The following is a 275943-nucleotide window of genomic DNA, read 5'->3' as shown; positions in this document are numbered from 1 at the left end:
TCAAATTAAAGAGTAAATGTTTCCCTAACCTCTATTCCCATGCCTCCGAAGCCTGCAACCCTGCACATACTAAAAACATAAGATAAAGTTTCTAATTTTCTGAAATATCCTTCCTCATGACGATTTGTAACTCCTGAGGTAACAACAACAAAATCCGCAACCATGTGTCACACGTTCCTTCTCCAGAGATTTCTCTTCTTTGCAAAGATTATATATCCCAGGGAGCTGTCCTCACGTGGGCTTGAACAAATCTCTTCCTTTTTTTTTTTTTTTTTTTTAGAAATTCTAAACGTTTTGCTGGGGGCCGCCTGGGTGGCTCATTTGGTTAAGCGGCCGACTCTTAATTTCAGCTCAGGTCATGATCTCACGGTTCATGAGTTCGAGGCCCACATCATGCTCTGTGCACTGACCTCAAAGAGCCTGCTTGGGATTTTCTCTCTCTGCCCCTCCCCCGCTGGCATGCTCTCTGTCTCTCTCAAAATAAATAAATAAACTAAAAAAAAGAAGAAGAAACTCTGAACACTTTTTTTCATTTTCCATAGACACAAGTAAGAAAGAAAAGAATACAAACGGTGTCGGGTGAAGGTAAACAGGGGCCAGGTTGTGTAGGAGTTGAAACATCAAGGGAATCGAGTGGAGGTTATAACGTAGGAGCCACAGGCTTGGACTGAGGTTCCTAAAACACCGCTCTGGCTTCTAGGTGGAAAATGGACTGGGGGGGAACAAGTGGAAAATGGACCGTGGGGGAGGCAGAAAGACCATCGGAAGATTAATGCAGAGGTCTAGGGGAGGAAGAAGGTGACTTGAATTAAGAAGGACAGGAGACACAGGACTGGGCTTCTCTTCGGAGTTGAAGCCAACAAGATTGCTGGTGGATTCCATGAAGAGAAAGAGTTGAGGTAAAGGAGGAGAAATCCAGGGTTTATATATAGTTGTCATTTCAGACCAGGGCCCCCATCACTCTCAATATATCCTCTTGTTTTCCGAACAAAACCCCAACTTAAAAAACTGTCCAGGTGACTAGACCAAATGGATGCCACCCAAACCCAACATCATTCTTAATCCAAGAGTCGGCAAAGCCAGGTAAGAAGCTTTCTTCTGGGACTGGCTTATATATATATATTTTTTTTAATGTTTATTTATTTTAAGAGAGAGCGAGAGAGAGTGAGTGGTGGGGGGAGAGGGAGAGAGAATCCCAAGTAGGCTCCGCGCTGTCAGTGCAGACCCCGACGTGGGGCTAGACTCCATGAACCTTGAGATCATGACCTGAGCTGAAATCAGGAGTCAGACGCTTAACCGGCTGAGCCATCCAGGCACTCCTGAGACTGTCTTATTTGTTTTATGTTTGTTTGTTTGTTTGTTTGTTTGTTTGTTTGTTTTGACAGACAGAGAGAGCACACAAGTAGTGGAGGGGCAGAGGGAGAGAGAGAGAGAATCTTACGCAGTCTCCCCGTTCAGCACAGAGCCTGACGCAGGGCTCAAACTCATGACCCTGGAATTATGACCTGAGCCAAAATCAAGGGTTGGGTGCTCAACTGACTGAGCCACTCAGGCCCCCCTGGCTTATTTTTTGGTACACATGTCTATATGGTCTACGGTCCCTGGCCTGGAGCAGAATAAGATGAGCCAGCTTCCACAATGTTCCAGCATACTCCACTCACATAAGGGGTGTCTGTCCCTCAACCAAAAAGGCTACTGCCCAAGAGGCTTTAAAGATGCCTTGGAATAAGCTCTCTCCAGATGCTCTCTGGACACCCTCTCCTCCCAACACCAGTCAACAGCTAGGTATTCCGTGACAGGAACATTTGCTGAAGGAAATGCCCCTCCAGCCTCTTGACCCTTGTCCCATACCTGAGGGCAAAGAAGAGTCCCTGTGGAGTGACTGCCGCGAGCAGTGACCCAATTAAATGCCACCTATGGCTCAAACTGGAGCCACTTTCAACCTGTCAGGCAAGCCCCAGAGTCAAGGTTTTAAAACCATCAAGCTGAATGAGCAATTTCAAATACCTGCTTTAAGCAGGTACGATGAAGGTCATTTTTCTAACTAGTCTAAATGTCCTAAATTCTACCCTTTTCAGTTCATTGGGAGTCTGTTACGGGTTGAATTGTGTCTCCCCACGAAAAAGATACGTTGACGTCCTATCCCCCGTTACCCCAGAATGTGACTTTGTTTGGGGACAGGGTCATCGCAGATGAGGTCAGACTGGAATAGGATGGGGCCTAACCCAGTCCAAGCGGGGTCCCCACAAGAAGACGCAGACACACGAGGAGAATATGGTGTGAGAGTGGAAGATTGGAATGACGCACCTAGAAGCCAAGGAATGCCTGGGGCCACTGCAGGCGTAAAGAGAGGCACAGAACAGACTCTCCCTAAGAACCTTCAGAAGAAACCAATCCTGCTGGCACCTCCTCCATTTCGGATTTCGAGCCTCCGGAAGTGTGAGACAATTGCTGATGTTCCGAGCCACACAGCTTGTGGTACTTTGTCGCAACAGCCCCAGGAAACGGATACAGAGTCGACTGAGTGACAAAGAAGCCGCCGGCCGATAGGCAGCGGAGTGTTCCTCATAAAATCCACTTTCACCTCAAGGAGCATCTTGGCCTGATAGAAAGGGCACCTCTAGAGTGTGGGACTGAGCAGATCTGGCTTTGAACGCAGGCTTACCGGCTGCTGTTCACTTCAGAAACACTTTTAACTTCTCTAAGCCCTTCCTCACCTAGAAAAACTGAAGGGAGGGGAAGATAATTCAACCTCACTCAAAATCCTGCTGAGGGATTTGATGTCCGTCTAACTGGTGATTCGGGGACACAAACAAGTGTCTGGGTTTTTTATCATAAATTAGGAAACAATCCACTATTAACAGTAAAGGTAATGAGATTCATTCCATGCCCTATGTCTCTTAAATTTTGGAGACTGTAGAAAGCATCTCCTAAGATGCCTCCAATGATTCCCGCCTCCCAGTATTCAAACTCTTGTGTAGTCTGTCCTTAAGGGTGGGTCGCACTCATTGAGTGGCTTCTAACACACGGAAAGCAATAAAAGTGATAAACTGTCATTTCTGAGATTAGATTAGAAAAAGGCTATGGCTTCCATCTTGAGTCAGTCTCTCTCTCTCTCTCTTGCTCTCTCCCTCCCTCATCACTCACTCTGGAGGAAGCCAGCTGCCATATTGTAAGGTAGCTCTGAGGAGAGTTCCACATGGGGAGGGACTGAGGCCTGACAACAGCCACATGGAATCAGATCCCCTGCCCCCAACACGGCCTTCAGATAAGACCCTGGCCCTAGCCCCAGCTTGGCTGAATTTGCCTAACAGACCTTGAGCCCAAGGCACCCAGGGAAGCCAGGTCCAGAATCCTGACCCAAAGAAACTGTGAGCTAATAAATGTGGGTTGGTTAAACCACTAAGCTTGGGGGCAATTTGTTACACAGTAGTACGTAACCAATAGAGTATGTTCCACAGAAATCTGAGTTTGTGGAAGGATCTGGAATGTGTATGTTGGAGATTGAAGTGTGGACTTTTTTTCCTCATGATATAAGATGTACTGAGCAACAAGGCCAATTTCAGTAAAACGAGGATGCACTTGGAGTCTGTGTGCTTTCCTCCATTAGAGAAAGTTCCCGAATCACGTTCATAATAGCCTTCCAGTGGCTTCACGACAAACCTCCCCCCTGAAATCTAGCACGTACTCACTCACCCACCCATACCCTCTCTTTCCACCTTCACAAAATTGAGTGTCAGGCGCCTGTGTGGCTCAGTCGGTTAAGCGTCCGACTTCAATCATGGGAGGTCATGATCTCACGTTTGTGGGTTCGAGCCTCACGTCAGGCTCTGTGTTGACAGCTCAGAGCCTAGAGCCTGCTTCGGATTCTGTGTCTCCCTCTCTCTCTACCCTTCCCCCACTTGCGCTCTCTCTCTCTCTCTCAAAAATAAATAAACATTAAAATAATAATAATAATAATAATAATAATAATGCAATCAGTCTTTCATGTCAAAAAAAAAAAAAAAAAACTGACCGAGATAAATCTAGTTTTCCAAAACCTACTTGTAGTGAACTAAATGGCCCCTAAAAAGACATGTCTCCATCCTAACGCTTGAAACCTGTGAATATTACCTTATGTGGTAAGAGTGACTATTCCCTCATAGGAAAAAGATGTGATTAAGTTAAGGGTTTTGAGAGGAAGGACTTGTCTAGATTATGCAAGCGGGCCCTAAATTCAATAACAAGTGTCCTTACAAGAGCCAGACAGGGGAATTTCACTACAGCAGAGGAGGGGACAATAAGACCATGGAGAACAAGATGGGAGTGATGTGGCCACAAGTTGGCGAATGCCAGGAGCCACCAGGAAGGAGAAGCAGAGAACTCATTCTGCCCTGGTGCTCCAGAGGCAGCTTGGCCCTGCCGAGACCTCGCTTTCAGACTCCTGGACTTCAAAACTGTCAGAGCATAAATTTCTATTGGTGTAAGCCATGCGGTTTGTGGTAATTTGCAACAGCAGCCTCAGGAAAGTAATCCACCACTCCATTCCCACAGACAGATGTTCTCTTTGGTATCTGTATGTTACGAGCTACTGTTTGAATTCTCCCAAACTCCTATGTTTGAAGCCCTAACTCCCACTGTGATGGTATTTGAAAGCGGGTCCTTCGGGAGAGAAGTCAGTTTAGATTCAGTCATGAGAGGGGGATCCTCCTGATGAGATTAATGTCCTTATATGAAGAGGAAAATAGGAAGATCTGGCCTCTCTCTATGCACACACTGAAGAAAGTCCACGTAAGCCCAAAGTGAGAAGGCAGCTGTCTACACGCCAGGAAGCGGGTCCTCACCAGACACTGAATCTGCCAGCACCTTGATATTGGACTTCCCAGCCTCCAAAACTGTGAGAAATAAATTTCTCTTGCTTAAATCAGCCCGCCTATGGTATTTTGTTACAGCAGTCCCAGCAGACTAAGACACTGTGAATATCCTTATGCCGCAAATCCTTACCCCTGCCCCCCTCACAACTATGGCCTTGTAATGACACATGATCTTCCTGATGAGAAGTGGAGTCTGACCTCCAGACTGGGGAATAGAATGTTTCTACAGGCCACCATAGTAAAACCCAAACGCCATGAGGACAGAAGCTCCCTCATTGTGTACCTTGTCCTATGTATCTCTTCATCTGTTAATTTGTATCCTTTAATATCCCTTGAAATAAACTGGTAATTGAAGGAGAAGGAGAAGGAGAAGGAGAAGAAGAAGAAGAAGAAGAGGAGGAGTTGGGGAGGAGGAGGGAGGAGGAGGAGGAGGGGGAGGGGGAAGGGGAGGAGGAAGAGGAGAAAGAAAAGAAGGAGGAGGAGGAGAAAAAGAAGAAGAAGAGGAGGAGGAGGAAGAGGGGGAGGAGAAGGAGGAAGAGGGGGAGGAGAAGGAGGAGGAGGTAGAGGAGGAGAAAAAGAAGAAGAAGAGGAGGAGGAAGAAGAGGAGGAAGGAGGAGGAGGGAGAGGGGGAGGGGGAGGAAGGGGAGGAGGAAGAGAAGGAGAAGGAGGAGGAGGAGGGGGAGGGGGAGGGGGAGGGGAGAAGGAGAAGAAGAATCTGCACAACCTGAACCACAGAATTCAGGAGGTTCATGGCATGGAGAGCCGAACTTGGGGAGCGCGAAGCCACGAAAGGTAGGGAACCCCTTTTGCAGGTGGAGAGAGGATGGAGACTGGGGAGGCAGGGAAGCATACGGGAAAAGCACCACTCCCCAAAAGCAGCTGGAGAGAAAGTGGAAAATTGGAAACAGCCGCAGGGACTAAACTAAAAAGGGAGAAAGGAGAAAGGAGAGGGTTTAAATTCCATTAAGACTGTAAACAAGGGGAGCGCAAAGGCTGCAACTCCGCAGCTCCATACCTGGCGGTGCTCTGGTGGGAAGGGCGAATCCCCAGGAGCAGAGTGGGGTCCGGGAGGTTCTCGGGCCACACGGGGAGAAGCGGTTCCACTGCTGGAAGGACATTTGGTAGAGACTGTTGAAGCCACCTGGTCCCAGCAGACCCCGGAAGGTGGCCACATTTGCTGGTGCTGGAACAAGGTCGTTGAGGGTGAAGCCTGGTGCCAGTAATTTTCCATAATTCCTGAAATGCTGCTGCTACACTGTCTCGTGAACTTTTTGGGGGGCGGGCTGGCACCTGGCCACAGTCTTGGGGCACTAGCAACAGCAAGGTCCAGCGGGCATTTCTGGGTGCAGCCGACATTCGGCCATTGCTCATTCAGCCATTGCTCGGTGAGACCCTCCCACAGAAGGGCGGAACCGGTCAAAGCCGCGGTCCTTGGGAAGTAAGGGGTCGGGGAAAACAGCCGCATCTGAGACAAAACTCAGGAGAGAGGTCTGCCTGGGGCCTGGTCACGGAGAGGGAAAAAGCGGGGAGTGGACGAGAGCTGAAGACAGAGGACGGGAGCGCAATTGCTGATCCGGGAAAACCCGGTAGCTGGGTGGCGCCATTTTCACCGCTCCCACGCATGCGCATACGCACCTATGAGCACCGCAACAATCCACCCTAGTAGTCTAGCAGCGCCATCTAGTGGAGAGCAGAGCTGTTACACCGAGCCCTGCCCAACTGGGCCACCTTAGCTCTTCAAGAACACAAACCTCACCGCCGGCTGAATTTATCGACTATAAAGACCTATGTAGACTGACCTCTAGGGGAAAACGAAGCAATTTCAGTCCTACTTCAATCTGATAGCAGGTTCATCTATTCAATTTTTTTCTTTCTTTTTTTTTCTTTTTCCCCTTTCTCTTTTACAATTCTTTTCTTTTTCTTGAATAAAGAAAGAGAAAAAATTCATTTTTATTTTCAATTTTTATTAAAAATCTCTGTCTTTAATTTTTATTACTATATTTTTACTTTTGTGTAAATTTTTTCAAATTCTATTTTACTTCCATCCTTTTATTTTAGTCTATTTCAGTGTACTCACCTTTTCAAATTTTCAAACAATTTCCTTTTTTTGTTTCTTTTTCTTTTTTTCTCTGCTTCATTTCTTTTTCTTGAATGCAGAAAGAGAATCTTCATTTTTACTTTCAATTTCTTTTTAAAATATTTTTATTTAACTTTTATTACTATATTTTTTGCTTTTATGTAAGTTTTTTCAAATTCTATCTTACTCCCATCAGTTTATTTTAGCCTACTACAGTGTATTCACTTTTTCAAATTTTCAAACGATTTCTTTCTTTTTTCTTTTCTTTTTTTCTTTTTTCTTTCTTCTGTTTTTCTTTTTCTTAAATACAGAAAATGAAAAAATTATATTTATTCTTAATTTTTATGAAAAATGTTTTTCTTTAATTTTTTTCTACTATATTCTTTACTTTTGTGTATATTTTCTCAAATTCTAATTTACCCCCATCATCTCATCTTAGTCTACTCCAGTGTATTCATTTTTCAAATTCTCAAACGATTTTCTTTTTTTTTCTTTTTTTCTCCCCTCCCCCCTTTTTTTCTCTAATCTGTGAAACCACTTTCAACACCCAGACCAAAACACACCTAGCATCTAGCATCATCTATTCGATTTCTCTGTGTGTGTGTTTTTAACTTTTAATTTTAATATTTTTTCAATTTTAATTTTTTTAATTTAAATTTGTCTACCTCATTAATTCCTTTCCTCCCTTCAAAATGACAAAACGAAGGAATTCACCCCAAAAGAAAGAGCATGAAGAAACGACAGCCAGGGATTTAACCAACACAGATACAAGCAAGATGTCTGAACCAGAATTTAGAATCACAATAATAAGAATACTAGCTGGAGTCAAAAATAGATTAGAGCCCCTTTTTGCAGAGATAAAAGAAGTAAAAAACAGCCAGAATGAAATTAAAAATGCTATAACTGAGCTGCAATCACCGATGGATGCAGCAGCAGCAAGGATGGATGAGACAGAACAGAGAATCAGCGATATAGAAGACAAACTTATAGAGAATAACGAAGCAGATGAAAAGAGGGAGAGTAAGGTAAAAGAGCACGATTTAAGAATTAGAGAAATCAGTGACTCATTAAAAAGGAACAACATCAGAATCACAGGGTTCCCAGAAGAGGAAGAGAGAGACATAGGGGTAGAAGGGTTATGTGAGCAAATCATAGCAGAAAACTTACTTAACTTGGGGAAAGACACAGACATCAAAATCCAGGAAGCACAGAGGATCCCCATTAGACTGAACAAAAACCAACCATCAACAACGCATGTCATAGTCAAATTCACAAAATACTCAGGCAAGGAGAGAATCATGAAAGCAGCAAGGGCAAAAAAGTCCCTAACCTACAAGGGAAGACAGATTGGGTTTGCAGCAGACCTTTTCACAGAAACTTGGCAGGCCAGAAAGGAGTGGTGGGATATATTCAGTGTGATGAATCAGAAAAATATGCAGCCAAGAATTCTTTATCCAGCAAGGCTGTCATTCAAAATAGAAGGAGAGATAAAAAGTTTCCCAGACAAACAAAAATTAAAGGAGTTTGTGGCCACTAAACCAGCCCTGCAAGAAATGTTAAGGGGGACTTTCTGAGGGGAGAAAAGATGTATATATACACCCAAAGCAACAAAAGATTAGAAAGGACCAGTGAACATGACCAGAAACTCCAACTCTACAAGCATCATAATGGCAATAAATTCATATCTTTCAGTACTCACTCTAAATGTCAATGGACTAAATATTCCAATCAAAAGACATAGGGTAACAGAATGGATAAGAAAACAAGATCCATCTATATGCTGTTTACAAGAGACCCACTTTAGACCTAAAGACACCTTCAGATTGAAAATAAGGGGATGGAGAACCATCTATCACACTAATGGTCAACAAAAGAGGAAGAAAAGGAAGATGGCGGCGTAGGAGGACGCTGGGCTCACGGCGCGTCCTGCTGATCACTTAGATTCCACCTACACCTGCCTAAATAACCCAGAAAACCGCCAGAGGATTAGCAGAACGGAGTCTCCGGAGCCAAGCGCATTGAGAGGCCCACGGAAGAGGGTAGGAAGGGCGGCGAGGCGGTGCGCGCTCCACGGACTGGCGGGAGGGAGCCGGGGCGGAGGGGCGGCCTGCCGGCCAAGCAGAGCCCCCGAGTCTGGCTGGCAAAAGTGGAGGGGCCGGACGGACTGTGTTCCAACAGCAAGCGCGACGTAGCGTCTGGGAGGTCATAAGTTAACAGCTCTGCTCAGAAAGCGGGAAGGCTGGAGGACAAAGGGAGGGAGAGCTGCTGAGCCCCCGGACGACAGAGCTCAGCTTGGCGGGGAACAAAGGCGCTCGCCAGCGCCACCTCCCCCGCCCACCCCCCAGCCAAAATCCCAAAAGGAACCAGTCCCTGCCAGGGAACTTGCTCGCTCTGCGCAAACACCCAACTCTGTGCTTCTGCGGAGCCAAACCTCCGGCAGCGGATCTGACTCCCTCCCGCTGCCCCAGGGCCCCTCCTGAAGTGGATCACCTAAGGAGAAGCCAGCTAAGCCTGCCCCTCCTGCCCCCGTGCACCTCGCCTACCCACCCAAGCTAATATGCCAGATCCCCAGCACCACAAGCCCAGCAGTGTGCAAGTAGCCCAGACGGGCCACGCCACCCCACAGGGAATCCCGCCCCTAGGAGAGGGGAAGAGAAGGCACACACCAGTCTGACTGTGGCCCCAGCGGTGGGCTGGGGGCAGACACCAGGTCTGACTGCGGCCCCGCCCACCAACTCCAGTTATACACCACAGCACGGGGGAAGTGCCCTGCAGGTCCTCACCACGCCAGGGACTCTCCAAAATGACCAAACGGAAGAATTCCCCTCAGAAGAATCTCCAGGAAATAACAACAGCTAATGAACTGATCAAAAAGGATGGAAATAATATAACAGAAAGTGAATTTAGAATAATAGTCATAAAATTAATCGCTGGGCTTGAAAACAGTATAGAGGACAGCAGAGAATCTCTTGCTACAGAGATCAAGGGACTAAGGAACAGTCACGAGGAGCTGAAAAATGCTTTAAACGAAATGCAAAACAAAATGGAAACGACGACGGCTCGGATTGAAGAGGCAGAGGAGAGAATAGGTGAACTAGAAGATAAAGTTATGGAAAAAGAGGAAGCTGAGAAAAAGAGAGATAAAAAAAATCCAGGAGTTTGAGGGGAAAATTAGAGAACTAAGTGATACACTAAAAAGAAATAATATACGCATAATTGGTATCCCAGAGGAGGAAGAGAGAGGGAAAGGTGCTGAAGGGGTCCTTGAAGAAATTATAGCTGAGAATACCCTGAACTGGGGAAGGAAAAAGGCATTGAAATCCAAGAGGCACAGAGAACTCCCTTCAGACATAACTTGAATCGATCTTCTGCACGACATATCATAGTGAAACTGGCAAAATACAAGGATAAAGAGAAAATTCTGAAAGCAGCTAGGGATAAACGTGCCCTCACATATAAAGGGAGACCTATAAGACTCGTGACTGATCTCTCCTTTGAAACTTGGCAGGCCAGAAAGGACTGGCACGATATCTTCAGTGTGCTAAACAGAAAAAATATGCAGCCGAGAATCCTTTATCCAGCAAGTCTGTCATGTAGAATAGAAGGAGAGATAAAGGTCTTCCCAAACAAACAAAAACTGAAGGAATTTGTCACCACTAAACCAGCCCTACAAGAGATCCTAAGGGGGATCCTGTGAGACAAAGTACCAGAGACATCACTACAAGCATAAAACATACAGACATCACAATGACTCTAAACCCGTATCTTTCTATAATAACACTGAATGTAAATGGATTAAATGCACCAACCAACAAAAGAAAGCTGGGGTAGCCATACTTATATCAGAAAATTTAGACTTTAAAATAAAGACTGTATCAAGAGATGCAGAAGGGCATTATATCATACTCAAGGGGTCTATCCACCAAGAAGACCTAAAAATTGTAAACATTTATGCACCAAATGTGAGAGAACCCAAATATATAAATCAATCACAAACATAAAGAAACTCATCGATAATAATACTATAATAGTAGGAGACTTCAACACCCTACTCACAGCAATGGACAGATCATCTAATCAAAAAAGCAACAAGGAAACAATGGCTTTGAATGACACACTGGACCAGATGGACTTAACAGATATATTCAGAACATTTCATCCTAAAGCAGCAGAATATACATTCTTCTCCAGTGCACATGGAACGTTCTCCAGAATAGACCGTATACTGGGACACAAATCAGCCCTAAGTAAGTACAAAAAGATCAAGATCACACCGTGCATATTTTCAGACCACAACACTATGAAACTTGAAACCAACCACAAGAAAAAATTTGGAAAGGTAACGAATACTTGGAGACTGAAGAACATCCTACTAAAGGATGAACGGGCTAACCAAGAAATTAAAGAGGAAATTAAAAAGTATATGGAAGGGGCGCCTGGGTGGCTCAGTCGGTTAAGCATCCAACTTTGGCTCAGGTCGTGATCTCGCAGTCCGTGAGTTCAAGCCCCGCATCGGGCTCTGTGCTGACAGCTCAGAGCCTGGAGCCTGTTTCAGATTCTGTGTCTCCCTCTCTCTCTCACCCTCCCCTGTTCATGCTCTGTCTCTCTCTGTCTCAAAAATAAATTTAAAAAAAAAGTATACGGAAGTCAATGAAAGTGATAACACCACAACCCAAAACCTCTGGGATGCAGCAAAGGCGGTCATAAGAGGGAAGTATATAGCAATCCAGGCCTTCCTAAAGAAGGAAGAAAGATCTCAAATACACAACCTAACCTTACACCTTAAGGAGCTGAAAAAAGAACAGGAAATAAAACCCCAAACCAGCAGAAGACAGGAAATAATAAAGATTAGAGCATAAATTAATGCTATCGAAACCAAAAAAACAGCAGAACAGATCAATGAAACCAGAAGCTGATTCTTTGAAAGAATTAACAAAATTGATAAACCTCTAGCCAGTTTGATCAAGAAGAAAAAGGAAAGGACCAAATATATAAAATCAAGAATGAAAGAGGAGAGATCACAACCAACACAACAGAAATAAAAACAATAATAAGAGACTATTATGAGCAATTATATGCCAATAAAATGTGTAATCTGGAAGAAATGGACAAATTCCTAGAAACATATAAACTACCAAAACTGAAACAGGAAGAAATAGAAAATTTGAACAGACCCATAACCAGTAAGGAAATCGAATTGGTAATAAAAAATATGCCAAAAAACAAGAGTCCAGGGCCAGACGGCTTTCCAGGGGAATTCTACGAAACATTTAAGGAAGAGTTAACACCTATTCTCTTGAAGGTGTTCCAAAAAATAGAAATGGAAGGAAAACTTCCAAACCCTTTCTATGAAGCCACCATTACCTTGATTCCAAAACCAGACAGAGACCCCACTAAAAAGGAGAACTATAGGCCAATTTCCCTGATGAAGATGTATGCAAAAATCCTCAACAAGATATTAGCCAACCAGATCCAACAATACATTAAAAAAATTACTCACCACAACCAAGTGGGATTTATACCTGGGACACAGGGCTGGTTCAATATCCGCAAAACAATTAACATGATTCATCATATCAATAAAAGAAAGGACAAGAACCATAAGATCCTCTCAATAGATGCAAAGAAGGCATTTGACAAAATACAGCATCGTTTCTTGATAAGAACCCTCAAGAAAGTAGGGATAGAAGGAGCATACCTCGAGATCATAAAAGCCATATATGAACAACCCAACGCTAATATCAACCTCAATGGGGAAAAACTGAGAGCGTTCCCCCTAAGGTCAGGAACAAGACAGGGATGTCCACTCTTGCCACTGTAACATAGTATTGGAAGTCTTAGTCTCTGCAATCAGACAACACAAAGAAATAAAAGCATCCAAATTTTCCAGGAGAAAGTCAAACTTTCACTCTTCGCAGATGACATGATACTCTATATGGAAAACCCAAAAGATTCCACCAAAAAATTGCTAGAACTGATTCATGAATTCAGCAAAGTTGCAGGATATAAAACCAATGCACAGAAATAAGTTGCATTCCTATACACCAACAATGAAGTGACAGAAGGAGAAATCAAGGAATCGATCCCATTTACAGTTGTACAAAAAACCATAAAATACCTAGGAATAAATCTAACCAAAGAGGTGAAAAATCTATACGCTGAAAACTATAGAAAGCTTATGAAAGAAATTGAAGAAGACACAAAGAAATGGCAAAAGAGTCCATGCTCCTGGATAGGAAGAACAAATATTGTTAAAATGTCGATACTACCGAAAGCAATCTACATATTCAATGCAATCCCTATCAAAGTAACACTGGCATTCTTCACAGAGCTAGAACAAATAATCCTCAAATTTGTATGGAACCAGGAAAGACCCCAAAGAGACAAAGCAATCTTGAAAAAGGAAACCAAAGCAGGAGGCATCACAATCCCAGACTTCAAGCTATACTACAAAGCTGTAATCATCAAGACAGTATGGTACTGGCACAAGAACAGACACTCAGATCAATGGAACAGAATAGAGAACCCAGAAATGGACCCACAAATGTATGGCCAACTGATCTTCGGCAAAGCAGGAAAGCATATCCAATGGAATAAAGACAGTCTCTTCAGCAAGTGGTGCTGGGAAAACTGGACAGCAACATGCAGAACAATGAACCTGGACCACTTTCTTACACCAGACACAAAAATAAACTCAAAATGGATGAAAGACCTCAATGTAAGACAGGAAGCCATCAAAATCCTCAAGGAGAAAGCAGGCAAAAACCTCTTCGATCTTGGCCGCAGCAACTTCTTACTCAACACATCTCCAGAGGCAAGGGAAACAAAAGCAAAAATGAACTACTGGGACCTCATCCAAATAAAAATCTTCTGCACAGCAAAGGAAACGATCAGCAAAACTAAAAGGCAACCGACAGAATAGGAGAAAATATTTGCAAATGGCATATCATTTAAAGGGTTAGTATCCAAAATCTATAAAGAACTTCTCAAACTCAACAGCCAAAAAACAAATAATCCAGTGAAGAAATGGGCCAAAGACATGAACAGACGCTTCTCCAAAGAAGACATCCAGATGACCAACCGACACATGAAAGAATGCTCCACATCACTCATCATCAGGGAAATACAAATTAAAACCACAATGAGATACCACCCCACACCTGTCAGAATGGCTAACATCAACAACTCAGGCAACAACAGATGTTGCCGAGGATGTGGTGAAGGAGGGTCTCTTTTGCATTGTTGGTGGCAATGCAGGCTGGTGCAGCCACTCTGGAAAACAGTATGGAGGTGCCTCAAAAAACTAAAAATAGAACTACCCTACAACCCAGCAATGGAACTACTAGGCATTTATCCAAGGGATACACGTATGCTGTTTCGAAGGGACACATGCACCCCCATGTTTATAGCAGCACTATCGACAATAACCAAAGTATGGAAAGAGCCCAAATGTCCATTGATGGATGAATGGATAAAGAAGATGTGGTATATATATATACAATGGAGTATTACTCAGCAATCAAAAAGAATGAAATCTTGCCATTTGCAACTATGTGGATGGAACTGGAGGGTATTATGCTAAGTGAAATTAGTCATTCAGAGAAAGACAAAAATCATATGACTTCATTCATATGAGGACTTTAAGAGACAAAACAGATGAACATAAGGGAAGGGAAACAAAGTAACATAAGAACAGGGAGGGGGACAAAACAGAAGAGACTCATAAATATGGAGAATAAACAGAGGGTTGCTGGAGGGGTTGTGGGAGGGGGGATGGGCTAAATGGGTAAGGAGCATTAAGGCATCTACTCCTGAAATCATTGTTGCACTATATGCTAACTAATTTGGATGTAAATTTTAAAAAATAAAAAATAAAATTAAAAAAAGAAGAAGAAGAAGAGGAGGAGGAGGAAGGAGGAGGAGGGAGAGAGGGAGGGGGGAGGAAGGGGAGGGGGAAGAGAAGAAGAAGAAGAAGAAGAAGAAGAAGAAGAAGAAGAAGAAGAAGAAGAAGAAGAAGAGGTGGAGGAGGAAGAGGGAGAGGAAGGAGAAGAAGAAGGAGAAAAGAAAAGAAGAAGGAGGAGGAGGAGAGGGAGGAGAGAGAGGAGGAAAAGAAGGAGAAGAAGAAGTAGGAGGAGGGGAAGGAGGAGGGGAGGAGGAAGAGGAAGGAGAAGAAGAAGAAGGAGGAGAAGAAGAAGAAGAGGAAGGAGGAGGAGGAGTAGGAGGAGAAGAAGAAGAAGAAGAAGAAGAAGAAGAAGAAGAAGAAGAAGAAGAAGGAGGAGGAGGAGGAGAGGAAGGAGGAGGAGGAGGAGGAGGAGGAGAGGGAGGAGAGGGAGGAGGAGGAGGAGAGGAAGGAGGAGAAGGAGAAGAGGGAGGAGGAGGAGGAGGAGGAGGAGGAGAAGAAGAAGAAGAAGAAGAAGAAGAAGAAGAAGAAGAAGAAGAAGAAGAAGGAGGAGGAGGAAGAGGAGGAGGAGGAAGGAGGAGGAGGGAGAGAGGGAGGGGGGAGGAAGGGGAGGGGGAAGAGAAGAAGAAGAAGAAGAAGAAGAAGAAGAAGAAGAAGAAGAAGAAGAAGAAGAGGTGGAGGAGGAAGAGGGAGAGGAAGGAGAAGAAGAAGGAGAAAAGAAAAGAAGAAGGAGGAGGAGGAGAGGGAGGAGAGAGAGGAGGAAAAGAAGGAGAAGAAGAAGTAGGAGGAGGGGAAGGAGGAGGGGAGGAGGAAGAGGAAGGAGAAGAAGAAGAAGAAGGAGAAGAAGAAGAAGAGGAAGGAGGAGGAGGAGGAGGAGGAGAAGAAGAAGAAGAAGAAGAAGAAGAAGAAGAAGAAGAAGAAGAAGAAGAAGAGGAGGAGTTGGGGAGGAGGAGGAGGAGGAGAGGAGGAAGGAGGAGGAGAAAGAGAAGAGGAAGAAGGAGGAGGAGGAGGAGGAGGAGGAGGAGGAGGAGGAGGAGAAGAAGAAGAAGAAGAAGAAGAAGAAGAAGAAGAAGAAGAAGAAGGAGGAGGAGGAGGAGGAGGAGAGGAAGGAGGAGGAGAAAGAGAAGAGGAAGAAGGAGGAGGAGGAGGAGGAGGAGGAGAGGAAGGAGGAGAAGGAGAAGAGGGAGGAGGAGGAGGAGGAGGAGGAGGAGGAGGAGAAGAAGAAGAAGAAGAAGAAGAAGAAGAAGAAGAAGAAGAAGGAGGAGGAGAGGGAGGAGGAAGAGGAGGAGAGGAAGGAGAAGGAGGAGGAAGAGAGGGAGGAGGAGGAGAGGGAGAAGAAGAAGAAGGAGGAGGAGGAGGAGGAGGAGGAGAGGAGAAGAGGAGGAGGGAGAGGGGGTTGGGGATGAGGGGGGAAGAGGAGGAGAAGGGGGAGGGGAAAGAGGAGAAGAGGAAGGAGGAGGAGGAGGAGAAGAGGAAGAAAAAGGAGAAGGAGGGGAAGGAGAAGGAGGAGGAGGAGGAGAAAGCGAAGGAGAAGGGGGGGGGAGAAGGAAGAAAGGGGAGTCTGTGGCTCCACCCCCTTGTCTGTATGACTTGCTTTGGTCAAAGAGATATTGCCAATCACGACGCGAGTAGAAGTTGGAAAGTACTTGCTCATAGGGCTTTCCTCTTTTGCTGCTCTTTGGCAGCCCAGGCGGCTTGCTTCCTGTGAGCTGGAGAGGCTCCTGGAGGTGAAATGAGCCAGACCAGCGAAGGGACCTCCCACCAGCGCATAGGCCAGAGCCTATGCTCCGAGAGGACTCCCTCTGTCCTGCCCTTCCTCTCTGGCCAAGTCCCTCCACCTCTGGGTCTTGGTCCCCTCATCCATGCACTTAGGACAATGGGTTTGATAAGTGGTTCTCAAACACCGATTTATGACAAAGTTTGCATCTGAGAGAAAGGAGAAAAAAATAAGACAGTAAACATTCCCACTTAATCTAAAAGTCTCTCATTTAAAGGATTCTTCTATAATTTCAGACCATATCCTCCCTATGCTGGTACTGTGAAATTGTCGTTTTAAATAATGCAAAGAAATGAGAGTGGGAGGAGAGGATATAGGTGAGACAAAATTTGCCAAATGTTGACAAATGTTGAAGCTGCGTCATCTTCGTATATGTTTGAATAATTTCGCAAGAAAAGGTTTTCCTAAATGATGATACAAGTCAGAGCTGGTGTTTGGGGTGCAGAGGGCTTGGATGGAGTAGCGGGGGCTCAGTGAGTGCCCACTGGCTCCCCCACCCCCGCTTCACCCTTCTCCCACAATGCTCACGGCCACTCCTGCCGTCTCCACTGGGCGCCAGAAGGGAAACTTTGCACCCTGACTTCCAAGTGAGCCAAGGTCACATCAGGAATCTCTTTTTTTTTTTTTTTTTTTTAACGTTTATTTATTTTGAGACAGAGAGAGACAGAGCATGAACGGGGGAGGGGCAGAGAGAGAGGGAGACACAGAATCGGAAACAGGCTCCAGGCTCTGAGCCGTCAGCCCAGAGCCTGACGCGGGGCTCGAACTCACGGACCGCGAGATCGTGACCCGAGCCGAAGTCGGACGCTTAACCGACTGAGCCACCCAGGCGCCCCAGGAATGTCTATTTCACAGGAGGTCAGATGAGATGGTGACTGTGAACAGGTGGTGGGAGGGGATAGCAGTCTACACCCACCCTGTTGAGCAAAGCAGGCGGATTGACTAACTCTTGGCCCTGGTCACATGCCCCTCCAGGAGTCCTATGAATACAGAGATAGCCCCTTGCTCTGCTGCTACCACACCCTCCTCCCATACCCATGGCTGACTGGCAGAAACTGTCAACGCCCTGACCACATCCCATTGGCCTTTGCCATTTTAGTAATTGATGGCCTGACTTCCTCTTGCCTGTATCTCCTTATCAACCGGTTTTCTCTGGCCACCGGAGCCCGCTGTCCCCCAAGCATGGCAGGTTACGAGTGCAAGGGAATTAACTCCTTGCACAACATCCCTTGACCCATGGCCGATAGCATTCGGGTAAAAACACCCCAGCTCCCTCAGCCTGGGTGCAGGGATAACTCAGAGACCCGTGCTCCATGCTGCCCCCTGCAGTTCCTCAGTGGGATTCAGCTCCAGCTGCCCACAGGGGCGGCCCCCTCCCTTCCCTGTCGCACACGCCCACTGCCCTACTGTGTGTCCTGGGACCGCGTCCTAAAAAACCACTTGCTGAAAGCTTTGTCTCGGGATCCATACGTTTATGAGAGAACTCAAACTAAGAAGCAGACATTGGAAACTGTGGTGGACAGAATAGTGTTCCTCCTCCCCACCCCCCCACTCCCAGTAGAATCTACACCCTAATCCCCGAAACCTGTGAATATGTTACCTTACAGGGCAAAAGGGATTTGGCCAGTCTTGAGATTGCAAGATAATTGCAAGATTGAAATAATCCTGGATTATCTGGGTGGGCCCAATGTAATCACAAGGGTCCTTTCAAGAGGGAGCTGGGGGAGTCAGAGAAGATAATATGATGGGAGAAGTCAGAGCAATGTGATTGCTGGAAGGGACCACAAGCCAAGGAATGTGGGCAGCCTCTAGAAGCTGGAAAACACAAGGGAACACATTCTCCTCTAGAGCTTCTAGAAGGAATGCAGCCCTGCCAATTCCTTGATTTAAGCCCAATGAGACCCTTTTGGACTTCTAGCCTCCAGAACTATAACAGACTAAATTTGCGTGGCTTTAAGTCACTAAGTTTGTGGAAATTCATTAAACAGTGAAAGCAAACTCATTCAGTAATCAATCAACCACTCTTTCCCACTGAACCCGAGCAGTCGCAGCAAGCTTCCCAACATATGCTCATCAGCAGGAATTAGTACACAAGGAATTACCCATGAGCCACCCATGTGCCAGGAACACCTGCCCTCCAGATCCAGACCCCGAGGGCACATCAGAACCACCCTCTCCCCATGGGTGGGTCCAGCCCTCACTCGCCTGTGTTCTCAGCAACCTTGACAATCAGGGACACCCCTTCACTAACTCTCTGTGTGAAAGATGCTTCCTGGAGCACAAGCCCCAGGAATGATGCCCGGTGGCACCTCTCAAGTGCCTGACCCTGTGACACAGCCGTTTGGGTGTGAGACGCTTTGCTGCGGCTGCTTTGAGGCCGCCATTTCGTTTCAGGGACATTCTGACAAAGCCTAAGAGACACAGCACTGAACAGTCCATGCTTTATTATCAAGTAATGTGGGGAAAAGGCACCTTGATGCTAAACCCTAGACCCTCCCTACCCCATCCCTCCACCCAAGTGGGGATCAGGGATGCCTGCCGCATCATAACTCGTTGGTGTGTTCAGGAGGTGTTAGATGGTAGCAACTATTTTTCCCAATCGGTCGATCAAGCCCCCATCTGCCTCCTTTCCCCCCAGAGGCTGAAGCTGTCTGCAGGGCGGGGGGTCAGTCTGGCCTCCCCAAGCGGACAGGTAGAGAAGCAGCAGTCCCGCCGCTGGAGCCTCTCGCGGCCACACGGCGTCGCTGTCGAGCCATCCTGGGCCCATAGGGAGGCGCGCAGGGCTGCGGGGCGGCAAGGCTCCTCGCGGAGGCGTGGGCGCCCCCCCACCGCCCAGCAGCAGCGATCCCCCCGCCCGGGGCTGCTGTCCTGGGCCCCAGCCCGGCGGGAGTCAGCCGCCTGGCGGGCCCCGAACCACGCCGAGGTCCGCAGCCGCCGCTGTGATCCTTCAGAAGGCGCCCCCTTTCCCTGGGCGAGGAGCCCCTCGCCGCCTTCTGCGAGAGGCTGCCTCCAGAAAGGCTGGCCGAAGAGGCCCGGGTGGTCCAGGTGGACCTTCCTCCTCTCGCTCTGGAAAAGATGCACGTTCGTGCACACACACACACACACACACACACACACACACACAATCGCTGGAGGGCGCCCAGACACTGGCTGAGAAAATACAAATTGAAGACCAAATCCGTCGACCCAGAAAACCTCTGAGCAAAAGTAAAGGGGAAAACACACCGTTTCATTATTAAATAAGCGTTCAACTAGAATGTGCTGCACATCACAGGCAGCCCGCAAAGAGACGGCAAAGGAAGACTTCTCTCCTTTAAATGGCCAGGCAGACAGCCCATTAGGTACACGTTCTCAAGATAAGCCACGACCAGTCCTCCAGCAAGAGGACTCGACAGCGCTGTGTGTCACCACAGTTCATGCTAAATTTGCCTGGCAATTATGGTGGCCACCTGTGTTTGCTAATTGCCTTTCTGCAAAAGAAAAATACTTTCCTCTTATCTTTATGACAGGAAGCAGGTTTGCAACTTGGAACCAAGCACCAGCTGGTCAGGCTGCTCCTCTCCCACACAAAGGGGAAGATGGGGCGCTGCTTCCTCCACGATTCCATTTCAAAGAGATGGCTTCCAGGTCCTTAGGGAAACATTCCTGGGAGGTAAAGCCGACAAGAGGCTTATTTAGCTTTTGAAAAGATTTAGGTACATTTCAAAGAGGCAGCACTTACCAGGTTTCTCAACTGAATGCTCTAAGAACGGGGAGGGAGACAGTCTCTTCCCTTTGTTTCAATAGGGAGAATTAAACTTCTTTTGTTTTGGGGGGGGGGGCGCCTGGTTGATTTCAGCCCAGGTCATGACCTCAGGGTTTCGGTGAGTTCCAGCCCTGCATCTGGCTCTCCGCTGACATCAGGGAGCCTGCTTGGGATTCTCTCTCTTTCCCTCGCTCAAAATAAATAAACTTAAAAACTTTTTTTAAATTTGTATTTGCCCTTACACACCCGTGGTAAACACTCATTACCCCTGAAAACCACCACCTCTGCCTGCCCCACCGCAGGAGCAGATTCCACAGGCACAGACACCCACACATTGTGCAAGCACACACACAGGCACCCATGGGCACGTGCATACACCAAGGCCGTGCGCACGCATGCTCACACACACACATGCACAAATATGCGTGCACGCCTACTCTCACTCACTCTTTGCTTACCCTTTGTTTTCTGGACCCTTTTCTTTTCCAAGTGGAGCCAACAAAACCCAGCAAAAGTGAAGCCGGGGTCTAGGTGACCCCCAGGCAAACTGCATGAGCGGAAGCAAAACTAAATCATGGCGACTGTAAGCCACTGAGTTTTAGGAGACAACTGACCGATACAATAAACCTTAATTTCTTTTTTAGCGCCTGATTTGTAGTTCAGGATCCCGCAGCATGGAAAGCTACCCCCTCTCACTGCGCATGCGCACGCGCGCGCGCGCGCACCCAGCTTAGTGCACCTGCATGTGTCCACGCGCAGACATGCAGAGCACAGCCGGGAGAAATTGCTTGACCTTGCAGTCCCTACTCTGTCTAGAGCCGATGCAGCTAATGACATGCCAGACATCACCCCACAGTTGGCTTCGCAGCCCCGCCTTCTGCCCTCACCCCACCTAAACCCTCTCTCGTGCTCACGGGGTTGACCACGGACCCAGGGGCCGCAAGCCCTCAGCCAGGAGAAGAAAGTGAGGGGTAGGAGAGGTGTCCAGAACCATAATGTGACCAAGGGCCTCCTGTCCTCTATAAGTCCAATGCCAAACATTTGGGCGCTGGGCCCGGGGTGGGCGCTAGTAAAGGCCAGACACAACCTAAAAAAAAAAAAAAGACTGGGCCTGGCTGGTTTTGCAGGGGTGCAAATGAGGCTGAGCCCGGGGCAAGGCCAGGGATCTGAGCCCGCCTGGCTTCTTTGCTGCGAACCCGCAATCTGTGTGTCCTGCCTGCCTCCTGACTATCACAGTCCAGGCTCTGTCCAGCTCCACCTTCAACCAATAATAATTATTATTATTGCAAATCGTAGTAATAAAGTTCCCTGGTGTGTGCCAGTCTTCTGCAGAAACTTCAAGAACTAGAGGGGACAGCACCTCTAATCAGGACTTTCCTGCCCTCAGGGCTCTCTGCTGAGGCCCCAGGGCCACTGAGAGATAACAAAAGCAAGCCCTCACCCCACCCCAGTTCAAGAGAGACTGCACGAGTTAGAATTTCTTTCCAGGGAGGTGTCAGCCCAGGAGGAGGAAGGAGGTGGTGTTGACACAAACACACCCCCAAAACCACCACCCCTCCAGCCATGCAAGGGGGACTCGGGAGCACCACCGTGGAGGACGTAGGGTGCCGGAGAGGACCCTGGCACATCATCCCCACACCCTCGCCCTAGGCGCCGACTGAGCCACAGACTCTCAGGGCCAGGAGGCTGTGTCCAGAGCGCGGCGGAGGGTTTGAGTGTCCCCCTGGATCAGACATTCCCCACGTCAGGAGCATTGCAGGCTGAGCCCTGAGGGGCACGCCTACCAGTCTCCTTCGTGTGACAACAGCATCATCAAGGAGCGCTACCCTTTTGCTGTCACCCTTACTCCCCTCTGGACCCTGACAGAGCCTGAAAACAACTGCCTACCCAGGTGGGGTGTGGGGGGGGAATCAGAGAGACTTCCGTGACCACACACCCTTCTTCTCCCTTCCCTACTGCTGCGAACCCCGCCAGCTTGCATTGGAGAAGCTAATATTGGATGGAGGAGAAATATTTTTATTGAGATACGACTAGGCTTATTTTTTAACTTGCCAAAAATAGTTTCTTTTTTGCCCAACTTTTTTTATAAGAATTTTCAAACACACAGAATAGCTGAAAGAATAGTGCAATAAACACCCATATGCTCACCCAAAAATTGTTGACGGGGTGTGTTTGTGTGTGTGTGTGTGTGTGTGTGTGTGCATGGTTTGACTGAACCGTTCGAAAGCAAGCTTCAGACATCACAGCATTTCACTCCTAAATCCTTCAATGTACACCTCCTAAAAGAATCTGATTTTTGATGCCAGAATTTGAAAATGATCTAATACCTGAAGGAAATGGATAAAGCTACACTTAGCTGAAACATTTTCTTTTTTTTTTTTAAGATTTTATTTTTAATAAATGTAATCTCTACACCCAGTATGGGGCTCGAACTCACAACCCCGAGATCAAGAGTCGCATGCTCTACTGAGCCAGCCAGGTGCCCCTGAAATATTTCCAAGGAGCAGGGGAAGACAGAAGCAACAGAGAAAGTGCTAGAGCAGTGGGGTGAGAAAAACTGAATGATTTCCTGCACCCTACGAAGTCCAGCCAGTTGAACAGTTCTGTAAAGAAGATAAGACAGTTTCAGGTAATGGCCGGTGCTATGAAGAAAGAAAACAAAGCAGGATACAGGTGATAAGAGTAGGAGGTGAGGCAGCCTTGGAGTGGGTGGTTCAGAGTGATGTCACATATGAGCTGAGACCCCAAGGACAAGAAGTCAACAAAACAAGACAATCGGGGGATCTATCAGTGTTCAAGACAGAGTAATCAGCAAGGGCCAGAGGCCTGGAGGTAGAAAGGAGCCTGGAGTGACAGCTCCGAGAGAAGCGGGGGACAGGAAGTAGTGAGAGAAAAGCAATGGTCAGGATCCAAGTCTCATTGGCCAAGGGGAGGAGTTTGGGGAGAATTTTAAGCAGGCAGGCGACTTGATCTGGCTTGTAGTTTTAGATATTCTGCAGGTTAGTTGAAAAAGACTTGGGCGGGAGGGCCAAGAGGGAAACCCGGAAACCATCAAGGAGGCTGTTTCCAATTCTACAGGCAAGGGAGGATCGTGGCTTGGATAAAGTGGTGGCAGGGAGGTAGGCCATAAGGCCCTCCCCATTTTAAAGTTGAGGAAACTGAGGCTCAGAGAAGTGAAGTGACTTAACCAAGGTCATGCAGCATCTAAGGGCAGGTCCAGGATTTTTTCTGGGATTTTTTTTCAATTGTGGTAAAAATATATATAACATAAATTTACCATTGCAGCCACTTTCAAGCGTACAACCCAGTGGCATTAAGTACATTCACCATGTTGTGTGACCATCACCACCTGTCCATTCCCAGAACTTTCTCATCATCTCACACAGAAGCTCCGTGCCATTAACTCCCGTGATGAAACACTGGGTTCTATTCCTGGACCAGTTCTACACTGTATGTTAACTAACTTGAATTTAAATAAAGAAATAAAACAGTAGCTCCCTCCCTACCCCCCCACCCCCAGTCCCTGGTTACCTCTACTCTGCTCTTTATATGTCTGAATTTGCCGATTCTAGATACGACCTGTAAGTGGAATCCTACAGTATTTGTTGTTTTGTGTCTGGCTGATTTCACTAAGCCTGTTTTCAAGGCTCACTCGTGTTGCAGCATATATGGGAATTTCATTCCTTTTTAAGGCTGAATTGTATTCCATAGTGTGTGTGTACCGCGTTGTATTTACCCAGCCACGTGTCAACGGGGGTCCAGGATTTTTACCAGGATGTCTGAGTTGCAACGTTATTCTGGTTGGCTCTGCTCCAAGACCTTCCACAGAGCCCAGCGCCGTGCCCCCTGCGGCCACCGGAGGGCGCACAGGGAACCCCAGGCAGGCGGTTTGCAGGCAGAGGAGTGTGGAGCCCCACGCTTTTGCACACACAATCGTACACCCAGAACGTGCAGATGAGAGGGAAGCTGGCTGCGGGTAAAGTGGCTGGACTACAGGATCAGCCTCAAATGGAGGAAAGTGGGGAGGTCAGGGTGGCAGGGGCTGCCCCTGTAATCTCCAACAGCACAAAGGAGACAGGTGCTGGCCACCCACAGCCTCCCGGGCAGCTGTCCTCCAGTGTGAACAACCCTGGTGCTGAGGAGCTCAGTGGGTCATGGGGGGAGTGATGGGAGGGGGGAGAGGATGAGTCCAGCGAAGCTCGGATTCCCATTCCTGCTCTTCTCCAGCAGCAGCCACGTGAGCTCCGGCCTGCGCAGTGGGCACATTTTACAGATGAGGAAACTGAGGCTTGGAGCCATGCACCGATTGTCCACGCAAGTGGAAGGGGCCAGCTCTGAGCGCCGCCACGTGGTCCTGTGCACTTCTCTTCTCCAGGCTCAGTGCCCTGATTTCTTCAACCACACCTCCTGACGGGCGGTCTTTAGGCCTCTCCACAGCGGGAGTGTCGAAGGGTACGTGGCTCTGGAGGCTGACCGCCACGGCCTCCCTCCTTCTGAGCACTGGACCTCTAATAATGCCACCTGAGTTTGCCCTGCCTGGTTTTGGCAGCCACCTCACGGTGACCAAAATTTCTGTCTGCTTAAATCCTTCGACTTTCCCCTCCTGTACCGTTTGTTGCTAAGCCATTCCTCCCCCCACCGCATCCATGTGTAGCTGGGTCTTTGGATCTGAGTCCGGGAACTGACATTTATCCCCGTCAAATTTCATCGCGTTCACTCATCTGACAAACATTTGTTCAGTGCCCACGCCGTACCAGGCACTGAAAGACAAGTCCCCTGCCCCGAAGGAGCTCTCACGGCCATTAATCACAGCCGCAGCCATCAGCGAGGGCCTGCTATGTGCCCAGCACTGAACTGGGTGCTTCCTGCAGGTTGTCTCACTGATGCTCATGGCACTAGGGTATAGGGGACATTGCCCCCATGTTGCAGATGGGGAAACCAAGGTTCAGAAAGTTTATGTCACTTGTCTGAAGTGGCATAGCTAGAAAGTGACAGGCTCAGCATCCAACCCTCCAATCCCTTTGGATTCCGAGCCTGTCCTCCTACTTAGACACCCTCTATCTCAGCTTTGAGTTCTCTGCAGAGCTGGTAAACTTTACTGTCTGGATTTCATCAACCGCACTGATGAAACTAACATGAAACCGGGAGCCCCGGGGTAGGCCACCCAAGCCCCCGTCCCCCAGACAGGCAGCCATCTGTGATTCCACACCCCTGTGGGTTCAGCAGATACAACGCACCTGAACGTGAACCACCTGACCGTTCCCCCACCTTCACCCCCAGCCCCAGGCTCCATCCCCTGTCCAAGTAGCTATATATCTGCTTGTTAGCATCTGTGGCCATCAAACCCGTCCCCACTGCCAAGTCCTCTACATGCAGAAGCCCTTTGCCTGCACCACAGTGAAGATTCATCTGCCATTGTCCCTCCCTGGGGCTGAGGGGGCCGGGGGGGAGACTTGGAGCCCAAGGACCCAGAGAGGGCAGTTGCTTTGGGATTTCTCAAGATCCAAACATCCCCCCTCCACCCCACCCCCACCCCCACCCCCGGCATCTGTGGCTTCTTGTCTCCCGCACCGTCTGCTCCCAGAGTCTCAGCCCATCTTTTTCACTCAGTGTTTCTGCCCAGCTCAGGGAAACCAACTGCAGAGCAGGCCTGTGGGCAGGAAACAAGGCAAGTGGAATGAATAAATGCACTGCTGGCATGGGAGCTGAGGTGGGTGGGGGGGAGGGTTGTGACATGAGCTCCGAGCTCCCAGCCAGGACCCAGGGACACCACACCCCAGGACAGGGCTCAGACTTACCACCTCACAGAACCACATGCACCCGCCCTCCTGACAGCCCCGTAAAGTTAGAACTATTATCGTTGGGCCCATTTTGCGGGTGGGAAAACTAGGGCCCGGCCAGTGGGCTCCAGGGCCGAGTGCTCCCTCCGCTGAGACTGCTTCCTAGAAAGAGATCAGGGGCTCGTGGACAGAGCCCACCTGCCGACCGTGAACTTGGCCAGCTCCTACCATAAGCCCGGTCAGCGCCGCAAATAGGTCAGAGCCAGGCCCTGCCCTCGTGGCCTCAGGGTTGGGGGCGGAAGAGGCGGAGGACAAGAAAGGACGCAATTCCAGGCAGTGACAAATGCTATAAAGAGCACGGAGCCCTGGTAGAGAAGGTGTTCCTAGAGTTGGGGGCCCTACTCAAGCTAGCATGTCCCGGAAGGCCTCTCTGAGGAGGTGACATCGGAGGAGCTGAGAGGGGCTGGCCTTGGGAAGAGCAAGGGTTAAGATGATAAAAGGGCGTGAGAGCCAAACCCACCCTTCCACCCCCCAATCAGGGTTGATTTCAGAGAGGGAAACCACCGCTCTGAGATGAAGCCCAGGCAGGCAAACACACGGGACCGTGCCCTCAGGGTGACTGACACCTGGCTCCATGGATGCCTGCCTCCTCCACGCTCCCTCCAGGGGGCTCTGTGGGCCCCCAAAGCCTCACTCTGTGTCTTCCTCACTTCCCCCCTACCCGACTCCTTTCTGCACAAGGCCCAGCCCAAAGCAGGTGCTGCATAACGTTTGCCGAATGAACAAACACGCAAAGGCCCTGCTCACCAAATCCCGAGCACCAGCAAGGAGGAAGTGTGAGGACAAAGCCGAGGAAATCCTACCTTGTTCTACAAGGAGCCACTTGATGGAGTTTGTGGCTCCTCTAGGTGGGGGAAGCAGAAAAGACAAAGGGATTCCAGAAGGTGGGAGGAGGGGTCGCCTACACAATTGGAAAATTTCACAAAGTCCAGATTTCAAGCTATTTTTAAAATATCTGAAGCTCTGGCAACCCCAAGCCTGCATATTCCCATGGCAACACCAGCCGGTGCTGAGCACCGCTGCCCCCTTCAGACTGGACATGCGCCCTGCACTTCCCCGCACACCCGGCCACTCACTGTGGCCAGCACCTAACCCACCCCCCTCATTCACATCACCTGGCCCCGTGGGCATCTGAGTTGGCCCACCCTGGTTGAAAACATGGAATGAGCAGAAAGCAGTGCCGGGGACATGGGGACTGAGACATCTGTCACATCAGCCCGTAGCTAGGAGGTCCCCTCCCTCAAGTTCTTAGAGCCGTTCTCTAGCGTGGGCATTTCCAGATCCACATAAAGCCATTCTCTGGGCTGCGTTCAGGTGGCAGATGGGCTCTGAAACTCAGGCACGCCCTGGAGGTGTGACTTACAATTCCTGATGGGCCACTCTCCCGGCCATTCCCTCAGAACTACTGGAGAGCGCCATTCCTGGCCTTCCCTGGGCTGGGGGCTCCAGCTGCTAGAGTACCAGCCCTCAGCCATCCTGGGACCTGTGTCCTTGCGCTTTCCTACACGGGGTGACAGCTGAGGCCCAGCCTGCCTGGCAACCTGATGGGCTCGGCAGTGATTGGCTGGACCAGGACCTACTCTGGGTGCCTAAGGACAGCCTTGGTTAGTCACAGTCGATCTAAGGTTAGTCATTAAGTTTGCCCAAGTGCAGTCCTGAGCAGGCTGCATTTTTTTCTCTTGTCATATCTCACAATCTTAGGAGCCTGGGCATTTGTTTATTCCTCTGCCCTCCCAGATCCCTCCTGGGAAAGGGGTGGGGGTGGGGGGGCGGTGGGCAGCCTGGTCTGGCTCCAGGAGGAATGTGCGGTCCATAAGTTCCTCTTGGCGTCAGGAACAGAAGGGCCAATTCTGATCCCAAGGCCAGATATGGAGCACAAGCCAACTAAGCCCCCCGTGATTGCGTATGTGCGGCTCTGGGCAGAAATGTATGACAAGTCACACAAGTTTTAAACAGAACTGGGAGTGCTCAAGCGAGCCTCAGCAGGGGAGGGGCAGAAAGAATGCCAAGCAGGCTCCGCACTGCCAGCGCAGAGCCCGACATGGGTTTCGAACTGGCGAGCCGTGAGATCATGACCTGAGCCGAAATCAAGAGTCAGACGCTTAACCGACTGGGCCCACCCAGGAGTCCCAGGGCTGGCCCTCAAATTAAGTGCTGTGTGCTAGGCACTGTGCTCGGGGGGTTATATGCTTTATTTAAAATCCCAACAACCCTCTAAGGTAGGTATTAATCCCCATTTTACAAGTGGGGGAAACTAAGGCTTAACCAGGTGATGTCACCTGCCCAAGGCCAAACAGCTAGCAAGTGGTGGAGTCAAGATTCAAATTCAGGCATGTAGGACCCCCCCTTTCCTGGACTCCCCTGTTCCTGGGAAGGAAATTTGAGAATAAATGGAGGGGAAGGAGGGGTCGGTTAGAGTCTGAGGGCAGAGGACAATCCCTTGTGCAGGTATACTGCTATTCTGTTAGAACCACGCAATGACGGCGACTGAATCTGGAGCCCCTAAACCAGTGGGGAAGACTTAGGAATAGCTCTTGGCCCTTGGGAATTGACTAAACATCTCACCATCCCCGCCCAGGGCCATAGTCTGAGCGCCCGACAGGCCCCACATATGCCGCAGCTTCTGACTTGAACCTGTGAGCAGGTGGTGAGCAGGCAGACAGGCAGCGACACCAAGAGGGGCTCGAATGGCCACTCAACTGGATGGAACCTTTGCAAGCGGCAAGAGACCCAGACCGCACAAAGTGAATTTGGGCAGGACTTGAGCATGACTCCACTGGGGAGCCACAGCCTCAGGGGAATCATCAGCCCCTCTGAGACTATCACAGCCATGTCCCAGCCCCTGAGGCCAAGGCCACCACCTGGGTTGGGAAGAAAGGGTCCCTCCACGCTATTTATCCAACTTCCCTCCCATTTCCCCAAACATGCCTGCACTCGCGCCCCTGGGTCTGCAGGTCCCTCCCGATTCTGCCTCCTGATGGTCCAAATCCAGTGTTAACACCACCTTCTCTGGGCAACCCACCAGAGTCTGATCTATCAAACCTCGTCATTCTTTCCCTCTCTGGAAACCGCAAGAACTGCGTGAACCTCTCCTGTGGCACTGAGGCCAATCTCCTTTGTGCTGTAATTGTTTCTGGGCTGCTGTTTTCTCTGACAGGCAGACTGGAGGGTCAGGCAGGCATCATAGCTCCTAGCATGGGGCCTCATGCATACAAAGCATGAAGCACATTGGACGGATGGAAGGGTGGATGGACGGACAGTTGGACGGACGGATGGATGGATGGATGGATGGATGGATGGATGGATGGATGGAGAGATGAACAGACAAACAAATGAGTAGGTAGGAGAGTGGATGGCCCACAGAAAGTTCGCTGTGACCCCTGTAATTGGCCAGGACACCCGGTCCCTCCACTGCTCCTGCAGAATAAGACCTGCCCTGTTTCACCTGTCATGGCGTGTCCTCTGCTTCAGCGAATCACAGATTTAGAAAAACTGTGCCGTGCAGAGCCTCCAGGGACGCTGAGGACAGGTGTGTGTTCCTTCCTTGGCCGAACCTCTGGCTCCCTGCGGGTAAGGTGAGGATGTTGGACTCGAGGATTCCCTGGGCCCTTCCAGCTGAAGACACATGTCTGTGCTGGGACGCAGCAAGAACAGGGAACACTGGCTGAGCCCAGCGTCCCTGAAAGGACACTCTGGAAAGGTTCCAACAAAAGATGAAAGCATGAAAGAGAAAAGGGAAAGAAGGAGAGGGAAGGGGGGGGAGGAAGAAGGAAGAAACTGCATTTCCATAACCCAAGCTAAAAATGCATTTAGCATGTAAGATTTCCCAATGCCACATCTCTTTAAAACAAGTTAATTTCAATACGTTCAATGTAGTGTCACTTCAAGGAAGAAGTGATGGGCCCTGTAAAATAATGGAGATGCCTCAGAAAGAGACAATCTGGGGCGCCTGGGTGGCTCAGTCAGTTAAGCGTCCGACTTCAGCTCAGGTCATGATCTCACGGTTCGTGAGTTCAAGCCCCATGCCGGGCTCTGTGCTAACAGCTCAGAGCCTGGAGCCTGCTTCGGATTCTGTGTCTCCCTCTCCCTCTGCCCCTCCTCCTCTTGCTCTCAAAAATAAATAAACATTTTTTTTTAAAAAAAATTTTTTAACATTTATTTTATTTTTGAGACAGAGAGAGACAGAGCATGAATGGGGGAGGGTCAGAGAGAGGGAGACACAGAATCTGAAACAGGCTCCGGGCTCCGAGCTGTCAGCACAGAGCCCGACGCGGGGCTCAAACTCACGGACCGCGAGATCATGACCTGAGCCCAAGTCGGCCGCTGAACCGACTGAGCCACCCAGGCGCCCCTAAAAAAATTTTTTAGAGTAAGAAAGAGACAGCCTGGGGCAGAAGGTGCCAAAAGGAAGGACGAGCTGGGGCTGGAGGGGGTTATGAAGGGGCTGCCCTCTCCACCTTTGCCACTTTAGCCAGACCACCTCCTCTAGTATCTGCTATATGTATTGATCTTACAACCCCAATATATTGTTTGAATAAAAGCTTTCTGGGGTGTGTGTGTGTGTGTGTGTGTGTGTGTGTGTGTGTGTGTGTGTTTTAAGCCACCTAACTAATGAAGAGTGACAAGAGGCCCAGAGGGAGGTGATTTGCCCAAGGTCATTCAGCAAGTACAGGACACAACCCCTGGGGGGGCCCTGGCTAAGAGAACGCCCACGGTTCAGATATCATGAATCCAAGCACATCCACTGGGGGCTGGGGCCGCCCCTGGCTGGGCTTGCACATCTATACTCTGGCTCACCTCCAGCGGCCTCCGTGGGAAGTCACCAGGCTCCTTTAAACAACATTGCACTAGGACAGAAACAGACGGATAACCCAGGCCCAATTAGGAACCGGAAAATCTCGCGGAGGGCGAAAGCCCAGAGCAGGGGTGCTCGGAGAGGCGGCTCAGCTCTCTGCAAGCCTCACAGTCGAAAACCTTCCTAAAACAACCCCTTGGCTGCTTCGGAGCATAATTTAATCTTCCTTTGATGACTCCGGATCTCGCCCTGCCTCGGGCCACTCTGAGAATGTCAATTACTGCTGGGCCCAGGTGGGAAGCAGAGCTGCGGGCCTGACCCTGCCCTGGAGGGGGTGGTGGTGAGGCTGGCAGAGACTTCAGGGAGTGGGGGCCAGCCTGAGCAGCCTGAGCCGGGGAGCTAGATGCCTACCTTGGTGGAGAGGGGGGCTGCGGGGGAGAAGAGGAAGCCCCCGCCCCGGCCAAGAAGGGGACCCTGACGTGGGCCCCTCACTAGCCCCCAGAGCAGACAGGGTGGGGCAGCTCCCCAGAGCCCTTGGAGGTAGAACCAGAGAGCTAAAGGCAGGCAGGAGTGATGTGGACAGCCAGCCAAGGTGACCTTGCTAAGGGAGGGACGATACAGGACAGTGTCCCAACAGACTTTGCAGAAAATGTTGGTTCCACTGCCCCTGACCTGTCACTTCCTGGCTGGGAGACCATAAGCAAGTTGTTTAACCTCTCTGTTCCTTAGTCTCCTAATGTGCAATACTTAGAATAGTAACAGGGCTGCTGTATGGTTAAATGAGCCTCGTGTTGGCTGCTAAAAAAAAAAAAAATGGGGTGAGAACACAGTGACTGATGAGGAAAGATCTAGAAGAACATACCTCAGAACACACAAAGGGTTGGCTCTCAGGTGAAGGCTGGATATTTTGTTTTGTCTTTGGCCTCTTTGTATTCCCTGTGTTGTATGCAAGAAAAACATCATTATATAATTAAAATAATTCGGAGAAAAGAACAAACCGCTAGGGACAGTAATTTGTCCCCAAAAGGAAGGTAGAGAGCAGAGATGAAAGAGGGCTGTTCCCCTGAGCTTGAGACTCAGACAGGGGAGTCCCTGCCACCTGGGGGAGCCCAGCGGATGAGAGCCCTGAGCCTTCGGGGGGGGGGGGGGGAAGCTGGGCTTGGTGGGTCCACAGCATTCTTCCTGCCACTACCACTAATTCTCAAAAGAAAGTGAAACATTCGCCTAGGAAACAACTTTCGCCTTATATAAGTCTCCCTGGGGAAGGCTCAAATACAGCTCCTGGGGCTGAGCTGCCCAGCCACAGCAGCTGTCAGACCCTGGGACAGACAAAGGGCTTCAGCCACATTCAACCACCAGCCCCGCGGGAGGGAGCCAGGCCCAGCTACCAAGCGAGGAAGAATGGAGACACCCCCCACCCCCTGCCCCAAGCTCTGGCCACCATAGACCCCTGAGAAGCCTCCAAAGTCAGGTCTTGTTTCCTTACTATGACTGGCCAAGTCCCTTTTCCCTTTGGGACCTGCCTGGGACCTTTCCGTTGCCCCCCTATGGTGGACCCAGCCCCAGGAGGACAGCCAAGAGCCGAGAGGCTCTGGACTTGGGGAGACCTTCCCAGGAAGCAACCTGGGCTCTGCTGACCCTGTGTGTCTGCTCAGGGCGACCAGGAACTTCCCCACCTAACCTCGCTGCCCCCCACCCCCCCGCCACCATCAGGCCCGTGTTGCCAATGTCCACGACCAGGCCCCTTGGCCCCAGCTGTGTGGCCGGCACTGCCCTGTGCATGCAGCATGTGTGACCATGTGGCTGAGCACAGGGATACTCACAGCCACGAACACACACACACACACACACACACACACACACACACACACAAACAGACGCACCCAAGCTCACACAGCTGCGCCTTACACTCCGACCTTGAGACACCCATCCCTACAGACACCCCTGTGCCCACACCTCTGGACACACGCCACACGTGTGGCCCCAGGCCTCTACATGCCCCTGGGTATGTCCTCCTGTAGCCACGTGTAAATCTGTGGACACACCCCCCCGAACCCCACATCCTTACACATTTATACACACACGGTTCCACATGCTTGTGCTCGCACCTGGCACGCCCTCTCCCTGTGCTTCCACACCTACCCACACACCCACACAGAGCCCATACGCACACTTCCCTCTCCCTGGCCAGGCGCCTCGCCGCAGCTCTGGTTCGTGCTGCCCAGCGCCGCGGCCTTCCCCGAGCTCATGGACCACATGGGCAGCAAGGGCCCCTTCCGGTTCCTGAACCTAGTCTTGTTGGCCTCCCCATCCTGGGCCCAGCCAACCAAACCCGCTGCAGACCTTCACAGCGACCACGCCTGCCCACCACTGTTGCCCACCCCCCAACGCCTCCACGGGGCCCTGGGTGCTCCCCAAGGGCCCGGATGGGAAGCCCGAGACCTGCCTCCGTTTCACATATCCGCCCAACGCCAGCCTGCCCAACGACACCCAAGGGGGGCACCGAGCCATGCGTGGACGACTGGGCCTACGACCCCAGCACCACGGACTCCATTGTCACTGAGGCATGTCCACGGGCGACCCTCCTTCCTCCGCCCACAGCGCGCAACCCACACCTGCCATGCTCAGGGACGGGAGAACAGGCGAGGCTCTAGTCAGGGCACTGGGAGGACAGGGCGCTGGGCAGGCAGAGAGGAAGGACCTGGGTGCCGAAGCACGCGAACCAAAAAGTGTCGTTTCTTCACATTCAGAGCGCAAGCGTGTCTCCAACAGGCAGCCCCTTCTGCGGCAGGGACAGCACTAAGGTCTGAGGATACAAAACTGCCCTGTGCCTGCTACCAAAGGGTCCGCAGCCCTGGGGGGTAACATCAGTTCATCAAAGTAGCACCGAAAGAAATTACAACTTCAAAGGATTTAGGGCTGTGACCTCAGACTATGGTCCGGTCCCTTAGGGCTGGGTGTGGGGACCGGGGGACAGGCCCTGGAGAAAGCTTCCCTGAGGAAGTGACTTTGAAGCTAAGAATGTCCAGCAAGAGTTAGCCAGGCAGCGAGGGACGGGAGGAAAATCGCATCTTGTGCAAAGGTCCCAAGATGGGAGGGAGTGTGGAGGAGGGAGCGAACCGTGCGGAAGGTTGAAAATGCCTGAGCAGACCCCCAAATCATCTCATCTGCTCCCAGTTACTGCCATTCATCCAGCCCTTTACTTATTCCCTGAGTCTTCCCCCTGCCACCTGCTGGAATCACAGAGGAAAATCAGGCTCTCGAATGAACTGACGGGCCAGCCGGGAGACCATGGTAGGAAGAAAGGCGGAGGGAGAAACGGGAAACGAGATCCTTTATTGAGGCTCTACAAACAGGCAGGCTTTGCAGGCATTGTGATTTTCACCATGATGTTCTGTTGAAGGTGATTTTTTTTAATGTTTATTTCTTTTTTCGGGGGGCGGGGAGAGGGGCAGAGAGAGAGGGGGACAGAGGAGAGAGCCCCATGCGGGGCTCAAACTCACAATAGGTGAGATCAGGACCTGAGCCCAAGTCCGAGTTACCGGCTGAGCCACCCAGGTGCCCCTTGTTGAAGGTGATTTTTACCTCCTTTTACAGATCAAAACAATGAAAACTCAGAGAAGGGGAGTGAAGGTCCAGTATCACACAACTGGTCAGTTTTAGAACTGGAATTTAAAGCTAACACCCATAAGAGGCACAGGGGGATACATGTTTATGGCAGTTCAAAAGAGGGAGGAACCACAGGATTCTAGGGAGCCTTCCTGGAGGGCATAGCATCTGAACAATGAACAGAGACCAGTGTTTTCATTCTCCCCTCAGGGACCAGGAGCCCCCTCAAGGGCAGGATGTTGCTTTTGCCTCGTTAGGAGAGGTGCATTTCAAAGTCTTTACTCTGAGCCAGTCCTGCTGGAGGCGTGCTGTGTTGGGGGGCGGGGGGGGGATGAGAGAGAGAGAGAGAGAGAGAGTGTGTGTGTGTGTGTGTGTGTGTGTGTGTGTGTGTGTGTGTGTGTCTTGGAATCCCAGGAGACCGCGTTCTAGAGCGGGAAGTATTATAGTGTCTCCAGTTCACGTACAAGGAAACTCATGCGCAGCCTGGTTCCACAACTTTCCCAGGATTGCATACGCTTAGGACCGGGCAGAGGTAGGATTTGAAGCCAAGACTATCTACGTTCATAGTCTGCATAACCGCTTTTCATGTGTTTAATAAATATTTATTTATCTATAAAGCACTTAACTATGTGCCAGGCACTGTTCTAAGCGCTTTATAAATATTAACACCTTTCACCTTGCTGACAACCCTATAAGGTAGTTAGCATTAGAACGGGAGAACTGACGCATGGGGGTTGCGGAGCTTGTTCAAGTTCGCACCACTAGGACGCGGCAGATTCAGGAATCTAAACACCGGCACCTGGCTCCAGAGCTGTGCGCCTACCTGTTACACTTGCCAACTCTCCTATCCCCTGGATTGTATTTCCCCCCTGTCGCCCTTGCTCTTTCTCCCCAGTGCCAAGCTCATGAAATGCATCCAACATTTACTAACAACTACATGCGTGATGTTGAGGACACAGAGTCAAAGTGCACCTGCTCCCTGCTTGCCCTCCAGGAGCCCATCTGTAGTGAGGAGACAGACCCACCCCTCAAGGACCACTGACCGTGACACGCAAGCTCCCTGACGCTGGGATTTCCAGCTGCTTTTGCTGTATCCCCGGCAGCTAGAACAGTGACTGACACAGAGGAGGCATTCTGAGGTATTTGTGGAGTGAGTGGGTATGAGCTCTATGCACTCTGAGTGCTCTGGGAGCTCAGCATAGGGACATCTAATCAGCCCGGAGGGGGGCCCAACTGGAGTTAGCAGTGCCACACTGGGTGTGAGGAAGGAGAGAGTAGGTAAGCAGGTGTGCCCCAGGCCAAAGCACCAGTGGAGTCAAATGCACAGCCACAGGAGCAGGATGAGAACAAAACATCCCTCTGCGAGAGACAGAGGAAGGCTGGAGGGGCGAGCAATGGGGAATGGAGGTCACCAGATATGGGGCTGGAGAAGAGGAGGGCCTGGCTTGGATGCTAGACGAAAGTGTAGCGTCTGTCCCCGGACACTAGGGAGCCATCGAGTGGTGTTGAGCAGGAGAGTGGTACGCTCAGATCACCCTGTAAGAATGGTCACTCTGACTGCAGGGCAGGGAGTGGCTCGTGGAGAGTTTTAGTCCAGGGGCAGACAGACCAGTTAGCAGGTTGACACAGGGATCCAGGGAAAAGCTGATAAACAGAAGGGACCGTTGGAATAGACACCAGAGAGTTTGGGGAGTCAGAATCTGGAGAACTTAGAGACCGAATGGACGTGACGGTGAGAGATGGGGAGGAAGTCAAAGGTACCTCGATACCTGTAAAGAAGTTTCCAGATGTCCGGGTGACTTGCTGTACACCGGGTCCCTGGGAAGTCAGAGAGGAGTGAGAGTCACCATCCACATCCTCCAGGGACACAGAACCTAGCTGGAGAGATGACAGTCCTTCAGGGAGCCATAGATAACAATCATCAATTACTGTGTGCTCACCCCATGCCAGAAGCTTCTAAGAACTTTGCTCACATGCACTCATTTCATCCTTATAACAACGCTGAGGTTCACATCTTTATTGTCCCGTTTTTACAGATGGGGAAACCAAGGGACAGGTCCCACATTTCATAAATGGTGGAGCTGGGAGTCGAACCCCGGGCAGGCAGGCTCCTTAGGACTGCATGAACCCACCCACAATCTCTGTGTCCGCTGTGGCCCCAGGAGGCTGTTGTTCACAGATCCAACTTTCCCCCAGGGTGGGGAAGGTGTTTTTCTAACCCATCTTTACCGGCACCAGGCTAGGCGCATAGTAAGTGCTCAGATACCGCTGAATGAAAGCCATGCCCCGTCAGAGCCTGGCAGGAGTGACTCAGACATTGCTTCCTCCCCAGGGTGCACCTCAGACTCCAGGGAGCCTGGCCAGGAGCAAAGGTTGCAGGTCTTGTACCTGGTCAAGCATCACTTCACCAGTGTGGGCTGGCCAAGTTCCCAGACTCCATTCCAGCACCTGGGGGCATGGGAATCTGCGTCCCAGCAAACGCGGGGTTCACCAGCCCTCAAGGTACCGTACCCTTTTCCGGGTCAGGTGTGGCTCATGCCTGGCTCCCTGAATTCTCAGCTGTGAGAGCCCAGAGAAGGGGTCCCTGCCCAGCCAGGCAAGTGTCAGTGGCCAGACCCAGCCAGACAGTAACACGAACACAGCAATTTTTCTGATTGTGGCAAATTCATGCTCCACCTGCTTGGGGTGGGGTGGAGCGGGATTCAGGTCCCCATGCGGCAGAGGTAAAGCGATGGCTGGGCCTCACCTTACAGGTGGGTCTCCGGAGGGGAGGCAGGGTCTGCAGGTGGCGCCCCGCCCCCACCCCAGCAGCCGGTGGTCAGAAAGGCGGAGCATCTGGCAACCGCCTCAGTCCACGTGACCCTAGTTAGCTTCTGCAAGGGGCCCTTCCCGCAGATGGACAGCATGTGATCGTGAGCGAGGACCCAGCAACAGAGTTCACATCCTCACTCTGCCCTTCACTAGGAATGTCATGAGGCCAGAAGTCTTGGTTTCCTCATCCGTAAAAGGGAGGAAAAGAGCCAAGTGTGACCATTCAAGGAAAGCATTAGCACAGGGCACAGCCCCTGGGGAGCCTTCAGCTAATGTCAGTGGCTGCTGTGGCTGCTGTTGTCACAGTTATGGTGAATAGACATGCCCTGAGGGACGTCTGGGCGGCTCAGTGGGTTAAGCGTCTGACTCTTGATTTTGGCTCAGGTCGTGATTTCAGTTTCGTGAGTTTGAGCCCCGCGTCGGGCTCTGTGCTGACAGTGCCTGTTTGGGATTCTCTCTCTCTCTCTCTCTCTCTCTCTCTCTCTCTCTCTGTCCCTCCCCCACTCATATGCTCTGTCTCTTTCAAAATAAATAAATAAACTTAAAAAAAATAGACATGTCCTGAGAACTAAGAGGGTTGTCCCCACCAGAAGAATAGGGGGACCCCCAGTAACAGGGGAGTCAGCTGTCATGGCTCTTCCCAGCTCACCTGGGCCCTATGGCTTTGTCACACTCCCCAGCTTCCACCTAGCCCTCCTCTCATGGGAACAGCAAGCCTGAATGCAGGTCCCACCTCCACCCCCCAGAGCCAGTGACCTGGGGAGTCAGCTCCCCTCTCCACCTCAGCTGTATAACAGGATAATAAGGAGCTTCCCCCCTCCCCACCCCCAGAGAAGGCACAGATGGTGGGTGACAGTGACGTGAGAGAGCACAGCACAGGGTCCAGGGTCCAGGGAAGTTCCCCTCCCCCTCTGATCCCCTAAGCTTTCCTGGCAGGGGTGACCACACATTCCTTTCTCTGAGTTCAGCAGAGACGAGGCTGGAATTTTTCAGAAAGAGCTTTACTAGGACTCATTCCTCATTAAGAGGAAACAATGGCCTTTCTTTCAAGTCTGGAGAGTGTGGGGAGCATGGATTGAGGGCTCCGGATGGCCCCCAGCCGTAGCCCACAGCTCCCACATCACTGAATCTCAGCCCTGTGGGTGCCCAGCTCTCCCGTCTGAGGGTCCTAAAACCCACCCTGCAGCCCTTAGAGGCCCGAGTTGGCTTGGACGAACAGGCCCTTCCCCCCCAGACCCCTGTGATTCCCCTCTGGGCCTTGAACTTTCCTGTTCTGTGCCTAGGGCCTGAACGACTGACAACATTTCTAGAATAAGGAGATGATGGCAAATACAAAAGCAGGAACACAGAACACGGAGCTGTTACGGAATCCAGCAATAGCGTAACCCGACTAAAGCGGCAGACCCCACGTAGCCCAGCCTATGTCTGGAGTCAAAGTCGAAGGAGCAATAAATCACACTCTCTCAACACCTTGAAGAACAATCAAATCTTCAGCTATAGGTTTTCTTAACAAGGCCTCCTCAAGGGTTTTGCACAGCTCACCACACAGAAGCATGCCAAAAATGTCTCTAAGTATCTTTCCTTTCCCCCCCCCACCCCCAAATTCCAGAATGCCTTTATTTATTTTTTTTCTTTTCAGATTTTTATTTAAATTCTAGTTAGTTAACATACAGTGCAGTGTTGGGTTTCAGGAGTAGAATTCAACGATTCGTCAGTTACATACGCCACCCAGTGCTCATCATTACAAATGCCCTCCTTAATGCCCATCCAGGATGCCTTTAAAAATCGCTCCGATTCTTAGGGCACCTGGGTGGCCCAGTTGGTTAAGTGTCCGACTTCAGCTGGGGTCGTGATCTTGCAGTTCATGAGTTCAAGCCCCGCGTCAGGTTCTGTGCTGACAGAGCCTGGAGCCTGCTTCAGATTCTGTGTCTCCCTCTCTCTCTGCCCCTCTCCCATTCGTGCTGTCTCTCTCAAAAACAAACATCAGAAAACTTTGTGTTTTAATCTCTCCAATTCTCTCTGGTTCTGGTTCTCTCACTGCCATGTTCTTCCACTCCCAGTCTCCCTCCTATCACCACCCACCAAGCCCACAGGTCTTTCAAACATACAAGAAGAATCACACAGTGTGTCTGTTTCCTAGAATTTCTAAAATGGAGACCAGAAGTCCAAAATCAAGGTGCAGGGATGCCCTCTCCCAAGGCTCTAGGAAGGAACACTTTCTTGCCTCTTCCAGTTTCTGGTGGCTGACCGTGATCCTTGGCTTACACATGCGTCACTCCTGTCTCTGCCACCATGGTCACATGATGTTCTCCCTACGTGTCTGTATCTTCTCTTTTTACAAGAACGCCAGTCCTGTTGGGTTAAGGGCCCATACCTACCCCAGTATGACCTCATCTTAACTAATTTTATCTGCCACAATGCTGTTTGTCAAATAAGGTCACATGCTGAGGTACTGGGGTTAGTATTTCAACCTATCTTTTTTTTGTGGGGGGACACAATTCAAACCGTTGTGATCGCATATCTCAGGTCTGAGCCCCGTGGATTTGCACTGACCTGCAGGGCCACATTTTTATCATCCGTTCTGATGAGCTTTATTAGCCACGAAGTCTCTGGGGGCAACTTAGAGTCATTTGAAGTCCAAGATGTTTTTCATAGTTCACCACAAAGCACCTTCTTCTGAGCTTTAAACCTTCATGTTACCATTCCCTAGTTAGTAGACACTTTGCCATAGAGGTTTCTCCAGTCCGATTGTGAAGTTTTTCCAGCTCGTCGTGCTCACACGCGGTTATAGATCCTACGTACACAGCCTAGGCCCTCTCCATCCTGACATACGCCCATTGTGGTGAAGTGAACAGCCTCCCACTAGTATCTGGAGTGCGAACCCCATGACCTCTCATTAGGCATCAGTATGTCTTAACCACTAAGGTGCTCCATTTCTCTGCTCTTTCTGTGGAAGGCTCACTCCTTCAATCCCACGAGCATTTACTGAATGCCAGGCACGGTGCTAGGCAATGGGAGTACCGTCATGAGCAAAACAGACTAGACGTTCTACCCTCATCAAGATGCTGATCTTGGGGCGCCTGGGTGGCTCAGTTGGTTAAGCGGCAGACTTCAGCTCAGGGCATGATCTCGCGGTCCGTGAGTTCGAGCCCCACGTCGGGCTCTGTGCTGACTGCCCGGAGCCTGCTTTGGATTCTGTGTCTCCCTCTCTCTCTGCTCCTCCCCTGCCCATGCTCTGTCTCTCCCTGTCTCTCAAAAATAAACACTAAAAAGTTAAAAAGAAGAAGAAGAAGAAGAAGAAGAAGAAGAAGAAGAAGAAGAAGAAGAAGAAGAAGAAGAAGACCAAGTACAGTGGAGTATATGGGGAGATAGCAGAAAATGAGAGCAGAGAGATAACAGGGATAAATCTGGGAGCAGATTCTGCAGGGATTTGTGGGCCATTTGGAAGGATTTGGACATGTTTCAATCATTTTTTTTAAGTAGGCTCCACACCGAGCATGGAGCCCAGCATGGGGCTTGAACTCATGACCCGGAGATCAAGACCTGAGCTGAGATCAAGAGTAGGATGCTTAACCAACTGAGCCAGGCAGGCGCCCCAGGGCATGTTTTAAACATGACTCAAAGTCCATTTTAGGAATGGTATTTCCTGTAAATTACTTCAATTTTCGGGTAGAAACTAGCTTGTGACAGTTATGCTGATGCCTACAGTGACCACAAGTACCATGGTAGAAACCAAGACTCAGCAGATCTGGTCTCAGTGGAGAAGGGCAGACAGCCTTAAGCTAATCCAAATGGGTCTGACATTGACCCTCTCGTGGTCTAAACAGAATGCTTTCTTTTTTTTTGTTTAATGTTTATGTATTTATTTATTTTGAGAGAGAGAGAGAGAGAGAGAGAGAACACAAGCAGGGGAGGTGCAGAGAGGGAGGGAAAGAGAACCCCAAGCAGGCTCTACACTGTCAGTGCAGAGTCTGATGTGGGGCTCAAACTCAGGCACTGCAAGATCACGACCTGAGCCGAAATCAAGAGTCCGACACTTCACTGACTGAGCCACCCGGGTGCCCCAAGACAGAATGGTTTCTTAAGGCACTAAATAACCTGGAGGTTGGGGGGAGGGGAAATCGAATTTCCATTTTCCACTTCTTGTGGGATGTATTAGGATGGGCTACATTGCCATAACAAAAGAGTCAACCATAATTCAATGGCTTATACCATATAGAAGTGGTTCTTCTTCTCATGCAATGGCTCTGAGCTGGGAATTACAGGTTGGGGGGGGGGGTGGCTCTGCTCCATAGGGTCGTTCAGGGACCCAGAGGGATAGTGGCTTTTGCCATCTTCGACACGCGGCTCCCAGAGTTGCTCTCATGGTCAGGAGACAGGAAGGGAGAAAACACGCAAGTCCAGGCCAAAGATTCTCTCTTAAATGAGATGGAAGTAACAAGCATGTCTTCTTCCACTCACCTTCCATTGTCAAGAACTGCATGGCCCCACTCAACTACTGGGTCACCTGGGAAATGTACTGTTTACTATGGAAGGGGGGTGGGGCAGTGCATGGATTTGGGGGGACAGCAGGTCTTCCCTTTAGATTTTCCTAAAGGAGCTTTCCACAGCATGCCACGAAGTACCAAAAGTCTCTCTAGACACCCACTGGGTGTCTCCTCCTCACACCCCCTCACTTCCTCCTTTACCCTTTTCCCTCCTACGTCACCCACAAGTACTGCACAGGCTCCCTTCTCGGCCAGAAGAACCCGCTGGGTTTGCTGGCCATGCTGGGCCCCGTGGAGACATCCTGCGGACCTGGGGTCTTCGTCCAGGCCCATCCCCCTCACTTCCAGCAGAGGAAAATGGAAAGGGCTCCCTGGGATGTGTGGTTCTTCCCCCACACTATTTCACATCCAAAACATTCTTGTGAGGCATTTTTGGCCAATGACATTCTCCACTTCATTACACAAGTAATTCAGGATAGCTGGACAAAGGGTGCGTGTTGGGGATTAGCAGGAGATTAGCCCAGACAGGTAGGCAGGGGCCAGAGCATGAGGGATTTATAAATCTGTGTTAATAGAGCTTTCTCTTTATCCACGGGGCAGGAGGGAGCCAGTGCGGGCCTTAGGCAAGACAGGAACCTCACTGAGTGGTTTTAGAAAGTCATTCTGGTTAGCAGGGGAAGAATGGTGAGGAGGAACGGAAATCAAAGGCTGCAAGGCCTGTCTGAAGATCAATGCAGTAATCACTTCTGGGCCTCAGCTTCCTCATCTGTAGAACAGGGATGATAATGGCAGTAACGCCCCACCATGAGGTTGTTGTGAGGACTGAAGATGTTAAAACATGGAAAGTGCGTATTTAGGGACGGTGCCTGGTGCATTTTAAGCCCGCCATAAAAACTGGCTGCTATCATTACTCTTGCACTAAGACAGTAGTGGTGGAAATAGAAGATTCCAGGATGGAATGACGGTATAGCGGAGAGGGATGAGGCAAAGGAGGGTTCCCAGCCACTGAGATTGTGACCCGGCATGGAGTGGGTGACAAGTCTCATTGAGGTGACCGTGAGACACCACCCAGGTAGAATTTCCAAGAAGGCAACTGAATCTACTGTCTCGAGGCCAGAAGAGAGGTTGGGCTGAAGATATGGATTGGAGTCTTCCTCATAAAACAGAAATGGAAGCCATAGGAACAGGTGACATTTCCTGGGGAGAGCGGATAAAAAGGAAAATCCAGGAAGAGCCCTGGAGAATCTGGAAGGGGTAGAGAGAAAGGAGCCCACGAGGGGAAGGAGGAGGGGTGAATAGGGTGAGGAAACCAGGTGGAGGGAGGGATCAGCGTTAGCAACATCAAGGGCTTCCAAAGGTCAGGGCACGTCAGGCTACAGAAGGTTCCATTGGGCTTGGTGAAAAATACATCACGGGTGGCTCTGGCGAGCACAGTTCCAGCGGAGTGGTGGGGGCAGAACTGAGATATGGGGACGGGGTGATAGCAAGTATAGCTTCTCATTCAAGAGATTGGGCTTTGAAGGGAAGGTCGAGATGAAGTGGATACGGAGGAGATAGAGTTTCTAAGAAGGAGAGAACTTGAGAGACAGAGACGGAGGATGCGGGACGGAGCACAATGGCAACAATAGAGCGCTGTCCCCATGGAGGAGAGGGAGAGATCTAGGGTGCGGATGAGCACTGACCTTGGGTGTGTAAGGTGAAGCAGAGACAGGCAGGGAGCCACGGGGTGAGGGCAAGCTTGGAGGGGATGAGGGAAGATGTTGAGAACAGACCCGGGTGCGACCGCGACAGCCAAGTAGACTCTAGAAGCTTCCGACAGGCCACACATGCTGGGAGAGAAATTATCATCACACATCATGGGTTAGGGACCCCAAAGCCTAGGCCAGGCTGAAAGCAGAAATAACTCTTGGGATGAGGGGGCCAGGCTCAGGGAAGTCAGGTGTGGGCGGGCGCCGTGGGGCACAGGCTGAGGGGGGCTGGGATGGCTGGTCTGGCCCGAGTCAGGCTGGACCACCTTTCTCTTGTGAAGTGGGACTTCGCGGGCATCTCCAGCAAACTCAAGGAGGTGGCCCAGTCTCTCTTCGTGGCAGGCACAGTTATTGGGGGGATCGTGCCGGGAAATCTATCTGACAAGTGAGACACTGCCTATGGGGACATCCCACCTCAGTCTGACCACCCACACACCCCCGAAGAGCCAAAGAAAGCTGGGGGAGACAGGAATCATGGTCCCTCCCGTGTGACCTCGGGCACGTCCCAAGCCCTTCCAGGCCACAGCCTTCTCTGTGCCCCAAAGCCCTTGCAGCTTGCGTCTCCCCACCTCTTCAGACCCTGGGGGAAACCCTCAAGGTCCTCAGACACCATGTAATGGCTGTGTGGCAGTGGAGAGGGGGCACGTGGACTGTTTGGAGACAAGAAGTCCTTTGACCTCTGTTCAGGCCACCAAGCGGGGGGTAGAGGCGATCACTCATTAACTCAAACATGGAATTGCAAACCTGTCCCCCCAAAATAGCAGTTACCAGTAAGGTTCTGTCTGAAGAGGGAGTTCCATGCCCTGCCTGGCCCTTTGGGAGGGGAGGGGGGAGGGAAGGCATCCAACCCTTTGCCCTGAGACCTGCAGAGTCACTGTCTCAGCTAGCTCGCCTTGCCTCGGCTAACTCAGCCCTTGCTCTCCTTGAGCTACCGGTTTGGCCACAAACTGACCCTGACCAGCAGCTACCTGCTGCTGGTGGCCAGTGGTTCCTGTGCAGCCTTCAGCCCCAACCTCCACGTCGACATGATCTTCAGCTTCCTGAGTGGCTGCAGCACACAGGCATGGCCCTGAGCCCCGTTATCTTGAGTGAGCCACACGGGAAGGGGGAACAGGTGTTGGGGGGGTGGGCCCAGCCCGAAGCCAAGAGAGTGGAGTCTGGGCCGGGCTCAACACAGGCTCCCTATGACCTTGGTCAAGTAAGGTGCTGCTCCTCCCAGGATCTCAGAGCCCCCACCCCCACCCCACCCCCAGCATGACAACAACAGCAACTATCAATACGGAGGACTCCCCCTGGGCCTGACACTCTGGCAGGCACCTGACCCATTCAGTCCACGCCCACAAGTAGGTGACACTGTTGTCCTAATTTTATAGATAAGGACATTGAGGCAAAACAGGGGAAGTCATTTGCCTCTGGAGAGGCAGTTGAGGGTGTGGGCTCGGGGGAGCGCCTGGCTGGCTCAGCAGGAGAGCCTGCAACTCTTGATCTCAAAGTCGTAAGTTCGAGCCTCACGTTGGGTGTAGAGATTACTTAAAAAAAAAAAAAAAAATTTTTTTAAAGGCGGGGGGGGCACCTGGGTGGCTCAGTCGGTTAAGCGTCCAACTTTAGCTCAGATCATCATCTCGTGGTTTGTGGGTTTGAGCCCTATGCTGGGCTCTGTGCTGACAGCTCAGAGCCTGGAGTCTGCTTCGGATTCTGTGTCTCTCTCTCTCTCTGCTCCTCCCTGGCTCGTTCGTTCTCTCTCTCTTTCTCTCTCTCAAAAATGAATAAACATTTACAAAATTAAAGAAAAAAAAAGAAGAGTGTGATCTTAGAAGTCAGACAAACCTAAGTTTGAGTCCTGCCTTCTTTTTTCTTTTTAATGTTTATTTGTGAGAGAGAGAGGCAGCGTATGAGCAGAGGAGGGGCAGAGAGAGAGAGGGAGACACAGAATCCGAAGCAGGCTCCAGGCTCTGCGCTGTCAGCACAGAGCCTGGCACGGGGCTCGAACCCACGAACCTCGAGATATGACCTGAGCTGAAGTCGGACGCTTAACTGACTGGGCCACCAGTGCCCCGAGTCCTGCCTTCTTGAGCCTCAGTCACAGCATCTGTAAAATCGGAGGGATGAACCCTTAGGATCAGAGTCAGATCAAGCAGCTGATAGGGGGTGGGCAGGAGCTGGTGCCCCTTCACAGGGAGGTGCCCAAGGCCCAGCAGGATTCTAATCTGGTCCGTGGGATCCTCCTGCAGGTGTCGAGCGTGTGTCCATCCAGACGCGGGCCATCATATCAACTTTACTTGGTTACTTCTATACCAGCGGTCCGTTCTTTCTGACGGATCTTGCCTATGCCATCCGCCAGTGGCTCTGGCTACAGTCAACCGTGTCCATTCCTTCTTCGCCTTCTTCCTGTCGTCATGGTATGTGGCCCCCACCTCTTCATCTCCTTCTTTATGCCTGCCAGGGCCAAACAGAGGGAGCCCACGCTTGACCAAGCCGGCTGACTCTGTCCCAGGACACCCCTGTCCCAGAGTCAGGAAGGGCATTCCAGGGAGGAGGAGGAGGAATTAATGCACAAAGGCATGCTGCATGGGCTGGTGTCTGGAGGGCATCCAGGGGCTGCCTGCGGTGGAGGAAGGGGGTACGTTGAGATGGACGGTATGGTGCCAGGCCATAGAGGGCACAGAAAGAAGAGTAGCCTCAACTTCGTGTGAGGGACAGAGAATGCCTCTAGACATGTTTGTGGTGCAGAAAGTCCTGACCAAGCTCCTGTGTGTGATACAACAGCACACAAGGACCAACCCAAGTGGGAGGGGATGAGTGACCGAGGGGACATGACCGTGTGGGCGAGAGGAGCCTCAGGGACAAGTCTGAGAGGCATTTTGAAGGAAAAAATCCACAGAGTTGGGGACCGTCTTGGACTTGGGGTTTTACGGATTCTTTTATGGAAAGGAAAGCTTAAACCTGGGACCCGGGAGAATTGGGGTGTCTGGGTCAGAGACGCCAAAGAGGTCAAGAGCTCACTATCAGTAAGTCAAACCTAAGAACACGTTGAAGACAGGAACTGAGTCTCCGACATGCAGTTGGGGCCAAAGAACAGGAAATGATGAATGAGTTCAGGAAAAGAGATGACATCTTGGAGCGACCCTTTATTGAGCACTTACTGCGTGCAAGGCCCTGTTCTAGGCATCGCCCTATGTCATCCCGATCCTCACGGCATCTCTGTGTGAAGGAGATGTGACTGTCCTGTTTTACAGATGAGGAAACTGAGGCTCAGAGAAGTGAAGCAATCCCCTAGGGTTACACAAAAAGACACAGAACTGATATGGGTTTCCATTTGAAAATGAGAATAGAATCTCCTGGAGGGGGCGGGACAATCTTGCGGAAAGAGAGGGGTGGGCAGAGGGTCCAGGGCGGTGCCAGGGCATGTCCACAGCCTGGGATGGGAGCAGAGAAGGAGCAGAGAGTAGGGGAGGCAAAATAAGGGCAGATGGTCAGCAGGATACGGTCGAGAGTTCAGGCCTCCTCGCTCTGTGACTTGGGGCAAGCCTCACCCACTCTGAGCCTCAAGATTTTCCTAGGCAAACTGGAGATAATAATGCCTGTCACCCAGGGTTACGTGGGCCTGGTTCACAGGAAGGCTCACTGATTGGAGGCCACGGTTACTATTCTCGGGGCGAGGAGAATGGAGTCTAGGTCCTGGCTGTGGTGTTTGGGAGAAGGACTTTGCTCAGAGCAGAGCCATGGAGGCCGCCGGGGCAGAAACAAGACAGGGTAGTACTGAGCCCGAGAGGCCACCGCTGTCAGCTGGGCCAATGGTCTGAGGCAGGTTGATCAGTATCTGCTCCCCCAGGACCTTGCTGGAGCCGGATCCTAGGTGCCTGTGGAGGCCACAACCACAGCTGATCCCACCTCAGACCAGACTTTTTTTTTTTTGCAGGGGGAGCCAGGGGGCGGGTGGTGGCAGAAGGAGAAGGAGAGAGAGAATCTTAAGCGGGCTCCACGCCGGGCGCCACGATTGTGAGATCATGGCCCGAGTCGAAATCAAGAGTCGGACACTTAACCGACCGAGCCACCCAGGCGTCCCCAGGCCAGACTTTAAAAAAAAAAAAATTATGTTTTTATTTTACTTTGAGAGAGAGACAGAGTGTGAGTCGGGGAGGGGCAGAGAGAGAGGGAGACACAGAATCCGAAGCAGGATTCAGGCTTCAAGCTGTCGGCACAGAGCCCGATGTGGGGCTTGAACTGACGGACTGTGAGATCATGACCTGAGCCAAAGCCGGAGGCCCAACCGACTGAGCCACCCAGGTGCCTCCCCCTGAGACCAGATGTTTTTAAAACATCATTCCTCACATCTCCCCACACCTCTGCCTCCGCTCGTCTTCTCTTACTGACACTCAGGGTCTGCTCAGTGCAAACCAACCCCCAAAAGTACAGCCCGGAGGTGGGGACAGTGAGGTTGTCTGCCCACCTGCCAATCTCAAGACCCCATGCGGTGCTCATGCTACAGCAGAATCCCTCCTTTGCAGGCAGAATCCAAGGGTCCTCAAATCCATTTCCTAGGCTCCCACCCTACCCTGAGGCACCTTCCCAAGCTGCCCCAGGACTGTCTCCCTGCCCCCTTCTTCACCCTGGAATGCGGCCCAGAGAAGAACAGGGAGGTGGATGTCCAGGACCCTCCAGCTGTCTAGCCTTGAACATGCTGTCCCTTCCCCGGGACCCACCTGCCTTGGCCTAGGCCCAAGGATCGTGGCTAAGGAAAACACCCAGCAATAACAAGTGGCCCAGGTAGGGGGGCAGAGGAAAGGCTCTTCTGGAAGGGGGAAAAGAGAATCCCAGAATTTGTGCTGGCTGCAGGCAGTCCAGGTGCAAAGCTTGGCCAAGTTTAAATTCCATGAAATCTGCAGCGAAACAGCTTGGGTTTCTGGACCTCCTACCCCTTGGCCCTGGCTGTTGATGTTTTTCCAGTGCCTAAAAAAAAAAAAAAAAAAAAGAAAGAAAGAAAAGGAAAAGAAAAAGAAAAAGAAAAAGCTTCTGGCATGGGGGGGAGCCACTGTGAGTTGATTCTGGAACCCAGGTGGATACCAGAGTCTGTACGTTGGATGGTCCTGTCTGGAAAGTTCTCAAAGGCTCTGAAAATACTCTGGCAGGTTGCTGCCCTCAATGGCAAGAAGGAAGAGGAAGAAAAACTCACCGTGGAGGTGAGAACCGAGAGGGATTATGGCATGGAGCAGGAACCCTCCTTTGCCTCTGTTTCCCTGCTCACGAGCTAACATCACATTGAATGTCCCAAGCAAACTTCTCTAGAGGCACCAGGTCTGCACCTCCCTCTCTCCTTCCTCCTCCCCACCAGCTGGTCACTAATGGCACCCTTCCCTTACCTCTTCCCCAAGGAGCTCAAACGCAGCCTGCAGAAGGAGATCTCCTTGGCCAAGGCCAAGTACAGCGTAGCTGACCTCTTCCGGACACCCGACCTGTGCCGTGTGACCTTCTGTCTTTCCCTGGCTTGGTAACCCACCACCCGTCCCTACCCACACCCTAGCACCTCTGCCAAACAAGGGTAATGAACAAGGCCTGTGGTGGCTTCACCTAAGGGGAAGGCCCAGGAGTCCAGAGACCCCCTTCCCTGGCTGCCCCAGCCCAGCCCCAACCCTGGAAATCTGCTCATGTCCCTGTCACACACCCAGGTCCAGCCATCAGGGTCTGCCTCCCTGTTGGGTCACGCCCACCCCGTCCACAAGGCAAATTCTCCAAACCCCTTCACGGCTCACAGCTCACATCGTGCCATGGCAATTTCCCCATTCTATGCCTCTCTGTCACTGCCTTCACCAGTCCAGCTCTGCCCTCTGGGACCCCACAGAGCAAGACTGGCCACCAGAGCTTGAAGACAGAAATCATATTTCTCCTTAGTCTTCTCTTTCTGTCTGACGATCTGTGGCTCCTTCAAAGCCCTTTCTGTGACCTGGCTCTGAGGCCCTTCTCCATCCCTACATGAATAGGGTCCAATTTGTCCAGGAACTTCAAAGGGGATGCCATGAGCCCCAGAGGGAAAGGGGAGGCATCGGACCCATGTGCACAGCTTGACTCTCACCTCTCCCATTCTAGATGTTAAACGCTTACCCGACGAAGGGAAGATCATTTACTACCTCCTTTGGTCTCCCAGAGTCCTGCCAGTCCTGATATTCTCTGGAGGCAATTATGGGACATCTTTGCCACCACACCCTAGATCACACCCACGTCAGGCATAACCAATCAATCCTGGCGCTGAGCCCAGGCAGAATCCCAGAGAGCTCAAAACAGCACTCAATCAGCCCTTACCAATCAGCTGCAGTTGGGATAAGAAACGAAACCGTTCGTCATCCTGGTGACCCAATGACCAGTGGGGGGAGAGACCCCTGTCTGGCTGCTGGTGCCAATCCATCCCTCTCTGCCCCTCAGGTTTTCTACTGGTTTTGCCTACTACAGTTTGGCTATGAGTGTGGCAGAATTTGGAGTCAACCTCTACTTCCTCCAGCTCATCTTTGGTGGGGTTGACTTCCCGGCCAAGTTCATCCACTTCCTCTCCATAAACCATCTGGGCCAACACAGCACCCTGGCCAGTGGTCTACTCCTGGCAGGAGGGTGCATCCTGGCTCTCATCTTTTTGCCCTCGGGTGAGAAGCTGGAGCTACTTCAGAACCCTCTGAAAGAGGGCCAGCATGTCAGTGGACGACACGGGCTGCCACGGGCTGGGAAGTGGGGTGCCAGGGACTCCAAATCTGCAGACTCTACCTCTAAATCTCTGTGTTACCTTAACCAGGTCCCTGCACTCTCTGGGGCTCAGGTCTCCCATCTAGAAAATAACTCAGTTGGGCTAGATGATATCGAAGCTCCTTTCTAGATCTGACTCAAACTGGGTAAAGTGTGGCGGTGTCTGGACAGTACGAGGAATTGCTCAGGGATCTGGCAAGCCCTCATCGCTACAGAGGACAAGCTGGCATGGGAAAACAACAGGGTTCAGTGCTCAGGGAAGCCCCCATCACCTACTCCACTGCGACCTTGGAAAAGCCACTTCTATATAGATGTTTGTGTGTTGATACGCCCATATCCTTCCAAAGGAACTTGAGATATTTTAGGACAAGAATATATACAACAAAATATGGGAGGAGGGAACCAGAGCCGGGGAAAAACACAAAGGCGGCAAGACAGCCTGTAAAGCACTAGAAATAGCCGAGGGACCATTACTCAGCTTTATATTTAGACCTGAGCTTTCCAGCAGCCAAAGCAAAAAGGGAGACAAAGTCGGCTGAAGAGTGAGAACACTCAGCACTCAGGTGCTCCTGAGTCCGAGGCCCATCACATTTTCTTCCGTCTGCAGACTCGCCGACCCTGAGGACAGCCCTGGCTGTGTTTGGGAAGGGGATGCTTGTCCAGCTCCTTCAGCTGCCTCTTCCTCTATTCGAGCGAGCCGTACCCCACGGTCATTCGGTAGGTGCAGGGCTTGGGGCTGGCCGAGCCAAAAGATACAGGGTCAGGTGGGATCGCAGCATCCTCTAGCCCCCTGCCCAGGGGCCCCACACACAGGCTGCCAATCCCTACTCTGAACTCTCCCCAGCAAACAGGCATGAGCATTGGCAACTTGGGGACCCACATGGGAAGCATGATGGCCCCGCTGGTGAAGATCACAGGGGAGTGGCAGCCCTTCATCCCCAAAGTCATATTTGGGACCATCACCTTCCTGGGAGGCAGGGCTGCCCTCTTCCTGCCTGAGACCCTCAATCAGCCCTTGCCAGAGACTATTGAAGACGTGGAAAGCTGGTCAGTCCCTTGCTTCTGGTCCTCCTGGAACTCCTAGCTGGGGAAGCAGGTCCAGACCGGGGGCTTTTCCTGAGATCTCTTTCCCTAGGTCCTGGTGGCAAAGGAACCAAAGCGGGAACCAGAAATGGAAAAAACATCCCAGAGGATCCCTCTGGACCAGGCCTGGACCCCAGCTGAGGGCAACTGAGCCCCCCTTTCCCTGACCTCCAGAAACTAATCCTTGCCAGGTCCTTGCCTGCCTCTGGGCTCTGAGGACACCTTTGGGGGGGTGGCCGTGGGCGGGGGGCGGGCGGTGTTGAGCACATCCATGCTCCTGAACACAGTCTTCTGAAAGCTTGGTTGAGGACATCTTCACCACACCGGAGCCCCCAGCCCTGGCCAGTTCAAAGATTCGGCCACAGGCCTTCCCACGCCCCACCCTTGCCCTCACCCTCCTTCAGCCCAGCCCTTCCCCACTGGCCACCTTCCCCCATTGTTCCAGTCCCCTTCCTCTGAGGTCCCCTGGGCTCCCTGGTTCAGTCCTAACAAAGACAGCTTCCTCTTCTTGCTCCCCACCCCTTTCTTCCATGGGAGGGTCCAATAAATGGCAATGAAGAACTCAAGCCATGCTTGTGGCTCAGGAATGGGCGTGGAAGGGAGAAGGGGGCAGGCCACCACGTGGACATGCGCACTGCTCTCCCCTGCGTCCGTACTTGTGTGTAACACGTGGGTGTGGACACACAGGTACAGGCAAGCTGGGCTGATGTGAACCTGTGTGCACACGTGGGGGACTGAGGCATGTATAGGCCAAGCCTACTCGAGACGCTGCAACGACACGCCGCAGGTGCATCGCTTAAACCACAAACGAGTCTTCCTACCACTTCCGGAAGCTGGGAGGTCCGCGACGATCGAGGTGCTGGCAGCCTCAGTTCCTGATGGGAGCCCGCTTCCGGGCTTGTAGGCGGCTGCCTTCTCATTCCTCACTTGGCCTGGGGAGAGAGTGAGAGGAAGCAAGGTCTCTGTTGTCCCTTCTTATGAGGATGCGAATCCCAACGTGATGCCCCACCCTCGTGACCTCATCTATCCCTAATCACCTTCCAAAGGCCCCCACCTGCAATTACCAGCACACCGGAAGTTAGAGCACCAACATTAAACATGGGTGAGGACGCTGCAGTCCGCTGCAAGTCCTGGGCTTAGAAATGAGTGTGTGCGCGTACGTGTCCCAGCATGAGTGTGGGCAGAGGACCGGACCAGCCCAGAGCAGCTGTGGACGGAAGCCCGCGCTCCTCCAGTCCCCATCCACCAGACCTGCTCGCCGCAGGTCTCTGATCGGTGTCGCAGGCCCATGCCACCGGACAGTTCCGTCTCCTGTGACAGTTCAGCAGACACAGCTGAAGGCTGTTGATATCACCCCATGCTCCCCGAGTTCCCGCCAAGCACAGCAGAAGGTCATTCCTCCCAACTGGGGCTCCGCATCCAGCCCATCCAGCAGGCAGCCTTCCCCCCCTGGGATCTCCACCCATTCGCTCTCTTCCGGCTCTTTCTCATCACCGGTTAAATAAGCCCCCGCCTCTCCTATCTTACCAAAAACCAACCAAGCCAACCAGCCCTCCTTGGAGCCATATCTCCCTCCAGGGGCCACACTGTCTCTCTCTCCCCTTCCGCAGCTAAACTTTGGAAAGGGGCTGGGTGCCGCCCTGGCTTGCACCTTCGAAACCTGTACATCTTCAGACTGCACTCTGACCCAGATGCAAGTAGATCAGAGGAAGCCAGTTGCAGACAAAGAACAAAGCAAGTGCACGGAGAAAAGGAGAAGAGATACAGGGGCCCAGACAAAAAGACCTGGTGAGACTATTTGCATTGATTCCTTTTTTTTCTTTAATGTTTATTTATTTATTTATTTTTTAAATATTTTTTTTAATGTTTATTTATTCTTGAGAGAGAGAGACAGAGCGTGAGTGGGGGAGGATCAGAGAGAGAGAGAGGGAGACACAGATTATGAAGCAGGCTCCAGACTCTGAGCTGTCAGCACAGAGCCCGATGCGGGGCTCGAACTCACGAGCCGCGAGATCATGACCTGAGCCAAAGTTGGATGCCTAACCGACTGAGCCACCCAGGCGCCCCAAATGTTTATTTATTTTTGACAGAGAGCAGGGAGCAGAGAGAGAATTTCAAGCAGGCTCCACACCAACAGTGCGGAGCCCGATGTGGGACTCAAACTCACAAACCGTGAGATCGTGACCTGTGCTGAAATCGAGCTGAATGTTCAGCCAACTGAGCCACCCAGGCACCCCTGTTTGAGTCTATCCTTAGTGGATTCCAAGTCCCAGGTCTTCCTCAGTCCTGGATGTGCTTTCTGACCCTGAGTTCTATAAAATATCCTGAATTTTCTGAATAGCTTTTGTTTTGTTTAAGCTAAACTCAAGGGTTTCCAAACCAAACAATTCCAAAAGCAGCTTCTCTCCCTCTATCATCTTTTAAACACTGACGTTCCCCAGAATTCTTTCCTAGAACCCCTTCCTCAAATATTCTTTACCAGCATTTTCCAGTGGAAACGTAATGCAAGCCATTTACGCAATTCAAAAATTCCTAGTCGTTGGAGCACCTGGGTGGCTCAGTTGGTTGAGCATCTGACTCGTGATTTCAGCTCAGGTCATGATCCCAGGGTCGTGGGATTGAGCCCCTCCTCAGGCTCTGCACTGAGCATGGAATCTGCTTAAGATTCTCTCTCTCTGGGGCCCCTGGGTGGCTCAGTCGGTTAAGCGTCTGACTTCAGCTCAGGTCATGATCTCACGGTCCATGAGTTCGAGCCCCGCGTCGGGCTCTGTGCTGACAGCTCAGAGCCTGGAGCCTGTTTCAGATTCTGTGTCTCCCTCTCTCTGACCCTCCCTGTTCATGCTCTGTCTCTCCCTGTCTCAAAAATAAATAAAATGTTAAAAAAAATTTAAAAAAAGATTCTCTCTCTCTCTCTCTCTCTCTTTTTCTCTGCCCCTCTCCCCCACTCGCACTCTCTCTAAAAAAAATTAAAAATAAAAAATTCCTGGTTATTTTAATTCCTAGCTATTTTTTAGTTTAAAAAGGTAAAAATAATTTTAATTATATATATATAATGTATATATAATGTATTTAATTATATATATATATATATAATGTATTTTTTAACCAAAAATATCCTATATTACCATTTCAACATGAAATCAATGTAAAAGCTATCGATAAGATATCTTATAGCCTGTAATTTGTATTAAGTTTTCAAAATCTGGTGTATATTTTACCCTAATAGCATTTGTCAGTTTGGACGGGCTCAGTTCAAGTGCTCAGCAGTGGCTAGAGGCTGCCGTGTTAGACAACCCAGAACACTCCAGGGCTTCGACTGTCAGGCACAGAGTTAATTATTCTCAAATCCGTACTTAGATATTTGAAAGAGAGCTTAATAAGCACGAAAGAGATCATATTATACCGCTGCTTCAACTTTTCAGTGACTTCCCATTGGGATGAAGTCTAAACTCGGCTGCAAGGCCCGTCATGCTCAGGTCCCACCCTGCCTCAATGGCTTCAGTTTAAGCACCCTCCACCGTGCACCCTGAAAAGTAGCCTCTTTCAGTTGTCCAGAATTCAGGATGGTACCCAGGATGCCCTGGCCATAACCCCTCCCGTGCTGTTTCAGGGACACACAAGAAGGGGAGCGAAGACGCCGAGGAAGACATTTCCTAGTCACGTGGTCAGGACTCCCGGTGAACTGGGATACTGGTCAGGATGTACACGGCCCATTCCTCTTGCCGTTCCCCAATCCCCCCGTCTGGACTGCACCCTTTCTCCATCTCTGTTTCTTCCTCTACAACACCAGCTCCTCCTGCTTTCCCTCCTCCCTGCTCTCAGTCCCTGAGCTCAGGCTTCAGCTGGCTCAGTGAATGGTCATCCAATATGGGGCACCTCTCTCGGGCAGAATCCTCATGCCGAGCCACCTCATTGGTTGCTCGCCCCCTGTCCAGCCTTTAGATGGCAGTTTCGGATGAATTTCTAATTTCTGCACCGTTCGTTGGCCCGGGTAGCCAGGCCATGAGACATAAAACTCACAATTTGGCTCCTTGATCAGAACGTTGCTAGGTGCCCAGCAGGCACTCAGAGTTTGCCAGACTTCTGCCCAGGCCACTCATTTCAAACTCACATTTAGAACACGTGATCTGAGCAAGGATATTTTCTCTGACCTGTAAATCATTTATTGGAAAAGTCTCACAAAACGGTAAAAATCAAGGTCACGGGTAGCCACGCACCTTAAATCCCATTTATTTAAAATTTAACAGGATAAAATTATATAAAATCCAGATGTGGCAGCAAATCTGAGATATGTGATGGCGGCTAGCACGGTCACAAGAACAACGGAAGTGAGTTCTAGATTTCCTTGCTGGGTGATCCAGGACAAATCCCTTGCTTACTCTGGGCCTTGGTGCCCCTACCTATGCATCGAGAAGTTTTCATCTGAGTGACAGCATTCATCTCTGATGGCATGTGGCTCTCGGCCAATCGGAAGTCTCGGATTTGACCCCTTCCCAGTGAGCATGGCCAGAACTTAAGTCCACATTCCACTCAATCCAGCGAATGCAACTCTGAGTACTTAATGACATAGAGTGTCCCTAAAGGATAGTTCTCAGTTCTGCAAATCATCTGCCAGGGGAGCATTTCCAACCGGAAACTCTCCACGGTCTGGGAGGCTGGTAGGAAATCCCTGTGCTAGCCAGATGATCCCAGGAGCCAACCACAATTTCCAGGAGTCCCTGGAGTCTCCAATCGAGGCTTTTCCAGGCTCAGCCTCGCTGGAGCTGGTCAGGCACGAGGGAGGGAGCTCTTCTCAAAGGCAGGGTTGGGCACACACTCAGAAAAGGAGGTTGCTTGGAGGGGCCCCACCATCTCCCCTGCTGCCCTCAACTCTCTCCCTACTCCCCCACGAGGGCACCAAGTCCTGACACGAGATTGGCCCCAGAGCCCCCAAGCTGTTTGTCCAGCTGTCCTCACATCCCCAGGCCACAAGGCTCTTATATACCTTGGCCTGGAGAATGTTGTCAGGCATCTGGACACCCACCGGGTCCCAGCCCAGAACCAACACTGGGTGGGAGGAGGGAGGCTGGGCTGAGTTACATCCCTCTCTGGGACTCCCCTATTCTCTTCTGTACATAATGAAACTAGATGATCCCTAAGACCCCTTTAATTGGGCACACCTCTAAAACAGCAGGAGACAACCTGGCTCTGAAGTTAGATAGAGTAGGTTTGAAGCAGTCTAAGACTTCATGGACCCAGTGCCTCAACAGACAATAAACAGCCCCCCGACTTAATACAGTTTACAGTTTGCGTAAACCGCACAACGATAGACGGGCACCTTGAGTCCTTACAAGAGAAGTCGGAAATAAAACTGCTTCCCCTCAACACCAAGACTTGGAGGTTTATGCCTGTAAGAACTGAGAAACGCCCCTTCCCTTCCCGGCCCTTTGCATCAACTAATTCGGACAGGGCCTGGCTACCTCCCATAAAACCCTGGAACCCTAGGCATCCATGGTGTTCAGACATATGCCAAATGATGAAGTGCGGTGGATGGACAGACAGTAGGAGGCAGATAACAGGGAGGGACAGCCAGAAACCCCAAATGGAAACACACCGCAAAGGCAAGGGTCCGGCACGGAAGCTCAAACCGACAATCGGGTTAGAACATGGCGGAGAAGAGTGTTGTTGGCCTGGACATAGGAAGATCGGGGTCCTGATGTGGCTACTCCAGTGGTAAAATTGGCTCTGTATGCCTGGGAAGGGAAAGGGCTGCAGCGCTTTGGAGCCCAGGCTACACTGCTGTGCTCAAGCAGAGGGTGGGGGAGCAGTTTTCCTCCCCACCTCGCAAAGATTTTCCCTAATCAAATAAGAGCATGGGCATTCTTAGAAATATTTTGGTAGGAGTCTTCAGTGTGACTGGAATATCCTCGGCCAAGCGGGTATGGGATTGGTCACTCTTCAAAATAAGTCTGAGACATCTTTTAAGGTAGGGTTTCCCAAACTTAGCACTAGTGACATTTGTGGTCCAGAAGATTCTTGATTGGGGGGGGGGGGGGCGTGCTGTCCTATGCATTGTAGGATGTTCAGCTGCATCCCTGGTGCTATGACAACCAAAAACATCTCCTGACGTTGCCAAATGTCTCCTGGAGGTGGGGGTGGGGGGTGGGGGGCAAAATCACGCCCAGTGGGGGATCACTGTTCTTAGGGTAAGATGTGCTTAGGCCTATTTTCTCTCTAAAATCAATATAATAGTCTCACCTTTTTTTTTTAACTTTTTTAATAAAGCTTATTTATTTTGAGAGAGAGAGAGAGAGAGAGAACAAGCAGGGGAGGGATAGACAGAGAGAATCCCGAGCAGATTCTGTGCTGCCAGCTCAGAGCCCAACGTAGGGCTTGAACTCATGAACCTCGAGATCATGACCTAAGCTGAGATCAAGTCCTTGCACTTAACTGACTGAGCCACCCAGGCATCCCAAGTGTCTCACCTTTTTACCAGAAACAGATAATAAGAACAGCTCATTCTCACTGAGCTGCAGGGCAGTGGCTACTCTAAGATCTTTAGCTGTATTGGGGCGCCTGGGTGGCTCAGTCGGTTGAGCGTCCCGCTTCGGCTCAGGTCATGATCTCACCGTTCGTGAGTTCGAGCCCCACGTCGGGCTCTGTGCTGACAGCTCGGAGCCCGGAGCCTGCTTCAGATTCCGTGTCCCCCTCTCTCTCCGCGCCACCCCTGCTTGTGCTCTGTCTCTCTCTTTCAAAAATGAACAAACATAAAAAAAATAAAAAAAAATAAAAAGATCTGTAGCTGTATTCACACGTTTAACCCTCCAGTAACCCAATGAGGCAAACATGACTATTATACCCATCTTGCAAACAAGAATACTGAGATAATACAGGATTTTAGCAACCTGCCCTGTCTATACGACCAGTAAATGTGAAATAAGGATTTAGATCCAAGTAAACTGACTCCAGAGTCCATGTTGTATATACTCTGTACTATGCAAATTGAAAGCAAGAAGTTGCAACCCGCTTTATTGACATTTCCAACCCATGATCCAACCCATCAGATCCCCTAGAAGCCCATCCAATCAGAACTCAGCACCGCCCTGATCCTGAATGACTCGGAAGGCAAACTGTTGGAGGAAATCGAGTGATTATCTTAGAGTCGTGGCCACAAATAAAATAAGTTCATGTTCACTGAAAAAATAAAAATTAAAACTATGGACAGAGAGAACAAGACAAAGGGAAAATTTTGAATCGGGATAAGCCAGAAGGTAAAAGCTGAAACACTAGAAGAATCGATCTACCTCATGCGTGATGTTGGTCTTCGGTCCCCCTTCTTCAAAAATAGCCTCTGACCTCTATAGTCTCTTCCAGCTTAAAAAAGCCGTGGTCCCATAAGATACGAGCTGTCCCCAGGAGACCAAAGACTGGAGTTGCCAGTTTTAGCATATAAGAAACAGGACGCCCAGGGGCACCCAGGTGGCTCAGTCGGTTAAGCATCTGACTCTTGATTTCCGCTCGGGTCATGATCTCTTATGGCTCGTGAGTTCAAGCCCGGTGTAGGGCTCCGAGCTGATAATGCGGGACTTGCTTGGGATTCTCCCTCTCCTTGTCTCTCTGCCCCTCCCCTGCTCGCTCTCTCTTTCTCTCTCACACACAAAATAAATAAATAAACTTTTAAAAAATTAACAAATACAGGATGCCCAGTTAAATCTGAATTTCAGATCAATGAATGACTTTTTTTTAGTATACGTATGTCCCATGTAATATTAGGGATATACTTACACTAAAATGAGATGCATGCGTTGATCTGAAACTGGGAGTCCTGTGTTTTCTCTGGCAACTCTTCCCTAAGACAGACCGCTTGGATCGTGTCCACTAAAAAGGAAAAAAGTCCCCTCAAGAGGCCACCACACTTCCCAGAGCCCAGTCTTCTCCCTAAAAGGAAGACAGTAAGGTCCCACCTGGCCCCTGCCACCCCCCAGGTGCCTAGACAGGCCCTCCCAGTCCATCCCCTCTCACCACTCCCGCCCCGGTCCACTCTCCTGCCCTTTATACCCACTTGGAGAATTTCCACTGACATAAGGATACTCAGAGGGTTAATCCTTCTGATACCAAGTCACACGTTAACTCATTCCCTCCAGGCCAAGGATTAAATCCTGTCCATGTAGGGGTCAGGGCTTCTGCAGACCCTGAGAGCAAAGCACCCCACCCCCAAGTGAGGGGAGGCTCGAGGGAAAGGGAGGGACAGAACACAGGGAGTGAGAGAAGGAAGGAGGGGCCGCCAGCCGGGTTCCTGTCCCCCCACAGAGCCAGCTCAGATTCGGCTCTAGGAACAAGTCAGCCACAGAAGCGGCGGCAGCTTCTCTCCTCCAGCTAAGGACAGCAGGCACACAGACGCACGGACAGAGGTGCTAGGCGGAAGTCCTCAGCCCCCAGCCGTTCGGCCGGGCCTGGCCCCATGGCCTTCAACGACCTCCTGCAGCAGGTGGGGGGTGTCGGCCGCTTCCAGCAGATCCAGGTCACTCTGGTGGTCCTCCCCCTGCTCCTGATGGCCTCCCACAACACGCTGCAGAACTTCACCGCGGCCATCCCCACCCACCACTGCCGCCCGCCCGCCGAGGCCAACTTCAGCCAGGACGGGGGGCTGGAGGCCTGGCTGCCCCGGGACGGACAGGGGCAGCCCGAGTCCTGCCTCCGCTTCACCGTCCCCCGGCGGGGACCACCCTTTCCCAACAGCACAGACGCCAACAGCACGGGGGCCACGGAGCCCTGCACCAACGGCTGGATCTATGACAACAGCACCTTCCCCTCCACCATCGTGACTGAGGTGAGGAAACCCGGGACCCCCCCCCCCCCGCTCTCTGTGACAACCAGACTTGCCTTCCCGACTGAGACAGACAGACAGATGCTCCCGCGCGCACGCGCGCGCACACACACACACACGCGCACACACGCGCACACACACGCGCGCGCACGCGCACACACGCGCACACACCTGTCTCAGATTTTCCAGAGACCAAGATGGGAAGATAAAGAAAGAGGTTCAAGATGGGGGCCTTTGTAGAAAAGGGGGCTATCAGAGTCCAGGGAAGTCGCTCAGCTACCGGGACTGGGGAAGCAAACGGGGACGGGGAGTGTCAGGGAAGGGGCTGACGCAGGTCTCAGAGGGCCAGCCCAAGGGACGGGAAGGGGAGCCTTGCAGCCCAGGCTCGTCTCTGCCTGACCCTTGCCCCCTCTCCCCACAGTGGGACCTCGTGTGCTCTAACAGGGCCTTACGCCAGCTGGCCCAGTCCTTGTACATGGTAGGGGTGCTTCTTGGAGCCATGGTGTTTGGGTACCTGGCAGACAGGTCAGTCCTGGGTAGAGCCAAGGGGCCGGGCTGGGCCCCGGGCCTCGGCTGGGTTCACGGGAACCAAGTGGGAAGTCGGCCTTACCACCCAGGGGCTGGTTCGAGGACCTACGGGGCCAGCCTCGTGATACCGCACAGGTCCTCAAAAGACCAAGGCAAACGCTCCTCTCCCTACCCAGCCTGGCACCATCAATCCTCAGGACCCCTACTGCTGTTCTCCCCTCCTTCCCCCCACAGGCTGGGCCGCCGGAAGGTGCTGATCTTGAACTACCTGCAGACAGCCGTGTCAGGCACCTGTGCAGCCTTCGCTCCCAACTTCCCTGTCTACTGTGCCTTCCGGCTCCTCTCGGGCATGTCGCTGGCTAGCGTCGCCCTCAACTGCATGACACTGAGTGAGGGATGCTGGGAGGGCAGGGCGGGTCCCCACCCACTCACCTCTGACCACCCAACCCAGCAGCCACTTTCCAGCTTCCTCTCCCGGCTCCCCCCACCCCGGTCCTGCCGTTCCCACTCCTGAATCCTCCCTGCCCTCTTTTGGGTGGCCAACATTAACAGCCTTCCTCTCGAACTCCTGACCTCTCATTTAGACACAATCGCAAACTCCATTTTCTAGGGCCAGGAGGTTCCCATGAATGACTGAAGCAGACTGGGTACAAGAGGGATTAGGGAACGGTGAGGACTGTACCCAAAGGAGAGTCGCATCCCCATCCGGAGGGGCCAGGGCCACTCAGCTGCTCTAGCCAGAAGGTTCAGGGCTGTCAGATCTCACTCCCTCCTCTTTATTAACGCAAAAATAGCCCCATTCTTTAATGTTGGAAATTAATTCCAATATTTTTAACATAGGTCAGGCCAGCATCGTGTAGACCAAACCCATTTAATGGACTGAGCGTGGTCTGTCCATGAACCATCAATGTGCTCCCTCCGTCCGATAGGTCACTCCCTTCCCCCTGGTTCTCAGATAAGGAACCTGAGACTGGAGAGAAGGGAAAGGATTTGCCCAAGGGCATCCCTCGAGCCCAGAAAGGAATCTATGGATTGGAGGTCCTCTGGACTACAGGAATTAACCCGGGTGGGGCCAGGGCAGGACACCTAGAAAATTCAGCCCCCAAATCCAGTCTGTTTCCAAGTCATTGGCCCAGCAGCCGAATCAGGAGCCCACAAGGAACAAGGCTGGGCCTCTTCAGACCCCAGCAGAGAGGTGGTCCGACTCCCCCCTTGACCCTCCCAGATGGAGAAAAGCCGCTGTCTCCTCCGAGCTGCTCTGGCCGCTGAATCGGCCCAGGCTGGGGAAAGCCAGAGGAGAGGCTGCTGTTGAGAGAGCACTGAATGGTCAGAGACGCTCTGAAGGGAAAAGGGGCCCTCGCCACGACAGTAGGTCGGGGGGCAGCAAACCCCAGCAGCGGGGTGGAGGGAACAATTCCTAGGGATTCTAAACCCATCTCCCCATTCCTACGTCCGCCGAAAGTCCCCCACGCCCCCCATCAAGGAACCCACCCTCATTAGATGTGTCTTCCACTGAGCCTTGGGACAGATCAAAGTTTGGGTGGAGAGGGGGGTCTCTGCCTGTCCCGCCCCCGGGGGGGTCTCCATCCACCCGCAGCCCAGCCAGATGCACCACTCTGTTCTAACCCTCTTTCCAGGTTTGGAGTGGATGCCCATCCACACGCGGGCTTGTGTGGGCACCCTGATAGGCTATGTCTACAGCCTGGGCCAGTTCCTCCTGGCCGGTGTGGCTTATGCTGTGCCCCACTGGCGCCCCCTGCAGCTGCTGGTCTCCGTGCCTTTCTTCGCCTTCTTCATCTACTCCTGGTGTGTGGGGCCCCGGGTGGGCAGGGCTGCAAAGGAGCCCAGAGGGCTGCAAGGGACAAGACATCCCCCAGATCTCACACACGCTACCCCACAGAATCAGAGAAGGTCACACCTAGACCAGTGCCTCTGAGGCTGTGCAAGGAAGGACCTGCCCTGGGTATCTGGTTCTTCAGCTTCCCCCGGCTTCCTCTGGCTTCCCCCGGCTCTCCAGCCTGCCTGCACTGCTCTCGTTACTCGGCACCCAAAAGCTGAGCTCCTGAGTCGGGGAATGAGTCATCACCGAGCTGGACACTGCTTTGTGGTCTTAGCGGAAGGGATCTGGCCAAACCTCTGGGTTCCCAGCCTTAAAAGAAATCCCACTGCAGGCCCCTGGGAAGCCCACCCCCTGCCCCCAGCCCAGCAGACTGGAACTGAAGCCACCTTGACCCCTATCCTCACCCCGGCTCCCAGGTTCTTCATCGAGTCTGCCCGCTGGCACTCCTCCTCTGGGAGGCTAGACCTCACCTTGAAGACCCTGCAGAGAGTGGCCTGGATCAATGGGAAGCGGGAAGAGGGGACCAAGCTAAGTATGGAGGTAAGACCCCCCCCCCACAAGACCTCCTGTGACACCCTACCAGGATTCCACCCTCAAACCCTGAACTCAGGTCCCAGAGGGCTTCCCTGAGTAAGGGGTTAGGCTGGGAGGAGCTTCTGGAGGAGTCCAGGCCCTGAGCCCTGCCCATCCCGGCAGGTACTCCGGGCCAGTCTGCAGAAGGAGCTGACCATGGGCAAAGGCCAGGCATCCGCCCTGGAGTTGCTGCGCTGCCCCGCCCTTCGCCACCTCTTCCTCTGCCTCTCCATGCTGTGGTAGGCCCAGACAGACCTAGTGGCAAAGAGATAGAGAGACAGCCTGAGAGACGAAAGGCTGGCTGGGGAGAGAGAGTGGATGTAATGAGTGGAAGAAGCCAGGCAAAAGGGAGGAAAAGTCAGCACACCTGCTGTGAGGGGCAGCAAGCCTCCACCAGGGACAGTCTTAAAGAACTAGATGACCTCCAGCCTCAGTTCACCCCTGGTCCCCACACTGGCCATCCACCTCTCCGTCTTCCCCTTTTACCAACTCTGTTCCAGTATGGAAACACCTCATCAGGAGTGGTCACCCCCAGAGTCCATAGAATTATACCACAAAGGCAAAGACCCATCTGGCTTACAAAACATTTGGAGACTTTCCTGGCCCAGCAGTGCCTGCCAGAGACACAAACGTGGGCAATAAGATGCCTAAAACTCGTCTCCAAAAGTACCACTCTGGCCAAGGCCGATACCAGCCAAAAATGTTCCTTTCCCGTTGCAACGTTCCCCATTACTCCTCCGATGTGCTACCTTCCTGATGCCGCCAACAGCAATCCCATGATAGTTAGAAGCACGCTCCACATTTCCATCGACGAATTCTCTGGTTCCAATTTGGGATTTACTCCCGGTTGCAGGTCCTATCCAATCACCCAAGCTTCATTTCATGGGCTCTTGACTTCTTAAGAAGCACCCATCCCAGAACCATCCCAGAACCATGCACAGGTCTGAAAAGCTCTGACCTCCCCGCAACACCTTGACCCTGAAAGATACGGCTTGAAAGTCCACCTGCCCTTGGGCCAGTAGCAACAGATAAGATAAAGACTAAAACTAAGTAAATCTTACACGATGACTAAGCCAAAACCCCCTAATAACCCGGGGACTCTAGTTAGCAGAAGATTGAGAAAGCTGGGGTATTGGAGAACAACCCCCAATTCCACGAAATACATACTAAATGTCTGACGAAATATCAGCCAAGGCAGATTCCAGCTTCTTAAGCAGGGCACCCAGTGTGGCTCGCCCCCATTTTGAATGAGCACCCCCTCTTTTATGCCTTCCTGACAAACTCCATACCCCTCCCCCCCTCCCCACTAGGTTTGCCACTAGTTTTGCCTACTATGGGCTGGTTATGGACCTGCAGGGCTTTGGGGTCAGCATCTACCTAATCCAGGTGATTTTTGGTGCTGTGGACCTGCCTGCCAAGCTTGTGGGCTTCCTTGTCATCAACTCTCTGGGCCGCCGGCCTGCCCAGATGGCCTCCCTGCTGCTGGCAGGCATCTGCATCCTGGTCAATGGGGTGATACCCCAGGGTGAGCACCCAAGAGTACCTTGGCCCTTCATCTTTAGCCCTATCCCCAGATTCTCAGCCCCTACTCCCGAGCTCCCACTGACTCCCTCCTTTCTCACCAGATCAGTCCATGGTCCGAACCTCCCTTGCCGTTCTGGGGAAAGGCTGCCTGGCTACCTCCTTCAACTGCATCTTCCTATACACTGGGGAGCTGTACCCCACGGTGATCCGGTGAGTGGGACGGGTCTTGGGACAAGACTTTCCCTCGCGCATAGGTCAGACCCCAGAGGACCATCCGGAATGCCATGGCCCAAGGCCCCTCACGGCACTCATCCAGGCAGGGCATGTATCAGCCACTCGGTACACGCTCCATGGCTAACGCAGGTGTCCCTGGCCACTAAGCCCTTACCCGATCCAAGGAAAAGCTCTCCAAAGGAGCAGGGCAGAGCAGACAGGCAAGAAGTCACATCTCACGGGGCAATCGAGTGAAGCTCCACCTTGATCTCCAAGGCACAAGTTAGAAGCTGCCACCAATTCTTAATTTCATCTATAAACCAAGTGGTCCATCTGAAACCAAAGACCAAACAGGAGAGTTCTTTCTTATCACAAGGGCGACATTTAATAAGGGTGGCGCTTGGTAGCCGTACGGATACACGTACCACTGCTTTCTGAGTGCCACAATTGGGGAGCGGGGCCGGGCATTTTTGCCTTAAGAAACAAGAAACACGTGTCTGTTTTAAGAACGGGATGCAAAATTCGCGAGAGGCCAAAGAAAGGCCAGGCTGCCCTAGGCTACTCGGAACCAGCAGGGTCATGGTCACCGTCCTGTGCCTGCATGGGACTTCAGGGGAACGAGCCACAGTAGAAAGCACTCACTATGTGCCAGGCACCGTCTTAACCTTTTTGACAAATATCAACTCATTTCGTCCGCAGAGCAAGCCTATAAGGTAGGTGCTATGGCTATTCCCATTTTATGGGCGAGAAAAGTGAGCCACAGAAAGGTCAGGTTATTTGCCCAAGGTCACAAAGGTTGTAAGTGGGGAAGCTTGGATTTGAACTCAAGCACTTTGTCTCCTGAGTCAATGTTTTTAACCTCTGCTTTCACAGAGAACGTTCTGAACATAGTCTCAATGTGCAGTCTCCAGGTCCTCTCCCCTGGGGATTCTAATCCAATAGGACTGTTTGCTCCAGAGCAACTATAACTCAAAATCCAACCCCCCCCCCACCCTGCCCCAGTGATCTGAGCGCCACCGGCCTAACTGAACTGTCTGATTTGACAGCTCAGGAAACTGAGGCCCAGAGATGAAAAGGGACTCTTCCTAAGGTCACACAGCAGGTTAAGGGCCGAGGCGAAATTCATTCTCCTGATTCTTTGGCCAGAGCCTTTCCCCACCTGTTTTTGGTTTTTATGGTTGTCTGTTGTGTTTTTTTTAAATCTCCAAAACAGGGATGCCTGGCTGGCTCAGCCAGTAGGACATGCGACTCTTGATCTCGGGGCTGTGAGTTCAGGCCCCACGTGGGGCTCCAATAAAGAAATAAATAAAATTATTAATAAAGAAATAATTATTTTTTAAAAAGATCTCCAAAACAAACGGCAAATTGGCTTGTCAATCAAATGGGGGAAGAGACGAGGGACCAGGAGGCCTCAGCCTGAGCTGCCCTGACCCCCGCACCTCAGCATTCGTGCCAGAACAGTGACTGACACCACCCCACCTTGGGCCCCACAGGCAGACAGGCTTGGGAATGGGCAGCACTATGGCCCGAGTGGGCAGCATCGTGAGCCCACTGGTGGGCATGACTGCTGAAATCTACCCCTCCGTGCCTCTCTTCATCTACGGTGCGGTCCCTGTGGCTGCCAGTGCTGTCACTGCCCTCCTGCCAGAGACCCTGGGCCAGCCACTGCCAGACACGGTGCAGGACATGGAAAGCAGGTAGGAGCAGGGACTTACCCCAGGTCACGCACCCTAGACTCCTGGGGCTTCCGGCTCCTGGAAGCAGTAGATGTTTGGGGCAGAGAGATGGTGCCGGGCACAGCTGAGTAGAGAACTCCCCGGAAGCCCCCGGCTCCTGGTCCTGGCCTGGAGGCTGCATACCCAGGACACCACTCTCCTGCCCCCCCCAGGAGGAGAGGAAAGCCAAGACGGCAGCAGCAAGATCAGCAGAAGCAAATGGTCCCGCTCCAGGCTTCCGCACAAGAGAATGGACTCTGAGCACCGAGAAGGGACCTCACAGAGCCTAAAAGGAAGTGAGGGTCCCACGGGTCCTGAGCCACCCACTGGAGGAGGGGAAATGGCAGCCCAAGTGTCCAGGCTGTGGTTCAGGGAAGCACCTCCCAGGGGTCTCCCTCCGTGAATAGACTCCACCAAGACCACGTCATTAAAAGGTCCGTGTGCATCTCCTTTGGTCTCTGTCGTCTCAAATGTCATAGTCACTCCACATCAGCCAGTGGCCCAAAAGTTTATACCGTCCAATCCCTGCCCCTCAACCTCCAGTATTTCATAAACCCTCCCCTGCCCCTACTTTCCACCCTCTTCCCTCCCTCCTTCTCTACCCTATTCAAATACTCCTATGAGTTTTTAATATCTTATGCTCCTCCCCTTCTCCCCCCTCCCAGTTTGGAAATTGACAAGGGACCGAATGGAAGCAGCCAATCAGAGGCTTTGTTTCAGGCTCCTCCCCCTCTGTGAGGGCAAATGGGAATCTCCTGCAGCAAAGAGGGAGAAAAAGGACCACAGACGCTGGCCCCTGATCCTCCAGATCCCAGCAGGGTCCAAACTCAAAACCAGCTTGTCACTTCCTGCCTTGCAGCTGGAGGTTCCGTCCACTAGCCACCCTAAGCCTTCCCACTACCCTTTGCGGATTTTCTTCGCTGTACTGCCTCCTGCAGGCAGGAAGGGGAGACAAGGGAGGTGGGAAGGGGGAGGGTAGAACCGAGCCAGAGAGAGCCAGCACCAAGTGCCACTTTGATGCCAGGCACTGCCCTAAGCACTTTGCATATACTGACTCGTTTAATCTTCCCAGTAACTTTCTAGAGATAAGTACTATTTTTATCCCCCATTTGAGAAATGGGCACAGAGTGGTTAAGTCACTTGCCCAAATTCACACAGCTAGTAAATTGTGGAGTCAGGATTAGAACACAGACAATCCACCTCTGGAACGCATGCGCCTGACCCCCTCCACTGCCCAGGGCTATGAGGCACTGAGGCTTTGGCCTCTTGCACCCCCAAGACTTGGCTTCTTCCCCTCCCTCCTGGACTGAAAGGAGAGAGAAGGATGAGGGGGAGGAGAAAAAGAATCCTGGTCAGAACCATGCAAAAGGAGGGATGGAAGGCAGTTTAGGGGTCACAGTCAGGAAAAGAGGAGGCTATCCGATCCCCTGTGTCGGCAAGGGAGCTCATTTCAAGGAAGTCCCGGCCGTGGGAAAGACAGCCTTATTAGCGCCCCCGGTGGCAAGGGTCAGGGCACCAGCCATCCCCTCTTGCAAATGTGCCTTCTCAGTCATGTTTGTCCCCCTGGTACATTGCCCATCACTCATTTCCTTGCAGCTGACTCAGCCCCTCCCCATCCCTCAGGGAAAGTCCACACTTCTGAAGTTGTACACATTGTCTTCCAGGTAAGACACAGGGCTCTAGCTGAGTCAGGGCAACCTGGAGAGGGGAGGTAACCCAGAGCTGCCCTGAAGAAGCCACAAAGCCCTGGGACGGCACACACCAGCTGCACGGAATCCATTTCCCCAGCTGCTGGCCAGGAACTTCCTGTGCTCACCCCATACCTTTGGCCAGACGGAACCTTACCTTCCTTCCATTTTTAAGTCACTAGCAGGCGACTTCTGGCCTGTCTCCTCAAGGAGTCATCTGTAGAACACTGGCTCACATCCCATCCTCTCACAGTGGCCCTGAGCCTGAGTTTTTATACTGTCACGCCTCACTTCAGTGGCCTCAGATGTTGTCCCTAGTTTTGACCATAAGGTCCTATCATCGGCCAGGATTTGTAGGACCTTTGTGGCCACCCTCAGTTTCTCTATCTGCAGCTCTGAGCACTCCCTGGCCAGGAGGGTACACTCAGGAGGTTTCTCAACTGCATGGCCCTGGTAGACGGCTCACCAGAAGCCACCTTCCTTGGGCTCCACGCTTGTACCCCAGGACCCACCTCTGCAACCCAGGCGTCGGCCCACACCAAGCCCCTTCACTTCTTTCCTTTCCCAAGAGTTTTCATGACCCCTTAGAGAATAGATGCCCAATCAGTTCAGCTTTCATATCATGTGGAAAGCTGAATAATGGACCTCCAAAGGTGTCCGCATTCTAATACCTGAAACCCGCGAATATGTTACCTTACGTGGTAAAAGGGACTTTGCAGGTGCCGTTAAGCTGAGGATCTTGACAGGAAAATACAGAGCAAAACCACAATGAGATACCACCTCACGCCTGTCAGAATGGCTAACATTAACAACAGATGTTGGTGAGGACGTGGAGAAAGAGGAACGCTTTTGCACTGCTGGTGGGAATGCAAACTGGGGCACCCACTCTGGAACACGGTATGGAGGTTCCTCCAAAAATTAAAAATAGAACTACCCTATGACCCAGGATTGCACTGCTAGGTATTTATCCAAAGGATACAAAAATACTGATTCAAAGGGGCACATGTGCTCCAATGTTTATAGCAACACTATCAACGATAGCCAAAGTACAGGAAGAGCCCAAATGTCCATCGACGGATGAATGGATAAAGAAGATGTGGTATATATATACAATGGAGTATCACTCGGCAATCAAAAAGAATGAAATCTTGCCATTTGCAACTACATGGACGGAACTGGAGGGTATTATGCTAAGCGAAATAAGTCAGTCAGAGAAAGACAAATATATGATTTTACCCATATGTGGAATTTAAGAAACAAAACGGGTGGACAGAGGGGAAGGGAAGCAAAAAGAAGATAAAAACCGAGAAGGGGACAAACCATAAGAGACTCTTAAATACAGAGAACAAACTGAGGTTGCTGGCGGGGTGTTGTGTGGGGGGATGGGCTAAATGGGTGATGGGCATTAAAGAGGGCACTTGTTGGGATGAGCACTGGATGTTCTATGTAAGCGATGAATCACTACATTCTATTCCTGAAATCATTAGTACCCTATATGTTAACCAATTTGGGCTTAAACTTTTTTAAAAAGCTAAGGATTTTGAGATGGGGAGATTATCCTGGATTATCTGGGTTGGCCTAATGTGATCATAGGAGAGGGAGGCAGGAGACCAGAGTAGGTAATAGGAGATCTGACAACAGAAACCAAAGTTTGGAGTGGTACAAGAAGGAACAACAAGCCAAGAAAGACAAGCTGAGAAAGACAAGGACATGGCTTCTCCTCTGAAGCCTCCAGAAGAAACAAAGCCTTGCCAATACATTGATTTTAGACTTATGATTTCTAGAACTATAAGAAAATTGATTTGTGCTGCTTTAATCCACCAAGTCTGTGACTTGTTGCAAGAGTAGTTGGAAACTAATGCACATCCCTGATTCTCAGACGCCTCCAGGGTGTCAAACTGGCCCATAGAGGTTTTGTTTTCTCCTGAGTGATTTTTTGGTGGAGATAGGGTTTTACTGTCTAGATCACCGTAGGCCTCACCACTCCCTATTGTCCTATACCTGGTCAGAATCACACATTTATAATACCATACGGTCCTTGTAGCTACTAAGTTTGGAACTCCTAGACTGCTCTCTGTTAAACTCCCAACTCACTTTTATATGAATTTAAAATTATGGGAAAGATTTTTGTCCCAGGGATAGGAAGCAAAAGAAAAGCACTGGATGGACCCCATTGCCCCATTGTTCCTCCTCTTTCAAGAAAACCATCTAATGATGTTCTCTGAGATGTAGTCATAGCTCACGTTGTAGTCATAGAACTGTAGCTGACTCTATTGCAAAAAGCTGGAGTCATAAGCTAGACGAAGTTGAGGCTCAGTTTCCCTGACCAGCTCTAGTGAGCTCTGTTCCTGCTTCTTCTAAACTCTTTCCCCAAGAGAAGCCTATACCCAGGAGCCAAGTTCCATTTGAGCCACACACATAGAAGAAACCAAACAGTCTGTTAGTGCCTCAATTGGTCAGGGTTTAGATTTAGATGGTAGACAATGTTGGGTCTGGATGGGATGTTTGGAACTGTGGCAGCCATCTTGTGACCCAGCAGGGAAACCAGAGCAAGGATTAAGGCAACAATTGAGAGTGACGTTGTGGAAAGATGAAACTAACCTGAGGTTTGATGATGTCATTGAGCCACTGACTTAACCAATCTTGAAGTCACCTACCTCTAGTCTAATTGTTAAGTGTAGGAATTTAAACGTAAATTCTCCTTCCTCTTTAAGCCATTGTGAATTGATTTTTCTGTGATCTACAGTTAAAGATAGCAACTGGAAAAAAAAAATTTTTTAATAAAATAAAAAAAGATATCAACTGGCCCCTGGGTGGTTCAGTCAGTTAAGTGTTTAACTCTTGATTTCAGCTCAGACATTAAAATTTTTTTAATGTTTTTATTTATTTTTGAGAGAGAATGAGCAGGGGAGGGGCAGAGAGAGAGGTAGACACAGAATCTGAAGCAGGCTTCAGGTTCTGAGCCGTCAGCACAGAGCTGGACACAGGGCTCAAGCTCACCAGCTGTGAGATCATGACCCGAGCCGAAGTCGACGCTCAACCAACTGAGCCACCTAGGCGCCCCTCAGCTCAGATCTTGATCTCAGGGTGGTTAGTTCAAGTCCCAGGTTGGGCTCCATGCTGAGTGTGGAGGCTACTTTAAAAAAAAAAAAGACATCTTAACTAATATATTTTTTACAACTTTATTGAAATATAGTAATTAGTTGCTCATATTAATGTGTACATTTTGATGAGTTTTAACAGATGCATACACCCATGAAACTATCAACACAATCAAGATAATAAACATATCCATCACTACCAAAAGTTTACTCGTGGGGCACCTGGGTGGCTCAGTCTGTTAAGTGTCTGACTCTTGATTTCAGCTCAGGTCATGATCTCACTGTTCGTGAGTTGAACTCCTGCATTCGGGGTCTGAGCTGACAGCATGGAGCTAATCTGCTTGGGATCCTCTCCCTCTCTCTCTCTCTCTCTCTCTCTCTCTCTCTCTGCCCTTCCCCTGCTTATGCTCTCTCTCTCCCAAAATAAATAAACTTTTTTTAGAAAGTTTCCTCATGCCCTTTCTTTGTGTGGACATAGGCTTCCATTTCTCTTGAACAAATATCAAAAAATGGAATGGTAGGTAGTATATAAGGCATTTATTTAACTTTTTTTTTTTTTAATTTGAGAGAGAGAGAGCACGCAAGCAGTGGAGAGGGGTAGAGGAAGAGAGAAGGAGAATCTTTTTTTAATGTTTATTTATTTTTGAGAGGGGGGAGAGAATGAGCAGGGGAGGGGCAGAGAGAAAGGGAGACACAGAATCCAAAGCAGGCTCCAGACTCTGAGCTGTCAGCACACAGTCCAACACAGGGCTCGAACCCATAAACCATGAGATCATGACCTGGGCTGAAGTCGGACGTTTAACCGACTGAGACACCCAGGCACCCTGAGAGAGGGAGAATCTTAAGTAGGATCCACACTCAGCATGGAGCCCGATGCAGGATTTGATCCCACATCCTTGGAATCATGACCCAGGCAGTCCTAAGAATAACCAATTTTCCGAAGTGGTTGTAACATTTCACATTCCTACCAGCAGTATATAAGAGTTCCAGTGGCTCCACATCTTGCCAAAACTTGGTATGATCTATACTTTAAATTTTAGCCACAGTAGTGAATGTGTGGTAGTACATTATTATACTTTTCATTTGCACTTCCCTAATGACTAATGATGTTAAACAACTTTCAGGTACTTATTTCCATTTGGATCTCTTCTTTGGTAAAGTATCTTCAAAAATGTTGCATGTTTTGAATTTAATTGTTTGATTTCTTATGATTGAGTTGAAAGATTTCTTTAATATATTCTAGAAACGAATCCTTTGCCAGTTATGTGTTTTGCAAATATTTTCTCCAAGTTTATAGCTTGCTTTTTCATTTTTATAACAGTGACTTTTGAATAGCAAAAATTTTAAATTTTTGATGAAGGCCAATGTACTGGTTTTTTCTTTTATAGTTTATGCTTTTTTGTGCCTTATTTTTAAAATATTTGCCAAACTGAAGGACACTAAAATTTCCTCTTAAGTTTTCTTATATAAATGTTATAGTTTTTACTCTTACATTTATGCCTATGTTCCATTTTGAGGTATCTTTGTAAATAATGTGAGGAAAGAGGGCTGTGATGCATTGCCTTTTGCATATGGATATCCAACTGTTCCAGCAGCATTTGTTCAAAGATTTTTTTTCATCAATTAATTGTCTAGACATCTTGGTCAGAGATCAAATGGCCCTGTGTGTGGCTCTATTTCTGGACTTTCTATTCCATACCACTGATCTATTTATTTGTCTTTACATGAGTACCACACTGTCTTGATTATTGTGACTTTATAATTAGTCTTGAACACAGATAGTGTAGATCCTTTAACTCTGTTTAGCTCTTTCAAAGTTGCCTTGGCTAGTCTAGAGCCTTTGCATTTCCATATAAATTTTAAAATCAACTTGTAAATTTCTGCCCCAAAAAACTGCTGCAATTTTGGTTTGTATTACATAAAATCCAGAGATCATATTGGAAATAATTGACATCTTTTTTAATGTTTATTTATTTATTTTGAGAGAGAGGGAGAAAGAGATCGCAAAAGCGAGGAAGGAGCAGAGAGAGAGGGAGAGAGAGGATCCCAAGCAGGCTCCATGCTGTCAGCACAGAGCCCAATGCAAGGCTTGATCTCACAAACAGTGAGATCATGACCTGAGCCAAAATCAAGAGTCAGACTCTTAACTGATTGAGCTACCCAGGCACCCCGGAAATAATTGCTATCTTAACAATATATTTTTTTTAATGTTTATTTATTTTTGACAGAGAGAGAGAGAGACAGAGCATGAGCGGGGGAGGGGCAGTGAGAGAGGGAGACACAGAATCCAAAGCAGGCTCCAGGCTCTGAGCTGTCAGCACAGAGCCCAACGCGGGGCTCAAACTCACAGACCACGAGATCATGACCTGAGCTGAAGTCAGACGCTCAACCAACTGAGCCACCCAGGCATCCTGCTATCTTAACGATATTAAATGTTCCAATCCATGATATAGTTCTCCATTTATTTAGATCTTTAACTTCTTTCAGCAATGTTTTGTAATTTTCAATGTCTAGGCCTCGCACATATTTTATCAAATTTATCCCTAAGCATTTTATGCAATTATTAATGATATTTTTATTTCAATTGTCCATTGCTACCATATGGATATACACTTGATTTTTGTATACTGACTTTGCATCCTGAAAATCTGCTAAGAACACGTTAGTCCCAGTAGCTCCTTTTGTAAATTCCCTAGGATTTTTGGTAAAAACAATCATATTGTCTGCAAATAAAGGCAGATTTCCATCTTCTTTCCTTTCTGGAAATCTTTCATTTATTTTACTTACATTATTACATTCCAATACAATGTTGAACAAAAGTGGTAGGAGTGAATATTCTTGTTTTTTTCCTGAACTTAGAAGGAAAACATTTAGTCTTTCACAATTAAGTATGATGTTAGCTATAGTTTTCCCACAAGTGTCGCTTATCATTTTGAAGAAGTTCTCTTTTATTCCTAGTTTGCTGAGATGTTGTGGATGTTGAATTTTGTCAAATGCTCTTTCTGCATCTATCGAAATGATCATACAGGTTTTTTTAGTCTATTTACATGATGAATTACATTAATTGATTATTTACAGTTAGATCCTACTATCCAGCAATCACACTACTAGGTATTTACCCAAAGGACACAAAAAAAACTGATTCAAAGTGTGTGTGTGTGTGTGTGTGTGTGTGTGTGTGTGTGTGTGTGTGTGTGATATTATTCAGCCATAAAAAAGAATGAAATCTTCCCATTTGCAACAATGTGGATGAAGCTAAAGTGTATCATGCTAAGCAAAATAAGTCAATCAGAGAAAGACAAATACGATATGATTTCACTCATATATGGAATTTAAGACACAAAGCATCAAACTCTTGATTTCAGTTCAGGTCCTGATCTCACAGTTGTAAGATTGAGCCCTGCATCAAGGAGCCTGCTTGAGATTCTTTCTTTCTCCCTCTACCCCTCCCTCTGCCCCTTCCCCACTCACTCACACATGCTTGTGCTTTCTCTCTCTCTCTCTCTCTGAAAGGAAGAAAGAAAGAAAGAAAGAAAGAAAGAAAGAAAGAAAGAAAGAAAGAAAGAGAAAACAGATGAACATAGGGGGAGAAAAAGAGAGAGGGAAACTATAAAACAGACTCTTAACTATAAAGCACAAACTGAATGTTGCTGGAGGGGAGGGGTGGGGGGATGGGTTAAATAGGTAATAGGGATTAAGGAGGACACTTGTGATGAGCTCTGGGTGTTATATGAGCCACTAAATTCTACTTCTGAAACTAACATTACACTATATGTTAACTAACCGGAATTTAAATTAAAGCTTCAAACAAAAAAAATAAATTAAAGAATTTTGCATTTATGTTCATAAGGGATACTGGTCTCTAGTTTTGTTTTACTGTAATGTTTTTGCCTGTTTTTTTAAACAATTTTTTTAACGTTTGTTTATTTTTGAGAGAGTGAGAGTGGGGAAGGGACAGACAGAGAAAGACAGACAGAGACAGAGAATCCCAAGCAGGCTCAACGCTAAGCTCAGAGCTCGACTCAGGGCTCAAACTCAGGAACTGAACCATGAGATCATGATCTGAGCCGAAATCAAGAGTCAGACACCTAACCAACTGAGCCATCCAGGCATCCCTAATTTTTTTTAAAAAATTTTAACATTCATTTATTATTGAAATACAGAGAGAGACAGAGCATGAGCATGGGAGGGGCAGAGAGAGGAGGAGACACAGAATCTAAAGCAGGCTTCTGAGCTGTTAGCACAGAGCCCCATGCAGGGCTCAAACTCACAAACTGCGAGATCATGACCTGAGCTGAAGTTGGACACTTAACCAACTGAGCCACCCAGGCACCCCTGTTTTTGCCTAGTTTTAAGATCAAAGTGTTATGATTGAATATTTGTATCCCTCCAAAACTCATTCGTTGAAATCTGATCCCCAATATGATAGTATTTAGAGGTGGGCCTTTGAAAGATAATTAGTTCACAAGAGTGGCACCCTCATGAATGTGATTAGTGCCCTTATAAAAAGAGGCCAGAGAGCTAGCTCTCTCTTTCTGCCATGTGAGGACACAATGAGAAGTTAGCTATCTACAACCTGGGAAACATTCTCACCAGAGCCGAACCATGCTGGCACCATGATCTCAGACTTCTAGCCTATAGAACTGTGAGAAATAGATTTCTGCTGTTAATAAGCCACACAAAAATAAATACCATAAATAAGTTTATGGTATTTTGTTATAGCAACCTGAGCAAAGACACAAGGTAATACTGCCTCATAGAATGAGTTATGGAGTATTTTCTACTCTTCAACTTCGTATAAGTGTAGAACTTGGTATTACTTCCTCCCTTAAAGTGTTTCACAAAATTAGTCCATGAAGTCACATGTGCCTGGAATTTTCTTTTCAGGGTGGTTTTTAATTACTATTTAATTTCGTTTAACATTTCTTAGAATGGAGGTCTGCCACTGCTAAATTCCTTCAACTTTTGTATGCCTGAAAAAGCCATGATTCTGCCTTTGGACGTGAAGGATATTTTTCCTAGGTATTGAATTTTAGGTTGACAAGTTTTTTTCTTTCAGTTCTTTAAAAATATTTCTCCATTATCTTCTGGCCTGCATGGTTTCCTACAAGCTATCCAAACTCCTAAATCTATTTCTTCAACTCTGAGAGAACACCTACTTTCCTCCCTATCCCCAATGTTCTATAGCCTTGAAATGTTCACCACTGAACAAATTCATAAGGTTCATTTTGTTTGTTTCCCTCCTCTCAAGGGATAACTGTCCTGTGCTGCCTGTTGTCTTATGTCTAAAACAGTTGTTGTAAATAATTTTACAGGCTTTTTATTAGTTTAAGGCAGGAGAGTAAATCCAGGTTCTGTTACTCTTTGGCTGAAAGGAGAAGTCCCAACAACTGATATTATAGTCTTCATGGCTTCTTGCCAATACGTTTCTATAAATAGAAACAACTGAAAAAATAAAAAACAGTATCTTCTGATTTCTATACATCCATGAAGATAGGATGACAACAGAATTAAAGAAGACATTACTCAGGGTGGTGCCTGTGTACCTCAGTGGGTTAAATGTCCAACTTCGGCTCAGGTCATGATCTCGTAGTTGGTGAGTTCGAGCCCCACGTCGGACTCTGTGCTGACAGCTCAGAGCCTCGAGTCTGCTTCAGATTCTGTGTTTCCCTCACTCTCTGCCCCTTCCCCACTACTTCTCTCTCTCTCTCTCTCTCTCTCTCTCTCTCTCAAAAATGAATACACATTTAAAAAATAAAAATAAAATAAGAAGATATTACTCAGAAATCCTGAACTTGGAGTTGAACGAAATAAACTATCAAAACACCTGTCTTGGGGTGCCTGAGTGGCTCAGTCGGCTGGGTGTCCTACTCTTGATTTTGGCTCAGGTCATGATCTTATGGTTTGTGAATTTGATCCCCATGTGGGGCTCCATGCTGACAGTGCAGAGCCTGCTTGGGATTCTCTCTCTGCTCCTCCCCTGCTCTCTGGCTCTCTCTCTCTCTCTCTCTCTCTCTCTCTCTCTCTCTCAAAATAAATAAATCCTTTAAAATTTAAAAAAAAAACTATCTTTTCTGCTCCAAAGTATGAAGCCTATTGAGAGAGAGACAGCAGTCAAATACCTCACTATGGAGTCAAAAGCAATCAAAACACATGCTCTCTGAAGGCAGGGAGACCTCAAAAGAGAGGAAGAAGAAAAATATCCAGAAATGCCCTGTTCCTTCTCTCAGACTTGCCAGTCAGATAACTCACTTCTTATTCCACAAGGAAACAAAAAGTCAGGAGAATGGAAGTTTCTCCCATACCTCCTACCTAGCATCTTCCTTTCGGGAGGGATAAAGTCCACTTCCAATTACACTAAGAACATTGTTGTCTTACAAGCATTAAGGATGGAAAAGAAAATATTCCAGGCATGAGGAAATAGCAAGGTCCAAAATAAGTCTCCCACCATAAACAACCAAAAAACTAAAGAAAGTGAGGGAAATCATTTTCAGACATTGGACAACAGGTGGTACAGGACTGTAATTTCTTGAAAAGGGAAACAAATAATGTGAGACCTATTTATCATTACTCAGGCTTTCTTCCCCTGGGACAATGTCTGGACTGCTATGTAGAGAAATGGAATCCAAAGAAAGTCTGCTGATATCATGGAGCTGAGGGGGAAAAAACAGAAGTACAGAGTGACCAATGCAGCTAGAATTTGCAGCATAAACTTCTGGAGAGGAAAGAGTATGCAAATAAATATAGAGTTCCACAAATCTATAGTGTATATAGAGAACTCTGCAACTCAATATAAAGAAGTCAAACACTCGAATTCAAAATGGGCAAAAAGAAGATGGCCAATGGAATGGCCAATAAGCAAATGAAAAGATGCTTATCATCATTTGTAATCTAGAAAATGTAAACCATGAGATAGCATTACACATCCACCCAAATGGCTAAAATTCCAAAGGTGGACCATACCAAGCACTGGAAAGAATGTGAAGTAACTATAACTCTCATTCATTGCTGGTGGAAACATAAAACTTGAAAACACTTTGGGAAACAACTTGCAGCTTCCGATAAAGTTAATCACACACTAACTGAATAACCCAGCAATCCCACCTCTAGGCATTTACCCAAGAGAAATTAAAACATATGTCCACATATTGGACACAGGTGTTCACAGACACTTTATTTGGAACAGTCAAAAACTGGAAACAGCCCAAATGTTCATTAACAGGTAAATGAATAAACAAATTGTGGTATACCCACATAATGGCAATAAGAAAGAATGAACTATTGGTATACTACAAAGTGGATAAATCTCAGAAACATTTGGCTGACCGAAAGAAGCCAGACACAAAAGAATATGCACTGTATGGTATTCATCTGAAATTCTAGAAAAAACAAATCTGTTGTCCAAGGCTAAGTAAAGATATGTCACCAGGACATGGGGAAGGGGGACATGATGGAAACGTTCTATATAGTGGTTATATGAGTGTATAAGTTTGTCAGAACTTGTGAAAATGTGCCCTCAAACATGACGGATTTTATTGTATATACTAAACTTCAATAGACTTTATTTAAAAAAAAGAAAGGATTTTAGTAGGGGGCCTGGCTGGCTCAGTCAGTGGAATGTACAACTCTTGATCTCGGGGTTGTGAGTTCAAGCCCCACCTTGGATGTAGAGATTACGTTTTAAAAAAATAAAATCTGACACATGAAAAGATGCTCAACGTCACTCCTCATCAGGGAAATATAAATCAAAACCACACTGAGATACCACCTCACACCGGTCACAGTGGCTAAAATGAACAACTCAGGAGACAATAGATGCTGGCAAAGATGTGGAGAAGCGGGAACTCTCTTGCATTGTTGGTGGGAATGCAAACTGGTGCAGCCGCTCTTGAAAATAGTGTGGAGGTTCCTCAAAAAATTAAAAATAGATCTACCCTATGACCCAGCAATAGCACTGCTAGGAATTTACCCAAGGGATACAGGAGTGCTAATGCCTAGGGGCACATGTACCCCAATGTTTATAGCAGCACTTTCAATAATAGCCAATTATGGAAAGAAGCTAAATGTCCCTCAACTAACGAATGGATAAAGAAATTGTGGTTTATATATACAGTGGAATACTACTTGGCAATGAGAAAGATTGAAATCTGGCTATTTGCAGCAACATGGATGGAACTGGAAAGTATTATGCTAAGTGAAATAAGTCAGGCAGAGAAAGACAGATACCATATGTTTTTACTCATATGTAGATCCTGAGAAACTTAACAGAAGACCATGGGGGAGGGGAAGGGGAAAAAAGTTACAGAGAGGGAGGGAGGCAAACCATAAGAGACTCGTAAATACTGAGAACAAACTGAGGGTTGACGGGGGGTGGGGGAGAGGGGAAAGTGGGTGATGGGCATTGAGGAGGGCACCTGTTGGGATGAACACTGGGTGTTGTACGGAAACCAATTTGACAATAAATTATATTTAATATATAAAAAAAGATATATTGAAATCAAATAAATAAATAAATAAATAAATAAATAAAATCTTCTTTAAAAAAGGATTTGAGGATGTTTAATCAGCTAATGGGATAGACTATGGTAGACATTTCCTTGATTTTATCTGTTATAATTCTGGGAAGGAGAAAATTTGGGGGTGGCTTGAAGAAAATATTATAATGAGAAAAGAGACCCTACTGATATATACCTCTGAAAAGGGTTTACTTTTTGAGGGAAGGTTAAGCTGTGGCCCTGGCTTGGAGCTGGGGAGACTCAAAAAGCCAAATGATGGGGCACTGCACATATCCCTCCTTCACAAGGAAGGCAGTTTCTTCCACCTGATCCAACTTTACCTACCCTTTAGAAGGCTTTGAACAACAATTAACCTGTCGAATCTTTTTTTTAAGTAAGCCCCATGCCCAGTATTGGGCTTGAACTCAAGACCCTAAGATCAAGAGTTAGATGCTCTACCAACTGAGCCAGCCAGGTGCCCCAACCTGTTGAGTCTTAATAATTGAATGCCCTACTGCGAAGTCACAGTTTAACTTGGCGCCTTAGGAAAAAGTTATAAAAACTATAGCTGGCCATCAGGAGGCCTAGGGCTACAGGAGACAGAAGAATTGGTGAGCTGAAGAGACAAAGGGCACTCCCTCTCCTCCCTCTGAATGGAAAGACAGAAAACAGTTTGAGGGAGCAGGAGGCCTCAGCCCAGCTGCTCTTGCTAGGTCCTGCCCATGGTCTTCAACAACCTCCTGCAGCAGGTGGAGGGTGTCGGGAGCTTCCAGCATATCCAGGTCACTCTAGTGGTCCTCTCCATGCTCCCGATGGCCTCCCACAACACTCTGCCTCCCCTTCATTGTCCCCCACTGGGGACTACCCTTTCCCAATGGCACAGAAGCCAATAGCAAGCAAAAGGGCCACAGAGCCTTGCATCGGTGGCTGGATCTATGACAATAGCACCTTCCCTCCCACCATCATGACTGAGATGAGGAAACCTGGGTCCCCTACCTCCCTTCAAACCCCTATGTTTCCATTTTAGCAACCCCACAGATACAGACTTTTTGACCCTAACCCAAGTTTGTCTAAATGTGGGAAAACACTGGAGCTATGAAGACCTTTGCCCAAAATATGGTAAGACAACAGTGGTTGGATTTGCAGACTTTCTGGTAGAGGAAATTATGGAAGCTTTCACAGGAAGCTGCTCTTTACCCCCTCTGCCCCCACCAGAGAGAGACACTGCGCTGCAAGTTTGATATTCTGTTTTGGTTTCCCTGGGGGATTGGAAAATTCTACAGGGTAGGGAGGCAGGGAGGGGATACAGAGGAAGAGAGAAAGGAGGTGTGTGAGTGGTAGAAGGAAAAGGGAGTATACCTGAGTAGGGAATTTGGGGGTCAGAGTCCTAGAGACAAAAACAGTTTACTGACTTCATCTAGAAATAGCTCTCAGCAGCTGAGGCCAGGAGATGGAAAGCAGCCAAGAAACTAAGTTGGGAAAGAGAACAGAGTTATGAGGGGTCATTTCATCTCTACTGACTTAATACCCCTCAGACACACACACACACACACACACACACACACACACACACACACACACACACAATTGTAGCGTTACCCTGGCCTGCTAAGTGGTTCACCCAGCTGAATTCTGTACTTTGTAGGTATCACATTGATTATGCCCTTAAACATCTGTTCTAGTCAATGGTCTTTTGGTTGCAAGGAAGAGAAGATCTCTCAAATCAGCTCATGGGAAAAAGGAGCGTTACTGTAACAATACAGAGATTTTAGGGAATCCAGGGACAAGAAACAAAATGTGTCTGGGCTTCAGGGAAACTGGAGCCAGGAATTAGAGCACCAGAGGCATCTCTATACACTTACTCCATTACTCTTTCCTTCTCACCACATTTCGTCTGCGTGTTCATCTTGCAAGATGACCACCAGCCCTATATCTACTCCATTATCTCTCAGATTTAGGACCCACCACCAACCAGAATGCTTGTGTGCATCTTAACTCAAATTCTTAACAAAGGCTCTGATTGGCTCAGTGCAACACGCTTGTGAACCTCCTCTTACCCCACAACTGGCTCAGGTGTCCACACTTCATCTAATCATCATGCCAAGGGGCAATATAGTGGAATTACACAGCCCACTGCTTATTAGTCAGGGCTGTGCAGAGAAGATGCGCTAAGAAGGGGCCCTGGTAGGGCATAGTCCCCAAATTTACCTAATGCAGCATCTGCCTGAATTGATCCAAGTTAAGCCATGCTCCCATTAGGCGGACCCAAGACACAGAAGCAGAAGGTGACCAAGCATGGTTAGTCCTCCTCCCTCTGAGGCATGCAGGGATCATATGCCACCCACCCCCATGCAGAGTGGGGGGTCTTTTCTTCATTATTTGCCAGCCTCAACCCAAGTTCTAAGACATTCATGTCCATCCCCTCTTAATTTATATGTTATCAATCTTTCCGATTCTGCTTCCCCATTTCCCTTCTTTTTTTTTTTTTAATTTTTTTTTCAACGTTTTTTATTTATTTTTGGGACAGAGAGAGACAGAGCATGAACGGGGGAGGGGCAGAGAGAGAGGGAGACACAGAATCGGAGACAGGCTCCAGGCTCCGAGCTGTCAGCCCAGAGCCTGACGCGGGGCTCGAACTCACGGACCGCGAGATCATGACCTGGCTGAAGTAGGACGCTTAACCGACCGCGCCACCCAGGCGCCCCCCCCATTTCCCTTCTTAAAACTCCACATTCCTCTTCCCAAAGTTGACAGTACTCTAGGATCTATCAACCTACCTCTTGTTCTTCTGTTCAAAAGAGGAGGCAGTTTGATCCAAAGCTCGTATTTCTTGCCATGTAGGACAAAGAATCTGAGTAAGTGAGCACCTTGCATTTCCTTCAAAATGGAGACTTGGTGGTAATCTCTGTATCATTTTTTGGTTTCATTGGCTGACAAAGTCAGACTCATATAGTTCTTCATTCCCAGAGATGTACGCAGATGCCAAGGCTAATACAATCCTCTTCCAATAGATGCTAAGGATGGGACCATCATCCACCACCACACAACAGCATGGGGCACTAAAAGTCCTATTTCAAAAGCACAACCAGCATACCTCTTATTTGAGCCAGTAATGTCAAAGCTTGTGCCTGCACAAGAGAACGTTTCATTAGGATAATAGGCAGTTTACAGTGTGAAGCTGGACCTTCTGAGTTGTAAAGCAAATGAAATGGCTCACACGTTAACAGGAGTTGCTTAAACAAGCAGCCTAATTGCGGTGAAAACGCTCCACCCAGGCCACATAGCTGTATCTGTAAGGCACAATAGCATAGGTCACCTGAAAGAAACAAGTCCCAGCTTGTCCCCTGGAATGACCCGATAACCCAAGGGGATGCTTCAGCACTCTTAAAGCAAAGCAAAAGATAAATAAATATAACAAAAAAAAAAAAAAGATGCTGTGTATAGGTTATAATAAAATCCTGCCTGAGCTCTTCTCCTTATTTTCTTCTGAATTAAATGTCCTGAGCAATAACTAGCAGATTCCATCTGAGCTATGGTAGTCAGAATCCTTGTTTGTAAGTCGCTATAGTTTAACTCAACCTCATTTGAGCATTAAAAGAGTATATAAAGTCTCCCGTAACCACAGATAGGCAAGGGTGGAGCTGGTGCTAGGGATAATGAGAACTGAGGACATGGAAGTCATCAGGACCCTTGCTGGCTCTAGCCTAAGCTTCTCTTTGCATTCTGGGTATGTCCACAATGCACAAGACACTTCACAAGGTGGCCACTGACCATTTTGGGCTCACTCCTAAGTCAGCTTCCTCACGAGCTGACTTCCTCCACTCCAACTTTTTTTTAAGTTTATTTATTTATCTTGAGAGAGACAGAAACAGCATGAGTGGGAGAGGGGCAGAGAGAAAGGGAAAGAGAGAATCCGAAAAAGGCTCCACGCTGCCAGCCCAGAACCCAACGTGGGGCTCAAACTCACAAGACCGTGAGATCATGACCTGAGCCAAAACCAAGAGTGGGACTCTTAATTGACTGAGCCACCCAGACGCCTCCTCTCAGTTCCAACCTTAAAAAATTTCTAGAAAAGACTTATTGGCTGGCTTGAGTCATGTGCCTCCCCTTTGATCCAATGACTGTACGACAGGGAGGGCATGACTTATTATGAATGACCCAGCTTGACTCTCCTTGTTCATTCCTGTTCTGCAGATGTGAACAGCCACCGTTTTACCTTTCTGCTTCCTGGTCCCCCACAGCCATTTGTTTTCTCTTTTTCTCCTTTTCTCTCCCCTGAGGCCAGTATCATAGCATCTGTCATTTATCAGAGCCTTTATCAAGTTAGCAGTGCAGAGCCATCCTCGGCATCAATTCTCTTAGTCTCCCTCAAATCCAAAATGTTTTTTCCAAGACATTGTTTCCTGTTAGTGATAAAGTACACATGAAGCCTGGGAGAACACAGCAATATTTGATATCTGGGTTTTCCGGTGCACAGGAAGAGAACACAGATGGTAAAAGCCAATACTAACCCTCAGGTGGTATAACCATCATGCAACTGGTGTTTTTGCAGATGACAAGGACCTTAGAGCAGGACCAGAGGCAAAGAGATAGTTTCTGAGTATCCCGTATTCATGGATCAATTTCTAAGCTGGACTACATATAGATTTCATCACTAAACTGCATATAGATCTTGTTCTCGTCGCACTTCTCTGACTTCTGACCTCTTTTCTGCACCCTCTTGCTTCTTGTCCTTCCATTCCTTGGCTCCTGTCTATAATATCCTTAACCCACACACCAGAGTATGTCCCACATGCATCTCCACAGTATGTCCCACATGCATTTCTACAGTCATATTCCATTCAGGTCTTTCCATTAAAGTATTGGGGTTTTGGAGGGTTTTTTTAATTTTACTTTAGGGGGAGGAGGGGCAGAAAGAGAGAGAAAGAGAGAGGAAGAGAGACAGAGAATCCCAAGCAGGCTCTGCACTCTCAGCACAGAGCCTAATGCGGAGCTCAATCCCACAACCCCAGGATCACGACCTGAGCTGAAGTCAAGAGTCAGACACCCAACTAACTGAGCCACCTAGGTGCCCCAAAGTATTGTTAAAAATTAATTCCCAGCCTGAGGCAGCCCCATAATCTTTTTCAAATAAAACTATATCAGAAAACACATAGAATTATAGAATAGCAGTTATATGAATAAAACAGCAATAAACTCCATTGCTGTGGGGAAAGAGTATTCAAATGCTGACATCCCAAATTTTACAACATATGAGTGTGTGTATCTATGGTAAAAGTAATAATTATGTTCACAAATAGGGATTTGTCTCCAACCAAATCAAAATTATCAAGTAACTACACTTGAAAGATGAATTCATTTGTGTGTATATTAACACATCTTAGGGGGCATTCCCTAATTTTCCTGATCATCCCAGCCCCTTTTCCTTTTTTCTGTTAACAAAAGAAATGACAGTTTTAAATCCAGTCAAAAGTGTATAAAAATTAGCTCCTAACTGTAAAGGAAATGCCACATATATTTATTATTTTTACTTAATTGTAATGGCACACCTGTCAGCCGTATGATTTTTTTGCAGGCTATTTTACTCCCCCTAGAACACAAGTACTTTCAAAATGACAACTTTTTCTTATATTCATTAAAAAGAGCAATAAAATTTAAACTATCAGTTACAGTATTCGATTGCTGTTTATTTCAGGGTTGCAAATAACCACAGCTCTCTCAAATTTGTTTATGGAAAGTTAATGGAAGGATGCAAAAGTATTTCACAGAACCCAAGGCCAAGAACTCGAGCCCAACCTTTTGAGTGACTGGGATGAGGTAGCTGAAGGGAAGTCTTCATCTCTACTTCTCTGGCACTAACTAAGCTCTCTCCCTGACTTGTCTCTGACTAGAATTTCCCCCTCTCCCCTCTTCCCTCTTCCCTCTCCCCTCTTCCCCTCTTCCCAGCTCAGCCCAGCTCCTGGGTCAGGTTTCTTCAGCTGTGCCCAGAGAGTGACAGGAGCTCATGAGGGTGAAGGGTTAGTGCTCAAGGAAAGGGGAGTAGTCTAAGCTGGCACCCCAAAAGGCATCTTTCACATGTTTTGAAATAACTCGAATCAATCTCCCCAGGAGACGGTGGTGAGAAACATTGCGTGTCAGGAGGATGGAAGTGTCCCTTGTGGGTTAGTCCCAGTTCAAGATCCTCAGCCCCACAGGAGAGCGGTAGCGAGGATTCCCTGTGGCCAGTCCAGCTTTCCTTGACCCAGCTCTTCCTTCCTCACAGTGGGACCTCATGTGCACACACAAGACCTTGCACCACCTGAGCCAATCCATTTTCATGGCAGGAATGCTGGTTGCAAGTTTGATGTTTGGGACGTTGCCAGACAGGTCAGTGGTGGATAACGCTGGATCAGGAGCAAAGAGCTCTCTGCGCTGGACATGGAGGCATCGCTGACAATCCAAGGAAGGACACACGACTGATCCACCCAAGCCTGACCATGTCTGGAAAGTCCATAGGAATCACACAACAGTCCATCAACACTTTCCATGCCTCACTTCATTTCAATTACTCCTCAAAATATGCTTGTAAAGCCAACACAGGTAGTACCATTATCTGAATTTTACCAATGAGAAAACTCAGGTTTGAGGATGGTAAATAACATGTTCAAACTGTTTAGAAGGAACCCAAGAAAGCTGTCAGTTATTAATTCTGAAGAGTGGAGTTGGAAAGAAGAGAAGTTTTCACTTTTCATTACCACACTTTTGAACTTTTGTGATAATTTGTTATGTTTATAATTGTAACAAGGAAATAATGTTTACTTTTTTTAAAGAAAAAAAGTACAATCATATAACTAGTAAGTAGCAAAAGAAGGACAGGAATCTAGGTTTCCTGACACCCTGAAGAAGTCACTTCTCACTATTTCTGCCTTGTATGTGATTGTCACAGAATAAAAACAGACCTAAGAATCAGTAAGAGCTAGGAACAAGTGTCAGATATACAACTTATTGTGAGTCCATGGGAAAGTTACACAACCTCTCTAAGACTTGGTTTTTCCATCTATAAAATGGAGGTGTTGGTCTAAAGAATAATATTCTTTATTAGTAGAAATGTTGTATCAGATCAAAGGTACTCAAAATCAGCTTTATCCTTCATAAAAGATAAGCCACATTCATATCCATTTTGCAAAAGTATAAATTTGCAAAGATTTTTCAAAATAATTTAAAGATCACTATCTCTTGGGAGAGGTCTGACAGGAGACAACATAGGCTGACAGCCAAAGTACCAGCCACACCTCATAGCATCAGTTTCCAAGCCTTGGGAGTTTGTTAAAAATTGGGTTTCTAGGGGTGCCTGGGTGGCTCGGTTGGTCGAGCATCCAACTCTGGATTTCAGCTCAGGTCATGATCTCACAGTCATGGGATTGAGCCCTGTGTTGGGTTCTGCGCAGGGTGTGAAGCCTACTTAAGATTCTCTTTCTCTCTCTCTCTCTCTCTCTCTCTCTCTCTCTCCCCCCCCCTTTTCTGCTCTCTTGCTCTCTCGCTCTCTCTCTAAAAAAATAATAAGTTTCGGGGCGCCCGGGTGGCTCAGTCGGTTGAGCGTCCAACTTCAGCTCAGGTCATGATCTCACGGCTCCTGAGTTCAAGCCCCGCGTCGGGCTCTTTGCTGACAGCTCAGAGCCTGGAGACTGCTTCAGATTCTGTGTCTCCCTCTCTCTCTCTGCCCCTCTCCCATTCGCTCTGTCTCTCTCTTTAAAAAAAATAAATTAATAAGTTTCTAGCTTACCTTATAATCAACAGGACTTGCCTGAGACTCAGTCACCTGAGTTGTTTTACACACACTGCAGTGATTGTGATGAGGGGTTGTGAGCCCCTCCACCAAGGTGCGCTGGGATGTGTCAGGACCCTGGACAGCAGCAACCAGACTCCCAATACTCAGGTGTGATTGTGATGAGAAGGTGTGTGCCCCTCCACGGAGATGCTCTGGGATGTGTCAGGACCCTGGACAGCGACAACGAGCCTCCCTAAGATGCCAGCCACCTAGGGCACCTGGGTGGCTTAGTCGGTTAAGCGTCTGACTTCGGCTCAAGTCATGATCTCACATTTCATGAGTTCGAGCCCTGCATCGGGCCCTGTGCTGACAGCTCAGGGCCTGGAACCTGCTTCAGATTCTATGTCTCCCTCTCTCTCTGCCCCTCCCCTGCTCACACTCCATCTCTCTCTCTCTCAAAAATAAATGAACATTTTTTAAAAAGAAGAAGAAGAAAAGAAATAAAAATCTTAGGGGCACCTGGGTGGCTCAGTTGGTTGAGCGTCCGACTTCAGTTCAGGTCAAGATCTCACAGTTCATGGATTCAAGCCCCTTGTTGGGCTCTATGCTGACAACTCAGAGCCCGGAGCCTGCTCCAGATTCTCGATCTCCTCTCTCTGCCCCTCCCCTGCTCACACTCTGTCTCTCAAAAATAAATAAACATTTTTAAAAATTTTAAAGAAATAAAAATCCTAAATAAAATGTTAGAAAAATGAACCCAGTGGTGTATTAAAAAAATACATTATGACCATGGACAGTTAATCTCAGGAAATCAAAGGTAGTTTAACCTTAGAAATTATATTAATATCACCATATTAATAGATTATAGTCCAAATAAAGGTAGAAACTTTAATAAAAATTAACATGCATTTAAAAGTCCTAGTAAAACAAGTAATAGAAAGAAATTTAACTTGATATGGAACATCCACCAGAAGTCCACAGCAAAGATCATTCTTAATGGTGAAACATTAGAAGCGTCTCCTTTAAACTTGGGAACAAGACCAATGCACCTGCTGTCTCTTCCTCTAATTAATATTATCCTAGAGAGTGTGGTCAGTGTCAGAATAACAGCAGAACTAAGACTGGAAAGGACAAATCAATACTGTTACTATTTACAGAGGATATAGTTGCCTTTATATAAATCTGAAATTATTAGAGATAGTAAAGTTTGGCAAGGTGGCTGGATACAAGGTCAATAAATAAAAATCAATTGCATTCTCCACTCTAGTAAAACTTAGTTAGAAAGTTTATTTTTTTAATGTTTATTTATTTATTTTTGAGAGAGTGAAAGAGAGAGAGAGCATGCATGTGATCAGGGGAGGGGCAGAGAGAAAGGAAGAGAGAGAATCCCAAGCAGGCTCTGCACCATCATCACAGAGCCCAATGCAGGCTCCCAGGAGAAGATCATGATCTGAGCCAAAATCAAGAGTCCAATGCTTAACTGACTGAACCACCCGGGCATCCCCAAAATTTATTTTTTTAACTCCTATAGAGAGAAAATTTTTTAATTATACTTAAAGGTATTTTAAAAATTTTAAATAAATATACTATGTACATGGATAGGAAATCTCATAATATATCAACTCATAATTGATATAAGATGATGTAAAAATGCCAGTCATGCCAATATTGATTTATAAATTCAATGGAATTCTGATCAAAATTCCAAAGGAGGGGCACCTGGCTGGCATAGTCCTAGAATATGCAACTCTTGGTCTCTGGCTTGTGAGTTCAAGTCTCACACTGGGTATAGATATTACTTTAAAAAAATAAAATCTTTTAAAAAATTCCTATGGATATTTTCCAAAACCTGGCAAGCGCACTCTAAAATATATATAGAAGTGCAATTGGCCACGAATAACTAAGGTAGTTTTTAGCAAAGAGTGAAGTAGAAGGATTTGCCCTGCCAGAAATCAAGACATATTATCAACTCTCATTATAAAACTGTAATGGATTATGTAAATGATGATGGAGCAGAAAAAAACAAATTGTCCAGCGGAAAAGAATAGCAGGGTTCAGAAACGGACCCACATACAGGAGAAACCTGCAGAGGAGGCATTGCAGATGATTGGGTAAAACATGGACCATTCAGTAAGTGGTCTCAGGACATCTACTCATCCATACAGGAAATAAATAAAACGCAGCTGATATTTCAATCTGAAACAAAAATTAATTCCTGCCGAAGAGGAAAGGATTTCTCAAGACATAAAAAGGGCTAACCAAAACAGGAACATTAATAAATTTTTCTGCTTTGAATTTTTTTTCGATTCTGGCCATCTGTTTCACTATAAATAATGCAAAATGAGTAAAAGAAGGTATTTGCGAGGATTTGTATCCAGCATTTATAACGAACTTCTGGAAATCAATTAGAAAAAAGGACTTCTATTTCCATTAAAATAACGAAGTAACACTGAAAATAAGCCCCAAAAAGTATAAAGTATTTTAAAATATCCTTAAAAATACCAAAGAGCTGGAATAAGAGCCAGGGGAAACGAGGCCAACCATCTAAGTAAGGGAAATCAGGAACCCAGAGAGGTAAACATCGAGACAAGCACTATACAGAATGGGAAAAGTTGTGTGCCTTCTCTTTGACCTCAGAATCAACTGTTTAACATAGTCCTGGGGGTCTTGGCCAACACTGATGTACTAGGAAAAAAAGAGAAGAAATTTAAAAGAAAACTGTTTATTTAGAAAGAACATGATCATCTACCTAAATAAACCAATAAAATCAACAAATAATTAAAACTGATAAAACAGGGGCACCTGGGTGGCTCAGTCGGTTGAGCACCCGACTTCGGCTCCGGTCATGATCTCACAGTTCATGAGTTCAAGCCCCGCGTTGGGCTCTGTGCTGACAGCTCAGAGCCTGGAGCCTGCTTCCGATTCTGTGTCTCCCTCTCTCTGCCCCTTCCCCGCTCGTGCTCTGTCTCTCTCTGTCTCTCAAAAATGAATAAACATTAAAAAAAATTTTTTTATACTGACAAAACAGTTCAACAAAGATTCTGGATGCAAAATCAAATTACCAAAATATCAATAGCAATAACCTAGAAGTAATAATCCAGAAAATCTTTGAAAATTAAGAAACCATTCGGAATAATGCCAAAAGCTAGATATCATTAGGGAATTGGCATAGGACACCCAAGACTTCCATGGAGAAAATTTTTGAAGCTCTTTTAAGATCATGAAGATTAGGGGAGCCTGGGTGGCTCAGTCAGTTGAGCATCCAACTCTCGATTTCAGCTTAGGTCATGATCCCAGGGTCGTGGAGTCAAACCCCAAGTCGGGCTCCAAGCTGAGCAAGGAGCCTGCTTGAGACTCTCTCTCTCTCTCTCTCTCTCTCTCTCTCTGTCTCTCTGCCCCTCTCCCCTACTCACACTCTCTCACTCTCTCTAAAAAAAAAAAAAAAAATATATATATATATATATATATATATATATATATATATATATTAAGATTATCTTAGTAAATGGAGACTCTATGCTCTTGTTTAAATATTATTTTATAAAGATGCTCATCATCCCCAAATTAATTAATTTATAGAAATTCAATGAAATCTAATCAGAATTTCAGTTCAATTATTTTTTTTTAGGAACTCTAAAAACTTACTCTAAATGTATGTGGAAGAAAAGAGACTATAATTGCTAAGTGAATTTTGAAACACAAAAGCAAAGAGGAGAGATTAACTATACCATCTACTAAGACATACCACAAAGCCATAGTATGTGTATGAACTTCTTGGTTCGAGAAGAGACAAACAGAATTGAAGAGAGGGCTTAGAGACAGAGACAGAAGGAGAAAGACAGAGACAGAAATATATGCAACAATATCAATATGATTATATTGAAAAGGACTTCTGCTTGTTGAAGGACACAATGGACAAATTTAAAAAGCAAATGACAGACTGAAAGAAGACATTTGCAACATTTAACACTGACAAAATTCGAATATTAAGGATATTAAGGGGCATCTGGGTGGCTTATTTGATTGTCCAACTTCGGCTCAGGTCATGCTCTCGAGTTCGAAGGTTCAAGCCCCATAACAGGCTCTGTGCTGACAGATCAGAGCCTGGAGCCTGCTTCAGATTCTGTATCTCCCTCTCTCTCTCTGCCCCTTCCCTGCTTGCGCTCTGTCTCTCTCTGTCTCTCAAAAAATAAAATGTTTAAAAAAATTTAAAGAAAGAATATTAATAATATACACGAAATTCTTACAAGTCAACAAGAAAAAGAAGGAACTTTAGTAGAAACATGAGCAAAAAAATATTAATCAGGTATTTTAAAGACAACAAAGTCCAAGGCACCTGGATGACTCAGTAGGTTTAGCCCCCAGCTCTTGATTTCGGCTCAAGACATGATCTCATGGTTCAAGAGATCAAGCCCCGAGTAGGGCTCCATGCCAACAGCCCAGAGCCTGCTTGGGATTCTCTCTCTCCCACTCTCTCTCTGCCCCTCCCCTGCTCGCTCTCTTTCTCTCTCAAACTAAATAAATAAACATTTTAAAAATAATTTCCAAAAATAAATAAACATTTTAAAAAATACTTCCTAAAAATAAAGACAATGAAATCCAAAAGGTTAACCACATGAAGCATGAGATCATCACTTTGCACACATTAAAACTGGTAACATTAAAAAGCTGGATAGCGCCAAGTGCTGGTGGCCTTGAAGGAATACAGGACCCCTATATCCCCAAATGGCCAACGTGCACCACTGGGGGGAGTGAACGCTGTGCCACCATTCTCCAGGGCAACTGACAACACGCACGTGCATGTGTGCACACGTACACACACACACACACACACACACACACACACACACGATGACCCAGCAATTCCCTTCCTGGGCCTGTATCTCGGAAAACTTCTCACAAAGGCCCCTAAGGGTTCAGGTACAAGGACCTTCATTTCAGTGTCGCTTGAGGTCATGGGTGGTAGCAGCAATCTAGATGTTTAGGTAAACCATGCAGCGATACAGACTATGGAGTACTACACAGCAGGCAAACACAGGTCAGCATGGAAGTATCTTCAAAACAGATGCTGAATGAAATGAGAAATTGAAGGAGATCTGCTACCTATACCAATGAGGTCAATTAAAATATTTGCACACAAAACAATATGCGTTTTACAAGAACATATACAAATAAAAGAGTACACATCAAACACAATAGAATAGGTGACTGGCAGGGAGGGGTAGGACTGGGTCATGGAGATAAAGAGGAATAAACATGTAAGGGTGGAACATAAGGGGGTTTTGCCAGGATAAATGATAATAGAGGGTCGTGAACTGAAGTCTCTTTGTACCTGAGGTCAAAGAAAAGTGTAGGAAAAAGAGAGTGACTAGGTAGCTGCTTTAGGTAAGAAGATCAGGGCGATCAGGTAGGTCTCCCCAGTAAAAATTAAAGGAAAACAGTAAGTCCGAAGGCCTTAATGAGAAAGCAAAGGGACAAGGTACAAGATAAGAACCAAGGAAGCCAGGGACCCATCATGTAGGGATTTGTAAGGAGGTCAGATTTTATTCTAGCACAATGAGAAATCACTGGATGGTTTTAAGCAGAATGTGAAATGATCTGAGCTATGACTTTCAAAGATCACTTTGGGGTGGGGGGATGGGTGAAATAGGTGATGGGGATTAAGGAGCCACCTGTCATGATGAGCACCAGTTGATGTATGGAAGTGTGGAATCACTACATTGTACGCCCAAAAGTAATAGAACACTGTATGTTAACTAACTGGAATTAAAAACTTAAAAAGAAAACAAAATAATTAAAGATCACTTTGGCTTCCTGTGGACAATAGGCTGGGGATAGAGGGCCAGGGCCAACAGCAGAAATGGATGCTAGTGCAATAGTCCCAGCAAAGGTGAAAGTGGCTTGGAGTGGACTGGCGGGTAATGTTTATGGAGATGGAGAGAGAAAGAGAGTGTGACTCCGAATGTGTTTCAAAGGAAGAATGTCCAAATTCATATGTTGGATGTAGGGAAATAAGGGAACAGGAGACATCAAGATACTTGAACTTGAGCAGTGGTGTGGTTAGACGTGCCGTGTGCCAGGATGGGGAAATCTGGGACAGGAGCAGACTTGAAGACAGAAAAGAAGAGTTCCTTGACCATGTAAAATTGGAAGGGACTTTCAGACATCCAAATGAAGATTTCAAGTAGGAAGTTGGACATATAGTCTGGAGCGCAGGGCAAAGGTTGGCTGGGAACTTGTTCACAGTTACAAAGCAGGTTTCGATTGGGACCAGAACTCAGGCTTCCTGGTTCTGAAACCATCTGCTTCCCACTTCCCTTTCAGCCAACGTAAATGCAAGCATTTACCAGTAGGGAATGCGAAAAGAGGAAGCACTGGTAACTGGCAGAATTAGGGCTCCCAGAAGCCCAGTGGCCTCCCAAGGTGTTCATCCTACCAACAGGCAGAGGGGTCTGAGCATGACAATGACCTTGGCTGACATAGGCAGCATCCTGAGCCCGCCAGTGGACATGAGTGCTGAGTTCTACCCTCCCTGCCTCCCTCCCAGACACTCTGGGCCAGCCTCTGCCCAACACAGTACAGGACCTGGGGAGAAGGTAGCTGCACCCTCCCCTAGCCTCCCCACCCTCAGAGCCACAAGGAGCTCAGAGCTCCTTGATCCAGCCTTGTCTGACAAAGGATCAGACACCTTGGGGCACCTGGGTGGGTTAGTCCTTTAAGCATCCAACTCTTGATCCTGGCTCGAGTCATGATCTCCAAGTTCCTGAGTTCAAGCCCTACAACAGGCTCTGCATTGTCAGTGCAGAGCCTGCTTGGGATTCTCTCTCCCTCTCTCTCTGCCCTTCCCCTGCTCTCAAAATAAATAAATAAACTTAAAAAAAAAAAAAGCAATGGAGCCTATACTTGAACCCAGACAGTTGACTTCGCAGTGGACTGCACCGTGCGCGCACGCGCGCACACACACACACACACACACACACACACACACACCATACCCTCACCTTCCTCTCCATTTTTCTCTGCTCCCCTCAAGACTTTTCTTATAGTTACAGTGAAAAACCACATGAATCTTGCCCACCCCCTCCCAACTTACACCTGGCCATTCAGTCCTTCCTGGAAGTGGAGAAGGGGTGGCAATGAAGGCAGTCACTCAGGAGGCTGTGAAACTCTCCTTTCCTGAGACAGGTGCAAGCATTTGGAAACAAAGAAGAAAAGACGAAGGGGAAGGTCAGTGCTGATGCAGCAAGTCTGCTCCCCCGGCCAGGCCCTGGCTGCAGTAGCTTGTGCTCCCTCATATTGGGCTCTTGTTCAGAAAGTTTGACTAACCTAAGCTTCCCCGCTGGACTCCTGAGCTCTTCTGTGATCTGCCTCCAGCGAGCCCTGAGCTGGCAGTGACGAGTTCCGGGAAGGCAAAACACAGCCAGGGGAGTCACTGAGATCTGGTGACTCTCTCCCCCTCGGCCCCCGCCTGCCTTGCCTGGGCTGGCCAGGGCTAGCACTGGTGGCACGGGGAGACCACGTGAGAGAGAGATGGGGGATGGCATGATCTGCAGTCCAGATCAGCACGGAGACTTCCTGGTCCTGGTACCAGTTCCGAGCCTGGGCAGGTGGAGGCCATGAGGAGCTCTGACAATGGCTGCAGAGAGGTGGGAGCAGGGGGGATGCAGGCTGTTGGCAGCCCAACGAGGAAAGCAAAGCGCATCTGCGCATCTGCCCACCTAAGGCCTGTTCTGGCCCCTTCCTGGGCTCATGGGACGCTACCCCGGCCCAAGAAGCCCAGCTCCAGAAGTATTCAAAGACAAGCACACATAGTCCCAGCTCCGAGAAAGGGAGGAGGAAGGAGGGCATGACGTGCACCTGGCTCTGCTGGGGCGGAACAAACGTGCCCCCGCAGGGCCAGCGCACAGGCTCCTCCCCCAACCCCATTGGTCCAAGTGTCTGTTTTAGACCCGCCCTATTCCCTGCCGGGATTGCCCCTTAGCCTTGGCCCCGCCTCCCAACTTCTGCCCCCGCCCCCTGATTCTGTCTGCCTCGCTTTCAGAGCCCCGCGTTTCTCCGACTCTGGCTCCGCCTCTCGCCCTTGGCGCTGCCCTGAGACCCGTGCCCTGGGTGGATCTCAAGGCCCCATCACCTGGTCCCACCTCAGCTGGGCGCACGGGTACCTACCTACCTACCCGGCCTTCTCCCTGAGATTCTCCACTTCCTCCCCTGCTGGTCGGATGACTCCTAGGGCACCATCCTCACCTGGGGAAGCCACGTGAGTGACCCCTGCCCCAAACTGTTTCTGCCCCCATGCTCCGCCCCTCTTCGGACTGCGCGTGCCTCGTGCCTCCAGGCCCAGTGGGCACCACCACCAAGCGCAGTGGTGTGCCCACGCGTCTTTACTTAAAACTCGACTTAAGTATTTACTTGATATTTTGTCCATTGCGGAGTTTGTTTTTGCATTATTTTTTTAATGTTGCATTAAAATATTACATATCCCGGGGCGCCTGGGTGGCTCAGCCGGTTAAGCTCTTGATTTGGGCTCAGGTCATGATCTCACGGTCAAGAGATTGAGTCCTGAGTCAATCTTGGGATTCTCTCTCTCTCTGTCTCTTTCTCAAAATAAAATTAAAAAAAAAAATAAAATATTATGGGGCGCCCGGGGGGCTCAGTCAGTTAAGTGTCCGACTTCAGCTCAGGTCATGATCTTGCAGTTGGTGGGTTTGAGCCCGGCGTCAGGCTCCCTGCTGTCAGCTCCAATCCCACCTGGGATCCTTGTCCCCCTCTCTCTGCCCCTCCCCTGTTTGTGCGCGTTCTCTCTCTCTCTATCTCTCTCTCTCTTTCTCAAAAATAAATAAACGTTAACAAATAAAAGAGTACGTGTCCTGATTACTAACTTTTTTGGCACCCCCTTAAATTTCACACCTGAGGCAAGCGCTTCACTGCTTCACCCTAGTTCCAGCCCCGCCCTGCACGCACTCCTTTCTTGTCTGCTCACTGCTCAAGGAACATTCAGGGGCTTTCATCTGGCCTGGCCATGGTCTCTGGGCTCCTCTCTCTGTGCCCACTGCCCCAAGCCCCAGCCCTTTTTACAATCATCATCTCTGTCCTGTAGAGACCTGCCGGTGTGTTTAGTATTACCCAGGCAAAGATCACAGTGGTGCCAAATCCTTGAGGCAGGAAAGTGTTTGGCATGTTCCAGAAACAGCAAGGCCACTGTGGCTGGAGCAGAGTAGTGAGGGGGCGGTGGTAGAAAATGAGGTCAAGGGAGGAGCAGAGGCTGATCACACGGGATCTTGTAGGTCATTGTAAGGCCTGGAGCTTTACTCTGAGAAAGAGTTGTCCGAGCATTTTGAACAGAGAAGGAACATGGTTTGACTTCCCTGTCAAAAGGAACTTTCTGAAGGCTGTGCTGAGAACAGATTGTAGAGGAGGCTGGGTGAAAGTGGGGAGACCAGCGTGGAGGCAGTCATCCAGGTCTGAGATGACACTGGCCAAGACCACAGTGGCTGCACCCTGGATATATTTAAGGAAGAGACAACAGGAGTTTCTGATCAATGTGATTTGGGATGTGAGAGAGAGAACAGAATCAAGGATGACTACAAGATTTGGGGCCCAGGCCACCAGCCGGACACAGTTGCCATCAGCTGAGACAGGCAAGGTTTGCACAGAGATCGGGTTTGGGGTTTGAGATGAATCGTGTCTGAGATGATTCTAGATTTCCCAAGTGGAGCTGGCAGGCAGCAATGGTGACAGTGACAACAATAATCACAGCCCCAGGCATCATGTTCAAACCGAGCCAGGCACCATCGCGACACGTCACATGCCTTAACTCATTTAATCTGCCTGACAGCCCAACGAAGTAGAGCTATTATCACGCCCATTTTAAAGATGAAAAAATATTGGATATACAAGTTCAGAAGAGAGGCTGGGCTGGAGACGTAAATTTGGGAATCATCAGTGTGGTGAGTGGCACACATTCACCTGGGAGTGGGTGTGAAGGTCCAAGGACTGAGCCCAGACACTCCAAAGTTTAGAGGGTGAGAAGATGCAGATCAGCAAAGGAAACTGAGCAGGGAGGAAGGAGGAGAACCAAGAGACGGAGTGGCCCAGGGGCATCTAGAAAGTATTTCTAGGAGGAAGTATGGAGAGAAAGCACCTTGAGAACTGGTTTGTTTTTTTTTTTTTTTTAACCTCTGTTTGTTTATGAAAGAGAGAGAGAGAGAGTGCAAACAGGGGAGGGGCAGAGAGAGAGGGAGAGAATCTGAACCAGGCTCCATGTTGTCAGCACAGAGCCCGACATGGGGCTCGAACTCACAAACTGCGAGATCTTGACCTGAGCCAAAGTCGGAAGCTTATCCGACAGAGCTACCCCGGTGCCCCGCACTTTGAAAACTGTTAACCGAGATCATAATACAAGGAGACAATGTGGGTGTGGGCACTAGCCATCGGATGGCTGGCTAGCCTTCGGGAAGTCACCGGGCCTCTGCTTCGACATCTGTAAAATGGCTCCTTTCACCCTGGGACTGGCCCTTGTCCCCAGCCTCATCCTAGGATCACCCGCTGAGTCAGGCTTATCATTCCATACACACACACACCGCCCCCCTCCCCCGCAGTCTCCTCCTGACCTCTGCCCTTATCTCTACTTCCCACCTCCCACCCATTTACCTGACTAGAATGTTCTAGTTCATAATCTATACTTTTGCCTCCAAGGGGTTCCCTCTCCTTGGACCAGGCTTGTGCAGGGGGAGGGGGATTTTAATGCAAACACTGTGGAGTGCAACCCCTCAACCTACCAATATGTGATATGTGTAATCACTCCCCTGGGGCCCTGGCTCTCCTTTGACTGTGGCTCTGGCCCAAAGACCAAATGGGTTGCAGATGCAGCTGGGGATAGGGGACAGCTGGGGACAGGGAAGGTGTTACCCGTTAACCCTGTAGAACCCAAAGTCTCCAAAACAGCTTTGGAGAGGAAGGCTGGGAGCCATGGGTGGGAAATGGGACCGTGACTTAAAGATGAGGTTCAAGGTAGAGGGTCTGGAGCTGGGAGCCAGGAGACTTGGGGCCAGAGGCTGCATCGTAAGCTAGGGAATGAGGTCTGTTGACTGAGGACTGGAGGCCAGAGGCTGGGCTGGGGAAACTTGGGCCTGGGGCCCAGGATTGGGAACCAGGTAACCACATCCAGGGCTATGGGTGGCCATCACATTGACCCCTGCCAGGAGAGTCCAGATGGTTCCTTTGGGAACCAGAAAAAGGCTCATGTAAAAAAACTTCCGTGGTGAAATAAGTTGGAGAAACCTGCACGTTTTCTCTGCCTCTCAGAGATTGTCAGTGTATATTTGCCATTTAAAGGTTCTGATAGGTTCCTGCAATAAAGAAAACCGAATTAATTTCCCATTTTATCACGGAGGTCTTTTTTTCTCATAACTTACATCTACTAATGTCTTGCAAGATACACTCTGAGGAATACTAGGCTAACCTAATCGCCTGTTTTACTTCTGGGAAACCAAAGCTTGGTGATCTGCCCAAGGTCTCAGGGCCAGGAAAGGCAGAAGTGAGTTGAACCCCAGGTGTCCCACCTGCAAAGAACATCAGAGCTGGGAGAGTCTTTGGGGACCACCTAGTCCATCTACACCTCTGTCCCCATCGTATTTATAGATGGGTAAACTGAGGCTGGAAGGCCATGACATCTTCCCTCACACAAGATTCTAGACTGGGCCTCCAGCTTGACTCAAACAGTCTGGTGTCTTGACATACTACATAAACTCCAGATCCAGATTATCCTCCCCAGCCTGGCCTATAACCCGCCCCCCCCCCCAATGGAACCAGCTCCCACTGACCATCCCTGTACTTTTCTTCACCTTTTTCCCTATCCCCAGGAAGTTCATGGGCTCTGGTCTGCCCTGGTAGCTTTCCCAAGATCATCTTATCTCAACTAGTTCATCAACCCCCTGTCTTCTGGACTCTGGTTTCTCCTGTTCCCTTCCTGTCTTTAACACAGTGCTGGGCATAGACTCCACACTATTCCCTTAGGATGGGGCTGCCTTATCAATCTGGAGGAAGTAGGACATACTATAGGCTGCACTGTGTGGTTTTTAAATAGCAACTACTGGTTTAAAACCCTGGAAGCCTCTCCCTGGAATGTAGGGGAGCAAAGGCTCCCCATGAGAAGGGCTGAGCTGGGTCTGGGCTTTTACCCCTGTCTTCCCTCACCCCAGGTGGTGTGCAGACCCACTTCCATGGTGGAAGCATGTCTAGCCTGCTCTGAAAGCTGGAGCAGGCTAGATGTGTGCTCAAGGAAGAGAGAAACAGGCCTAAGAGAAAAACATACCCACCCCAGAAGTAAGCAACTTGAGGCCCAAGCAGGGCTGCTTCCCACCTTCCAAACCCCAGATCCGGCCTGGCTTCCTCCCTCCCTCCCAGTAATACAGCCATTTTCTGTTAGGCCTTCCTTCTAATATGCACCCACCCCCTCCCTTTCTGAGCCTCCAGTCCTCAGTGAAAAGGGCTAGAAGGGCAGCGAAGGTTTGTCCGCAGCTCCAGAGGGCCACATGCTTCCTAGCCCCACTGGCAGGGCACAGCACCCTCTGGACCTCCCCGGGGGCTCCAACTTCAGGCCAACCCCTGATGGCCCCAGGGAGAGGGGGCTGTAGCCCGGAGGCCCCTCCCCCTCCCCAAGCCTCAGCCTCGGATCTCTGGCCCTAACTCGATTGTGCACTGTTAATCACAGCGTGTGCGGACAGGCGGAGTAAACAGGCGGCCTCCGAGGTCGCCCAAAGTCATCAATCCCTGCCCTGGTTAGGCCTTCAGCGGCTGGGGCTGACAGGAGGCGCCAAGGGGGCGAGGCAGGGGGGGCCCTAGATTCTGGCAGAAAGATTGATTGCCCCACAGTCCGGGATGCGGGGGTGGGGCGGAGGAGAACGGGAAGGCTGCGTGGATTCACTGATATGGACCTTTGGGGGGCCTTTATAGGATAGAGACAAAGCACTGATTGAAGTCAACAGGCCCAGCTCTGTCACCTACTAGCCATGCGACCTCAGACTACGGAACCTCTCAATACCTCAGTGTCCTTATCCATGAAATGGGGATAATAATTCTATCTACTTCGTTGGGTTATTACAAAAATTAAATTAGTTAAAACATGTAAAACTTTGAGAACAGAGCTACGTGTTTGTTAAATACATGGGACAGCGGAATGAAGAGCTGGGGGAGACACCGGCTTAGCAAATTCCTGGGATGCCCCTCCTTCTTTATAAATGGCCCACAGGGTTCTCAACTAAGGCTCCAAACTGGGGCCAAAATCTGCAAACTGTGAAGGAGTCCAGAGGGCAGACTGAGTTAACCTAACTTCTCTGGGCCTCAGTTTTCTATCTGTAAAATGGAAATCATCACAGCGCGTGCACCTCGGGGTTGTTGAGGCTTAAATGAGAAAAGCGCACGTAAAGCGCTCCTGACTGCGACAGCCAGGGCCAAGGGCAGCAGTCCAGCCTAGCCAACTCCGGCTTCCTTCTGAGATCTGGATCTGTGCCGTCCCTCACCCACCCCTGCCAACGAAGGGCCAGCACTGTAGGGCATGAAAGAGGTACTATTATTCCTCTCCCTGCGCAGGAAAACGGACTCCCGGCGCCAGGCACACAGCCGCCCCGCCCTGCCCTGTCCGACCTCTCGCCCTGCACCCCCCACCCCTGGCCAGAGCCCGGCCACCAGAGGGCGCGGGGAAGTACGGAGGGCGGTGGGTACCACCGGAACGCCCTGGTTAGTTGGTGCCCAGACGGAGGACGGCGGGGAACCACCCTGCCCGCTGACGTACTTGCTGAGCCCACAGGGGGGACGAGGGTCTCGCGGAGAGGTGAATGGGAGAGCCAGCGGGCTTAGGCTCCACTCGACCTGCTCCGTCCCTCAGCACGCCACCTTGGGCTTCGAGCTTCAGTCTCCGACTGGGTGGGAACAAGGTACACGGTCACGGAAGTCGGGGGGAGAGGTGCTACGAGGCAAGGCAGCAAACTTAGCCCGGCCAGGGGCAGGGGACCCTGAAATCGGTCCTGCCTCACCCCGGTCACTCACAGGGGCGCGTAGACTCAGCTTTGGAGGGCTGGAGAGAAGCCTTGGAGATCTAGCTCGGGGTGCCCGCCCAAAGCTCCGCACCACTTCTCTCCAGCAGTTTCACATCCGGTCAAGTCCAGGGCCAGGGTGCATATGTCAAGTGGCAGAAAACTTGGGGAGCCGGTGTCCACTGACCAAGCAAAGCAAAGTCGACGCCGTTAATCAGATTTTCCCAGCCATTTTTTGGCCATAGAGATTTGAGTGGGAAGCAAGGACCCCCATAACGCTGGGGAGAGCGCCCCTTCCCTCCGTCCGGGCCGCAACCCCACGATGCGTCCAAATCCTAGACGGCAGCAAGTGGCCTGGACTCTGAGGTCCTGTCCTTATAGGAGGGAATAGAGAACGCTTAGGGACGCCCAAAGGGAACGCTGCTCCTCGCTGCGCCTCCCGTGCAACCAAGATTCACAGACTCATCCAGGATGAGTGGCCTCTGTCCCCAGCATCAAACAACCTTGCCCGACCCCTGTCACCTCACGTGCTAGAAGGACCAGGGGACGCTCTGCTCAGGTCCAGGCCGCGCGAGGAACCGTGGTCTGGGCCACCCTGAACCCATCCATTCTTCAGAAGCCGACCTCGAGGCCTCCGGGCAGGTGGAGCAGGGCTGCCCAGGGGCCCTCCACCCTTCCCCCCGAGGGTCCCTGAACAGAGCCCAGCCTCGGAGGTGAAGCGCCGCGCAAATGGAGAGAGATTGTTTCTAGGAGGCCTGAACTGCGGAACCGGATCGGAAAACCTCGATTTCCTGTCCCATGATGATGTCTTTTGTTGTGACCACATTCTCCCGAGCCCTCCGGTGTCAGGGACTCTGGGGCCCCTTACTAGGCCTGATTTATCTGCAGCCCCGCCCTGGATTTTAGTTTCTTCTTTGATCTGAGAATTAGTCTCTCCCAGAGCTCCTCCCCCGCCCCCACCCGTTGGGGAGGCGAGGAAAGGGGCATAAGGAAGCTGAAGTCCTAAAGCAGCGGTGGGGGTGGGCAAGGAGGGGTGCCCTCAGGACCACCAGCTGCCTCCCTCCCCACCCCGTTCTGAATAGAGGCCACCTCCACAGGGGGCGAGACCACCAACCCATGCCCATTACCAAGGGCACTGAGGACCAACCAGCTTGGCTTCATAGGTTTGGTGGGAAGGATCGCTCAGTCCCGCCTCCTCCCAGGACAGAGGAAGCAACACTGAAAAGTGGCAAGTTTATCCAGGTTTGAGCTTCTGACTTGGGTTCAAAGCCCAGGGTGACAGTCTGACCTTCACCAGCACACACTCCCAGGGCGGGCTCACTTCCTTTCCCCACCCCCTCGCAGCCCTCAGCCAGGATGCCCTGCCTTAAAAAAATTCTGTCCCACAACAGGTCTGCTGGAATTGGAGCCCGCACGTTGCCACCGGGACCCCAGCCAGCCCCAGGATGGCCCCAGACGCACTGACCGCCCCCTTGCACAGAGCCCTGGGATTGCACGCTGCTTGTAAATCTACTCATCTGTAAAATGGGAATAATAATACACACTCCCTCTGGGAGCTGTTGTGAGGAAAAAAAAAAAAAAAAAAACAGTTAATGAATGTGGAGCGTTTAACAGCGCCGGGCACGTAGTAAGTGCTCAATACGAGTTATAAATAACGACGAGAATGGCTTTCACGTGAAGCAATCCACAGTGCCACGTTTAACCTGGTCAAACAGCCCCCGTCGGGGAGGTATCTCTAACCCCCATGACGGGGACCTCAAGAAGGACGCCGACTTGCTCAGAGCGGTTCAGCTGGGAAGAGGCAGGGCTGGATTCGCACCCAGGACAGCTTCTCTCCTCCTCCACGCGAGGGGGCTGAACGAGGGGCCCAGCCCCGCGCGGACAACCCCGCGTTCCCTCGGTGGCCGGGAGGAGTGAATCCTCAGCCAAAGGGACCAAAAATAGCCACCGGCGGGGAGCCGAGACCCAGGTGTCCTGCGCCAGCCGGAGTCCCAACCCGCCAGAGAGAAGGCAGAACCGGCTGAGGTCAGGCCGGGCCGCTCCCGGGGCCGCTGGGGGGTCGAGCGGGGGTGGGGCTGGACCCCCACGTGCGCCGCCTGCCGCTGCTTAGCCAAGCCCTTTGTCGCGAGCAGCCGCGTTCGTGCCTCACTCGGCGGCTTAAAATAAAGACAATGTTCCCAGCCTCCCTGCGGCTAAATCCGGCGCGGGTGCGGGGGCGGTGAGAGAGCCGGGTGGGAGAGCTTCTCCTGGCCCTACCTCCCTTCCTGCCTCAGTTTCCCCATCTGGTAAGGGGACCTAGCCAAGTCTGGACGGAAAAGAGTCATACAGTCGGGGGTGGGGGGGAGGGGGGGAGGGGGGCATCAACCCCCTGGCTTCGCGGACTTGAGGAGGAAACCGCCTGGGACCGAGAGGGGCATTCGAGAAGAGGCAGGGGAGCGCTGGACACCCTCCTCTCCCGCCTACAAAATAAGTGTTTTTATTTCTAAAGGGACGTGTGCAGAGGCGGTGGGAGAAGAGAAAAGGGAGACCAAGGAGATTGGGGGGAGGGGGCAAGGAGAGAGCCTGATTCAGACTCGGAAATGGATGTGGAGCGTGGAGGCCTAACACCCCCACACTCAGCCACGTGTACGCGCACAAGTACCCGCCGCCCCACCGCGCGCACCGGCCGCAGCCGCAAACCGAGGACAGCCCAGCAGGGGGCAGCCGGAGTCCGCGCCCACGGACAGGGACCGGTGAAGTTCTGACCCCACTGCTGACCCTCTGGCCGACCCCGGGGTGGGAGGGGGTGGGGGGCGCAGATGCCTTCCTCTCTAAGCTGCAGTGCCTCCTGACTTCAGAAGGGAGGTGGGCTGGATGCTTGCTCTAGCGGGCTTGGAGAAGCAGAGACCCCCCCCCCCCACATGTACCTGCCACGTGTGCCCACCACTGGCGTCCCGTGGCTGCTGGCCAAGCCCCAGGGACTCCGGATTTGTTCCATCTGGCTCCATTGGTAACTGGGCTCCAGCTGGAGGAGGAAGCCCCAAGTTAACCTTCAGGGCATCAGGATTGAGAGGGGGTGCTTGGTGGGGAAATGTGCGGGTGGGTAAGCAGTGGGGCAGGTCCCAAGCCCCTGGCTTAGAGCCAAGGGACCTGAGTACAAACACTCGTCCACCATGTGTTAAGTACGCCTCTGCTCTTCAGTTTTCTCATCTGCATAATGGGAACAGTAGATGATCCCTATCCTTCCCACCTTCTGCCCCAGGGCTTCAGCATGGCCCAGTGGGACAAGGGACACAGCAGCCCCACAGAAGTCTCCCCGGCTCTCCTCTGTGGTCAGCTCCCCAGGAGGTCTCTAGGGCCAGGTGAGGCCCGGGCAGAACCCAGGTCTCTATGGCAAAGGGCCCCCAGGGCTTCTATCTCTAACACAGAAATCTCAAAAGGGGGGAGGGTACTGACCAAGCAGTGGGGCTAAGGGAGGCGGGGCGGGGGGAGGGCAAGTTTGTCACTTTGGGTACGCACCTATGAGCCCTGAGTGGGAGTCAGGGGAGACAGAGTTTGACAAGCTGGGAGGAGAGCTGTCTGTCTGCCTGTCTGTCTGTCTGTCTTCCAAGTGGAAGCTGGGGGTGGAGCAGGCAGGGAGGTAGAGGCTGCCTCACTTGTCAGAATTAGCAAGTTCCACAGTCGGGCAACACTCAGACACACACCGAATACAGACACACGTGTACACACGCGTCCGGGTTCCAGACCAACAGGGCGACACCTGCATTTACACAGGTTGCGTGGTATTCGGGGACACTCACGTGGGGGGCACTCAGCAGCACGTGCAGTGGGCACACAGCCCCCCTCCATCCCTGCCATCCAGACCCCCATATACCCTCACACCCGGGCCGTGCAGCGTGGACAGACGCAGAAGCACGCAGCCCAGCACGCGGCCACGTCTGCCCAGCCCCTGGGGCGGTGCGCCAGCCCTCTGGGTCTGTTCCAAGTTGGAGCCTCTCACGTGAGGCCCAATGTGTCATTTCCAAACAGAAGGAATCTAGCTCCTTCGCAGCAGGGAGGAAGAGCAGGGTGTGGGGCTGGGTGGGTGGGTGGGTGGGCGCGTGGGCATGTGCAGGGGGCAGGGCGAGTGTGTGAGGGAAGCAGGCATGTGAATGCCGGGGAGTGTATGTCGGGGCAGGGTGCACACAGGTTGGGGGCTCGAGTGTTGCGTGGGGGAAGGAGCCCCGGGAAACAGTGTGCCTTTGTGAGGGTGTGTGTGTGTGTGTGTGTGTGTGTGTGCCGCTGAGTCTGTGTGCAGTGGGTGTGGGTGTTTGTCTCCCTGTATCCGCCTTCTCTCCCGTTCTGGACTTTTAGCCTTCCTGGGCTCCTTTTCCCCGTGTCCTACGCCCTCCCTCTCGGGGCTCGAATGAGGTGCCCTAGTGGAGGAGGGGGGCACCCTCCAGGAGCCTAGTCCAACCCCAGACGCTGCCTGAGGCTTCCCTCCAGCTCCCCCTCCCTTCCTTTTCTCCCTTTCCTCCCTCCCTCTCTTTCCTCTCCTCCCTCCCCCCCCCCAGGCTGGCGTGCCAGGGGGTGGGACATGCCAATCACTGGCTGTGCCTCTCCGGCTGCCAGCACAGGGCGCAGCTCCCCCCGGGAGCCAGGTGTTTGGGTCCCTGGAGACGCCGCCGGCCCCCGGGGAGGCAGTGGGGCTGAGGACCCTACAGACCCCTCTCCAGTCCCATGGTGAGTACATTTGGGAGGGTTTGGGAGGGGCTCCACTGAGGTGGGGGCGGGAAAAGCAGGGTCCTAGGAGCAAAGCCGGGGCTAGGGGGAAATGGGGATGAACCCCAGAGAGCGGAGGGGGCCAAGGAGGGGTCTAGAGGCCACGGGGGCTGTGTAGCATTGGACCTTGGCGACTCCAAACACCCCGTCTCCTGGCTTTGAGCAGATACACCTGATGTTTTTCTGGGGTTCAGCTGGCAGAGGAGATGGAGACCCCCCCTTAGGAAACTGGACCCGGAGCCCAGAGGGATTAGGCTACCATGTAGCGGGCAGAGGCCCCAGAATCCCAGGGACAGAGTGGAAAGGTCAGGGGACCAGAGGGCAGTCCTTGCCACCAGCATCCCGCGGGAGGTTGACCCCCACCCCCGACATTGGGGTGCCAAGTCCCAGAACCTCCTCCTCTTCTCCCTCAGGGAACCCTGAATCCCACCACCCCCATCCACCTTCAGCCCCCCCAAGATGGACTGAACCAGGTTGCTGGCCACACGGACAAGCTGGATGCCAAGGTGGGTGTTAGGCCAGAAGCTAGCAGGAGACCAGACCAAGAGCCCCAGGGCTCTGGGGGAACAGATGGGCACATGGAAGGCCATCCCAGCCAGGGAACGTGGCCCTGACGTGTGCAAGGGCCCAGAGGGCCCTCTCTGTGTCCACGGTATCTTGGGCTCCCATAGGAGCAGGTCTCAGTCCCGTGTCCTGGTAATGCATGAATACTAATGGGCACCCATGCAGGCACCCATCCCAGGACCCCCAGACTCCACAATGTAGTGATGGGCTGGAGGCCACGAGCTCTGATTCTTGCAGACTCACCCCTGCGGAGGGGGTGGTCAGCTCTCCCTGGGCCATTCAGACAAGTGCTGCTCAGGGGTTATCGGTGCTACTGAGAAAGGTTCACCTCCTGCCACAAAACATACCACAGCTCCACCCAGGCTGACCCAACACCACCCTCCCCCTCCATCCAACTGGCCGGAAGGAGTCTGATTGTCTCCTACAGCCGGACAGTCTCCTGTCCTTGAGTAATCAGCTGCTCACCGAGCTGTCAGATAAGAGTTAGCTCTCTGCCCCCTGACCTCAGCCACTAGGCACACCGTGATCGCCGCTGCGATACAGCAGGCAGGGGAGGGGCTGGCGAGATGGGGCTGCAGAAGATGTGATTCTGGGGCCTGGAGATCTGAGAACCAGATCCCAAAGTGCAGAGAGGAGTCCAGAGTGTCAAGAAGGGTTTAGGCAGAGGTCACGTCAGCCCTAAAAAGGAGCCTCCCCATTGGAACAGACAGAGAGACTGAGGCTGAGAAAGGAGAAGGGACATGCTTATGGTCACAGAAAGGATATGTAGGGGTCCTCTTGGGCCGGGACCCCTTTTCCTTGCCCTCAGCGCAGCACTGCACTCCCACTCCCTGAGCAAGACGACGGGGTGGGGAAGCAGCAAGCTCTATGAGGCAGGAGCCTGGGCTCTGGAGGGGAGGGCGGGCGGGGAGAGGTGGGTGAATATCTCGCTGGGTTTCTGCTCTGCTGTGATGCCATGGTGATGCTTAGAAGGATGGGGGAGGGAGGGAGAGAGAAGAAAGGAAATGGGGAGGAGAACGCAAGGATTGAAGAGCAGGGGGCAAGTGATGAGGGGTGGAGCACTTCTGATGCTACCTTGGCAAAGTGACGTCGAGGGCCCAGCCTGCTGACTGTCTGGCTCTGGCCATGGTTTGGCTAAAGTCGGGCAACTGGTTAAAGTCCATCAGCAATGAGTGTATTTGGCAGTGGTTCCAGGGCTGACGCTCCTCTTCCGGCTCAGCAGCGCATTTATGAGCATTTAACTGATGGCTGCTGCCCTCCCCAGGACCATTTGGCACTCCAGTGACTGTTGAGCCTGAAAATGTGGTAAATTGTATTTGTTTACCCCTGATTCCCGAGGCCAGGCATCAGAAGTAGGGATCTGTGCACCTGTAACGGGTCGAGAGCTACCTTCAGAGAAAAGTTAACCCAGGGGAAGAGAGCCACCTCTGACAGGCTGGCTTCTCCAGCAGAAGGGACCGGTCAGGAGATCTAGCCAGAAGGAACCCTCTTCACAGCACATGTGAAATCCCAGAAGCCCAGCCCCACAGGCCCCACCTCGTGTCTCCTTCTCCCCAGTATTACCCGTTCTCTCCAGTCAGGGCTCTGCCAGCTTCCCGGCCCAGAATCACAAGATGGCTTCATGCCTCCCTCCTGAATCTCTTCCCTAGCACCCTCTCATTCTCTGTCTCCCCTTCTCTACAACTTGGCCAGTGGTAAGAGTCGGGAAGCCCAAGTGTTCAGGAATCCCTCTCCCCATCAATCGCTCCTGACCTCCCCTTTCCTCTCGCCAGCCAGATCCCCAGCCCCTGGGGATTGGTCCAAGGCTCTGGCGGTCAACAGTCTGGGCAGCTGTTCTAGAGGCTCTGACCTCATCCCTTAACTCTTTGAGCCCAGGCTGACTTTTTCCTCTCCCAACATTAACAGGCCCCAACCCACAGCCGTGCCTGTCCTGTCACCTCACACTGCTTCCTCGCAGCAGGTGCATCAGGGATCCCTTCGTCCATTTTACAGATGATGGGCCCGTGCTCTGGAGCCTGACCGCTGTGGATTCATCCTCATGCCCCTGAGCCTGAAGTCAAACAGAAGGACCTTATATATGTATTCATGTATTTATTCCACACATATTTGTTGAGCAACTCCGTGTGCCAAGCACTGGGATAAAGCAGCGAATGAGGCAGACACACCCGCTACCCTGCCTCTCTGAGAGCGATGGCTAGACCTCCCCCTTCCCACAGCGCTGTCATCATACATCACACAGATGGACAACAGACACTGTCACACACACACACACACACACACACACACACACACGCTAGATTCTAAAGGAAGGCCTGATTCCCTCACTGACTCAGACTGTGGCCAAGCCAGTCAAGGTGGGCGAGGAGGCTGTCGAGTTCACGATTCCCACAAGGGCAGTTTAGAGTAGGCAGGGGTCCAAGAGGTTAGTCTTGGAAGCAGACTGCCTGGGTCTAAATCCTGGTTGCATCGTTGATGAGCTGTAAGGTCCTTACAGTCTCAGAGCCTTGGTTGTCCCTTCTGCAAATTGAGGATAATAAAACCTGCTTCACAAGGAGTTGTAACAGGTCAATTAAATCCTGAATATAATCTTTAGAGCCATGTCTGGTATATGGTAAGCAGTCAGCAAATATCAGTTGCTATGATAATATTAATAATATTATTAAAAGCTCCCAACAACCTTTATCAGGAGGCCATGGTCCCGAGAAAAAAGCACCTGCCTGCTTCCTTGCCCCCTTCCGGTGCCCCAGACATGACACCCTCAGAGGATGAGTCCCAACCCAACTCCACAAAGCTACAGACTCACCCCCACCATTTCCTGTTCTCACTCAGCAATGCACACACCCTCGCACACAAACAGTCATTCTACAGATGACCAGGGTGGGAAGTGACTTCCCCAAGATCACACAGCAGGGATTGGAGGAGGCCTCCAGGAATGTTCTCTTGAGCAAATCACTGTCCAAGAGAGGTTTGGGGGCAGACCCTTGCTTCTGATTGTGGAGGAAAAGCGGAGTTATTGACGGCTCTGCTCTTGGGCCCAGGGGCTCAGAAGATCCAGGGAGTGGCAAGAATCGGGGTCTAGTTCCCCAGAACTGCTACCCTTCTCCTTCCCCCAGTTGTCCCAGATGGGAGGCCTTAGGCCCTCCAGTTGGTAAGTGGGGCATAGAGGAGTCCGCTAAGTGGAAAGAATCCAGGCCCTGGAGCCCACAGGTCAAGGGGCAGAATCCCAGCTCCATTTCTTCCTGTGAGACCATCAGCAAGTCACTTAGTCCCCTGAACCTCAGTGTCTTCATCTGTGAAATAGGGATAAGAACCCTCGTCGGGGTGCCCTATGGATTAAAGGAAATGATATCATACATCAAGTGCCTGGCATGCAAGAGGTGATTAATTATGGTGGTCTATCAGTGTGGCTATTTTTTCTTAAGTTTTTTTAATTTATTTAAGCGCTCTCTACACCCAATATGGGGCCTGAACTCATGACCCAAAGATCAGGAGTCACAGGCTCCTGCAGCTGAGCCAGCCAGGTGCCCCATCAATGTGGCTATTAAAATGAGCAGGGGGGAGGGACTTCCAGCCATTAAGGAGCGGGACTCCCAGCCAGCCTCCTCACTTCTAAGGATCATTTCCCATAGTTCCCCCATCATGAAAGCGTTTTTAAAACTCATCAAAGCTATAGCTAGCTTTAACAAGAGCTTGTGAGCGTCAGAGGTCGCCATGTTTCAGCCACAAGTAAATGTGATTCCAGCCCCAACTGGGAGAACCTAAGTGAGCCTTCAGCCTCTACAGCCTCCACTCAAGGACATGGGTCCTGTCTGATCAGAGTCTTGAGATGTCGATTTCAGGACCCTGTAAAATCTCCCCACATGCCAGGCGGGTTCAGCTCCTCTACTGTGCAAATGAGCACTGTGAGGGACACCTGGCTGGTGGAGCATGTGATTCTTGATCTCAGGCTTGTGAATTCGAGCCCTACGTTGGGCGTAGAGCTTACTTTAAACAATAAAAACTAGGGGCGCCTGGGTAACTCAGTCGGTTAAGCGCCCAACTCTTGATCTCGGCTCGGGTCATGATCTTGCACTCCATGAGTTCAAGCCCCGCACTGGGCTAAGCGCTGACGGTGCACCTGCTGCTTGGGTCTCCCTCTTTCTCTGCCCCTCCTCCGCTTGTGCGCTCTCTCTCTCTCTCTCAAAATAAGTAAGTAAACATAAATTTTTAAAATAAATAATAAATTTAAAAAGAAAGAAAGAGAAAAAACAAATGAGTAATCTGGGGCTGAGAGAGGGGCTATGCCTGGATCTGGAAGGCCAAAGGGCACAGCAAGAGGTGGCTGGGCTGTGGCTCAGAATGAGGAATCAGGAGTAATAACAGAGAGGCACTTTGGATGCTGTCAGCCCCATCAGCTGGCAGATGCAGGGTGGCCAGGGAAAGAAAGGTTAAATGATTGCTAGTGATCAGATGGCTAGAGAGAGACAGTTTTGAGGGAGGACACACAAAATAACTCACTAATCAAGGTAAATAATATTGTAATGTAACATTTTAAAAATTCAAATGGCAAAAAAAAAAAAAAAAAAAAGCAACAAACTACAGCCCAGAGGCTGGCCCTCTGTTTTTGTAAATAAAGTTTCATTGGAACCAAGGCCAGGATTAGGGTGAGTCACAGGTGATAGGATTGTTTTGTGTAAGTGCAGTGTTAAATCCTGCCTTTGTTTAAAATTTGGCTCAGGGGCACCTAGGTGGTTCAGGTGGTTAAGGACATGATCTCCCTGTTTGCAAGTTCAAGCCCCACATTGGGCTCTGTGCACACAGCTCAGAGCCTGCTTGAGATCCTCTGTCTCTCTCTCTCTCTCTCTCTCTGTCTCTGTCTCTGTCTCTGTCTCTCTCTGCCCCTCCCCAGCTCACTCTCTCTCTCTCAAATATAAATAAACAGTGGGGTGCCTGGGTGGCTCAGCTGGTTAAGCATCTGACTTCGGTTCAGGTCATGATCTCGCAGTTCATGAGTTCGAGCCCTGCGTTGGGCTCTGTGCTGACAGCTCCGGGCCTGGAGCCTGCTTTGGATTCTGTGTCTCCCTCTCTCTCTGCCCCTCCCCCACTCGTACTCTGTCTGTGTGTCTCTCTCCCTCTCTCAAAAATAAACTTTAAAAAAATTTTTTAAATAAACATTAAAAAATAATAAAAAATAAAAATAAAATTTAAACAAAATAAAAATCATATCAAATTTTGTTCATGATGGGTTTTCCCACCAATTTCTTTTTCTTTTTTTTTAATTTTCTTTTTACATTTATTTATTTTTGAGAGACAGAGCATAAGTGGGGGAGGGGCAGAGAGAGAAGAAGACACAGAATCTGAAACAGGCACCAGGCTCGGAGCTGTCAGCACAGAGCCCAACGTGGGGCTAGCACCCACAAACTGCGAGATCATGACCTGAACCAAAGTCAGATGCTTAACCGACTGAGCCATCCAGGCGCCCCAGGCCTTTAAATATTGTATTAAAATATTGTTTTCTTGATCAATGAGTCTGGGGGCACCTCAGATTTTGCAACCAAGGCAAAATTGTCTCAGCTCCCCCCAGGGCTAGACCTGCTGTGGTGTAGGACCAAATCCAACACAGTGGAGGGCTTGTCACAGTGTTGAAGGCTGCACCGTGCCCAGGCAGACGGGAGGCCCCTGCAGCTCTGAGGTACAGCCTCTGAGGCCAGCAACCTCCTCTTGTCTGACTCAGCCTTTTCAGGTAGTGGCCCAGGGCACCAGTGGGGGCTACATCGCTGCCCCAAAGCACCGGAGTTTGAGGGGTCGGGGAAGGGAGGCAGCACTCAGGCTAGGAGCCAGGAGACTTTGGGCTACACAATGCCTTCTTTCCCCTTTTCTCTGGGCCTCAGTTGCTCCATTTGTGCAATGGGAACTAAATAGCACCGAGTTCAGATCAGAGGGACAGGAGTTGCACAGGGCAACCTGCCAGGTGACATCCACCAGCACCTTACCAGGGAAAGCCCCTGCGTGCACAGTCCTATCCCGGCCTCCAGCCCAGCACCTGACTTTGGGTACAGGAAAAAGGTGCAGCAGGAATCAGTAAGCAAGACAAATAATATTTTAGCACAGTACTTTTAAAATTCAGGAGCACCTGGGGGGCTCAGTCGTCTAAGCGTCCGACTCCCACTCAGGTCATGATCTCACGGTCCGTGAGTTCTAGCCCCGCGTCGGGCTCTGTGCTGACAGCTCAGAGCCTGGAGCCTGCTTCAGATTCTGTGTCTCCCTTTTTTCTCTGCCCCTCCTCACTCGCGCTCTGTCTCTCTCTCTCCCTTTCTCAAAAATAAACATTAGGGGCGCCTGGGTGGCTCAGTCGGTTAAGCGCCCGGCTCTTGCTTTCAGCCCAGGTCACGATCTCACGGTTCGTGGGTTCGAGCCCCGCATCGGGCTCTGCGCTGACAGCATGGGGCCTGCTCGCTCGCTCTCTCTCTCTCCCACTCTCTCTCAAAATCAATAAATAAACACATTTAAAAAAAAAAATAAAAAAATAAAAAAAAATAAAATAAACATTAAAAAAAAATTTTTTTTTAATCCAAGGGGCGCTTGGCTGTCTCAGTCGGTACAGCGTCCAACTCTTGATCCCAGGGTCATGAGTTCAAGCTTCACCTTGGGCATAAAGCTTTCTTAAAAAAATAAAATAAAATAAAATAAAGTAAAATAAAATAAAATAAAATAAAATAAAATAAAATTCAAATTGGCAGGGCTCCTTGCCACCTCAGTCAGTAGAGCATACGACTCTTGATCTCAGGATTGTGAGTTTGAGCCCCATGTTGGATGTAGAGATAAATAATTAAATAAATACATACATACATACATAAAATTTAAAGAATAAAATTTTAATTGGCGGGGCACCTGGGTGGCTCAGTCGGTTGAGCGTCCGACTTCGGCTCAGGTCATGATCTCACAGCTCGTGAGTTCGAGCCCCACGTCGGCCTCTGTGCTGACAGCTCGGAGCCTGGAGCCCGATTCGAATTCTGTGTCTCCCTCTCTCTGCCCCTAACCCACTCGCATTCTCTGTCTCTCTCAAAAATGAACATTAAAAAAGAAAAAATTTTAATTGGCAAACTGTGACCTCCAGGCCAGCCATCAGTTCTTATTTTTTTAATGTTTTCTTTATTTTTGAGAGAAAGAGAGACAGAATACAAGTGGGGGTGGGGCCGAGAGAGAAGGAGACACAGAATCCAAAGCAGGCTCCAGGCTCTGAGCTGTCAGCAGAGATCCCGACACAGGGCTTGAACTCACGAACCGCAAGATCGTGGCCTGAGCAGAAGTCAGACACTCAACTGACACACCACCCAGGTGCCCCCAGTCATCAGTTTTTATAAATAATGTTTCATTGGAACAAGCTGCTTAGGCTCAAATCTTGGTTCCTGCCTGTGTGATCTTGTACCAGTTGTCTTGCTTTTCTCAGCCTCAATTTCTTCATCTGTGAAATGGAGAGAAGAACAATCCCCGGACCATAGGTTCCCTGTTAAGATTAAATGCAATAATGCACATGAGCACACTGAGCAGGGACTGCCCCTCAGGGAGCACTAAACAGCAATGGTCACTATCATTATCAGTTGCTGCTGTCATAGTATTAGAATTTTTAAAAATTTTTTTCAGTTTATTTATTTATTTTGAGAGAGACAGAAAGGCGGGGAGGGGCAGCCAGAGAGAGAGAGAGAAAATCTTATCAGGCTCTGTGCTGTCAGCACATAACCTAACTCAGGGCTCGATCCCACAAACTGTGAGATCATGACTTGAGCCAACACCAAGAGTTGGATGCTAACTGATGGAGCCATTAAGGCGCCCCTAGAATTTGTTTATTTATTTAAGTAATCTCTATGCCCAACGTGGGGCTCAAACTCATGACCCCAAGATCAAGAGTCGCGTGTTCTACTGACTGAGCCAGCCAGGTGCCCCAAGAGATGTTTAATCAAAGAAGCAGACGTTCATGGGGGGAGCCCTCATGGGTGCACATGCTAAGAGTCCACAGGCATCTAGTGCCTACTGTGTGCTAGGCCTATTCCATGCATTCTGCATCTGGGGACCCATTTAAGCCTCACAATAATTCCTCGCTTTGGTGGCTAGTCATTCCCATTGGCTGATGTCATTCCTGGTTTTCAGCTGAAAAAACCGAGGCACCTAGCAATGATACCACTCGCAGGGATCACAGACCCAGTAAATGGTGTTACCTGGGTTCAAAGGCAGGCCATCGAGCTCCACGGTCCAGGCCCTTCCACTGTGATGTTCCATGTCCCCCTGATGGGGACACTGCCCCCGACGCACAAGCACGCACTGACAGCCAGTCCTTCTCGCTCATTCTGTCACACTCCAGACTGCCATCCTGAGAGTCCCTCTCACACACCGGTTTACCGTGACCAGTGGAGATGACCTCCCTGTCACAGCCCCCCCCCCCCCGCCCACAAGGCCACCTATCATGCATCAACCTCCTCACAGGCTCAGCACACTAGTCTCTCTGTCACAGACCAGGTCCTGAGGAGCACCAGGGCTTGGTGGGCCCTTGCCCAACATCTCTCCCTTGGAATTTTTCTTTTCTTTGTTTTTTTTTAATGTTTGTTTATTTTTGAGAGGAGGATGGAGCGCATGCGCAGGGGAGGGGTGGAGAAAGAGAGGGAGATGGGATCCGAAGCAGGCTCCGCGCTGACAGCAGAGAGGCCGATGCAGGGCGCGAACCCACAAACCAAGAGATGGTGACCTGAGCCGAAGTCAGACGCTTAACCAACTGACCCACCCAGGTACCCTGGAGTTTTTCCAATGATACGGTCCCTGAGGCCACAGCTGCAGGTGGGAGGAGACCCCAGCTCTTCGATGGACAGATGGACACCTGAGCCCCAGAACAGGAAGGAACCAGCCAAAACATACAGCAGCAAGGCCACGGCTGAGCTGCGGGGGCCTCCTTCCCAGCCAGTAGGTTGCTGAGAAAGGGTTTTCCCTTTACCCACCTTTGGTGCCTGGGCTGGACTCCAGGCTCAAGAAAAATGTGGGGGATCTTCTCTTTGCCCTTGCCGTTCCCCACTCAGTTTGGACTCAGGAACAGAGCAGGGAAATAGAAGGGGCCTCCCACACCTCAGCTGGGGCCAGACCCCTGCCTACCTGGGAGCTGAGGCCCTCGTCCCCGCTGCCTGCTTTCACTCCAGGCTTTTTACCACCAGGCGAGCAGTCGGGCCCAGCACAACTTACCCGGCTGCCCTCATGGGGGATCTGATCCAGCTTCAAACGCTGCCTTCCTTCTCTCTCTCTCTCTTTCTCTATCTCTGTCACACGCACACACACAGACACACACGCGCGCACAGGGAAACCAGCAGACACACTAACATACACCTCTTTCCCCTTATCTTCCTCCCTCGCCTTCCCATCTTATTCGATGGAAGAATCCCACTGACGCTCCACATGCTCAGAGTAAGGAAGAGAAGCAGGTCCTAATCAGACTCACCTCCTCTGTCACTGGGGGCCAGGTTTATGTAGCTGCTCAGAGCCACGGTTGCCTCAGTGAAATGGGGATCATAAGAGACCTGCGTCCCAGAGATGTACGACAGTTAAATTAGGTAATTCAATGAAGCACTTAGTGCTGTGTCTGGCTGGTAGTAACTCCCTGGTAAATGAGAGCTTTAATAAAATTGAGTGAAGTGCTTTGAAAATTTGGCAGTGGTGTATACAAAGCGAGTCTCCCAACTCCTGCCACGTGAGTTAAGCAAGGCAAGAATTAGCAGCAATTTCCCGATGAGAAAATCGAGGCTCGGAGTCTGAAGGGGGACTCTGATCTCTGGATTCCAAGCCCCCTCCCCCCAGTGCCGCTGGCACATCCAGTCATGGCTGGGAAGGTGCGTTATAAATGACTGTGTGGGGCCACTGGTGGGAAAAGGGGAGGCTGTCTCGCCTAAAGATCTGAGGAGGCAGAGGCTGTGTTCCCGGCACCTTGCACCCCGAGCTGTCAGAGACGACCGGCAGCCCAACCGAAGGCCATGTCCTCTCTTTTCAGGTGATGACCTCCCCCTGAGGAAGCCCTGTAGTGTGACTAGAGAAAGGGGCTGCCCGCCCAGCCCCACCCGGCCACCATGAATACCTCGGCCCCACCCGCCGTCAGCCCCAACATCACGGTTCTGGCATCGGGAAAGGGTCCCTGGCAAGTGGCCTTCATTGGGATCACCACGGGCCTCCTGTCACTGGCCACAGTGACGGGCAACCTGCTGGTCCTCATCTCCTTCAAGGTCAACACTGAGCTCAAGACAGTCAACAACTACTTCCTGCTCAGCCTGGCCTGTGCTGACCTCATCATCGGTACCTTCTCCATGAACCTCTATACCACGTACCTGCTCATGGGCCACTGGGCTCTGGGCACACTGGCCTGCGACCTCTGGCTGGCCCTGGACTACGTGGCTAGCAATGCCTCCGTCATGAACCTGCTGCTCATCAGTTTCGACCGCTACTTCTCCGTGACCCGGCCCCTGAGCTATCGAGCCAAGCGCACGCCCCGCCGGGCGGCCCTGATGATCGGCCTGGCCTGGCTGGTTTCCTTCATCCTCTGGGCCCCAGCCATCCTCTTCTGGCAGTACCTGGTAGGGGAGCGGACGGTGCTGGCCGGGCAGTGCTACATCCAGTTCCTCTCCCAGCCCATCATCACCTTTGGCACAGCCATGGCCGCCTTCTACCTCCCCGTCACGGTCATGTGCACGCTCTACTGGCGCATCTACCGGGAGACGGAGAACCGGGCCCGGGAGCTGGCGGCCCTGCAGGGCTCTGAGACGCCCGGTAAGGGGGGCGGCAGCAGCAGCAGCTCAGAGCGGTCCCAGCGGGGGACTGAGGGCTCACCGGAGACCCCTCCGGGGCGCTGCTGTCGCTGCTGCCGGGCCCCCAGGCTGCTGCAGGCCTACAGCTGGAAGGAAGAAGAGGAAGAGGACGAAGGCTCCATGGAGTCCCTCACATCCTCGGAGGGTGAGGAGCCTGGCTCCGAGGTGGTGATCAAGATGCCCATGGTGGACCCCGAGGCGCAGGCCCCCGCCAAGCAGCCCCCCCGGAGCTCCCCCAATACGGTCAAGAGGCCCACCCGGAAGGGGCGTGAGCGAGCAGGCAAGGGCCAGAAGCCCCGCGGGAAGGAGCAGCTGGCCAAGAGGAAGACCTTCTCGTTGGTCAAGGAGAAGAAGGCAGCTCGGACCCTGAGTGCCATTCTGCTGGCCTTCATCCTCACCTGGACACCATACAACATCATGGTGCTGGTATCCACCTTCTGCAAGAACTGCGTTCCCGAGACCCTGTGGGAGCTGGGCTACTGGCTGTGCTATGTCAACAGCACCATCAACCCCATGTGCTACGCACTCTGCAACAAAGCCTTCCGGGACACCTTCCGCCTGCTGCTGCTCTGCCGCTGGGACAAGCGTCGCTGGCGCAAGATCCCCAAGCGCCCTGGTTCCGTGCACCGCACCCCGTCCCGCCAATGCTGATGGCCCCTCACCTGCACCCCGCCACCCCAGTCCCCGGGAGAGCCGGGTGGAAAGCGGGCAGGGGCTGCGACCTCAGACCCAGGGCCCTGCTCAGCCCTCGCCGGGCTTCGCAGGCCCCTAGGTCACCTTCCTGAACAGCCCAGAGAGACCCTGCCACCTTTCCAAACTTAGCTCTTTCCAGCCAGGGAATGAACCCGGGGAACTGGTTTTTCTGTTCCCTGCTGGGTGGGAATAGGCTCTTCACCAGGAAGAAGGCTGGGGGAGGAGGCTCCAGGCTTTGGATCCCTTGTTTGCCTTCAGGCAGGAAGTCTGTTAGGGAGCCAGTGGGGCGGGTCAGGAGAGAGAAGGTTTACATTTCAGTCATCTCTGGCCCCAGGGGGCTGGCCCAGATTGTGGGAGACGGCACCCCCTGGGGCGATGGCAAGCTTGCCTCTCAGGGAGCAGGGATCCCCCTCCCCTCCCCAGGCACAGCCCACTCTGCCGGGGCCCTAGGCACACTCTCCGGGATTGTCCAGCCTCCCTGAAAATGTCCCCAGAGTGTCCCTATGTGGGTCACCCCAAGGCAAATGTCTAAGCATCAGCAGGACAATGACACCAGAAGAGACCAGATGGGCTAGTCACACACCAAGTCCCAAGGCAGCCGCAGGACCAGGCATCGGGAGTCCTGATTGTCCCACTATGTAGTTTCCCTGGGAGTGAGGGGCAGGGGTCCCTGCTGTCCAGCCCCACACCTATGCCCTCAGTCCCTCCCTCCCTGGCTCACAGCCACCACCTGGATGGATCTGCTCCGTGCAGCTCTAGCCAGGCCTCCCGCATGCTGCCTGCCTCCGGCCTGCCCCGCACAGGCCTGGCCCGGCCCACGGGTCCTCTCCTGTGAGCTCCCAGTCCGACCATGCATGGCCTCCCAGCCGCCCTTATCTCCAGGCCCAGCCTGACCCCAAATGTTCTTTCCTTCCATCCTCAGCAAGTGCTGAGTCTGTGAATAAAGCCACGTGACTAGTGGGCGCAATGGGGCCTACTTCCCTGTGTGGATCCAGGGCCTGGTCTTAGACCAGGGCAGAATGGGACAGGGAGGGCCCAAGGATCATGGAGTGTGGGCCACTGTCCTGAGGGTGGTCCCAGGAGGGGGCAGCACTGAGTGGCTGGATCTACTGAAACCTGTGGGCCCCAGCACCCCGGGGGCCCCGGCTCAGGTGAGTAGGGCTGTAATGGGCAGGCCTGGATACCGGAAGTAGGGAGGCCAGGTGAAATAAACTGCCCTTGCCCATAGCCCAGCATATTTTTTATCAGCTTTGCCATATGTGGCTGCTCCGGGGGCCCTGTTACACCCAGGGAGAGCGGAACTGCTCCAAAGCCCCATTTATAGATGGGGAGACCAAGGCCCAGTGACCCAGGAGGACGATTCAGGGTTACCCTACCAAGCAACACTCAGGCTTCCAGGCAATTCACAGCCTCCTGACCCCTGGACTATGGAGATGGGGCGCCAGGCCAAAGCACTCCATAAAGGTGACCCTCAGGCCAGGTTCTAACGCATTTCATTGATTAGGGGAGCCCTAAAGCCTAAAACAAAGGAAGCGCAGAGAGGTTAGTCCCACAGCATAGAGTAGTGGTTCTCAAAGTCTGGTTACCACTGGGGGTCCTCAAGACCACCTTTAGGTTCAAGGATTCACTAGAAAGATACCCAGAACTCAGCAAAGCTGTTACACTCATGGTTATAATTTATTATAGTAAAAAGGATATAAATTCGGGGCGCCTCGCTGGCTCAGTTGGAGAAGCATTTGGCTCTTGATCTTGGGGTTGGGAGTTCGAGCCCCACAATGGCTATAGAGATTACTTAAAATCTTTTTTTTTTTAATGATATAAATTAAAACCAGCAAAAGCTAATCGTACATAGGGCTGAATCCAAAAGAGACAAGCTTCCAGTTGTCCTCTCCCAGTGGAGTCATGGGGACAGCACTTAATTCGCCCACATGTGACAACATGCATGAAGGTTTGCTTGCCAGAAAGCCTACCTGAGCCTTGGTGTCCAATATTTCTACTGGAAACTGCTCGTGTAAGCATGGCTGACTCCAGTTACTTAGTCTCCAGCCCCTCCAGAGGTTAATCTGATACCCCAGGCCCAAAGCCCGTAGGTATGCAAAGACACGCTCATCAGGCAGAATATTCCAAGGGCTTAGGGGTGATCTCCCAGGAGCCAGCTAAGGGCCAAACCTTCCTTTGGAATGACCAGGGTTTGGACAACCCAGACCCCCTGAGTTAATCCTTGAAGGCACAGTCGTCCTGACCGGTAACATTAGTATCACCCAGGACCTTGTTAGAACTAGAGGTTCTCAGGGTCACCCCAGATTTACTGAATCAGAAACTCTAGCCATGTGCTTCATTGAGCCTTCCGGGTGTTCTGATGCAGGCTGAAGTTGGAGGAAGGCTAGCCAGAGGAATGAGGTCCTGGGTGGGGGCTAAACGCTTGCAGAGAGGGAATGAAAGTTCACGCCACACACAGCTGTCGGGACTTCCCGAAGCCCTTTTTTTTTTTTTAATTATTTTTCATGTTTATTTATTTTTGAGAGAGAGAGAGAGAAAGAAAGAGAAAGAATGCGAGTGGGGGAGGGGCAGAGAGAGAGGGAGACACAGAATCCGAGGCAGGCTCCAGGCTCTGAGCTGTCAGCACAGAGTCCGAAGCGGAGTTCGAACTCATGAGTCACAAGATCATGACCTGAGCCGAAGTCGGATGTTTAACCCACTGAGCCACCCAGGTGCCCCCCGAAGAATTTGGAAAAGAAGCTGCCAACACTATGGGCAGGGGCAATGCACAGAAGAGGTGGATGGGACAGGCTGGCCAGGAGCTGACAGGAGCACAGCACCGTGGAGAGTGGCCCCAGGACACTGACCCTAGACCCCTCTCCCTCCAGCATAGGTTTCTGGGCGTCAGCTCTAGACTCTGGGAGCACCCCTCCCTCGCCACTGCTCCCTAATGGCCCTGAACCCCCTTTAGGGTTAAATGCCCTGCCCTGTGCTGAAGGCACTGGAACTAAAGTCCTGGTGGTGGAGAGACCCAGGAAGCCTGAGAGGTGTTGGGAAAATCCTGGAATCCGATTGGCCTGAGCTCCTACTGGGAGCCAAGAGTGGGAGGACAGAGCTGGTATTTGCATTAGGAATGGGGTTAGCAGTTCATACTCCATCCTTTATCCCAGGCACAGGTCCTACCTGCCCATGCCCCCCCTCACCACACAACCCCAGGCAACCCTCTTATTTTCAGTGTCCTCATCTCTGAAAGGGGAATGAGTTCCTCGCTGAAGAGTGAAGAGGCCGAGACAGACTAAAAAGAAAGCATCTCCACGGCTCTGTGAGCAGTGTCACCCCAGGATGAGGCTGTTCTCAGGTAAAGGCGGGAAACCAAGTGCTTCCAGACCCACACCTTTCCCTCCACTTGCAGCAGGGGTTTCACAGAGTCCAGAGTCCCTTCCCCCACCCCACCCCCCAGCCAGGGGGAAGAAACCGGGCTTGAAGAAAGGAGTATCACGGGGCAAGCCTGGGTCGGAGGAGGGTGTGCAGTCCTGGAAGGCATCATCCCAGAAATGGGGCCTGGGCCCTGCAAGCCTCTGAAGCAAGATTCCTTCAGACCCAGCTGCCAGAAGGTGGAGGAAATGACTTGAGCCTGACGGGAGGCTCAGTGGCTGGGCATGGCATCAGTCCACCCCAAACATTGCGCGTGCGCACGCGCGCACACACATACACACACACACACACACACACACACACACCGCGGAGGGGGTCCTTCTTAGCCCCAGAAACAAGGCTGTCATACGTGAACGGGAAGTAGAGAAAGAATGAGGTGGCTCTGTGAATGTCACCTCCTCCCCTACCAGGTTGGAGCAGGCCCGGGGAAGGGGCAGGACTCTCCCCCGCCTCCCCACCCCTCCCGCCACTGCCCCCTCCCGGCCACCCCGCCTTCCCATCGTGTTACTTTAGCGCCATCTGCGGGCAACTGAGGGAATAGCCCTGCCGAGAATCACGGCGCTTAGAACCTGCCTGGCTGCTTCCCAGGGAACAGGACCACGGGGGCCAATGATGGTCTTGGCCACCTCGGTAACTGCCCCCACACCTCGGCAGGAACCCAGGGCCCCGGAAGGATCAGTTCGCTTGGCGACCACGCTAAACCTGTGGAGGCAGGCCCGACCTCTCTCCTCTACACCAGCTTCACCAGGCAAGCAGGAGACTCCGCAACCAGAGCAGCCCCACGTTCTCGCAGTGCCTTTAGGAAGCCTCAGTTTCCTTTCTTGGAGGCTGGCTCTGATTTTACAGAACAGATGCTGACCCAACCGGACATTCAGACAGCTATGCCTGCACACCTTTACAGCACAAAACGCTTTTGAATGCCAAGTGCCCCACACCAGCCTCAAATGCTAAAAACTTGGAGATGATGTCCTTGTTCTTAGCACCCTTGTAACACACACAAACTGCCCAACTCCGGGAATCAGACTATCACACAAAAGAGGCCTGAAAATTACTGTCACTCTCCCTTCTGGCCCCTCTACTTCCTCCATTCCCCCCTCTCCTAGAGTTCCTGGCCATCACCACCCATGCAGCGCTCAATCCAGAAATCTGGGAGTCATCTTGGACTCCTCCTTTTCATTCCTTGTACCCAGTTGGTCAGTCCAGCTCCCAAACAGTTCCCAAATTCAGCCAGTGCTCTCCATCCCCACTGTCAGCATCTTCGTGCAAGAGTCCTTTAATTCAGGGGTTAACAAACTTTCTCTATAAAGCGCCAGATAGTAAATGTTTTAGGCTCTGTGGACCAAGAGGCAAAATTAAGGATATTATGTAGATACTTATGTATTATAGTCTCTGTCCCAACTATTCAATTCTTCTGTTGTTAGGCAAAAGCAGCCATAAACAATACATAAGCAAATGAGCATGGCTGTGTTCCAATAAAACTTTATTTAAATTCCACTGAGATTTGAATTGCACATAATGTTCATGTGTCACAAAATATTATTCCTCTTGATTTTTGTATCTTTTTTTTACCATTTAAAAATGAAAAACCCATTCTTAACTTACAATGGGTACAAAAACATGCCAACCAGCTGTAGTTTGCCAACCCCTGACTTAATCGATCCCATTCCCATTCATTCTCCATGTTTCAGCCAAAGTGATCTTGCCAAAACATAGAACTGATGCTGGGCCAATCCCTTGCTAACAGCTAGCCAATAGCGTGAGATAAAAATGCAAGCCGCTCAGCCTCCGATAGCCTTCCATTCAGCCCTACTTCCTTTTTAAGCCTCTTCTGTGACCCCTCACCCCCTAGACCCTAGACAGCCCCTGAAATTCTCCTGGTCCTCACACAGACCCCAAGCCCACTCATTCCTGCTTTTCACTCCCTCCAAGTTTCTCTGCTTGGAATTTTCTTGCCCCGCTAAAAGGGAAAAGTTCTGTTTCCTTTACACTCTACTCACAAAATTTCTGACATCAAATGGGTGGGGGTTTTCCTTCCTACACCAGCCAATTCTCCAACATTAGCCAGGTGTCCCACCATCTATTCTTTTTTTTTTTTAAGTTTATTTGTTTATTTTGAGAGAAAGAGAGCGCGTGCAGAGGAGGGAGAGAGAGGGAGAGAGAACCTCAATCAGGCTCCACGCTCTCAGCACGGAGCCTAGCACGGAGCTCAATCTCATGAACTGTGAGATCATGACCTGAGCCGAAACCAAGTGTCAGACGTTCAACCGACTAAGCCACCCAGGCACCCCCCAACAATTGATTCTGATACTACCTATAGTTAACATCAGATCCCACTGGTTAAGGGCTCAGTGCCACGAGATTCCCACCCCCCCCCCCCCGGCAGGAGCCAATCTCAAGTAGTGGGTCCTGAGGTTACCCATACTTATGTCCAATGTGGCTACAAATTGGGAATTCCCACGATCCCCTCCTCAGGTTCAATATTCTTGGGTTTTTTTGTTCAATAATTTGTTCACACACACAAAAATTGTTCACAGAAGTCAGACAAATACGCATACTGGTTATATAATAGAGGATATAATAAAGGAGAATGAACAGATGAGCAGCAAGGTCCTGAAGGGGCTCGAGCACAGAAGCTTCTGTTCCCGTGGAGTTGGGATGTACCACCCAGCCAGCACATGAATGTGTTTACCAACTGGGAAGCCCTCTCAGACCCCATACTGTAGGGACTTTCATGGAGGCTTCACCATGTAATTGCGATCGATTATTAACTCAATCTCTAGCTCCTCTCTCCTCCCCGGAGGATGAGACAGGCACGGAAAGTTCTGAGCTTCTAAGCCCCCACCCTGAAGCTATCTGGCAGTCTATCAAGAGTCATCGCATTAGAAATCGCCCAGGAAATGCTGAAGGATTTAGGAGTTCTGTGTCAGGAACTGGGATCAAAGACCAAATGCTAAGAATAAAGATGCTCTTAACATCCCTATCACTTGGGAAACCACAAGAGAAGTTTGGGAGTAAGGCCAAGACTTTAGGAGCCAGAGTTTGTGAATTAGAACAAATCATTTCATTATTCCAAGGTCAGTTTCCTCACGGATAAAAAGGAGATGATCGTGCTGTCATCTCCTGTCATATATGAAGCACTCAGCAAACATTGCTTTCCTTCTCCACCCTCCCTCCCCCACTCCCCCCGCCACTCCCCCCACCCCATGGTCTTCACTGTCCCTTTCCCATGCTCCTCTGCCTCTGCCCAGTCAAATCCAGGGACTTAGAACATAAGACCATGGCCCCTTAGGATCAGTAAAGTCCTGGGCACATTGCGATACATTGGACAATAAGAGATCATTATTACATTATATTTTTGCTGCCTTAGACAACTGAGAACTAGACAGGAAGCCCATCAGTTTCACGGACTCCTTTCAGATTTCTATCAGTATTCTCCCTGCTCTGACAGGCAGACAACACTCTCTTTGGATCTTGAAAATCCCTCAAGATGGATGTCATTGTCTCTATCTGTGATTTTTTTTAAATGTTTATTTATTTTTGAGAGAGACAGAGACAGAATGTGAGTGGGGGAGGGGTGGAGAGAGAGAGGGAGACACAGAAGCCAAAGCAGGCTCCAGGCTCCGAGCTGGCAGCACAGAGCCCGACACAGGGCTCAAACTCACCAGCTGTGAGATCATGACCTTGATCAGTCATGCCTGCATAATGGCACCTCCATAAAATCCCTTAAATGACAGAGAACAGAGAGCTTCCAGGTCATGAGCACGTCAAGGTGCCGGGAGGCCATTGCACCTGGAGAGGGCATGGGAGGTCCATGTATACCTTCCCTCCCCCAAAACTTGCTCCATTCATCTCTTCTAGTTAGTTGTCCCTGAGTTGTATCCTTTATAATAGTAAACTGTTAATAGTAAAAAAAAGCACTGTCCTGAGTTCTGTGAGTCGTCCTAGAGAATTATAGAACCGGAGGAGGATGTTAGAGGGACTCTTTGAATTGATAATCCCTTGGTCAGAAGTGCCAGTGACAACCCGAGCCTTGCAACTGGCATCTCAAATGAGGGCAGTCTTGTGGGAATGAGCCCTTAACCTGTGGGATCTGATGCGGACTCCAGTAGACAGGTGCCAGCATTGAATTGAATGAATTGAATTGAATTGAATTGAATTGTAGGAGAATTGGTTGGCATGAGAAAAAAATAAACACATTTGGTGTCATAGTGTTGTGAGGAAACTGAGTCTAAACTGAGGTTTAGGACAGGGGTAGAGCAAAGAGTCCATCCCCAAATGATCTCTGTGCCCATGCTCTCCTCTTCACCCTGGCTGCCACCCTGGCTGAGCAACTCATTCAACTTGGCAGTGCCAGCATCATGATCTCCTCGGCCCCAGGGACCTCACTTCTATCCCAGAGTCCTCAACTGCTGTTTACACTCCCTTGTCCTTACTCCCCCACTGAGAACCTTCCCCCCACCATCAACCGTCCTCCCCTGAGAAGCCTGAACCATGCCGGCTTTCATCCACACCACAAGTATCCGCAGACCCCTGGCCCCTGGCTTCCACTGCAAATGCACCACTCAGATCAACCCCACCATCCAGCTTCCCTGATCCCACACATGGGGACATTCGAGCACAGCTGGGGGGGAAATCCTGCTACCTCACAGACTGGCACCAGAAAAAACGCAGGACTCCTGACCTCAGCTAATGGGCATCATTATGCCATCCACGTATCCTTCTGCTTGTCCTCAGTCAACTGCCTGGCCTTATTCCCAAAGGTGCCCTCAGCTCTCACCTCTCCTCATGCCCCCTCCCCTCCACACTCACAACAGGTGTCCTTCCCTCCCGCGTGTTCATTTGAATGAGACAAGACTCTCCAACTCTTTGTTTAAGAAAACCTTGCAGTCTCAGTCGCAGGGGGGATTATTTCACCCCCTGCACGTGGGAGGAGAGGGATGTGCGGCTGCTCCCCCTCTGGCTTAACAAAAAAACTCACAGGTATTTATACCTTCTAGAAAACAGAGATGTGAATTTAAATAGTATTGCCAGGGCAACACATTCTTAAGGAAGACAAGCGATCAGCATCGCAAGATTTTAAAAGTTAAAGGTTGCTGTCACAGGACAAAGCAACCGCCTCTTAAATTTGATTGTCTGACAAGATTCCCTTGTTAGCAATAACATTTGCAAGGATGGTTTCATGATTCCGGGAAGGAATCTGCTTTCATTTCTGTGGCTTCAGAAAAAAAAGGGAACGTGTTCTCCTTATATGGAAGTGGGGGGGGGGGGCGTATTGTTTTTTTGGAGGGGTTTTTGGTGGTTTGGGGAGGACTTTTTTATTTGTTTTGTTTTGGGCACCACCAGTTAGGGGGGATCTGGAATTTTTAAGGCCAAGTGCTGAAATTCCATTAGTTAGCACCAAAAGAAACAAAGGCAGGTCTGAAGCCTGTTGTTCACATCGCCTGGCCGTCCATCTACGTTTCCTTCAAGCAGTGACTTTACCATTCGCCTACAGCCGGCCTTGTCCAACTTGAGTGTGCATGAGTCACCTGGAATCTAAAATGCAAATTCAGGGGCACCTGGGTGGCTGTCAGTTAAGCACGGGACTCTTGATTTCAGCTCAGGTCATGATCTCACAGGTTTGTGAGTTCGAGCCCTGTGTCGGGCTCTCCACTGAGAGCATGGAGCCTGCTTGGGATCCTCTGTCTCTCTCTCTCTCTCTCTCTCTCTCTCTCTCTCAAATAAATAAATATTAAAAAATAAAAATGTATTTATTTATTTATTTGGAGAGGGAGGGAGGAAGAGAGAGAATCCCAAGCAGGTCCCACACTGTCAGTGCAGAGCCCGGCACGGGGCTCGAGCTCACCAACCGGGAGATCATGACCTGAGCCGAAATCAAGAGTCAGATGCTTAACTGAGCCATGCAGGTGCACCATCAAAATAAATTAAAAAAAATTTTTTTTTAATTTTTTTTTAACGTTTATTTATTTTTGAGACAGAGACAGAGCATGAACGGGGGAGGGGCAGAGAGAGGGAGACACAGAATCGGAAGCAGGCTCCAGGCTCGGAGCCATCAGCCCAGAGCCCGACGCGGAGCTCGAACTCACGGACCGCGAGATGGTGACCTGAGCTGAAGTCGGACGCTTAACCGACTGAGCCACCCAGGCGCCCCAATAAAAAAATTTTTAAATGCAGGTTCAGGGGCATCTGGGTGGCTCAGTCGATTAAGCGTCCGACTTCAGCTCAGGTCATGATCTCATGGTTCGTGGGTTCGAGCCCCACATTGGGCTCTCTGCTGTCCGCTCAGAACCTGGAGCCTCCTTCAGGTTGCCCTCATTCTGTGTGTCCCTCCCCTGCTGGTGTTCTCTCTCTCTCTCTCTCTCTCTCTCTCTCAAAAATAAATAAGCGTAAGTAAGTAAGTAGATAAATGAATGAATAAATGCAGATTCAGATTCTGATTCCTAAGGTCCAGGGTAGGGCCTGAGACCCTGCATGTCTAACATGTAGGTGCAGTGGTTGCCATTGGGCCCCAGACACTGAATGGGAGGAGCCTGGGTGTTTATTCATATTTTCTCCCCTCTTCTCAAACCTCCACCCCCACCCCCAGGCCCCGCGGTTCTCACTCTCAGCCGATGACCTCATTTCCTGTTTTACTGAGAAAATAAAAAGCCATCTGTGGGCAGAATTCCACAAGCTCCCACCACATCTACCCAGCAATTCTGTCCTCGTCTGTGCGTCGCCCGCATGAGGCTGCTGCACTCCAGCCCATTTCCCCCTGTCCTTACCCTAGACCCCGTCCCCTCTCCCTCCGGCAGAGGCACCCACCCAGCGTGCGTCCTCTCTCCCCTCTCGACTTAAGCAAGTGTGCTGTCACTGTTCCCATCTTAGACACCAAAGATTTCAGGCCCCTTCTTCCTCCAGCTACTGCCTCGGTTCTCCCTTCCTGAGCTGCTCTGCTCTCTCTGGGCACTGACTCCAACCTGTCTCTTCTGACCCTCCTAAGCCCCTTCCGGTTGGCCCTTGCCCCAGCCTTGCCAAGGTCACCAAAGACCTCCATGCTGATAAACCGGGCAGCCAAGCCTCCATCCCCTCCCCCCATGCCCTCCCCCCCAGTACTACCACTGGCAGCACTGGATCCAGCATTTGCCCGTCACCTTGGTCTCCATGGCACACCCTCCCACCTACCTCACTGCCCCTCGCTCTGTCTCTGTTGCCCGCGCCTCTGACCGGGGAAGGGCTGGCATCCTCTTCTCTTCCCTCTCTACACTTACCCCGCGGGCCCCCTTCTGTCATTCTGTGGCTCTGCAAGCCAGCCGTACACACGACTCCCAGGTTCGAGCCCCCAGCCCACGTCGTGGCACCGATGCCGGAGCAGGGTGTCCTGCTAACGTGCCCACAGCCCACAGCTCCGTGTCCGACCACACGCACATTGGCAGTGTGTCCCGTTGGTGGCGGCCTCCCAGGCTGTTCCAGTTAAAAGACAATTGTACTTCCTGCTGCTTGGCACTTGGGCTTCCTGCCCATTTTCCAAGTCTGGTCCTGCCCCCTCCTGGTAGTTCTTGACGGCCTTTCAATAAATTCTTTTCGCTGCTTAAGAAAACCAAGAACTCCGACTGATACCATCTAGAAACCTGTAGAAATCCCTCCCACCCTTAGAAGTAAAAAATTTCATTCCTCCATCGTCCCCTGGAAGTGCTCCGGAGAAGACCGCCAGAGATGCCACCAAACTCAAGGCCAGCTGGGACAGCCCTGCTCTAAGGGACACAAACCAGGTCTCTCCTTCTTGCCTCCGTGTCCCCACCCCCAGGGATCTGCTCCCTTCTGCGGGTCCCTCCTCCATGTCTGTCCCGTAAATGGTGCCAGTCCTTGGGTATCCAAGCTCTTCCTTCTGCCCTCCTCACCCCACAAGCTCATCGGGGCGTCCTTCACACTCACAAGATGCAGCCCTGCCTCCATTCTTCTGCTAGGCTGCAGACCATCCCCTGCTGGAAACCTCCACCTGCCCTTGGTGCAGTCCAAGGGCACCTACACCCAGCACATCTACATGGAAGTGACCCCCCTTCCGGCTTCCCCGTCCACAGCTGCCTCTCTCCCTGCTTCCCCCATCCGGCTTGAGGGCCCCAGCCTGCTCCCCAGCCACCTAGGCTAGAAACTCAGGAGTCACCACACAGCTTCCTTCTCCCTCCGAGTCCGTCCCTCCCAGGCGTTTGTGAAATCCTGGAACTTCTTCTCTTGAAACATCTCTCCAAGCCATCCCCTCCTCTCCCACCACACAGCCTCTGCCTCATTAATTTCCACTTCTTCCTGGGCTGTTCCGACAGCCTCCTAGAGGGGTCCTGGCCACCCTCAACTCCTTCTACAACAGCAGAGCCAGAGGGAGCTTTCTGGAACTCAGACCTGACCATGTCGCTCCCTACCGAGCACTTCTCTATCCAGTGAGAGCAGTGTTCTTTTCTCATTTTTCTCTGAGCTTCTTACAAAGATCTGGTGTCCTCTCCCAGACCTGCTGAAACAGGACACCCAGGAAAAAACCGGGGACATTCCCCCCCACCAATCTTTGTCCTCAGGCATAACTCAGCACGTTTGGAAAACATTGATCTGGTGATTCCCAAACTGCTGTGGGAATCATTTCAGAAAGCTGGTTAAAAACCAACTCCCAGGGATGCCTGGGTGGCTCAGTCGGTTGAGCGTCCGACCTCGGCTCGTGTCATGATCTCGCGGTCTGTGGGTTCAAGCCCCATGTCGGGCCCTGTGCTGACAGCTCAGAGCCCGGAGCCTGCTTCGGATTCTGTGTCTCCCTCTCTCTCTGCCCGTCCCCCGCTCATACTCCCTCTCTCTCCCTCTCTGTCCCTCTCTCTCTCTCCGTCAAAAATAAATAAACATTTAAAAAAAAAAAAAAAAACCTCCCAGGCTCACCCCCTTGGAGATGCCGATTCAGTGGAATGTGAGAGATTTTCCCAGAGGATGAGTGGGACCAATCTTCTTCCTACAGAGTATAGACAACTTGAGCACGGCTGTTAAAGCCCTTCAAGCTTCAGCCTCTGATTGGCTCTCACCATTTCCAAATGTACGACACCATGGTGTCTCGTCCTCACGCTCACCGCGCTGTCTCAACTGAGTGGCTATACATCATGTCCCCTCTGCCCGGGTGGCCCTGTCCCTCAAGTGTGTCACACGAATGCCTCTGTCTCAGTTCAAATGAAGACCTGAAGAAGCTTTTCCTGACCTCCCCTGGGTTAAACTCTTCCTCTGTCCTCCACGGAGCCTAGTTCACTTCGGCCCTAGGGGGGCCCTTTACTTCAGAGCCCTCGGCCTCCTCTGTAAACCAGATCCACAACGTCCTCACGTGTACATCACAGTGACTTCAAAGAAAACAAAAAGGGAAATCTTGTAAAACCGATGATCTGGTTTATTTTTATTTTTTTTCATGTTTATTTATTATTGAGAGACAGAGCATGAGCATGGGAAGGGCAGAGACAGGAGAAGACACAGAATCCGAAGCAGGCTCCAGGCTCCGAGCTGTCAGCACAGAGCCCGACGCGGGGCTCGAACTCACGGACCGTGAGATCATGACCTGATCTGAAGTCGGACACGTAACTGACTGAGCCACCCAGAAGCCCCCGGATGATCTCATTTAAAAGTGCCCTTAGCCCTTAAGAGCCAGCCCCCAGTGCTTAAAATCCCAAGCATTTGGTCCTTTGTGGAGGCTGGGAGCCACGTGAGGGCAGGGTCCTGTTCACCCTGACTCCAGGAAGTTGAGAATGGTACCAGGAGCAGAGCAGGAATCAGAACCTGTATTCAATGAAGGAAGGAAACAGCAGAGGCGCATCTAACTCTGGCTCCCTCTACCTCGGGTGAGTCCAGCTGGCAACTTGGGACAGGCATTCTGGCCACTTGCCTCAACTATGATAATAGGGGTGCGAGTCCCTCCTTCATGGAGTAGTTGAGGGGCTAACGAGACAGCTTCTGTGACCGCATCTGCCTCTGTTTCCTTCCTTCTTTAACGTGGGAAGTGGAAGCGGAGGTCCTCAATGGTACAGCCTGCAGATTCAGAGGACCCACGCGTTGACCTCGTCGGCTCTCCCGCAGCACAGAGGTCCGAGTCTTACCAAGAAGGACCTCGCCCAGGATCTCTGGGGGTTTCAGTGTCTGCATTTGACTTTTGGTTTATTCATTTGCTATTTTAAAAACAAATATGGAGAGGGGTGCCTGGGTGGCTCAGTCGGTTGAGTGTCCGACTTCGGCTCAGGTCATGATCTCACGGTTCGTGAGTTCGAGCCCCACATCAGACTCTCTGCTGTCAGCAAGGAGCCTGCTTCAGATTCTGTCTCCCCTCTCTCTGCCCCTCCCCTGCTTGCATTCTCTCATAAATAAATAAAAAATATGGAGGGAGGGAGCTAGTATTTGATGGGTACAGTCTCAGTAGTTTGGGAAGACAAAAAAGTTCTGAGGGTAGATGGTGGGGATGATCAGACAACGTGAATATAGATTTGTTTAAGTTTCTTTTTTTTTTTCTTTTTGAGAGAAAGAGAGAGAGAGAGAGAGAGAGAGAGAGAGATCACGAGATGGGGAGGGGCAGAGAGAGAGAGAGAGAGAATCCCAAGCAGATTCTGTGCTATCAGCACAGAGTCCCATGTGGGGCTCAAACTTTCGAACTGTGAAATCATGACCTGAGCCAAAATCAAGAGTTGGACTCTGGGGGCGCCTGGGTGGCTCAGTCGGATAAGCGTCCGACTTCAGCTCAGGTCACGATCTCGCGGTCCGCGAGTTCGAGCCCCGCGTCGGGCTCTGGGCTGATGGCTCAGAGCCTGGAGCCTGCTTCCGATTCTGTGTCTCCCTCTCTCTCTGACCCTCCCCCGTTCATGCTCTGTCTCTCTCTGTCTCAAAAATAAATAAACGTAAAAAAAAAAAATAAAATAAAATAAAAAAAAAAGAGTTGGATGCTGAACTGATTGAGCCACCCAAGCGCCCCACAATGTAAATATACTTAATGCCACTGAACTGCACCTAAAAACAGTTAACATGGTAAATTTTATGATATCTATAAAATTAAACTTGCAGCCTTGCCCACCTCAGTAAAGGCAAATCCAGTCTCCCAGCTGCTCCAGAAGAAAATCTTATAATCATCCTGACTCTTCTCTATTGAGTGCCCCCCTAGGCTTATGAGTACCCCTGTATGAACGGGGAAAGGGTTTTTTATTTTTATTTTTAAAATTTTATTTTTTAAATTTACATCCAAATTAGTTAGCATATAGTGCAACAATGATTTCAGGAGTAGATTCCTTAATGCCCCTTCCCCATTTAGCCCATCCCCCCTCCCACAACCCCTCCAGTAACCCTCTGTTTGTTCTCCCTATTTAAGAGTCTCTTACGTTTTGTCCCCCTCCCTGTTTTTATATTATTTTTGTTTCCCTTCCCTTATGTTCATCTGTTCTGTGTCTTAAAGCCCTCGTATGAGTGAAGTCATATGATATTTGTCTTTCTCTGACTAATGTCACTTGGCATAATACCCTCCAGTTCCATCCACGTAGTTGTAAATGGCAAGATTTCATTCTTTTTGATTGCCAAGTAATACTCCATTGCAGGGAAAGAGCTTTTTAAAAAGTGAAAGTCGGGGCACCTGGGTGGCTTAGTTGGTGAAATGTCTGACGTTGGCTCAGATCATGATCTCACGGTTCATGGGTTCGAGCCCCGCATAGGAAAAATTTCCATCTAGTCTTTTGACCTGTCCCCTCCACCAAGACCCCCTTAGAGGCTCAGGCCTGACCCAAGCCCCATCCTGCAGGAACCAGTGTTCTTTCCATAAGAAAGCCATGGGGGCCAGACTTCACCCCCAGGTCTGTGAGGCCAGTCTGAGAATCATGACTACAACAGAAAGATTCAACACAAAATCCAGTGGGTTTACCTGCAGAACAAGTCCAGGACCCAAACACCTCCACTGCTGTTATCCTGCTAAGTCTGTTAAGCTACAGCCATTAACAGCCACCCTAACTAGCCTCCCTGCTAGGGGGACAGCGAGTCAGCGAAAACCCATCAGCCCACCCATGCTGCTCACGGCCTTCCAGCTCCCTCCCATCACTCAGGGTTAGTCTTACCTTCCAAGTCTGGCCTTTGCCTTCAGCTCCTGGGAGGTGATCTCTAGGCCTCTGGAATGTCCTGTCTGAGGACTTCAGACATCTGTCAAACAATGTGATTTGCAAGGAGTGCTTTGGGACACATGCCCTCTGGGGGAACTTGGAGAGTAAAGGTCGGGCACATGGGCACCCGGTTATGGGCACACCCAGGAACTCTGGACACCAAGCCTCGGACGAGCTTCCCTGCTTGGCCACACCGTGTGTTACAAACCAGGGGGTCTCAGGTCCAGGACCCCACTGCGAGAGAACAATCCATTGGAAGCTTCACACTTGGAGCCTCCCCTTCCTCCCTGCCAGTCCCCCGCCAACGACCCCCTTTACTTCAGGCCTTTCGTTCACATGGCATCCACTTGGTGAGGTCTCCCCTCCCCCCTCCTCCAGTTCCCTTCCACCCCAAGCCCCTGCCTCTCTTCCTGCCTCACTTTGTCCTCTTGGAACACCATCACTATACCCACGGCACTCGAAATTGTATTCACCTTATTTCTTCTCCATTCCCTCACTAGACTAGAAGCCCTAGAAGACTAGAAGAGAGGGATCTTGTACTTCGTCCTCTCCTGTGACCCCAGGACCTAAAACGATTCCTGTCACATGCTGAGTGCACAACAGATTCTTGTTGAATGAATGCCCTCTAGTACCCTTTAGAAGCATCTCTTAGGAAACAGGCCACCCGGCTCCCACTCCTTCTCCCTGAGAGGCCAAGTCTGCAAAAAACAGGAAACCTGACCACCCTTGGCTGGAGACCACTGCTGAGGGGGATAAGGAAAGAGTCAGTAAGACCGAAGACCTCCAGGAGAGGACCCTGACCCAGACGCTAGCCCTGGCCCTCATACCTCCTTGTTGTTATGAGCCTGGAAGGCCCCTCCCTCTCTGGGCTGGAGCAGGTGCATGGAACTCTCTAGCCCTGATCACCGTCTTTGTGTGTGTGCGTGCATGCGTGCACGGAGGAGGGGGTAGATTCCTGCTGTGACCGAGTAAGGGAAGACAAGACCTCACCAGGCAGGAGTGACTTTTATTTGAAGCCAGAAAACACCTCTCAACTGTAATCTGTGACCGTAAAAAAAAAAAAAAAGAAAAGAAAAGAAACCAGGACCCAAAGGGCCTGGGGAGGGGAGGGGTAATGGGTCCTGTTAGGCCACATAGGGGAAACGAAGCAACAGCCCCTCATGGGGCTCCACGTTTAGGTGCCCCAGCTCAAGAGAGGCCCCCTCCTCACGGCCCAGGTGGGTGCTGAGCAGCAGATTGACCTTGGTTGGCAGGCTGGCAGTGGCCGGCAACCTGGCTGGTTGGCCGACATCCCCGAAGTTGAGCACTACCAAGAAGCGCTCGTTCTGGTCCCACTGGCGGACGTAGGCGAAGAGGTCAGGCCCGGAGGAGAGTACATGGAAATCCCCGTGCAGCAGGGAGCGCTCCTTGCCTCGCTGATCACTCAGTCGCCGGAAGAGAGAGAGGAGGGAGCCAGGGTCTTCATTCTGGCCCTGCAAGTGGTGGTCACAGCAAGAAAGGATAAAGGACACCCCTGGGCGCAACCTCCTACACGCCACCTGCCCACCCTCGGCCAAGCAGGTCTGGCCCACCCCAAACCCTTACCTTTACAGTCATGTTGTTACTTCCAGGTTCTGAGGTGTTGGGGAAGCTGGATTCATCCCAGGGCATGATTGGAGCCTTCACAGGCTGAAAAGCCAGGAAAACAGGATTTGGGAAAGGCCTGGGCCTGCTCTCCCTTCGCCTTCTGTTCCCAGCCCCATCCGTGGAGAGCCTCCCCCCGACGCTGGCCTAACTTCTCCTGGATAAGCAAGGCCGGCCCCCGAGTCAGGTCCCTGCCCGCACTATCGCGTCAGCGTGGAGGGCTTTTCTCCCAGCCACAGGGTTAGTTCCCTCACTGCCCCCCACTCCCCGGCTCAGGTGTCTCACTAGATCTTCTGTGGCCACACGATGGCAAACATCCCCTATCCCCTGTTCTCTAGGCCCCTGACCCTGCTCTCTTTTGCACAGCACTTAGCAGCACTGAGCATCTTTAAATTTTTTTTTTTTTTAACATTTACTTATTTTTGAGAGAGAGAGAGGCACAGCGCAAGTGAGGGAGGTGCAGAGAGACAGGGAGCCACAGAATCCAAAGCAGGCTGCAGGCTCTGAGCTGTCAGCACAGGGCCGGACGCGGGGCTCCAACTCACAATCCGTGAGATCATGACCTGAGCCGAAGTCGGGTGCTTAACCTAGACTAAGCCATCCAGGCGCCCCAGCATTGGGCATCTTTATTCTCTTTGCTTATTATCTAACTTCCCCACCTCCAGCTCTTCTGTGCATTGCTGTGTCCTCTGTGCATGGCATATAGGAATTACTCCAGAAAACCGTGGAATAACCGCACGACCAGTTCTGTAAATATCAGCTTGGGTGTCAACCTCTAACCCTGCGGCTAGAGCTAAGTGAGCACCTTCATGCTCTTACCCCATCTCAGCACTGGCTACCATGCATTTCTCTTACTCCTCTGGGTCCCCCACTAAACTAGGAGTTGCTGGAGGGCACAAGGCCCAGCTGAATACCTACCTGCTGCCCACTGAACACATGAATGAGAATGAACGAACCAACCAACCAACCAACGGATGGCTCCCATATGGAACACCTACCAGGTACCCGGCATCGCATCTTCAAATATGCTCTCATTGAATCCCAACTTCCCTCCAAGAAATGCAAGGCCCCAGAAGACGTGATCAAGACTAGGGCCGTGAAATAAGTTGCCGAGGCCACGCGGCTACCGTGGCTGACCAGGAGTCAAAGGCAGTCCCCCGCCAAGGCTCACGTCTACCTGCTGCCATCCACAGAAGCATCGTGATGGGGGAACACAACCTCCCCCACTGCGCCAGGGAGGCAGCAAGCCATACCTGGCCAGGCAGGGCGGCGGCCTCCAAGCCGATCTCATCTCCGTAGCTGAAAACCGGGGTCCCTGGCAGGGTGAAGAGCAGCAGGTGGTAGAGGCGGAGAAGATGAGCCGGCACGAAGGAAGTCAGGAGCCCCGCCTGAGACAACTGCAGGGATGGATGCACTGGTGAGCCCCAAAGCCCGTTTCTGCCTCCGTCTGCCCACACCTTTCCTCAAAAAGGCCTCCTCCCCCGCCTCGTCCCCCGACTGTGGTACTCACGCTCCAGCTGCACCAGCGACTGTCAGTGGCATTCAAATACTGGGTGACCAAGAATTCTATATGCTTCCCGGTGGAAATGGAGTCTGACAGGTATGAGCTAGTCAACAACAGGTCCTTAGTGGATCCAAGGAGGCTCAGAATCTGCTGAAGGTCAGAGGACTCAGTCCCTGCGATCAAGAGCCTGCAGAGGGCAAGGCAGGGGACAAGGTTGGTAAAGAACAAGCAAAGAACGAAAGTGAAGAAAGTTCTTTGGGCTAGGAAATCGCCCATTCCTTGGGTCTGGCACTCTACTGGGGGGTTCCCACCATGAAGCTGAGTTGGCAGGGGAGGTCTGGCACCTACCTGTCTTCGCTGAAGCTCTTGGTGATGTTCTGCCATTCGGCCAACAACAAAGACGCATCCTAGAAGAAAAGAAACAAAGTCAAGGAACAGAGAACGCCAACAAGCCCTGACGAGTCCCTCTGCTCTCACCCAGGCTCTGCCTCTCACATGGAAAGAAACTCACCGTCAGATTCTCCACGTCCCGAACCTGGAACCCATCCACACCAGCCTGCAGCCAAAAACTCAGAGCATCCTATAGGGAGGGGGCAAAACAACAGAAGAAGGGCTTCAACACTCTGATGCAAAGGCTTAGAAAATCCAGCCCATGCTAAACCTCACCTACCACGCACTTCCCTATGACCTTGGAAGAGTCACCTGCCTTGACTGGCCTCACTTAACCATCAGCCTTCAGCTCCCTCCCATTCTACACCATCACTGATTCTTTTTTTTTTTTTTTTAAGTTTATTTATTTATTTTGAGAGAGAGAGGGAGAGAAAGAGAGAACACGCATGAGAAGGGAAGGGGCAGAGAGAGGGAGAGAATCCCAAGCAGGCTTCACACTGTCAGTGCGGAGCCTGATGTGGGGCTCGAACTCACAAACGGTGAGGTCGTGACCAGAGTCCCAACCAAGAGTCAGATGCTTAACTGAGCCAGCCGGGCGCCTCTCACCATCACTGATTCTTAAAGTTATAGCATTTCACTTCCGTATTCCTCCCCATTACAAATCACACAGCTTCTCCTTTGATATAGAAAAGGCCTAAGAGAAAAAGTATGTTGATAAACATAACTTCACTTAGGAGTGCCTGGGTGGCTCAGTCCACTGAGCATCGGACTTTGGCTCAGGTCATGATCTCACAGTGCAAGGGTTCGAGCCCCACATCAGACTCGCTGCTGTCAGCACAGAACCTCACTTCTGGTCCTCTGTCTCCCTCTCTCTCTGCCCCTTCCCCTGCTCACGTGCTCGCTTGCAGGCTCGGCTCTCTCTCTCTCTCTAGCCAAGATCAGAAGACAAGTATACTTACTCCTCTCCCGGTGTCCTGAGGCCAGGGGAGGGTGTGTGTAAGAGAGCAGGTCAGAGCAAGGCCAAAGATGAAAGAGTGAAGTTCAAAGCACAGCCCCAGGGCAGTTCAGATGAAGATTTGAGAAGAGAAGCCAGTTCTGCAAAACAGGCCCAGGCCTGAAGTCCTGGCATTGGTGGGCACAAGACATGGAACCCCACCCCCAAGACCCCTTTTCCCCTTTCTGTCTCACCTCTTATCTCCGTTTTCACCCGAGGCTACCAGTCCTCAAGCCATACCATCTGAAAACATCCCCTCATCAATAACTTTTAAGAGATTTTATTTTGTTCTATACCCCTGCTGAACTGGCCAGTGTCCTAGAACCCAGGCATTAGGAGCTTGGATAACAAAGTCCCACTTACAGTCTTTGAGCCTATACCTGTATTCAGGGAAAGCAGGTTACAGAAATGAGACTACTTGAGACTTCAAATCCTAAGCACCTCAAGCCCCTCTGAACCCTAGCTTCTTCACTGACAGATTAGAGATGAAAGAGACCTTGTGTGGTTACAGAGAAACTTAGAACACATATCCAAAATACCTGGCCTGGTCCCAGACGCATAAGACCACAATGCTTACAATTTCAGACTGGGCTCCCCTCCAAAATACATCAAACAAGAACTGGGAAACCAGACACAGCAGGATTCCCACAGAGAAACAGCTTCCTCTCCCCCAAAGGAAGAAAAGTCAAACCCAGATCGCCATCTGAGAAATTCCTTTCCTGGCACTGTTACCATCAGAGTCGAGGAAACAAGGAAAATGAGTGACCAGAAAAGGAACAAGCAAAACCAGGGTGCATTGTTGGCCTACCCTCTGCCTGTGGGAGGGGTGTGCAAGCTCGGCTCCAAGGAGCAAGGGGCCCCTCAGCTGGAGCCAGGCTAGTTTACAAGGGCTTGCTAGAAGGATCAGCACAGCCCCAGCAGCCAACTCCCACCTGCCATGGGCACCAACACACTTACCTTCATCTTGGCGGCCACAGTGTCAATCTGAGTGGGGAGGAACCATGAGTTCTGGCCCTCATAGTTGGGAGTGAGGTCCAGAATGACCCGGATGCCTGGAACAACGGAGGAAAAAAGGGAGTCAGGAGAAAGACGTTGGGGTGTCAGAAAAGGAAGAAATCAACAAATACAAGTTGGTGGACTACTCCCTATGTATCATTTGGCACAAAAAGCTTAGATTTGAACCCCGGCAAAACCTATTCCATTGAAACAAAGATGTGAGTGGACGGGCTGAAAATCTTATCGGGCAGAAGGCATGTAGTGTAGTCGAGAAGGCTAACCTAGGGGGCCCTGGGCTCCCCACCCCCAAAGTGAATCCTCTTAAAATAAGACAAGATTCTATTTGGATATTGTTCTCAAAAGGATCCATTCCTTTACAAGTTTAAAGAACACTGAATCAGCAAAAGCCTACATTTTGCAAATAAGGACACTGAAGCCCAGAAGGTAAGTGAATGCGCACACATCCAAGTAGAAAGTCTCTGCACCACTTGGCAAATTAATTTTAGGCTGAAGCCTAACAAACTGCAGGGAGCTTGTACCTGCCTTAGAAAACTCAGCCAGACAGGAGTAAACCAAACAAAAACCCTGTCCTGTCTTTTCTGTGGCCAGAAGGCCAAGCCCTTCCCAGCTGCTTCCTTGGCAACTCCGGGACACCCACTCTTTTTCTTGGCCGATTGCAAGAGATTGTCAAAATCTTCCTTGGAGCCGAGAACAGGGTTGATCTGTTCCAAGTTGGTCCCAGCGAGGTCATCTTTCTGGTTCTTGTGAATTGGCCCCAGCACAAAGCCTTTCACCTTCAGGGTGCTCAGGTAATCGAGGTGCCTCTTCAGGCCTGAAATGGGGAAGCAGATTTAAAGTGAAGGCCCTCTGAGGGGCACCTGGGTGGCTCAGTCAGTTGAGCGTCAGACTTCGGCTCAGGTCATGATCTCAGAGTCTGTGAGTTCGAGCCCCCGGTCGGGCTCTGTGCTGACAGCTCAGAGCCTGGAGCCTGCTTCAGGTTGTGTCTCCCTCTCTCTCTGCCCCTCCCCCCCCCCTGCTCTGTCTGTCTCTCTCTCTGTCAAAAATAAATAAACATTAAAAAAAAAAATTTAAAGTGAAGGCCCTCTGAGAGGTCCTTGATCGCCCCTCTTCTCTTCTCCCCTCCCGAAGGAACTAAGTGTTGGGGAACTAACTGTTGGGCCTTGATGGCCCCTCTTCTCCCCTCCGGCAGGAACTAAGTGTTGGGGGGAAGTGAGCCTGAATCACGAGACTCAGAGGAGCTGACGCAAGGTGCCCGGTGCATTACTTCAGAAACCGTCAGCTACAGGCTTCGCAGGGTAAGTGAGGACGCTGAGTCAGCCATCCTCGTGGAAGAGGGCGTAGGGGCAGTTTTCTTCAAAGAAAGAATGGAGAAGCTACATCTCCCGCTTGAGGGTGCGGGACCGAGTACAGAATGGGGTGGACAACCGTCGGCGTCAATCTGGGGACAGGATCGGAGCCAGTGGCCCGATAACCCAGGGTCGCGCCCACAGCTCACCCGCTAGGTCTCCCTCCTCGTGGCCCTGGAAGGCCAGCAGGTCGCCGATGCGGTAGAGGGCGCCTTTGTGCCACCAGCTCTGCGCGGGCAGCTCGCGGCAGCGCGGCGCCCGCACGATGATGACCACCGCACCCGCCAGCATGCCGAGCCAGCCGAGCCAGAAGAGCACCAGCAGCGCCCAGCGGGTGCGCACCCAGCCGGGGCTGCCCGCCACCTTCAGCAGCTCCTCCTTAGACAGGCCAGTGAACTTGGCCGCGGCCGCTGCCTCTGCCTCGTCGTCGGCCACCTTGATCTTAACCAGGCCGTTCTTTTCGGCGCCGCTCGCCACGACTACGGCCATGGCTGCCCCGGACGCCGCATTCATCGGCTGCTTCTCGGGCTCCATTTCGTTCAGCTCCACCTCCTTCATGTCCACCTCGGTGTCCTGGCTCATGATGCCTGCGGAACCGGCGATACGATGCAGTCTGCGATCAAGCGGTGGCTGGACTCCGGCCCCGACCTCCCCGCCCCAACTCGGCCTCCGAAGAATTCTCGATCACGCGCAGCTCGGGCTACAGTGTTCGCGTCTGCGGTGGGAAGGGCGCAGCCTACCGGAAAGAGACGGGGAGCCCCGCCCCTGCCCGCCCCTTAAAGAGGAACGGCCCCGATTGCTCTTTCTGAGACAACACGGGTGGGCGGCGGTGGGGGGACTAGGCTCCGGAGCACGCTTCCCACCGCTGCGCGCCTCAATTCCCCGTTCTCGAACCTGTTTACCCCTAAAGTTCCTCCTAGTCGAACGCTAAGAAGGTTGAGCGCAGAGCCACCTCCAGGTGGGCGGAGTCTGATTTGTCCCGCCCCGAGGAGTGGACAAGGAGGGGACTTCCAGCACCGCGGGTGTCCCTAGGGCCCCTCTTCGCCACCGTCGAAGGCTGGGCCCCCACGCCGTGCTCCGTTCGCCCCTGGCCCTGGGCTCAAACCACCGCGTGGTGGGCCCAACTTCGCACGGCCGCTGGCGCTCTCAGAGCCAGCCAAACTCAGCTTCTCCCCTTTCCCCCACCTAGCCTTGTCTCCTCAAGCCTTTGGAACTTGGCGCCGGATCTCTGCTTCCCCGCAGGGCTTACTCCCACTCGCCCTTCAAGACTCATCTTGAGTTCATTTCAAATAATTCATCATGCAGCAACTATTAAGTGCCCGCTACAATACTTTGCTGTATTAATTTTATTGAGTTAACTGTAATGCAGTCTTCTCCCTGATGTTTTAAGATGAATCTGTTCGGACAGGAGAGTTGAAGCTGACCCCACCCCCCACCGCCCGTCTTCCCCTACCCCACCCCCCCCTCAACCCCCCACCGCCAGTTTCTGGCGCCAGGATGTCGGGCAGCTAGGAATCCGACAGAAGAGCCAAAAGCCTGATGGGCTGTAGGAAACATTCCAAGGTTGGGCCTCAATTGGAGGCACCCACCATTTTCTTACAACAGACCAGACTCTTCCCCACTGTTGCAGGGCCTCCGACAGATTGGCCCAATCTCCCCAGGGTGCCAGGATTCCCTTACCTCCTTATCACTTCACTATGCTAAGCCTTGGAGGCAGCCGCAGATGATGAGACAAGTTTAGGGCAAAGCATAAGCTAGCACCCCGCACCCTCCCACCCCTTCAGGTGGGATACATGTGATATTCCTCGGACACTCCTGGCTACCAGAGAACAAAGGAAAGGGGTTTAAGTGCTTGCCATGGTAATGAGGGAAACTAAAGCAAATGAAAAATTTAATTCCCTTACTGCCTATAGCCCATGACAAGTCCTCAAGACCCGAGACCGACAGAGTGATCTCCCTCTAGGAGCTCAGCTGCCTCAAGGATGACGCTTTGCTGGGGCCAAAGAGAACCTTGGTTTAACATTATCCCAACCACGAGGATCCTGTAAGTCTACTTCCTTTATCTCAACTGCCCCAGGATATATGCTGGCAATCATGCTGCAAGCTTATACCCCCCCTTATACATTTGAAGGATCTCATGACTGAGATTTTATTAAACGGTAATAAGTGAAACAGTAATTTCCCTGGCAACGGCTAGCCCCTCAAGGTCGTGGAAACCTTGCTTCCAAAATTCCTTAGTGACGTACTCTATCCCTGACCACCTCCCAAGGTGAGGGTATATAATGAGTTACCCATCATGACCCCAGTGCAGCTCTTCCTGCCCACGGGTCATGTCCCCATGCTGTAGTAAAATTATTGCACCAAAGACGTCTTCAAGAATTCTTTCTTGGTCGTCGGCTCCAGACCACCCCACCGTCACCCCAAAATTTCATCACAGAGGCCTTGAAGACCACCCAGCTTCCCTCCACAGAGATTCTGGGGTGGAGACTAAGTGGGGCAGAGACAAGGTTCATAGCAGGGACTGCTGGACATCAACACCATGGGGTGCAGACGTTCAGGAACTACTTGTTCCTGACCAGTGCCAGCTGGATTATTTTCAGAGAGGAGCTGAAGGAAACAAGTTCTTTCTCCCTCTCCCACCTGGGCTGGAAGCCAAGGTAGCTGTGTGTTTGGAAGAAAGCAGAAGCCAAATCTAAAGAAACAGCAGACAGGAAGGGGGGCCCAAGGAGAGTCAAGGGTGTGAAAAGGCTCATCTTCTGCCATTCCCTTTCTGCATGCCAAAGCCCATACCCTACCCCCACCCTAAGAGAGCCCGAACCAATTCTTAGAGGGAGGCAGGCGAGTGGATAGAGGGTGGAGTTCAGACTACTGCGCAAAGATGATAAGTCCAAGGTACCCTGGGCATGGCAGATAAGTGCCAACCAGAGGCTCTGAACAGACTTTAACAGGGTTGAAGTTCAAGGTTGAGAACTGGGTTCAAGAGCTCTCCTTGAGATTGTCCGGCATTACACCCCTAGAAACCTAATATCTCACTCACAGCCCTGTGGTTCCAGACAGATGAAGCCAATTCCATCTGCGTGCAGTAAAGAAGCTAACAACTTACCCCCCAAAATTTATGATCCCCACGCCTCCCACAGGGATTGCCCCTCCCCCTACTCCCCCCCCCCCCCCCCAGTGACATCAGCCTTCAAACACCTGCCAGTCTTACAGTACAGCCAGCTTTGTCAGGCCTCTGCATCTCTGGACATGCCATTCTGTGTTTTTCCCGTCCTGTTCTGCCACTCGGCCTCATTAGTTCCCGTTCATTCAAGACCTAGCTCAGATGACAGTTTTTCTCAACTTCTCCCAAAGAACTATTTTCCATCTACCTCTGCCACAACACATATCCTATTTGTTTATTGCATTTCCTTTTCTGAGCGTCTGTTTGCACTTCAAGACGAGTGGCAGAGACCTTGTCCAATTTGCTGATGGACCTGCCTGTTCAGAGATAACATATAGTAGGCACTTCATGAGTGTTTGGAAAATGAGTGGATGAACTATACCAGTCGAACCCAAATACTTCCCTTCTTAGAAACAACAAAAGTAGCGTATGAAGATAAAGGGATAAAAGTGAAAAGAAATGTAAACAACACCACATTATATCATAAAAAAGGAAAACAAGGGCACCTGGCTGGGTCAGTCGGTGGAGCATAGCACTCTTGATCTCGGGGTTGTGAGTTCGAGCCCCAGGTTGGGTATAGTGATTACTTAAAAACAAAAGTCTTTATTTTTTTTTTAATGTTTATTTATTTGGTGGGGGGGCAGGGGGGGCAGAGAGAGAGAGGAGGAGAATGAGAATTCCAAGCAGGTTCCATGCTGTGAGCACAGAACCTGACATGGGGATCAAACTCATGAACCATGAGATCATGACTTGAAGTGAAATCAGGTGTTGGTTGCTTAACCGACTGAGCCACCTAGGTGCCCCAAATACCAAATTCTTTAAAAAAAGGAAACCCAAGGGGCGCCTGGGTGGCTCAGTCGGTTAAGCGTCCAACTTTGGCTCAGGTCAAGATCTCGCGGTATGTGAGTTCGATCCCCGCGTCGGGCTCTGTGCTGACTGCTCAGAGCCTGGAGCCTGTTTCACATTCTGTGTCTCCCTCTCTCTCTGACCCTCTCCCGTTCATGCTCTGTCTCTCTCTGTCTCAAAAATAAATAAATTAAAAAAAAAAAAAAAAAAGGAAACCAAGATTTGTTACTGTTCAACCAAAAGAAAGTAATAAATCTGGGGGAAGGAGACGACCGGAAAACATGGAAAGACTGTACAGAAAGAGGCAGAACGTGGCTAGAGATCCTCAGATCCTTCAATGCCTTTTGATATAAAAACATATAAGAGTTAATATTTACTGTAGGAACGCAAAGTAGATCATTAAAAAATATTTTTTTAAGTTTTATTTAAGTAATGTCTATACCCAATGTGGGGTTCAAACTCATGCCCCTGAGATCAAAAGTCACATGCTCTTCTGACCGAGCCAGCCAGGTGTCTGGAAAAGTATATGATTTGTCACGAAGAATTAAGCTCTCAAAACAAGGCTGGGACAGGATGGCTCAGTCGGTTGAGCGTCCACCACTCGGTTTCAGCTCAGGTGATGATCTCACGGTTCGGGCGTTCAAGCCCCACATTGGGCTCCATGCTGACAGTGTGGAGCCTGCTTGGGATTCTGCCTCTCTCTCCCTGTCTCTCTTCCCCTCCCCACTCGTACTCTCTTTCTCTCTCAAAATAAATAAACTTAAAAAAACTAAAAAAAAAGAAAAAAAGACTGAGACAACGCAAAGAGAAAAGGCAGCTCAACAATCCAGAGACCACGTGAGGCTACACATCTTTAATACTTTATGCTCAGGCAGACAGATGAGGGTTGGGCCCTGAAACGCAGAGCGCTAAGTGTACAGAGAAAATTCCTTTCTAAATCCCTGTTGCAAAAGTCCATGTCACATGTTTCCCAACAAATAAGGATTACAGTTGAGCCTTCAACAGCACAGGGATTTGTGGCACGGTCAAAACCCTGCGTGTAACTTCTGACTCCCCAAATACTTAACTACTAATAGCCTACTGTTGACCGAAAGCCTTACCGATAACATAAGCAGCTGATTAACACGTATTTTGCTTCTGACATGTCCATCGACCTTGGGGAGTTCAGACATTTGAAAAATGGATGATGGCTGAAAGTTACAGAACTGAGCATTTGGAGGTCAAAGCGCTATGGAGATGAAAGCCGAGAAGGAGGCCGACCCTCAGCCAAAGGGGCTCACTTGGCAACTGTCATTTGAAGAAGTGACATTGGAATAATATTGTTATTACGAATCCTGCAGGAGGGACGCTGGCTTCTAAAGAAGAGAACCGTCAGGGTTGTCTCAGTGGAGGATGGGGAATGTGAGGGGGGATAAAAGCCAGAAAGAGGAGAGGAAATACAGCCAAAGCCATCACTTAGAAGCGAAATAAATGTGCCATCTCAAAAGTACCTGATTCTAAGTAAATTAGACAGTGAACAATAATGCAGCAGCAAGCCTTTCTCTCTCATTGCAACCAGATAGTAAAAGAGAGAAACATGGGGCGCCTGGGTGGCTCAGTTGGTTGAGCATCTGACTCTTGATTTTGGCTCAGGTCATGATCTCATGGTTCCTGGGATGACGGGATGAGCCCCCCATCGAACTCTGTGCTGGCAGGGCAGAGCCTGCTTGAGATTCTCTCTCTCTCTCTTTCTCGCTCTCTCTCTCTCTACCCCTCCCCCTCTCGTGCTCTCTCTCTTCCTCTCTAAATAAATAAATAAACTTTTAAAAAGTAGAAAAAAAGAGTAACATCAGAGATATAGCAGATCAACCTATGGAAGAAACAGAGAAGCATTTGTAACCTAGTATCCTTGGACAGATGACATCAGATATTTAGCTGATCAGAGACAGAATACTGATCTCATCCAAGAGGCTACATAGTAATAAGGGATTAAATTATCCTTAAAATGGTGACTGAAGTCCCCCAACATCAGCTCTTTCTACCATTGTGGTCACACGATACTGGTGGGTATTGCTATCTTTCCAGCCCCTGTGACCTTCAAAACTTTCTATCATCACATCCTTTGGAAGAAAATCTCTTAAGTGCAGCCACACTCACGAGGTCTGGCATTAAGCTCTGCCTCCTGGATGGGAGGGAGTATTGACGTGAATTACTGGAGATTTTCTGTACAGGAGATTTATCTCTTCTCCCTCATTTATCTGGTTATTTGTTTTTTGTCAGTATGGACTTGTGCATATGTATTTTATCCTTTGGGTTAGAATTCAATACTATATTACTGGGGGTTTTGCTCAAACTGTTACAGCTTTGGCCGCTGTGAGCTCTTTTAGGTTGGCTCTTTTAATACATTCCTCTTTCTGCTGTCCCCCTGCCTCCCCCCACATACAGTTTTTTTGAGCACGTCTTTACTTCCTGGCACTACAAAATGGTCCAGGCTCATCTTGTATGTATGTTAGGGCCCCAGCCCTAGAATCAGCCATATCTCCAAAGAGCCCTGGTTCCTTTTATTGGGAGAATGGTATTAGAAACCAAGATCTGGGCACTTAGATGCCACCTTCTTCTCCTTCTCCTTCTCCTTCCTCAAGTTTATTTATTATTTATTTTGAGGGGGAAGGGCAGGGGAGGGGCAGAGAGAGGGAGAAAGAATCCCAAGCAGGCTCTGTGCTGTCAGCACAGAGCCCAATACAGGGCTCAATCTCACCAATGGTGAGATCATGACCTAAGCCCAACTCAAGGGATGTTTAACTGACTGAGCTACCCAGGCACCCTTCAGGTGTCCTTTGACGAACAAAAGTTATCCATCAAAAATGTTATCAGTCTTGGGGGCACCTTAGTGGCTCAGTCAGTTGGGTGTCTGAGTCTTGATTGCGGCTCAGGTCATGATCACAGAGTCGTGGGATCGAGCTCAACATTGGATTCTGATCTGAGTGTGGAGTCTGCTTAAGATTCTCTCTCCCTAGGGGCGCCTGGGTGGCTCAGTTGGTTGAGCAGCCGACTTCGGCTCAGGTCACGATCTCACAGTCCGTGAGTTCGAGCCCCGCGTCGGGCTCTGTGCTGACCACTCAGAGCCTGGAGCCTGTTTCAGATTCTGTGTCTCCCTCTCTCTCTGACCCTCCCCCGTTCATGCTCTGTCTCTGTCTCAAAAATAAACGTTAAAAAAAATTTTTTTTTAAAAAAAGATTCTCTCTCCCTGCCTCTCTGCCCTTCTTCCCCCACACCTCATGTGCTCTCTCTCTTTCTATCTCTAAAATAAAAAAAAAATAGAATGTTACCAGTTTTGGTGTGATGGCTGGGATTGAAAAAATAGGGGTGCCTGGCTGGCTCAGTTGGTGGAGCATCCGACCCTTGATCCCAGGGTCGTGAGTTCAAGCCCCACATTGGGCATGGAGCCTACTTAAATAAATAAATAAATAGATAGATAGATAGATAGATAGATAAATAAATGAGTGTTTTCTCTTATGGCCCACATTTTTACTTTTGACGTCTTATTTTAAAATGTATTATTGGGGCACCTGAGTGGTTCAGTCGGTCGGGCATCCAACTCTTGATTTCAGCTCAGGCCACGATCTCACAGTTTCACGAGTTTGAGTCCTGCGTGGGGTCTGTGCTGACAGTGTGGAGCCTGCTTGGGATTCTCCCTCTTTCTCTGCCCCTCCCCCACCCACACTCTCTCTGTCTCTCTCAAAATAAATAAACTTTATAAAAAATTTTAATGTATTATTTGTTTTGGAAAATATTATTTGGTGTGTTATTTTAAGAATCTTTCTTTTTGTTTATTTGTGAGAGAGAGAGAGAGAGAGAGAGAAACACAAGTGGGGCAAGGGCAGAGAGAGAGGAAGACAGAGTCTGAGGCAGGCTCCAGGCTCTGAGCTATCAGTGCAGAGTCCGAGGTGGGGCTCAAACTCACAAACCCTAAGATCATAACCTGAGCTGAAGTCCGCGTTTATCTGACTGAATTACCCAGGCACCCCTAAAAATTCTTTCTTTACTTCAAGGCCTGAAAGATATTCATCGACATTTTCTATGCAAGAAGGTAAGGTTTTGTTTTTGACATTCAAGTCTTTAATCCACCTTTAATTGATTTTTTATTTATGGTAAAAGCCAACCTCACCTTTTTTATAAATGGGTAACTGTGATATGATAAAAGCAGAGAGAGAGAGAGAACACAAGGGCACAAGAAAGGTCATGAACCTTTGTCCCTAGTTCCTGATACTGAGCTCCTAAATCTCTTGGAATTCCTGGGTGATAAGAAAGCCTCTTCCAAAGAGACCACTCTTGGTGGTAGCTTTGGGGTAGAGACTGGCCACCAGAAAAATCAAGGCATGACTAGAGGGTTGTAACTTCCAGTCCTATCCCCCAACTTCCAAGCAGGGGGAGGGGCTGGAGACTGAGTTAATCACCAAGGGCCAATGATCATGCCTGCGTAATGGAACCTCTGTAGAAACCAATCAATGGGGTTTGGAGAACTTCCAGGTTGATGAACATGTACCAGGAAGGTAACCCACCCCAAGTCCACGGGGTCTGAAGATCCTATGCTTGGAACCTTCCAGACATCACCCCATGTACCTCTTCATCTGGCTATTCATTTGTATCCTTTATAACGTCCTTTTTAATAAACTGGGAATAGTAAGTAAAGTGTTTCCCTGAGTTCTATGAGCTGTACAACAAATTGTGTCCACACAAAAACCTGAACACGGATGTTTATAGCAGCTTTATTCATCATTGCTAAAACTCAGAAGCGACCCAGATGTCCTTCACTAGGTGAATAAAGAAACTGGTACATCCAGATAATGGAACATTATCGAGCTATCAAGCCACAAAAATACAGGGAGGAATGTTAGATGCATATTGCTAATCTTAAATGCATAAGAAGCAAATATGAAAAATCTACATACTGTATGATTCCAACTATATGACATTCTGGAAAAGCCAACACTATGGAGACAGTAGAAAGATCAGTGGTTGCGAGGAGTTCTGGGAGTGGGGGGGGGGGGGCAGGCTGAATAAGCGGAGGGCAGGGGATTTCTAGGACCAGAAGACTATTCTGTACAATACTGTAATGGTGGATACATGTCATTAGACATGTGTCAAACCCCACAGAATGTACAACACAAAGAATGAACCTTAATGTAAACCATGGTCTTTAGTTAATAATAATGTATCAGTATGGGCTCATCAACTATAACAGGTGTACCTCACTAAAGCAAGATTTTAATAGGGGAAAGGGTGGGAGGTGGAGAGAGGGTAATGGAAGATATGGGAACTCCATTCTTCCTGTCCACTATTCTGTAAACTTAAAATTGCTTTCAAGAAATAAATTATATTGAATAAATTAAGGTGTTTACTACAGAGAAAACTAAAACTCAAAACTTTAAAGAAATGGATCCTCTAGCAAGTTTAGAACAGATTCCCTTTCATCCTCAAATTAGCAGCATTAGAACTGATTACCCAGTTTCTTTAAAATAGTACTATCAAGGGGCGCCTGGGTGGCTCAGTCGGTTGAGCATCTGACTTCGGCTCAGGTCACGATCTCACAGCTCGTGAGTTCAAGCCCCGCGTCAGGCTCCGTGCTGACTGCTCGGAGCCTGGATCCTCCTTCAGATTCTGTGTCTCCCTCTCTCTCTGCCCCAACCCACTTGCATTCTGTCTCTGTCTCTCTCAAAAATAAATAAACATTTAAAAAAAATTTTTTAAATAGTACTATCAATAATTTAATTCCAGCATAGTCACCGTATGGTGTTATCTTAGTTTTGGGTGTCCAATATAGTGATTCAACAATTCCATGTCACCAGGTGCTTATTGTTATGCCCAGAATTCATCATCCCCAAAGACCACCAGGGAGCCAAGTCCGATGCAAAAGCAAAGAGCCTTTATTCGAGCTAGCTCGAGCTCAATCCCCGACCTGCACCGAGGCAGCGGTGAGATACTGGAGAGGGTGCGGTTCAAAAGCACAAAGGTTTTATAGGGATCATGGCCTTAGCCGATTGGCTGGGGAAGGGTCGTGGCCTCAGCTGATTGGCTGGGGAAGGATAGACCAATGGCTGCCAAGGTGTGGTCCCAGATCAGCAATTATCAGCGTCACCTGGAACTTGTTAAAAATGCAAAGGTTGGGCCTGGTGGTCACAGACCTACTAAATCAGAAACTCTAGGGGTGGGGCTCAGCGATCTTGTTTGAACAGATCTTGTTTGAACTTGTTTGAACAAGTCTTCCAGGAGATTCTGATGCACCTGAAGTTTAAGAACCACTGTGTCTGAGGTTGTTTAACATGTTTGGCCTCAGTGTATACAGAACGTTTCTCACTGGTCACCTATGAACCATTGGCTGTCAGCCTTGCTGTGCTAGATAAATACCTAGCACCAAACACCATCCCCAGAGACTCTGAATAATTGGTTTGGGGAGGGGTAAAATGCTCCCAGGTCGTTCTAAGCCCGGACAGGGTTGAGGGCTCCTGCCTCTGGCCCCTACCTGAGAGAAGCCCTCCCTCTTCTCCTCACACTTTCCACGCCTCTCATACTCCCCTTCCTCCCACCTTAGGCTTCGGAAGAATGCATCAATCGGTAGCCTGCTTTCTTAGAAAACATAAGTTACTCAAGGGGAGGAGGCGTGGTCTGAGGTTTGAGCGGGAACCTCTTCCTGCGGCCATGTCAGGGACATAGTCACTAGTTGGCCGGCCTAGGTCTGCTCTTTCACTTATCACAAGCGCCCTTGTTAATCCCCATCACCTATTTCACCCATCTCCCCACCTCCCCTCTGAAAACCATCAGTTTCTTCTCTACAGTTAAGAGTCGGTTTCTTGGTCTGTCTCTCTCTCTCTTTTTTCCCCTTTGCTTATTTGTTTTGTTTCTTAAATTCCACATATGAGTGAAATGATATCATATGTCTTTCTCTGACTGACTTATTTCACTTAGCATAATACGCTCTAGTTCCATCCGCGTTGTTGCAAATGGCAAGATTTCATTCTCTTTTATGGCTGAATAATATCCTATCGTGTATATGTACTACATCTTCTTAATCCTTTCATCTATCAGTGGATACTTGAGCTGCTTCCATAACTTGGCTATTATAAATGATGCTGCTATAACCATACGGGTGCATGTATCCCTTTAAATTAGTGTTTTTGTATTCCGGGGGATAAATACCCAGTAGTGCTATTAATGGATCATAGGGTAGTTCTATTTTTAATTTTTTGAGGAAACTCTTTACTGTTTTCCTTAGTGGCTATACCAGTTTGCATTCCCACCAACAGTGCATGAGTGTTCTTTTTTTCCAAGTTCTTGCCAACACTTGTTGTTTTCTGTGTCATTAATTTTAGCCATTCTGATGAGTATGAGGTGATATCTCACTGCAGTTGTGACTTTCATTTCCCTGATGATGAGATGTTAAGCATCTTTTCATGTGTCTTTTGGCCATCTGGATGTCTTCTTCGGAGAAATGCCTTTTCATTTCTTCTGCCCATTTTTTAATTGGTTTATTTGGTTTTGGGGGTGTTGATTTGTATAAGTTCTCTTTAAGTTTTATTTATTTAAGCAATCTCTATACCCAACGTGAGGCTCAAACTCACGACCCCAAGATCAACAGTCGCATGCCCTTCCAACTGAGCTAGTCTTGTGCCCCTGTATAAGTTCTTTATATATTTTGGATACTAACCCTTTTTGGATATGTCATTTGCAAAAATCTTCTCCCATTTAGTTGGTTGCCTTTTAGTTTTGTTGACTGTTTCCTTTGCTGTGCAGAATCTTTTTATTTTGATGAAGTCCCAAATAGGTTATTTTTGCTTTTATTCCCCCGTCTCAGGAGACATATCTAGAAAAATGTTGCTATGGCTGACGTCAGAGACCTTTCTGGCTGTGTTATTTTCTAGGATTTTTATGGTTTTAGGTCTCAAATTTAAATTACTATCAGTAATTTACAAAATACTTTTATAGGTAACTAACATTCAATTTGGGGGGTAGGGAATGAGACCTAAATGTTTTGCTCTACTTATAGAAAATTCTGTACAAAAAAGTCCAAATTGAGGGGCGGTTGGTGGCTCAGTTGGGAGAGTGTGTGACTCTTGATCTTGAGGTGGTAAGTTTGAGCCCCATTTTGGGTGTAGGGATTACTTTAAAAATAAAAAAAAATTTGTTGGTAATTTTTAAATTATTTATTTATTTATTTATTTATTTATTTATTTATTTATTTATTTTTGAGAGAGAGAGAACAAGCGGGGGAGTGACAGAAAGAGAGGGAGACACAGAATCTGAAGCAGGCTCCAGGCTCTGAGCTGTCAGCACAGAGCCCGATGTGGGGCTTGAACCCACAAACTGTTGAGATCATGACCTGAGCTGAAGTTGGATGCTCAACCCACTGAGCCACCCAGGTGCCCCCAAAATAAATTCTTTAAAAAAATCCAATTGAATCTAAAAATTATTAGATTAAGAGTTCAATTAAAAAACTAGATGCAGAACAATTCTGTTCTGTATACCAGTAGCAAACAATGAGAAAAAAAAAATTTTTAAGTTGCCATTTATACTAGCAACTGTTAACCTTAAAAATAAAACTGTCAGTTATCTTACCAGAAAAAAAATGAGTTTATTCAGGAATACCAGAGAATTGCAATTCAGGACATGTGGGAAATTTGCAACAGTCTATAAAACTGAAAATACTCTTGCTGTTATCTGGAAATGTCACTCCTAGATGCATACCCCGGAGAAACTCTCATACGTGTGCACAAAGCAACATATGAAAGATTTCACTGCCACGTCAGTTACACCAATATATATCTGGTAACCTGAAAAATGTTCTATCACTAAGGGACAAGATCATCTGTAGAAAATCTCTAAATAGAGCACTATAAATAAATATTAAAGAACCAGGACATAAAAGACAAGTAAAATATGTGTCAAAAATATAGCATTAAAGAAAGAGGGGAAAGAGCAGATTTATCTTAAAATTTTTTCCCAAAAACCAAAAGACATAGTGGAATGCAACAGTCTGCATTTTAACTGATATTGACTCCAAAAGGGAGAACCATACCATTCATGGGGGTACTGCAATATCGGGTTGGTTTGTAGAATAGATGGAGAGAGCCCCTATTCAATCTCTCTGTTCCAAAAACCCACATAATAATAATAATAATAATAATAATAATAATAATAAACTTGATGAAGTATCCTCAGGTACAGGTTTACAAGATACTAAATGATAAGAACACATACTATTCATGGGGCGCCTGGGTGGCTCAGTCGGTTGAGCATCCAACTAGCTCAGGTCATGATCTTAAAGTTGACAAGTTTGAGCCCCACATTGGGCTCTGTGCTGACAGCTCAGAGCCTGGAGCCTGCTTCGGATTCTGTGTCTCCCTCTCTCTCTGCCCCTCCCCCGCTCATGCTCTGTTTCTCTCTGTCTCAAAAATAAAGATAAACATTTTAAAAATAAAACATTTTTTTTAAAGAACACATACTGTTCTTCATCTTGGGCCAAGAAACAAAGAAACAACCTACAATTAAGATTCCCAGCAGAACTCGCTTCCCAGCTGTCCCTTATAAAATTCCACATCCTCAACTCTTCCAAAAACCAGTCTCACCCCTCTATGAGAGAGCTTCTCCTGGCATACTTCTCCACAGTTCAGGAAATAAGGAAATTCTGTCCTCAAACTGAATTTTTCCCAGAGGTGAATGCCCTACTGTACCCAGATCCCAGGAGAGCCCTGTTCATTTGCGGATCCCTTTTCCTCCACGAATGGAGGCAGTGCCTCTTGCTGCCAGGAGGGGGCAGACGCAGCCTCCATCCTCTGAGCGAGCTTCCTGTTGCCAGGAAGCTGTCGACAGTTCAACTGCATTTTTCCTAACAGCCTCTTCAGGAGCTTCCTTCATAGCACAGGGCAGGCACTGGATGCATTACAGTGTCATGCCTTGTTCTACACGATAGGGATAAAATAAGTTATACAGACTCGATTTCTGACCTCAGGGAGTTTATATAGGGAAGGGGTCAAGTAGAGCAAGGGAGGGAATGAGTAGTGATATTAAAACTGGAAAAGGAAAACGGGCCTTGTTGGCTCTGTCAGTAGGTACAGATTTTAACCTAAGAGCAAAGGAGAAGCACTGAGGATTTTGAGCTGAGATCAGACTTTCCGTTTAGAAAGATCGCTCTGGTGGCGCCTGAGTGGCTCAGCCAGTTAAGCATCCAGCTCCATTCAGCTCATGATCTCACACAGTTCGTAAGTTTCAGCTCCCGCATTCGGATCTGTGCTGACAGCTCAGAGTGTGGAGCCTGCTTCGGATTCTGTGTCTACCTGTCTCTTTGCCTCTCTCTCTCTCTCTCTCTCTCTCTCAAAAATAAAACATGTTTTAAAAATTAGAAAGATCAGGGGCGCCTGGGTGGCTCAGTCGGTTGAGCGCCGACTTCGGCTCAGGTCACGATCTCGCGGTCCGTGAGCTCAAGCCCCACATCGGGCCCCTGTGCTGACAGCTCAGAGCCCGGAGCCTGTTTCAGATTCTGTGTCTCCCTCTCTCTGACCCTCCCCCATTCATGCTCTGTCTCTCTCTGTCTCAAAAATAAATAAACGTTAAAAAAAAAAATTAGAAAGATCAGGGGCACCTGGGTGGCTCAGTTGGTTGGGCGGCCGACTTCGGCTCAGGTCACGATCTCGCGGTCCGTGAGTTCAAGCCCCACATCGGGCCCCTGTGCTGACAGCTCAGAGCCTGGAGCCTGTTTCGGATTCTGTGTCTCCCTCTCTCTGACCCTCCCCCATTCATGCTCTATCTCTCTCTATCTCAAAAATAAACGTTAAAAAATTTTTTAAAAAAAAATTAGAAAGATCACTCTGGCTATAATGTGGAGAATGGGTTATAAGGGGTTGAAGTCATGAGATGCTTGGGTGGCTCAGTCAGTTAGGCAACCAACTATTGATTTCTGCTCTGGTCATGATGTCGCGGTTCGTGGGTTTGAGCCCCACATCGGGCTCTGCACTGGCAGTGCAGATCCTGTTTGGGATTCTTTCTCTCTCTCTGCCCCTCCCACACACACTCTCTCTCAGAATGAATAAATAAACTTAAAAAAAACACACACACAAAAAGAGAGTTAAGTCAAAGCCAGGGAACCAGTTTGGGAATCTGTAGCAGAAATCCAGGGGTGAATGGCTTACACTAGGGTACTGAGAAGGAGAAAAGCATCTACTGACATCCAGAAGCTGGCCTGGGATTCACACCTAGACCTTGGTGGTCTCCTGTTGAACGTAATTTCAGAATATCAACATAAGACAAGGCCACTCTGTGATCATGGTGGATCAAGGCAAAACAAGTCCATCCCATACGTCTGAGCACAGAAAAAAGCATGAACATCGTCCAGATAGCAAAAGTCCAAACTGCTCCCTGTCCTCGCTAATATGAGTGATGGTTTATTTACCAATCATAAGTCAGTCTCATTCTATCCTTCCGTCCTTCTAGGTAAGACTTATTAAGATACCCAATAATAAATGATGTCACTTCCTGAAAACATCAAGTCCAGAGTAAAGCCTCACTTGCTTAAAATCTCCCACAAATCACTTAGCACAAGCCCAAATCCTGCAGTAAATTCTTTCTAACACCCTCTTACTGAGACACCCCGTGATTCCCCACGGGGTGTGTTCTTCCTCGCTGCAACAAATAACCAACTTGCTCCGATACAAATACGTTCCCGAAGTGTTTGGCCGGAGAGGATTTACAGCATATCAGCGGCAGGGATAATGACCACGTTCTGGCTTAGACAATCGAGTCAAAGAGGGCACGTCGGGGAAGGAACAGATTTGTAGGAAAAGATGATAAATTCCATTGCGGACAAGTTGAGCTGAGCTGTTTATGGGCCATCCCAGTGAAGATGTCTGATAGACAGTTAGATACCAGGGTGTGCAGTCCAGGAGATCTTGTGTTGGGATGAAGTGGGGGAGATGGCAGCATATATATGGTAAATGAGGCCCAAGGTGATGGGTAAGCTGGTTTATCTAGGCAGAGTCTAGCGAGGGAGAAAACAAGTGGACCCGGAACAGAACCCTGAGGAACGGGTAGGAATAGATAGTGAAAAAGGTCAAGAAGGAAGAGGAAACCCAGGGGGGTGCAGGATCCCAGAAAGCAAAGGTAGGGAGCACTTCAGGAAGAGGGGGAGGTCACCAGTGTCAAATGCCACAGAGAGGTCAAGAAAGATGGAAGTATCTTCTGGGATTAAGTGAATGAGGTCAGTAGTGGCCTCCTTGGAGGGGCGGGTACAGGAGCTGGAGTGCAATGGGTTAAGGACAGAATGGGAGAAAAGGTTATCGCTGGAATGGGGACGGTGCAGTTTCAGAGATTCCTACTTTGTCTTTCCCACTGTGATAGCTTTTTTCCCCCAGCCCAAAGACCTGATGTGGTGGTAATGCGCTCCAACCCCAAGTATATCAACCCCGTTAAGCACCCGGGGACCAGGGAAACGATGAATGGAGTACACACAGCAAGCTCTTATTCTAGCCCCCGCTCCCCAAATCAATGGAATACACTGTCCTCAGATACAGGAGGTATCAGATGTTAAACTGATAAGAACAGATACCACACTTGAGCTTAGCCAAAAGATCAATCCCTACCCGTATCAACTCCCTATTATCCCAAACCTTCCTCCCTCAGGTCCACAAATACAGCATATGAGCCTGTCCTTATAACCTTCAACATTCTCGTCTCCCCTGAGACCAGGCTAATCCTCCCCAGTGTCACGCTTCTCCACAATCCAGTAATTCTGTCATCAAATTGGGACTGTTTCTCCATGGAAGCTAGTAATTCCTGGCAAAGCGGTAGTTATTTGTATATCCACCTCCGTTAAGCGAGGCAGTGCCTCTTGTAGCCAGGTGAGGGCAGAGTTGCTCCCTGAGCAAACCCTCCCGGACCTCTGTACGCAAGGAGCACCTGTGATATGTAGGGCAATGAATTGGGACTGGAAAAAGGTCATTCAAAATTTATGGAGATAAACTGATATATACTGAGTCCTACTTAGTGTCTTGCATTCTGCCAGGCAACAGGGATACAATGATGATTTTCACGGGCATGATCTTGAATTAAAAAGAGTTATAGTGGGAGGCAAGGTGAATCAGGCTTGGGGAGGGAGTGGTGGTTAAAAAAAAAAAAAGCTGGCAAGGAAAGCAGGGGTCTTAATGGCTATACTGATGGGTCCTAAAGACGATGGAAAGGCACTGAAGTTTTATGAGCTGAGAAGTGAGACTTGATCATAATTTTTTATTTAGAAAAATCACTCTGCCTGCAAGGGGGAGAATGGATTGATTAGAAGGGAGGAAACCAGACCCTGGGAGCAGGTTAAATTTTTTGTAAAAACCTCAGGGTGAATGGCTTGAATTAGGGTAGCAGAAGTGGGGGGCACGGACAATTGGGTGGAATGAATAGTGAGGTGAAGTCCATTTTGGAAAAGTTGAGGAGTCTGGGGACCAACCAAGTGATAACGTTCATCCAGAAGGCAACTGGACTTACCGCTGTGAAGCTCAGGAAAAAGAGCCTGGGCTGGAGTCATAGGCATAATGCTGGTCATTAAAATCATGGGAGTGAATAAGGTGGCCCAGGCAGAGTGAGAAAAATAAAATCATGGGAGTGAATAACGTGGCCCAGGCAGAGTGAGAAAAATAAAATCATGGGAGTGAATAAGGTGGCCCAGGCAGAGTGAGAAAAATAGCTGGGTGTGGCACCCAACTGGGGGTACATTACTGTTTAAGGAATGGCTACACTATCTACTTCAAGAGATCACTAAGACTGTTGCATCCACACGACTCCTGAAACAGAATGCTACGGGGACCAGTGACAGTCACAACAAACTTTATTACAATGAGAGGCAAGGCTGACCGATCGGGACCAACACTCTTGATAAGAGTGCGCCCCGAACAGCTGGGGTACAGAGTTTTTATAACCGATCACATCGTTTTATCATCACCTTGGAACAGAACAAAGAAAGTTTCCAGATGAGTCAGAAACAGTTGCCTAACGAGGTGTTTATTTTAGACTTTCTGCCTCTAAGTTGCAACCAGGGGATCCCCTTGACCCTGCCTCTGATGCTCTTTTCTTTGGACTTTTGTTTCCTTAATTGGTGAAGCCTAATTTACAAGAGTATGAGGCATCGTTTTCAAGAATAAAGCAAGGCTGTTATCTCTTAACCTTCAGTATCAACACAAAGCTGTTATTTTTCAAACTAAGCGTTAGCCCTATACTACAATTTAACCCTTACAAGACATTATGAGAAATGTCAACAGTGGGAGAGGACAGGGTCTCAAGAACTGTGGGAACACAGTGTTTCAGGACATAGGGAATGGATCAACTGGGTAGTGTTGCCGAGAGGTCAAGAAAGTGACTGAAAATAGTCTTGAGAAAGCACAGTGGACATGGCATATACAAATCAGCCAGGGAGTTTGTCAACATGAAAATTCTGATTCATTTGGTCTGTGGAAAGACCTGGGATTCAGGGGCACCTGGGTGGCTCAGCAGGTAGAGCACGCAGCTCTTGATCCCAGGGTCCGTGACTTTGAACCCCACGCTGGACAGTGGAGCCTACTTTATATATAACCTGTATATGTATACGCCCTGCTACAAGCCAAGCTCCTAACGACATCGGACGGGAAAAACCGTCGCTCGGGAAAAATCAGACCCTGTCAGAAGATCCAAGCGGAGCAGGAGCACTGAGGGCCTGATTCACATTCCCAAAATGGCTCCGTACAAAGGGCCTTCCGCTCCCGGTACCCCACAGCCGCCCTCTACGCAGGGACCCTGCGCACCAGGCCTGCAGAGGCGCGCCGGGAGGCAGGCGTGTAACCGGGATGACGCCGGTCGAGACTTCACGATGAGGTTCAGGGGGAACCTCACGGGGAGGCGGAGCCTGCACACCAGTTTAGGGTGTGTGTGGGTAAGGGGGGGCACAGAGAGTGGTGTGGGAGCAGGCGGTCGTGACCGGGACGGAGCGTCTCCCAAGATCGTTGCAAAGCCAGGATCTCTGCGTTCTCGTCCTAGACAGCCGGCGGTACGAACCCCGCTGCAATGAGCGCCAGCGCGACTCCCTGAGACGCATGCGCGTCTTTTTTCGCGCCACAGAGGCTGAGTGTGCGCACTGCACTCCCGCCTTCCCTGGAATTCCCTACCCACAACTCCCCAGGCTCGCGCGCTGTCTCCATATGCGCGTGCGCCCGCCATAGTCCCGCCCATAAATCCCGTGGGCCTCTGCGAGGTGGTATTTAAGTATCTCGCTGCGGCCCGTCTGCCTCATTTTTTTTTCACGGTGTCAGGTAAGTATGTGGGTTGTTTACTTTATCTTTTTTAAAAGGTGAAGCGAGGGAAAAATAAAAAGTGAGCGTGGCTTGCCTGAGCACTAATACATTGCATTTATTGGTTGGTGGGGGAGGGGTAAGAGCTCGGCCACGGCCTTGAGTCCACGAAGCAGCCGCGGCGCTTTGTGAAGGACAAGATGGCGATGGCGGGCCGTGCCGGCGGCCCTCTCTGTGATGAGAACCTTTTCACAGACCTGTACTGAGCTCCGTGAGGATAAGAAACTCTGAAGAGACGGGCCTTGCACAGCCGAGATGCGACACAGTCGTAGCTCCGGCGGACAAAACGATTGTGAAAAAGCCGGTGTTGATTTAATGTCTTGTCTGCAGGGTTCAGGCGCACGTCTGAACGCTAGAATGGAAAAGAGCCGACCTGTTAGGGTAAGTGGGTGGCCCTCTTTTACCTCCTCTTCCTCCGTTGTCGAGTGTACGGGGGCCCTGTGGGAAGTGCTACGGGGATGATACTAAGGATTGAACTCTCTCTTTCTGATGGAGTAGTGGAGAAAGCCTAAGAGTTCTGAGTAGCACCAGCCCGCAGCGAATGTTCGGGTGTTTCGCGCGGAGGTAAGAAGACCGACTGCAAAGTATGAAACTAAGTGAGAGGTACCCCCCCCTTTTTTTTTCCTTCCAGATGTGGTTCAGCTCAAAAGACCTTCCGGGTTGGAGGATGGGACAAGACCCATCCCTGCAAAGTAAGCGTTCCAGTGATGCTCCAGGTGGGTATGCAGTGATTTACCGCAGTTAAGGGTGGGCACTGTGTCTAGATGGGGTTTGTTCTTGTTCAGATTATGCTGGCCACTCTGTGATGAACATAAAAAAGACAAGCATATGGCTGATCTTAAAAGTGATGTCATCTTCCTGCTGAGAAGTGGACCAAGAGTATTCAAGGACCTATGAATGGCTATTTTTAGGTACATATAATGCCTTCTTTTCTGTTTCCAGCGTCTCCTCCCCAGGCCTGAGGAATCTAGCTGCCTCCAAGGGTGAAGACAGGTAATTTTTTGACCAAATGAGGGGATTGGGGTGTCCTCTCCTGTTTGGCCTACAACCAGGAGAGCAAAGTGAGCAGTTTTGCCTTTTTGCTTCTTGCAGCTTATTCCTCTTAGAATGATTTTCCTGTGGAGGGAGAGAGCAACCCAACAGTACAGTTAATTCTTGAGATGGTGTGCTCTCCCTCACCCATATGTCACTGTCAGATGATTTGAATAGATATGCTGATCCTCTGTGAGGTACAACAATTAATAGCATGTTAGAGTTCTGATGGCAGTTTCTATTAATAAAGAAACTTTGTTCTAGCCTAGTATTTCTTGATAATCATCTGGTCTCCTTTTGCAGGTCGTCCTGATGGTGGTAATATGTTGATTTACCTTATGGTGAGTAGCTTCTCCCAATACTGTTATTTTGTTAGCATATATGTGAACCCATCAAAGGGTGATTTTTTTTTTTTTTGTTTCTCCATCGTGTGGTTTTTATTTGTCTTGTCGTTGTGACTAAAGACTTGATCAGCCCGTATAGCTTTCTGGTTCTTTTTCCTTGTAGTGATGTTTCTTGATCTGTTTCTCTAGATGCCCACTGATGTGCTCAGGGTCGAACTCGTGGAAAGAGTTAAGGATGGTGAGTACTTGTAACCTTGCTGATTACAGCTTGCCCCAGAGTATAATGCCAATGAAGAGAGCAAGCATCCTGTCTTACCCCTGTTCTAGCCCCAGAGCCAGTAATGGTGAACCCACTGGGGCTAACTGGGTGAGAGGATGAGAATTTGTTCCATAAGGAACTGTCTGAGGTACAGCGTATCCCTGTCAATAGTATTTGCTTGGGTTTTCTTCACTTAAACCCATTAATTATATAGCTAGAATAGCTTTGGCTGTTTTAGATACTTGCTTGGCTAATTACATGATCTTCTTCAGGAGCAGCTTGTTCGTGTATACTACTAAAAGGCCTCCAGAGTTAACAGGTTAGTTGGTTAATGTCTGTGGTTCATGCCACCAAATAGGCAAGTTTCCATGATGAATAAAACTAGCTCACTATGACTCCAGAATGAAAACATGTGAACACCTGAGAAACTGGAAAAAGTAGGAATGGGGGGGATGCCACGTGGAAGGACTTTTCATTACCCACAGCTTTGTCTTTCTCTAGGTATGGTTACCCATAACCTGCTCATTTGCTCAGAGGTAAGTAGTTTCCATACGTGATACCTGAAGCATATTGGGTACAAAAAAAACCACCCTTTGGGGCCTAAACACATGATGACTTACATGGAATCTCGTTCGGCTGATAACTTGCTGTTGAGATTGGAAATCTGATTTTCCTAGAAATGATGGTTTTAAAGGGGAACGATTTATTGCTGAAGGTAAGCATTACTGACTCCAGTCTGGTTTGTTTCAGGTTCAGCACCTTCTCTGGAGCCCAAGAATGATTTGAGGTAAATGCCTTTGTAATGCTGTCATTTATAGCCATTATGTAAAGTTTACTAGGTGTTTTTAACGGGGAGGGGGCGACACTTTGGGTAGCTCTTCGAAGAAGACATTGCTGACTTAATTCAGTCTTGTCTGTGGACACCCTGAACCATCTGTGACAAGCTCCCACTCACCAGTGATGAATGCAATACCGCCCCAGTCTGAACACTGTGACTGAAAGGTATTTTCTGAGCTGTGAGCTTATCTTAGAGTAAGAAGTGGTAAGTTGGCTGGTGATTTCTATGTAAAATGTGCATGCAGAATACTACATAACTTTTATACTGTGCCTTCCCTCTAAGCAATAGGGACCCAGGGGGATGACTGAGAGGCCTATAATTCCCAATCATTCTTTTACAGGTACTCTCAGCCATTTCTCTGCTCAGCTCCAGCCTGAAGTCAGGTGGGTAAACCTAGATACTAGATGGTCCAAATTAAAACTTCCCAGTGAAGAAACAGTCACATGTCTTACTTCCTGTTCTAGTCCCAGAGCCTGTAAAGGTGAACCCACTGGGACTGGCTGGGGGAAAAGAGGAAGCTTGTTCCAGAAGGAACAGTCTGAGGGATTACAAGAGATTTCTAAAGATGGGAAAGGGAAGGAAAGTCACTTTGACGTAGAGTTTTGTTTTTTTTTTTATTTTTCCAGGTCTGAAGAAGGAACAAGGCATAGATAATGGGTAGGTATTTGTCCAAATATTGGTGTTTATTTAATGTTTATTTTTGAGAGAGACCACATGTGAGTGGGGGAGGGGCAGAGAAAGATGGAGACACAGAATCTGAAGCAGGCTAACAAAAAACAAAAGTATACCTGAAAGTAGGTATGCTAGGGGTTTGTTTTGTTTTTTTTAGAAAGCAAGTAGGGGAAGTGGGGCAGAGGGAAAGAAAATCTTAAGCAGGCTCCATACTGAGTGTGGAGCCCACGTGGGGCTTACCCACATGACCAGAGCCTAAATCAAGAATCATGTTCAACCAACCGAGCTATTGATGCTCTCCAGTGTGAACTAGTTTAAAGGGTAGTCCCTTGTAAACTCAGTGTAGTACATACATTCTTCTTGTCTACCAAGAAAATGCACTTTATTCTGTACAGGAATTCAGTTCTTTATCAAAAGGGAATTTTCAAGTCCTGTTTTTGTACAACCTAGTTATTGCAATTAACATAATTGTTTAACTCTTTCTAAATAAAGGTTTAACCTTCATTGTGACTTGTGCATGTAGCCGGATAGAAGGAAATAATCCTGGGGAAGTTGGCAGTATCCAATTTAATGTGGCACTTTGCCTGATGGTATCTAGCTCAGGGAAGCATTGTTCAAGGAGCCTTCTAAGATCTTCCTTCCCCAATACATGCCTCACTGCATGAAAAGTTCCCTGGCTTTGGGTGATCCTTAGCTCTGCCTTAACTTTGGCAGGCTTGGTTCATAAGGCACAAAGAGCCATAAGGCATAATCACCATTAAGGACCACTCAGACTCAAAATATTGGCTGTCAGATTTTGGTATTTCACTGCCCTTTTTCTGCATATAAAATTCCCAACATTTCAGTGGAGTCTGCTTTCTGTAGGATCAGGCCAGTAGCCCCTGAGTTTCTGTTCCTCTAATGAGTTTCTGGGTCTCTACATTCTTCCCTTTATCTGGAATTGTCCTGGTTCTTGTAGGTAACTCAGGGTGCCACTCAAAAGTCCCTGCTAGGGGGTACCAAAGTTTTGTTTTTTTTTTTTAATTGTGAATGTTCATTTTTCAGACAGGGAGACGGAATCCCAAGTAGACCTCATGCTGTCCAGTGCAGAGCCCAACGCAGGACTTGAACTCTGAAACTGAGATAACCTGAGCTGGATTCAATGGTTCGACATATAACAGACTGAGCCAATGAGGTGCCCCTAAAAAAATTTTTCTTAAGTCAATGCTAAAAGGCTTACTTTGGCCAATTATTGTGTTTATCCTGTTGGTGTAAATATAACTTGATGAGAATAATCCTGCTTGTGTCTGTCTTCCATTTGTTCTTTCCATGGGAAACCAGAACTTCTGTTCACTTAGGACATCTGGTAGGAATGCTCAGTGAACCCCTGAATTGACATCAAACATCCATCTTTCCATCTACATGTGCCATTGTTTCTGAGCATAAATTTAGCAAGTGGAGTTAAGGTACATGAATGAGTACTTGAAAATTTACAATCTCATTCAGATGGATTGTCGCCTCACACATACCTAATGTTTTCAAGTCTGCTTTTTAATTGGCCCTGGGCAAGCCAGCTTTAGGGGTGGGCCATCAAGCCCACAAACCTATGGCGCTGTTGGGGAGCGGATAGTTATACTTATGTATAAGTGGGATGCAAATAGGTTGCACAAGAAAAGAGACAGGGACCAACTTTTAAAGTTGGTGGGGAAAAAAAAGCCCGGGAGGAACACAGGAGAAACAGTGAGCTACCACAAGCAGTGAGAATCTGCAGTGCTGACCAGGAAACATCAGATCACTTGTGTCAAAGCCACTAAGGTCAGGTGGACTTGAAACAAAACAAGCAAGTGTTTAGCTCTTACTACAGACCAGCCACTATGCACATGACCTCTCACCCCAGTACTTACTGTGGGAGGTCTTTGCCAGAAGTATCCTTGGATAAAGGGGAACTAGCAAAGAAGCGACTTGTCCCTGTCACAGAATACCAGGGGAGGAGAGGGTTACTATTCAAGGTCCTAGGTACTTAGCCATCAGGCCGGGTGCTATCTCTAGGAGTCTGGAGGCTGCTTCTACTCTAACCCAGCCGAGGGATTCAGCAAGGAGACGATGGAACCAAAGTTAGATCTAGGCTGGTACAGGGGCCAGAAGGTATTCACTGGAAGAGTCTGGTTGACAGTGAAGCCTTCCAGGAATACTATTCTCACCATTTGGCAAATGAATTCAAATTAAGATCCAAGTCAATGGCTACTCTGGCTAAAAGATGAGATGACAGACAATATGGAGGAATGGGGGAGGGGGCTGGAATGATTGAGGCCTGGCTCCTCGAGTTCCTGATGCTTCAGACCACCTTTCCCCTGAGCTTCAGGTACATCCACTTGCCCCTTGACCTCCTTCCCTGATCTATCTAACTGGACACAGTCCCTGGAGTCCCTGTCCTGCCCAGGTCTGCTCCCCCCTGACACAACACCCCGTCTCCCCACCTCCATGAATGGTCACAGCACTGAGCAGCTGCTCTGTCCCAAACCTAGCAGTGTACTGATCACAAGAGCCATGGCCTTGCTTTTGCGGTTGTTGATTGCTGTTTAGTTACATTCTTACAGGAGGGAGGGAAAGGGAAAATAGGACAGTGAGTGCATAAGATAGTTTGAAATAACAGTGGTTTTCAAGCAGCAGTGACTTCATCCCCCAGAAAAAATTTAACAATATCTGGAAACGTTTTTGGTTGTTACAACTTTGGGGGTGGTATACTGGCATCCAGTGGGGAGACCCTACGATGCACAGGCCAGCTCCCTCTCCACCACTCCAATGAATCATACAGCCCAAAATGTCAACAGTGCTAAGTTGAAGACACCCTGAGATCTGTGAGAAATGCCAGCAGGGAACAAGAATCCGTGATTTGGTAAGAAGGTGGTCAGGGAAAGCGTCTCTGAGGAGGTGACATTTGAGCTAAGATGGGGAGTTCTGGAGGCTAAGGAAGGAACAGCTGATGGGATGAAACGGAGTCACTCAGGATGTATTCTGGAGTAGACGCAACAGGACTAGCGGACAGAGTGGATGTGGGGGTGAGTGAAGGGAGCATAAAGGACATTCCAGTGGGGACAGTAGGGAATGCTTTTGGATAGCGTTGAGTCTCAGATGCCTCCCTGACACCCAAGGAGTCAAGCAGACGTGGTATGGTATAGGAGTTGCCTGAGGCTGGAGTCTCCACCACTTACTAGCTGTGTGACTTGAAGTGGTTCAGTTTCTCCTGTAAAAGCGGAACATGACAGTCACCACTTCTCTCTTAAGGCTGTTACCACATACAAAGCCCTCGGAATGGTGCCTGGCACCACTGACCAGTCAGGCTGGAGACGGAATCTGTTGTCACCATAGCACCGAAAGCCCAGGCACCAGATGAGAGGCTTTCAGTAGAAAGTGTGAATTCGAATTTCTAGAGAGCTGGGGGATGAGGGGCGGGGGGGGGGGGGGGGGGGGGCGGTTCACACAAATTAGCAAAGGGTGTGGTGGAATTGGTGGCCAAGAGGAGAACTGGTGCTTCTTTTCCAGGAGCTGCAGGAGCTGTCCAAATCCACCCCCGAGTTGCCACGGGAAAGTGGGCCCAGTGGAGCCAGCCCTGAGTCCAGGAGACTGTGCTCTCAGACAGCCCTGCCACAAGCCGAAGCAGGGCTTCCAGGACCATCCCCATCTATGCCTCCATTTTTTTTTTTTTTTTTTAACGCTTATTTCTTTATTTGGGGAGAGGGGCAGAGAGAGAGACAATCCCCAGCAGGCTCTGCACTGTCGGCATAGAGCCTGATGCGCAGCTGGAACTCAGGAACCTGTGAGATCAGGACCTCAGCTGAAATCCAGAGTCGACCCTCAACCCACTGAGCTACCCAGGCGCCCCTGTACCTCCAACTTGATATGACCTCATTAGGTGTTTGGACGCCTTCAGTCAGGTTCTCCTGTCTCTTTAGGACTGTGGTTGTTAATGAATGGGCTTAGGGGGCCCTAAAGAATCCCCTCAGGAAATGGTATGCAAGACGTGTGTAAGGCAACTCATTTGAGGAAAGCTTCAACAGATTCTCAGAAGGGTTGGGAGATGCAGTTACATTAAAATCAAATTCTTCAAACTGACTAGGCTGTTCTTTGACATGCTCTATATTGTGCTGATTTTTAAGTTTATACCATTTCTTTTTTTTAGTATTTTTTTTAACATTTATTTATTTTTGAGACAGAGAGAGACAGAGTACGAACGGGGGAGGGGCAGAGAGAGAGGGAGACACAGAATCGGAAGCAGGCTCCAGGCTCTGAGCCATCAGCCCAGAGCCTGACACAGGGCTCGAACTCATGGACCGCGAGATCGTGACCTGAGCTGAAGTCAGACGCTCAACCGACTGAGCCACCCAGGCGCCCCAAGTTTATACCATTTCTTAACACACACACACACACACACACACACACACACAAAGTCTAAAATTGTTTAATCAATTTATAAACAACAAGAAAAGTACCATTAAAACATTTTATGGGGGGGATGTTATAAGCCTTTGAACACGTGACAATGTATAGTGTGTCAGTTTTGTGAAAACAAAACATCAAATTTATTTTATTATTATTTCAATGTTTATTTTTGAGAGACAGAACGCAAGCAAGGGAGGGGCAGAGAGAAAGGGAGACACAGAATCCAAAACAGGCTCAGGCTCTGAGCTGTCAGCACAGAGCCCAATGCGGGGCTCGAACCCACAAACAGCAAGATCATGACCTGAGCAGAAGTCAGAAGCTTAACCAACTGAGCCACACAGGTGCCCCCAAGACATCAAATTTAAAATGTATGCACACGGAAAGAATACTCTTCCCTTGGCCTCACTCTGCCTGTCATCAAAGCCAGTGATTCTCTGTGATCCCTTCCACTTCCCTCCACCTCTGCCATCACAGCCAGCCTGCCCAAATCCCCTCCAGCTCTTGCCTGGAGAATCACAGGAGCCTTCTCCCAGTTTTCCCCAGTAGACCACGAACTCACGAAGCCAAAGGTCCTGTCTGATTTTATCATTGTAGAGTATGTGCTCCATAAGCATAAACAAATGGACACATGGCCTCCCAGGAGCAAAGGTTAATTTCCAAGTTCTCATGGTGCCTGCACTGTCAGTCTCCCATACTTGTATGGAAAGGGGCAGGGTAACAGCAGACTGAGGGTGAAGGAGCCACTCCCCACTTGCCTTGGCTTCAGAGGAGGAACAGGGCTGCTGCTGACTGCAGACCGAGCTGAGGAAGCACTGGCCACCAGATCTGTGTACTGCGATACTTGGCTGTACATAGCCTGGGGCAGAAGGTGAAGCCCACTCAGCTAGGGGACTGTGGCCTTGCCCGAGGTTGGGTCCAGTAGAATTTGGAGAAGGTTCAGATCGAAAGAAACTGAACATTGCTTTTGCCCCTGTATTGGTTTTTATTGCTGTTGAAACCAATTGCCACAAACTCAGTGGCTTAAAACATAACAACTTATTATCTTACAGTCCTGGAGGTCAGATATCCAAAACAGGTCTCAGTGGGCTAAAATCAAGCTGGGTCCGCAGGGCTGCATTCCGTTCTGGAGGCTCTAAGAGAATCTGTTTCCTTGCCTTTTCCAGCTCCTAGAGGCTGCCCACATCCATCTGATGACCTCCTTCCATCTTCAAAGCTAGCAATGGCTCATCCACCTTATACGTGCTCGATCACTCTGACGCTGGCTCCCGCCCCCCTCGGACCCTGATGAGGACCTTTGTGATTACAGGCATCCACTAGATAATCCCAGATAAACTCTCCTTCCCCCAACTCTTAATTTAACCACATCTGCAAAGTACCTTTTGCCATGGAAGGTAACACATTGAGAGGTTCTGAGAATTAGCACGGGAGTATCTTTATTGGGGGCAGTATTCTACCGGCCACACCTCCTTAATTCAGCCCTCCTTGGAGGCTCTGGATTTACATATGGGAACCTTTACAAACTGCCTGTTTATTAGCATCAGGGACACAATGCTGAGAACCTTGTTCTCTAAAATCATAGATTATAGAAATTTTGCTAGTTGAAAGCCTGTCAGTGAGAACAGAAGGTCCCACCTAGTCACCTTGACACGGAGACAACGGCCTCTATTTCCAGCCCGGGCGTAGAGCTTCAGTGAAGGGGATTTCCAACAACAGAACGTTCCACATTAGAAAAAAAAAAAAAAAAAAAAAAAAAAAAAAAAAAAAAAAGAACGCTCCACATTTATATTAATATAGTTTCCAAGGAAACGGGACCTCAAGTCCTTTCTCAGTTCCCGCCTGATCATCAATCCTTTTCATACAGCCGGACTTCGCCTTGAGCCTACAAAAGAACTGCTTCGTTTACATTTTATCTACACTGGTCTCAGCCTGTCTCTCCCACCTGGGTTTAGGAATCGGGACCCTCCAAAACGCCTTTCTCCGGGCATCTCTTCCCTTGTGTGAAGGGCGCACGGTGGACGATGCGTCGTAAACGGCAAGATGTAAGTGGTTTGCGGGTGGATGGTACAGTCAAGGAGGAGGCGCGGAAGCGAGGGGAGCCCTAGAATGAGAGGGGAATGCAGCCCCAAAGCCCAACCTCAACTGGGTTCTCACTACCGCCATGTAAGCGCGTTATTAGTCCCCAGTTAACAGAAAAGGAGATTCCAAGCAACGGGCCTTATGTCATCAAGTTAGGAACTGGCGAGCAGGGATCCCAATCCAGTTCTTCGGACTCCGAAGCCTGTACATGGGATCGATAAACAAACGTCCCGGGGAAGGGCGCCACCACCTACCGAAACGCCTTCCACACACTCACCGAGAGCGCCGCGCGGCCTGCAGGCGGGCAGACAGGCCCGAGTCTGGGAGGCAAAGAGACCACGCCCATATTGAAATCCAGACTTGTATGTGGACCAATCCCAAGAAAGAAAATCATTGGCAGGGCGGGGTTATGTAAAACAAGCGGAGCGTGTACAGGCAGGCAATGCAGCAAAGACCACTATTTAAGATCTTTTTTTAAAAAAAATCTAGCTATTATTATAAAGGAAGAATAATGAGACGTTGAATTTGAGAAATATTACATATTTCAAGGTAACCTAATCATTATGTCATAAAAATCGCCACAACCTTAAAAGCTATAGTAAGGGTAAGGGTTGCCAGGAGCCGAGAACAACGGCATCGCTTCTCGGCCTTTTGGCTAAGATCAAGTGTAGTATCTGTTCTTATCAGTTTAATATCTGATACGTCCTCTATCCGAGGACAATATATTAAATGGATTTTTGGAATTAGGAGATGGAATAGGAGCTTGCTCCGTCCACTCCACGCATCGACCTGGTATTGCAGTACTTCCAGGAACGGTGCACCCCCCTCTTGGGGGAACAATAACGGTTCTAAAAGAAGAACGTTGTTGGGTTTGGCCTCGGAGAGTGGCGTTTTATCTTAAACCTGTTAAGCTAACGGAGTTGCTAAAGAGCTTCACTGTTGTGTGGCTTTAACCCAAGGTATGACTTACGCGACTTGTGAGCACGCCCGCCTTCCCTTTCTCCCCACCCCCGTAGGCTCTGCGCTGACAACCCAGAAATTGGGAGTCTTTTTCGGGTTCTGTGTCTTTTCCGCCGGCCGTGCCCACCTGTCTTTGTCAAATACAAGTGTACCAACGTTAATAAGAATAATATATTGCTCAGCGGGGAGCGTTCTGATACAAGCAAGTAAAGTAACTTGAGAAGAATCCCCGTTGTTTCTTACTCTGCGTGCAGAAATTGTTTTCCTGGTATGTTTAGGATGTGCTTCTCCCCAAGGCAGTTTCTATTTGCTAAAATAACTTTCTCGGTCTGGGAGCTGGAGTAGCAACTTTTTTCTCTTGCACTTTTAAAAAATGCTTTCTTTAAAGGGTTCAAAAACGATTTGCAGGGTTTGGGAGCGTGCGTAGTTTGGTTCTGCTTAGCTCTGTTTTATCCTGGATTAGAAAAGGGAACTCCCAGGGGGCCGGCCCAGCCCAGCCTAAACCCCAGGTGTATCCCCGAGTTTACAATGAGAGGAAACCGCCCACCAACAAAGGAGACGTCTCACAAAATAAAGGAGTAATTTAAAGAAAGACTTTTAAGGTTAAGGTGGAGTTTAGATTTGATTTAATGTTGTGATAGGTTCAATACAAACTAGGACTGTGGAGGGAAGACAAAGGGGTCAATATCCAGTGTACCCTGTGAAGTAGACATCGTGCTTGTTACCTTGGTAATAACGTTTACGTAAGTGTGGAATGTCGTGCTCAGAACCCTCATTCACAGCTCTGCAGCTGAGCTGGAAATCGTGGCTGCTTCTCTGTGAGGCCTTGTGCAGGCAAGAGTGCGATGCTTTATTTCTTACTGATAAAATTTTAAACGGGCAAATTTCTGGTAGTCTAATCTCAGAGAACAAAATCTCTGTAATAAAACTGTAGTCATTCACAGGAAGGGTGGTTACATTTATGCAGCAGCAGCTTGTACCTGGGAGAAATACTGTTAATTTTGCAGTTTTATTCTCAGTTGGAGCTGATGTTTTTTACCATCACCAAACCTCAATGCGAGGAAATAAAAACGACGCAGCTACCTTCACTTTCTAGGTTTCTATTTTAAGATCATCGGTCTCATTTTCCTCATCCTTCGTCGGTTTGTGGCTTTTACGCTCGAGGTTGAAGCCATTGCGCCTCAGTGATTTTTTTTTTTTTTTTTTTTTTTCCCCCTAAGGTGTGCTCGTCTTTCTTGTCTTGTACAGAAAACATATTACACGATGCTTTGGAGCAGGGAGGCGCCTTCCACTCCAAGTACACAACTGTCAAGTTACTCTCCAGATCTCCACAAGCACCTCCAGAGTTCGTAAAGCAAAACCAGCTGCAGAAGGCAGGGGACCAGGGGATATTTACTCTTCTCTTTTTTAAGTTTGTATTTCTTTAAGTGATCGCTACACCCATCGTGGGGCTTTAGAACTTACGAGCCGGAGATCAAAAGTCACGAACTCCTTCCACCCAGCCAGCCAAGCGCCCTTCTTCCGGCTTTTTAAACTGCAAGAGGCAGCGTTCATCCCGATCAAACGCGGCGCGCTGGTGACGCAACGCTGCGCCGGAAGTGCGAGCCGTGGGCTGCTGGGTTCCGTTATGGCGGCTGCTGGGGCACGCTGGAACCATGTGTGGGTGGGCACCGAGACCGGGATCCTGAAAGGTGGGTGGCCGGGCCCAGCATCGGGAAGTGGGGGGGGGGGTGTCCCTCGCTCGCGACCCCGGCGCGACTGACGCCCGCCTCCCGCAGGGGTGAACCTTCAGCGCAAACAGGCGGCGAACTTCACGGCGGCAGGACAGCCGCGGCGCGAGGAGGCGGTGAGCGCCCTGTGCTGGGGCGCGGGCGGCGAGACTCAGGTGAGCGGCCGCTGGTCGGTCCCGAGCTGGGGGGGGATCTACGGTGCGGCAGCCTCGCTCTGGTCGCCATCCTGCCCTCCTCTGCCCGCAGATCCTGATGGGTTGCGCCGACAAAACAGTGAGGTACTTCAGCACCGAGGAGGGCAGATTCCAGGGCCACAAGCACTGCCCCGGCGGGGAGGGCACGTTCCGAGGCCTCGCCCAGGTCGACGGGTAAGACCGAGCCCCTCGCTGAACGCTCAGGTCGTAAGGACAGCGTGGAGGCTCTCGCGGGACTGCCGAATAATGGGCAATCAACCCTTAGGGACCCCAGCCTGGGCTGAGTGACAGGCCAGGTGCTGTTGAACACCTGCTTATTAGTAGGCATTGGACGAAATGCAAAGGCTTGCAGGCGAACCAGACACGTGCAGTACCTGCCTTCATGAGTTTGCATCAAGGGTATTTTTCCTGGCTCCATAGCTTTTTGGATGACCCTGAGCAGGTCACTGAATAGTTTAGAGTATGTTTGAAAATGGAGACTAACAACCACCAACGATACGGTGAAGTTCCCAAAGGAAAGGATAGGGAAGGGTTAGTGGTTAAGTAACTGGGGGTAGCTTTCTTCCAAAGAGGGAGAAGGCTGTGAACAGGCTGTGTGGGTTTGGTGGTGTTCTGACAACTGACTAGTCGAAGTGCCTGTGTAGGTGAGTCACTTGAATTGGGCCATGAAGGATGGGTAGAATTTTGACAGGAGGAGAAAGGAGTAAGCGCGTTTCAGAAAGAGACTGCTGCCTGGGCTGAGGCCAAGGATTGGTGTCAGACTACATGGTAATTTCAGGCAAGGTAAACAGCATTTGGGGGTGGAAACCGAGGGCTCATTTTAGTACAAGATGGGCAAGGTAGGTAGTGATTAAATGTGAAGGCCTTTCAGCGTCAGACTGAGAGATTTGCACTTATGATTTTGCAGGTGGTTTTGAGCGAGGAGGGGGGTGGAGAATGGGTTGGAAAGAGTGGTTGAGAACCTTTTGCCAAAGCCCAGGCAAGCACCACCACAGCCTGAACCAAGGCGGGGAGGGTGGGCAGATGTGAAAAAGAACATAGGCTCGGGCTTTACACAGATCCTGGGGGAGGCTTGCTTGGGCTTCATGGGAGGGGGTGTGTGTTTTAGGGAGAGATTGACATTTAGTGTCTGGAATGCCAAACAGGGAACTTGAGAGAAGAAGCTAGTGTTTGACTTTGGCCAGACCCGAACGTGAGACCAGTCCCACCTCAGCTCTTTCAGAGCTACTGATCCTGACCCCTGGTGACCCACCCAAGGTTCAGAAAAACCGGCAGGGCCGGCTGCCCCCAGATAATAGCAAAGGAACTCTGCTTTGGAGTATCACACACTTGACTTTCCAGCTCTGGTTCTGACATTTAGAGCTGTGTGGGCAAATCTTTTTACACTTCTCAGAGCTTGAGTTTCCTCACTTACAAAACTGAGAAACCATCCCCCGTTGAGGATATTAAATAACAAACATGGGAGGAGGGAGTCTAGTTAATGTGAATCCGGGGGTGGGTTGACTAGGGCCCAGAGAACACTTTCATACTTACTTACTTTTTGTTGTTGTTTAACCTCCCTCTGCCCACAGCACCCTCATCACATGTGTGGATTCTGGGATTGTCCGGGTCTGGCGTAACAATGACAAGGAAGCATCCTCTGACCCAGTAAGGCTCCCCTGCCTTGCCAGTGATGGGGAAGATGAGGGCCCGGGTAGGAACCGAGGGAGGGCTTTGGGGGAAGAGGGTTTTTTGTTTGTTTGTTTCTTTGTTTTGTTTTGTTGTTGTTTTTTAATTTACATCCAAATTAGTTAGCATATAGTGCAACAATGATTTCAGGAGTAGATTCCTTAGTGCCCCTGACCCATTTAGCCCATCCCCTCCTCCCACAACCCCTCCAGTAACCCTCAGTTTGTTCTCCATATTTATGAGTCTCTTCTGTTTTGTCCCCCTCCCTGCTTTTATATTATTTTTGTTTCCCTTCCCTGATGTTCATCTGTTTTGTCTCGTAAAGTCCTCATATGAGTGAAGTCATATGATATTTCTCTTTGACTGACTAATTTCACTTAGCATAATACCCTCCAGTTCCATCCACGTCGTTGCCAACGGCAAGATTTCATTCTTTTTGATTGCCGAGTAATACTCCATTGTATCTATCTATCTATCTATACCACATCTTCTTTACCCGTTCATCCATCGATGGACATTTGGGTTCTTTCCATACCTTGGCTATTGTTGATAGTGCTGCTATAAACATTGGGGTGCATGTGCCCCTTTGAAACAGCACACCTGTATCCCTTGGATAAATACCTAGCAGTGCAATTGCTGGGTCGTAGGGTAGTTCTATTTTTAGTTTTTTGAGGAACCTTCATACTGTTTTCCAGAGTGGCTGCACCAGCTTGCATTCCCATGGGGGAATAGGATTAAGGACTCCGGAACTGACTCTCATCTCCTGTCTCTTTCAGCTCCTGGAGCTGAGTGTGGGTCCTGGGGTGTGCAGGATGCGCCAAGACCCAGCACGCCCGCACGTGGTTGCCACGGGTGGGAAAGAGAATGCTTTGAAGGTGTGGGACCTACAGGGGTCGGAGGAGCCTGTGTTCCGGGCCAAGAATGTGAGTGACAGTGGTGGGAGGGGCTGGGGCTGAGGTTCAAGGAGGCTGAGGCCACTGAGTTGGGGGATGATGATGAAGAGCTGAAGGACAGGGCCTATGAGCCCTCCTGCAACCTGTCCCCCATCTATCCACCCCACCAGGTACGGAACGACTGGCTCGACCTGCGGGTTCCCATCTGGGATCAAGATATACAGTTCCTTCCTGAATCTCAGAAGCTTGTCACCTGCACAGGGTACCATCAGGTGAGGTACTACCCCACCTCTACCTCCTCCGGGGCTTAAGCAGCCTCCTAGAGAAACAACGAAACAACCTGCCTGTTGGGACAGACCGACCCTTCATCCTCTGTCTCTGAGCTCCCAGAGGGAGCATTCCCCCCCACTCCCGGCCCCCCGGCCATCCCAGCCCCATGGCTGAGCCAGAGACCTTCTGGTACATTGTAGGATGAGTTTTCTGAACCGTGACCCTTCCTTCGCTTCCAATGTGGAAAGGAGAAGAGAAGAAGGGAGAATTCTGCTTCTTTCACAGTAGAATCCCACGGTCCAGGTGTCATGAGAGGACACTGGGTTGGGTGTCAGGGGAACTGGGTTCTGGTCTTGATGCAGCCTCTGATTTGCTTTGGGACCCAGGCCTGACCCACTCCTCTGCATCCTCGGCTCCTTGGCTTTTTTTTTTTTTTTTTTTTTTTTTTTTTTTTTAATGTTTTCATTTATTTTTGAGACAGAGAGAGACAGAGCATGAGCAGGGGAGGGGCAGAGAGAGAGGGAGACACAGAATCTGAAGCAGGCTCCAGGCTCCGAGCTGTCAGCACAGAGCCCGACGCAGGGCTCGAACTCAAGGACCGCGAGATTGTGACCTGAGCCAAAGTCTGACGCTCAACCGACTGAGCCATCCAGGCGCCCCCTCAGCTCAGCTTTATAGGAGGGAGGGAGGGCAGGTGGGCCCGACTGGGGATCTTTACAGCTGGCCTCATTTGAAGTCCTAAGACCCTGGCAGGACTGGGTCCCTGTGTTTGTCCCATTTCCTTTGCTCCTGCATACTGAAGTCTGATCTTGGGGATATGTCGCTGTTCAAAACACTGTGAGGGCTTACTCTCTCCTCTGTTGCTCAGGCTAAATTTCCCTGCCTGAAATTCAGTACTCTCTGAAAATTGGACTGGCTTGCCTTTTCATGCCAAGATGGGAGTATGGAGGGGTGGAATGCCCACACATGCGGACCCTGGAAATGCTGTCACCCCCCCTAACCTGGGGGACCTCTCTCCCTAAGCAGATCTCCTCTGCCCACTCTTCCCTGACACTCAGAGCAAGAGGGGGGTACGTTTCAGATGAGAAAGTTTCTCTAAGAGTGGGTCATAAGTAAGAAAGCAGTGTACGAAGGAGGGAGTGAAGATACGGACAACCCAGGGACGGCTATGTGGCGTGAGGGTGCTCTCGTGATGCTTCGGTGTTCTCCAGGTCCGTGTCTACGATCCAGCCTCTCCCCAGCGTCGGCCAGTCCTAGAGGCCACCTATGGAGAGTATCCACTTACGGCCATGACCCTCACTCCCGGGGGCAAGTAAGTGTTGAGAGGATACAGAGTGGGGCTCGGAGAGGACTCTAGGAGGCTCCTGCTGACCCCACCCACCTCTGGTCTCCTCCTTAGTTCAGTGATCGTGGGCAACACTCATGGGCAGCTGGCAGAAATTGACCTTCGGCAAGGTGAGTGGACTAGGGAGCCTTGCAGGAGGGGAAGAGGTGGGAGGAAGGGCAAGATTCCCTCTGAGGGGGTACAGTGGCATGGTGGAGCCCTCATTCAGGTGCCGATTGCCTGGGTTCAAATCCTGGTTCACCAGAAGCTGTAGGGTCTCGGACAAATTACTTCAGTTCTCTGTGACATTAGCTCCTTCACCTGTAAAATGGAGATATTAATGACAACTCCTGTCCCCACCTTATGTTGAGGTATAAATATTGAAACATAAAGCGACTTGAAACGGTAAACAATGGTTGTTGGCTGGCCGGCTAGTGCTGATGCCTCCCCTCCTCCTCCAGGGCGCCTACTGGGCTGTCTGAAGGGGCTGGCAGGCAGTGTCCGAGGATTACAGTGCCACCCTTCAAAGCCCCTACTAGCCTCCTGTGGCTTGGACAGAGTCTTGAGGGTGCACAGGATCCGGAATCCACGGGGTCTAGAGCATAAGGTGAGAGCTGGCTGCCTTGTGTGTCCCAAGCCACGTTTCCGTTTCAGTGTCCCTAGCTCCTTATGGCCCCTCTTGTTTTGCAGGTTTATCTCAAGTCTCAACTGAACTGCCTCCTCCTGTCAGGCAGGGATGACTGGGAGGTAAGCAGCTGGGTCTTGGAATGTGGGAGCAAGGGCACAGATGTGAGCACTTCCCCATGGAGAGAAAAAAGAAACAGCTGGAACACAGCCAGAACTGTCTGCCTGTCAGCCAAGTTACTTAAGTTCTCTGAGGGGGGTTAACAGTTGTAATCCTGGCAGGGCTACTGCAAAGGGCCACATAGGAGCATGGATGGGAATAGTGTCCGGGAGCAGGAAATGAAAGTGCTTTCCCAACTAGATCCTCCTTCCCCGGGCCTCTGTTACTGTGCCCCTGATTCCTAAGTTTTCTCCCACTCACCAGGATCAGCCCCAAGAGCCTCAAGAGCCCAAAAAGGCGGCCCTACAAGACACAGAAACAGATGAACTTTGGGCCTCCTTGGAGGCAGCCGCCAAGCGGAAGCTCCCTGATTTGGAGCAGACCCAAGGGGCTCTCCAAACCAGACGGAGAAAAAAGCAGCGGCCTGGATCCACCAGCACCTGAAGAGCCTGTGCTCACTTTGTAAATAAACAGTTTAACACCCACCATGACCCTGAGCCTTTTGTGATAGGAGAATGGAAAGAGGACTGGCTGCTCCCAGCGCTGGTGCAGCGGGATAGCTGATGTCACAAAAGCCAGGTGCGGAGCCTGGTGGGCTGGCGTGGGTGGCACGGAGTACGGGGCCGCTCGGGACCATGGGCTGCTGCCAAGACAAGGACTTTCAGACCTCCGATGAGCAGGCTAAGGAGGCTGATTCGGAGGAAGTCGAAGGTGAGACCCAAGACACACTAGCGGGACCCAGGGAGCGGGAGAAGGGGCTGCGCCGAAGGGGATCGCCCGGGAGGTTGGACCGGGGAGGGTAGAGCAGAGCTCAGTGGCCTCGTCATCCCCGCAGGCACCGAAGAGGTCGATATGGACTCGCCGGACCAAAAGACTCTCAAGTCGAACGAAAGCCTTCTGATCACCGTGCTGTGGCGGCGGCTATCCCTGTGCAGCCGTCGGGGCTCTCGTTCAAACAAGAGGCAGTCAGTCCAGAGTCAAAAGCATGCGTTACAGCAGAGCAAGCGGGAGGGGATCCTGGAGGAGCCGGAGAAGGGGTGACCCCAACCTGCTCTCAATCTGCCCCAGCCTCCGGAGAATAAAGTTTCTAACGTGTACCTTTCCTATCTTGCTTGTCTCCGCTGCCCGCTCTGGGCGCACTGGACACCGCCGGGGCTCTTTAAGGCCCCTCCCCTGAGGCTGGCCCAGCCCCCTGGGCCCCAGCTCTGGTTCCTCAGGGGCGGGGTCACAGGCGGCGTAGCCAATGGGAGGGCGGAGTTGCTCTTGCGTTTTGGTGGGGGGGGCGTGTCTCTCTGGTTGCTGTGCTCCAAAAGGTGTGGCACCGCCTTCTCGTCACCGGGGGTGGAGTTACGTGTGGGTGACGTGGCGGCTTCTAGGCTTTGGTCGGGTTTCGGCGGCTTTAGCGCTTGGGGAGGAGGCGGTGACCACCCGGGAGACTGTGGCAGTGGTGGCGGCGGCAGGCGGCAGAGAGGAGGTAGGACTCGCTCTAGAAGGGGTCTGGCCACCGTGTCCGCTCTGGGCAGCGGCTTTCCGTGGGCGGCGACGGGAGGGGGGGAAGGGAACCTGGGGCGAGCGGGCAAGTCCTGCCGGCCCGGCTCGGGGTGAGGGAATACTTCGTCGTCCAATCAGGAAAGCCCCTGTTGAGAAAGACGTCGGCATTAGCTAATCGGTGGTCGCAGTCCCCCAGAAGGCGGGATTTGGGCGGGGGTGGGACTTCCTGTTTCAAATAAACACCTAGAGATTTTTCCCCCTTCCGCCCACCGAAGTGTGTCCTCCTCAGGAGGTCCGTCACCGTTTCTCCCTGAGGAGTCGAAGGGATCCGCGGATACGAGAGGGCCCGGTTAGGGCCTGGGGCAGTTGCACAGGCCGGGCTGGAGCCTCGGGGCCACGGGACCTGCCTCTGGCCCTGTCTCTGTTTCAAGGCCCCCGGCCCGCGCTCTGGCCGCCCGAGCCAAGTTGGAAGAAGAGTCTGAGGAGGGGGAACCGATTGGGTCGGAGAGCGGGCCCCTGCCCGCGGTGGGCCGGCCCCAGGATCGGCGGGTAGCTTTGGGCGCGAAAGTCCGTGCCAGGTGCAGAAGGGACCCGAGGATTTGCTGGCTGGGGCGGGGGGAGGGTGGGGGAAGGATTTATGGGGAAGGAAGCTGCCTAGGGAATGACACTCTCCCCTCCACAACAGTCCGAGGTTATGCGTCTCAATGATCCCGCGGAAACGCTACGGGTCTAAGAACACGGATCAGGGTGTCTACCTGGGTCTCTCAAAGACACAGGTCCTGTCCCCTGCAACTGCTGGCAGTAGCAGCAGCGACATCGCCCCTCTGCCCCCCCCAGCGGCCCTGGTCCCTCCCCCTCCCAACACCATGTCTTGCCGGGATCGGACCCAGGAGTTCCTGTCTGCCTGCAAGTCCCTGCAGAGCCGTCAGGTAAGGACCAGGAGTGGGAAAGGCAGGAGCGAGCCTTACTGAAATCTGGGAGAGGCTGTGCTCCAGCACTGTTGAGGGACTGAATTTTGGGGGTGACACGATGGAGAGCTGATCGGGCTTGGAGGGGGCTGGAGGATCTACTAAGCAACAGGGAATGGGGTGGGCCAGCTATCTAGAGGCAAGGACCTAGACTTTTTTTGTGTGAGAAATCCCCCAGAGGGTAGGGTTGTTACTTTGCAAGGAATATCTCAGGGTGAGAGGTGGCTGCAGTGTTTTTGGTTTGGGTAAGGAACACGTTCTAGAAAGAGCCTTTAGCTCAGAGACAGGCACTTTGAATACTGGTTCTGGAATAGTCCTTACCATACGTTTGCTCAGTGACCACAGAATGTTGGGCCAGAAAGTCTAGTGGGACCTCAGTTTTTATATCTGTAAAATGAAAGAAGTTTTCCTGATAAGTAATTTTTGTCAAAATTCCTTTGCAGTGCTTTTTAAAAAAATTAGATTCCCTTGTTTCAGTCCAGACTTTCTGAATCAAAGTGGGCCCCGAGTGACTGCAGTTTGAAAGATTTTTACTGCTCTTCTGTATGATCACCAAGAGCTTTCCAGTTATCCTCTTTGATTTCCTGACTGGAGAAACAGAATGTTAAAGTGCCTGTTGTTTATTTAGTGCTTATAACGTACCAGGTATATGACTAAAGTACTTTATAGCCCTGATGCTACTTGATTCCAGCAACTGCATTTTATACAAGAGGAAATAGACATTCAGAATGGTGCATGTCACTTGCCCCAACCCCTCCAGCTAGTAAGTGGCGGAGTCGAGATTTGAACCTGGGTCCGCCTGTGCTCAAATCTGAGCTCTACGTGACAACTACTGACAAGATTAGACTGTCCGGTACAAGAGCTAGAGAGAATTTAGTGGGCACCTGAGGAATAGCGAAAGCTGGAAACGGGGAGGGGGAACTCAAGCTTCACCTCTTGATGTTGCTTTTCAGAATGGAATCCAGACAAACAAGCCGGCTCTGCGTGCTGTCCGGCAGCGTAGTGAATTTACCCTCATGGCCAAGTAAGTTGAGAGAAGTTACGTGGTGGGGTGGTGCGGTGTCTGGGAAGGAGTTGGCTTGCCTTTGGTGGCCTCGGCTGTGAGGGAGCTAATGTGGGAATAGGAATAGGTCCTGTCCTGCTCTTTCTCCTAGTGCCCTCACTAATGCTTGCTTCCAGGCGCATCGGGAAAGACCTCAGCAACACATTTGCCAAGCTGGAGAAGCTGACGATCTGTGAGTTCTTGGGGTCTTTCAGAGATGGGGCAGTGAACCAAAGAGCTCTAAGGAACCGGACTCCCTGAGCCTTGTCTTTGACCTCACCCGTCCTGGCCTCATTTGTCTCTACAGTGGCAAAGCGCAAGTCCCTCTTCGATGACAAAGCAGTGGAAATCGAAGAGCTAACTTACATCATCAAACAGGTGAGCTGCTAGCTGTTGGGAGCTAGCATTCCGGTCAGATCGCTTTCATCAATTTCCCCTTGTCTTGGAGGTCCAGAGCGAGTTTCTGGAGCCAGCCCCAAAGACCTTGCTCATCCATTGAGTCAGTGGACACTCTTTGGTCATGTGCTGTGTACAAAGCCCTGCTGGGCCCTTGCCTCACAAACCTGAGGCAAGAATTCCACCCTGAGGGCTTATTGTCTGTAAGGGGTATCTAGTCCCATACATTCATACTCAGAACGAGTAGAAGGCAAGTGACACAAAACAGAGCTTCAAAAAGATGAATGAGACAGCCTGAGGACGCTGGGAAAAAATGTTACAGAGGTGGGTGAAATCTGAACTGGTGTCAAGGCTTGTGTAGAGGCAGTGGAAGAACATTCCAGACAGAGGACACAGGGTGCAGAGGCACGGCTTATAAAAGAAAGTTCATGTCTTTGCTCAGATGTTGTTCGCCCAGGGAGGCCTACCCTGAGCGTGTTGTTTAGTCCTCCGGTGCCCCAAACTGTGCTTTTTTTTTTTTAATTTTTTTTTAACGTTTATTTATTTTTGAGACAGAGAGAGACAGAGCATGAACGGGGGAGGGGCAGAGAGAGAGAGGGAGACACAGAATCGGAAGCAGGCTCCAGGCTCTGAGCCATCAGCCCAGAGCCCGACGTGGGGCTTGAACTCACGGACCGTGAGATCGTGACCTGAGCTGAAGTCGGACGCTTAACCGACTGAGCCACCTAGGCGCCCCCCCAAACTGTGCTTTTTATAGCACTTCATACTTTCTAACATTCTGTATCATTAACTCACTTAATTTATTGTTTCCGTTCCCTCTCATCTACCTCATCCCAGCCCTCAACCAAAAAAAAAAAAGAAAAAGAAAAAAAGAGAAAAATATAAGTGCCCCAAGAGCGGAGAGTTTTTTCTTGCTGTTTTTTCATCTTGGGATCATAGATGTATCCCAAATGCCTGTAATAGCGTCTGGTGTAGAAAAGGTGCTCCGTGTTTGTTGACTGAATGACCGCCGGGGGGAAATACCAGCCTGGAGCATGGATGGGCAGAGAGGCCAGGGAGGAGGCTGCCGCCGCTGTCCAGTGAAAAGATGATGGTGGCAAAGGCCAGGGCAGACGTGTTCAAGAGGTGCCATGCAGGGTAGGAGAGAGAGGATACCAGGAACTATTGGGCGCTATTGCGTAAGCTTTGAAGAACCACAGCCCGTTCTCAGACAGTCCATTGGTTATGGTGTACCCTTGGGTAAGCTGCCTGACTACTCTGAGCTTCAGTGCCCTCGGAAATAAGAGGGGGCTGATAACAGCACCCACCTCGTAGGGTGGATGTGAGGATTCAGTTGTTTGTTTTTGGAGTCACTCACATGATGGAGTGAGTTTTAGCTGCCTGGTTCTGGGGGACTCCCCAGTGAACAAGACAGATGGGGTACCTCCCCTTGAGGATTTCCTATCTGAAACTCGACAAGTAGAGTTTGTCAGACGACTTCGGGGTAGTGAATCCCATTAAAGACATAAGGGAAGTGAGTTCCTCAGGGTAGGGGCCTACTTTAGATGGGGTGATATAAGATAATCTGTGAGGGGCGCCTGGGTGGCTCAGTTGGATGAGCGTCCGACTCTTGATTTCAGCTCAGGTCGTGATCCCAGGATCGCGAGATCGAGCCCCATGTCAGGCTCTGTGCTGAGCATGGAGCCTGCTTAAGATCCTCTCTTTCTTGGGGCGCCTGGGTGGCTCAGTCAGTTGAGCATCTGATTTTGGCTCGGGTCAGGATCTCACAGTTCTTGGGTTCAAGCCCTGGGTCAGGCTCTCTGCTGTCAGCACAGAGCCTGCTTTGGATCCTCTGGCCCCCTCTCTGCCCCTCTTCCACTCATTCAAAATAAATTAAAAAAAAATTTTTTTGAAAGATCCTCTCTTTCTTCCTCTCCCTCTGCTTCTTTCCCCTGCTCACACTCTCTTTCTCTCTCTAAAATAAAATTAAAAAGGAAAGGAAAGGAAAGGATAGTCTGTGAGAAGTGACTCTGAGACCTGAATGGTAAAGGAAAAGCCAGTTATCCAAAGATCTGGTGGGAGCACTTTCCAGAAAATGGGAATAGCAAAGGGAAAGGCCCTGAAGGGTGGGCCACCTTAATGCATCTGATAAACACGAAAGAGGCCAGTGTGGCTGCAGCAGAGCAAGTGAGGAGACTGGGAGGGGATGAGGTTGGGGAAATGGGCAGGGCTGGACCACACAGAGTCAGGTGTGAGCTTCGCAAAGAATTTGGTTTGTGTTCTAACTTGAGTGGAAGCTCTTGGAAGATTTTCAGCAGAGGGAGGACCTGCTCCATTTCTGGTTCAAAGCTCGCCATGGTTGCTGTGTAGAGAGCGGATTGTTGCGGGTGGGCTTTAAGGGGAAGGTCATTTAGGAGGCTCTTGGCTATAGTTGAGAGAGCAAAGGTGGTGGTTTGGTCTAGAATAGGGTTAGAAGAGAAGTAGCTGAGCGGCTCGATTCGGAGCATCTGTTGGAATCGGCTGGGTTCTCTGTGGGCTCCGTGTAGGTTCCATGTGGATCAAGGGAAAAGAGAGGAGGACGGCTCTCCAGCGTTTGGTCTGGGCAGCTGGCGACTGGCGGTGCCATTTACCAAAACAGAAAAGGAGGAAGAAGGGGGAACAGGTTTTCGTTGGAGGTGGGGGGATTAGGAGTTGTCGTCCACGTTAAGTTTCACCACAAAGCGCAAGTTATAAGCTCCGTAGCGTGCCGTGTGGCGCACAGTAAACGAATATAAGGTGCCGAGTGCCTGGTCAGCGATCAGCCGAGTGTGGCTGCGTTGTGGCACATAGATGGGCTTAGGAGGTACGAATGTGTGACTTAGAAGCTTCCAGCTTGGGCACTTCGGTGGGAAGTGGTGCCGTTTTCTAAGCTAGAACTCTGGGGGGGGGGAGATTTTATGGGGAGAAAACCTGGAATGCAGTTTTGGCCACGGGACTCTAGGGAGGGTGCATCAGCTCTGAAGGGACAGCCAGCCAGCAGTGAAAATCATCCATTGGTCTCAGGAATGGTTGCTGTAGGGCGGGGGGACACCTGGGTGGCTTAGTTGGTTAAGCGTCTCACCCTTGATTTACAGCTCACGTCACGATTGCGAGGTTCGTGAGTTCGGGCCCCGCGTCAGGCTCTGTGTTGGTGCAGAGACTGCTTGGTATTCTCTCTCTCTCACTCTCTCTCAGAATAAGTAAATAAACTTATAAAAAAAGAAAAAAAGAAAAGAATGGTTGCACCTGGAATACTACCTGGGGCCTATTGGAGAAATTCTAGAAGTTGCCTAATCCAGTTTGTCTTCCAGCCTATTCCTTGAACTCACTATTCCTGACCTCTTCTCCCTGGGCTCCTCACCCCCAACCCCCTGGGCAAGCTTTCTCTGCCACTCTGTGGCCACCTCCTTCATCTCTCTTGTCTCATGTGGCCCTTGGTAACTTGCCAAGCCAGATCGGGGGGCAGAGGATGCCTTGGTCTGGTGTAGAAGGCCTGGCTGTGCTACGGTACCTCCTTATGTGTGACCTCGGATAAGTCACAGCTTTCACTCTTTTGCAATAAAAATATTTTTTTAATGTTTACTTATGTTGAGAGTGTGTGTATGAGTGGGAAAGGCGCGGGGAGAGAGAGAGAGAGAGAGAGAGAGAGAGAGAGAGAGAATCCCAAGCAGGCTCTGCACTGTCAGCACAGAACCTGACGTGGGGCTCCATCCCATGAACTGTGAGATCACGACCTGAGCCAAGATCAAGGGTGGCTGCTTAACCAACTGAGGCACCCAGGCTGCCCGCAATAATAATTTTTTAACAGAATTCTGTATATAAAAGGCATTTTGTTGATGTTTCTGGGCCATCGTGGAGACTTTGACTTCCCTTCTCCTGCCTACTGCACAGGTGCTTTGTCAGTCAGTGTGCTCTGGGCTTGAGATTTTGGCCTTTGAAGCAGTTCTGTGGCCATGTGCCTGGCCTCACAGGGTAGAGTTGGGCCGTAGGGCGAAGAGGGTAAGCAAGTCATTTATTTACAAATGGATGAGACCAGGGGTGCCTGAGTGGCTCAGTCGGTTGGGCATCCGACTTTGGCTCAGGTCCTGATCTCGCTGTCCGTGAGTTCAAGCCCTGCATCGGGCTCTGTGCTGACAGCTCAAAGCCTGTAACGTGCGTAGAATTCTGTGTCTCCCTCCCTCTCTGCCCCTCCCCCACTCATGTTCTGTCTGTCTCTCTCTCTGTGAAAAATAAATAAACATTCAAAAAAAATTTGTATACAAATGGATGAGACCATATTTCACCTCTTCTGGCTCTCCTCTGCAGGGACTGAGCCAGAGCAAAGTCCAGAGCTTGGAACATCCTAGCAGGCCCTTCTGGTCTGACTCTGAAGCACCCTCCCTCCCATTTGTAACTTCCGCCCTGCCCTCCATGCCAGAGCCGTCCATGCGGGAGAGACATTGGCTGAGGAACCCTTTGTTAACAGTTTTTCTGTTGGCTCTCCCTAGGACATCAATAGCCTCAACAAACAAATTGCCCAGCTTCAGGATTTTGTGAGGGCCAAGGGTAGCCAGAGCGGCCGGCACCTGCAAACTCATTCCAACACCATCGTGGTCTCCCTGCAGGTGGGACCTGGGGTTGGTAGAGGGGGAGGCAGAAGGGAGAAAGGTGTTGTCTTCCTTGGCTGATCCTCTCTCTCCTTTTCTTCTAGTCGAAACTGGCCTCGATGTCCAATGACTTCAAATCAGTTTTAGAAGTGAGGACAGAGGTAAGGAAAATCTGTAGGAGGGGTAGGAGTTTGGGGGTAAGGGCCCAAGGGAGAAATGGGGCAGGAACAAGTGGAGGGGTGAAGGTAACAGGGTCAAGGACCAACAAGAGGGCCTCTCTAACACGCCTGCTTCCCAGAGGCCTCAGGACCTTTGCATTTCTTCCCCAACCCCAGAACCTGAAGCAGCAGAGGAACCGGCGGGAGCAGTTCTCCCGGGCGCCTGTGTCAGCCCTGCCCCTTGCCCCCAACCACCTGGGTAAGTCATAGGTGACGAGGGGAGCCTTGAGGGGAAAGACCCAGTTCCTCTGGCTCTGATGGCATCCTCTAATCCCATGATGGCAGCAGTAGGGTAGGAGAACAGACAAGCAAGGGACGTGCTAGGATTTTCAGAGGTCAAACCTCATTGCTGGCATTCGTGATCCACACTCAGTCTACCACATTCTAGTGTTTGGGGCTGACGTCAGTCACATGCAGTACGATGATGGTTTCTGATCTTTTCGTGCACTTACTTCATTCGCATTCTCTCACTTAATTTTGTTTTTAATGTTTATTTTTGTGAGAGAGAGAGAGAGAGAGATGAGCACAAGCCAGGGAGGGGCAGAGAGAGCAGGAGACAAAGGATCTGAAGTAGGCTCTGTGCTGACAGCAGCGAGCCCGATGCAGGGCTCAAACTCACAAACTGTGAGATCATGACCTGCGCCAAAGTTGGATGCTCAATCAACTGAGCTACCCAGGCGCCCCTCTCTCACTTGTCACCACCCCCCTCTGGGAAAGCAGTTGTTACTATCCCCCATTTTACAGTTGAGGAAGCCGAGGCTCAGAGAGGTTAAATGATTTGTCCAGGGTCACAAGGCTATTAAGTGCCAGAGCTGGGAGTCACATCCAGAGCACGTGGGCTTTGAACCTGAGAAGTGCTTTTTCTTTCTCTCCGTAGGGGGCAGTGCTGTGGTTTTGGGGGCGGAGTCCCGTGCCTCCGGGGATGTGGCCATTGACATGATGGACCCTCGGACCAGCCAGCAGCTGCAGCTCATTGATGAGCAGGTACCTGGGCTCTGAACTGGGGAGGAGATGCTCCTTTGTCCTCCCCTGTGGGCCACCAGCAAGGGCTGAAATGGGCCTTGCGTGGAATGGCAAGCGGGGACGGTCCTAAAGAGGCAGGCTCTACCCTGAGGAAGCTCCCAGTGCTCATGTGTGCTCTCTCTCCTCTGAAGGATTCCTACATCCAGAGCCGGGCAGACACCATGCAGAACATTGAGTCCACGATTGTCGAGCTGGGCTCCATCTTTCAGCAGTTGGCGCACATGGTTAAGGAGCAGGAAGAGACCATCCAGAGGTGAGACTCTCTCTTCCACCCTAGACAGAAGGACCTTCTCCTCTCCATAGGGTGGCATCCTAAAGCTCCCCCGGGACAGCTTGATGCCCTTTGGAAGAGTAGAGTAAATCTGGCCCACCCACAGGGCCAAGTTCATCTGCGTCCATCCATTCAACAAGTGTTTACTGAGCACCAGTTTCATGTTTGGCGACGTTCTAGGTGTTGGGGGTGTAGCAACGAATAAGACAGTGGAGTCTCCATAGTATAGGTAACAGAAGTCAATTGGGCAGGTGAGGACAGCTGTTCAAAAGAATTGACAAGAAATTTCCGGGTAGTGATAAGGTCTACAGGGAGAATTATAACAGGATGACGTGTTAAGAAAGTGACTGAGTAGTTGCCTATCGATGGACTCTTAGGGTTCTTCCATATCTTGGCTGTTGTAAATAATGCTCCAGTGAACATAGGGGTGCATGTATCGTTTTGAGTTAGTGGTCTTTGGAGGGCTTTTTTTGTTGGTTTTTTTTTGGATAAACGCCCAGTAGAATTACTGGATTGTATGGTAGTTCTATTTTTCTTTTTTTTTTTTTTTAGTTTATTTATTTATTTTGAGAGGGTAGTGGGCAGAGGGAGAGAGAGAATCCCAGTCAGGCTCTGCATTATTGGTACAGATCCCAACACGGGGCTCAAACCCACAAACCGTGAGATCATGACCTGGGCTGAAGTTGAGTCGGACGCTTAACTGGCGGAGCCACCCAAGCGCCCCTATTTTTAATTTTCTGAGGAATCTTCTTGCTGTTTCCCACGATCTCTGTATCAGTTTACATTTCTACCAACTGTGCACAAGGGTTTCTTTCCTCCACACCCTCGCCGACACTTGTTCTTTCTTTCTTTTGTTTTTTTTTTAACCATTCTGACAGGTAGGAAGTCACGTATCTCATTGTGGTTTTGGTTTGCATGCTGACGAGTGATGTTGAGCATCTTTTCATGTGCTTGTTGGTCATCTGGATGTCTTCGCTGGAAAAACATCTACTTAGACTCTGCCCGTGTTTTAATTGGATCGTTTATGGAGTTCTTGCTGTTGAGTTGTATAAGGTCGTTCTATATTTTAGATATTGGCCCCTTATCAGATATATGACTTGCAAACTTTTCTCCCTCACAGTAGAAACGAACTTTGCCGATCATTTTCTTTGTTGTGCAAAAGCTCTTTAGTTTGGTTGTACTCCCATTTGTTATTTATGCTTTTGTTGCCCTTGCCTGCGACGTCGGGTCCAAAACACATGGCGCTAGGTGATGTCAAGGAGTCTACCACCTATGGTTTCTTCTAGGATTTTTATGGTTTCAGGTCTGACATTCGAGTCTTTAATCCGTTTTGAGTTTCTTTTTGTGTATGGTGTAAGAAAGTGGTCCAGTTCCATTCTTTTGCATGGAGCTGTCCAGTTTTCCCAACACCATTTATTGAAGTGATTGTCTGACAGTTACCCATTGTATAGTCTTATCTCCTTTGTTGTAGACCAATTGATGTTACGTGGGTGGATGTATTCCTGGGCTCTCTCTCATGTTCCGTTGATCTTTGTGTCTGCATTTGTGCCGGTATTAGTTACTACGGTTTTTTTTCTTTTTCTTTTTTACTGTTTATTTTGAGAGAGAGAGAGAGAGAGCGCGCGCGCAAGTAGGGGAGGGCTAGAGAGAGAGAGGGAGGGAGAGAATCCCAAGCAGGCTCTGCACCATCAGCGCGGAGCCCGACATGGCGCTTGAACCCATGAACCGTGAGATCATGACTTGAGCCAATACCATGAGTTGGACACTTAACCGACTGAGCCACCCAGGCACCCCTGATTACTAGTGTTTTATAGTATAGTTGGAAATCAGGGAGTGTGATATTTCCGGCTTTGTTCTTTCTCAAGATTGCTCTGGCTATTCAGGGTCTTTTGTGAGTCCATAAAATTAGTGTAATTTTTGATAAGGTTGGATTTCTACCATTTTACTGTTTGCTTTTTCTTTTTCCTGTTTTCTTAAGTGGCTCCTCTAGGGATTACATCATCAGCTTTTACAGCCTCCTTCATGTGAAATGGAAGAACTTCGCAACCCTCTCGTCCAGCCTTTACACTCTAGTTGTCGTATCTGTTGCACTTACATACGTTCGAAATCCCCTAATCCAGTATTATGGTTTTTGTTTCACAGAAATCAAAAGGAAAAAATTGTCTTTCGATTTACTTCTCTGTTGACCATTTCCAGCACTCTCCATTCCTTCCTGGATATCCAGTTTCTGTCTGGTATCACTTCCCGTTAACCTGAAGAACTTTCTGTAGCATTTTTTGTAGTGCAGATCTGCTGGCATGTTTTACTTTCCTTTTCTCTGAAAATTTTTTTATTTCACTTTTATTCTCTTTCCCCCTTTTTTTTTTTAAATGTTTTTTGTTTTTGAGAGAGAGAGAGAGAGAGAGCGCGCGCATGAGTGGGGGAGGGGCAGCAAGAGAGGGAGACACAGGATCTGAAGCAGGCTTCAGGCTCCTGTCTGTCAGCGCAGAGCCCGACATGGGGCTCGAACTCCCAAACTGTAAGATCATGACCTGAGCTGAAGTCGGCGCTCAACCAACTGAGCCACCCAGGCACCCTTCTTTCCCTCTGTTTTTTAAGTTTATTTATTTTGAGAGAGAGAGCGTGCACGCAGGGGAGAGGCAGAGAGAGAGAGAGGGAAAGACTGAGAATCCCATGCAGGTTCCACACCGCCAGCGCAGAGCCCAATGCAGGGCTGGAACTTACGAACTGTGAGATCATGACCTGAGCTGAAACCAAGAGTCAGATGCTTAACATACTGAGCCAACCAGGCGTCTCTCTCTCGCTCTCTTTTCTTTGAATTTATTTATTTTGAGAGAGACAGACAGACAGTGTGTGGAGAGAGGTGGGTCAGAGAGAATCCCAAGCAGGCTCTGAATAGTGCAGAGCCCGATGCTGCGCTTGAACTCAAACCGTGAGATCATGACCTGAGCTGAAGTTGGATGCTTAATCAACTGAGTGACCCAGGTACCCCTCTTTTGTTTTTGTTTTTTTTTAAACGTTTACTTATTTTGAAAGAGAGAGAGTATTATAGCAGCATGTGTGCACACACGAGCCGGGGAGGGGCCAAGAGAGGGAGACAGAGAATCCCAAGCAGGCTCCGTACTGTCAGCAAAGAGCTGTCGCGGGGCTCGATCCCACAGACCATGAGATCATGACCTGAGCTGAAAAGTCAGGACACTTAACCGATTGAGCCACACTGGTGCCCCTGTTTTGTAGTTGTTTTTTTTTTGTTGTTGTTGTTATTTTTATTTATTTTAATTTTTTAATGCTTATTTATTATTGAGAGACAGACTGCGAACAGGGGAGGGGCAGAGAGAGAGGGAGACACAGAATCAGAAGCAGGCTCCAGGCTGTCAGCACAGAGCCCGACGTGGGGCTTGAACTCACAAACCGCAAGATCATGACCTGAGCCGAAGTCAGACGCTTAACCAACTGAGCCACCCAGGCACCCCGTTTTTTTTTTTTTTTTAAGGTTTATTTATTTTTGAGAGAGACAGAGGACAAGCAGGGGAGGGGCAGGGAGAGAGGGAGACACAGAATCCGAAGCAGGTTCCAGGCTCTGAGCTGTCAGCAGAGTCCAACGCGGGGCTCAAACTCATGGACCCGCGAGATCATGACCTGAGCCAAAGTCGGATGCTCAACCGACTGGGCCACCCAGGTGCCCCCGTTTTGTGTTTTTAAAGGTAGGCTCTATGCCCAGTGTGAACGCACAACCCCAAGTTCAAGAGCCGCAGGCTCCACTGGCTGAGCCAGCTAGGCGACCCTACCCTCATTCTATAGAGAAGGATGTTTCCCCTGGTTATACAATTCTGGATTTATGGTTTTTCTCTTTAAGCACTTCAGATGTATCACTCTACTCTCTTTTGGTCTTTTTTGTTCTTAATGAGAAGGCAGTGGTAACATGAACTGTTTATGTGATGTCTTTCTCTCTGGCTACTTTTCAGTTGTTTGGGGGTTTTTTGTTTGTTTTGTTTTGTCTTTGTTTTTCAGCAGTTGACCAGCATGTGTCCAGATGTCACTTTCTTTGCATTTATTTCTCTTTCTTGGGGTTGGCTGAGCCTCTTGAATGTGTACATTTGTATCTTTCACAAAGTTTCAGAACTGTCTGGCTGTTACTTACTCAGACCGCGCCCAGTTCCTCACACAATTTCAGCCTCTTCAGCTCAGTACAAGGGGGGCCAGCGGCAGAGAGAGGGGCAGAAGGAGATGTGGGAGGTAGAGGAATCCACACGGCTCCGCGTGCCTGCCCAGTTGCTCTTAGGCCTTTTGGCAGCACGCAGTCTTGGTTGATCTTTATTCCCCAGGGCGCCTAGCAGAGTGCTTTCACGCTGGGGTATAGGTCGAATGAAACTGGTGAACACCTGGATTTGTATAAAGCAGGTTTCCCTGTGCTGATCCATTAAGCAGCCTCACATATTTAATTAGGCAGAGGTGAAGAAGATAGGTCCCTGGCCTCACACTTGGAGATTCAGATTCCGTGGATGTGAGTGGAGTGGCCCGCCAGGAATCTCCCATTTTTATGTAAGCTCAGAGGGTTCTTCTATTTATTTATTTTAAATTTTTTCTTTAATGTTTTATTTTTGAGAGAGAGGGAGACACAGAATCCGAAGCAGGCCCCAGGCTCCGAGCTGTCAGCACAGAGCCCGACGCGGGGTTCGAACCCACAGACTGTGAGATCATGACCTGTAAGCTCAGAGGGTTCTGCTGAGCATCCAAGTTTGAGAACCACTGGTTAACAGGATGTTTATTTATTCAACAACTATGGTACCGGCCATTTATAAGGTGCTGTGAGTACAGCTGTCTTGGTCTTAGAATCAAGAGACTTTAAAAGACTGACACTTACTTGGTTCAACTGGTACCTCGGGAACTCCTTACTGGCTTGTTCCACAGACACTCCACAGCTCCTCAGGCTGTGATGTATTTTGAATGTTAGAATATTACTGTAGATCCAGTGAGACAGAATTATAAAAGGCATTGGGGTTCTGTGTCCATCGCGTACGTGTTTTAAATAGTTAACACGATAGCACGCGTGCAACTTTACCTTCTAGTCTTCCTTGCAACAGCGTCCTAAGTATCTTTCAGCGTTAGTATTCATTTGGTCGCTGGTTTAGCAAACACCTGTTGTCGCCGCTGCGAGCTAGTCCTGCTGGAAATGGGGATAGGACGGTGAAAGACAGTCCTGGTCCTCGTGGAGCTCATGTCCACTCGGAGCGTCATACGCTGACAGTTGCAGTTCAGCATGGGAAGGGCAGGAAGTGAAGGAGATAAGGGAACTCAGACTAGGTACCTCTTTCTAGAAGTAAAAAAAATACCGAGCTAAGTCTTGAGGAGGAATGCCAGCCGAAGAAGGGGAAAGAAAAGGCCATTCTCTGGGGTAGGGGGGGCGGGGAGGACCAGCTCAGAAATGAAAAAGAGCTTGGGTGGATTCCAAGAATGCAGCACTACCGCACAGGGCATGGGGGGTGGTGAGGGAGGAAACCGGAGGGGGCAGGGCCGGGTCGCAAAGGGCCGGTGCGCCACAGCAAGGAGTTTGTGCTCAGGGCGAGAATACAGGATGAAGTAGATTGGCGCTGGGTAAAGGGACGAGCTTTGTTCTGGACATGCCGAGTGCCAGATGGGACATCCAAGTGGCATGTGATGTGTGGTCTGATACTCACAAGAGACTTGGGGGAGTCTGTGGCCTCCCTGATGAGGGAGGCCTCAACCAACTAAGCCACCCAGGGGCCTCTTAAATTTTGTTTTTAATGTTTATTTATTTTTGAGAGAGTGCAGGCGGGGGAGGGGCAGAGAGAGAGAGGGAGACACAAAATCTGAAGCAGATTCCAGGCTCTGAGCTGTCAGCACAGAGTCCGACGCGGGGCTTGAACCCACAAACCGTGAGATCATGACCAGAGCTGAAGCTGGACGCTTAACCAACTGAGCCACCCAGGGGCCCCCTGAAAGGATGAAAGTTTTAAAATAGACCTAAACTTGGGGCGCCTGGGTGGCTCAGTCGGTTAAGCAGCAGACTTCGGCTCGGGTCATGATCTCGCGGTCCGTGAGTTCGAGCCCCGCATCGGGCTCTGTGCTGACAGCTCGGAGCCTGGAGCCTGTTTCAGATTCTGTGTCTCCCTCTCTCTGACGCTCCCCCCGTTCATGCTTTGTCTCTCTCTGTCTCAAAAATAAATAAACGTTAAAAAAATAATAATAATAATAAAATAGACCTAAACATTCTTCTCTTTGCTTCCTGCATGCCGGTAGATCTGGATTTGAGCACCCTCTTTAGAAACCACTGATGTAGGGGCACATGGGTGGCTCAGTTGGTTGGGCATCTGGCTCTTGATTTCAGCTTGGGTCATGATCTCATAGTTTGTGAGCTCGAGCCTCATATAAGGCTCTGCGCTGACAGTGTGGAACCTGCTTGGGATTCTCTCTCTCCCTCTGTGCCCCTCCCTTGATCTCTCTTTCTCTCTCTCAAAATAAATAAATGAAATAAACTTAAAAAAAAAAAAAGTAATTTAGTCCTAAGTTCTTCAGTATGTGGATTCCTGGGTCCCATCCTAGACTTTCTGGACGTGAGACATGAGAATTTGCATTTAGGGGATGCCTAAAAGGTGTTTCTTTGAAAAGAAAAAAAAAAAATTTAACATTTATTTATTATTGAGATACAGAGACACAGAGCCTGAGCAGGGGAGGGGCAGAGAGAGGGGGAGACACAGAATCTGAAGCAGGCTCCGGGCTCTGAGGTGTCAGCACAGAGCCCAACGCAGGGCTTGAACTCACAAACTGTGAGATCATGACCAGAGCCGAAGTCGGATGCCCAACCGACTGAACCACCCAGGCACCCCAAAGGTGTTTCTTATTTTTTCTAAGGGTATGAAAACTGCTGATCTGTTACTCTCTTTGTTTTCTTTTTCACACCATTTTATAAATTATGAAATTTCTAACTAGAAAAGTGGGGAGAATAGTACAATGAACACCTATATGTTCCTTTTACCCAGATTCGCTTAGTATTTTATCGTATTTGCTTTCCTTCTCTCTTTTTTTTTTTTTTTTATTCTGAATCATTTGAAAGTAAGTGCAAAGATCATGATGTTTTTATCCCTGAATACTTTGGCACACATCTGCCAAGGTCTGGTATTCTCCTGACCGGCCACAATGCCATTATCATAGCTAAGAAAACGAACAGTTCTCTAGCACTGTCCAGTATTTAGTGCATACTGAAATTTCCCCAGCTGTTCTTAAAAACTGCTAGAAAAGGGGGCGCCTGGGTGGCTCAGTCGGTGGAGTCTACGACTTCGGCTCAGGTCACGATCTCACGGTCTGTGGGTTCGAGTCCCGCGTCGGGCTCTGTGCTGACAGCTCAGAGCCCGGAGCCTGCTTCGGGTTCTGTGTCTCCCTCTCTCTCTGACCCTCCCCCGTTCATGGTCTGTCTCTCTCTGTCTCAAAAATAAATAAACATTAAAACAAAATTTTTTTTAAACTGCTAGATAAGAGTCGCTAAAATGCTAAAAGCATTTTTTTCCCCCTTCAAGACCCAGGCAGTATTGACAGGTGGCATTAGATTGTTTTGCCTCTTTAGTCTGCCTTCTGAAGCTTTGCTTCTCGTGGCACGGACTTTCCTTTCAAGAGGCCGGTGCCTCTTACAGAAAGTCCCACACGTGTATTTATCCAGTGTTGCCTCACGATTGGATTTAGGTTCTAGATTTTTGGCCAGCTGTGTAGGTGATTGTTATCAGTAGGCACGTGGTGAGGTCATCCTTTTCTTGGCGATGCCAGGTTTGGTCACTTGTTGACTGTGGTGACCATCCCACCAAGTTTAACATGGGGTGACGATTTGAGGCCGTGTGAACTTGCAGCTCCTTCCGCCCATGATGGTCCTTGCCTGATTCATTTGTAACATTGTATATGGCAACATGGCAATTCTCTTATTCTTTCCTCTCTGCTACATTTTTACAGCTGGAATCCTTCTGTAAAGAAGGAGCTTTCTCAGGGCGCCTGGGTGGTTCAGTCAGTTGAGCATCCTAACTTCGGCTCGGGTCATGATCTCACGGTTCCTGAGTTTGAGCCCTGCTATGCTGACAGCTCAGAGCCTGGAGCCTGCTTCAGATGCTGTGTCTCCCTCTCTCTCTGCTCCTCCCTTGCTCACATCCTGTCTCTCTCTCTCAAAAACAAACATTTTTAAAAAATTAAAAAAAATCTTTTTAATGTTTATTTGTTTTTGAGAGACAGGGAGAGAGAGACAGAGTGAGAGCGGGGGAGGGGCAGAGAGAGGGGGAGACACAGCATCTGAAGCAGGCTCCAGGCTCTGAGCTGTCAGCACAGAGCCCGTTGTAGGGCTGAAACTCATGAACCGTGAGATTGTGATCTGAGCCGAAGTCGGACGCTTAACTGAGCCGCACAGGTGCCTCCCCCCATTTTTTTTTTTTTTTTAAAGGTTTCTTGGGCGCCTGGGTGACTCAGTTAAGTGTCTGACTTCAGCTCAGGTCATGATCTTGTGGTTCGTGGGTTCGAGCCCCACATCAGGCTCTGTCCTGACAGCTCAGAGCCTGGAGCCTGCTTCAGATTCTGTGTCTCCCCTCTCTCTCTGCACCTCCCCTGCTCGTGTGCGCTCTCTCTCTCTCTCAAAAATAAACAAACGTGGGGCGCCTGGGTGGCTTGGTCGGCTAAGCGTCCGACTTCGGCTCAGGTCATGATCTCATGGTCCGTGGGTTCGAGCCCCGTGTCGGGCTCTGTGCCGACAGCTCAGAGCCTGGAGCCTGTTTCAGATTCTGTGTCTCCCTCTCTCTCTGCCCCTCCCCTGTTCATACTCTGTCTCTCTCTGTCTCAAAAATAAACGTTAAAGAAAATTTAAAAAAAATAAAAATAAAAAAAAAATAAACAAACGTTAAAAAAAAATTTTTTTAAAGGAGGTTTTTCTCTTTAAACATTACTAGGAATAATGGATTATTTTTACTCAATGTAAGATAATCCATTACCATTATTATTTTATGTTTATTTATTTTGAGGGGGGGAGGGAGGGGGTAGAGAGAAAGGGAGGAAGATTATCCCAGGCAGGCTCTGCACCATCAGTGCAGAGCCCAATGTGAGGCTCGAACTCACGAACCATGAGATCATGACCTAAGCAGAAGTCGGGCACTTAACCTACTGAGTCACACAGGCACCGCCATCATCATTGTTATTATTTTTTAATATTTATTTTAGAGACAGAGTGTGAGCGGGAGAGGGGTTAGAAAGAGGGAGACACAGAATCCGAAGCAGGCTCCAGACTCTGAGCTGTCAGCACAGAGCCTGACATGAGGCTCGAACCCACGAACCATGGGATCATGACCTGAGCCAGAGTTACACACAACCAGCTGAGCCACCCGGGTGCCCCATCATTATTTTGTTATTACAGTCAGATTTCCTAAACCTGGCCATGTGGAGCTCCTTAAAGGCAGCTTCTGTATCCTCTGAACATGACCCAACTCCTCTGTTGGTCCTTAGGAAGCTTTGGGGAAACTTACACTCCGAAAACTAAAATCTCAGATCTCTGAATTGTGGTCAAATAATCTTTCCAGTCCCTAGGTTTAGTGTTTTCTTCCATTCAACCTCCTTTTTATTGTCATCCCCAACATACACACACCTTCTCGTGCTCTGGGTTTTCCTGCCTCTCCATCCATCCACCCCTTTGTCCTCCCCACCTTGCAGACTTGTTCCCTTTCTATTTTCTTCAGCCTTCTTCCCAAGCCATTATTTTCCACCCCCGTCATTTCCATCTTTACTCCCCCCCTACTTTCTCCGAGTATCCTGCCAATACCTAATTTTTCACCACCAGTACCCTCTCCCATTAGTTTTCATTCATGGATTCCCATTTAAAATCTTTCTTAGGCCAAGGGTGCCTGGGTGGCTCCGTCGGTTGGGTGTCCTACGCTTGATTTCGGCTTGGGTCGTGATCTCGTGGTTTGTGGTTTCGGGCCCTGAGGCGGGCTCTGCACTGACAGTGTGGAGCCTGCTTGGGATTCTCTCTCCCTCTCTCTCTCTGCTCCTCCCCTGTGCATGCTCTCTCTGCCTCTCTCAAAATAAATTAATTAATTAAATTTAAAAAGTTTAAAATCTTTCTTATGCCTGACTGCATTGACTATCCATTTTTGTTAAGTAAAGCCATTCCTAATGGTCAAGATGAGCTTTCTGGGGTATGCCAGTGGAATCCACACTGAGAAATGAAATTCCAGCCCAGAGGTAGGAAACCTGATACTAATTGAGTTATAGCCACTCTGATATAAATAGGGAATCATGTACAGTCCAGGCTCCTGTATCCGAATTCGTTTTAAATGTATTCATGTGTGTAATCTCTCCACTTAACACGGGGCTTGAACTCAACAACCCCAAGATCAAGAGTCACATGCTCTTTTGAATAAGCCAGCCGGCACCCCTGGGCTCTTGTATTTGGACAGAGATTAGTTCATAGTTCTCACGAGCACCTTCTGAGGACCTTGGGCTTACAGCCACTGGCCCAGCCTCTCATGTTCCAACTGGATTACAAGGCTCCACCTTTTCGGTCCCCAGAGCTCACAGAGGTCTCTGCTCCCAGGGACTCCCTTTGCAAAGACCTGGATTTGCATTGGGTTTTCAGGATTGCATATGCAGTTTGGCAGGGAAATGTTTTATTTTCCTCAGCGGTGTCTCAAGAGGTGGCCCTTCGTCTGAGGACTTCTCTATATGCTGGAGAGACATGTTCGACTAATTGCAGGGCTTTTCTTCTCCCCTGACTTCCTGTCCATATCATGCAGTTTTTCTTCCTGTCTTAACTCAGAGCTGGGATTTCCTAACTCTAATGATCTATGGACGTTCCCCCCCCGCCCCCCGCCCCCGCCTTGTTACAAATTCAATACTGTTTTTTAGACGAAAATCAATAAATCCTGATGAGCAAAAAATTCAAATAGCCAACATTTTGGCGGCTCTTACTAAGGGTTGGGCACCTTCTGTTAACTCATTTAAGGCCGACAACAACCGGAGAGGCCGGGTCGGTGTATCCTCATTTTCCCTCCTTTGCAGTTGAGGAAAATGAGTCGGGAGGCTGAATGACTGGCTCAGGATCATAAGCTAATAAGTTGCAGAGCTAATTTTCAAGCCAGAGCCAAGACTTGTCTACGTTACCCTTCCAGAGCTTTCTCTGGACACAAGTGCGTATACACAAAAATGGGATCACAACGTATGTACCTACTTCCCACTCCCACACGTTGTGACTATCTTCCCGTGTCCGTAACTATAGTATAATAGCCTTCTTTTTAATCCGGTGTCCTTCTCTTTCCTCTTTTGGCTCTGTCCCCAGGATCGACGAGAACGTGCTGGGAGCCCAGCTGGATGTTGACGCCGCCCATTCAGAGATCCTCAAGTACTTCCAGTCGGTCACCTCTAACCGGTGGCTCATGGTCAAAATCTTCCTCATCCTCATTGTCTTCTTCATCATCTTTGTGGTCTTCCTTGCCTGAACCCTCTCTACTCTGAGGCACTTCGTGGGGGTTTGGAACCCTTTTGGGAGGGCAGGTGGCCAGTGCTGCCGCTGAGCCTGTGCAGGGTGCTGGGGAGAAAGGCCCTGTTTCCCTAGAACTGCTGAGAATGGCCACTGCCCCTGACCCCTGACCCTTTGCCTCTGGCCACCCTGTCCTCCCCTCACCACCCTCAGGCCCACGAAACACACGGTTCTGGATTTGTACTCTGCTGTGAAGTGGCTGGAAGAGAGCAGAGGCCAACTGGGGGCCTGTGGAGGAGGTTGTCTCCACTAGGTAGGAGATTTTTAGAAACTCCCCAGCCTCTTCCAAAGGAAACTTTGGCAGCAAGGGGAGATGATGCCGTTTCCCCACCTTCCTGCGAGTGAGGAGAGGAAGCGAAACTGCCCCCCTGGGACCAACTTTCCCATCTGGGTTAGAATTTGACCTTTCTTCTTCCTTTCTTCACCACGTGAGGCAGGGGGCCCTGAGCCCCTCGGCTGCCCGCACAACCCCAACTCTGGCTGCTGGTGACTCTCTCTGCCAAATGTGCTGCAGCCCGTTTTCTCCCAATTACAGCAAGACTGTCAGCCTCACTGGCCCTGTCGTCATTTCTGGGTGGGAGCGTCGAAGGGCCTATGCAGTGAGCACACCGCCCAGTACAGGGACCGAAAGGCCAGGCCAACGGCTTGAAGGGCCAGGCTTTGGGTCCCATGTACACAACTGCCTCCAGGCGGAGGAGGACTCAAGTGCAGCATTTCATTAGCATGGAAACTTCCCTTCGGAGGGGGAATCGGGACCCCAGAGGGGGTCCTTGTTTGGTAGCAACTTCCAGGACCATCTCTAGGAGCATTTGTACCTGTTTCAGCTGCATCCTCTGACCAGCTGGCCCCGTTTTTCCTTACGCTGGATGACACAGGAGCTCTGCCTGCTGCAAGGAGTGAAAGGCGAAGAATCTGTTCCCCGCTCCAACTGAGGCTCTTGGTCCCCTCCAAGCCCCTCATCCAAGCCAGTCACAGGAGGATGGAGGCCTGCCTGGAATATCCACCCTCTGGGGAAGTTCATATGCTTCTTGGCCAGGACCCACAACCAAGTTTCTGAGGTTACTGGAGTCCCTCCCCCCCCCCATCTCACACACCCCAAAAGCAGCTCAAGCTACAGGAAAACAATAACCATACACCAAGCTGGCCCTAGAACTGTGGCGAGGGTCGGGGTGGGAGGGTGGGGAAGTCGCCTAGGAGAACCTATGGCTTTTCTAGCCAAGGCATTTTACTAGGTCCCCTTGGCCTCTGTTCACCGGGTGTCTCGCTTGCATCCTCACTGCCCAATTGACACAGAATGTAGGTCTGGCCCAGCACGTCTGTGGTGGGTGAGGAGGTTGTGAAGCCAATTGCTTGCCAAAGTCGGAAGTGCAATGCTCCTTTGACTCGGCAACTCTTGGGAGGATGTGGAGATCGGAAATTCATTTATTTCACAAATGTTTGTTGAGTTCTTGGTGCGTGCCAGGCAGGGTACTGAGCCAGGGGTTAGAGAAAAAAAAAACCAAACCACCCATGAATTTGTCGAGGACCCTGCCCTCTTGGGGTTTACGTGCTAGTTTTCTATTGCTTGATAATCCATTTTATAGATGAGGAAAGCGTGGTATATATCCGCAGCTGGCAAAGGGTTGGGCCGAGACTTAAGTACTGAGGTCTATGAACAATCACTCCCGCTCCGAGGCCCGGGCCTCCCATTCCTCGGAGGGCCCTTCGTGCGACCCCCTTTCTTGTTCCTCTCGGAGTCCTGGGCTGCACCAGCCTGCTGTCTGCTCCGGCGCTAGCCCCAGAGGTGCCGGCCTAGCTGATGCCCGAAGAAAGAAGAAAGCAGACCGCGGGCCGACTGGGCCCGCCCCAACCTTGCGCGAGCTGTCGGCGCCCGGGTCTCTGGTGCGGTAGGCAGAGGCGAGCTCCGCCCCGACCCAGCTGCCAGCCGAGTGCGCACGCGCAGCGGGCCGCGCTCCTTCGGCGGCACCGCCCACCACCGGGGGACGTCGGCGGCGCGCGACGTAGTTCGCAGGATAAATGCGGTGGCGCCGGGCGTAGGAGCGATTAGGCTGGGGTGCTTGGGTGTTCGGACGTTTGGCGGGGTCGTGGCCCGCGCCTGAACCTGCCCTGTTTCTCGCTGTGCCATGGCGGACGAGGGGAAGTCCTACAACGGTCAGTGCTGGCTCTCTGGGCGGGAAGCGAGGCGATCTGGGGCCCGGTGGGCGGTGCCGGCCTAGGCCGCAGCCCCGGGGCGGGAGGCCGCGAGGGGCCGGGTGTCCGCGGCGGGCGGGGGGGGGGGGGGCGGGGGCGCGGCGCGGGCCGGGGGCGAGGCCACCCGGGGGCCCGGCCTCCATCGAGGCTGAGCGCCCGAGGCGTTGGCTCGGGAATCCTGGCGTTGCGTGGAGCTTCGGCTTGGAGCGGGTGGCTTGGCGGCGGGGTGGCGAGATTCCTTTGAACTTTGTAGGTGGTTGATGCTTGTCAGTTCAGTTTGGCGGCCAGACTCTTCCTTTAATGTGAGTCAGTGCCCGCCCAGTTCATCGGCTGCCCGTGTGCTGCTTTCCACCTCGTCCAGTCTGTCTTGCCCCGCCTCCCCTGCGGCCTTGGCTTTGGCTTAATGTTTTAGACCTCCACACCAGCTCCCTGTGCTAGTCCGAACACTACACTGGATTTTAGTCCAGAATAGTGGGTAGGAGCGCAAGAAGACCGAGGTTTGAATCCTGAGTTGTCTTCACTAAGCTTGAGTGAAGTCCATTCCCGGGTCTCACTTTCTGTCCCTGTAAGGAGGTAGTAACAGTATTTATTTTCTTAGTGTGTCCGTGTATGTGCTAAAATGAGATCATTCATATCAGGTGCCTGGAGCATAGTGCCTGACACTGGAGAAAGTTCTCAGTGAATGTTAGCTGTGCCTTCTATTCGTTCCACCCCACCCCCCCACCCCAGGGTCATTTCTTAGGGTTCATTGTTTGCAGAGTCCTTACTAAGCAAGAGGCAGATCTTTTTAGGAATCACAGACCTTTTTTTTTTTTTTTTTTTTTAAATAAGCCATTCCTACACACCAGGATTCAGAAGGTCATGTTACCTGAGAGCAGTCAAGGACCCTTGGTTAAGCTCCCCGAGCTGTCATTGGAACCTGAGTCTCAGGAGTTGTCTCCTGAGTTAAAAGGCATTTCTGGGGGCACCTGGGGTGGCTCAGTCATTTAAGCCTCCGACTTTGGCTCAGGTCATGGTCTCACAGTTTGTGAGTTTGAGCCCTGCGTTGGGCTCTGTGCTGACAGCTCAGAGCCTGGAGCCTGCTTCGGATTCTGTGTCTCTGTCTCTCTCTGCCCCTCCCCCATGAGTACTGCTCTGCCTCTGCCTTGGTCTCTCTCTCAAAAATAAATAAACACTAAAAAAAAAAAAAAAAAAGATTTTTTTAAAAAGGCATTTCTGGCCAAGGAAATGAAGAGTTCACTCCCAAAACTTCAGAGTGGCAGTTTGAGAACAAGAGTTTTTAAAAAGCCTTTAAATTGACCACCTTTGTAACTGTATGCCGTTTGTCCTCTGTATGCAAAAGTATTGTTTACTGAAAGCTAATGTAATCACTGTAATTGGTTGATTTTAGAAGATGTGAGAGAGGTCACCACCCAGAGTTTGAGAGGGGTTAAATAGATTTGGGAGGCTAAGAAAGCAAGTTTCAGGTGAATTTCCCCGGGGGTCCGAGTTGTGTCTAGTTCTGCTTTGGGTCCACTCACACTTCCACATTGTGCTTCTCTTCTCTGTTAGTTCCAGTTTCTGATTCCTTTTCCTAAAGCCCTACACTGTCTTCCAGTAACATTTCCCTCATGCCGCCATGCCACAGAGAGGGTTCTCTCTCAACTGACAGAAGTTTGCAGGGAAGTGGCCCCTGTAGTTACTGTGTATCTCATCCGATAGCAGGGTGCTGGATACTGTGACTGCCCCAGCAAGGTAGCTGGACTAGCAATGTACTTTCTAACTGATGTTCTGCTTTTAACCCCAGAGCACGATGACCGTGTTAGTTTCCCTCAAAGAAGAAAGAAGGGCCGGGGTCCCTTCCGGTGGAAATATGGTGAGGGGAACCGTAGGTCTGGAAGAGGAGGTTCTGGCATTCGGTCTTCCCGCCTGGAGGAAGATGACAGAGATGTAGCGATGAGTGATGCCCAGGAGGTTCCCCGAGTACGATAGTAAGTAACCAGTTGATCTGGTTTGAATTTAGCAGCCCATTTGTTTGATAAAGCTCTCTTACTGGCCACGTCATTTCTCTTTCCACCTGGAAAAGTGAGGGATGCCAGGGCCAGCTTACTGGTTGAGCAGTCTTAGCTGTAATCCTGACAACGGTGTGGGCAGGCCTTGGAGAAGACATGCCTAGTGTTTGTGGGCATTTTGTTCTCTGCTTCCCCATAGCATCCCCTATGCTGCCCGACCCAACCGTCGAGGTGACAGTTGGCATGATCGAGACCGCATTCATGTTACCGTGCGGAGAGACAGAGCTCTTCCAGAGAGAGGAGGGGCTGGCACCAGCCAGGACGGGACCTCGAAGAACTGGTTTAAGATTACAGTGAGTGTCTGGGGAAGTGGATGTGCAAGGGAGACAGGGAGCTGGGCTCAGAATGAAGGTTTCTACTTTTCACGTGACAAAATCAATCTCTTCCTCTGTTTTCTCCACAATCAGGTGTCTTTCCTTTCTTCTAGAACACCCAAGAGCAGGTTAAGAAAAGGAGTAGGACAAGCAGGATGCTGGGGGGGGGGGGGGGGGCAGGGATGGGGACACCATCTAAAGGGAAACATGAAAACTGGTTGGGAGATGGAGTAATTCCTCTGAATGCCTCCATTTGGCTCAAGCCAAGTGTGGGGCTTCGGGTCCCTTAAGTTCCCTTAAGTGAAATCATGACCTTAACTGAAATCAAGAGTTAGACACTTAACTGACTGGGCCACCCAGGCATCCCAAGAAATGCTAAGTTTAAATGGACAGAAAGGAGGGCAAGGAATCCATGTCTGGCTTGAGTTAAAAAAAAAAAAAAAAAAGAAAGAAAACAAAAAACTTTTAACTGGCCCTTTTTTTAGAAAACCTTGTGAGGGTCGGCGGAAGGTGTGAAAGGAGTAGACCGGGGCTCCTGGTCAGCCTTCGTTCCACATTGTTCCCTTCTCTCCCTCTCGTCTAGATTCCTTATGGCAGAAAATATGACAAGTCATGGCTCCTGAGTGTGATTCAGAGCAAGTGCAGTGTCCCTTTCACCCCCATCGAGGTGAGATAAGGCCTGCGTGGCTGGCTGGGCACCAAGGAAGGCGAGGGGCCAGCTGGACCAGGGGCCCTGGGCTCCCGAGTCTCATGCTCTTGTTTCCTCTTTGTGCAGTTTCACTATGAAAACACACGGGCCCAGTTTTTTGTTGAGGATGCCAGTACCGCCTCTGCTTTGAAGGCCGTCAACTATAAGATTTTGGATCAGGAGAACCGAAGGGTGTGTGTCAGGGGCCTGGCGTGGCTGGGGGTGGGTCTTGGGCCCGCTGCTTAGGCCTCCCCGGAATTCACCCTGCCCTCTGTGTCTCCCGTGCAGATCTCTATCATCATCAATTCTTCTGTCCCACCCCATTCTGTACAGAACGAGCTGAAGCCGGAACAAGTGGAGCAGCTAAAGGTGAGGCAGGCTCGCGTCCTGTTTCCCTCCAGTCCCCCCACTCCCCACATGCACTCCCGCCACCCACCCACCCCCTCCCCCACAGAGCCCCAGTGACCACCGGCCCATTTTCCCTCCCCTGTAGCTGATCATGAGCAAACGATATGATGGCTCCCAACAAGCGCTTGACCTGAAGGGCCTCCGTTCAGACCCAGGTATGGCTGATAGCTGTCCCGCTCAGAGAGGTGGGGACCGAGCGGGGGGATCTGTCAGACGGGGACGGTTTGAGAACGGTTTGGTACTAACTCTGACCTGGGAAAGCCCTCTCAGACTCGCCCTTCCTTCCTTTCTGTGTGCTGAAGACTTGGTGGCCCAGAACATTGACGTTGTCCTGAATCGCAGGAGCTGCATGGCGGCCACCCTGCGGATCATCGAGGAGAACATCCCCGAGGTGAGGCCTCTGTCCCGTTTTGAGAGGGGAGGAGGCGGGGTGGGGTGGGTAGGATGGGGTTGGGAGGCAGATGCGTCTCTGAACCCTGTGTTGGTGGCGCTTCCTCTAAACTTTCCTCTGCCCGCAGCTGTTGTCCTTGAACTTGAGCAACAACAGGCTGTACAGGCTGGATGACATGTCCAGCCTGGTGCAGAAAGCACCCAACCTGAAGATCCTCAACCTCTCCGGAAACGAGGTGAGGCAGGAGAGCCCGGTTGTGGGCAGGGTGAGCAGAGGGGGGCCCCCGGGAGGGAGTTTCCGAGCTGGGACTCTCGCTGCCTCTCCTTACCGGGGTCTCTTGCCCGCTCTCTGTCCCCGTCTCTGCAGTTGAAGTCCGAGAGGGAGTTGGACAAGGTAAAAGGGCTGAAGCTGGAAGAGCTGTGGCTCGACGGAAACCCGCTGTGTGACACCTTCCGAGACCAGTCCACCTACATCAGGTCAGTTGTGGCCTCTGTCTCCCCTCCCGGGGACCTTCACCCCCTGGGAGGCTGAGCTAATGCACCCTGACCAGCGCCCGTCTGCAGGAGCTGTGCAGCCCTGAGCTGGAGCCGCCTGTCCTTTGGGAGGATCACGTGCTCCTCCCTTCGTCTGTCCGTGTGTCCCAGCTTGGCCCCAAGGTCTCCTCTCCTTCCTTCTCACCTGACTGCCTGTTCGCTGTCCTGTGGTCTTGCCTCTTCCTTCCTGAACACTGCCTTTTCTAGAATCTCCCTACCCTACTGTTCCAGGAAGGGCACCTCCCTTTTTCTACCACGACCAGGGGGTGTCTTGCGTATGCCCCGTACGTGGAGCTGCCTTGTGCTAAGAGCCCGGTATTCCTGGGCTGAGAAAGCCCTCCCTCCCCGGGACTTCCTGTTGATGGGCCTTCCCTTCTTTGTCTCACGACGGCCCCTCTTGCCGTGCCAAGAGGGACTCTCCTCTCATGGTCCACGTGCCCAAGGCTGTTGCCTGGGCTTTCCCACTCGTGCTGAGGTGGAGGACTCCTTGGAGCTGGTGCCATGCAGTGTGTCTCTCCTGCCCGGAGCTGTGAGCTGGGCCCTCCCTGGAGAAGAAACCTGGGTTCCCCAAGCCGTGTGATCAGAGCCGGGGCCCCGCCAGCAGGCGAGGGCGTCCCAAGGCAGGTGCTGGGCGTGGAGGCCACGGGGGCAGTGGCTACCAAGGAGACAGAGAACTGACCCTCTCGGGGGGCGCCGCCCCGCCCTCACTCACACACCTCACGTCACCCTGCTTGGCCCCGGAGGATGGCTGGTTAGCCAGAGACGGGTAAGATTCCTCAGGGAAGGAACAACCTAAGACAGGCACAGTCGCAGAGGGGCCATCAGGAGAGAACTTGGGGGCCAACAGAGGTGGGGCACAGACCCTCACCCCCCCAACTTTGCAGGGGCCTGAACCCTCAACCTTCTGAGGGAGGTCTCCCGCCCCCATGGCTGCTTCGTTTCCCACGCCCAGCTCAGATCGGGACCCAGGTAGCCGGCAGAGACCTGGACGACAGCAACTGCCCTCTCGCTGCAGCAAGAATTTGTTTTCCGTTTCTACCTTGGACCACAGGGAAAGGGGCAGCTGAAGGAAAAGGCTGTGTTGGGTGTCTTCTTCCCTTTTTCCTTCCTCGTTCTTCTAAATGCCTCCTTGCCTGATAGTTCTTTCGCCTTTTCTTTGCTTTCTCTTTCTTTTCTCTCTCTCTGCTCCCCCTCTGTCTCCCCCATCTCTCCCCTGCCCCATCCTACCTTCTCTCTTCTTTTTTTTCCTTTTCTTTTCTTTTTTCTCTTTTCTTCTCTTTTTTTCTCTTTTCTTCTCTTTTCTTTTTTTCTCCTTTCTTCTCCTTTCTTTTCCTTTCTTCTCCTTTCTTCTCCTTTCTTTTCCTTTCTTCTCCTTTCCTCTCCTCTTCCTTCGCCTCACCTCTTCCTAAACCCTGCCTTGCTCATCTCCCTGCCCCAACATCCTGTGCCATCCCTGTGGTGTTTCTGGTCTTGGCCACGGCCAGACTGGGCAGAACTGATGGATACCTGTTGAGGCAGCGGAGCCCCTGGGCTCCCACCCCATTCCCTCCTCCCGGGGCTGCACAGGTGAGTAGGTGGAAGGTAAGGGGGGCAGGGTGGGGAAGGACGTCCTGGCTTAAAGCCCGGGCTGGGAGCGCTGTTCTCGTGGCGCTCGGATCAGGCAGAGAGAAAAGGGTCAGCCTTCAAGGCAGTTGTCTCTGGGTGCCCCGGGTGAGGTGGGGAGTGGGGCCTCTCTCCCAGGAGCTCAGAGGCTGGCGGGAGTGAGGACGGGAGGGGCTGTCCCTTGGGCGTTGGTGTATGTGCTCCTAGAGCAGCTCAGGAGGCACGGTGGCTCTGAAGCATCACTCACTTCTGTCCTGTTCTTGACAGCGCCATTCGCGAACGATTTCCCAAATTATTACGCCTGGTAAGTCCTCAGCTTTTTTAATTCTTTTCTCACGAGCATAGCCTCTCCCACCCAAAAGGTCCCACCTCACGTATGTTTGTATGACCATGAATTTGGAGACATGGAGCCCTTGGAGAATCTGGCAAAGGTTATATAATCTTTCTTCCCAGAGAAATGCCTGTAGACAAAAGTTGTACCTATCACAGCTCCTGGGATCTTTTCCATGTCTCTTTGTCCTCTGACCCCCTCATTCTTAGTTCTCCCATCTAATTACTCATCCAGCCTTTTTCATCTCTGTTTATGCTGTCAACTTCCACTTCCTTTCTGCAGGATGGCCATGAGTTACCCCCTCCGATTGCCTTTGACGTTGAAGCCCCCACGACGTTACCGCCCTGCAAGGTAAGAAGTGGGGCAGAGTTAGAACTCGTGTGGGGAGGAGAGTATTGGTTACGGGATTCTGATACCTGTTTGCTTCCAGGGAAGCTATTTTGGAACAGAGACCCTGAAGAACCTGGTCCTGCATTTCTTGCAGCAGTGAGTATTGCTGGAGGACCCCTGAGGTTGGGGAGAGGTGGGCCAGCCCCAGTGCCGCTCACTCGGGGCAGCTGTTGGGTCGTTCTGTGGATCCAGAGCGGGGAATTCAGACTTGCCCTTTTGTGTTTCCCGCAGGTACTACGCGGTGTATGACTCTGGAGACCGGCAGCGGCTCCTGGACGCCTACCATGACGGGGCCTGCTGCTCCCTCAGCATTCCTTTTACCCCCCAGAACCCTTCCCGGTGAGTGTCACTGCCCGGGACCGGCATTTCTCGGCAGATGCAGGCTAGCACCTGCCAGCATCCATCCCACGCTGACCACCGCCTCCTTTTCCACTTATCCCCTAGAAGCAACCTGGCCGAGTACTTCAAGGACAGCAGGAATGTGAAGAAGCTCAAAGACCCCAGTAAGTGTGTGATGGGAGCAAAAAGCCTGGGACGGAGGTGGGAAGGAATCGGTCACAGGGCTCAGGAGTGTGTGGCAGCCCCTGACCTTGGGTTCTCCCCACAGCCCTGCGGTTCCGCCTGCTGAAGCACACGCGTCTCAACGTTGTTGCCTTCCTCAATGAGTTGCCCAAAACTCAGCACGACGTCAACTCCTTTGTGGTAGACATAAGCGCCCAGACAGTAAGCACCTGTTTCTTCCCTGGCCGGAGCCTGAACTTAGGGAAGGAAGGGGCGGTCACGAGGCTTGGGGGACTTAGGCTCCGGCGGGGAGCCCACCTGGTGACTGACGCTGCTTCTCTTTCAGAGCACGTTGCTGTGTTTTTCCGTCAACGGGGTCTTCAAGGAAGGTGAGAATCTTGGTGGAGTCTGGAGTTTGCAGAGTGGGCCCCTCCTGCAGCTAGATTTTTTTTCTCCGCACTCTCGGCTTCTCAGCTACCTTCCCTCTCCTTCCCTGACCTCCTCCTCTTCTGCCCCAAGCCGTCTTCGTGAGGCCTACCCTCTCCACCTGTCTTTCCTGTCTGGGATATGGGACAAACCTGAGGATTAGGAGGACACAGGCTTTGGTGTCAGGCAGGTCCAAGGCTCCATTCCAACCTTGGTCCCGTGTGCCCGTGGCCAATGTACATGAACTCTGAGCTTCAGATTCTTTATTTGTAAAAAGGGGTAATAGCCATCCCCTAGCAGTGCTGTGGGGAGTAAATGAAGGGCTTGCCGTAGGACCTTGCACACAGATGTTCTGTGGGTGGGCTAACGGGTGGTTATTGCCCTCGCTGGCCCGACATTCCTCTTCACCTCTGGTCCCCTGTACACACGCAGTCATCCGTCTGGTCTACTTCGGGTTAGTCGTATCAAGTAAGACCGTGATGGGAGAAGCTTTCGGTAAACACAAAGCGTGGCTGATCCTAAGGGGTCGTTGCTGTTGTTAACATTACAGTGGATGGAAAATCTCGGGATTCTTTGCGAGCCTTCACTAGGACATTTGTCGCTGTTCCTGCCAGCAATTCAGGGTAAGTGTTTGGCTTACCACATGCGGTCCCAGTCCCAATGCATGGCCAGCATGTGGGAATTGGTAGGGGCGGGGATGGGGGAGCCGGTCCTCAGGATGTTTTCAGAATTTCAGAAAGGCTGGGGGGAATCAGGAGGAGGCTCTCACAATGGTGGTGAGCTTGGCTCTGGAGCCAGGCTGGGTTTTTCATCCTGGCCCCACCACTTCTAGCTAAGGGCAGGTTTCCTCGTCTGGAAACTAGTATATTTACTTCCGTGGCCTGTCGTGAAGATAAGTGGGGATGAGAACTGTCCAGAGTTGGGGGAGAATGTGTAATTCTAGTGTGTTTGGTAGAGAACCGCATACACGGGTTGTATGGGAAGGGTCGTAAATGATAAAATGTAATGACCAAGAGTGGGGGAGGGGTACTTTGTGAATGCTGAAAGAACCTGTCGAGTGTAAGAGTGTCAAGTATGAGAACAGGAATAAAGTTGGGAAGATGAGGTGGTCTGTTTGTCCAGCTGTCTAAAGTGCTGTTTGTCCCACAGGCTGTGCATCGTAAATGACGAGCTGTTTGTGCGCAATGCCAGCCCTGATGAGATCCAGAGAGCCTTCGCCATGCCTGCACCCACACCTTCCTCCAGCCCAGTGCCCACCCTCTCCCCAGAGCAGCAGGAGATGCTGCAGGCATTCTCTACCCAGTCTGGCATGAACCTTGAGTGGTCCCAGAAGTGAGTGCTGGGCATGTGTAGCAGTAGGGGGAAATGGAGGTAGGGGTGGTAGTGAATAATGAGTGCTCCTAAAATTGTAAAAACCAGAACTTATAAATACGGTCCATAAAAAAATGTGGCCTCTGCATAAATCAGCATCACAAAATTTAAAGCCCAAATGAAGTCTCTTTATATATACTGTTTTACAACTTACCTTTTTGTTTATCTTGTGAACATCTTTCGCTATCACTGTGTGTGTGTGTGTGTGTGTGTGTGTGTGTGTGTGTGTATTTTAAATGCTTGTGTATTTTTGAGAGAGAGAGAAAGGGATAGAGCATGAGCGGGGGAGGGGCAGAGAGAGGGGGAGACAGAGTCTGAAGCAGGCTCCAGGCTCCCAGCTGTCAGCACAGAGCCCGACATGAGGCTCAAACTCACCCTGCAATCATGACCTGAGCTGAAGTCAGAAGTTGAACCGACTGAGCCACCCAGGCACATCTCCATCACTGTAAAAATCACCTTCCTCCTTTTGACAGCTACTTAGTAATCCTTTGTATCCAGTAGGCCATTGATAGACATTTGGATTGTTACAAGTTTTTCATTTGTATACATAGTGCAAGAATGTATATAATTGTTGGCACACACTGGCAAGTGTTACTATATAATGGATTTTGAAGTGGCATCTAGCCATCAGGGTGAGTGCGTTTTGGTTCTAATGAAGGTGCCTGTTCTTCCCCCACTGCAGGTGCCTCCAGGACAACAACTGGGACTACACCAGATCTGCCCAGGCCTTTACTCATCTGAAGGTAAGTTTTGGGAATTCAGTAGCAAAAAGGCCAGAGATCTCTGGGCCTTCAAGAGGGTCAGGCAAGCTGGGGGTGGGGGAAAGGGGCTGGCCCTGCTGACCTTTTCTTTTTTGCTAAGGCCAAGGGCGAGATCCCAGAAGTGGCGTTCATGAAGTGATCCGTAGTCATGCCCCAGAAGAAGCCCCCTGTAAAATAGCCCTTGGATATTGACGTCTCCTTGTCATGGCTGTCGTTTTCTCCTCTCTGGCCCCGACCGACCGAGGCCACCCTGTGACTGTGACCGTGACCGAAGAGGATGGGCTGCCGGATCCCTCTCCTCACCTGCCTTCTGGGAGACTTCTGGAAGACTTCTGGAAGATTGAGCCTCACTGGTGCCAGGAAGCCAAAGCTTACTTTGTAGAACTGACACTAAACTACCGAAGGACCTAGGTGCTTTGTGTACTTAACCCCAGAACCCTCCTTACTTTTTAAGATAAAGAGTGATATTGTATTTTGTGTCACGCGTGCTAGATTGTTTTTGCCCCGCCCCTGCCAGGAGGGGGCGCGGGGGCGGAGCCTGGCGGGCAGCCCCGCCCCCACCCCCGTCCTCCCCTCCCTCCCGGGGCTGGACCCAGGCTGCGGGCAGCTGAGCGCTGGGGGCGGGGCCCGCCTGCCGGAAATCCCGCTCCAGAAGCAGCGCCGCCGTAGTAATGGCGGCGCCCGGGCGGCGGTGGCCGGTGCGGCTGCTCCTCGCGCCGCGGCCGCTGCCCGTGCACCGGTCCTTGCACGCCGCGGCCCCGCCGCGGGACGTGCTGCTCTTCGAGCACGAACGGGGCCGCTTCTTCGCGGTCCTCGGGCTGTTCTGCGCGGGCCAGGGCGTCTTCTGGGCCTCCCTGGCCGTGGCAGCTTTGGCCCGACCCCCGGCCCGGCCGCTGTCTCCAGACGCGGAGTTCCCGGACCGCGGCCGCTCGGACCTGCGCTCCATGCTCTGGCGCTACGGCCTGGCGCTCGGCTGCGGCGCCATCGGTAAGGCGTGGGCTGGCTTCCCACCTTGGGGACGTGGGGTGGCTGGGCACGACCTTCCCCGCTCCGACAAGGACAGGGAGGGGCTCCCGGCCCTCCGAGGCGGGCAGTACTGGAGGTGGGAGGGCCTTGAGCCAAGCTCTCGGACAGGCCTAGGGTGAGGTCGGCCTCTCTCTCTGCGAGCTTGAGCAGTTACACGGCTCTGGACCCGTCTCCTTGTCTTTAAAATGGGGGTGGACATTAAAGTTGTTGGGAAGGAATGACGGAACACAAGACCCCGGGGTAGAAGAGGAGCTCAAAAAATGTTACCATCGTCGCACTTGTTTTAATTTGGGGGGACCGGAGAGGTTCCTGCTTAGCTCTCCCGCGAAAATGCCCCACCCCAAACTTTGCTCTTCCTGCAGGTACCCTGGTACTTGGTGCCGGTCTCCTCTTCTCCCTCCGTTCTGTGCGTTCAGTGATGCTATTGGCTGGAGGAAAGCAGGTGACCCTCACCACTCACGCTCCCTTTGGCTTGGGTGCCCATTTCACCGTTCCTCTGAACCACGTATCCTGCATGGCCCACCGTGGTGAAGTCCCTGCCATGTTGCCTCTGAAGATCAAAGGCCGGCGCTTCTACTTCCTCTTGGACAAAGCTGGACATTTCCCCAACACGAAACTCTTTGACAACACTGTGGGTGCCTACCGCAGCTTGTGAAGAGACCACCGCGGATGGCTCACCCCTCCCAGAGGGGAATAAAAACCGGAGCTCGGGGATGGGGGTCACCCAAGGGGGCCCAGGGTTCATTAACAGCAAATAAAAGAGCAGTCATCCCAAAGGCAGCCGACAGTACCTCTGACTTTTGGTTCCGCGTCTGTGTGGCTTTCGCTCCCGTCCTCCGATCCACCTGCCGACAGTGCTTTCAACACCAAGAACTCAGTACCAAGATGAAGGAAAAAAGTAATCTAATATTTTGGTACAAAAACAGCTGTAGGAAGAGAGGTGGAGGGAGCCCATGGTCACGTTTCCCTCGTGGAGGGGAAAACAGGCTCCCGGTATAAACAGGGCCACGTGGGGGCAAGAGGACTGTAGGCACGTGGGCATGGAGTCTTTGGCTGCAGGAAGGATTTTCTGGTTACTCTTCAGGAAGGGGAAAGGCGTGGCCCAACAAGAACATCTGTCTCAGAGCTCCATTCGGGGTCCCCCCGCTCCAGAGGCCGATAAGGTGTGGCTTCAGACTTCCACTGCACCACCTGAAGCATCAAGACCACACACCACAATACCAGATTCACCCAAGAAGAGGTCTGTGGGAAACAGGAACAAGAGCGTGAGGAACGTGGCCATCTTGAATCCAGTTCCACCCACATACAGCTATTTGCTCGCTGTCAGGTCAACAAGCCCATCAGCCCCTCTCAGCCTCTCACTGGTGGGCACCCTGACAACTACAGATGCTTATAGGAGTCTGTGGACCCCTGAGTTTCCACCTAGTCTTTCATGTCCCAGAACCTCACTTCGGCATCGTATAGGTTGGAGTAAAACTTCAGAGCGGTTCCAGGGGGTGTCCATGGAATTTTCTGGGCTTCGGAGCAGCTGTGAGGTCAAAAGATGGTGGTGAGAAAGGGAGGATATACCCCAAACATACCTGTGCCCGGATGCCCTCTGAGAGGAGAACTGAGAGGGACAAAAAGGGAAGGCAGTCAGCCCGAGCCAGGGTTCCCTCCCTCTCCCATTACCTAATTGTAATGTTCAGGGAGACGATGGATTTGCAGAGAGAACGGGTGCCAAATCGAAGGATACAGGCAGACACTAAGACCAGGAAGGTGGCTATAGCAGAGACGGCCAGTGCAATGCGGAGCCCTGTAGGGCCTCTGAGGAGGGAGAGAACAAGCCTTGTGGTTGGGATGGGCCTTCCCCGAGCTCAGCCCCTGACTCTCAGGGTAGGGCAGTCACCTGTGGGAGTCCTCGATGCAGCTGCTGTAGACCCAGAAGAGCAGGAGCAGGAGGCAGTAGAGGGCCAGGAGGCCAGAGACCCCGGCCACAAAGTAGCAGAGGGATGGGGCCGAGGGTTGGGATAAAGCCAGGGAGGAGCCATTGAGGGCGGCCACGCCGTACAAGGGACAGTGGCTACTGAAGGAACCCTGTGAAGAGAAGCTGCTGAGTCCTACCTAGATTTCAGGTTAGAGCCTGGGTGCAGGCTCCGGGCAGGTGTGAGGGATAATCTAGGAGAGGGCCACCCTAGGAAGTTATTTATGCACTGTCAGTTCCTGTTTCTGGGCCAGTAGACTGATGGAGAGGGCCTGCTGGGGAAGTCAAACCTGCAGCGGACAGAAGGATCAGGAAATAGGCGGTGGTTATAAAAGACAGTGAGCTTCACAGATGCCTCACAAGTTCTGGTCTCCCCTCTGCAGAAAGCCTAGAGTAAAACCAGAACTTGTGTAACCTTCAACTATCTCCGATATTTCCTAATCTGTAAAAAAAACAAAAAAACAAAAAACACGAAAAAGGCATAATCGTGCCTTATAGGGTTAAATGAGCCTGTTTATTAGCAAGATTGCAAGCTGGGAGGGGGGGGGGGAACCCTCCTGCTTTGGGCATTTTCTACCTCCGTATTTTGTCATTCACACACCGTGCTGCAATCGTGTGGAAGCTCGGTCATCTCCGCTACGCTATGCTTTATTTCCTGGCGTAGCTCGGCACAAGTGCCTGATTGAAAACGTGTAGGCAGGGCCCGGGCCGATTTCTGTTTCAGAACCAGGGTAAGGTGATGCAGCCGCAGCCACCAGACCGGGCTACGTGTGGTGCTGGAAGACACTCCGGAAAACCCGTCCCTAGGCCAGGTCATGACTTTGAAGAACAACGTGGGCGGGCGGGGCCGGAGAGCGCGATCGGCGCCGGTGCATCTCCGCCGCAGACGGGCGCCCGCCGGGCCTCCCCCGACGCCCCGGCTCCGAGGCGCAGCGCGACGGCACCAGGCCGGCCCCGGCCAGCCCGCCCCCGCCTACCCGACCCCACGGCCGGCCCCGCCCCGCACCTGCGTCCGGGTCAGCGTCGCGGCCGCCACGGCCCCGCACAGGAAGGCAGCTGTGAACAGCAAGAGCTCGAAGCGCTGCAACCAGGGCAGCGCCATGGCGCCCTCGCCACTAGGAAGCGCCGCCGCGGGAGCCAACCGCCCAAGCCCCGCCTCATCCGGCGCGACCCACGAGCGCGCAGACGTCACTTCCGACGGGGGCTTTATTTACAGAGGCCGGCGGGCGGGGCTGGGGGGCCAGCGCCGCTTCAGAGCGGCAGGTACAGCGAGTAGTCCGACAGTGCCCAGCGGCGGGCCGGGCGGCCGGTGCGGCCGATCATGGGCAGCTTCTGCACGTAGCGGGAGGCCGGGCTGGGCCCGTACGGCGCGGGGAAGGCGGTCTGGAAGAGGCGCCCGCGGCATCGCCTCCCGGCCTGCCGCCCGGCAATAATGAAGCGGAAGTGGGGGGCGCCGCGCGGGGCGAAACGGCTCTTCTGGAAGACGTCGCGGGTGCCGGCGCCGGGGCCCTGCTGCCGGGGCGCCCCCCGCGCCCGGTGCACGCGCGGCAGCGGCCTGCTCTCAGAGGCGGCGGGCGCGGAGGCCGACGCGGGGCCGCCGCTCCGGGGACTCTCGTCGCCCTGCGGGCTGACCATGGCGTTGGCCGTCAGCTGCGGCATCTTCCGCACCGAGTCCGGAGCGGCCGCCGGCTCCTTCTTGTCCCCGGGCGGCCGCGGAGTGGTGGGCGCGGGCTGGCCCGTGCCGAAGCGGGTGGCCAAGCTGTCACCGAAGAAGGCGTACAGCTCCCGGTAGATGTCCGCCAGGGTCACCGACGGGGAAGGATCCTCCGGCCCCGCGCCTCCTGGCGGCGGCGGGACGACAGACCCAAAGCCTGGCTCCGCGCTGCCCCCGGAGGGAGACTCCTGCAGGAGAAGGCTGTCCCAGGGCAGGTCGTCCGAGCGCCGGCACCCCCTGCCGCTTGGGCCCCCCTTGCTGGGCTCTGCCGCCTGGGCCTTCATCTTCAGCAGTCTCTCCACGGCCACCTGTAAGAGCAGAGGGACTAGGATAGGCAAGAACTAGGAGGCACCTGGGCCCGTCGAGTTTTCCAAAGTTAAGGCAGGTGAGCTGCTGAGCTCACGCCAGGGAAGGGAGACTGGAAGGGGCAGGCGCTCACCAGAATGGCTCCGTAGACCTTGTGTCCATCTGCTTTCACTTGGGCATTAGATACGGAGTAATCATCTAGCACAGCCTGCAGATTTGTCCAGTAAGTGGACAGGTGTGGGTACAGTACTCGTTCTACTGCCTGGAAGGGAAAAGGGAATGCAGTAAGCACCTTGTTGCTTATTGCCTCTCAAGTACCCTTGCCCACGGAAGACGTACTTTTACCTCTGACAGGAAATTCTCAGCTTGGCGTATTCAGCCAACGTTTATTTGGAACCCACTGTATGCCCAAGCCTTGGCTAAGCACTGAGAATGAAGGTCAGGTACAAAGACCACCCTGTTATCACTGACATGTATGACAAGGGCTAGAGGATATAGGTAATGCCCATTGCTAACAGACAAATTTAATTTGCCAACTATTAACCCTATACAGTCAATAGGCAAGTACTATTGCTTAAATGTACACTGGGACTCAGTTCAGACCACCTGCACAAAAACAAACAAACCGATCCGAGGCCTGGACTCCGATTATATGATTTTAATCCTGTGATTAATTTTGAGGAAAGCAATTAAGACTTCACAGAGGATGGATGGCCTTGGTGGCTCAGTTAAGCGATGGACTCTTGATTTTGGCTCAGGTCACAAGCCTGCTTAACATTCCCTCCCTCTCCCTCCACCCACTCCTCTCACTCTTGCACATTCTATTTAAGTTTATTTATTTTTGAGAGAGAGACAGAGCATGAACGGGGGAGGGTCAGAGAGAGAGGGAGACACAGAATCCGAAGCAGGCTCCAGGCTCTGAGCCGTCAGCCCAGAGCCTGACGCGGGGCTCGAACTCACGGACCGCGAGATCGTGACCTGAGCCGAAGTCGGACGCTCAACCGACTGAGCCACCCAGGCGCCCCTTGCACATTCTATTTAAAAAAAAAAAAAAAGACTTCACAGAGGATGTGACATCTGTTACAGGCTTTGATGCGTTAAGAGTTCTTTGGTTAGGCATCCACAGCCTGAGGATTTGAAAACGTTAAATCAACAAGTTCCGAGAAAAACACAACTTACGGCTGACTCAAGTATAAGAGCTTAAATAATTCTATAACTGTAGTAGTTAAATAAAATATCTAACCACAAAAAAAGACACAGTGCCAACATTTACAAAGACAGTCTGAGATCTTATCAAAACAAACAAGGGGATGCCTGTGTAGCTCAGTCTGTTATGCACCTAACTCTTGATTTTGGCCCAGGTCATGATCTCCCAGTCTGTGAGATGGAGACCCGCATCAGGCTCCGTGCTGAGCCTGCTTGGGATTCTCTCTCTCCCTCTCTCTCTTCCCCTCCCCCACTCAGGCTCCTTATGTCTCTCTCAAAATAAATAAGCATTAAAAAAACAAAAACAAACCCTGAATACAAGAGGAATTGAGGGGTGGTTCCTTAACATGATTAACAGAGAATGGCCAGGAATTTATGAAGTGGGGATATACTAATACCTGCCATGTAGAACTTCTGAAAGGATAAGACATTTATACACAGAAAGGCAAGCTATCAAATAGTGGGGCCTAAGGCAAGAGCTCAGTACATGGCAACAGCAAGCATATACCTTTTTTTTTAGTTTTTTAATTTATTTTTATTTTGAGAGAGAGAGAGCAAGCAGGGGGCAGAGAGAGAGGGAGACAGAAAGAATCCCGAACAGGCTCCATGCTGTCAGCGCGGAGCCCGATGTGGGGCTCAAACCCACGAACCGTCGAGACCATGACCTGAGCCAAAATCAAGAGTCAGATGCCTGAGCAATTGAGCCATCCAGGCGGCCCAAGCATATACCATTTTCATGATAAAAGACACACAAATACTATTTTTCTGATTACAAATGGGAGCTCTTACGGCGCTGTGTGTGGGAAAGGCCGGGGTCCTCACCTTCCAGCCGAGGGCATGCAGCCCCACCACAGCCCCGTAGTGAGAGCAGAGAGGCCGCACGGGGTCTGCCAACACCTTCTGCAGGGAGAGCAGGATCTGCTGATAAAGGCCACTCACAAGGTCCCCGTGTGTCCTACGGGAGCGGCATTCGGTCAGAGAGGAGAATGAGGCACAGGGCAGCCTAAACTGGACTCCGGTCGGGGCGCACCGGGGTAAGTGGACAAGGAAGGCTAAGGGGGAGCGAAGGCTACCTGAAGGGCCGAAGGGCCCAACCCTGGGGATATCGGGTGTCCGTCTCTAGAATCCCAGCGTGCCGAGGCACACCGACTGGGAAGCTCTAATGGAAGAGGCTCCCTGCCCCCTCAACGCATGGCCTCGAAGCCAGACGTCTCACCCGCTCCCGAACGCAACCCCTCGGCACTGTGACAGCCCCACCCTTCGTTCAGCTAGGCCCAGCGGCTACCAGAAGATGTGGCTGAGCAGGAGGGCAGCTCCATCCCGAAGAGTCCAATGGTCGTTCAGAGGGTTGATGGAGGCAGCCAGTGGCTCCAGCACGCAGTAGAGGACACTCCCTACCAGGGAGCGGACATAGGGCCCCAGGCAGAGGTGTGGGTTCCGAACCAGGCTCCGAGCCACTTGCAGGAGCCGGTGCAGCTGCTCCAGATCGTGGCTTACAGATTTCACCTGTTTGTAGAAGAGGGTCGCTTAGGCGGACACGAGGGTGCAGGTAGGAGCCCACCGCCGCGACGGCGCCTGCCACGAGCCCTACCCGGTGCTGGGTTATCTCCCCACAAACCGTCCCCACCCTGCCCCAGCCGCGTCACTCACCCCACTGACCACGTAAACAAAGTAGGGGAGGAGTGCTGCGATCTTGGAGTTGGTCTGCAGGTCCTGGAGAGCGATCTGAAAAGGAAGAGGCCAGACTGCACTGGGTCCTCCAGCCCCAAGTAGAAACTGGCATTTAAAAAAAAAAAAAAAATTTTTTTTTTTTTAAATCTTTATTTATTTTTGAGAGAGAGAGACATAGAGCGCGAGCAGGGGAGAAACACAGAAAGAGGGAGAGACAGAATCCACCGCAGGCTCCAGGCTCTGAGCTGTTAGCACAGGGCCCGATGCAGGGCTCGAACCCACAGAACTGCAAGATCACGACCTGAGCCCAAGTGTGGCGCTCAACTGACTGAGCCACCCAGGTGCCCCTAAACTGACATGTTTTAGAGGACAGTTTACTTCTTATGTATGACAATTTAAATGTTCTCTCTCAAAATAAATAAATTTTTAAAAAATGTAAATGTTCATATTCTTTGATTATTCAAGTGTACTTCTATAAATTTAACCCACCATAAAAGTTACCCACTTACACACATACCCACTCACAGCACAGTCTGTAATAATAAAAACTGCCCACAACCTAAGTGGCCAACGTGGTTTTAACTGAGAAAAGCACTTGTTCTAAAACCAGATGTTTACTATAATACCACCTTGGTTTATACTAGAGAAATTACAGTTAAAACTTGGGGGGGAAAAAACATGTTTCCATGGGAAACTTTCACTTTCTTTTTTAAATCTTTTTAAATTTTTTTTTTAATGTTTTTTTATTTGATAGAGACAGAGTGAGAATGGGGGAGGAGCAAAGAGGGAGACACAGAATCCGAAGCAGGCTCTAGGCTCCGAGCTGTCAGCACAGAGCCTGATGTGGGGCTTGAACTCACGAACCATGAGATCATGACCTGAGCCGAAGTCGGACGTTTAACCGACTGAGCCACCCAGGCGCCCCTAAAAAAAATTTTTTTGACGTGTATTTATTTTTCAGAGAGACAAGAGACAGACAATGAACGGGGGAGGGGCAGAGAGAGAGAGGGAAACACAGAATCCGAAGCAGGCTCGAGGCTCCCAGCTGTCTGCACAGAACCTGACACGGGGCTCGAACTCACAAACCACAAGATCATGACCTGAGCCGAAGTCGGATGCTTAACTGACTGAGCTACCCAGGTGCCCCTTTATATTACAATACTTCTATAATAAACATGCTGATACAGCTTTTTTTTTTTTTTTAATTTTTTTTTTTTCAACGTTTTTTATTTATTTTTGGGACAGAGAGAGACAGAGCATGAACGGGGGAGGGGCAGAGAGAGAGGGAGACACAGAATCGGAAACAGGCTCCAGGCTCCGAGCCATCAGCCCAGAGCCTGACGCGGGGCTCGAACTCACTGACCGCGAGATCATGACCTGGCTGAAGTCGGACGCTTAACCGACTGCGCCACCCAGGCGCCCCTGATACAGCTTTTATAAGCAGCAAAAAGAGTTAAGTACATGAGAAAAGTCCTTTTAACCCTGAATCTCCACTACCTGTGACCTCCAGACCCCTCTGGATAAAGCTCCTATGCTCAGGCACTACAACAGCAGACAGCAGACTAGTGGGAAAGGAGCTCAGCCCCCAAGCCCCGCACCCATCCCATCGGCACGGTGCCTGGGGAACCGGAGCCAAGCTCCTAAGGAACGGGAGCAACAGCCAGACATGGGAAGAAGGATAGAAACCCCGAGAGGCCACCTCGTGGAGCAGACCAGCAAACTAACGCTCGCCCGACTCTGGACACGGGAGGACTGACCACAAGCAGCCTGCGGAGTCCCAGAGGCTAAAGCAGCAGGGTCTCTCCGAGCAGGTCTGGCCGGGCACCCTGACCCGGCTCCTTCGGCTTCCCTTCTCTCCCTCTCAACTCCACACAAATGAGAGCCGCAACGTGGCTGCCTCACTCGGCCCCAAGTCAACAGGCACCCCAGAGAGCAGGCTCTGGAATCAAGGTGTGCGGGTACTGACCACCCGAGTCCCCCCACATGGCCCTGCTGAGCTGCCCGTTCCCTGGAGAGCAGGGGTTCCCGCTGGAGTGGGCAGAGCAAGGCGGTCCTGGAGGAGGGCGGCCTCAGAGCCCTGCACCCCCGCTCCCACCCACATCGGGTGTGTGCAGTGGACAGGAAGTAGGGGCCTGAAAGAGCTCTGTGGGGGGCGCCTGGGTGGCTCAGTCAGTTAGGCGTCTGACTCTTGCTCCGGGTTCAGTCATGATCTCCTGCTTTCTGGGATCGAGCCCCGTGTCGGGCTCTGCGCTGAGCATGTGGAGCCTGCTTGGGATTCCTTCTCTACGCCTCTTTCTCTACACTGCCCCCCGCCAACTCACACTGGCTCTAAGTAAATAAATAAACTTAAAAAAAAAAAAAAGAACGAATTCCATGGGGATTTGAAAACTGGACTTTGTGCCCCAATTCGGGTCCACTCGCTCACCTTCATCAGCTGCGGATCGTCCCCCAGCACGGCTCGAGTCACTTGCTGGTAGTACTTGAGAAGGTCATCGGTCAGCGAAGACACGGCGCTGGGCACTGTGGGAGGATGGGCAGGAGGTGGTCAGGGTCAGGCCAGCCCAGCCTCACCTGCCGGCTCCCCTCCCTCCCCTCCCCACCAGAAGCCTGTTCACACGGGACTCCCAGAGCACACAGCCACCAACTCCTCGGAGCAGCCCTGCTCAGCCCTGAGCCTGCAGGCTTTCCACGCCTCTGTGCTCCGTACTGTGCCTCCCACCTGTCCTCTGCCACGCAGGTTCCTGCTCAGTCCTCAGTCCCTCCTGGACACTTGCCCTCAGGCGACCCAGTTGCCCAGACTTCTGTGCTAGCATCCAACACCCGGCATCATGACTGGTCCCAGGTCTGGGCTCATAGCTCCAAATCCGAGCCCTCTGGGCAGGGACTAGTGCCCACTCAGAACGGGGCATCAGTAAATACTCGTGAGATGAAGAATCAGAGGTACAGGGGTGCCTGGGTGGCTCAGTCAGTTAGGCGCCCAACTCGGGTTTTTTGTCCAACTCGATTTTGGCTCGGGTCATGATCTCACGGTTCATGAGTTCGAGCCCCGCATTGGGCTCTGCGCTGGCAACGAGGAGCCTGCTTTAGGTTCTCTCCCCCGCCTCTCTCTGCCCCTCCCCTGTTCACGCTTGCGCTCTCTCTCAAAATAAACTTAAAAACAAACAAAAACAAGAAGCAGAGAGGTACAGGAGCACCAGCTCCTAAGGAAGGAAAGTCCAGAAAGCCCGTTCCCCGTACTACCCCTTACCTGATCCTTGAGGCGCCAGGTTCCCTTTGCCATCTAGGTAGGAGACATGAACTAGAACCAGAGCACAGATCGGTCAGCTAAGGGGGTTCTGGCCCTGGTAGCACCACCGCATGCAGGAGTTCTGCCCCACCCACCCCTCCTCTGACAGCCCAGTTCCTGTCCCCACCCCATGCAGGACCTCGGCAGTCACCTCTCACAGCTGTCTCGGCACAGCCTTTAGGGATGTTGGTGGCCAGGGCCAGCTCTACCAGGTTCACCTCTCGGTCCTCAGGGAAGTAGAGCTCGCCCTCCCTGGCAGGGCGCAGGGGCAGCGCCTCCTGGGATCCGTAGCCACACACAGCCTGAGCAAAGAGAGGATCGGAGGGCAGGCTGAAGCCAGGGAGGGAAGAGGCGATCTACTGACCAGGGCAGGGAGCCTACGTTTGAGGGAAATCTAAGAGTCTGAGAAAAGGGGAGATGCCTGAGGCTTCAGGCCTATTGCCGGGAATTTGGCTGGAGCATCCGGTACTCACGGGGTCAGGGAGTAGAGCCTGGTCTGTCCTTCCATAACCATACGGGCTCTGAGACCCAACCCCCTGCCGCCAGCCCTCCAAACATTCACCCAACTTTGAAAACACTATATTTTTTTAATAATTTTTTTTTTTTTTTTTTTTTTTTTTTTTTTTTTTTTTTTAATGTAGGGGCACCTGGGTGGCTCAGTTGGTTGAGCGTCCGACTTTGGCTTCGGTCACAATCTTGGGGTTCGTGAGTTCAAGCCCTACCATCGGGCTCTGTGCTGAAAGCTCAGAGCCTGCTTCAGATTCTCTGCCCCCCAACTTCCCGCCCCTCCCCTGTTTGCACTCTCTAAAAAATAAACAAAAAGCATTTTTAAAAAATTAAATAAACTTTTTTTTTTTTATTTTAGAGAGAGTGCGTGTGTGAGCATGTGGGCGGAAGAGGGGGGCGGCGGGGGGAGGGAGAGAGAAAGAGGGAAAGGGAAAGAGAGAGAGAGACAGAGAGAGAATATCCCAAGCAGGCTCCTCACTCAGAATAACTTGCTCCCAGGACCCTGAGATCATGACTTGAGCCGAAATTAAGAGCCAGACGCTCAACCAACTAAGCCACCCAGGTGCCCTCCCCCTCTTTTTTTAAAGCAAGCTCCAGGCCCAACATGAGGCTCAAACGAACTCACAACCCTAAGATTAAGAGTCGCATGCTGGGGCACCTGAGCGGCTCAGTCAGTTAGGCATCCTACTTCGTTTCAGGTCATGATCTCACGGCTGGTGAGTTTGAGCCCCACATCGGGCTCGCTGCTGTCAGCACAGAGCCCGCTTTGGATCCTCTGTCCCCCTCTCACTGCCCCTCCCCGGCCTGTGCTCTCCCCCCACCAAAAAAGAAAAGTCACATGCTCTCCGGAGCCAGCCAGGCACCCCAACACTATTCTCTTCTAAACATGATCTTCTTCCCTCAAGTCCCTGCCCCGCAACAACTGTGCAGGACAGTCTAATACTCACATTTATGCCCAGGCTCCTCCCTTACCCAGAATGTCTCCTCTTCTCTTGGCTTAGCCTAACCCAAGCCTCCCTTTAAAGCCCGGCTCAAGTCCCAGTTCTTCCAAGGCTTCCCTAACCTCCTGGCCCCGGGGCACCTACCCGGTGGTTTCTGTGAGCTGCCCCTGTGTGCACATTTGGTCTTTAGGTCTGTGCTGGGCACGGGGTGGGTCATGCCACCTGAGCCCTGTGCAGCCCGCGCTCAACTCACCTCCACGCTGCTCCAGCGGAGGGCCCTGTTGAAGTCCTCGACAGTCAGCTTCCGCCGTTTGGTATGTTTCATGAATTGAGAGCTATTCTGGGAGGGGAGGAACAAAGTCAGGGGACAGGGAGAAGGGGGTATGGAGTCCCCAGGGGAAGAGAGACAGCCTGGGGAGGAGGCAAAGAGGACACCAGGAAGCCCGGAATCTGGCTCTGCTCTGGTGCGGACAGCACCCCCCCGTGTGACGTTCCCTCTCTGGGACCCAGTTTCTCACACGCAGAATGTGAGTGTGAACTTGCCTGGCCTGCCTGGCGGGGCTGTTGAGAAGAGGGGCAATGGGGGGACGATGCCCAGCCAGCACTTTGTTTGCCAGAAGCCCCACTGGCTGAAAGGGGAGCTCCGGAGAGGGCAAGGACCGCCTCTGTCCCTCAGAGCTCAGAGCAGGTGCCGCAAACACAGCTGTGTAATAAATCCCTGTGGGAGGGAGCCATCAAGGAGAGAATAAGGGGAGCGGGGAGGGGTGCGGGGAGCGAGGGGGGCGTACCTGGGTGGCTTCTCTGAGACGGTAACACACATCCTCCGCGAGAAGAGCTGCCACCTCATCGCTCAGCTCCAGGCCTGTGCTCTCCGCCATCAGCCGGACCGACTCCCGAGGGATCTCCACAAACCGCCGCTCTTCTCGCTCGGACATGGCCCCGACGGAGCTGGGAGCCAGGAGAGAAGGTTTGAGAAGCCACCCAGTCTCCCGCAGGGCCCAGGAGCCCGACTTCAAGGCCTTCTGAACCAGTCTCGCTGCTCTTGTTCCAGAATCCCTGAACAAGGAGCCGCAGAGGCTCGGAGTGTCCAGGCGAGGAAACTGAGGCTAAGAACAAGAAACAGACGAGCTGGGTCAGACAACAGGGATGCCTGAAAAAGTGCCTGGCCTCAGGGGATTCACAGAACTGGGTCCCAGCCATGATCTACCACCTCCTGAGTGACTGTGACTGAGAGCCCTGGTCATCAGCTTGTGCCCTGGTGTCCGAACTTGTAAGATACAGGCAATCGCCGCCGCCCTCCCTACCTCACAGGGTGGCTATGAGGCCAAAACGAGACAGTGTATGAAAAAGCCAAGGACCAGAACACCACCCAAAGGGATGATGGGAGATGTTACCATGGTTAGTTACAAATAAAAACTTCAGGGGCGCCTGGATGGCTCAATCGTTTAAGTGTCTGACTTCTGGTCCGGTCGTGATCTCACAGTTTGTGAGTTTGAGCCCCGCATCGGGCTGTCTGCTGTCAGCGCAGAGCCTGCTTCGGATCCTCTGTCCCCGTCTCTCTGCCCGCCCCCCTCAAAAATAAATAAACGTTAAAAAAGAAAAAAAAAAGTCATGTTTTCTTCCTTCTGATTCTTGCTACCACCACTATCTACTGAGTCTTGATGAAAACTACTTGTATCCTGACACTTCCTTGCTCAGAAATCTTTAGTACTTCCACGCTGGTTCTAAAAGAAAGTCTAAACTCCCCAGCTTGACATTTTTCTTTATTTATTGAGAGAGAGAGAGAGAGAGAGAGAAATGCAGAGGGAAAGAGAGAGAATCCCAAGCAGGCTCCACACTGCCAGCAAGGGGCCCCATACGGGGCTCAAACTCACCGACCGTGAGATCGTGACCTGAGCTGAAGTCCGTGACGCTCACCTGACTGAGCCACCCAGGCGGCTCCCAGCTTGACGTTCTGTATTTGGTCCCAAATCCCCCCAGCTATTCAAGCTGATCCCTCCTCCCAGTAAGACCAGCCTAGAGTCTTCCAGCCTGCCTGGTGCTCCACCACCAGTGCTCAGGCTGGTCGTCTCCCTCTCTACTCCAAGCCCCCACCCCTCCTCTTTGCTAAGGCAAATCCAGTCTGTCATTTAAGGTCTTCCTCGCCAAATGCCATTAGGGATTGTCAGGCTTTTAGTAGCTGGGCTTTTGCCCATGTGTCTGATCTTCCCCAGTCTGGCTTAGAGGTCTAACAGCAGGAACCTGCTCTTCCGTTCACAGGATATGGCAGAATAAGAACCCAACAAAAACAGCAACTGATGGACGATTCCAGTGACGGACACCACAGTGAGAGGGCAGGCCCACGAGGGCCAAAGTGAGGCGTCGGCACCACAGGCAGCAAGGCCCAGTTCCAGGTGCTTCTGGGTCACCAGTGACCTCCAGGTCCCTAAATCCAAAAACCTCCAGGTCCCTAACCCGGCCTCCCGCATTTCTCCCAGTGGCTCTACATTGCCTTTGGAATCAAGAACAAACCTGTACCATGGTTCCAAAGCCCTGCGTATCCATCGACTTCTGCAACACTTCTTTCCCTCTCGTGTTCTGCATTCCCGCCACGGCCGCTTCCCATTTCCCCCAAAACACCCGATCCCAGGACATTCGTACACGCTCTTTCCCCTAGTTGAAACACTCTCCTCCTCCTCCACCTCCAATCTCTTTGTCTAGTGAGCTCCTAGTGGCTCCTTCAGATCTCAGTTCAAATGTCACTTGCTCAGGGAAGTCTTCTCAGACCTCCACAATGTCCCAGTACTTGGCCTTCAAAGCGATTATCACAGTTGGTAACTATACAATTGTGTAACTGTGTGGGTAACACCTCCCCACTATATTGTAAGCTCCATGCCCAGCTAGGATCATGCCAGTTTGCTCACCTTTGCATCCCCAGAGTCCGGCACAGGGTCAGCACATAATACTCCTTCAATAAACGCTTGCTGCAAAACCGAATAAAGAATAGCTATTTTTCCCAAGCACATGCTATGCCTGAGGCACACAGTTAGGTGCTTTATATGGCTTATACCTCATCTTATTCTCAGTAACAATGAGATAGATGTTATGTAAGTATCGTGTCTATTTCACAGCCAAGGAAATCAAGGCTCAGAGAGGTTAAATGTGAAATGACTCGTCCAAGAACATCCAGCGAGCACTAAGTAGGCAGCAGGGACTCAACTCCTGTTCCTAGTCATCAGAGCGGTAGGCTGTGTGAGGGACAAGGCCTGGATTTCCAGCCCGAAGACTGGAGTTGGAGGCCCGCCAATGGATAATTCTGAAGTTTCTGTTTTCCTGCCTGTAAAATGGGAGCATGAAGTCCTGCCCACGGGCAAAGGTCTTTCCTTATTATGTGCCTATATTAAGACCCACAAAGTCCTGGCTCTGACCAAGGTCTCCCCCTCCTCAACCTCCTCTCCTCTGCATCCCCAGCCACTAGCCACACTGGTAAAGTGGCGTGGGAACTGACCGCCACGGGCGTCGGGGGAGCGCATCCTCCCACCCAGCCTCCCTTCATCCCAGATCCAGAAGTGCTGGGGTAGGGTGGAGGAGGTCAGGGGTTACCGAACTTGGGTCACGTGGTCAGCGAAGGGGGCGGGCCCCCAGCGGAGCCGGCGCTAAGGCTAGTCAGTGCGGGGCCCACAGCGGGACGGAGAGTCCTTGGGCCTGCGAGGGCCTGCTCACCTGAAGGCTCTGGCGCGGCAAAGGCGACTACCCAGACGGCGGTGGCGGCGAAGGCAGCTCCCACTCACCCTGCTCACCCTAATTCCCTCTCTCTGAGCCCAGGCCCCGCCCTCCAGGAGCACAACCAATCGGCGAGCGTCCTGCGAAGTTCCCGCCCACCCGCAGGCTTCCCGCCTCGCGATTGGCCTCTGTTAAGGGGCTGTAAAAGAATCTAGGCGCAGGGGGTCACGTGAGGCTGAAGAGTCGGACTTCTTAAAGCAACAGCTCTTGGGTGTTTTGAGAGTTGGTATGTATGGTTTTGTGTGTTTTGTGTTTTATTTATTTTTGAGAGAGAGAGAGAGAAGAGACTTCAAGCAGAGTAGGGGCGAGAGAGGGAGACACGGAATCTGAAGCAGGCCCCAGGCTCTAAGCCGTGAGCAGAGCCCCATGCGGTGCTTGAACTCATGAATCGTGAGATCATGACCCGAGCTGCAGTCAGACGTTTAACGGAGTGACCCACCCAAGTGCCCTTGTGTATGTTTTAAAAGCGTATTGTCAAGGAAAGCGTCTCTATTCTTTTGATCTCGTCTGCACTTTGAGTTTCTAAGCATTTGCATTTATGTGACTGCAGCGAAGTTTTAAGCTTTGGTGTGTAAATTAGTTTTCTTGCCCACTTGGTGGGGCTCAATTTACCCCTCCAACATCACCTGCAGGACTGATGGGGCTCCCACTAGGTATTTTCTTTGGGCAGAAGAGTCTTCTCACTGGGACAAGCTCACGTGCAAAATACAGACTCTAGGGCTGTGCTCATTACGGCACCCTTCCTCAGTAAGCCAACTATAACGCCTAACCTGCCTCGATTTCCTTGACCACTTTACACGCACATGCTTTCCTAAACTTGGACAGCTCTCAATTCAGAACCAAGTGGGTTTAGTGGGTTACGGATAGTATTTGGAGTCAGACCAACCTAGGTTCAAATTCTACCATCGCTTCGGGGCAAATTACCTAACCATATTTTCGCCCAAGAGCAAAATGGGGTACTGATACTCACTTCACAGGGTTACTGTAGATTAAGTGAGATGATGTCTGTGAAAGCAGTTGGCAGAGTTGAGGTTGAACCTTCTTGTACACCTCAGGAGGCAGACAGTGAATTAATTCCTTTATGTTCATTCAAAATGAGGTCGTTTGCAATGGGCTATTCATTATAGAAAGGAGTTTTCTGCGGAGGAGCGTGAATGTACACATCCTCGCCCTTCCTCCCTCTCAGGGTAAGATGCTGCTGCCTCTAAAAAAGATCCTCCCAGGCTAGAGCTGGGAAGGCCAGATGGATGTGGTGGAGGTTGCCATGGCAACACCACCTAAGGAGACTATGACCCTGCTGAGTCTCTTCCAGTTATAGTCAGTATGACATCTGCTGTAGTGTCAGTACTGTGCTTGAACACTGGAGTGTCTGTCCACCTCTGCATAAAGGGAAGCGGCAGGGCCTCCTCCACCATCCTGAGTCTGAGGTCAGTTCAGCAGGATCTGGGCTGCTGGCAGCTCTCCTTGCTGAGGTGTTAGTCTGGACAGCCATTGGCAAGCTCAAAGGCATGACACAATGACAGAAGGCCCAGGGGCCTGAGGGATATAGTAAAGCTGTATTCAAGCACTTTGGGGCCCATTTGCCCCCAGCCTCAAGTGGAGGCAGGGGCCAACGAGAGCAGTAGTGAGACCCACATGACCACAGATAGGAGAAAGGTGGGTCCCACTCACTCCCCAGCCACCTAGAGCCTGGCAAAAAGAGCTAGGATGGCTTTGAAGGCAGACTGACAAGTTTAAAAACAAAACAAAGCTCCACCACTCACTAGCTGTGTACCCTTGGCATTACACTTCGTCTCTCTAATCTGTTTTATCAGCTATCAAGTGGACCAACAGAATCTACTTCGTGGAACTGTTGTGGGCAATGTGTGTAAAAGATTTAGCATTAGGCACCTGAGTGGCTCAGTCAGTTAGGTCGCCAACTTCAGCTTTAGGGCATGATCTCACAGTATGAGTTCAAGTCCCGCATTGGGCTGTCTGCGGTCAGTTCAGAGCCTGCTTCGGATCCTCTGTCTCCCTCTCTCTGCCCCTACCCTGCTCAAGCGCTCTCTTGCTATCAAAAATAAAATGTGTATTTTTAAAAATGCTTTATTTTTGAGAGAGCACAAGTGGGAGAAGGGCAGAGAGAGGGGACAGAGGATCCAAAGCTGGCTCCGACCTGACAGCAGTGAGCCCGATGTGGGGCTCGAACTCACGAACCGCAAGATCATGATCTGAGCCAAAGTCAGATGCTAAACCAACTGAGCCAAGACGCCCCGAAAATAAAATATCTTTTAAAAAAATTAGCATTACCAGGCAGATACTCCTGTTACCTGTGACCTTTTTAAGAGGCCGTAACTTTCAGTTACAAACCTTAAAAAGAAGAGGCCTGGAGACCATCTCCAGACCGTCCGGACTTAATCCCCTCTCCACACAGCACACACCTTCCTGGCAGCTGCCACACCCCACGTCCTCACCAGCACCCACATGTTCACGTTCCACAAGCCACTTCTGTCCATCAGTCACTTCCTTGTAGGCCTGGTGTTACTTCCAGATTATCCCCAACACAATTAACGGATGAGTGGTTCCATTTGAGAACTTGGGAAGAATTTTACTCCGTGAGACACATGCTGTTTACAGCCTAGGGGAAATCCCTACAGCCTGAGTAATCAACTCACCGTATACTGAAATGGTAACATGACTTTAACGTGGTTTCCATGGGGAAATTCATTGCTAATCCAGCACACTTTCCCAGATTCAACAAGCTTGGAAAACCTGGCCCAGTGCCAAGAGCTGGAGATACAAAAATGAGAGGGATGCGTGCAAATCTACAATGATCTCAACTGACTCTTTTCCTGATAAAAAACAAAAAAATGAGGGGTGCCTGGCTGGGTCAGTCGGTCAAGCGCGAGACTCTTGATCTCAGGGTCGGAGTTCAAGCCTCAAGTTGGGTGTAAAGATTATGTAAAAAAAAAAAAAAAAAAGAAAGAAATAGAAAGGAGACAGGAGACAGTAACAAAACAGCATGTTTTGTGGCCCACTGTAGAGGTGCAAATGTTAGAGCTTCTATCTGTCCAGGAGTGCTAATGGCAAGAAGGAAACCACATTCAAAGGCCAATTTTTTTTTACCGTGTTTCAGCCACTATTCTGCTTCATATCGGAGTTTCTAGACCTTGACATGATTGACATTTGGGACCAGATAATCATTTGCTGGCGGGGGGAGTGGGGGGAGATATCCTATAGATTGTAGGATGTTTAGTGGCATCCCTGGCCTCTACCCACTAGAAGGCGGTACCATCCAGGACCCAGCTGTCACAACCAAAAATGTCATTGCCACATGCCCCTGGCGGCAAAAATCACCCTAGTTGATAATCACTGCTTTGTATGCATTATATAATAATTATAGGGGCACCTGAGTGGCTCAGTCAGTTAAGCATCTGACTCTTGATCTCAGGGTCGTGAGTTCAAGCCTCGAGTTGGGCTCTTCGCTGGGCGTGAGGCTTACTCAAAAAAAAGAAAAAAAAGAAAGAATTGACGGAGATTTGCTAGATTAGCAGGCAGCAACCCAACGGGCTAGGAAAGGGCATTCCAAGGCACACAAATATTACAAAAGCAGAGTGTGAGCATACCGTGAGGGAGGGTAGCATGTTTGTTTAATCTTATAGTCATTTCATGGAGTTCTGCTGTGTTACCCTGACATTTTGAAGCCTTCCACATCTTTGGTTCAGTTTAGTGACTGATTAGCAAGTAAAGGCTTCTGTTGTTTGTGACTCATCCTAGGAAGGATTGGGACCTGTCACCCCCCACCCCCACCCCGTCTGTGTCATCACTGTCCTCTTGTTCACCTCTCCCTACCCACGATCTCCTCTCCCCTAGTTCCCAGCTTTACCCTTGGTTAGTTTTAAGGGTGCGGGAAAGCCAAATATCCTGAAACCAGATTGGAACTCGGAGTGACTCTAATGACAGTATCACTTGCAGCAACCTGAAGACCTAACTTTAGTGCCCTTCCTTCAATGAGGTCAACTTTAGCTCTCTGCAAGGGGTTAGTCAGGTCCCCTGGGTAGCTGAGGCTAGTTGAGGCATCAGGCCACCAAAAGAGAGGCAAGTGAGCAACTGGCCCCCAGCCTTTTCTAAAAAAGAGTTGTTCTGACCGAAGAAAGGAGCTAACACTTCCATGAGAACAAGGACCTTTTATGGTTAGAATTGTAGAGTCGCAACTCTGGGGACAAGGAACCTTCTTTGCCTCCCCACAGCAGCCAGACTGGGCCTCTGGACAACGTGGGAAGCATGACAGTCACATCTCCTAGATAAGGACCAAATGAAGCAGCACACCCCGGTGCTCAGCTCACAAGCCCTGCAAGAACAGGAAAAGCACATCAGTCAAGCTCGCAGCTTGGGGGCGGCCATTACCATGTACTTCCCATCCCACAGGGCACGTGTCCTGCATCTTCCAAGCAGACAGCATGAGAGTTCCTTTCATCTGTGACTCGGGCATTAAGTCCCACATCCACCCCCCCACCCCCATACACCTGTGCCTTCTCCAGGCAACAGCCCCGGATGCGTGATCAGGCACTCACCCAAGTAATCGTCCATCAGGGAGCCGATAGCAAACTGCAGGAGGGAAGGTGAAGGACATAAAGTCTTAGCAACCACAGAACTATCCTCTAAGCCCAGCCCCAGGCCTTCTGCCCACCCATCCCCTCTTCCTGGCAGAAGAGAGCACGACATCCCCAGGAGCTGTAAGAAGTCAACAGCTCCCAGCTCTGCCTGGTACAGGCAGGAAGACAGGCAAGGGACTCACAATGTCATTCTTGTCCACTCGGGTCCCCACGATCTTCAAGCGGATCTCATCATCCTGCTGAATCACAATGTCCTGGGGAAGAGGAACAGTATACTCAGATACCCCTCACGCCGAAATCCCTTGGAGGGCTCATTCTTCCTCCCTCTCACTGACTTCCTCCCTCCTCACCTCATCCATCGTCTTGTAACATGGCGGGTTGGAGTTAGGATCAAACTCCATCTCTGATGGGATGGACTGAAAGGAAAGCCAGACTGGGTCAGTGCTTTACAGGGGTGCCTTCTGGAGATGGTCACGATGGGTGTCTCTCCTCCTTGGCACCCCCAGCATGCCCAGACTTACATGCCGAGAGATGAAGCAGGACATAGGTCCAATTTCTGTGAAGAGTCCAACCTAAAAGGCAATGAGTGATGTTGCTTTTTCTTTTACCGCCCCCCCCATGTCTTCTAAGCTCATCTTTGTCTGATTCCTAATATTCTTGATGTCCTGAAACCACTCTGGATTGTATCATTTGTTTTCCGGTCTCTCTTCTGTTAAGCTTTCACTTTATTTATTTTCATATCATTTTTATGAGAAGGCACAAGTGAGCAAAGGGCAGAGACAGAGAGGGAGACGGGGCGGGGGGGGGGGGGAGGCAGGGTTCACACGAAGCAGGGCTCAAGTTCACCTGATGCGAGACTCACGAACTGTGAGATCATGACCTGAGCCAACGTGAGATGCTTAACTGACTGAGCTACCCAAGCGCGCTCCCTTTAATTTTATTTATTTATTTATTTTGAGAGAGGGAGAAAGGGAAGGAGGGATAGAGAGAGAATCCCAAGCAGGCTCCGTAGTGTCAGCACACAGCCCGACACCAGGCTTAAACTATGAACCCTGAGATCATGACCTGAGCTGCAATCAAGAGTCAGACGCTTAACTGGGCCACCCACGCGGCCCTCAAGCTTTCATTTGAAGTTAAGCAAACAGTGCGGTAAAGAGCCAAGGCCTGGGACTTGTCAGTCCACAATTTGAACACTTGTTGACCACATGACCTTGGCCAGTAGGCTTAACTTCTCCAAGCTTAAGGTTCTATAAAAAGGGATGGGGCACCTGGGTGGCTCAGTAGAGTAGGTTAAGCATCCACCTCTTGACTTCGTCTCTGGTCATCATCTCGTGGCTCATGGGTTTGAGCTCCACATCGGGCTCTGCACTGTCAGCACGGAGCCTGCTTTGGATCCTGTCTCCATTGCCCTGCCCCTCCCCCTTCTCTCTCAAAATTAAACATTTGAAATAAATAAATAAATAAATAAATAAATAAATAAAAATGGATAAAAGCACCCACCACAGTCATCGTGAGGTTTTGCACATTACCTGGCCCACAGTAAGTACTCCACGAACGGAGGCTGTGCTATTGTTGACTACTCAGGCTGACTTACATGACCCGGACGGAGAATGCACAAGATTACGGTACCATTTAACAGGTGAGGCAACTGAAGCACAGACTGACTCAGCCAAGGACACAGAGTTAGCAAGAGGAGTTGGAACCCATCTCACATCTTCTGAGCGGCCACCCAACTGCCTCCGCTATGTACAGTCTCACCTTGTTGACTTGAGTGACAACAGCATCCACGACCTCCCCTTTAAAGGGCCGGAACACAATGGCCTTGTACTTAACTGGATAAAGGACAAAGCCTCGGCCTGGCTGGATCACACCAGCACCAATATTGTCAATGGTGGTGACAGCAATCACAAAGCCATACCTACAAGCATGGGGAAAAAGAAAGGCACCGTGTGTGTAAGAGCCTCTAAAACCATCTGCAACAAGTCAGTGAGCCTGGGGGTTGGAGAAGAGCACAAAGGGAAGTAGAGGACACCCCGACCCCAGAACTTAATGACTAAGAGAAGACAGGATACTGATCAGTATTCAAAATGCCAAACACTGCTCTCATAATAATTTCACAATAAGTGTCCAAGAAGGCTGAAACCCTTGAGCCAAGAGACCTCAATCGTTGGGATGCCTTAGAATCACCTAAGAGGAACTTCTTAAAACACACATTCCCAGGCCTGTCCCCAGTCTTGATTCTATAGGGACAAGATGAGGCTCAGGAACTTGCATGTGGTTATTCTGATGAGAGAGGCCAAATACTCCATAGCCCTGGGCTCATCCCACCCCGTTCATCACTGTGTGAGAGGCCCTTATGTGCAGAGCCCAGAGATGTGCCAGGCCAAGTCCCTGGTCGTGTGGGAGAAAGAAAACCAGCAGAACCACAGGAGAACAGACACAGGAACAATGATTAGGCTGTGAGCTCCATGAGAGCTGGCTTGATTCTATCTCGTTCACTGCATTGTTCCCAGAGCCCAACACACAACCTGGCAGACGGCAGAAGCTTTAGATACGTTTGCGGAGTAAATGAGTGAACAATCTCAGCTGAAGTGAGGAAGTCTCATGATCCAGCTTTGCAGAGGGCGCCGTGGGAACCCAAAGCAAGGAAGCAACTGACTGCCTGGGGTGCCTGAGAGGGTGAGAGGGTTCCCCAGGGTAGGTGGCAGGTCCTCGCAGGATGAGTAGGACCCGGGGAGAGGTTGCAAGCCTCGGGCGCCACACGCGCCTCAGATCAGGTGGCACGGAGGGCGCAGCACTCACTTGCCGGTGCAGGTCCCCTCCACCTCGGTGAAGAGCTTCTGCTTTACCGTGTTGAGCAGGTTGGGGCCGAAGTAGCGCGGGTGCAACAGGATCTCGTGCTCCAGGGAGATCTGCAGGGAAAACGGGATGGAGACCAAGCAAGGCGCGGCAGCGACCCGGGGTGAGGAGCAACCTTTCGTCCCGGCGCCACGTTTCGCTCCTCCTCTCGACCCTGCCCTCGCCGCCACCCCGTGCTCTGCTCACGTGGTAGAACATCTTCCCACGGCGGACGGGACAGCAGCCGAATCCACTCCCGCCGGGACCGCGGCGCCTCTGGACCAACCGGAAACACACAGCCGCAGCAACTCTGCTTCCGGGCCTGCCCCAGCGAAGTGGGCGGGACTCTGCCCTCTCCGCGGACCCAATTGGGCATCGCCGTCGTGGGCGGGAAATCTGCGAGGCCCCGCCCCCTCCTCCCCGCCCACCGGCGGTCCAACCGCCGGACTCCGGTAAAGCAAGTGTCTGGCCCAGAATGGGTGCCCAGTAAACTCTTTTAAACGGAATTAATTAGCTAATAAAAGACAACATAAATAAAGCGTTTTAGCAGAGTGCATTCGTATAGCAAATTTTTGAAGACTGTTTTCACATAGTAAGCATAGTAAGTAGCTGTTCTCATCTCATTTAATCTCTACAGCAACCCCACCAAGCAAGATTTATTGTCCCCGTTGACAGATGAGGTTCCAGGCTCAGAGGGTTGAGGTCACTTCAGGGTCACTCACGGCCAGGATTCAAATTCAGGATGTCTGACCCCAAGACTTGCATATTCGGGCTTTCCAGATTTTCATGCAGCCATTCGTTCACCAAACATTAACGGAGGGGAACACCCACCCCATGCCGGCAGGTAGTTTGGAGATGAAGCAGCCAAAATCAGAGCCCAGAAGGCAGCGCTCCCTCCAGGTGTGAGAAAACAGATCACTGCACTCCTCCTTCCCATTTCCCCATTCCTTCCAACACGCGCGCACGCGCGCACACACACACACACACACACACACACACACACACGGCTTAGAGAACCCGTGAGCCCCTGTGTGTTCCTTCAACTCTACCCACATTTTTGTAGACAGTCCCTTTATTAAACTCACCTCAATTAGCCAGAGTGAGCATGCAATCTGTTCCCTGTGGAGACCCTGACTGATAAAAGGTCCATACAGAAAGAAGCAGAAACCATGAGCCACAGACCCATGAGAAAGGCTCAGCAGTTGACTCTAGATCCACGACAGTCCTTGGGGCCTTCCTTGAGCAAACTCCCTGCTGCCCGAATAAGTTTTTGTGTGTTGTAAATAAGAGAGCCTGACCTACCGTCCTGCAGGAATAAGGACATCCTGCTTCCTCAGAGCTGTCACACATCAGTTCCCATTGACATTGCCCATTTCCTAGAATGGCTGAACCCACCAGTCAGCCACTTAGACTCCATGCAGATCCCGTTGACCATGGTCAGGCAAGGAAGTATATGAATGGGCCTCAGCAGTCCTGACTTCCTCCTCTCTCTTATTTTCTAGCCAGCCTCCCCTAAGGACAGCGGTGTGCTGGAAACAGCTGCAAGAGCCTTTTTTTTTTTTTTTTTTTAAAGTAATCTCTATACCCAACATGGGGCTGGAACTTACAACCCCAAGGTTGAGTCCCATGCTTTACCGCCTGAGCCAGCCAGGTGCCTATTGTTAATATCTCAGAAAACTTGCAAGCCAGTTCTTAAATACAGCGTTTATTAAACATTTAATGAAAAAAATTAATGATGTTTACTATTATAACATACAATTAACTGAAGTATACTAAAAAAAGAAACAAAGGCAGAGGTATAGATGAAACAAGTTTGGCAATATATTGATAACTGTTGAAGGCAGACGATGGGTTATAGTGGTTTCTTATATTTTTCTTACTACTTTTGTGTGTTTGACATTGTTCAAATAAAAAGTTAGAAAAGAAAACATGGCACGCCTGGGTGGCTCAGTCTGTTCAGCATCTGATTCTTGATTTTGGCTCAGGTCATGATCTCAGGGTTCATGGGTTTGAGCCCCACATCGGGCTCCATACCCACAGTGGGAAGCCTGCTTAGGATTCTTTCTCTCTCCCTATCTGCCCCTCCCCCACTCATGCTCATGTGCTCTCTCTCTCAAAATGAACTTTTTAAAAAGTTAGAAAAAAAAACAAAGGTAGCTGTCATACTGTAACTTCTAATAAGAAAAACATAGGTGGCCTTCTCTGTTCCTGGCACAGAGCTCCTAAAACCCTTTTCCTAAAGGGTAAGAGTGATGAAGGTGTCTCCATATTCATAACAAACCCTTTTCAATCACACCCAAGTTTATATTAATGAGGTGATATTTGAAAATCACCTCATAACAGGGGCTGGTTGCTGGGGTACCCAATCTCGTGATTGGAGGGTTGGAACTCTCAACCCCCTGACCTCCAGGGAAGGAAGAGGGGCTGGAGGTTGAATCTTTGGCCTACGGCCAATGATTTAATCCAGTGTGTGTGTGTGTGTGTGTGTGTGTGTGTGTGTGTGTGTTTGCGCGTATAATGAAGCCTCCTAAAAACCGAAAAGGATGGGTTTCTGAGAGCTTCTGGGTTGGTGAACACCTGGAGATATGGGGAAGGTAGCACTCTAAGAGAGAGTATAGAAGTCCCATACCTTTTCCATACCTTACCCTGTGCAGCTTTTTCACGTAGCTGTTCCTGAGTGATACATCCTTTTATAATAAACCAGTAATCTAGTAAGTGAAATGTGTCTTTGAGTTCTGTGAATCACTCTAGCAAATTAACCAAACCCAAAAAGGTGAGTAGGGAAAGAGTTAACAGTAGGCACGGCCAGATGAGGGACCCTAAGAGAGGCTGATTGCAGCTGGGAGGGCTCCAAGGGACCCCCGCCCTAGACTTCAAGGCTCACTATAGTGGCCCTTGGCCCTCCTACTCCTGGTGGTGTCCACAGTGCCCTGGTTGCATATGCGGGTGGGATGCTATAGCTGTGTGCAGATTTGGGGGAAAAAGGGATAAAAGCATTCCAGATCTGCCCATGCTAGGTGTCATGAATAGAGTCTCACAAACTGTTATCTAGTTCCTGATAAAGTCCCAATAAAAAGTCAGAGACAAAAATCATACCCAGCAACCCAGTTGGCATCCCTCTCACTCCTGAGAGCTTTGTACTTTCCCTCAATAAACCCTATCGCTTTGCTCACTCTCTGCTGTCTGCGAGATTCACTTTTCAACTAGGTGGGATAAGGACCAGCATCTCTCCAACCCACCTGCACCAAAGGGTTCTTTATAACCTCCAATCTATAGCTAGTAGATGAGAAGCATACGTGACAACCTAGACTTTCAATTGGCATCTAAAGTTGGGGGCGGGGGAGAGGGAGCACTCTTACAAGACTGAGCTCTTAACCTGTGGAACCCGATACTATTGCCAAGTAGATAGATTCAGAATTAAATTGAGTTGTAGGACATTCAGCCCGTGTCTGAGAATTACTTGATATGTGTGTGTGTGTGTGTGTGTGTGTGTGTGTGCGCTGGGGGGGGCGGGGAACACATTGTAATTAGAGTCAGAATTCTTAACAGATACTTAAAACTAGGGGCACTTGGATGGCTCAGTGGGTTAAGCATCCGACTTCGGCTTAGGTCATGATCTTGAGATTTGTGAGTTCAAACCGTGCATTGGTGTGGAGCCTGCTTGGGATTCTCTCTCCCTCTCTCTTTCTCTCTCTCCTCCCCTCTCTTCCTGCCCCTCTCTCACTTTGTACTCTCTCTCAAAATAAATAGAAACTTTTTTTTTAATTTTTAAGTTTATTTATTTACTTTTTAGAAAGAGAGTACGTAGGGGAGGGACGGGGGTGGGAGGGAGAGAATCCCAAGCTGGCTCCTCGCTGACAGTGCGGAGCTGGATATGGGGCTCGAACTCGTGAACTGTGAGATCATCACTGATAAAGGAGCGTGGGGCAAGCTGAGGACAAAATGCAGGCTAACAGCCCCCCCCCCCACCTCCTCATGGGATATGGGTGATATTCCTTGGACACTCCCGACTACCCCCAAACAGGAAAGGACAAAAACAAATGGTTAAACTGGATAAGAGTCTTCACCAGTTTACCAGAAAAAGGCAATCCCATCAACAGCCTAAAGTCTAGGAACTCCCTACTATCTTAATGTTAATGCTTAATATTAATGCTTTACCAGAAAGAAAAACAACCTTAGCTTGACAGTAGCTAGGCCTTCAGTAAGTCTTAAGTATGTGAAAATCTCCTTGGAAACTCCCTCTGGACTTTATCTCCCCCAACTCCATAAAAGATCCCCCCCACCCCGACACATACAGTGCACCTCTTCCTGCCCACAGGTCCTGTCCCCGTGCTTTAATAACATCACCGTTTTTGCACCAAAGACATCTTCAAGAATTCTTTCTTGGTCATCGGCTCCAGACCCCATGAACCCCCCATCACCCCAAAACTTCATCAATGACCTGAGCCGAGATCAAAAACCAGACACTCAACCGACTGAGCCACTCAGGCACCCCTAAATAAAAACTTTTCTTAAAAAAAGGTCCTCACCCTCTTTATTTATTTATTTTTTTAACGTTTATTTTTCAGAGAGAGAGAGAGACAGAGTGTGAGCTGGGGGAGGGGCAGAGAGAGAGAGAGAGGGAGACACAGAATCTGAAGCTGGCTCCAAGCTTGAACTCATAAACTGTGAAATCATGACCTGAGTCAGAGTCAGATGCTTAACCGACTGAGCCACCCCAGGTGTTGAGGTCCTAACCCTCTTTAAAAACAAATAGATACTGGGGCGCCTGGGTGGCTCAGTCAGTTGAGCGCCTGACTTTGGCTCAGGTCATGATCTCGCGGTTTGTGAGTTCGAGCCCCGCATCGGGCTCTGTGCTGACAGCTCGGAACCTAGAGCCTGCTTGGGATTCTGTGTCTCCTTCTCTCTCTGCCCATCCACCACTTGTGCTCTGTCTCTCAAAAATAAATAAATAAATGTAACAAAAAAAAAGAAAAGAAATAGATACTTAAAGCTCACCACTTCCTGGGGTGCCTGGCTGGTTAATTTGGTAGAACATGGGACTCTTGATCGCAGGGTTGCGTGTTTGAGCCCCATATTGGGTATACAGATTACTTTAAAAAATTTAATTAAAAAAATAGAATCTTAAAAAAACAACAACTCATCTCTTCTTCCTCATTATTTCACCACAGTTTACTATTATCATTGCTCTTGATGTATTGTGTCTGCGTGGTATGGTAAAATATTAAATCATAATTGCATAAGCAGGTATAAGAATTCCAGTTGCTCTGATATCCTCATCAGCATTTGGTATTCTCAATAGGCTTTGTTTATTTAGCTATTCTAGTAACTGTGTGGTAGTATCTCACTGTGGTTTTAATTTCTATTTCCCTAATGACTAAAGATGTTCAGCATCTTTTTATGTGCTTATTTGTCCACAGTGATGTATTCAAAAATCAAGTCTAATCATGTCACTCCCCTTCTTAGAACCCATAAAAGATGGCATTGGCTGCCTCCATTTTGACCTCAAACTTTCCAGTTGGCTTTTTCATGCCAGCTTGTCTCTGGGCTCTAGGGAAAGATCCTGAAGGCAAAGCATCCCTTGAAGGACTCCAAAATTACCCCCCTCAAGCAATAAGTAGTGTCCCAAGCAAGCAAAACCCCACCCATGACTGACTCCAAGACTTGATCTTCACTGCCTACCCACCCACCCACCTTTGCCCTGAATTCTCCTCTTGAAAACATGGGAATGTTTTCCATGCTTTGGAGATAGTCTTTGAGATGCTAATCCACTGACTTCCCAGATGTTGGTTTCCCTACCACAAGTTTATCTGCCTTTGGATTTTGTCAGCAATGAGTGGCTGTGCCTGGTCTGTCCCTGCACCCTTGTACATATCTATGTTGCATCAGTGAGGAAGTCTCTAGCACCAAATGGCACTCTGCAAATACTGGAGTTTTAAAATATGGGTTGATTGAACCTCATCTCACAATGAACCTATTCCTATCTCTCTGAGCTCCCCAGGCATGGGTTGGCCATGATACATTTTCCCCAAGCCCTGATCCCTTTACTTCCAAAGCTTCAAGATCAGAGATAAGCTAGAATAGAAAGAGAAAACAGCAATGGAGAACAATCAGCTGTATTGAGATTTGGCATACAAAGAAAGTCTATTGGAGGATTATTTCAGTTACCTTTTGCTATCTCTTTTTAGAGATGATGATGTCTGTCACCTGTTTCCTAAAAACAAACACAAGACCCAGGTCCTGCTGGAGGGCAATCTCTAAGCAAGGATCATCCATCCCAGCTGCCCCTCTTCCAGGTTCTGGGCTCTTCCTTCTGTGCCACAACCCTGAGATCAAGACTTGAGCTGAGATCAAGAATCAGATGTTTAACTGACTCAGCCACCCAGGCACCCCAGGCATATCTTACTTAAGAAAAAAAATTTAAGAAAATCTAGGTCCAGTATGCATGGCAATACCCCAGTGTGGCAAGCATTCAGTCTTTGTGCCCAAACTCTGACTCACCTTCAGTTTGATCTCTTCTGAACCTGTAGAATACAGGATTGCTTAAGCTTCCCAGCCTATGTTCTTTACTGCTTAGTAACTCTACCAGTCCTCTACCATACAAGGGATAATCCCTTTAGTCCCTTGGTTTTAAATAACATCTGTATGTTGATGATATTCCAAACATGTATCTCCAGACCCAAAATTACCCCTGATCTTCAGGCTCACAAGTCTAACTGGCTAAGAGGAAGCAGAACTCTCGGTTTCCCATTTTCTCTCTCTCCTCTAGGCAATGGTTCTGTCAACCACACTATTGCTCATGCCAAAATTCTGGCTATCCTTGTCTCCTTTTTCTTTCTTTCTTTCTTCCTTCCTTCCTTCCTTCCTTCCTTCCTTCCTTCCTTCCTTTCGGAGTGTGTGAACAGGGGAGAGAGTCAGAGGGAGAGGGAGAAAGAAAATCTTAAGTAGGCTCCATGCCCAGTGTGGAGCCCAACACGGGGCTCAATGAAGGGCTCAGCTGGGGACTTGATCCCACGACCATGAGATCACGACCTGAGCCGAAATCAAGAGTCCAAAACTTAACTGACTGAGTCACCCAGGTGCCCCCATTCCTTTTTTACTTGTCCTTAATTTCCTACCCTCGTTTTAGCAAAATCTGTTGACCCAGCATTTCTACACCACCACTACCTTTGTCAGGGCACCATCATCATCACCTATGGGACCATTTCCACATCTTCCTCCCTGCTCCCACTTTGATCCCCTACTTCACAGAATAGCCAGGATAAGCCTCTAAAAACTAGAATCATGAGGCACCTGGGTGGCTTGGTTGATTAAGCATTTGACTTTTAAAAAAAATTTTAATGTTTATTTATTTTTGAAGGAGAGAGAGAGAGAGAGAGACAGGGCATGAGTGGGGGAGGGGCAGAGAGAGAGGGAGACACAGAATCTGAAGCAGGCTCCAGGCTCTGAGCTGTCAGCACAGACCCTGACATGGGGCTCAAACTCACGGAGTGCAAGAGCATGACCTGAGCCAAGGTCAGACGTCCAACCAACTGAGCCATCCAGGTGCCCCAAGCATTTGACTCTTTATCTCAGCTCAGATCTTGATCTAACGGTAGTGGGTTCAAGCCCCTCATTGGGCTCTGTGCTGGGTGTGAAGCCTATTTAAAAAAAAAAAAAGAAAATAAATAGAAAAAAAAAAGAGAAAATAAATGAAAAAAAAAAAGAGAAAATAAATGAAAACTAGAATATCAGAACACTCCTCTGCTTAAAACTCATCAATGGCTTCCGGTTACCCTCAGAATAAAATACAAACTCCTCACCACGGGCAATGGAAATTCCATGCATTCATACTTGTGTGAGGTCAAATTTTCTTCACATAATCAAAACAATATCTCATAATAGCTTGAAAACACAAGCAGATGTGAGAATCCATCTGTTTATAAGACATTAAAGAAAATTGGGAAAATATAAAACAATGTTACTATTATTACTGCATGTTTTGGGTTTTGAAAATATAGATATTTTTTATAAAATGAAAATGTTGCTCATGTTAGTTTTAATTCCTATACAATATTGTATGGCTTGGAAAGGTATCTTGAAAAGATGGGGTCTCAAGCTGAGGCCAGTATGGCCCACAGGTCTTTAGTACAAGGATGAAAGGTTGATGAATGTCCCTAATTCTGGTTCTGTCTCATTGGAGGGCTTAGCTACAGAACAAAGTTAAGATGCCTAGTGTGGTGGTGACCATGGTAACCCTGTAAACACCTTGTCCTAGTCAGAGAAGAGGCAGGTATCATTGCCTCCCAACCTATAGCCCTTTCTTCTGGTTGCCTAAGTACCCTCAAAAATTTTCTTCAGAAGTAATCATGCTTTGGGGACAACTGGTTGGCTCAGTTGGTGGAGCATGCGACTCTTGATCTCAGTGTCCTGAGTTCAGGCCCTACGTGGGGCATAGAGCCTACTTAACAAAACAAAACAAAACAAAACAAAACAAAACAAAACAAAACAAAACAAACCACACTCTTTTTTCTCCTGTACTGGAAAATTGAACTCCCTCCCTTCCATCAGCACCTCCCAGGCTGCTCCAGACACAGAGAAAGGCAATCTAATTACTCTTAATTGTAAATTGACTAGAGATCAGGCTAAGGATCGTACGAGAGCATTGGTGCAGCTGCCAGTTCTCAGACACCATCATTACTGAGCTAGGAGCCTGGAACCATCAGATTGGGGGTAGTGGAGCAAAAAGGCATCTTATCATTTTTTTGAGGGAAGAAGGGACTTTCAAGAGACACCTGCAGTTCGGAGAGACGTAGCTAATGCCCACCGTTACGGCAGAGCCCGGTCAGGAGGCAGGCCCCCTGGGTACTACACCAGCTCGTAGATTCTCCCTTTCCCCATTGCCCTGAGCACAAACACTCAGCGGGGTGTCGAGCCTCGCGCCCCGCCCAGAGGGCGTCGCGCTCATCTCCATGGAGCCGGTCCCCGCCCTCCTGTTGCCTCAGGTAGATGGGAGAAGCTCAGCCAATCAAGAGGTCTCTGAGGCAAAGAAGGCGGGACAAAGAGGAAAAGTTTAGGACAGGAGCGCCAGCCAATCCTGAGCCTAGCTGCCTGAGCAACGGCCACCAGCACCCACTTGCAGATGCCAGTCAGAGCGGGGGGATGGTCAGTGGACAATGAGCCAATCCGTGCCGAGGGAAGGCAAATTTGAGCCAATGAAAACTGAGAAGGTGGGAAGGGGCGGAGTTCGCCGGTGGCTGCTCGCTGGTGGGTGAAGGATCAGCTTTCTCTTCTAGTTCCCACCCTAGGACTTCTTAGCTCCTGGAATGCGAGAGAGAGAGAGAGGCTCAGGGGAGTTCCTGGAGTGGGGCGTGGAGGCATCTCCCGGGAAGGCCTGGAAGCAAAAGAGACTCCTAGTTGGAGGAGCTGCTGGAAGCCGCCGGGTGGGCATCGAGGAAGCGGAGGCTGGTTAGGGGGCGGGACTTCCGGGGCGGTGCCTTTGCAAACAGGGGCGGGGCCTGCTGCTAAGGTTGGGCCGAGGGGGCGGAGCTAAAAGGAGACCCCCTGGGTGTGACCTAGGAGAAACAAGGGTAGCGATTCCAGCGGGCGTCTTGGGGTCAGGACGGTGTTGCCAGAGGCTTTGGAGTGGCAAGTGATAGCTCAGGATTGACGTTAAGGTTGCTGGGGAGGTTACCTGCCCTAACTTACTGTCCTTTCTTCCCAGGGAGCCACTGGTGGGGACCTTTCTAGGGTCCTTTTCCATCCGTGGGGTGCTATGGAGTTCCCAGAACACAGCCAGCAGCTGCTGCAGAGCCTCCGAGAGCAGCGGTCCCAGGGTTTCCTTTGTGACTGCACCGTAATGGTGGGTAGCACCCAGTTCTTGGCCCATCGGGCTGTGCTGGCCTCCTGCAGCCCATTCTTCCAGCTTTTCTACAAGGAGCGGGAACTGGACAAGAGGGATCTGGTGTGCATCCACAATGAAATTGTCACAGCCCCAGCCTTTGGGCTGCTTCTGGATTTTATGTACGCTGGCCAGCTGGCCCTGAGGGGGGATACCCCCGTGGAGGATGTGCTGGCAGCTGCCAGCTACTTGCACATGAATGACATCGTTAAAGTGTGTAAGCGGCGGCTGCAAGCCCGGGCCCTGGCAGAGGCAGACAGTACCAAGAAGGAGGAGGAAACCAACTCACAGCCCCCTAGTTTGGAGTTTTTGTCCAACCCCTCCCGCGGCCCCCAGCCTTCATTGGCATCTGCTGAGACATCAGGCCACTGGGGCAAAGGGGAATGGAAGGGCCCTGCAGCTCCCTCACCAACTGTCTGTCCTCCAGATGAGCCACCAGTGTCCGGTGGGGCAGACACGACACAGCCTGGCATGGAGGTTGACCCGCCACATCTACGCCCCCCCCCTCCACCAGTGGCTGATGTCTCCCTTGCCAGCCCTAGTAGCTCCACAGAGACCATTCCTGCAAACTACTTCTCTTCTGGCCTTCCAGCAGTTTCAGTGGAGCCGCTGGCTCCCCTTGATGTGGGTGAGAGTCTGAGGATGGTGGAACCAAGGGGTGCCGGAGCGCCATTGCAAGGCTTCTATCCTCCAGCTCCAGCGGCAGCCCCAACCCCAGCCCCAGCTCCATCCCAGGCTCCAGCACCAGCGGAAGCTGAGCTGGTCCAGGTGAAAGTGGAAGCTATTGTGATTTCCGATGAGGAGCCAGATGTGTCAGAGGAAACGCCTCAGGGTCCCGAGGGGTTCTTCCCACCTGGAGGAGCCTTGTTTGGCGCACAGCCCCCTCAGCCAGAGGCTTTTGAGGAGCCCAGGGCAGGACTAGAGGAGGTGGGACCAAGTGACCACTTCCTGCCCCCAGATCCTCATCTGTCCTACCATTTGCTGCCAGGTCCAGGGCAGTACCACCGAGGACTGGTGACCTCACCGCTGCCGGCCCCCCCGGCCCTGCATGAGCCACTTTACCTGCCTTCTGAGTATGAAGCAACCCCGGGAAGTTTTGGAGTTTTCACGGAGGATGTGCCCACTTGCAAGACATGTGGGAAGACCTTCTCTTGTTCTTACACACTCCGGCGCCACGCCACCGTGCACACACGCGAGCGACCCTATGAGTGCCGCTACTGCCTGCGCAGCTACACACAGTCAGGGGACCTATACCGCCACATCCGCAAGGCTCACAATGAGGACCTGGCCAAACGCAGCAAACCGGATCCAGAGGCTGGCCCCCTCCTGGGGGTGCAGCCCCTGCATGGCTCCCCTACAGCAGACAGACAGAACAGCGGTGGTGGAGGGCCACCCAAAGATTTTGTACTTGGCCCCAAAAACTGACATCAGCAGGAGCTGAGGCTAGGCCTGCTCTTGCCATCATCAGGGGGCAGCACAGGTTGGAAGCCTCTCATTTCCCCTGCGAGGGGTGGGTTGTGCAGGGAGCAGAAGGAACGTTGTGCCCTGGGCTTAGGATTCCTCCCACTTTTCCTTTCCCCAGCCAGGCAGCAGGACTTTATGGGGCATTGCGACTCAATGAGCCCTTCTCCAAGGGCACTGGGAATTTTGCTGAGGTGTAATCACTTCTCACCCTGCATCCCGGACCATAAAGCTAGCAGTGAAAGTATCTCTTTGAACTGGTGTTGGCTGGTTTATTCCCCAAACCCGCATGCCTCCTGATTCTTTCATAACTTTCCTGTGGACCTTTTAGGAATCTGATATCTGTACCTGGGGTAGGAGTCAGGATGCTAATGAGGGAAAAAGTGAGATGCGCAAAGGACAACATAGACTTGACTTAGGAGAAGTGTGCTAATTAGGGACTCTTACAGGATGATGGGTTATTGTAGTTGAGCTCCTGTGTCCTGGGCTGTATTGAGGACTTCATAAAAATACTCAGTTGTCATCAATTTTACGAGGTGTTAGCACCCCCTCCCCCGCCTCCCTTCTTCCACAGACAAGGACACTTGGGACTCAATATTTGTTTATTTTGGGGGGGGGGCAGGGACAGAGAGAGAGGGAGACACAAATCTGAAGCAGGCTCTAGGCTCAGAACTGTCAGCACAGAGCCCAATGTGGGGCTCGAACTCATGGACCACGAGATCATGCCCTGAGCAGAAGTTGGACGCTTAATTGACTGAGCCACCCAGGCGCCCCGACTCGAGACTCAAAAATCGAAGTTAACTTGTTCAAGGTCACAGGGCAAGTTAAGGGGCAAGCAGAATTTGAGTCATGGCTTCAAATGCCATGCACACGGCGCTGAGTTAGAACATGGTTGAAGACAGTTAACCAAGAACTAGTTTTCTCTTTTGTCCTCTTAAGTGTTTGGCTTTGCTCCCTTACCACGTGACCTCTACTTCCAACATAGAAAGTCTTTGGCTGACTGTTTCAACAACAAATACTGTATCCATTACTTGAAATTCTTGCCTGTGTGTCATAATATGAATTGAGGTCTCTGAAGATGGGGAACTGAAAGGCAGAAAGCACGAAGCTCCAGGGTGGTGGGCTTGTGGGGCAGCTGGAGGGCCTGTGGTATGGACAGGATGGGCACTTGGGAAAAACTAAAAGCAAGATACTCCGGAGAGAGAATCTTATCATTCCTCTGGTCCAACTCCCTCACCTAGAAAGCACGAGGACAGCCTAGAGAAGTCAGATTACTCAGCTGGGGTCACACAGGCAGTTCGTTACTGGCAGTAAAGACAGCAAAGAAATAAGGAGCCTGGGGTGTTGATGTGGGTTCTGGGAGTTCCGGGAATGTAAGAGAAGGGCCTACCCCGGTGTGTATGAAGAGTAGGGCCATGGTGTAAGAGGGCTCCCGAAAAACCCTCCTCTGTTCTGCACGTAAGCAACTGAATGCAAAAAAGCAGGAAGGGAAATTTAGGAAAAGATGAAAATGAGTAAATTTTCTGAACTTCTTTTCTTTTTGGATTTGTCTGTCATATCCAGCACTTGCTCTTGCGAGCAAGCTACTGTTTTTGAGTTAGAAGAAGGAGGTTTGGCCAAAGAAAAGCTCCTTCTCTGGGGCATTAAGGGATGCAAACGTTGATGCTTAACGTTTTCATGGCTGGATGAATTCTATGCCTTTCACTTTCCTTGTGTTGGAATAACTTCTTAGTTTGTCTTCCAAGGGGCTAATTTTATTGGTGCAAATACATTCCTACCTCGGCTCCTTGTTGTAACAATGCAAGATCTACATGCACACCCCGTAAGTTACTCTAAGTCGAGCACCTTTTCCAAAGTCTTTCCTAGAACAAGATCAAATCAAAATGCCTGAAAACAATGAGTTGCCTTTAAAAGGGTAAATTTTATGGCATGTGAATTATATAAAAATTATACATATATGATTATATATGGAGAGACCTAGAGAAAAAAATCAGCTGTCTCAGAACATCATTTCCTAAAAGCAAGGCATAATATCTGTGTCTGCATGTGTATACAATGTACAGACCTTCTCCAGACAGTCTTGAGAACATAAACCATTGTTACTATCTCAGCCATGCGTTCTACCTAACTAAAAAAGGATCTGTTACTTGGTGAGATTCTCCTCAAGAGGGAGTATTTGCTTTCAGTTCCCAGCATGAGATGCATTTTTCATTGGCGATGGCAATTAGGAATCTGCAAGATGTTCAAAGCAGCAGCCAACACAAAAGGCCACAGCTGTCTTTTGTCTCACTTTATCTGCTGGACGCCAGGAACGGTTTCTGCCGGTCTGTAGAGGTGGGACCAATAGAGAATTTTCTCATTTCCACTCCTCTCGATGGTCTCGACCATGGATTCAAGGAACCACAGGTGAGCTCATCTAACCTCTGGTCCAACAATGGATCCTCCTTTTGCCGGTTGTGAAACCCCTGCTTGAAAAAGAACTCGGGGCACCTGTCTGGCTCAATCGGTGGTAGAGCTTGTGACTCTTGATCTCCGGGTCGTGAGTTCAAGGCCCACCTTGGGTGTAGAGATTACTTAAATAACCTTTAAAAAGAACTTGCCATCCCCAAAGGAAACCTAGTCTATTATCGGACAGCCCTAGTTGTTGGATAACGCTGCCTTCTACTGAGCCCAAATCAGCCTCATTTGAGGAGGGTATGGGCCAGGCTTCACCTATTAAAAGTTTCACCCTGAGGAGTTCTTTGTTTTTGAGCTATAAGCTGACTTAAGTTTTCAACCACCCTTTGCTCTCCAGCTTTAGAGATATATATTTCTAATTTAGGATTTCAATTCTTTTCTTGACTGGCAATTTTATAAGTGTATGGTTTCACTTGCCGTCTATTGCCTCTTCAATCACTGGACATTTTTTTGGCCAAGCTTAGCTTCACAAAAGTCACCATTTCAGTCCTTTGCATTGGATTTTGACTTTTTTTTAAAATATTTTTATTTATTTTTGAGACAGAGAGAGAGCATGAGCAGGGGAGGGGCAGAGAGAGAGGGAGACACAGAATCCAAAGCAGGCTCCAGGCTCTGAGCTGTCAGCACAGAGCCCGACGCGGGGCTGGAACTCACAGACTGTGAGATCATGACCTGAGCCGAAGTCGGACGCTTAACCAACTGAGCCACCCAGGTGCCCCGACTTTATTTGTTTTTAAGTAAACTCTATGCCCAATGTGGAGCTCAAACTCAACGCTGAGATCAAGAGTCACAGGCTCTACCGACCAAACCAGCCAAGTGCCCCTGGATTTCAATTTTAATTTCTCCAAAGCCAATGTTTCCAAAGATGACTTACCTGGTCATGTACTATTTTTACTGTAAAATATATTTACTTTTGTGAGTTTTTTTTCCTTTGGCAAATGATAGCAGGTGTTCCTTAGTCCCCTCCCCAATTATTAGTAAGCAATTTCAGTGTGCATCTCTATAAGAACCCTTGGAAAAAAAAAAGACCAAATACCATTAATCATATTCAACAAAACTGACAATAATTCTTTTCTTTCCCTCAGTAAGCTCTATGCCCAACATGGGGCTTGAACTCATGAGCCCGAGATCAAGAGTCACACATTCCACCAACTGAGCTGACCAGGCACCCCTCACTCCCAACAATTTTTACTCAAATTTCTCTGATTGTCTCATAACCTTTTATTTATTCACTTACTTAAAGACTTCAAGTCATCTCTACACCCAACATGGGGCTCAAACCCACAACCCTGAGATCTAGAGTCATACACTCCAACAACTGAGCCAGTCAGGCGCCCCATCTCATAAACTTTGTTTTGTTTTCAAACCACAATCCAAAATAGAGTCACATTTATTTGATGTCTCTTAAGCCTTTTTTAAAAAAAAAATTTTTTTTAATGTTTATTTATTTTTGAGACAGAGAGAGACAGAGCATGAACAGGGGAGGGGCAGAGAGAGAGGGAGACACAGAATCCGAAGCAGGCTCCAGGCTCTGAGCCATCAGCCCAGAGCCTGACGCGGGGCTCGAACTCACGAACCGTGAGATCGTGACCTGAGCTGAAGTCGGATGCTCAACCGACTGAGCCACCCAGGCGCCCCTCTTAACCCTTTTTTAAAAAGTTTATTTCAATATTCTTTTTAAAGGTTTTTCTTTTTTGTTTTTGTTTTTTTAAGTTTATTCAGTTTATTTTGAGAGGAAGAAAACGTGTGTGTGTGCAAGGGGCAGAGGAATGAGAGAATTCCAAGCAGGCTCCGTACTCAGTGCGGAGCCTGACTCAGGGCTCCAGCTCACGAACCATGAAATCATGACTTGAGCCAAAATCGACTTGGATGCTTAACCAACTGAGCCACCCAGGCACCTAAGATTTTCATTTTTAAATAATTTCTACACCTAACGTGGGGCTTGAACTCGCGGCCCCAAGATCAGGAGTCACATGCCTTTCTGAGCCAGCCAGATGCCCCTTAAGCCTTGCTCTGGTTTTTAATTTTAGAGAGAGTAAGTGCACACAGGAGCGGTAGTGAGGGGAGAGGGACAGTGAGAGAGAGAATCTTTTTTTTTTTAAGTTTATTTATTTTGAGAGTGTAAGAACGTGCACATGAGCAGGGGAGGGGCAGAGAAAGTGGGAGAATCTCAAGCAGGCTCCATGCTGTTAGTGGCAGAGCCCTACATGGGACTCGATCCCAGAAACTGAGAATGACCTGAGCTGAAATCAAGAGTCCCACACTCAACCGACTGAGCCACCCAGGCACCCCAGGAGTGAGAATCTTAAGCAGGCTCCATGCTTAGTACAGAGGCTGACATGGGGCTTGATCTCATGACCCTGGGATCATGAGCTGATACACAATCAAGAGTCAGACACTCAACCAGGTACCCCAAAGCCTCTTTTAATCTGTAAGTGCCTCTCTCCTTTTCCCTGTAATTTATTTATTGAAGGAACTGGGTTACTTGTCTTACCAGTTTCACAGTCTACAGTTTGCTGAGTAAACCCCCTTGGTATTATTAACATGTTCTTCTGTCCCAAGTTTTCTTTAAAAATATATATTTAAGGGGCGCCTGGGTGGCTCAGTCGGTTGAGCGTCCGACTTCGGCTCAGGTCATGATCTCGCGGTCCGTGAGTTCGAGCCCCGCATCGGGCTCTGGGCTGACGGCTCAGAGCCTGGAGCCTGCTTCCGATTCTGTGTCTCCCTCTCTCTCTGCCCCTCCCCTGTTCATGCTCTGTCTCTCTCTGTCTCAAAAATAAATAAACATTAAAAAAAATTTTTTTTAAATATATATTTAAATAAAATATTGAAAACAATAGTATAGGTAGTATGTGGTTTTGGCAAAATTGTAAAGGTAGTGGGTAGGAGTTCGGGAGACACTGCTCTCAACTGTCCGTTATGTGCCAAAGTATGGACCTTCACATCTACAATGCTTTCTCTTCAATCACACCCTGAAATTCTGCATGGAATCTATTAAGGACTCGTAAGGTGAGCACCCTCCTCCTTCAGAAACTTCTGAGTACTGACATTTAGGTGCCCTCTGGCTGTTTCCTTCAGGATGTGGGCTTGCCAGACCTCCTCCACACCCACATCTGGCTGCCTATCTTTGTCCACTTTCCTGTTCATTAACATCTCCATTGGAAGCTGGCCTTCAAAATGAAGAATGAAATGCAAGCCTGACCACTTTGTCTCTTAACCGTGCTAATAAAAGGATCAGTGCAATACATTCCTAAAATATGTTTTTATTTTGTTATTTTTTTCAGTTTTTAAATGCTTTTTTTTTTTTTTTAATTGCAAGGGAGTAGGCTTAAACTCAGGAAATAAAATATAGGTCAGTCCATTATCTACATACAAATGAAGGAATACCGCCTGATCTAAAATACAATTTTTGAATTATCAGTTTTATTTTTCCTCATTGATGCAGAAGATAGCTTAGTCTTTGGGGGGGGGGGGGAAACAAAGAGAAGAAGAAAATCAGCAAAACTTGCCCAAAGCAAACATGCAACCATGACATAATTTTGTCAACAACCTAGGCTTAGAAATGTAAGCAGCTTGGGAAAGGAATGAAATACTCTATTTTCGTTAGTTCTGTCCTTAGACTCACAAGATTATTTGGTAGAAAAGCTTTTTATTGTAAGTTGTATTATTTAAGGGGTATGGGAGACGCAGAGCGGAGCCTGGCTCATTGGGAGGGGGCATTACTGATAAATGGAAAACTCATGCACACTTGGCAATACGGAGGACTTGGGATTGTTTTTATTGTTCTTTCTGAAATCTGTCCTTATGTAATGGCTAGCGACACATGCTTACTGCCTCTACCCATAATACACTGTGAACATTATTCACAACAAGCGCACAAAATGGCAAAGGATCTCCTGGTCGATGGAACTTCCTACGGAGACATGACTGTACCGGGTCCACAGCCTGCACTGACAAAACTTCCAGAAAGTTCCATGGGGAGCTTAAGCACTAGGGAAGGAGAGCTCTTCCTCATTTCCCTCCTCTGTAAGGAACTGAGCTTTTGCATAATACAAGGTGACGGGGAAAGAACAGACTGATGTTTTTATCCTGCTCTTTCATGGTATTGTTTCAAGAAGACGCAGCAACCTGTCCCCTCTGCCCCACCCTTTTTTTTTAGAGAAATGAGCATACTATAGATATGCACCCGTTAAAAAAGAAAATGTTTACTTAGGGTTTGGGGGGTTTTTTGGCACGAGGCTGAAGAATTATTAAATACTTAAATGCTTGACTCAAGGTTTTAAGATAGAAGAGTTTAATGAAAAAAATAAATAAGCATATTGTATGAATGATCTGAGTATGAACAATACCAGGGACTAGAAATTATCACCAGAAAAAATAGGAACCAGATACTTTTGTGGGGCGGAGGTCTGAATGTACATAAGGAATTTGATTTAATCAAAATGGTTAATTTCAAATCGTTTAAGTTATGTGGGTCCAACTTGTAATTGTCTATTTTCACAAAAAAATATATTTCCCGGGTTGTGGCCTATGTAACTTTGGCTTTGGGAAGCTGAGGAAGCAAAGAAAAAACTTTGTGATCATGATTTCATCCTTATGAGCTTTTTCCTCTGCATACGGACACATCTAACAACATCTATCGTTAAAATCTATGCCATAGACAGGATTATTTCACATATAGCTGATTGTATTTCTCAAAGCAAACATCTCCAAGAATATCACGTATGGAAAGCTATACAAATACGTAGATGGACAGGCAAAAAAAAGACACAGCCTGCTTAAGTGCCAAAGAGTTTGTGCAGAGCTAGAAAGAAAACAGAAATCCACCTGGGTCAGAGGTATGGGGTTAATTTCTCTTGCTGAGGCTCAGGTTTCCCCTCGATGGGTCTTTAATGGTTCACCTAAGTTCAAGTAGAGGAGCGTCTTTCTTCTTTTGTTAACCAAACATGCCCAGGTACAGCTGCTTCTCCTTCTGATGGTAGCTACTGAGTTCCGACTGAGTTAGCTGGAGGTACCGCCGGACATTGGCGTCTTAAAATAGGGCAAAGGAGGCAATTAGAGACACAGTTAGAACATGATCACACCTTGTGGTAGGAAAGGATTGTTCACACACTTCTTTCCCCGCCACAACTTCTGACTTTTATAGAGTCAGATATTTTTTAGGCGTGGATAAAAATAATAAACAAGTCCCTTTAAAACGTTCAAAACAAACATACTGATTATGAATACTTAGGGAAAATACCAAGTTCTTGTCACTGGTTTATGCAAGTTAGCATTTTAACCCCCCACTTTAGGGATGAGGTTATTTTACAAAAATACATCAGAGATGACCGCAAAGGACATTCCACATAAACGATAAAAACCAGCACTATTATTTTGAATCAAGACTCCAATCTTTCAAAGGACTTCCTATAGAAAGTGGGTTTGAGGAGAACCAGATTTCTGAATCTGGAATCATTCGAGCTTACTTATTACTGATTCTGTAAGTATCAGAATAAATATATTCTCTGGGAAAATAAGTTTGTTCGTATCTATAAAACATGCAGAGTATTTTTTACTCTCCAAAGTCCAGGAATCTTCCTGTGAAGAAATACACATAAGCATGGGTATGTGACTTTAAATGCTATTTTGGCCCTTCTTCGATGTAACCTCTTCTCTATCTTTAGTTGCGGGGTTTGTTCTGCCAGGCCTCAGGTTGATTTCTGGGGTATTAAGGATGATTTGATAGTTCTCTAGCTGCATTCGTGGGACGAGGCGAGCCTAGGGTCCTCCTACTCTGCTGCCATCTCCCCAACCCCACACATACTTCTGATTTTAAAAATCTTTGTAAGATCTGAATAGATCACAACTATTCTTTGCAACAGTCAATCTCATTCATTAATACCACTTTGAATTAAAAAAAAAAAAATCTCTGTCCAGGGAGAAAAATCTCTGTACGGTCAGGGCTGGCTGGTTCTTAATCTGATCATGAAAAAGAGCTTGAAGAAACAGTTGTTACAGCAGAGCCTCTAAAATACTCTACATGGGTGCAGTTCATCTATGTACTTGAAGGTAAGAAACACGAGCAAATGCCTCATGTTTTATGTCTTTATTAATTCACAGTGGCTTTCCCATTCATTTATTTCATTTTGATTTTAAAGATTTTAAAGGTTTTATTTTTAAGTAATCTCTACACCCACCATGGGGGCTCGAAACCCACATCCCTGAGATCAAGAGTCACCTGCTCCACCGACTGAGCTAGCCAGGTGTCTCCCCCTCCCCCAATCATTTAGAGAATTGTTGCTGCATCGTTACCCTGGGGGACCCTCTACCTCTAGCATCTAGTAGCCACTCTGAGCCAGAATGCAAAATGGGAGAGAATTTTCAGTGCTGAACCACCAACACAGGAGTGAGTCTGTTATCCGCTTCGCGGTATCTCTGCCTTGGAAACAAGTACCAAGTCTCAAATTCTCTCTAGGTAGGCCTGCCCCTTTTCTGGGTCATACCTGGGCTTAGTGGAGCTAAAAGAATAAAATGATAGCTAAGGCCAAGGCCAGACCCAGCTGGGGAACTGGCAGAAAGGAGGATCAGCAAGTATATTGATTGGAATACAGATCCTATTTCAGTTACAATCTCGGAACAGAAACTTGAAAAACAATGCTTTACAATCTCTTTCACCGGGGGAAGGAAGGGAGATGGTGTGTATGCCTGGTGAAGCATAATACTTCTGGAGGGTGTACAATATTGCTTTCTTGTGGAGGCAAGAATACAGGAATGGAAGAAGGCCAGTTTCTCAAACACCTCTTCAGACTTTTTGAATTTTGAACTATATGAATATATTATTACCTAGTCGAAAAAATTTCAAGGGGCGCCTGGGTGGCTCAGTCAGTTAAGCACCTGGCTCTTGATTTTGGCTCAGGTCATCATCTCACAGTTCATGAGATCGAGCCCCGCATCGAGCTCTGCGCTAACAGCGTGGAGCCCGCTTGGGATTCTCCTTCTCCTTCCCCCTCTCTCTGCCCTGTACCCTGTTCGTGTGCATGCATGTGCTCGCTCGCTCTCTTGCAAAATAAATAAGCTTTTTAAAAATTCGGTAAATTGAAAGAAGTAAAATAAATCCCCCCTTCCACCGATACCACCTCAGCAAGACAATTTCATTTGTCCTTACCACTTCGGTCCCCTTCTCTCTCACCTTTTGGCTGCCTATTGACAGCAGCCAGGAGGTAGTGCTGAGCCTGGTCATAGTCCTGCAGATGAAAAAAGGCCACTCCAGCCCGATACAAGGCCTTGGCATTATCAGGCTGTCGTTCCAGGACTTTCTGACTGTATTCTTTCACTCGTTCGTAGTTTACTGGCTCCATCTGAAGGAGACAGGCTAACAGGCCAAATGAAAAGAAGACAGAAGAGCAAAGAGGGACTTATTACGTGAAGTTCTAGTGGCCAACTCAAGGCTGCATCAAACAGAGGACGATACCAACAACATTCACTCACCCAACTAATACATCCAAAGGTCTACCATGGGCCAGACTTTCTTCTAGGCACTGGGGATGCAACAGTGAACAAAAGCATTACATGCCTTCTAATCAACTTTAATATCTACTGAACGCTTATTATGTGCCTACTGGTGGGTTAGGCCCAGCTATAAAACTGACAGGAACATACTTTAAAATGTGTTTAAAATTCTTCTTCTCTGTTTCTCTTCTACCCAAGGCTCTCCATCTTGAGCCCTCCATCTAACCACAATTATCACACTGCAGCTTTACAAACAACAATGGCTGCCATCAATTGTGTGAGGAAATAGCAGCACCGTGCTTTGTGCTTTATCTCATTTAATCTTCTCATCCACGCTACGAAATTGGTTAAGTGTTACTATCTCCATTTAGTGGACAAAGAAATCAAGGCTCAGAGACGTAAAGGAACTTGTCGAAGATCCTACAGCTTCTGGGTGGAATAAGAAATTTGAACCAAGGACTCTCTAATTCCCAAATCGTCATTTAAAAAAAATTTTTTTTTAACGTTTTTATTTATTTTTGAGACAGAGAGAGACAGAGCATGAGCAGGGGAGGGGCAGAGAGAGAGAGGGAGACACAGAATCCGAAGCAGGCTCCAGGCTCTGAGATGTCAGCACAGAGCCTAACGCAGGGCGCGAACCCACAGACTGCAAGATCATGACCTGAGCCGAAGTCAGACGCCCAACCGACTGAGCCACCTAGGCGTCCCCATCATTAAAAATGATGATATATTACTCACTATTCCCTTGGATTACATAATGGGACTTTGAAATCCAAATCTGTTTAGGAGACAATGCTCAGCCTTTCTATAATTAAGAAGAGAAACGTGCTCCCTATTTCATGACTGTAGGAATTAAACATAGTATTATTTAATCATGGTGCTGAGAAGAAAGGAGAATCAGGGCTTCCGAGGACATTAAAGGGCCTGGGCTTATGTCTGCATCCCTTCTACAACATCCCCACCAAGTGGTCATATGGTTTATACTTAACTAACCCATTACTGTAGCTTCATTCATTATCTGACAACTGGTTCTGCAGCACCGACCACAGGCTGGGGAGAGCTAGGAGCAGTGGGTAAGAGGAACAAGACAGACCTCTTGATGAGTAAACACCACTCACATCCTGTTCCCTCCCAAGTAGAAGGAGTACACAATAAACAAACGGATTTTCTAAATTGCTTTGGAAAAAAAAAAAAAAAAACCCAAAAAACAAAAAAACAGAACTGTATTGGGATGAAGTGAATGAAGCCAGAGTCATGCTTGATTATCGAAGACTCTCGAAGAAAGTGACTTTTGACCCAAGATCTGAATGACAAGGGTCATTCAAGGGACGGGGCATTCTAGCTGAGAAAGAAGAAATTCTATAAAGCTGGAAGGTAGAAATGTGTTTTGCAAATTCCGTGTATTGGAGGAGCCAGACCATGTCAGGCCCTGAAGGTGAGGGTCAGAGTTTGGGTTTTTTCCCTAAGTCTAATGAAATGCCATTGGAGGATTTTCGGCAGCGAGCCGATCTCATTACCTTATCGGTAAAATGGGGATAATCACAAGTATCTTGTAGAATTTGAAGATGAGAGATATTGTACATAAACTGCCCCACGTGTTACAGGCACTCAATAAGTGAAAATGGCTAATCCAGTAAGTTCTTTATGGAGCATCTCCCAAGCACTCCCAAGTGGACGCTCTATGGATGGCTAAGCCATAGGCTTTGACTTCAGGTCCACCTGGAGAGTGAAGACACTGGCTGATCACTCTCTTTAAAAGTGAACATTCCCATGCCTGTGGCACTCACTGTGCCCATCTGCTTTATTCCTTTCCACGGCACTTGCCATCTTCCAATATAATATGTATGTTACCTTTGTTAATTGTCCATCTCCCTTACTTGAATATATGTTCCAAGAGAGCAGCACTCTTTACCTTATTATACTCCTATATCCTTAGTACCCAATAAGTAATTGAACTTAATGAATTGAAACATTAGCTACCATAATGACTATTGTTACCTGAATCTGAGAGTAGCACTGGACTCACACTGTAAAAAAGCTAGATTTTCACCAAACCATAGAGGAAAACTACTGTAGTAAAAAAAAAAAAAAAAAAAAAAAAAAAAATCACTTTTAAACAACCATTACGAAGTATAAAAACTAACCCTAATAATTTCCATAGCCTCAGCTGGGGTCATTAGAATGCTTTAATATACTCCAAAATAATTTAATTAGCTCTTTTAAACCACCATTACGAAGTATAAAAACTAACCCTAATAATTTCCATAGCCTCAGCTGGGGTCATTAGAATGCTTTAATATACTCCAAAATAATTTAATTAGCTCCATGATTATTTTGCCTGCCATAGAACAGACCTATACGAAGTCTCCTTTCTTTTAGTAGATCAATCCTAGTGATACAGATTCTGGCATCCATCTCTTCACCCAAGTTCATATGGAGATGGGAGATCCTAGTTATCCAGGAACTGATTTAAAGGAAGGAGAAAAACGAAGAAAAGCTGTCCAAACATCTAATAATGTCTCACACTACCCGCTGGAGCAAATGCCTTCTTTCCTCTATTATAAATATTAAAGAAACAATGCCCTAAACAGAAGTTCAGTGTTTGTTCTAGAGCGTGCAAAATTCCCTAAACCTATCAGCATCACCTGGAAATTTGTTAGAAATGCAAATCGGTAGTGCCTCTCCCACTCAGCTCCATTAAATCGGAATCTCTAGGGGTGGGGCTGAGTTAACAAACTCTCCAGGTTAAGTTTGAGAAGCATGGCTCTATAGAAACTCATTTAGAGGCCCATAGATTGGAAACGTATTTCGATTCATGGCAGAATAAGTACATGACAGCAGAAAAGCACACCCGTGCTTTTCCCTAATGTTCACGGATTTTCATGTGCCTGCCCTGATACTCTACCCACCCTTCAGCCCTGTTCTTACCAGCTAGATTGTTGTAGCAGTCTGTCTGGGTGGTGTGCAGTATGTTCTCTTGTTCAGGTGTGAGGGCCGGGCCCTGAGGTCCTAGATTAGGTATCGGGGAGGGCAGACTTGGATCCAGACCCCGCAGCTGAAGCAGAGCTCGATGGTACCTACTTACAGCATCTCGGTACTTCCCTTCTCGGTAACGTTGGTTCCCTTTCTCCTTGTACAGTTGAGCCTCCTGCAGGCGCTTCTCCATAACTCTTTGTCGCCCAGAGCTCTTGTGGAATTGGGACGCGAAAGAGCAATTGAAGCTCTGGAGATGGGAGCAAAACAACTGATTTAGATAGCCGATTTAAGAAGGCAGGAAATTAGCCTTCTCCAGGACGCCCCCCGGGAATGAGTTTTACTTGTCTCTTCTCTGTAGTAATTTTCAATCTTTAAACGTACAGGACTAATCAGGGAGAGGATGTGGGAACAGCAAAGCCAGAGATTAAGTGATTTCATAAAGAGGAGACTCCGGGGTGAAGAGACCCTCCCGAAAAAGGAAGGGCCGGGCTAAGGAACTGTGGCAGGCGTGGGAATGCCGGCGGAATTTGCTTCCTCCTTTCTCTTGGACACACCTTCTTGACCCGGAAGTGGAAAGGAATAGGCGGGAACAACTGCTAAAAGAGGTCTACGGGGCTTGCCACCACTCCTGGTCTTTTTTTGCGCGTATTAAATAAGCATTTGTTTATGTCGGTATCAGAAGCTGGGGACCGAGCTGAATGTGGTTTGTGCAACCAACTCACAGGCTTAAGCTGGCGCGGCCGCAGAGCAGCTCAGTTACAACCCCACCAAGCTCCGCGGCCAACCCCTCGCCCTCTGCAAATACCCAAGCACGGAAGTCTCCCCCTCGGCTTCGGTTTACGGGCGGAAGCACTTAGACGACCGGGACCGACGTCTAGGCAGTTTGGTATCGGAAGGGTCGCGCGCAATGCGCCACACCGTCCAATCAAAAGCGGCCCCGGAAAAATAATCCCGCAGAAGCTACCCCGCCTCTACAGCCCCCTGCAGATCAACCCGGGGCGGGGCGGCGGGGAAATCTCCCGTCAGCTTCGCCAATTGGAAGAATCCGGCCGATCACGGATGGCCAATCAGAATTGCAGATGACGATTCAAGTTGGCCAATAAGAAAGCTAAAAGGCGAGGTCCGGGCGTCTGTTGCTGGGTAGAGAAGTTAAAGGATTCAGAGAAGAGGGCCGGGGTGGGGGGGAGGGTGTCACTGTATTCCTTAGTTTGAGGAAGCCCTTTGTTTACTAAACAGACAATTGCTAGGCGGCTTTAAAGTCGCTACAGCATCCCTCCTGGGCTTTTTTTTTTTTTTTAACTCTCAAGAAGCTGGGGGACGTATAGGCAGTAGGGAAGAAAGACTAGCAAGCAAGACTTTAGACGACAGCTCGATCGGAAGCCAGACGGGAGTAAGGGTGGTGACGGGGTGGGAGGGGCGTGCAGGAAGGGAGCTCCGGGCGTCTGCGCAGAGCCCATGGCTGGAAGTACGGAAGGCGGGCGCGCACACGCCGCCGTGCTACGAGGCACTTGAGCCGTAGCCAGTCCTTCCCGGCTCCGGCTCCGGTGCGGCTGCGCGGTGGAATCACTGGCGGCGATTGGCCCAGGGGTGAGAGGGGGCGGGAGGTAAGGGGAGGGAAATCGGTCGTCCTCGGCGCGCGCCCGCCCGCGGCAGGGGAACCGAGGGGGCAGGAAGGAAAGCTGTTCCCCGCTGCGTTGTTTTGGGCTCAGTGAGCCGAAGGGGGGAGGGGAGGAGAGGGAGAAACAAACACTACGTAGCGGAGGCTGCGCGCGGCCTTCGTGCCTGCGTGCGTACGTGCGTGCGCTCGCTCGCGCGGGCTCAGTGCTGGCGCGTGAGGCGGAGGCGGGCGGCGGCGGCGCCTGCGCGGTCGGGCTCGGTCGACGGTTCGCAGGGGAGGAGGCGGCGGGAGGCGGAGGAGGCGGCGGTGGCGATGGAGGTGAAGCGGCTGAAAGTGACCGAGCTGCGGTCTGAGCTGCAGCGGCGGGGCCTGGACTCGCGCGGCCTCAAGGTGGATCTGGCGCAGCGGCTGCAGGAGGCGCTGGACGCCGAGATGCTCGAGGACGAGGCCGGCGGTGGCGGGGCCGGGCCCGGCGGGGCCTGCAAGGCGGAGCCTCGGCCTGTGGCCGCGTCGGGCGGTGGCCCGGGCGGGGACGAGGAGGAGGACGAAGAAGAGGAGGAGGAGGACGAGGAGGCGCTGCTTGAGGACGAGGACGAAGAGCCACCTCCTGCCCAGGCCTCGGGCCAGGCCGCGCAGCCGCCGCCGGAGCCCCCGGAGGCGGCAGCCATGGAGGCCGCGGCCGAGCCCGATGCTTCCGAGAAGCCGGCAGAGGAGGCCACGGCCGGGTCAGGTGGGGTAAATGGTGGCGAAGAGCAGGGCACCGGCAAGGGGGAGGAAGACGAGCCGGAGGAGCGGAGCGGGGACGAGACACCAGGATCCGAAGCTCCGGGTGACAAGGCCGCAGAGGAACAGGGTGAGGAGCTGGTAGCGGAGCCCGGCTCCAAACTGCCCCGACCCAGCAGTCAGCCATGCACTGCGGGGTCCGTTTCCTTGTTCTCGCTTGCCCGAAAGCGCAAGATTCCCATCGCCTTTTGGTGGGACTCTCTCCCCAGGGGAGGTGGCTTTCGTTCTCTACCCACCTTTCTGGAGGGTTTGACTGCCTCTGGCGGCCCCCCTCTCTGCAAGAGGGAGCTTCCTGCCTAACTTGGTTCCTTGGCGGTGGTGGATGGAAGTGAGCGATTTTGCATGCGAACTGCTTGTGAGCTACCTGTGGAGCAGTCTCCCGCCGTATTGGTTATCTTTTCCTAAAGCGGGAATGCGATGAGAAATTGGCTATTGCAGGGACAGCCAGACAGGACTGTTGGAGGCTTTGGCCTTTGGGTTACCTATTGGTATTTCCGCCTTAAAAATATTAAGCAATAGGCGAAGTTCGCCAAAGTCCGCTCCATCACGTTACTGGCGCTTGAGCCACACAGTGAATCTGAAAATCTAACCTTGCTCCTGCTTTAGCAGCCTGTGGTTTGAGGGTGTGGAGTTTAATAGTTAACTAGTGAAGGGAAAGTCTTAATCTAGTGCGTTTAGAGTAAGTTAGTTAACACCAGTTGGCTAGATGTTTTACCTTGCTTGAATTCTTATGATTAAGTTTTAATTTTTCCACTGAGTCTGCCGATGGACAAATTTGTGGATTGGCTGTGCACTTAAAGCATTTTTAAATTTTAGGTCCCTGACTTCCTGAATTGGAACTATTGAGGTGTCGGGGGGTTCACGGAATAACCTCGTGGAAGAGAGTGTGTAGAGTTGCCCAGGGAGTTAGTGACCTTTCTCTCTCTTCTTTTGAAGTGATTGGATGGTTAGACCAAATCCGTAATTATCTGTGAGAGTAGGCAGGAAAACTAGAGGTGCTTCCAAGTCTTGCTGTGTAGTGGGGTGCCTTAATTCTTACAATACATTTTTTTAGGCTGCTATAAGTAATCATGGTATAATTGGAACCCTTTCTAAGACAGTCACATGCAAGTTGCAGATTGTTTGTTCTGTGTCCTGGAACAAAAATCCCATTACATAACCTTTGACTTCGTGTGTATCCCAAATAGAAGATAAAAAAGGTTGAGGGATAAAGGACCGCTTTAAGGAAATTATTGTTGAAAACCTTAATGTTGCAAACTACAAAAGCTTGAAGAAAAAGTCCAGTTTTTTTTCCTCTTGCAGAGAATGTTGCTAAATATACGACAACACCTTTCTACCCCAAATTATGTGCAGTAAAGATGCAGTATTATTTATGGGTCTCTTGTGACTTAATGGTTTGCTCTTGGCAACCTTCAGTTAAAAAAAAAAAAAAAATTCCATGATAGAAGTACAGCTGTGAATATGCACCTGAGTCTGTTTGCTGTACAAGTAAAAGCTGTGGATGGCTGTGCATTGTAAAGCTGGAAAGGCAAACTCTTTAAAAAAGACACATACGCTCAGGCTTCTGTATCATGAAGCTGTGGGAAAATGTTGGAAAATGTGTATTAAGTGCCTAGTTTACATCCAAACCTGACAATCAAGAGTCAAAATTAAATTAACCTATGAAATTCTTTAAAGACTTAGAGGATTTTTTTAAATGTCATATTGGTGGGAAAATCTGCAAGTTTGACCTGATTTAAGCAGATAAATTTAGAATGCAAAAATTGTCCAATTTTTATCTACTGCTTGACTGTAATTAGCCCCTAATGTCCATCCTTTTTTCTTTTCCATTCTTTTCTCTTTTCTTTTTTCTTCTTTTTCTTTTCTTTTCTTTTCTTTTCTTTTCTTTTCTTTTCTTTTCTTTTCTTTTCTTTTCTTTTCTTTTCTTTTCTTTTCTTTTCTTTTCTTTTCTTCTTTTCTTATGAAATAATCAGCCAGTGACAGGAAGATGATCTTTGGAAATAAAACGTTCTGTGGATACAGTGGGAAGAACCTGGCTATTCTGATTAGACAGCTACTCAGCCCCTTTAGTTTCTATTGGTTCTGAGCTTATTCTACGCTCCAAGATGAAAACTGATTTTCTTTCCCTCCTTTTTGTAGGAGATGACCAAGATAGTGAAAAGTCAAAACCAGCAGGCTCAGATGGTGAGCGGCGGGGGGTAAAGAGACAGCGGGATGAGAAGGATGAACATGGCCGAGCTTACTATGAATTCCGAGAGGAGGCTTACCACAGCCGGTGAGGGAAACGGTCCCCTTCATTGAAGGGGGTGTCTGCTCTGATTTGTTATCTCCCTGATGTTGATTGGAGAGTATGGAAAGAGGGGTGGCTTAAAAATGCAATAGATTTTTCTAGGCGTAAGTTTCAGATTGAATCCACTCTGAAAGCTCCTGTTGCTCTTTTCTCATTTGCTGATAGAAGCTGTCTGCTGGAATTTTATATTCACTGATAGTTTAAGACTTGATACAGACACCCCTCAAAGAAGAGGGCTTTGGATACACCGTATTTGCTTTTCTTTCATACCTATAGCTCAAAGTCTCCACCACCCCCTGAAGAAGAGGCAAAAGATGAGGAGGAGGATCAAACTCTTGTGAACCTGGACACGTGTATGTATAAGGCAGACAGGTTGGGGTTTTCAACCAACCCAAAGTGATTTTGGAGATTAAAACTTCATGGCCTGCGATTTTTAAGAGATTTAGCAATAGGAGACTTTGTATCCATTCTTGACACCTGGGTAGATTTGCGTTCTGTTGATGATTTTCAAGTGTTGGGCTTTGGAATAAACAGATTGTTTCTTTCTAACAGATACCTCGGATCTCCATTTTCAAGTGAGCAAAGACCGCTATGGAGGGCAGCCGCTTTTCTCAGAGAAGTTCCCCACCCTTTGGTCTGGGGCAAGGAGTACCTACGGTGTGACAAAGGGGAAAGTCTGCTTTGAGGCCAAGGTAGTGTATACAGCTCATTAAGACCATTTGTTTATTAAATTATTTATTAGACTGCTACGTACTGGTTCCTGCCCCCCAGTATTTTATTAATGCAGAAAAGGCACCACACTTGAATGATAACCTTAGCTTCGGTAACCGACAAATTGACCCCCGTGGCTTTGGTTTAAATTCACTGATCGCTGGTATTCTGAGGTTGAGTTGTGACAGTTGTTTTCAGTTGATACAAAAGTCTTGTCTTTCCAGCTCAGACTTTGCTCCTGAGTTGGTCAGAGTATCTGAGAGTTCCTTTTCTGACTTGGCCAGGTAACCCAGAATCTCCCGATGAAAGAAGGCTGCACAGAGGTTTCTCTGCTTCGAGTTGGATGGTCTGTTGATTTTTCCCGTCCACAGCTTGGTAACGTTCTTTTTAACTGAATCGTTAGTGTTTGCTGCCGTGCCGTTTATTCCGTGGGAAATTTGGGTATAGGTAACTAATTTGCTGTCTGTTCTAGGTGAGGATGAATTCTCTTATGGTTTCGATGGACGAGGACTCAAGGCAGAGAATGGGCAATTTGAGGAATTTGGCCAGAGTTTTGGGGAGAATGATGTCATTGGCTGCTTTGCTGTAAGTGCTCCTAAAAGTTGTGGATTCTTAGCGAGAAGTGAGTAGAGGGCACTGGGAATTCAACTTGCTTCCTAACAGCTGCTGTCTTCTATGCATTTAAAAAAAACTTTTTTTTAACGTTTACTTAACGTTAAACACAGAGCATGAGCAAGGGAGGGGCTGAGAGATGGAGAGAGACAGAATCTGAAGCAGGCTCCAGGCTCTGAGCTGTCAGCACAGAGCCCGATGTGGGGCTCGAACTCACAAACCGCGAGATCATGCCCTGAGCCGAAGTCAGACGCTTAACCGACTGAGCCACCCAGGCACCCCACTCTTCTATGCATTTGATGTATTGTTTGCTTAGTTGTGTTTAGCAGTCTGTTTTGTTTTGTTTTTCTTTTAAAGGTTAAATTGCAAGATTTAATCAGTCTCAACTCCTGTAAGGTCTTGAATGCTCTTGTTTGTTGTCACTGTAGAATTTTGAGGCTGAAGAAGTAGAACTTTCCTTTTCCAAGAATGGAGAAGACCTAGGTGTGGCATTCCGGATCAACAAGGAATCCCTGGCAGAACGGGCCCTCCTACCCCATGTCCTCTGCAAAAATTGTGTTGTAGAATTAAACTTTGGTCAGAAGGAGGAGCCCTTCTTCCCACCACCGGAAGAGTTTGTGTTCATCCATGCTGTGCCTGTCGAGGAGCGTGTGCGCACTGCAGTCCCTCCCAAGACAATAGATCAGTGTGAGGTATGCCAAACGGTGTGCAAAACTTACGCTTTGGAATGGTTGGCTTGAAGACTTTTCTTAAAGCTTCACCTGACTGGGCAGGTGATGATGTTCTTAAATTGGGCTTTATGAACCTGACCCTCACTTAGTTTTCATGGCATTCCTGGTTCTGTTTACTTGTAGGTGATTCTGATGGTTGGACTGCCTGGATCTGGAAAGACCCAGTGGGCACTAAAATACGCAAAAGAAAACCCTGAGAAAAGATACAATGTCCTGGGAGCTGAGACTGTGATCAGTCAAATGAGGGTGAGTTGCTGGGAGAGGTGAGCTGTGGTATTTGCTCTGGAGGTTCCAAGTAAATGCCTATAACCCTTTCCTGGTGGAGTTGGTCTTAATATATGTTTAGGGCTTTTTTTGTTGTTGTTGTTGTTGTTGTTTTTTGCTGTGTTGTCAGATTTCTCAAAGCAGATAAAACCTGGAACATGTCCAGATCAAGATGGAAATGACTCTTAGGGAGTGGACAGCATGCATTCACAGCATTGAGGAATAGGAATGATATGCTATGAATAGCTATGATAGCTTTGATCGCATTAAAAGAGGTGGCATTTACCAGTGACTCTTGGGTTTTAACTTGCTGCATAACTTCTTGTGTTTCTCTTCACTTCCTCTTGAACTCATCAGATGAAGGGGCTTGAGGAGCCAGAGATGGACCCCAAAAGCAGAGACCTTTTAGTTCAGCAAGCCTCCCAGTGCCTTAGTAAGCTGGTCCAGATTGCTTCCCGGACAAAGAGGAACTTCATTCTTGATCAGGTATCGTTGAAAACATTGACAAGAAACCTGATTTTACAGACGGTCCAAAGATGAAAGATTTGGCATCTATTTAATCTGATAAAACGGCTTACAGTCCAAGCGGGGTGCGTATGTAGAGGGAGACAGAATTAAGGATCAGAAACAGGTTCCTTAAGTATGACCGAGTGGTTGTGTTCTATGACTGAGTCATAATGTTTTTGGAATTCAGGGATACCTTTTTATTCGTGTTTTTACCAGAGAGTATATGGACCAGACTATAAAACACATAATAGAGGCAATGGGAAGAGAGGTGGAGCTTGTGTGGATTCCTGGCTCCACCACTTAACTAGGTTTGTGGCCTTTGACGAGTCTTGGTCTCTGAGTCTCATTTTTTTTGATGTGCGAAATGGAGTAATACCTGTCATATAGAGTTTGAAGAATTAGAGGAAATTGTGTCTATAAGACCCCTGATTTCTTGCTTCACTTGTAAAAGATGCTCAGTAAGTGTTTCGGTTGAATACGAGTGGTAATTTTTATTCCTGAAACATCTCTTGTTCTTTCTGTCCCTAGTGTAACGTGTACAACTCTGGCCAACGGCGGAAGCTGTTGCTGTTCAAGACTTTCTGTCGAAAAGTGGTGGTGGTTGTTCCTAATGAGGAAGATTGGAAGAAGAGGCTGGAGTTGAGGAAGGAAGTGGAGGGAGATGATGTGCCTGAGTCTATAATGCTGGAGATGAAAGGTGGGCTAATGTTACACAAGTTAGGGAGCCTGTCCTTGGTCAGTGCACACCTTTCCAAGGCCTCTTAGCACTTGGAGCGATTCTCCCCATCTGAAGTGTAAATCTGGCGGCACCTACCTGGCTCAGTCGGTAGAGCATGCATCTCTTGATCTCAGGGTCATGAGTTCGAGTCCCGGGTGGGACATAGAGCTTACCTGAAAAATAAAAGTGTAATCCAAAGAGTAAACTAATGGTAAATTAAGAGTAAATCAAGGAAGCACTTGTAGGTAAATGAATGAGGAGAGTGACTGGAGAAGCAGTAACTCCTTTTTTTTTTTAATTTTTTTTTTTTTAATGTTTATTTATTTTTGACAGAGACAGAATGCAAGTGGGTTAGGGGCAGAGAGAGAGGGAGACGCAGAAGCAGGCTCCAGGCTCTGAGCTATTAGTACAGAGCCTGACACGGGGCTTGAACTCACGAGCTGTGAGATCATGACCTGAGCCGAAGTCGGACGCTCAACCGACTGAGCCACCCAGCCGCCCCAGCAGTAACTCCTTGATTCATTCCAGAGAAGATACAAAAAGTGAGGTAGTGACTGACCACAGGGTGATTAAAACTCAAAGCTGAGGCTTTGTTGATTCCATTATTCATTTAGTAAAAGTTTCAAGGGTGTTCACTGTTTGTCCAGTACTCTTTTAGGCATAGGGGAATAGTGAATTAAATGAAGCTTTGTCTTCATTGAATTTATATCTTAAGGGGAGGGGGGGAGTTTGGAGTGAACAATCTTACCAGTATGTCTTCATTTCTAATATCACGTTAGGCTTGTTTTTTTGTTTCGGTTTTTGGTGTGTGCCTGAAGTTTTTAATATGATACAAAGCCTTATAGCAGCATCTCCGTGAGGCAGAATTAACCATCTTGATTGATCCCACTTCCTGCTGTTCCCTTGTTCCCTCTAGAGTGTGATTTTTTTCCCCCTTTGCTGCCTTTAGCTTCTGTCATCCCACCTGTCTGCTCGGCTACTGGCTCTTTAACTTCTGATAATGCCCAGGCATGGGAGCTAGTTACACATCTAAGAGCTGGATTCTCCAAGTTGACTCAGAGTGAACCATGCCAGTCCATAGCTGATTCAGGTCCTTGGAGGAATTTAGTTCAGTTTTATAAAACTGAGGGCTGACTGGCTTCATCTCAGGATCAAGAGAGCCCCATAGAGCTGAATTCCACTGAGACTCACCCTCAGAACTTGATGTCTAGAGACCGGCTAATGTGCTGGCCCATCATGCACAAGTGGTAAATGAGGCCGCTTGTACTCTTGTGTCCTGTTCTCTCCTCATATAGATAAGTAAATGCTTTTTGGTTTGGGTCACTTTCTCATGGAGTCTCTCTTAGCGTGTTATCTAACCAACAACCAAAATTTCCTCAGTTATTTTTAGCCTCCAGCTACCTTCATCTGTCCTGATAAGAAACTTTCACCCAATTCACTGTTAATTTATTACGGATCCCTTGAGAACTGGTAAATCTAATTTGCAAGTAGCCCTTTGCTTGGGACTGTTACAGTTTAGGGGAAACTTCTGATAAGCCAGTGGGTATGAACCCAGCACCTTCACGTGCATAGAAAATCCCATTCTTCCTACAGCGGGGTTTTTGGGGTGAGATCTTGCATGTGTATGCGCTTTTCAGCTCCCACAAGCTTCTCCCTTCCTCTTACAGCCAACTTCTCTCTGCCTGAAAAATGCGACTATATGGATGAGGTGACCTACGGGGAGCTGGAGAAGGAGGAAGCTCAGCCCATTGTCACTAAGTACAAGGAGGAGGCAAGGAAGCTGCTGCCCCCCTCCGAGAAGCGGACAAACCGCCGAAACAACCGAAACAAGCGCAACCGGCAGAACCGAAGCCGAGGCCAAGGCTATGGTGAGTCCCGGGGACCTGCCAGCCCCCCTGCCTCAGTCTGTTCTTTGTGCTGCGCACGGCAGGAGCCACAGGGAAAGGCTAAGGAAACCAAGTCCAGTCCCAGACAATGAGGAAGTACCTTCTATATTATAGGAGCATATGCTTCCTGTGTCCTTCCCTCCCCACCAACCACCTTCTTGCGCTTCTTCCATAATCCTTCAGCAAAAGGGAGTTACTTTTCAACAAAAATGTTTGTGTCCTCGAAAAGCGTTTGCGCAAGCTTCCCGTGCAGGTGTCTTTTCATTCTTAAATACGAGCCCCACACTTTACCTCATGCTTCGCTTTTCCAGTATGTCCTCAGGACTTACGCAGTGAGGTTAGATTCCCAACCCGAATTTTCTTGCTGCTTTTGTCTGTTGGATCAAGCCAGCTGTGCAGACCAGAAAGTGAATGCATTATTCAGTAATTTGGGGGGGGTTCCAAAGTAAGTTAAGCTAGTAGTAGAATTCACTTCCCTCCTGCATGTCTATCTAGTTTGTCAGTTAACCCCACAGTGTGCATTCACTTGACCTTAAAAATGTGTGTGTGTGTGTGTGTGTGTGTAAGTCAGCAAAACTTCTGAGTGTCTGCTGTGTGCCAGGCACTGGGAATACCAGGTTTCTGCCCTAAGGAGCTTGTTATTTAGACTTTGTTTTTCATTCGCATAAAGTAATGGGTCTGGGGTACAGGATAGCTGGGGTCCCTTCCAAGACTGAAAGTCCGTGATTCTACGAATGGCAGTTTTTACTCCTGTTTCTAACTCTGCCATGTATCCTTTTGCCATCTTAAATGTTTTGCAGGAATTGGGCAGGTTCCAAAGCAAGGTGGCTTGGTTTTCTTGTGTCTCTATTTCTCTGCCCACCCCCCCCCCCCTTCAGATTCTTTAAAAAGCTCCTGGCTGGTGCCTTAATTACCACCGTGTGAGCCTGACAGAAACAGGCTTCCTATTCCCCCAGAATTGCCTTTGGCTCCGACTTTTTGATTTCCACTCAGACGTGGAGCCAGGACCCCATGCCAGCTGTGTGAGCGCGCTCTCCATTTCTCTTCCAGTGGGCGGGCAGCGCCGAGGCTACGACAACCGGGCCTACGGGCAGCAGTACTGGGGGCAGTCTGGAAACAGAGGGGTGAGTGCAGCTCTCCTTCTGCTCCTCCCTCTGGGTTGTGATGGCCATTCCTACTGGCTTGGGGGAGCAGAGTGGTTTGGGCTGTTTTCTCAGGGCTTAGGGTTTTGCCCATTTAATGTGTTCCTCTGGAAGAATTTATTCTGGGAAGATTAAGCCTGTTGATAATGTCAAGCTCTGATGTGTGTCTCACTCAAAACGGGATGGCAGTGGATCCTGACGCCCAAAGCCCACCAGTCTTCGCTTCTCCTTTCTCAGGGTTACCGTAATTTCTACGATCGATACAGGGGAGACTATGATCGATTCTACGGGCGGGATTATGAGTACAACAGATACAGAGACTATTACAGACAGTACAATCGGGATGTGAGTATCCTCTGGGGATGGGGGCGGGGGTGGCAGGACTAGAGGAATGAGTGTCCTGCCTCTCCGTGCTTGGCCAGCTGTGGCTCTGAGTGATGGGGTTTCCCCTCTCTTCTAGTGGCAGAATTACTACTACCACCCCCAGGACAGAGACCGATACTACAGGAACTACTACGGTTACCAAGGGTATCGGTGAAGCCCCTGTCATGCTCGCCTGTCAGCCATGAAGCTGAATCTCTAGGGGTGCCAGGCACCCCCCCAAAACACAACCAAGGAAAACAGGGGCTGTTCGGGTGGGGCTGAGCTGCCGGGGAGGGGCGGTGGGGGGGAGGGTGCACAAGCAGGGGCAGGGGAGGGGGGAGGTGGAAACGACAAAACTGTACATTTTTTTTAAAAGTTTGTTGAAAAGAATATTGTCTTATTCTATAAAACATTTCAAACCTAGTTAGATATTTGTAATCAAAAAACATTTGTGCAGAAAGCGGCACTTAGGGCTGCCTGTCCTGTATCCTGCGGTTGGACAGGAAAAGAACTAAAAATGTCACCCTTCTGACATTCTAAGGCAGCTGGACTGGCAGCCAAGGAAGGGAGAGCGGAGGAGGTGGTGCGGAGAGGGCGGGGACGCCCATGAGGGCGCTCTCCCCGGAGCAGGCAGGAGTGGGGACAGAGGGAGCACTTGTGACCGGGGCAGTGAAAATAAACGATTGGCTCTTCTCAATCACTTGCACCAACTAACCGTTTGTATTTTCTTTACTGACCTTTCCCTCTTGGGATATCCGGTCTGGTGGGCTGGGAGGCCAAAGCGTCCCTGTCTCCCCTTTCCCGTGCCTCGTGCTGTTTGGCTGAGGCTTGGAAGACCACCCGTCGGGCGGCTCCGTTCTGGAGGCTTCCCAGGCCAAGGAGGCACGGGGACCGTTCGTGATTGCAGGGCAGGATAGCCGGCACCCTCCATGTACCCGTTAATGAGTTTCCATAGACTCCTGGGGGAGAAGGGCATCGAAGCCCTCAGCCTGAAGATTGTGACTTGCCAGTCTCTACTCTGTCTTCCAAACTTGAGACAGGCGGGAAGTCCCTGAAATCATCTCTGTTAGAGCATCTGTCCTCTTATAGTGCGAGAGAAGGAGCGTTTCTCAGGGTTTCAGCTCACACAGAAACGAAGCAGGATTCTTTTCACTGCAGCAGGAGATGTATATAGGTGAATCCTGTGGTGTGGGCTACCAGGCCCAGGTGCTGAGAATAGCAACTATTTTATACAGTGTGGAGGGCATGAGCCCTACTGGTTTTTTTGATACACAGGTAGAGAGTGAATAGGAAAGGGGGGGGGGGGGGGCGGGGTGGGGGGGGTGGGAGGCAGCTCGGAGTGGGGCTGCTGAACTTGGGGAAGAGCGAGAATGTGAGTGCGTGTAATGTGTGCATGAGAGGGAGCGCCCCCTCCCAGCATCTTCAAACAGGATTTGTCTGGGGGTGCTGTCCCTGCATGTCCCCACAGAGGCCTCTCGCCGAGAGACTTCTATTGGGATAGTGTTTGTTTGTAACTTTACCAACCCCCTCCCAGTTCTTGATGAACAGCTTCAGGTTGCTGGGCTCGAGAATATGGGTGGGACATGAGAATGCTCTTTCAACATTCAGCTTCAGTTTTCATTCATCTTCCTGCTCAGCATTCTGTCAGCCTAGAACTTACTCTGCACACACCATGTATTGCAGCACTTGCTAGTGAGGGAAGACCCAGGGTAGCGTTGTGTTACTTACCAGACGACGTGTCCATTTCCTCCCCTGGGCAGTTCTCTGCCGAAAATTCTGTGCTGAGATTTGACCTTTCCCTCCCTCCATTGATACCTCCATGCAGCCCTTCCCGAGGCAGGCAGGCCCACATCTGGTCCTCTGGTCACCCCCTGCCCGATACACCCTTCTGCCCTACAAGTACCTCTGACCCTGAGGCTGGAAGAGGGGTGCTGGCACGAAGGAAGTTTGCTTGCTCCTAACAATGTCCTTTCTCTTGGCGCCTGCTTCCTTGTGGTGCCATCACGGATCTGTGTGAGGCAGTGAGTGAAGTGATTGCATGAACCTTTCTGTAACCCGCTCACTTTTTATCGTTAAGGGAGTTTGAGAGAGCTTTGCTCGTAGTGTCAAGGCAAGGAGGCAAAAACTGGAGCCCAAAGAAATTCCCTTAGGGCCAGATTATGTCACAACAGAAAATTGAATTTTGAGGCGGAAGTTGCCATCCCTTTTCAAGTGTTCAGTCCTCCAGCGAATAGTATCTTTTTAGAGTCTCACATGGTTTGGGGGTGCTAGGCCCTCAGGGCCGGCGGGGGGGGGGGGCAAAGAGCTTAAGCCGATTGGGGGGGTGGGGGGAGCCAGGGGAAGGTACTTGCTGTTAATTTTTGACACCAGAAAGTCATCTTTAAAAAAAAAAACAAAAACGCTGTTTTTCTGATGGATGGAGAGTGAAACTGCCACATCCTTGTTGGTTTAGCCCAAGAGATCCCTTGCAGCAACTGTAGATGTCTGGGTTTTGTTTCTGTCTTTTTATTGTGGAAAAAAAAAAAAAAAATTTGTTACGGGGAAAATGTGGATTTACCAAGAGGGATCCCTAGCCTTGTTTTCCTTAGAAGACTTGTTTAGTGTTTTATCAGACGTCTTTTGTAGTTGTTGTAGATGGAAATGCTTGTGAGAAAAACAAACACCACATGGAGCCTGTAAATGTTTTTGCACAACCTGTAAAGCATTCTTGGAAGTGGCCAGTAAAAAAGGGTTTTACCGTTTAAAAAAAAAAAATGTAACTGTGTCATTGTTTACATCTGTAACTTTTTCCTCCCCTGTTCTCATTACATCCTGGCAAAAATGTAGGCACCGTAGCTTCCAGTTTTAGAATAAATAACCATTTGGATTGAATTCACCCTATCTCCTGTGGCTGCACTGACTGGGGTGGAGTGTGTCATGGGGGGGATGGATTGACCGATTTCTGGTGCTGCTTCCTCAAGTCATACTGGGTCCAACCAAGGCTGGTTTTCCTCTTGCGTGGCTCTTACTCCCTTCTGATTCTACTATTCACTTGATGATTGTTAGCCTCCTTAGTGCCTGCTTCTGAGCGCCTGGGCCACTGGAGTAGAAGAAAATACATGATAAATCATGATCCATTTGGCCTGTACTAAAACCACTCAAATGCTTAAGGTTCAAGGTAAAGCCGGTTCCATTTGGGAGCCAAGTAAGTTTATTAATGATTAGTTGTCACTTAGAGGAAAAGCCTTCCTATACCATGGAAGATGTTAGATAGGGCTTATTTTGGGGAATGAGAATGTCACTTGAATTAACAAAAGCACCACCGCATTACTAGCACTAACTGATCCTAATTGTAATTCTAATACATGTTCAAGGACTCAAGGCTGAGACGCCTACAGGCTCACAACCCCGGTTTGGGAACGGTTGTGCTGTAACAGATACAGGTCCTGCTCTAACTCCTCCCTCTGTACGAGACAGATGTTCAGACCCCAGGGACCTACAGCTGTGTATATATAAAGGCTATCCTTGATTTCAGTGTTTGCCCATACTCTGGAATATTTAAAGTTACTCAGTGTTAGAGCTAATTAATAAGTTTTAGTGGTTAATTATAGTTAATGTCTGGTCTCTGGTAACCTCTTAAACCCCCTTTTTCCCCAGCTAGGGCTACAGCCATCACCCCCAATCTGAGGAGTATGAAAGTTGTGCAGAAAAATTAAGCAGAGGCTTAAAACAACACACACACAACTCCTATCAAGACTACCTTTGTTGAGCACTTCTGGCTTTTTATACCAAGTCTGAACTTACGTGGAAATTTTCACTTACTCTTCTGGAGTTTGCCCAACACTTTGATGCAGTAGAAAAAGAGCAAGGTTCTTAGTGACTGCTCTGCACTGCTTGCTACTTAAGCGTATATAGTACAATCATTCATTAAATATTTGAGTGCCAGCTATGTGCCAGACACTTTCAGGATGCAGGGATTAAAATAGACTTGATCCTTTCAGGAGTTTTCATGAAACACCCAAGAAGAAACTAAAGCGGACTCCTGAACAGAATGAGGGTAGTAGGGTCCCCACTGTAGGATGAGGTAATGAATTAGATTACCTCCAGGGCCTGTTAGGGCTCAGAAATTCAGCAGCAGCTGGAAAGCTGCTGTTCCTGAAGGTGCCCCAAGTTCATCGGGTGCCCCTGGACCTGTGGATACATCCGTAGGAGACTAAGTTCGGTTCCTGGTAGAATGCCCTTTATTCCCTTGGTTTCCTCTCTGCATTCCTGTATGCTTACTGTCTTACTGCGTGAAGGAAGTGGGGGCGTGGGGAAGCTGGGGGTGATGGCTATCCCTAAAACAGGTCACCCTTCTGTTACTTCAGGGTGGCTCCTCCCTTCAGCACTCCCCCCCCTCCCCACCCCCCCACCCCCACCCCCGCAAAGTATATTCCAGCAAGAAACATGACCTAGGCTTCCTACGGTTAGGATGTATTCCTGAATTTGGGGGATGTTGATAGTGCATAAGAAGCAGACATCCTCGGACTGTTAGCTTACCTGCCTTGGCCCTGGTCCCACCTCCATATGTTCGCCCTTGGAAGGAAAAGGCTTTTTTCTAGAAGAGCATTCTGGGCTTCTAAACCTCCGCCAAGTTTGAATCTGGGAGGCGCTCGTGAGACCTTAAGCCTTAGTTTTGGCATCTGGCCAGACAGCATGCTGGGACCACTACGAAGGCTGGTAGGCACACGAGGGGCGGGGACGTTGTTTCTGGCGGATGTGACCGAATGGGTCTGAGAGGGAAAGGGGAACATAGTAAGCTCTACCAGGAAGCCCAAACTGAAACAGTTTCGGGCTTATCCAGCTCCTAGGGACACCAGGAGGCAACCAAGGAAAGGCGCCTGAGAGGAACGGCGCCGGGCATTGACCGCACACTTCTGTTTACACTCCAAAGGCATCCTCTGCTTGGCAGGCAGTAGAAACGAGATTCCCTCGCAAGATCCACGCTCCCAGCGCCTGCTACGCTGTGCTTGCCGGGGTCCCCTTGTCCCACGATCTTTGCTTATAGTCACCCGTGTGCTTTCAC

The 275943-nt window shown here is 49.8% G+C and overlaps 15 protein-coding genes, 2 long non-coding RNA genes and 10 other non-coding genes across 48 annotated transcripts; 20 read left to right on the top strand and 7 right to left on the bottom strand.

Annotated features, from left to right (window-relative positions):
• The first annotated feature begins 32982 nt into the window (after window positions 1-32982).
• On the top strand, window positions 32983-51605 carry SLC22A8 (solute carrier family 22 member 8). Its single transcript, XM_042959634.1, is given in 16 exon segments — window positions 32983-32992; window positions 33179-33299; window positions 33301-33478; window positions 33480-33551; window positions 43924-44027; window positions 44571-44695; window positions 44698-44730; window positions 45874-46014; window positions 46017-46041; window positions 48699-48822; window positions 49015-49130; window positions 50060-50274; window positions 50979-51019; window positions 51021-51092; window positions 51216-51422; window positions 51507-51605. Coding segments are annotated over 16 exon segments (1683 nt in total).
• Window positions 51606-59865: 8260 nt separating this feature from the next.
• SLC22A6 (solute carrier family 22 member 6) lies at window positions 59866-67151 on the top strand. Of its 4 annotated transcripts, none has more exons than XM_042958721.1 (11): window positions 59866-60263; window positions 60682-60785; window positions 61023-61177; window positions 62426-62594; window positions 63045-63168; window positions 63325-63440; window positions 64512-64726; window positions 64827-64935; window positions 66564-66635; window positions 66723-66767; window positions 66830-67151. In XM_042958721.1, exons 1-11 carry the CDS (start codon window positions 59895-59897, stop codon window positions 66912-66914), a joined length of 1563 nt encoding a protein of 520 aa, XP_042814655.1. In that variant the 5' UTR covers window positions 59866-59894; the 3' UTR covers window positions 66915-67151. The 4 variants fall into 4 exon arrangements, with proteins under 4 accessions (XP_042814655.1, XP_042814653.1, XP_042814656.1 ...); XM_042958719.1 differs by having other exon boundaries at window positions 66432-66635; XM_042958722.1 differs by lacking the exon at window positions 66723-66767.
• Window positions 67152-117043: 49892 nt separating this feature from the next.
• CHRM1 (cholinergic receptor muscarinic 1) lies at window positions 117044-119484 on the top strand. Its single transcript, XM_015541969.2, has one exon. The coding sequence runs from the start codon at window positions 117101-117103 to the stop codon at window positions 118481-118483; it is 1383 nt and encodes a 460-aa protein (XP_015397455.2). The 5' UTR covers window positions 117044-117100; the 3' UTR covers window positions 118484-119484.
• Window positions 119485-135041: 15557 nt separating this feature from the next.
• Window positions 135042-141852, bottom strand: SLC3A2 (solute carrier family 3 member 2). Its single transcript, XM_007092104.2, has 9 exons — window positions 141079-141852; window positions 140221-140394; window positions 139524-139618; window positions 137694-137762; window positions 137531-137589; window positions 137189-137369; window positions 136932-137075; window positions 135640-135723; window positions 135042-135527 (listed from the first exon to the last, which is right to left on the bottom strand). Exons 1-9 carry the CDS (start codon window positions 141509-141511, stop codon window positions 135180-135182), a joined length of 1587 nt encoding a protein of 528 aa, XP_007092166.2. The 5' UTR covers window positions 141512-141852; the 3' UTR covers window positions 135042-135179.
• Window positions 141853-157356: 15504 nt separating this feature from the next.
• LOC122231639 lies at window positions 157357-157541 on the bottom strand. The gene has a single exon (XR_006208894.1). It is a non-coding gene; the product is annotated as a U2 spliceosomal RNA (small nuclear RNA).
• Window positions 157542-160209: 2668 nt separating this feature from the next.
• On the top strand, window positions 160210-164686 carry LOC102964461. Of its 2 annotated transcripts, XR_006208580.1 has the most exons (12): window positions 160210-160228; window positions 160598-160648; window positions 160899-160983; window positions 161210-161260; window positions 161603-161640; window positions 161833-161881; window positions 162175-162221; window positions 162404-162438; window positions 162653-162689; window positions 163081-163123; window positions 163367-163397; window positions 164457-164686. It is a non-coding gene; the product is annotated as an uncharacterized LOC102964461 (long non-coding RNA). The 2 variants fall into 2 exon arrangements; XR_001511302.2 differs by lacking the exon at window positions 160210-160228 and having other exon boundaries at window positions 160248-160648.
• On the top strand, window positions 160718-160793 carry LOC122231592. The gene has a single exon (XR_006208851.1). It is a non-coding gene; the product is annotated as a small nucleolar RNA SNORD26 (small nucleolar RNA).
• On the top strand, window positions 161065-161137 carry LOC122231591. Its single transcript, XR_006208850.1, has one exon. It is a non-coding gene; the product is annotated as a small nucleolar RNA SNORD27 (small nucleolar RNA).
• LOC122231590 lies at window positions 161459-161533 on the top strand. Its single transcript, XR_006208849.1, has one exon. It is a non-coding gene; the product is annotated as a small nucleolar RNA SNORD28 (small nucleolar RNA).
• On the top strand, window positions 161928-162054 carry LOC122231596. Its single transcript, XR_006208855.1, has one exon. It is a non-coding gene; the product is annotated as a small nucleolar RNA SNORD22 (small nucleolar RNA).
• LOC122231589 lies at window positions 162266-162331 on the top strand. Its single transcript, XR_006208848.1, has one exon. It is a non-coding gene; the product is annotated as a small nucleolar RNA SNORD29 (small nucleolar RNA).
• On the top strand, window positions 162507-162575 carry LOC122231593. Its single transcript, XR_006208852.1, has one exon. It is a non-coding gene; the product is annotated as a small nucleolar RNA SNORD30 (small nucleolar RNA).
• Window positions 162853-162921, top strand: LOC122231594. Its single transcript, XR_006208853.1, has one exon. It is a non-coding gene; the product is annotated as a small nucleolar RNA SNORD31 (small nucleolar RNA).
• LOC122231595 lies at window positions 163163-163287 on the top strand. The gene has a single exon (XR_006208854.1). It is a non-coding gene; the product is annotated as a small nucleolar RNA SNORD22 (small nucleolar RNA).
• A 4913-nt stretch (window positions 164687-169599) lies between the features above and the next one.
• On the top strand, window positions 169600-178215 carry WDR74 (WD repeat domain 74). 3 transcript variants are annotated; one of them, XM_042958094.1, is made up of 12 exons: window positions 169600-169870; window positions 172116-172558; window positions 172646-172752; window positions 172844-172965; window positions 174363-174438; window positions 175236-175382; window positions 175523-175624; window positions 176834-176934; window positions 177022-177077; window positions 177408-177553; window positions 177637-177693; window positions 177995-178215. In XM_042958094.1, the coding sequence occupies exons 2-12, from the start codon at window positions 172495-172497 to the stop codon at window positions 178172-178174; spliced, it is 1158 nt and encodes a 385-aa protein (XP_042814028.1). In that variant the 5' UTR covers window positions 169600-169870; window positions 172116-172494; the 3' UTR covers window positions 178175-178215. The 3 variants fall into 3 exon arrangements, with proteins under 3 accessions (XP_042814028.1, XP_042814027.1, XP_042814026.1); XM_042958093.1 differs by lacking the exon at window positions 169600-169870 and adding an exon at window positions 170549-170866; XM_042958092.1 differs by lacking the exon at window positions 169600-169870 and adding an exon at window positions 170549-170866 and having other exon boundaries at window positions 172088-172558.
• LOC122231635 lies at window positions 170543-170733 on the top strand. The gene has a single exon (XR_006208892.1). It is a non-coding gene; the product is annotated as a U2 spliceosomal RNA (small nuclear RNA).
• On the bottom strand, window positions 176248-179080 carry LOC122231080. 3 transcript variants are annotated; one of them, XR_006208206.1, is made up of 3 exons: window positions 178829-179080; window positions 177004-177267; window positions 176248-176886 (listed from the first exon to the last, which is right to left on the bottom strand). It is a non-coding gene; the product is annotated as an uncharacterized LOC122231080 (long non-coding RNA). The 3 variants fall into 3 exon arrangements; XR_006208208.1 differs by lacking the exon at window positions 178829-179080 and adding an exon at window positions 178217-178629; XR_006208207.1 differs by lacking the exon at window positions 178829-179080 and adding an exon at window positions 177992-178076.
• Window positions 178328-178827, top strand: LOC122231079 (testis-expressed protein 54-like). The gene is made up of 2 exons (XM_042958095.1): window positions 178328-178441; window positions 178566-178827. Exons 1-2 carry the CDS (start codon window positions 178366-178368, stop codon window positions 178769-178771), a joined length of 282 nt encoding a protein of 93 aa, XP_042814029.1. The 5' UTR covers window positions 178328-178365; the 3' UTR covers window positions 178772-178827.
• A 29-nt stretch (window positions 179081-179109) lies between the features above and the next one.
• On the top strand, window positions 179110-199789 carry STX5 (syntaxin 5). Of its 2 annotated transcripts, none has more exons than XM_007091938.3 (11): window positions 179110-179204; window positions 179907-180150; window positions 181143-181213; window positions 181369-181424; window positions 181539-181609; window positions 186112-186228; window positions 186315-186371; window positions 186546-186627; window positions 187306-187412; window positions 187583-187704; window positions 199037-199789. In XM_007091938.3, exons 2-11 carry the CDS (start codon window positions 179926-179928, stop codon window positions 199194-199196), a joined length of 1068 nt encoding a protein of 355 aa, XP_007092000.1. In that variant the 5' UTR covers window positions 179110-179204; window positions 179907-179925; the 3' UTR covers window positions 199197-199789. The 2 variants fall into 2 exon arrangements, with proteins under 2 accessions (XP_007092000.1, XP_007092001.1); XM_007091939.3 differs by lacking the exon at window positions 179110-179204 and adding an exon at window positions 179373-179799.
• Window positions 199790-201201: 1412 nt separating this feature from the next.
• Window positions 201202-211671, top strand: NXF1 (nuclear RNA export factor 1). 2 transcript variants are annotated; one of them, XM_042957766.1, is made up of 21 exons: window positions 201202-201388; window positions 203214-203397; window positions 203618-203771; window positions 204376-204459; window positions 204568-204672; window positions 204814-204849; window positions 204974-205043; window positions 205191-205279; window positions 205407-205514; window positions 205646-205755; window positions 207682-207718; window positions 208028-208096; window positions 208176-208231; window positions 208367-208474; window positions 208580-208638; window positions 208743-208858; window positions 208983-209025; window positions 209613-209685; window positions 210212-210394; window positions 211116-211176; window positions 211295-211671. In XM_042957766.1, the coding sequence occupies exons 1-21, from the start codon at window positions 201361-201363 to the stop codon at window positions 211331-211333; spliced, it is 1812 nt and encodes a 603-aa protein (XP_042813700.1). In that variant the 5' UTR covers window positions 201202-201360; the 3' UTR covers window positions 211334-211671. The 2 variants fall into 2 exon arrangements, with proteins under 2 accessions (XP_042813700.1, XP_042813699.1); XM_042957765.1 differs by having other exon boundaries at window positions 201203-201388; window positions 204769-204849.
• Window positions 211672-211777: 106 nt separating this feature from the next.
• On the top strand, window positions 211778-213018 carry TMEM223 (transmembrane protein 223). Its single transcript, XM_015541971.2, has 2 exons — window positions 211778-212181; window positions 212583-213018. The coding sequence occupies exons 1-2, from the start codon at window positions 211866-211868 to the stop codon at window positions 212873-212875; spliced, it is 609 nt and encodes a 202-aa protein (XP_015397457.2). The 5' UTR covers window positions 211778-211865; the 3' UTR covers window positions 212876-213018.
• Window positions 213019-213106: 88 nt separating this feature from the next.
• On the bottom strand, window positions 213107-215344 carry TMEM179B (transmembrane protein 179B). Its single transcript, XM_042957767.1, has 5 exons — window positions 215190-215344; window positions 214109-214296; window positions 213892-214026; window positions 213670-213748; window positions 213107-213462 (listed from the first exon to the last, which is right to left on the bottom strand). The coding sequence occupies exons 1-5, from the start codon at window positions 215283-215285 to the stop codon at window positions 213301-213303; spliced, it is 660 nt and encodes a 219-aa protein (XP_042813701.1). The 5' UTR covers window positions 215286-215344; the 3' UTR covers window positions 213107-213300.
• On the bottom strand, window positions 215325-228790 carry TAF6L (TATA-box binding protein associated factor 6 like). 4 transcript variants are annotated; one of them, XM_042957763.1, is made up of 12 exons: window positions 228547-228790; window positions 226718-226777; window positions 224603-224762; window positions 224068-224154; window positions 222518-222668; window positions 222328-222378; window positions 221506-221600; window positions 219060-219134; window positions 218695-218915; window positions 218232-218364; window positions 216337-216465; window positions 215325-216205 (listed from the first exon to the last, which is right to left on the bottom strand). In XM_042957763.1, the coding sequence occupies exons 1-12, from the start codon at window positions 228663-228665 to the stop codon at window positions 215435-215437; spliced, it is 2052 nt and encodes a 683-aa protein (XP_042813697.1). In that variant the 5' UTR covers window positions 228666-228790; the 3' UTR covers window positions 215325-215434. The 4 variants fall into 4 exon arrangements, with proteins under 4 accessions (XP_042813697.1, XP_007092170.2, XP_042813698.1 ...); XM_007092108.2 differs by lacking the exon at window positions 228547-228790 and adding an exon at window positions 227517-227593; XM_042957764.1 differs by lacking the exon at window positions 228547-228790 and adding an exon at window positions 227517-227536 and having other exon boundaries at window positions 224603-224920.
• Window positions 228791-231722: 2932 nt separating this feature from the next.
• POLR2G (RNA polymerase II subunit G) lies at window positions 231723-235326 on the bottom strand. The gene is made up of 8 exons (XM_007091941.3): window positions 235217-235326; window positions 234974-235083; window positions 233930-234089; window positions 232693-232743; window positions 232522-232587; window positions 232354-232425; window positions 232130-232163; window positions 231723-231906 (listed from the first exon to the last, which is right to left on the bottom strand). Exons 1-8 carry the CDS (start codon window positions 235226-235228, stop codon window positions 231893-231895), a joined length of 519 nt encoding a protein of 172 aa, XP_007092003.3. The 5' UTR covers window positions 235229-235326; the 3' UTR covers window positions 231723-231892.
• An 8686-nt stretch (window positions 235327-244012) lies between these two features.
• On the top strand, window positions 244013-246607 carry ZBTB3 (zinc finger and BTB domain containing 3). 4 transcript variants are annotated; one of them, XM_007091943.3, is made up of 2 exons: window positions 244013-244218; window positions 244713-246607. In XM_007091943.3, the coding sequence occupies exons 1-2, from the start codon at window positions 244165-244167 to the stop codon at window positions 246312-246314; spliced, it is 1656 nt and encodes a 551-aa protein (XP_007092005.1). In that variant the 5' UTR covers window positions 244013-244164; the 3' UTR covers window positions 246315-246607. The 4 variants fall into 4 exon arrangements, with proteins under 4 accessions (XP_007092005.1, XP_007092006.1, XP_007092004.1 ...); XM_007091944.3 differs by having other exon boundaries at window positions 244013-244255; XM_007091942.3 differs by lacking the exon at window positions 244013-244218 and adding an exon at window positions 244264-244431.
• Window positions 246608-253054: 6447 nt separating this feature from the next.
• TTC9C (tetratricopeptide repeat domain 9C) lies at window positions 253055-260166 on the bottom strand. 6 transcript variants are annotated; one of them, XM_007091959.3, is made up of 4 exons: window positions 260080-260166; window positions 259227-259521; window positions 255979-256161; window positions 253055-253838 (listed from the first exon to the last, which is right to left on the bottom strand). In XM_007091959.3, the coding sequence occupies exons 2-4, from the start codon at window positions 259462-259464 to the stop codon at window positions 253744-253746; spliced, it is 516 nt and encodes a 171-aa protein (XP_007092021.1). In that variant the 5' UTR covers window positions 259465-259521; window positions 260080-260166; the 3' UTR covers window positions 253055-253743. The 6 variants fall into 6 exon arrangements, with proteins under 6 accessions (XP_007092021.1, XP_007092020.1, XP_007092019.1 ...); XM_007091958.3 differs by lacking the exon at window positions 260080-260166 and adding an exon at window positions 259997-260079; XM_007091957.3 differs by lacking the exon at window positions 260080-260166 and adding an exon at window positions 259616-259819.
• Window positions 260167-260699: 533 nt separating this feature from the next.
• HNRNPUL2 (heterogeneous nuclear ribonucleoprotein U like 2) lies at window positions 260700-271192 on the top strand. Its single transcript, XM_042958044.1, has 14 exons — window positions 260700-261745; window positions 263815-263950; window positions 264242-264318; window positions 264518-264657; window positions 264961-265051; window positions 265149-265261; window positions 265717-265980; window positions 266143-266265; window positions 266641-266769; window positions 267319-267487; window positions 269176-269376; window positions 270445-270518; window positions 270774-270881; window positions 270997-271192. The coding sequence occupies exons 1-14, from the start codon at window positions 261205-261207 to the stop codon at window positions 271072-271074; spliced, it is 2244 nt and encodes a 747-aa protein (XP_042813978.1). The 5' UTR covers window positions 260700-261204; the 3' UTR covers window positions 271075-271192.
• The last annotated feature ends 4751 nt before the right edge of the window (window positions 271193-275943 follow it).

Source organism: Panthera tigris, chromosome D1 (genome assembly GCF_018350195.1).
Source record: "Panthera tigris isolate Pti1 chromosome D1, P.tigris_Pti1_mat1.1, whole genome shotgun sequence".
NCBI lineage: Eukaryota > Metazoa > Chordata > Mammalia > Carnivora > Felidae > Panthera > Panthera tigris.
The sequence above is the reverse complement of the archived record's forward strand: the minus strand, read 5'-3'. Positions and strand labels throughout refer to the sequence as shown.

Excerpts from the sequence above, each read along its gene's own strand:
- SLC22A6 (XM_042958719.1), top strand. The coding sequence starts at position 59,895 with ATGGCCTTCAACGACCTCCTGCAGCAGGTGGGGGGTGTCGGCCGCTTC. Across the intron at positions 61,178-62,425 it reads CCTCAACTGCATGACACTGA|GTTTGGAGTGGATGCCCATC; the intron begins GTGAGGGATGCT and ends CCCTCTTTCCAG. Across the intron at positions 63,441-64,511 it reads CTCTGCCTCTCCATGCTGTG|GTTTGCCACTAGTTTTGCCT; the intron begins GTAGGCCCAGAC and ends CCTCCCCACTAG.
- CHRM1 (XM_015541969.2), top strand. The coding sequence starts at position 117,101 with ATGAATACCTCGGCCCCACCCGCCGTCAGCCCCAACATCACGGTTCTG.
- SLC3A2 (XM_007092104.2), bottom strand. The coding sequence starts at position 141,511 with ATGAGCCAGGACACCGAGGTGGACATGAAGGAGGTGGAGCTGAACGAA. Across the intron at positions 137,590-137,693 it reads GGGACGTGGAGAATCTGACG|GATGCGTCTTTGTTGTTGGC; the intron begins GTGAGTTTCTTT and ends CTTTTCTTCTAG. Across the intron at positions 135,528-135,639 it reads GTAACAACATGACTGTAAAG|GGCCAGAATGAAGACCCTGG; the intron begins GTAAGGGTTTGG and ends CACCACTTGCAG.
- WDR74 (XM_042958094.1), top strand. The coding sequence starts at position 172,495 with ATGGCGGCTGCTGGGGCACGCTGGAACCATGTGTGGGTGGGCACCGAG. Across the intron at positions 172,966-174,362 it reads GGCCTCGCCCAGGTCGACGG|CACCCTCATCACATGTGTGG; the intron begins GTAAGACCGAGC and ends CTCTGCCCACAG. Across the intron at positions 175,625-176,833 it reads CCTGCACAGGGTACCATCAG|GTCCGTGTCTACGATCCAGC; the intron begins GTGAGGTACTAC and ends GGTGTTCTCCAG.
- LOC122231079 (XM_042958095.1), top strand. The coding sequence starts at position 178,366 with ATGGGCTGCTGCCAAGACAAGGACTTTCAGACCTCCGATGAGCAGGCT. Across the intron at positions 178,442-178,565 it reads TGATTCGGAGGAAGTCGAAG|GCACCGAAGAGGTCGATATG; the intron begins GTGAGACCCAAG and ends TCATCCCCGCAG.
- STX5 (XM_007091938.3), top strand. The coding sequence starts at position 179,926 with ATGATCCCGCGGAAACGCTACGGGTCTAAGAACACGGATCAGGGTGTC. Across the intron at positions 180,151-181,142 it reads AGTCCCTGCAGAGCCGTCAG|AATGGAATCCAGACAAACAA; the intron begins GTAAGGACCAGG and ends GTTGCTTTTCAG. Across the intron at positions 187,705-199,036 it reads CAGGAAGAGACCATCCAGAG|GATCGACGAGAACGTGCTGG; the intron begins GTGAGACTCTCT and ends CTCTGTCCCCAG.
- NXF1 (XM_042957765.1), top strand. The coding sequence starts at position 201,361 with ATGGCGGACGAGGGGAAGTCCTACAACG. Across the intron at positions 201,389-203,213 it reads CGAGGGGAAGTCCTACAACG|AGCACGATGACCGTGTTAGT; the intron begins GTCAGTGCTGGC and ends TTTTAACCCCAG. Across the intron at positions 208,475-208,579 it reads ACCCCCCAGAACCCTTCCCG|AAGCAACCTGGCCGAGTACT; the intron begins GTGAGTGTCACT and ends CTTATCCCCTAG.
- TMEM223 (XM_015541971.2), top strand. The coding sequence starts at position 211,866 with ATGGCGGCGCCCGGGCGGCGGTGGCCGGTGCGGCTGCTCCTCGCGCCG. Across the intron at positions 212,182-212,582 it reads GCTCGGCTGCGGCGCCATCG|GTACCCTGGTACTTGGTGCC; the intron begins GTAAGGCGTGGG and ends CTCTTCCTGCAG.
- TMEM179B (XM_042957767.1), bottom strand. The coding sequence starts at position 215,285 with ATGGCGCTGCCCTGGTTGCAGCGCTTCGAGCTCTTGCTGTTCACAGCT. Across the intron at positions 214,027-214,108 it reads TGCATCGAGGACTCCCACAG|AGGCCCTACAGGGCTCCGCA; the intron begins GTGACTGCCCTA and ends CTCCCTCCTCAG. Across the intron at positions 213,749-213,891 it reads TCCCTGAACATTACAATTAG|CTGCTCCGAAGCCCAGAAAA; the intron begins GTAATGGGAGAG and ends TTGACCTCACAG.
- TAF6L (XM_042957761.1), bottom strand. The coding sequence starts at position 227,349 with ATGAAGGGAGGCTGGGTGGGAGGATGCGCTCCCCCGACGCCCGTGGCG. Across the intron at positions 222,669-224,067 it reads TCCGCTGGAGCAGCGTGGAG|GCTGTGTGTGGCTACGGATC; the intron begins GTGAGTTGAGCG and ends CTCTTTGCTCAG. Across the intron at positions 222,379-222,517 it reads TGCCGAGACAGCTGTGAGAG|TTCATGTCTCCTACCTAGAT; the intron begins GTGACTGCCGAG and ends CTCTGGTTCTAG.
- POLR2G (XM_007091941.3), bottom strand. Across the intron at positions 232,744-233,929 it reads TTGTCACTCAAGTCAACAAG|GTTGGACTCTTCACAGAAAT; the intron begins GTGAGACTGTAC and ends ATTGCCTTTTAG. Across the intron at positions 232,588-232,692 it reads CCTGCTTCATCTCTCGGCAT|TCCATCCCATCAGAGATGGA; the intron begins GTAAGTCTGGGC and ends CTTTCCTTTCAG.
- ZBTB3 (XM_007091942.3), top strand. The coding sequence starts at position 244,315 with ATGCGAGAGAGAGAGAGAGGCTCAGGGGAGTTCCTGGAGTGGGGCGTG. Across the intron at positions 244,432-244,712 it reads GAGCTGCTGGAAGCCGCCGG|GGAGCCACTGGTGGGGACCT; the intron begins GTGGGCATCGAG and ends CTTTCTTCCCAG.
- TTC9C (XM_007091955.3), bottom strand. The coding sequence starts at position 259,712 with ATGAAATCACTTAATCTCTGGCTTTGCTGTTCCCACATCCTCTCCCTG. Across the intron at positions 259,522-259,655 it reads TCCTCTCCCTGATTAGTCCT|AGCTTCAATTGCTCTTTCGC; the intron begins GTACGTTTAAAG and ends TCCCATCTCCAG. Across the intron at positions 256,162-259,226 it reads CTGCTACAACAATCTAGCTG|CCTGTCTCCTTCAGATGGAG; the intron begins GTAAGAACAGGG and ends TTGGCCTGTTAG.
- HNRNPUL2 (XM_042958044.1), top strand. The coding sequence starts at position 261,205 with ATGGAGGTGAAGCGGCTGAAAGTGACCGAGCTGCGGTCTGAGCTGCAG. Across the intron at positions 263,951-264,241 it reads GAGGAGGCTTACCACAGCCG|CTCAAAGTCTCCACCACCCC; the intron begins GTGAGGGAAACG and ends TCATACCTATAG. Across the intron at positions 265,981-266,142 it reads AGACAATAGATCAGTGTGAG|GTGATTCTGATGGTTGGACT; the intron begins GTATGCCAAACG and ends GTTTACTTGTAG.